Here is a 243,793-nt window from a genome sequence, read left to right as displayed (position 1 = left end):
CCGGGACTAGAACCTGGTGTGCCGGCGCCGCAGGCAGAGGATTAGCCTATTGAGCCGTGGTGCCAGCCCCAATGCTTTTATCTTCTATGAGAAGTACTGAAGGAGAGTTATGGCAAAAATCTGCATCAGTGGGGCCTCCTCTGTGCTGTGGTGTAGTGGGTTAAGCCTCCACTGTGGTGCTGACATCCCATATGGGCACTGGTTCATGCCCCAGCTGCTCCTCTTCCAATCCAACTCTCTGCTATGGTCGGGAAAAGCAGTAGAAGATGGCTGAAGGGGCTGGTGCTGTGGTATAGTGGGTTAAAGCCCGGGCCTGAAGTGCTGGCATCCCGTACGGGTGCCGGTTCTAGTCACAGCTGCTCCATTTCCAATCCAGCTCTCTGCTATGGCCTGGAAAAGCAGTAGAGGATGGCCCAAGTCCTTGGGCCCCTGCCCCATGTGGGAGACCTGGGGGAGGCTCCTGGCTTCTGCCTCCTAGCTTTGGATCGGCACAGCTCCAGCCGTTGCGGCCATCTGGGGAGTGAACCAGCAGATGGAAGCCCTCTCTCTCTCTCTCTCTCTCTCTGCCTCACTGTAATTCGGACTTTCAAGTAAAAACAAATAAAAAAAATCTTTAAAAAAAAATGATGGCTGAAGTCCTTAGGCCCCTGCACCTGGGTGGGAGACCCAGAAAAGGCTCCTGGCTCCTGGCTTCAGATTGGTGCAGCTCTGGCCATTGTGGCCATCTGGGGAGTGAACCAGTGGATGGAAGATCTCTCTCTCTGTAACTCTTTCAAATAAATAAAATCAATTAAAAAAATTTTTAAAATCTGTTTCTATTAAACTTTTATACTTTAAAATTATCCAGTTTTAATCAAAAGAACCTTTTATGAAATCATAATTAAATCATACTCATAATTTCTTTATGAAATCATAATTAATTACTGTTGGATAAAAGTATAGGTTGCTGTAGCAGAGCCTTGCTGCCCAAAATGTGGTCTCCAGACCAGCAGAATTGACATCATTTGGGAACTTGTGAGAATGCAGAATTTTTGGTTCCGCTTCAGACCTCATGAATCAGAATCTATTCTTCAACAGCTCTTTTCAGGTGCTTCACATGTACATTAAAGGAGAACTGCTGGTCTAGACAATACCGGCCCACTATATATATCAGACTTTGGGAAACAGTATGTCCTCTACTTGTCCTCACTCTTAAGTACTTCCTAGGCTCCCTTCAAGTTTCAGGTTGCAAGTCTCTTGAGAGTCCTTTTCCCCTCCCTCCATCCCTCCCTCCCTTCCTTCCATCTTTCCTTCCTCTTTTTTTCTTTTTCTTCATTTTTTTGGTAAAGAAAAAGCTTTATATGTCTTTAGAAAAATTTATTTTTTAAAAGTTATTATCACTTTTTAAAAATAGAAATGAAAAGGTCATTGAAACATCCTGTTTTAATATCCCAAAACATATAAACAATCTCTATCACCAATTTAAGCAAAAAAACTCTTTAAGTCTTTGATTTAAGTGGAAGTTTCTGGGAAAAGTCCTGTGGATTATCTGCAGCTGTGATTGCTCTGTGTCACTCTCTGACTTCATAAGGCATCACTAGTTATGTAATCCCTGAAACATCTATAAACCACTGGCTGCACCTAGATTTTTGTCTGCCTTACCAAGGAAGGAGCTATTTTTGGTGATATGTGTGAATAGAACCCATCTAATCTAGCGTTTGTGCTTTTTTTGTTTGTTTCTATCTTGGTCTGTTTTGATTATTTTTCTCATTTTGTTTAGTTTGCTTTTTTCCACCTTTTCTTTTTTCACTCATTTTGTCTTTTTTTTTTTTTTTTTGCATTTTCTCATTAGTATTATTAGTGTAGTTAATGTGGGTTTGCTTTTTTTATTTTTTTGCAGTTTTCCTCTTTTTTGTTTTCAGCTTTATTTAGATAGCACTTAGTCTTGCTGCTTAGTTTCATTAGTGTGGCTGGTGATGTATGTTAGTCATATTAGCAGTCCCCTTGTTATCCCTTCCTTTTTATTAGATATTGAGGTAAGGGTAGTGGATTAGTTAGTATTTGTTGACAGAGTAGTTTAGAGAGGGTAGTCTTTAGATAGCGTAGATATGTGGATCCCAGGATGGAAGGCCCTGGGCCTTCTAGCATGAAGTTTATGCTCTTGATGGGTTCCACATCCTGTACACCGTCTGCCCGGGCAGCTGCAGCCTGGTGAAGCTCCCATTCCACTTTGCAGCTGAGAAGCACGTGGCTGTCAAAGTGCTAGGCAGAACTGCAGCAAGCCCTTTAGCTCAAGGAATCTGGAGGAGAAAGCGCCACAAAACATCAGGCCCTTCAGCTCACTGAATCCGGAGGAAGCAGTGGCTGTCACGAAGACCCTACATCATGAGAGCATCGTCCAGCTCCTGGAGGTGAGGCACACACATAAGCATGCGTGTCTAGTGACAGAGCTCGTGAGCAGGAGCCATCTCTGGCCTAGGTGATGCTGCAGGGCTGCTTGCGGGAGGCCCAGGTCAGGTCCACGTTCAACCAGACCCTGCCGGCTGTGCACTACTGCCATGCAAGCTGCCTGGCACATAGGGACCTGAAGCTGGACAATCTGCTATTGGGCGTGCACAAGACTATCAAACTGGCAGACTTTAGGATGAGCTGACAGCTGGCTGAAGGACAACTGGTGAGCAGGTTTTGCGGGACCCCACAGTCCTGTGCCCCTTGAGCATTTCTGCCGGAGGACTAGGACACCTTCAAGGCTGATATCTGGAGTTTAGAGGTGATCCTGTTCACCACCACGGTAGCAATGCCTCCCTTCTATGGGAGGAACCTGGACGAGCCCAGGACTGTGTCTTGTGTGGTTGCTACCTGCTGCCGTGTCCAGTTTGCTCAGCCCTCAAGGACTTTCTAGGATGGCTGCTAACCTTGGAAATGGCCTAGGAGAGGCCCGCGCCGGAGCTTGTGCATAACCAATGGTGGGGCCCACCTGCCACCCCTGGAACATCCTTCTCTTCCGGGGGAGGAGTGACGGTCCCCACTGAGGGGCTCTTTCTTCCAAATCTAACAGTAAAATGGCTGCGCCCCCGAGATGGATTGGCGCTCTTGCGTTCTCCGGACACAGAACTGGGGCTCCAGGCTCCAGCTTGAGCAGGCAGTCAGTCGTCTCATCTCATACACCTGTGCTTGGGCAGCCGCCGGGGCCGCTGCAGCCGCTGCGAGACGAGAGGCCTTTTCGCTGCTGGGGTCTCCAGGATCCCACTTCTGGCTTCTTCTCTGCGGCAGTGGCTGGGGCGGGCGTCTCCATCTCGGCCTTCCACTGTCCTGAATGCTACCTGAGGGAGACAAAAGTTTGCCTCTAGCACGCAAGTGGCCTCGTGGGCCTACATCCCGACTTGGCTGGCGCCACAGCTGCCACCTCAGGCCGAGGTGGGCCCGGCACGGCCGGGGACCTAGAGGGATCAGGCCGGCACCCAGTGCCTCCCCAGGCTCCCAGACTCGCTCCAACCGCTTCTTCCTGCCTCCCCCCTTCATTTTTAATTTACTTATAGACAGGCAGAGACAAGGGGCAGGGAGGGGTCCCAACTGCTGAGCAGGCACTTAGTTGTACTAAAGAAAAGCTGACTAATACACTGACCTATTTCGTATATGTGAGCAATACAAATGATTTGACTCAGTTATCCCGGTTAAATTTTTGTTGTTCGCCATAAGCACATTTGCTGCCTCCATGTATTTAATTTAAAACAATTTGAGCTCTTAGAGATTATCTTTAAGTAGACAACATTTTATAAGTTTAATTTATAGGTAATTTATTTTTTAAAATTTATAAATTAAGTGAATTTTAATTTTATTAAATATGTGGATGGTTCCTTATGTATGAAGTTAACTTACAGGCTGTAACCATAGTTACAGTGTAGATTTTAGGGCCAAGCTGATCTGCCCTTCTTTCTGCCCCTTGATAATTGTATGACAGTAACTTGACTAGTTACCGTGTGTGCATCTCAGTTTCCTCATCTGGGTAGCTGCGTTCACTGAGGAAAGGCAGGTATGTTTTCATCTTGGTGCTGTTTGTGTGCTGAGTACAGGAGCATCATTACTCTTGCCTTATTAACTTGGACTTTGGCATAGCGACATCCTGTGGTTTATGATTGCCAGTAGATCTGCCGGCAGTTGAAAGGTACCATGGCAAAGAAAGGGTTAAGTCTGAGTGCCAGAAAGAATTCTGGAAGTTGCACAGAGTTGGGTGGGGCACAGAGGGAAGGGATTGGGTGGAGTTAAGGCCCCAGGAAGATATAAACAAGTAGGGGCTGGAATTTGTCTCCATTCTCTGACAGAACTCCTGTCTTTTGACATTAATTTAAAGCTTTTTAGGGCTGTCAAGAAAAGCAGTTCCTCTGCCTTTCTAGTGACTGGGTACAACTCACGTCGGTTTTTGTTTGCTTTCTATAAAAATATATTTTATTGAAAAATCTTGTTTTTTGGTTTACATTTGTTTAAACAAAATTTATGAAATCTTACAAAACAAGGTACCCAAATTTCATTGCTACTCAAATCAATTTGGCCCACCCCCAGCACTGGGTTCGGGGAAGGGGTAGGGGTAGGGTCTAAGGCCCAGCCAGGGGCCATAACTATTGGCTGAGATGGAAGAAAACACTTCAGAGATAAAGTAGGGATCTAGTCCAGGGAAATCAGTGCACAGAAATAGGGTTGTAATGGAGGGGATGGCTTTGATTGTTATTTACATGTTTTTCATTATGGGTACACCTACTGATAAACCTATACTTAATCTAGGCCCTGACTGGGAGTGCTTGAAGATAAGGACTGTTGAGCTGTTTCACACTGTTGTGTGTTAAAATGGAATTCTAGTCAGGGACCCTCCATACTAACAGTGATCAGCATCTTATCAGCCTCCCCGCCCTTTAGCCCTTTATCTGCCATTCCTCATCTTCTAAGGGACCATGGCCCAGTGGTGTTTCTCCTTTGGAGCAATGGCTATACTTGTCAGGTTCCATCAGTGATTGTCCTCAATGACCTTTGTCAGTGTAATTATACATCTAGCATCTAGCACAGCCACTTTCAAGCCACAGGTGAACCCTGCAATGTCAGGGAGCTGCAGGGGGTTGGAATGAGGGATTCCTAATCGGGCAGGTCTCTTTGCAGATCCCAGATAACAAATTCCTAGGATTTTACTTTTGTTTTTCCAGAAGGGGTGTTGTTGATGCTGTAAAAGATTGTTGTGATTTGTATTAAAAAGTACAGAAAGCACAAGAACTTTGCAAAAGCAGCTCATCATGTTCTTCAGACATGCACTTGAATAATTATCATCATAGATCGGATAAGAGATGTACAAATGTGTGCATTCACCTTTTTTAGCTATTGGACCACACAGTTCTCAAGTGCATGTACTTTTTAGTTTTGTAGCTCATTGGGAATGTTCTAAAATAAGTTGGTTTGAGTATGATGCAAAGGCAAGTAGACCTGCATAGGTGGCATTTGGAATTTTTTTTTTCTCATCTGCAGCTCCCTCCTTCTCCTCCTACTGTACACATAGAATATCTGTAGACTCTCAGGTGTATCCAGGTTTCTACTCTCCAAATAAGCATACATTTTCTCTCATTCATCCAGCCAACCAGAGATGATGGGTTGTGAGGATTAGTGAGTTGATACACCAGAGGGCTTAGAAAAGACTCTAGCAAACAGAGAAGTGCTCAAGTATTAGCCATAGTTATTACTTACTAGGAGTTTTATGTGCTGGAAGTTTCAGTAGTTACAGAGCAGTCTTCTAAAAACTTTTGAAATAGAAAGGGAGACGTAATATGTATAACACAGCCAGAGCAACTGTTTAAGAAACAATCTGATCAGGTCCTGTGGTATTAAAACTCCAAGCACTCTGGCCTCAGAATCAGCCCTTAAGGCATTAGGATCTGGCTGACGAGCCCATGAGAGTATTTTAGGCATGGAAAGCCATGACACTCTGGCAAAAAACAAAACAAAACAAAAACCTAAATGAAAGATCTCTGCGAGTGAGATCCCAGCAGAAAGAACGGGCCATCAAAGAAGGAGGTACCTTTCTCTGAAGGGAGGAGAGAACTTCTACTTTGACTATGACCTTGTCTAAATAAGATTGGAGTTGGTGAACTCAAAAGGCTTCCATTGCCTTGGCAACTCATGACAAGAGCCTCAGGTGATTACTGACACCATAAACAAGAGTGTTAATTGTTAAGTCAACAACAGGAGTCACTGTGCACTTACTCCCCATGTAGGATCTCTGTCCTTAATGTGTTGTACAATGTGAATTAATGCTATAACTAGTACTCAAACAGTACTTTATACTTTGTGTGTCTGTGTGGGTGCAAACTGTTGAAATCTTTACTTAATATATACTAAATTGATTTATATATATATATGTGTGTGTGTATATATATATATATATATATATATATTATAACTCCAGTCCTTACCAGGCCTGTAGTGGCCTGGCCTCTGCTTACCTCTTGAGCCCATCTTGCAGCAAGGTCTCTTGTCTTCTAAACTTCAGTTATAGTGGGTTTTTTTCATTTCCTAGAATTGAAGCTCCATGCAGGAAAGATTTTTTTCTTCTGTTTTTGTTTAGTGATGAAGCTGGAACACTTCAGATGATACGTGGCACACATGAAGCAATCAGTATATGTTTGTTGAATAAATGTCAACTTTAGTACTTGCTGCTCTTACTTAAATATATCCCACTCCTTATTCTCACTACCTCCCTTCCTTCATTGAACTACTTTTTTAAGTTTAACATTTTTAGAATTTTCATTTTATTAGAGAGAGAGAGAGAGAGAGAGAGAGAGTAAGTGAGCACAAGCTTCCATCTTTCCATCTGCTGGTTCATTCTACAAATATCTACAAGAGCCAAAGCTTGGCCAGGCCAAGGCTGGGAGCCAGGAACTCAATCTAGGACTACCCCATGGGTAGCAGGGGCCCAAGTACTTAAACTTTTATCTGCTGCTTTCCAGATTAGCTTTCCATATTAGCAAGAAGCTGGAATTAGAAGCAGTGTGTGTCTTAAACCAGGTCTCTGATATGGGATGTGGGTATTCCAAGCAGTGTCTTAACCTCTATGCCAAATTCTCTCCCCTTGGTCTAAGTCTAATATCACTTCTCAAGAGAGTAATTCCCTGATACTCTCATTTGAGTTAAAGCCCCATCCTACATGCTTTTTTTTTTTTTTTTTTTACTATGGTTAATTCTTTCATTGCAAATTATTTAAAGCATGGTAATGACCATATCTCTTTTGTTTATTTTATACACTCAAGTCCTAGCTTATTGCCTGAGTCATTTGAAAATTGTCCATTTATTAAAGTGAAAAATAGCTCTAATGGAAAGTAGAAGATGAATTCTACAGTGCTAGAAGAATATCAATATAAAGTATTTGAAATTTAGAGGCAAAACTATTATTTATAATGACAAGAATTAGGGAATGCTTAATGGGTGATACAGTATTTCATCATGGCTTAATGGATGGGTAGGATTTGGAGATGGTGAAAAATGTTAGCCCCTGACAAAATAAAGAGCCTGAGCAAATGCAAAGAAGTTCTGTTGATGCTGTGGTGTGCCCCCCAGAACGCCTTTCAGAACGGAGGCATTCATTCCCCCAGCTGATGCATCATGCTCTGGGGATGGCTTATGGTTGAATACCTCTCCAGGAACTGCTCATGAGCAAAGGGTGCCGCTTCATTCACATTTATATTACCTCCCTGACAGCCAGAATATAATGATTTGACAAAGCTACCCCTTTGCCTCAATTTGGGACATTAAGAATTGATGGCGGGGGGTGTTGGGGTGCAGGGTGTTAAGCAGCTGCTTTAAATGCTGGTATATCATATTGGAGTGCCAATTTGAATCCTGGCTACTCTGCTTCTTGCTGCTGCTAATGTGCCTGGGTGGCAGCAGATGATGGCCCAAGTGCTTGGATCCCTGTCATCCACATAGGAGACCTAGTTGGAGTTCCTGGCTCCTGGATTTGGTCTGGTGCAACTATAGCTACTGTGGACATTTGGGGAGTGACCCAGCAGATGGAAGATTTTCTCTCCCTCTCTCTCTGTCTCTCCGTCACTCTGTCCTTAAAATCTATATATAAAAAATTGATTGAAATCTCTGCTGTTACTGCTTCATAGTTCCAACATTTCCCTCTACTTAATTGTACTTCCTTCATTCCTTTATAAGAGAGCACACCTTGACAAACCTCTTATGCACAGATCTGTGTCTCAGGTCTGTTCTCTGTGTAATTTGATTTATGATCTGCATACATTGCAAAACTTGCATAGTAGGATCAGCTGGTCTAGAGAAGTGGGACTTTTTTCATTTTAAGCAATTGAATCTTTCCAATAAAGTTTTTAAAAAAAATAACTGAGGCTTTTTTATTTTATATTTATTTGATGAGAAGAAAGAGACAGATACTGGTTCACTCCCCAAATGCCACAACAGCCAGGGTTGGGCCAGGCCAAAGCTGAGGCGCCAGAACTCAGTCCAGGTCTCCTACATGAGTAGCAGGGACCTAAGTGTTTGTGCCATTACCACTCCCTCCCAGGGTACACATTAGTTCTTCATCCACAATAAACACTAGGCACTAGTTTGAGTCCTGGCTGCTCCACTTTTGATTCAGCTCTCTGCTAATGGCCTGGGCAAAGAAGCAGAGGATGACCCAGGTACTTGGGCCTCTGCCACCATGGGAGACCTGGATGAAGCTCCTGGCTCCTGGCTTGGGGGTGGGGGTGGGGACACTGTGGCCATCTGGGGAATGAACAGCAGATGGAAGATCTCTCTGTCTCCCTTTCTCTCTCTGTAACTCTGACTTTCAAATAAATAAATATTAAAAAAAAGAATTACCCTACATTCCTGTTTTTTCCTCATCTCCCACATCTAATCTACTAGCAGCTTTTATCAACTTCAAGAACATATTCTAAACCTGTCCATTTCTCTTCATCTTTCCTACCCCCACTGTATTATTTCTCACTTGGACTATAATCTCCCAACTGACCTGATCATACTTTTGCTTCATTATAACCTATTATCCTTATAACAGCTGCACAGTCTTGTTGCAAGATCTTGTTGTTCCTCTGCTTAAAACCCTCCAGTAAGTAAATCACAGAACTAAATGTTATAAAAAAGGACACAGTTTTAATAGGCACTTCATCAAAGATATAAAATGAATAAAAAAATAAGCACATTCATAAGCTCAGCATCATTGGACATTCAGGATATGCCAATTAAAACTACACAACCACACTAAGATCTTGTCACTTCTTTGCTTAGAATGTCAAGTCGTATTTGATATAAATGTTAAGAAAAAGGGTTGGGGCGGAATGAGAAGAGCAAAGGGTTTGAACAGATCCTTCATCAAAGATGACAAATACATAGCAAACCAACATGGGACAAACGCTCAGAGGCTTTAGCCATTAGGGAAGTGCCAATTAAAACTACACTGAGATCTCATCATTCTCTGCTTTAGAACAGTCCAAACTTCCATCACTTCTCACCTGCATATAATCTTCTGATCTTTTTCTTTTGCTTCATTATAATCCATTTCCCCATATGAGCTGCATAATCTTGTTAAAGGATCCTGTCATTCCTTTTGTTGAAGTCCTTTGGTCATCACAGACCTGCGCCTAAGTGTACAGGCAAATCAGTAGAAAAAGAATGGCCTTAAAAAAATTTACTTATTTGAGAAGGGGGAAGGAGAGAGAGAGAGAGTGCATTCCCACACACTGGTTCATACCCCAAATGCCTGCAATAGTCTGGGCTGGGCCTGGCTGAAGCCAGGATGTTAGGAACTCAGTTCAGGCCTTTTACATGGGTAGCAGGGACATAATTACCTGAGCCACTTCCTGTTGCCTCCCAGGGTATACATTAGAAGGAAGCTGGAATAAGGAGTAGAGCTGGGACTCAAACCCAGACCTTCTGATATAGGATATGGATATCCCAAATGGCATCCTAACCAACAGGCCAACTGCCTACCCTAGGACAGCTATTTAAACAAATAGAGCTGGAACAAGTGGATATACATGCAAAATAAATAAATAAATAAAGTTGAATCACACTTTGCATTACAAAATAGAGCAAGGATTTAAATGTAAAAGCTAAAATTATGAAATTTTTGAAAGAAAACATGGGAGAAAATCTGTTACCTTAAGTAAAGGTTTCTTAGATAAGACACAAAGAGTGTAAAATACAAGAGAAAAATATAAATAAATTGGACTTAATCAAAACTAAAAACTTCCCTTCAAAAGACATCATATGAAGATTTGTATTTGAATGTTCATTACAGTTTTATTTATAACATCTCCAGTCTGGAAACTGTAAATGTCCATACATAGACAGATCAATTGTGGGGCATTCATTCATACAATGAAACATTACTCATCAATAAAGCAGGACAAACAACAGCACACACAACAGCATGGATGAATCCTCATGCTAAGTGAAGGAAGCCAGACATGATAAACCTACATTGCGCGAGTAGGGCTGGCTTCATGAGCAGACAGCCTGTGCAGTAGTCATCTAGTGCCTCACACTGAGAAAGGCTATGAGCCCTCTTTCATGCTTGGATTTCGCTGCCTTAACATTCTTAATAATTTTTGGATGAGGGACTCTACCTTCAATCAATTTTCTACCAGGCCTGCAAATTACATAGCCACCTCGACTGAGTTCATTGAAATGACATCCTAGAAAAATGTTGTAGTGACAGTAGACCAGAGGTTGTTAGGGGAGAGAGGATGGCCACAGAGAGGCAGAAAGAAACTTCCTGGAGTAATGAAGACACTTCCAGATGATTACTGTGGTGATGACCATATACATTTATTAGGATGAGTCAAATTAAAGTTGGGGAGCTTTTTTGGTTGTATATAATTTATAACCAGCGAAGTACACATACACATACAATTTTATGTAAAGTAATCTCTTCTGGTGTTCCTTCACTTGCAACAGATGCCCAAACTCATTTTATTTCTGTTGGGGAATCGGGGCCTTCTTAGTCTTTGCAGTCTTACCTCAGTTACCCACTGTACTCAGCCATCCTGAGCTCTTGGTGTTTTGAGTGTGGCTAAGCCTTTGCACTCACTAGCTTTGCATCCATCTGGAATTCTCTCCCTCTCTCTTTTCTAAGATTTATGTATTTGAAAGGCAGAATGTCAGAGACAGTGAGAGGCAGAGATACTCTATTCACTGGTTCATCTCTAACTGGCTGCAGTAGCCAGGACTGGGCTGGGCTGCAACCAGGGACTAGGAACTCCAACTGGGTCTCCTACATGTGTGGCAGAGGCCCAAGCACTTGGGCTATCATCTGCTGCCTTCCTGAGCGCATTACCAGGGGGCTGGATTAGAATTAGAGCAACAGGGATTCAAACTGGTACTCCTTATGGGATGCCAGTGTTGTGGGCCCCTAGAATGCTCTTATGTCAATATTCTCATGGCTGGTTCTCATTGTTTTAATCTGAACTTAAATATTGCCTCTTCTGTGAGGACTTCTCTGACCATCCAATTAAAGATAGTCTCAGAAACTCAATCATAGCACCCTAATATAATTCTTTGTGTAGCAATTTTCAGTCCCAGCATTTTCTTTATTTATTTGAAAGGCAGAGTTACAGAGAGAGAGAGAGAGAGAGAGAGAGAAGGAGAGAAAGATAGACTACCATCTGCTGGTTCACCCCCCAAATGGATGCAACAGCCAAGGCTGGGCCAGGCTGAAGCCAGGAGCCAGGGACTTCTTCTGGGTCTTCCAGGTGTGAAGCAGGAGCCCAGTTACTTGTGCTATCTTCTGCTGCTTTCCCAAGCACATTAGCAGGCAGCTGGATTGGAAGTGGAACAGCTGAGAGCGAACTGGCACCTATATGGGATGCCAGCATTGCTGGCAATGGCTTTACCAGCTACACGAGAACTCTGGCCCCAGTTCTAGTATTTTCATGATCTGTTTATGAATAAATGGAACAGTTGTTAAATACTATTGATATGGAAGGCGCTTCCTGATTTATTAGGCAAGAAAGAATAGCTAAGATAAACTGTGTAAGAATGATCCCATTAATTGTAAAATGTATACATGGATAAGAAAAATATTAGAATATATTGCAAATACTGGTTCAGTTGCTCTTTAAACTCCCATCTTCTTTAGAAGAGGTGGCCCTAGGGCTGGCACTGTGGTATAGCGGGTAAAGCTGCTGCTTGCAGTGCTGGCATCTCATATGGGCACCGGTTCAAGTCCTGGCTGCTCCACTTCTGATCCAGCTCGCTGTTGTGGCCTGGGAAGGCAGTAGTAGAATATGGCCCAAGTGCTTGTGGGAGAACTGGAGGGAGCTCCTGGCTCCTGGCTTTGGATCGGCACATCTCTAGCTGTTGTGGCTAACTGGCTAGTGAACCAGCTGATGGAAGATCTCTCGATCTCTCTCTCTCTCTCTCTCTCTCTCTCTCTCTCTCTCTCTCTGCCTCTCCTTCTCTCTCTGTGTAACTCTTTCAAATAAATAAATAAATCATTTTTTTTAAAAAAAGAAGAAGAGGTAGCCTTGCTGGTGGACACTATAGGACTTGATACAAAGTCCTCTGACATAGCACTAAAAACCTTCCATTAGATGGACAGATCTATCATTGTATGTAACTGTACTGTCTTTCAACTCCTATTTATCTATTTTATCTACAAGACTGTCATAAAATTTGTCCAATCATTTCTGTAAAATTAGATCTACTGGACCTTCATCAATTCTTCTGTCTACTTCAGTGGTTTTCAGGCGTTCTTGGAATCCAGAGTCTTTTTCAGATGTCTCAACATCTATTTTGGGGGATGGAGGAAGGAGAGTGTGGTTTTTCCTTTCCAAGTTTAAGCAGAACGGTCTACTCCTCTCTGTTTTAGAAATTTAAGTGCTGGGTGATATTCCACTTGCCAAGAGGATTATTTGGCTTTGATAGGTTTGAAAATCTTTTTTTCAAGGCAATGGCCACTGCCAAAAGTAGAAGTAAAATATCCTTATGCTACCGATTCCTTCTGTGTCTACGTCAGCTCATTAGTCATTACAGTTTGGTTGTAAGTGTATAGTTTACTGTCTAGACACATTTCCAGGCTTTTATGGAATAAAATAATAATGACAGTTACAGTTTGATTCCAAAGGAAATTTCTTCTGAATTTTAAGAAGTAGCACTAAGCAGTTAAGACTGTGTGTCTTGGGCTCAGATAGCCTGGTTTAAAATTCCAGCTTGCCACACTTTCTGTGTGGCTTTAGGCAGGTTTCTTAACCTATTTTTCACTGTTCTCATCTGATAAAAGATAACTATTCTACATACATTTTAAGGCTTTAGGAGACCTAAGTGGGATTCTCATCTACGATGTCATGCAGAGTACCTAGCACATGGTAAGTGCTATCAATTGTGGTTCTCACTGTCATTACTGTAACATGTCCAAAGCTGCTTATGACTTCACACCACTGTTTACTTCTGAAAAATTATCTAGAGAATCTTATGAAAGCTGGACAAAGAGTGGATCCTCTATAAAAATTTACTAGAGATTCAGCATTTAAATTTTGTTAAATCATGTATGTTAAATCAGCACTCATATGAGTTATTATCATTTTCTAAAGATTTTTTTTTGTTTTAATTTGAAAGTCAGACTTACAGAGAGAAAGGGAGAGGAAGAACATGACATCTTCCATGTGCTGGCTCATTCTCCAGATGGCCAGCGTTGGGCCAGGCTGAAGCCAAGAGCCAGGAGCTTCATCTGGGTCCTCCATGTGGGTTATAGCATCTAAATACTTGGGCTATCTTCTGCTGCTTTACCCAGATCTTTAACAGGGAGCTGGATCAGAAGTGAAGCAGCTAGGACTTGAACTGGAGCTCTGATATGGGATGCCAGTGTTGTAAGCGACAGCTTTATCTGCTATGCCATAATGCTGGCCCCCATTAAGTTACTATCTGATTGTTTTAATCTGAAAAAATTCATATTAAAATAATCCACTAAGGGGCAGGCACTGTGGCATAGTGGCATCCCATATGGGTGCCAGTTCAAGTCCCAGCTGTTTCACTTCTGATCCACTTCTCTGTTATGGCCTGGGAAAGCAGCAGAAGATGGCCCAAGTGCTTGGGCTCCTGCATCCGTGAGGGAGACCCAGAAGCAGCTCCTAGCTCCTGGCTTCAGATTGGCCCAGCTCCAGCCGTTGTGGCCATTTGGAGAGTGAACCAGTGGATGGAAGATCTTTTTCTCTCTCTGCATCTCCCTCTCTGTAACTCTGCCTTTCAAATAAATAAATCTTAGAAAAAAAAATCCATTAAGATGAAGTTTGAATTGTATCTTTTTTTTTTTTTTTTTGACAGACAGAGTGGACAGTGAGAGAAAGAGACAGAGAGAAAGGTCTTCCTTTACCGTTGGTTCACCCCCCAATGACTGCTGCGGCCGGCGCACTGTGCTGATCTGAAGGCAGGAGCCAGGTGCTTCTCCTGGTCTCCCATGCTGGTGCAGGGCCCAAGCGCTTGGGCCATCCTCCACTGCACTCCTGGGCCATAGCAGAGAGCTGGACTAGAGGAGGGGCAACTGGGACAGAATCTGGAGCGCCGACTGGGACTAGAACCCAGTGTGCCGGCGCCGCAGGCGGAGGATTAGCCTATTGAGCCACAGCACCGGCCATGAATTGTATCTTAAAATTAAATGTACTCTGGAGATTGTGGGATATTAAAAGCATCATTTTTTTTGAAAATAATAAATTCTTAAAATAGTATATTGGAGTAGAAACATTTAAGATTATTTTAATGAGAGTGTGGCCCTAAGATGTAGATTTTTAATACTATTGTAGATTTCCTGATAAATAACAATAAAAAGAAACTTAAGAGACACCTGTATTAGAGTTAAAAGGTTATACTCCTGACGTCTAAATATTTGAAACACAGTGTTTGAATATATTATTCCTTTGGGTGATTCCTTTTTTGTTTCTATTTTCTTTAAAATTTTAAAAGTATGCTTTGATATTTCTTTGGGTACCCATGTTGAAAGATGAAATTATATAAATAATTTAAAATTATGACAGGGCTGGCACTATGGCAATAGTGGGTAAAGCTGCTACCTGCAGTGCTGGCATCCCATATGGGCACGTGTTTGAATCCCGGATGTTCCACTTCCAATCTAGCTCTCTGCTATGGCCTGGGAAAGCAATAGAAGATGGCTCAAGTGCTTGGGCCCCTGCACCCACAAGGGAAGACCTAGAGGAAGCTCCTGGCTCCTTGCTCCTGGCTTTGGATTGGCACAGCTCTGGCTGTCACGGCCAAATTGGGAGTGAACCAGCAGATGGAAGACCTCTAGCTCTGCCTCTCCTTCTCTCTCTGTGTAACTCTGATTTTCAAATAAATAAATAAATAAGTCTTTTAAAAAGAATAAAAGTTACATAAACTTCTTTCTTATATGTGGGAGCTAAAATTTAAAAAAGCTACAAAAGAGAGAAATGCCCATGTATATCGATTTTGCTTAAAACAGAGTTTTGTCAAACTTTGTTTTAAATCTTTATCAAGGAAATTGATAGAAGCTGTATACTACTATAGTTTTTATGATATTGTGATTATTTTAAAATGACTTTTTATGAGTGAGGTTGAATATCTTCTCATGCAATTATTGTTTATAGGCGTTGCTTGTTTTCCTGCTGGACTACAGTCTTTTTACTTGTATTTGTTGAAGAGTTTAATTAGTAGAACCATTAAGCTTTTGACTATAAGGTAAATTAAAAGTATGTTATCTCAAAAAAGATAGATAAAATATCATGTTAAAAAAGTTACATAAGTTATTTAAGAATTACTTTGGAAGAATATGTCAGTGAAAGTACTGTGTAGGGTAAACAGCCGATGTTTCTTGGAGATTATATTTTGTATGGATCGGATACATGAATTCAACCAAAAAAGGATTAACAAACTAACATCATCAATGAAATCCCATAATGTCTTGCTGGTTCGCAACGGAAATGAACTGAATTGGTTTCATAGAAGATGTGATTTCATTCTCTCCTATTTAAAAAGAAACTTCTGGCTCATGATTTATTTGGATTAAAGGTTTTCTTGGCTTCCTCATCATGTACATTTTCCAAGTCTTTTCTTATAATACTCTGATAGCATCTATGGGTCTTTGATGATACTTTTGCCTGATCAACCCATTTGGAGAAAAACTATCTGAAAATCTTTCTCCAGGTAGTATGCACATTTTGTAAATAATCTAAATAAATGACAATAGAATATTTTTCATTAGTAGGTATAGATCAGCTAGATTATCCTAGAAAAACGGTATCTGCTTGCTAAATTTGTGGCTTTAGTCGTTTTTAAAAATAAAATATTTTTTTTTCAAGGCAAGGAATAAACAGTCCTTGTTCTCTGAAACACATTCTGTGACACTGTTCTAAACTCTAGTCCTTAAAAGGATCTTAATAGTTTTACTTAACTGAATTTGATTATAACTTAATTAAACTTACTTATCCATGAAATTGATTTGCTGGAATTGTGATTTCCTTCTGGTTCTGTCTCTTTTAATTTGGTTATAGTCTTCTGCCCTAGACTTCTTCTTAAAGTATTTTTAATGTCTTTTCTGGTTTTATCTTTCACAAGGGCTATATTGAGATACAATTTAAAGGGGCTGGCACTGTGGCACAGTGGGTTAATGCCCTGGCCTGAAGCGCCAGCATCCCATGTGGGCGCCGGTTCTAGTCCTGGCTGCTCCTCTTCCAATCTAGCTCTCTGCTATGGCCTGGGATAGCAGTGGAAGATGGCTCAAATCCTTGGGCCCCTGCACTCATGTGGGGGACCCAGAAGAAGCTCCTGGCTCCTGGCTTCGGATCTGCGCAGTTCTGGCCCTTGCGGCCATCTGTGGAGTGAACCAACGGATGGAAGACCTCTCTTGCCCTCTCTCTCTCTCTCTCCTCTCTCTGTGTAACTCTCTTAAGTAAAAAATAAATAAATCTTAAAAAAAAGATACAGTTTAAATATCATAAAATTTACTCCTAAAAAGTATAAAATTTAGTGGCTTTTAATGCATTTATGGAGTTGTGCAAGCATCCTCACTACCTAGTTTTAGAATATTTTTATAATCCCAAATAGAAACTGCATACCCATTAGTCATTCCCTATTTTCCCCTTACTGACCCCTGGAAACCACTAACCTATTTTTTGCTTCTGTGGATTTGCCTATTCTGGACATTCCATATCAATGGAATCATGTAATATGTGGTCTCTTATGACTGCCTTATTTTTACTTACTATGATCTTCCCAGAATTCATCCCTGTTGCACCTTGGATCTATATTTCATTCTTTTTTATTGCTGAGTAATATTCCATCGTTGAGTTGTAACACATTTTATTTATCTGTTTATCAGTTGATAGACATTTGAGTTATTTCCTCTTATTAGTTATTATGAATAATGTTAGTATGAACATTAATGTACAAGTGTTTGTGTGGACATTTTTAAAATTTTCTTAGATGTATAACTACAAATAGTCTCAGTTTTATATTTAAAAAAATTAAAAATGCTTTTCACCTTTAGTTGAGAGGCAGAGAGACAAAGAGAAAGATACACACAATACACAGACACACACAGAGGAGAAGAGAAAGAGAGAAGGGGGGAAGAGAAAGAGAGAGAGAAAAGGAGAGAGCTCCTATCCCCTGGTTTATTCTCCAAATGCCTTCAATAGCTAGGGTTTGGCTGGGAGCAGAGCCAGGAGTCAGAAATACAATCTAGGTCTCCCATGTAGGTGGCAGGAACCCCCTAACTTGGGCCATTACTATTGCCTTTCAGGGTCTGTGTTAGCAGGAAAATAGAGTTAGAAGTTGCAGTTGGGAGTTGGACCCAGGTATTCCACTGTGGGCATCTTAACTGCAAGGCTAGCCCCCAGACCCCAGCTATCACCAAACCTTCATTTATTTGATTCTGAGATCAAATATTTTTATATTCTTATTCACATTTGTAATTCTTTTATGAATCAACTATTGATTTAATTGTGGCATTTGTCTTTTCTTTATTTCTTTTTAAATATATTTTACTTCTTTGAAAAGTAGAGAGAGAAAAAGAGATCTTCTAATAGCTAGCCAGGCCAAAGCCAGGAGTCAGGAACTCAATCTAGACCTCCACTGTGGGTGGCAGGAACCCAAGTACCTGAGCCATTATCTGCTGATTCCCAGGATGCATAAATAGCCGGATACTGTACCCGAAACAGAGTAGCTGCATTGTAACCAGGCACTCCTATATGGGATGTAACCAAGCAGCATCCTAACTACTGCACCAAATGCCTGCTCCTCTTTTATTGATTTCTATGACCTCTTTATATAGTCACACATTAATATTAGATTGTTGAAGTCTCATCACTTTTTAAAAACCTTAAAATTGATTTTTAATAGTTATTTTGATTTTAAACATAGAAAAGTCGTGTACATATATATATTTTAAAGATTTATTTGGACCAGCATTTTGGTGCAGCAGGTTAAGCCACCACCTGTAAGACTGGATCCCACGTCAGGGTGCTGGTTCAAGCCTCCACTGCTCTGCTTCTGACTCAACTCTCCACTAATGTGCCTGGGAAGGCAGCACATGATGGCCCAGGTTCTTGGGCCCCTGGATCCACCCCAGAGACCCTGATGGAGTTCCCGGCTCCTGATTTCAGCTTGGCCCACCCCTGACTGTTGCTAGGTCAGGCCAAAGCCTGGAGCCAGGAACTCCATCTGAGTCTCTCACATGGGTGGCAGAGGACCAAGTATTTGAGCCATCATCTGCTGCCTCCCAGGCTTATTAGCAGAGACCTGTATTTAAGAGGAGCTCCTGGGACTTGAACAGGCACCCTGATATAGGAGGTGGGCATCCCAAGTGGTGGCTTAACCTGCTGTGTTGCAACATCACCTCTTGCGTATCTTTTTAAAGATTCATCTTTAGTCCTTAACATTCTGTTATTATTATAGGTAGTATATTTTCTTTCTTTCTTTCTTTTTTTTTGACAGGCAGAGTGGACAGTGAGAGAGAGAGAGAGAGAAGTCTTCCTTTTTCTGTTGGTTCACCCTCCAATGACTGCTTGCGCACCACACTGAGCTGAAGCCAGAAGCCAGGTGCTTCTCCTGGTCTCCCATGCAGGTGCAGGGTCCAAGGACTTGGGCCATCCTCCACTGCCTTCCCGGGCCACAGCAGAGAGCTGGACTGGAAGAGGAGCAACCTGGACAGAATCCAGTGCCCCAACTGGGACTAGAACCCAGGGTGCCCGCGCCATAGGTGGAGGATTAGCCTATTGAGCTACGGCGGTGGCCAGTATATTTTCTTTTAAAAAGTTAGATTTTTTTTTGTTTCTTGTTCGTGTGCTGTCATTTATTTCAGAATTGTCCTACATTGAGGCAAAGAGTCCAGGTCTTTATATGCTACAACAGCCAAGGTGCTCCCCCAGTTTTTTTTTTTTTTTTTTTAACAAGTTACAAAAACTTTTTTATTCTCACTTTGAAAATTTAATGTTGTTGCTTTGGTCAAAGAAAGGGAGTTGCTCAGGTGTGTGGGGTTTGGATCTGGGGTGTATTTCTGCACAGACTTTGACTTTACCCCCAGTTTTCAGGACTACCTGTTGTCTTTCAAATTGAGCCTTTCTGTAGCTCTGCAGGACAGGCGAGCTGGTTTTAGGTTTCTCCCACTGCCACCCCGTGGTTTCCCTTATCTACATCAATTATCAGTTGATCACCTGCTTTCTAATCTTCAAAGTCTGGTGCTGTCTCCCTCTTGCCTTTTAATTCTTATCAAGTAAGTGGAGTTTCAGGAAGGAATAGAGGTAAAAATGCTTCCAATTGCTTTCTTTGCCTGGAAGCTCTCCTCAGTACTCTTTGATTTGGAGATTTATGAAGTAAGGGTAAAGCAGGCTGAGTTTGACAACTATTTCTAAAGTATGAAATTACTCCTTTCTTTTTCATCTTGGCTCGTCTGGCCCATTCTTCAGATCTCAGTTTAGTAGTCACATTTTCCAAGAACGCTGCCTTCACAGCCCAAATCTGGATTAGATTCCCATTCTACATAATTTTATTATAATCTGTGTTTACTCCTGTTGGAATGTTTAACATATTCGCTATTGACTGCCTGTTTGCCAGCCTTTAAGATCTTGTAGACTATAAATTTCTTGACTAATGAGACTGTATTTGATCTCTACTGAAGTTCCCAGTCCCAAGTACAGAGATGATTTAAGGAGGACTTAATCAAGTTATAGTGGGTAAATACAGAAATAAATCACATTTCTTTAAATTGATTTCCAACAAATATAACTTACAAGAATCTCTTTTCCATAAATGTTTTTTTCCTTTGCTGGACTGTAGAAATAAAAAAGGCAAAATATTAGTTTTATTTCCATGGACATTAGTTTCACAGATGTTAATGCGTTAATTAATGGCATTTAAAAATACTTAGATTTCACATTTAACAGGAGGACTTTGGCATAGTTGATGTTACTTCTTTAATATTTTTGGAAAGTTTACTTTTTGAATTTATACCTTGGATTAGTAAAATCTCTAGACAAAAACATTACATTATTACAACTACTATGTATGCAATAAAATAGAGTAAATATGAAAAACAGAGTACATATTTTAAAGTATATTTTATACATATTGTTAGGTCATGATCCAAATTTCAGGAGCCAGAAGTTATAGAGATAATTCAGGAAACCCTTTAACACTGTATTTTTTTTATATTTAGTTTACCATTCTGTAGAGAAATATTCTACCATCATTTTCATACTTTGTTTTTAAAAGTACCAACCAGTAGAACTAAAGTTAGACTAACGTAAGTTGTTAGAGAGCTTATTTTCACTGACATTCATATATGAATATCAGAGGAAATAAAGCAAATTTATGCTTATTCATTTTTTTAAAGATTTATTTGTTTATTTGAAAGGGAGATCTACAGAGTGGCAGAGGCAAAGAGAGAGAGAGAGGTTTTCCATCCGCTGGTTCTCTCCTCAGATGACCACAATGGCTGGAGCTGAGCTGATCTGAAGTCAGGAACCAGGAACTTTTTCTGGGTCTCCCATGTGGGTGCGGGGGCCCAAGGACTTGGGCCATCTTCTGCTGCTTTCCCAGGCCGCAGCAGAGAGCTGGATCGGAAGTGGAACAGCTGGGATTTGGTGCCCATATGGGATGCTGCCCACTATGCCACAGTGCCTGGCCGGCTTACTCATATTTTGATTCTGGAGTTATAGGTGTCCCTTTCAGCAATATTTGTGGGTAAGGAACACCCTGGAAATTTTTTTTAAAAATTGCATTGAAATGGTCATATTTTTTGTTTAAGATTTATTTGAAAAGCATAGGCCCAGAAGGAGGAACAGGGTAGTGGGGAGAGAAAGAGAGAGAGAGAGAATATGAATCTTCCATTCACTGGTTCACTAACCAAATGGCTACAACAGCCAGCGTTGGGCCACAGGAACCAGGAACTCCATCTTGGTCTCCCATGTGGGTGAAAGGGGTTCAAGCACTTGGGCTTGTCTTCTGCTGCTTTCCCCAGCACATTAGTAGGAAGCTAGATCAGAAGTGGAGTGGCCAGGACTCAAAACAACAGTCTGATAGGGGCCACCAGTCTTGCAAGTGGCGTTGGCTTGATCTGCTGCACCACAACACTGGCCCCAGGAAGATGCTTTTGTGGCAGGCAAACTGCTCTTTCAGTACAGAAAATTTGTTATTGGGTCTGTAATCCAGCTTCATATGAAATCTGTAAAAGCATACTTTACAGGTATTTTTTCTTCTCTAGAATATGCTTTTATCAAAGGAGATAATCTTTTAACTATGAGGAATAAATGTAAACAAGGATTTTTAGAAGAGAATTACAATAATAAGGGAAATGAGTATATGTGTTAGCAAAGTTAACATATTTTGTACATATAATTATTAGTAGTAGTGTGCAGGAAATTTTATTTGTATCATTATTTGTATTATTAAACTTAACCAATTTACTATTTGAAAAAAAGTTGGGTCATAGATATTTTCAGAAGGAATTAAATCATGAACTGTAGTATATGTGACATATAACAACATATTAAAATAAAAAAAAGCATTATCAAACTATTGACTGTCAAGTGGGTAGTAAACTACTACTGATTCAATTGCCTTTTATCAGTATTGTTTCTAAAATAAAATTTGGACAGGCAGTTAGCCTAGTGGTCAAAATGCAGGTAAAGAGCCTGTGCCCTATGTCGGATTACCTGGGTTTTATATTTGGCTTTGGTTTCTGACATTAGTTTCCTACTTAAGTAGACCCTGTGAGGCACTGATGATGGTTCTAGCAATTGGGTTTCTGCAACCCATGGGGGAGACATGGATTGAGTTCCTGTTATTAGGTCTGGCCCCAACTCTGGCCCATCCCCAGCTGTCCCAGAGGATGGGAGCATTCTCTGTTTCTCTGCCTCTCAAATGAATAACTAATTAAAAATAATACAACAGAATGGAAAATATGAGTATATCACATAGGTAAGTTTGTTATTAAAGAGAGTAAAAGCTGAGTTTGGGACTTCCGCCTTTGGCCTGGTACAGTCTTGGCTCTTGTGGCCATTTGGGAAGTGAACCAGTGAATGGAAGATCTCTGTCTGCCTTCCAAGTAAAGAAAAATAAATTTTTGAAAAAGCTGCAGGCATCCACTGTGATAGAAACATATATTGTCTTATAACCACTAGAGGGCAATATATTACATAGTTTTCAAAGCTGAGACAACTGCTTGATAGAGGTGACCTAGTTATACAACAGACTGGTAGACATAAAAACATACTTGAAAAAATTGTTGGACTGTTAGTTACTGTTATTTGAGGACTACTCCATGGTACACACTGAGTTAGGGATGCACTGATAAGACATATGCTATTATTAAAACAAATGTGCTAAAACAAGGCAACTATCGGTGTCCACTTGGCTAATGTTTGTCTTTCCAGTCTCATATCCTGCCCCTCCCCAACTTGCAGTCTGAACGGCAGCCACATTGACCTACTTGTAACTGCCTGCACATGCTGTTCTCTTTCTGGAATATTGTTTCCGTCTCTGTCTGTCTGGTGAACCCCAACTTGCATACCTCAAGCCCCAACATCCTGGTTTTCTCTGCCAGAGTTAAGTCCAAGTATGTACTTTCTCTCCTTCACTTTTTTGGGCCAAGTTCATCCTTGTCATAGTTGATTATTTTTGTCTTTTTTCCCCAACAAATGGACTATACTAGAGCTCAGGGTATGTGTTACTCATTTTTGTTTCTCTAGCTATGGTACAGTGTCTGGCACATAGGCAGTGCTTAAAATACCTACCTAGTAAGTGAGCAAATAAGAGTGCTATGAACAGATGCTGTAATGAGGTAATTTCCTATGCAGTCTGTTGAGCAGTCTACCCTCTCATTTTGTTTATAGCACTATAAATCAGCTATCTAACTGCCATAGCAAGCAGAAGACAGTTTTGACTTGCTGATAGTGAAGGAAAGTTAGACTTCACTAAATATAAGGGAAATGGTATTCTGGAGGATAATTTAGGTGCCCAAATATTCCTCTCATGTCACCCTGGAGGATGATAGTCACCTTAAAGTACAACATCTAACACTAAATAACCTTTGTTTTTCCATCCTATCCTTACTTTGCATTATTTACTCAGCCAACTAGGTAAAGTGGTTTTGTCTACTACATTTCCATAAGGTAATGACCCTGACACATTTGGTATTTAGAAGACAGGGTATCTACTACCTTAAAGTGTGGTTTACAAAAGTGTAAAGGATTTAGAGTCAAGTTTCAACATGTCCTAAGTACTCAGATAGCAAATAAAACAATTTTCCATCCAAGTGGTTATATATCTGCTATGAAAGTTTTCGTTATATATATTCCTTTAGGTATGTTCACAAAAAATTTATTTAAAAATATTTTTACCTTCTTCTAAACCTTGTATTTCCAAACTCATAATTATCTAGAAAATTCTACAGTGTAGAGACCTAAGTACATTATAAGGGTCAAGTCAGCTTTAGAGTCAGATAGACTTTGATTTTTTTTCCTGGATTTGTATTTTCTTAGCTTTATGATCTTGGGCACAGTACTCAACCTTGCTACATCTTTGTTCCCTCATTTGAAATATGGACACAACAATACTACTTACCTCATTGGGTTGCTAGGCCGATTAGATGAAATTCTGCATATAAACAATTTTTCACAAGACATGGCAAATTGTAAACTTTCAATAAATATTAGCTGCTATTACAGGATAAAGGTCTTTACTGCAAGACATAAGCATTTTTTCCTTGGCATATATCTATATCTATATCTATATCTATATCTATATCTATATCTATATCTATATCAAATAACCTGAACTTAATGTTTTTCCCCTTTACTGTGGCAGTTACAGAAGAGTATTTTTGTCATATTGATAAAACACATGATAGAAATAAAAGGGGGCTGGTGACAATGAGAATCTATTAGTGAAGCCTCTCCTGGCATGGGTCAGAGTGCTGTGGACAAGTGAGGACAAAAATGGACCTCAAAAAGTCTTTCACAGTGTTTCCCCATCCAGAGAGCTTTTACCTTTGCAGCTTCCCCAGATGCAGTGGGAGATACTGCTGTGCTATCAAGCACCTTGAGGTTCTTTCCTATTTTAGCAAGAGTGAGATTTTCTTCTGTAGTGTCATTATATTAGTGTCATTATATTGAGCTTGGAATGCAGTTTTGAAATAGACTGTTTAAAGTACTGATTCCTGTGGGAAGGATATTGCTTTGTATAATCCACAAAGTATATATGTGTGTGTGTGTGTGTGTGTGTGTGTATATATATACACATTCTTAATGCTTTAAAAAGAATGTATGTTTCAATATTTTATATAATTATAGTGACATTTCTTCTGAACCAAAAATTGGGACATATGGTGCAACAAGATTTTAAATATTTTGAGAAATTTTTACTTTTTGTTTTGAAATAATTTTAGTCTTACAGAATTATCATAATGATACAGAGAGGTCCTATATATCCATTACCTAGCCTGGATTCTGGCGGTAGGCTTGGGTCTGCTTTTGTTCATTAGGGCCCACAGTTAGGAAGATGTGGTAGAGTGGGGAAGAGTAAGAACAAGCCAGGAGCTGCTTGGCACCTCTTTGCCATCACTGGGACTGACCACAAGGGACTTCTGAGGATAATGGCTTCTGCTCACTTTCACAGTCTTAACTGTATTGTGGAAATGTAGATCCCAGACTAAGCAAAGATGGCTATTTTATACTCATGGAGTATTCTCAGAATATAATAAAGCTTTTGGCACATATGCAGTATTTAACATTTTATAAAAAGATTTATTTATTTATTTGAAAGGCAGAGTAAAAAAGATAGAGAGGGAGAAACAGAATGAGAAAGAGATCTTCCATCCATTGGTTCATTCCTCAAAATGGCTGCAACAGCTGGGGCTGGGCCAGGCTGAAACCAGGAGTCTAGAACTCCATACAGGTCTCCCATGTGGGTGGCAGTAGCCCAAGCACTTGGGCCATCCTCTGCTGCTTTCCCAGGTGCTAGTAGGGAGCTGGATCAGGCAGAACAACGGGGACTCAAACTGGCCTTGGGACACTGACCTTGCAAGTGGTGGCTTAACCTGAGCACTGTGATGCTGGCCCTGACAGTATTTATTATTTAATAAGTGAAAGAAGGAATGACACGGACATTTATACACTGAAAATGAGAAGCACAACAAATTTGTTCCTGAGGTATGAAAGTATTTCATAAATCTAATAAACTTGACTAGAACTAATAGTTAATTGTTTATGTAGTAGTGCTATTTTATTGATAGACTGGTACCTAAGAGAAATCCAGAAAAAGAATGTCCAAAGGAGAAGAATTTGTCAATGTATTTCCAGTATGATAAGTGGGAGATGGTACCTGGACTGACAGTGCCATTGGCATTTCTCTTGAGGGCAGACTAGATTTTTGATCCTCTTACCTGTGAACTACTGGATTTAGAAAGGTGAGTGACCAAAAAGGGTAGTTCTCATAGATGCTTCTAGAACAGTGTTCTCCAACCTTGCATGAGAATTAGAATTCTTTGGCAAATGTCCCAAATGTCTGAGTTGTACCCAGGAATGACCCAGACATCTTAATTTTTCAAAGCTCCCATGTGATCCCAGCATGCAGCAAATCTTTGTTCTAACCTAGACCCTTGTTTTTCGAAGTGTGGACCATGGGCCAGAAGTATTGGTATTACCTGCATCCCACCCTAGACCTACTGAACTGGAAAAATCTATCTACCAAGATCCTTAGGTGATATGTAAGTACACTAAAATTTGTGAGGTGCTATCCTAGACCATTTTTCATCTCTTTTAAAAGCTCCATCCCTTTTGAAATACATGCCATGAGAATATTCCAACTCCTAACAATTTCTAACTACTCTAGTTAATTATCAGACTTCATCCAAGAAACTCCCCATAATAAACTATTTTAGCAACTGGCTTATTTTATTGTCACTAATATACTTACTATCATTTTCAGTGATTTCAACATCCATATAAACAATCCACTCACTATCTCAATGACTCAGTTTTTGGCCTCAATTATCTTATTCTCCTTTGGCTTTTCCCCTTGCCTGCCTTGTATCTCTTGTAGCTTCATTCCTTTGCCTCAGATGACTTTTGGGAAACCTAGGTTGAGACACTTGGTAAAAACTCAACCTTGGTCAAATCCAATCACTATTCTAGATGAATTGACAATAAATAGGCAAAGCACAACTCGTTAAAATTATAACCAAATGCCTCAAGTTTCTCCAAGAGGGTACTTCAAAAAATTCATAGAAAAATGGAATTGAAAGATAGTATGAAATTTCTAAAACTTTTGAGATACCCTTTTATTACAATTCATTCTTCAGCTCTGTGAGATAAATATTTCACATCTTCTCTCCAATTTCTAAGCTCTTCATCCCTCTCTTTACTCAGTTGAAGACTTTGCTTATTATTTAACAGAAAATAAAGTCTACTACTGCTACATTTCCACATTTACTTGATTCTGTATTTCTATTTATCTCTTCCCTTCACAGTGCTCCTATGTAAGGCGAACCTCTCCCCTTGCACTGAAGCCTAATTCACATTATGGACCCAAAGACTTTGCTTCTATGAATATGATTTTATCTTTTGAATTATTCTTAACTGCATAAAAATATACTATGTGTTATACAGGGTCCAATCCAAGTTTTTGATGTTTAATGGATGACAACTTTCAAGGCTCATTCCTCCTTTATTCCCTCTGCCCCATATGTGGGCCTGCTGATGAGAAATCCCATGTAGGGTTGGCCCTGTGGCATAGCAGGTAAAGCTGCTGCCTGCAGTGCCGGCATCGCATATGGACACTGGTTCGAGTCCCGGCTGCTCCACATCCAATCCAGCTCTCTGCTATGGCCTGGGAAAACATTAGAAGATGGCGCAAGTGCTTGGGCCCCTGCACCTGTGTGGGAGACTGGGAATAAGCTCCTGGCTCCTGGCTTCTGACAGGTGCAGCTCCAGCCATTGCGGCCAATTGGGGAGTGAACCAGCAGAATGGAAGATCTCTCCCTCTCTCCCTCTCCTTCTCTCTCTGTGTAATTCTTTCAAATAAATAAATAAATAAATCTTTTAAAAAAAACTTATGTGCTTTTTCTTATGGTTTTAGTTGGAGATTTAAACCTGTAGATTCAATTCTCAGTTTGTAGATGGGAACCCTTAGATGGATGCTACCCTCTAATTGCAATAAAACCCCAAACCAGTCTCCTTTCCTTATTCTTTTTCAAGCCATTTCTGAAGTTCTAGGGAGGCCTGATCTGTGGTCCTGGAGGCCTCAATTACATAATAATAAAACTTCATATCCTCTTGGTCTAGTGTGTGGTATCATCAGTCTACATTTGAACTAAATTTTGGGTGAGGAATTCATCTGCTTCTGAAGGTAAGTATAGCTTTATACTTTATACTATACTTTATAGTATTTCCAACCTTAAAAAACGTGTTAGCTTGGGTCCAAATTCAGTTGTTTCAACAGAGATTAAAAATATCAGTGGCTTAAACCAAAGTCAATTTTTTGTTTACATAAAAGTTCTTAGCAGGTAGAGTGAGTCTGTTTTAAGTCATCGAGGGCCTGGCTTTCTTCTAGCTTGCTTCCCCATCAACCCTGGATATGAGACATGTCTGGGTAACACCATGATATACCTTAAGTCTACATTCTAGAAGAATGAAGAAGGAAGGAGTAGAAGGGGAAACGGAAAGCTTTCCCCCTTTCCTTAAGGGAATGGTTCTAAATATGACCATTTTTAGCTGCAAGAAAGACTGGGTAACATTGTTTTCACTTGTGAAAAAAAATACCTCACTGTTTTGTGATTAGGTGCCCATAAAGCAGATTTTATTACTAAGGAAAAAGGGGGAGACTGAATACTAGAGGACAACTAGTAGTCTGTGTCACTCAAGTCTTCCTTGGACTCTATATACCTGTAGTAGACAAAATAAGGCCCTCCCCTGTCCCATTCTACCCCAATTCCCCCAAGTGTCCACTTCCTAATCCCAGAACCTGTGACTAGGTTAGGTTACATGCAAAGGTGAATTAAATTTGTCAATAAGATTAAGTTTGCTAGTCAACTGCCCCTAGGCTAGATACACAGGAGTATCCAGAGAGACCCAGTGTAATCATAAGGGTCCTCAAAAGTGGAAAAGAGAGGCAGAAAATGTAGTGAAAGACTTGGACCTATTATTGCTGGCTTGGAAGGCAAGGAATGGAAATTTGAGCCATGGAACACAGGTGACCTCTAGAAATTAGAAAAGGCTAAGAGGAGCCAGTACTGTGGTTTAGCAGGTAAAAGATGCTGCCTACAGTGTGGGCATCCCTGGGTGCCAGTTCAAGTCCTGGCTGCTCCACTTCTAATCCAGTTCTCTGCTATGGCCTGGGAAAGCAGTAGAGGATGGTCCAAGTCATTGGGCCCCAGCACCCACGTGGGAGACCTGGAAGAAACTCCAGGCTCCTGGCTTTGGCTAGGCCCAGCTCCAGCTGTTGTGGTCATTTGGAGAATGAACCAGTGGATTGAAGACCTCTCTCTGTCTCTGTCTCTGACTCTGTAACTCTGCCTTTCAAATAAATAAATAAATCTTAAAAAAAGGGCTAAGAAACAGATTCTCTCTTAGAGCTTCCAGAAAAGAGCATAGCCCCACTTATACTTTGATTTTTTGTAGCAAGGCTAGTGTCATATTTGTAGAACCGTAAGATGAAATTTGTGTATTTTTATAAAAGCAATTCAGTTTGTGGTTGTTTGTTATAGCAGCAATAGGAAACTAACACAGATTTTGTACTGGAAATGGGGTACTGCTGTAATACATACCTAAGAATGTGCAAGTGGCTTTAACATTGGGCAGTGGGCAAAGGCTGGAAGAATTGAGGAATTGCCAAGAAAAATCTACATTGAACAGACTTAGTAGAAATATGAATGTTAATTACTCTGCAGTGAATAAAGAGGAGTAAAGAGCCTGGTAAAGCAAAGATGTATCATTTTGGAGAAGGCTTAAGTCATCAGGAACAGGTTGTTGGTAGAAATATGGATTTTAAAGTTAGTGCCAGTATTCAGAAGAAAATGAGGAACATGTTAATGGAAACTTAAAGGGGATCCTTGTTATAAAGTGGCAGAAAACAGTGGAATTGTGTTATGTAGTTACACGGAAAGTAGAAAAAAAATGATGAAATTGGATATTTAGTCTGGGATATGCAAGATGTTGAATGGTACTGCTTGCTTTCTTCTTGCTGCCTATAGTAAAATGCTCATCCATATCTCATTTAGATTTAGATTTAGAGTTTCTGATCTGTTTGTATTTACATGAGATTTTTGAATTTGGGTTGATGATCTAATAGGACGAGACCTTTGGGAACCTTTGAAGAGGGTGAGTGTATTTTGCATGTGGGATAGATGTGCATTTGAGGGACTAAGAGGATAAATTATGGCTTTTGTGGACAGAATAATGGCCCTCCAAAAATGTGCAAGTGTTAATCTCCACAACATGTAAATATGTTGTTAGTGTTTCAGTTTCTTTTCTGAAAATTTTTGTTTGCATTTTATTTGAAAGGGAGAGAGAGAGAGAGAGAGAGAGATTGATTGATTGATTCCATCCACTGGTCTATGACAGCCAGAAATACGCCAGGCTAAAGTCAGGAGCCCAGAACTCAATTAGGGTCTCCCATGTGGATAGCAGGGACTGAAATACTTGAGTCATCACTGCTGCCTCCCAGGGTATGCATCAGCAGGAAGCTGGAATTGGAAGCAGAGCTGGGACTCAAACCCAGGCACTCTGACATGGGGTGTGGGCATCATATGTAGCATCCAACCATTGTGTCAAATTCCTGCCCAGTGTATTAGCTTCTTATTGATGCTATAACAAATTACCAAAAATTTGGTGGCAAAAACAACACAAATTTATTATCTTACAGTTTTGAAGGTGATAGCCAGAAATGGGTTTCACTGGGCTAAAATCAAGGTATTGGTAGCTGTCTTACTTCTGTAAGTTCTAGGGGACAATCTGTTTCCTTGCCTTTTCTCGTTCTACAGGCCACACATATTTCTTGGTTTCCTTCCTCTACCTTCAACGCCAGTAGTGTGGCATCTCCAACTCTCTGACCCTGAAAATGACTCTGTTGCATTTTTCTTTCACCTATAGGGACACTTATGTTTATACTGGGCTCATTTGGATAACTCAGGAAAACATCTGCATCTCAAGATCTTTAACTTAGTTGTATCTGCAAAGTTCATTTTGCTATGTATGACAACATATTTACAAGTTTCAGGAAGGAGGATGTGGACAATTGGAGTGATCATTATTCTATTTTAATTTTGTCTGACTTTTACTCTTATTACTATGTTACCAGTAATTTCCTATGGTAATCTCTTTTCTGTTGTCTCTTGAATCCCTTACAAACAGGTTTTTTTGCCCAATATCTCACTGAAACTTTTTTTCTACAGTCAAATCCACTAGAAAGTTCTCAGTCAACATCTAACTGACTCAGTTACAATTTCATGCTTTGCTCTTCAGAATTCTACATCACATCCAATTTCATGGCTATAAATATCATCTATATACCAACATTCCCCAAATTATATGTTTAGCTACCACCTCATCCCTGAATTCCAGACTTGTTTCTCTAACTGCCTATTCAATATCACCATGTATATAGCTAAAAACAAATCAAAAGAATTGATTTTCTTTCTTTTCTTTTCTTTTCTTCTTTTCTTTTCTTTTCTTTCTCTCTTTCTCTCTTTCTTTCTTTTTTTGACAGGCAGAGTTAGAGAGTGAGAGAGAGAGAGAGATACAGAGAGAAAGGTCTTCCTTTCCATTGGTTCACCCCCAAATGGCCCCTACGGCTGGCGCGCTGCAGCCGGCGCGCTGCGCTGATCCAAGGCCAGAAGCCAGGTGCTTCTCCTGGTCTCCCATGTGGCTGCAGGGCCCAAGCACTTGGGCCACCCTCCACTGCCCTCCCAGGCCACAGTAGAGAGCTGGACTGGAAGAGAAGCAACCAGGACAGAACCGGCACCCCAACCGGGACTAGAAGCTGGGGTACTGGCGCTACAGGCAGAGGATTAGCTTAGTGAGCCGTGGCGCTGGCAAGAATTGATTTTTAATACCCACTTGCTTCTCTCCTTGTATATTCCATCTCAGAAAGTGGTTTTATCATTTACACAATTACCCAAGCCAGAAAATCTTTTTGGAATCATCCTTGATTCCTCCTCCTTTATATATTTAACATCTTATCCATCAAAAAGGAAGGATTTCAAACATATTCTGTATCTGTCCACTTCTTATTACCACTACCATTATTAACCTGGTTCAAACAATGACTTCTAACTTAGATGATTACAAAAGCTTTTTAATGAGTTCCCAACCTTAAATACAAGCCACCTCCTCCCTCCCCGTTAGGTACATTCTTTGGGCACCACAGTATCCCTTTTAAAAGAATTGAGTATGCTGCTGTACTGGATCCTTCACACTTATTCCCTCTAAGTAGAATGCTATTCTCCCACTACCACAAAAGTTAACTCTTACCTCACTCAGATCTCTGTGCAAATATCACTTCTCAGGCCGGTGCCGCGGCTCACTAGACTAATCCTCCGCCTGTGGCGCTGGTACCCTGGCTTCTAGTCCTGGTTGGGGCACCGGATTCTGTCCTGGTTGCTCCTCTTCCAGTCCAGCTCTCTGCTGTGGCCTGGGAGTGCAGTGGAGGATGGCCCAAGTCCTTGGGCCCTGCACCCACATGGGAGACCAGGAGAAGCACCTGGCTCCTGGCCTCGGATCGGGACAGCACGCCGGCCGTAGCGGCCATTTGGGGGGTGAACCAATGGAAGGAAGACCTTTCTTTCTCTCTCTCTCTCTCTCTAACTTTGCCTGTCAAAAATAAAATAAAAAAGTTAAAAAAAATCACCGCTCAGAGACTTTCTCTGGTGCTTCATCTCTCCATCTAAAATAGTGCTCCTATCACACTCTACCCTCCTGCCATGTTCCAGTTTTCACTTAGTACACTTATAACCACCTGGCAGTATGTTTTAAATATATATTTAAAGCTATATTCCTGGGGGGCTGGCACTGTGGTGTAGCCAGTAAAGCCGCTGCCTGTGATGCCAGTACTCTATGTGAACATCGGTTCGAGTCCTGGCTGTTCCACTTCGGATCCAGCTCCCTGCTAATGTACCTGGGAAAGCAGTGGAAGTTGGCCCAAGTGTCCCATACACCCACATGGGAGACCCAGAAGCCCCTGGCTCTTGCTTTTAGTCTGTCCCAGCCCTGGCAGTTATAGCCATTTGGGGAGTTAACCAGTGCATGGAGGATTTCTCTGTCTTTCCCTTTCTCTCTGTAACTCTGCCTTTCAAATAAATTTAAAAAATTGAAAAAACTGTATTCCCACTAAAATATGAGCTCCATGATGGCAAATGATTTATCTCCTATCTACTAACACATAGGGTGGTACCTAGAATATAGCAAGGGTTTGATAAATTAAATAGCTGAATATTTTTTCCTTTATTCATTATTTTTTATTTGCTACCATGTACTCTATTTTAATTCCTAACACATAGAAATATGAATGGCAGTGTGTACCTTCCAGAAGCTTTTGGTCTAGAAGAAGATACACGCACACACATATGTGTGTGTGTGTGTGTGTGTGTGTGTATATATAGTACAAGGTACAAAAGACAAAAGACATAATTTACTTAGAGGAGGTAGTAGAGAGGGTTATTAGGAACAAATAGAAGGTTTGTACCGAATAGGATTTAAAAGAATGAATAAAATTTTACCGGGTAGATGAAAGTATGTACGTGTGGGGAGAATCAGTACAATCTAAGGGTATGGTGCATGTACAGGCTTCTCTTGGGGAAGTACAAGTAATTTGGCATATTGGAAAAACTGGTATGGTGGGAAGTTGGTAAACATGACACTAGATAAACAGGGAGGACTCAGAATATAAAGAACCTTATATGAGGCGTTGAGAAATACAAATTTTCTCCAATAGCTGGAGGGGAAACTCCCAAAACTTTTAAGATTGGATTGATATGGTAGGTTTTTACACTGGCCATTTCATTCACTTTCAAGGGTGGGGAAGGTCCTGCCTGCAGTCCATATTAGATCCTCCAAATCATCTGGTCTGGGCCTGCCAAGGCAACCACAAGTGACACTTGAAATCCAGTAGATCTATAGTAGGCTAATTTTTAAGTTGATAATTTCGTATGGCCTGAAAATGATATAACAAATATCCAAATGGCCTGTGTAAGAAAAAAGAATCCCCACCCCTGCAACATTCCATAGTAAAAAATTCAGCCTGAAAACAGTCCAGATGAATGTCTGAAGTATAAATAGTTGAGGGAAAATAAAAGAATGCATGAGACTCACAATTCTGTGAAAAAAAAAAAAAAAACTGAGATCATACAACTTTTGCCTTTGCTTCTATAATTTAAAAAGCAAGCATCTCACATAAATCTGGGTTCCTAGGTAGACATTCCTATAAGGAAAAGAAATTATGATCAGGCAATTCAAGTAATTCAGCTGGGATTGCAGTTTATTTTTTACTTTTGCTATCAGTCCCCTGTGAGTTTTGCTAGTGAGGTCAGAGTTTAATAGACTAACCACCCCTGGATAAAGTGTTAACATTAATTTTTGAACAAGCAGAGTTGATAACAAGAACCCTTGGTAATATCTCCCAAGCACAGAGATACTGCAAACATCTTGAATAAATAGCTTTACTATTTAGGTAGATTGTTATAATCATTAACTTTTTATATCACTGTAAAAATTAATAGAATTTATTAGGAATTTCAGAAAACAAAGCTTTGCAACTACAGCTAACACATAATTTGATTAACAAAATATCTGCTTTTAAAACAGAATTAATTTATATCCAGGAGCATGCTTGTTGGAAACAATGAAATGTTTCTGTTCATTAAAAATATATTATCAATAAAAACAGAACAACTATCATATAAAAGCAATGCATAAATGTAAACTAGTCAATTTATTCCCATTACCCATATTATGATTTATCTTATGGCTATAGTATTTTAAATCATTAATAAATGCAGAGATATATAACACATATACAGGAAATTCTAAAAAATAATGATTTCATTAAATAATTACTATTATACTGCATCAGAATTTTCTTTGTAATCTGGATCCAACATCAGGAGATGAACTGGCTCTTGGTTGGCTGTTCTGTAACAATTTCAGAATATTATTTTACTATAGTATTTATAGACTTTAATAGATGAATCTGCTTACAGATTATAAACTACAATAAAATTAAACTGATAAATTACACTTTTCAAATGCTACATTTACACAAACTTCAACAAAACTGAGTACCATACCACTTTATGTAAGGCATCATACTAAATATAATAATTAACAATTTCCACTCTTTGCTATTGGTAAGATATGCTTAAGAGGTGTTTTCTATTATAGTCTTCTGTGTAAACTGTTAAAATTTATTTTATTTTCTACAGGAAGTACTTGGAACCTATATAACACTCAAGGGGTAGTTTAACAACAGATTTTGGGCTAAAGAAATAAGTTCTTTGGTAATTGTTAAAATTTAAATTTATTTTAATAATTAAGGGTAATTGTTAAAAATAAATTTACTTTGCTTTACAAACAAAATACTTTAAAATTAAAATTATGCTTCTATGATTCATGGTTTTTCATTGGAAATCATAGCCCAGGCGATAGCAGGGTCTGCAGGTTATACTGCGCTGTTTTGTACTGTCTCTGAGAATGCAAGCAGCCAAAGCAGGCAGACTGACATACAGGAAGAACTTAAATTCAGTGAATCCAAAGGAACCAATTGATAACTTCTGCATAAAGAAAATGTCAGGCTGTATGGTTGCCCAAAAGGGGAAACTTCTCTGAATGTTGGGCAGCACAAAGGTTGGGCTGAAAAAACCCTCTTTTTCCACAAGGCTGACATGGGAGTCAAGTCCTGAGGAATAAGTAGAAGAGGGGGCAGATAAAAGAGCAAATCCTGCGAGGTTATGTGAGCTGTGTGAGCCTTAAAAGCATTCAAAGTGTTCCAGAGGGACCTGCCAGTTATTCAACAGTGTGTAAGTGATGAGTCTGGGGAGGAACTGAACACAAGGCTGGAGAGGTCTTTAATGTCCTTCTGTGAGTTTTATTTCTCTCTTTTAGGTGATAGTCACTGAAGACGGGTTTTAAGCAGGAGAGTGATATGTTCATAGCTGTGTTTCACAGAGATTACTCCGGTGACAGTGGTGTAAAAGATCACAGTATGCAAACTGGGAGGCTGATAAAATGGTCGATGAGACATGATAAATTATTATATGAATTATTACTACTTTTTCAGAGTTTTTTTTTTTTGACAGGCAGAGTGGATAGTGAGAGAGAGAGACAGAGAGAAAGGTCTTCCTTTCCCGTTGGTTCACCCTCCAATGGCCGCCACGGCCGGCGCACCACGCTGATCCGATGGCAGGAGCCAGGTGCTTCTCCTGGTCTCCCATGGGATGCAGGGCCCAAGCACTTGGGCCAACCTTCACTGCACTCCAGGGCCACAGCAGAGAGCTGGCCTGGAAGGGGGGCAACCGGGACAGAATCCGGTGCCCCAACCGGGATTAGAACCCAGTGTGCCGGTGCCCCTAGGCGGAGGATTAGCTTATTGAGCTGTGGCGCCGGCCCAGAGTTCTTTTTTTAAAAGATTTATTTATTTGAAAGGCAGAATTACAGAGAGGCAGAGGCAGAAAGCGAGGTCTTCCATCTGCTGGTTCACTCCCCCAATGGAGTGAGCTGGGCCTATCTGAAGCCAGGAGCCTGGAGCTTCTTTTGGTCTCCCACATGGGTGTAGGGGCCCAAAGATTTGGGTCATCTCCTGCTGCTTTCCTAGGCACATTAGCTTGGAGCTGAGTCAGAAGTGGAGCAGCCAGGACTCAAACCGGAGCCCATATGGGATGCTGGCACTGCAGGAAGTGGCTTTACCTGCTATGCCACAGTGCTAGCCTGCAGAGATTTATTTATTCATTTTGAAAGTCAGAGTTACAGAGAGAGCGAAAGGGAGAGAGAGAGAGATCTTCCATTCCCTGATTCAGGCCCAGGTGGCCCAGGAGTCATGAGCTTTATCTGGTTCTTTCATATGGGTGGCAGGGGCCCAAGTGCTTGGGCTATCTTCTGTTGCTTTCCCAGGCCATTAGCAGGGAGCTGAATCAGAGGTGGAGCAGCGGGGACCTGAACAGATGCCCATACGGCTGCCAGAGTCACAGATAGTGCCTTTACCTGATACGAAACAACACCAGTCCCATGATAAATTCTTAAACTAAAAACAGTATCGAGGAGACACAAAATGGCTCAACAGTGTACAGCCACACTAACTTAAGCTGTTCTTGGACATGAAAAGAAAAAGGGAAGGACTCCAGGGATCTGAGTGATGAAAATTTTTGGCAAAAAAGTGAAAGACAACAATGAAGACTCCATGCGACAAGAAAGACACCGCTCAGTGCAGCCAGCTGCCTGCCGTGAGCTGCCATCCTAGCATGTTAAGGTAGGAAGAAATTGCCGCATGCCCTGCTGCTTGCAGTTTTAGCTGAGAGGGAACTCCACAGTCACCTGCTGATTTTCACATCAGCCTGGGGAGCTGACTGGGGTCTGAGCAACTGCCAGGCTTACAGCAGGGAAGCTGCATCCCGCACCCCCCCCCCCCCCAATCAGGGAAGTAATGCAGTGCTTCTACCAGCATCACAATCAGAGTCAGGGCAACTGTGGGAATTCTGGGGCATTAGCCCCAGAGCTATGCTCATGCACTCTTTGTAAGCCAGGAGGTTTTGCCTTAGCTTCTAGGGGCTAACACCAGAAGCAGCCCTAAAAATCCACTCTCACCCTGGGAGATCTGGGTAATAATCCCAGTGTACCCTATAAGACCAGGACTGTAACACTTTGTTCTAAATTTTGTGGTGCCAGTGGATCTACCTGGTGGACCTAGGGAAGAACCTATGTGCATTCCACCTCTCTGGGCTCATACCCTCCAGAGTAAAATCTCCTGTATACCTTGCAGTCACTCTATAAGACTGGAACAGGTTTCAGTTCACACCCCCTAGTCCTAGGACTGGGGCTGTTGGTATTGTAAGTCACAGCACCAATTGGACTCTCTTGGAAGGACCTGATGAAGGGTTTATATATATCACATAGTCCTAGATCCACAATAATTGGTGCCACAAGCTGCATCATTACTCAGGCTTATCAGTAGGACAAGGGGGCAGCCACCCTTGTCTTAGCACCAAGAACAAGGCCCTGGCTATCACATTTGCCAAGGTGATTGACATTAACTCTCTATGGATAAAGACACACACCTAAGGAAATATTTATTACTCTCAAAGCCACACTTCTATCCCTATGAACTGCAGCAGACTAGACTACTGTGTCACTTAAAGACACACCTGACACTGATTAAGACAATATAAAAAAGGCCGGCACCGCGGCTCAATAGGCTAATCCTCCGCCTTGCGTCACCGGCACACTGGGTTCTAGTCCCGCTTGGGGTGCCGGATTCTGTCCCGGTTGCCCCTCTTTCAGGCCAGCTCTCTGCTGTGGCCCGGGAGTGCAGTGGAGGATGGCCCAAGTGCTTGGGCCCTGCACCGCATGGGAGACCAGGAGAAGCACCTGGCTCCTGCCTTTGGATCAGCGCAGTGCGCCAGCCACAGCGCGCCGGCCGCGGCGGCCATTGGAGGGTGAACCAATGGCAAAGGGAGACCTTTCTCTCTGTCTCTCTCTCTCACTGTCCACTCAGCCTGTCAAAAAAAAAAAAAAAAAAAAAAAAAAAAAAAAAAGGCCGGCGCCGCGGCTCACTAGGGTAATCCTCCGCCTTGCGGCGCCGGCACACCGGGTTCTAGTCCCGGTTGGGGCGCCAGATTCTGTCCCGGTTGCCCCTCTTCCAGGCCAGCTCTCTGCTGTGGCCAGGGAGTGCAGTGGAGGATGGCCCAAGTCCTTGGGTCCTGCACCCCATGGGAGACCAGGGTAAGTACCTGGCTCCTGCCATCGGATCAGCGTGGTGCGCCGGCCGTGGCGGCCATTGGAGGGTGAACCAACGGCAAAAGGAAGACCTTTCTCTCTGTCTCTCTCTCTCACTGTCCACTCTGCCTGTCAAAAAAAAAAAAAAAAAAAAAAAAAAAGACAAAATAAATCACTCAGAGACTATGCTCCTGGGCTCACCTAGAACAAAGACAAAGCAACAAGCCAAGTGATACACTGTATTCCAGCTAAACCATAAACTCTTTTCCAATAAAGCCTACTCTATAAATAAAAAGGGACAAGTATACCAGATGGGCAGACATCAATGTAGAGACACAGGAGACATGAAGAAACAAGGTAGCATGACGCTTCCAAAAGAACACAATAATGCTCCATAACTAGATCCTAAACTTAAGGAAATCTATGAAATTACAGCTATAGAAGTCAAAATAATGATTATAAGGAAACTCAATGGAATGCAAGAGAATAGAGATTAAGAAATGAGGAAATCAGTGAGTGACATGCATGAAAATATTACCAAGGAGGTAAAACTCATTAAGAAGAATCAAACAGGCCGGCGCCGCGGCTCACTAGGCTAATCCTCCGCCTAGCGGCGCCGGCACACCGGGTTCTAGTCCCGGTCGGGGCGCCGGATTCTGTCCCGGTTGCCCCTCTTCCAGGCCAGCCCTCTGCTGTGGCCAGGGAGTGCAGTGGAGGATGGCCCAGGTGCTTGGGCCCTGCACCCCATGGGAGACCAGGAAAAGCACCTGGCTCCTGGCTCCTGCCATCGGATCAGCGCGGTGCGCCGGCCGCAGCGCGCCAACCGCGGTGGCCATTGGAGGGTGAACCAACGGCAAAGGAAGACCTTTCTCTCTGTCTCTCTCTCTCACTGTCCACTCTGCCTGTCCAAAAAAAAAAAAAAAAAAAAAAAAAAAAAAAAAAAAAAAGAAGAATCAAACAGAAATTTTGGAGATGAAATCTTCAATCAGTGAAATAAAAAATATGATTGAGAGTATTAACAGCAGAATAGACCAAGTGGAGGGAAAATTTCTGACCTCAAGGATAAGAATTTTGAAATAACCCGATCACATAAAAATAAAGAGAAAAGAATTAAAAAGAATGAAGAAAGCCTACATGAAATATGGGATATTAAACAATCAAGTATTTATTTTACAGGTTTTCCTGAAGGAGAAGAAAAGGAAAAGTTCATTGAAAACTTGACAAATGAAATAACAGCTGAAAACTTCTCAGGTCTTGAAAGAGACACGGACATTCAGATACCAAAAATTCAAAGAATCCCAAGCAGACCCAACCAAAAAAAAAGTCTTATCTAAGGCATATAGTCAACAAATTGTCAAAAGTTAAAGACAAAGAGAGAATCATAAAGACAGTAAGAGAAAAATGCCAAGTTACATATAAAGGTAAACCAATTAGATTAACATCAGACTTCTCAGTGGAAACCCTACTGTCCACAAGAGAGTGGGAGGATATATTCAAGGTCTTAAAAGAAAAAAAAACCTGCCAATCAAGAATATTATATTCAGTCAAGCTGTCCTTTAAAAGTGAAGGAGAGGAGCTGACACTGTGGTGTAGTGGGTAAAGCCCCTGCCTGCAGATCCGGCATCCCATATGGGTCCTGGTTCAAGTCCCAGCTGCTCCACTTCTGATCCAGATTTCTGCTATGGTCTGGGAAAATAGTAGAAGATGACCTAAGTCCTTGGGCCCCTGTACCCGCGTGGGAGATCCAGAAGAACCTCTTGGCACCTAGCTTTGGATCAGTGCAGCTCCAGCCATTGTGGCCAATTAGGGAATTAACCAGTGGATAGAAGACATCTCTCTCTTTCTGCCTCTCCTTCTCTCTCTGTGTAACTCTTACTCTCAAGTAAATAAGTAAATTTTTTTTAAAAAAAAGTGAAGGAGAGGGGCTTGCATGGTGGCATAGTGGGTAAAACCACTGCCTATGACAGTGGCATCCCATAAGAGTGTTGGTTTGTGTCCCGGCTGCTCCATTTCAGATCCAGCTCACTGCTAATGTGCGTGGGAAAGCACTGGAACTTGGCCCAAGTATTTGGGCCCCTGCACCCTCATTGGAGATCAGGAAGAAACTATTGGTTCCTGGATTTGGTCTGGCCCAGCACTGGCCATTGCAGCCATTTGGGGAGTGAATCAGCAGATGCAAGATCTCTCTCTCTCTCTCTCTCTCTCTCTCTCTCTCTCTAACTCTATCTTTCAAATAAATAAATCTTATAAAAAAAGGTTATGGAGGGATAAGGTATTTTCCACATAAGCAAAAACTGAGAGAATTACCACCACCAGACTAGCCTTACAAGAAATTATGAAGGGCATCCTGCATTATAAGTAAACATGAAAACTCATGTCACCACCAAATTCACAAACAGAGCAGGAAGAATCAATATCCAATCAATAAAATGACAGACTGAAAATGAAGGGTTGGGAAAAGATATACTAGGCAAATGGAAAGCAAAAGCAAGCAGGCCTAGCTATCCTGATATCGGATAAAACAAACTTTAAATCAAAAAGTATAAAAAGATAAAGGACATTATATTTGATAAAAAGTTCTGTTCAGCAATAAGACATGACAATCAGGCTGGCGCCGTGGCTCAATAGGCTAATCTTCTGCTTTGCAGCGCCGGCACACCGGGTTCTAGTCCCAGTCGGGGCGCCGGATTCTGTCCTGGTTGCCCCTCTTCCAGGCCAGCTCTCTGCTGTGGCCCGGGAGTGCAGTGGAGGATGGCCCAAGTGCTTGGGCCCTGCACCCCATGGGAGACCAGGATAAGTACCTGGCTCCTGCCATTAGATCAGCGCGGTGCGCCGGCTGTGGCGGCCATTGGAGGGTGAACCAACGGCAAAGGAAGACCTTTCTCTCTGTCTCTCTCTCTCACTGTCCACTCTGCCTGTCAAAAAAAAAAAAAAAAAAAGACATGACAATCATAAATGTATATGCATCCAACACAAAACTACTCAGATATAAACTGCCAATCTTGTTAGACCTCAAGGAAGAGATAGACACCAGTAAAATAATACTGGGTAATTTCAATACCCTACTCTCATCAATTGACAGATCATTCAGATAGAAAGTCAATAAAGATACATTGGAGTTGAAATATACTAATGAGAAAACACACTATCAGACATTTACAGGACATTTCTCCCAACAGCTACAGAATACACATTCTTCTCAACAGTACATGGAACATTTTCTAGAATGGAGCATATGTTAGGCCACAAATGAAGTCTCAGCAAGTTTAAAAAGATTGAAATCATATCTTGTATATTTTCAGACCTTAAAGGAATAAAACTTGAAATCAACCAGAACAATAGAATACTCATAAATGCTTGGAAATTAAACAACATGCTACTGAATGATCAATGAGTCATTGAAGAAATTAAAAAGGAAATCAAAAACGTTCTTGAAATAAATGAAAAAGAAAATAAAACATATCAAAATGTGGGATATAATAAAAGCAGAGGGAAGTTTATAGCATTAAGTGATTAGATTTTAAAAAGGGAAATGTCTCAATTTAATAATCTGATGATACATCTTGAAAACTTACAAAAACAAGAACAAATCAAACCAAAAATCAGCTGGAGGTAAGAAATAATAAGGCTCAGAGCAAAAATAAATGAAACTAAAAAAAGCAAAAGATCAAAAACCAAAAAGGTGGCTTTTTTGAGAAGATAAGCAAAATAGATAACCTCTAGAAAGACTAACAAGGAAAAAAAGTGAAAAATTCAAATAAAATTAGTTTTGAAAAAGCAGCCATTACAACTGATACCACTGAAATACAAAGGACCATAAGAAACTACTATGAAGAACTATACAGTAATAAACTGGAAAACCTGAAAGAAATGGATAAATTCATAGATTGATATGACCTACCAAGATTAACTCAAGAAGATATAGACAACCCGAGCAGAACAGTAACAAGCAATGAGATTGAAGCAGTAATCAAAAGTTTTCCATCAAGGAGAAGTCCTGGACCTGATGGCTTTACTACTGAATTCTACAAAACAAAATTAAAAAAGTACAATATTCTTCAAGCTATTCTAAATATTGAACAGGATGGAATTCTGCCAAACTCTTTTTATGAGACCAGCATTATTTTTTTAAATTATTTATTTATTTGACAGGTAGAGTTACAGATAGTGAGAGAGAGACAGAGAGAAAGGTCTTCCTTTTCATTGGTTCACTCCCCAGAAGGCCGCTACTGCTGGCACTGCGCTGATCCGAAGCCAGGAGCCAGGTGCTTTCTCCTGGTCTCCCATGTGGGTGCAGGGCCCAAGCACCTGGGCCATCCTCCTCCGCCTTCCTGGGCCATAGCAGAGAGCTGGAATGGGAGAAGAGCAACCAGGACTAGAACCCAGCGCCCATATGGGATGCCAGCACTGAAGGCAGAGGATTAACCTAGTGCGCCACCGCACTGGCCCCCAAGGCCAGCATTATCAAACAAAGACGTGACATGAAAACTACAGACCCATATCCTTAATGAACATAGATGCAAAGATTCTCAACCTAATACTAGCAAATCTAATTTAAAACCTCATCAAAAAGAACATACATCATGATCAAGTGGTATCTATCACAGAAATGCAAGGGTGGTTCAACATTCTCAAGTCAATAAATGTAAATCAGATCAGTAGGATGAAGAACAAAAAACTTTGTCATCTCAATAGATGAAGAAAGCATTTGATAAGATTCAAGACCCCTGGGAGCTGGCGCCGTGGCTCACTTGGCTAATCCTCCGCCTGTGGCGCCAGCATCCCATATGGGCACTGGGTTCTAGTCCCAGCTGCTGTTCTCTAGTCCAGCTCTCTGTTGTGGCCCAGGAGGGCAGTGGAGGATGGCCCAAGTGATTGGGCACCCGCAACCACATGGGAGACCAGGAGGAAGCACCTGGCTCCAGGCTTCGGATCGGCACAGCACCAGCCGTAGTGGCCATTTGGGGGGTGAACCAACAGAAGGAAGACCTGTCTCTCTCACTGTCTAACTCTGTCAAATAAGTAAAAAAAAAAAAAAAAATCAACACCCCTTCATGATAAAAACTCTCCAAAAGGAACATTCCTCCAAATTATAAAGGCTATATATGAGAAAACTACAGTCCATATCATACCGAATGAGGAAAAGCTGAAAATATTTCCCCTCAAATCTGAAACCAGACAAGGATGTCCAATTTTGCCACTTTTGTTCAGTACATACTGAAAGGTTTAGCAAGAGCAATTAGACAGGAGAAAGAAAGAAAGAAAGGAAGGAAGGAAGGAAGGAAGGAAGGAAGGAAGGAAGGAAGGAAGGAAGGAAGGAAGGAAAAGAAAGAAAGAGAAAAAGAAAGAAAGAAAGAAAGAAAGAAAGAGAAAGAAAGAGAGAGAGAGAGAGAGAGAGAGAGAGAGAGAAAGGGCATCAAAATAGGAAAAGAGGAAGTCAAATATCCATGTGTGCAGCAGAAATAAAACACTCTACCAAAAAGCTGTTAGGATTGATAAACCAATTCAGTAAAGTTACAGGTTACAAAATAAATACACCAAAACCAGTTACTTTCTTTTATGGTAATGATAAACTGAAAGAAAAATCAAGAAAGAAATGCCATTCACAATAGCCACAAAAATATCAAATATTTAAGAGTAAATTTAACCAAAGAATTGAATGATCTCTACAATGAAAATGGTCAAACAATGATGATAGAAATCAAGTTCATAAAAAATTGGAAAGATATTCCTTGCTCACCGGTTGGGAGAATCAATGTCATTAAGATGTCTATACTACCTAAAGCAATCTACAGATTCAATGCAATCCCTATCAAAATACTGATAGCATTCTTTACAGAGTTAGAAAAAGAGGTCCTGGGGCCGGTGTTGTGGCGCAGCAGGTTAGAGCTCCAGCCTGCAGCACCAGTGTCCCATATGGGTACCAGCTCAGATCTCAGCTGCTCCTCTTCTGACCCAGCTCTCTGCTATGGCCTTGGAAGGCGGTGGAGGATGGTCCATGTGGGAAATCCAGAGGAAGCTCCTGACTCCTGATTGGATTGGCTCAGCTCTGGCTGTTCTGGCCATTTGGGAATGGGCCAGCAGATGGAAGACCTCTCTCTCTCTCTCTGTGTCTACCTCTCTCTGTAACTCTGTCTGTCAAATAAATAAAAAATATATTTTTTAAAAAAGAAAAATAGATCCTAAAATTCATACAGAATCATAGAAGACCCAGAATAGCTAAAGTGATCTTGAAGAAAAATCAAGCTGGAGGTATCACAATACTGATCAAAACATATTACAAATCTATAGTAATTAAAACACCATAGTATTAGCATAAAAACTGATGCACCAATTAATGGAACAGAATAGAGACCCCAAAAATTAATTCACATACCATATAGCCAAAAGATTTTTGAGAAAAGTGCTCAGATCATACTGTAGAGTAAGGATAATCTCTTAAAAAATGGTGCTTAGTGTGCTGTACATTGAGATTTAATGCTATAACTAGTACTCAAACAGTATTTTTCACTTTATGTTTCTGTGTGGGAGCAAACTGTTGAAATCTTTACTTAATGTATGCTAAACTGATCTTCTGTATATAAAGAGAATCGAAAATGAATCATGATGTGAATGGAAGGGGAGAGGGAGTGGGAAAGGGGAGGGTTGCGGGTGGGAGGAACGTTATGGGGGAGAAGCCATTGTAATCCATAAGCTGTACTTTGGAAATTTATATTCATTAAATAAAAGTTAAAAAAAAACAATCAAATAGGGCCAAATTCCTTCCCTTGGGGTTTTCAAACCTTGAATTATGACAATAAAGTCTGACTACATTCTTTAAGAAAAAAAAATGGTGCTGGCAAAACTGGATGTATATATGTACAAGAATGAAATTAGATACATACCTGTCACCATATTCAAAAATCAACTCAAGATGGATCAAAGACCTAAATTTGAGATCTGAGACCATGAAGTTGCTGGAAGAAAATGTAGGGGAAATACTCTAAGATATTGGTGTAGGAGATGACTTCTTGGACAAGACTCCCTTAGCACAGGCAACAAGAGAAAAACTAAACAAATGGAACTGTATCAAACTCAGAAGCTTTTTAACAGAAAAGGAAACTAACAATAAAGTGAAGATATCCAACAGAATAGAAAAAATTATTTGCAAGCCATCTATATGACAAATAACTAATATCCTAATATATCATCAAAAACTCAATAACAACAAAACAATCCAGTTGAGAAATGGACAAAGGACTTCAATAGACAGTTCTACAAAGAAAAAATACAAAATAACCAAAAATATATAGAAAATGCTCAACATCACTAGCATTCAGGGAAATGCAAATCAAAACCACAAAACCTCACCTGTGCCAGAATAGCTAAAATTCAAAAACACAGAGTAACAAATGTTGGCAAGGATGTGGACAAAGGAGAACACTTACATACTGTTGGTGGGAATGTAAACTAGTACAGCCACTGAGGAAAACAACGTGAAGATTTCTTAAAAAAACTAGAAATGGACTTGCCATATGATCTAGCAATCTTACTACTGGGTTTATACCCAAAAGACTTGGAAACAATGTATCAAAGTGATACCTGTACCACCATGTTTATAGCAGCACTGTTCACAACAGTCAAAATTTGGAATCAACCAAGGTGTTCATCATCAGATAAGTGGCTAAAGAAAATGTGTTATATATACAAAATGGACTATTATTCAGCTATGAAAAAGAATGAAATTTTACCATTTTCAACAAAATGGAAGCAATTGGACAACATCATACTGAATGAAAAATAGCTGGATCAAGAAAGACAAATACCTCATGTTTGCCGGCACCGCGGCTCACTAGGCTAATCCTCCGCCTTGTAGCGCCGGCACACCGGGTTCTAGTCCCGGTCGGGGCGCCGGATTCTGTCCCGGTTGCCCCTCTTCCAGGCCAGCTCTCTGCTGTGGCCCGGGAAGGCAGTGGAGGATGGCCCAAGTGCTTGGGCCCTGCACCCACATGGGAGACCAGGATAAGTACCTGGCTCCTGCCATTGGATCAGCGCGGTGCACCGGCCACTGCACGCTGGCTGTGGCAGCCACTGGAGGGTGAACCAACGGCAAAGGAAGACCTTTCTCTCTGCCTCTCTCTCTCACTGTCCACTCTGTCGGTCAAAAAATAAAAAAAACCTTGAGTTAAAAACAGAAATTGCAAAATAAATTGCATGTGGACTTAAAAAAAACCAAAAACCTCATGTTCTCCCTTATGTATGGGAGCTAAGATTTAAAAAAAAAAAAAAGAAAGAAGAAAGAAATATCTGTATGTATCAGAACTGCTGCAAATATGGCTTTGTAAACCTTTGTTTTATACCTTTGTCAAATGAATGGTTAAAAATGTTATAGTAGGGGTGGCGCTGTGGCACAGCGGATTAATGTCCTGGCCTGAAGCACTGGCATCCCATGTGGGTGCCGGTTCAAGTCCCGGCTGCACCTCTTCCAATGCAGCTCTCTGCTATGGCCTGGGAAAGCAATAGAAGATGGTCCAAATCCTTGGGCCCCTGCAAACACGTGGGAAACCAGGAGGAGGCTCCTGGCTCCTGGCTTCGGATCAGCACAGCTCTGGCCATTGCGGCCAATTGGGGAGTAAACCAATGGAAGGAAGACCTCTCTCTCTCGCTTCACCTCTCCTCTCTCTGTGTAACTCTGACTTTCAAAGAAATAAATAAAAATCTTTAAAAATAGTTATAGTAGATCTTCATTATGTTCTTAGAATTGTTATCTACAAATCACATTGAATTTGTTAAAAACTAAAAAAGAATATTATACTACTATAGTTTTGGTGGTCTGTGACAACTTCAAAATTTACTATATATGGGTGAACTGGTCATTTTTCCATTCAATTATTGCTGATAGCCATTGTTTATATTCCTACTAATCTAGGGTTTTTTTTCTTTTTTACTTATTAAACTTATTTGGTGAAGTATTAAGCCTTTTCAACTGTAATGCAATTTAAAATGTTATCTCAAAAACTAAAAAAAAAAAAAAGAGAGAGAGAGAGAAAGGAAAAAGAAGAGTAGGAGGAAGAGAGTGGGAGGGAAGGAGCAGGGGAGGGAATATCATCATTGTATTCTTAGAATTGTATCTGCAAGGATGTACTTTCCTCTGAAGGGAGGAGAGAGCTTCCATTTTGCCTATGGCCCTGTTGAAATACTGAAGGAGTTTGTGGATCCAAAAATGCTTCCATAATAGCTTAGGCAGCTCATGTCAAGCGCCTAGGGTGATCACTGATGTCATACATAAGAGTGTTAATTATTAAATTAATAATTAGGAGTCATAGTGCACTAACTTCCCATGCAGGACCTCTGTCCTCAAAGAGCTGCGTTATGAGACTTAATAGTGAAACTTGTTCTCAAAGAAGTAATTCCTTTTAGTGTATTAAGTGGAGGATATTCTTATGTCACACAAATTATAGTTATGTCTAAGTACTCCCAAAAGATGTAGCATTCTTGGGTTCTTCTTTAATGATAACTAAGTTTCAAAAAAAAAAAAAAAAAAGTGAAATTACCAGCCCTTGTATGGGCTGTTGAGGAACAGCTTTTGTTCTTGTGTATTTTATGTTTTATTCACAGTTTTTTTGTTTTGATTTTTTTTCTCATACAAAGTGCTGAGCTCTTTACCTAGAATAGAGTTAATCTACTGTGTATAAAGTTAAATGAAAATAGATCTTAGTAAAAAATAGCACTGGGAACAGGAGAAGAGGAGGAGGGGTGGGAGGGCAGGTATAGAATTACTATGTTCCTAAAGTTGTATTTATGAAGTGTATGCAAATAAACTGTTAAAAACCAATTAAAAATTAAAAAATAAAAAGTAAAAACACTATCAATTGGAATGGAGAGTAGTGAATGGATTTGTGATGCAAGTAATAAGTATAATTAGGAAGATTTATTGACCGGAAAGGAATGAGGAACCTGGATAAATTATTTGTATTTGGGAAATTAAGTAGATGGTGGCATCATTAATTGAAATAAGGATTAAAAAAAGGAAAGATGTTGTGGGGAAGGGGGGAATGAAATTTTTGTTTTGAGACCTTGAGAAAATTACATGGTGTCCGTGAGTCAGAAGATTAAACAACAGAATATGTGGGAAACCATTTATCACTTTGTAATGATAGGAAATCAGTGTGTTTCCTTTCTTCTAATTATATCTCAACAATGTTCACTGTCACTAAAAAATCCCAATTTATTAAATAATAACATTCACTAAAAGGCATTGGAAGAATTCCAGAAACAGTGGTACTTTTGTTGAGTGAAAGACCCTGCCTCAGAATTGAAATAAAGTTTCAGGCTCAAATAAATCTATATTTTCACTATCATTTGAAGAAGGTAGATAATTTATCTATTGAAAGACTATGCATAAGAAATCATAAAAAGTCAACTAATAGTTTTTAAGTATTTAGCATTCTGTATTTCCTATGAAGCAGATAGATAAGTGAAAAGCAATTTAGATCAGAAGAATACAGTATAAAAAAGATTTTCAATTGGAAGGACAAAAATGTATGCTTCAGATACTATAGTATTAACTTCAGAGGACAGTGAGAGCATCATAAACTAAATTGGTTAGGAAGTCTTCATGAAGGAAGTGCTTCAAAGTCTGTGCTTAAATGGGCTGGATTTTGGAAAGCAGAGCAAAAAAAACCCCACAATTTTGTTCACTGGAAATCAATGTAAGCAAATCATGACGCAGAATGGAATATCAAAATTCAATGGCAATGTATGAGTGAACTTCAAAATTTCATAGAAAAGGTGTATAATGAAAAATGTGTGGATTTTAATAATTTTTGGTGCAGAAGGATAAGCTGCAGTTTGAGACACTGCATCCCACATCAGAGTGTCAGTTTGATTCCTGGTTCTTCCTTATCTGATCCAGCTTCCTGCTAATGCACCTGGGAAGACGCAGGTGACAGCCCAAGTTCTTAAGTCCCTGCTACCCATTTTGGAGATGCCAGGCTCCTGGTTTCAGCCTGGCCCCAGCCCCAGCCATTGCAGCCATCTGGGATGGAACCAGTGGATGGAAGATCTCTCCCTCTCTTGCTCTCTCCTCCTCTCTAACACTGCCTTTCAAATAATAATTTGAAAAAATCTCAGAACAGAGATATATTATGAAAAACAACTGAGCAAGCCCTTAATTAATTCTGTAGCAAAAATTTCTTTGTTGAACACCTAATTTGAGAATTGTGAGAGTACGGGTACTACTGTGGTTTGTGGATATACTTACTATAGACCTGAAAGGCTCCTGATCAGACAGATAAGACTGTTTTTCCTTTATTCTTTACCAGAATCCAGGGTTGAAGAAAAAGCATTCATTCAAAATAGTAACTTTTTTTTTTTTTTTTTTTTTTTTTTGGACAGGCAGAGTGGACAGTGAGAGAGAGAGACAGAGAGAAAGGTCTTCCTTTGCCGTTGGTTCACCCTCCAATGGCTGCCGCGGCTGGCGCGATGCGGCCGGCGCACCGCGCTGATCCGATGGCAGGAGCCAGGAGCCAGGTGCTTTTCCTGGTCTCCCATGGGGTGCAGGGCCCAAGCACCTGGGCCATCCTCCACTGCACTCCCGGGCCACAGCAGAGGGCTGGCCTGGAAGAGGGGCAACCGGGACAGAATCCGGCGCCCCGACAGGGACTAGAACCCGGTGTACCGGCGCCGCTAGGCGGAGGATTAGCCTAGTGAGCCGCGGCGCCGGCCAAAATAGTAACATTAATGTATAGTTTTGAAATTTCAAGACATGTACGGGATATGAGCAAGGGTAGTGATGATTTCCAATGTAAAACTTCTTAGCAATTTTCCAATTAGGCTACAAATCTGAAATTACTTGAGGATTGGTACATTAATAACTGCTTCTTCTCCCATGACTGATGAAATACTCCAGATGTAAAAATCTTTACATTCCGGCCATTTTTTAAAAATGTGAATATATTGCTTGATTCTAATGAAATATTTTATAAAAAAAATTTGGTTAGGAAGAAAAAAACTCTAAGAACCAATCAAGAAAAACTAATTTCATTACAGAGTTCTTACCTGTATTGATATGTACATAAAATCAAGAATTTTCTTAAAATGAGAAAAATTTTCTTCAAATACTTACCAGAAATGGTATTATTTGAAAAGTATTTTTGATAGATGAATGTTTGCCCATGGTTTCTTGTAGATCTGAAATATTTATACCACAATACAAAAATAATTTAGATATATGTATTCAAAGAGAATGACTTAAGAAGTATTAAATTCTGATGCTTCAAATATTCAAAATTTATTTTTCTATTCTAGAAACAATCTTCATATTTATATTAGGTTTGAAAATAAAAGTAAATTAGAAACAACTACATAACATTTATGTCTATAAAAGGGAATGCCTGATACTTTGACTATTATACAACAATCTTTATTCAAATATTACTTTTCTTTCAGTTTTTTAAACAAAAAGTGAATTTCATCCCTTGACCTCTCAGGAAAAGAAAGATATTTATTTAGATAGTGAGGTATAAAATTTGAGATATTTGGTCAACACTTTTCTTTTAATTTTCTAGGCTTTTCTCCATGTAATACCAAGTCTCTGAGCAAGAGAAAAAGAGTAAAAAAAATTCAGGCAAAATCTTTTTATGTGAAACTTCATCTGCCTAATTTTACATTTTAATTCTTATAACATTAGTTCTGTGTTGCTTGTGATGATCACTTCTCGACTTTCTTAATATATTCATTTTAAATATGCTTTTAATTTTAAATTAACATAAAGAGTATATAAAAGTCATATTTTAATTAATAATAATGAAGCTAGTGTCTGGGTAACCACATGGATTAAGAAATTTGAACATTATTACTGCTTCAGAAGCTTCCTTGAGCTCCCTGCCTGCTCCACACTGTTCAGATTTGTGTTCTCTTCCCTCACCCATAGATGTACCCAACCCACTACATTGACTTTGTAGTTTTAGCACAGATACATATACATCTCCAAGATAATCCTGTTTAGTTTCACATGTTTTTTGGATTCAACATAGATGAAATTGCACTATTTGTATTCACCTTTATTTACATATTTTTGCTCAAATTAAAAAATTTCTAGTTCCATCCACAGTAATCTGTTTAGTTGTAATTTGTTCTTTTTCTTTTTTTTAAGATTTATTTTATTTATTTGAAAGACAGAGTTACAGAGAGAAATAGATACAGAGAGAGAGAGAGGTCTTCCATCTTCTGGTTCACTCCCCAAATCGCTGCAAAAGCCAGAGCTGGGCCCATCTAAAGCCAGGAGCCAGGAGCTTCTTCCGGGTCTCCTGTGTGGGTACAGGGGCCCAAGCACTTGGGCCATCTCTCGCTGCTTTCTCAGGCACATTATCAGGGAGCCGGATCAGAAGCAGAGCAGCTGGCACTCAAACCAGCACCCATATGGGATACTGGCACTGCAGGCCGGGGCTTTAACTCACAGTACCACAGTGCTTGCTCCATTTGTTCATTTTTATCACATGAGTTTACTAAGTTCAGAAGTTTGTAATTTTTTGGTTTTATAAGCCAGTGATTCTATATACTTATATATGTTTCCTGACACACATGTGCAGTATTTTCTAGGAGCAAAGCTGCTGGGTTTTAAGGTATGCTTATGCTCAACTTATTAGATGAAGGTAAAACATTTCCTACAGATGTCATACCAATTTATACCCCACCAGCTTTACAAGAAAGCTGCTATTGCTGTACCTATATATTTTAAAGCTTTTATTTAATGAATGCAAATTTCATAGGTATGACTTTAGGAATATAGTAGTTATTTCCCCCACGCCCACCCTCCTACCCCCACTCCTATCCCACCACCTACTTCCTCTCCCATCACATTCTTCATTAAGTTTCATTTTTAGTTTAATTTTATATACAGAGGACCAACTCTATGCTAAGTAAAGATTTCAATAGTTTGTACACACACACACACACACCATATAAAGTAGAGTTTGAGAACAAGTTTTGCAGTTAATTTTTAAAGTACAACTCATTAAGGATGGAGGTTCTAAATAGGAAATAAGTGCACAGTGACTTTTGTTGTTCATTTAACAATTAACACTTTTATTTATGACATCAGTGATCACCCAAGGCTCTTGCCATGAGCTGCCAAGGCTATGGATGTCTTTTGTGACCACAGACTCCGTCAGTATTTGGACAAGGCCATAAGCAAAGTGTAAGTTTTCTCCTCCTTTCTGAGAAAAGCACATCCTTCTTTTATGGCCCCTTCTTTCCACTGGGGTGTCACTCACAGAGATCCTTCATGTAGGACATTTTTTGCCACAGTATCTTGGCTTTCCAGGCCTGAAATGCTCTCACAGGCCTTTCAGCCAGACCAGGAAGCCTTAAGGGTTGATTCATCTTAACCAATACATATTATTATCAGCTTTTAAACAGGTGCTTATCTGGTGAATATGTAACAATATCTCATTTTAATTTGTATTTTTATATGACAAATGAAATTGAATATCTATGTTTATTTTCAGTTATATTCTTGTGAAGTTCCTTTCAATACTTCCTCTGCAGCCTCACATTTCTATTGGGTATCCTCTTTTTCTAATTGATTTATGGATTTCTTTATATATTTGAATGAGTCCTTTATTCTATGTGTCATAAATATTTTCTTTTACCTTCTGTCACAGGTAAGCAAATATTCATATCCTGGCTTTCCTTGTAAGTTTTTAATCTTTACTTGAATGTCAGACAACTTGGTTGTGTTGTCTTCAGCTTTCTTGGGGTTCAAGAAAAACGACACTTTTGTTTATATGCTTTTTCTCATTTAGAGGTGGGATTGATATATTCTATCCTTTTGCACTTTCTTTCTACACAGAAATGGAATACACACTGCTATGGTTTGTCTCCCTGAACTCACGTAGTTTAAAGCTCAAAGGCCCTGAGAGGATGGAAACAAAGCAATTATAGTGTACAGAGGTATGGTTTTTGGTAAGTGACTAAGATTAGATTAGGTTGTTAGGGTGAAGCCCTAATGATTGAATCCTGGTGCCTCTCTAATGAGAAAGACATACACACGCTCACATCACAGGTGATGCAGACACTGGGAACCCTTGCTGAAATATGTATCATGCTGCTTATACTTTGAAATCCTAGAAAGGTAGGCCAAAATAAATTTTCTTTCTTTATAAAGTTAGCCTGTTTTAGATATTTTGTTATAGTAATGAAAAGGTGACTGATACACACAGGCACGCAAACACACATGTACACTGTGTCTGTGTGTATGTTTGTGTGTGTCTATATTCAGTGATTCTCAACCATAGAAGATTTTTGACATCCCAGGGATATTTGGCAATGTCTGGAAACATTTGATTGTCATGATTAGGAGGTGCTGTGGCATCTAGTGAGTAGAGACCAGAGCAATGCTAAACATCTTATAATGCACAAGACAGTTCCCCAATGTCAATAAAAATAAAGGAATTATGCAGCCAAAATATCAGTAGTGTTGAGGCAGAGAAAGCCTGATAAATATATTTAAATATTTTTAGAATTGTTCATATCAGCCGGCGCTGCGGCTCACTAGGCTAATCCTCCGCCTAGCGGCGCCGGCACACCGGGTTCTAGTCCCGGTCGGGGCGCCGGATTCTGTCCCGGTTGCCCCTCTTCCAGGCCAGCTCTCTGGTGTGGCCAGGGAGTGCAGTGGAGGATGGCCCAAGTGCTTGGGCCCTGCACCCCATGGGACACCAGGAAAAGCACCTGGCTCCTGGCTCCTGGCTCCTGCCACCGGATCGGCGTGGTGCGCCGGCCGCAGCGCACCGGCCGCGGCGGCCATTGGAGGGTGAACCAACGGCAAAGGAAGACCTTTCTCTCTGTCTCTCTCTCTCACTGTCCACTCTGCCTGTCAAAAAATAAAAAAAAAAGAATTGTTCATATCTAATTTATAATTTCCATTATATGATTTTTCAAAATAATTTTTTTCTTTTCAACTTTTATTTAATAAATATAAATTCCCAAAGTACAACTTTTGAATTATAGCAGCTTTTCCCCCCATAACCTCCCTCCCACCCGCAACCATCCCATCTCCCAGCCCCCTCCCATCTTATTCTTCATCAAGATTCATTTTCAATTATCTTTATATACAGAAGATCAACTTATATACTAAGATTTCAACAGACTGTACCCACAAAGACACACAAAGTTAGAGTACTGTTTGAGTAGTAGTTTTACCATTAATCATCATAGTACAACACATTAAGGACAGAGGTCCTACATGGGGAGCAGGTGCACAGTGACTCCCATTGTTGATTTAACAATTGACACTCTTATTTATTACGTCAGTATTCACCCGAGGCTCTTGTCATGAGCTTCCAAGGCTATGGAAGCCTCTTGAATATAGAATATAGAAAATGATTATCAAAAATAATTGAGATCCCCTTCCAAAGTATGTGTGTGTGTATTATCTACTTAACATAAAATGTACAGCACATAATTTACTGTTAATAATAAAATATAAAGCCCTCTTTATTATAAAATCAAAAAAATTGATTCTCACAGAATGTTGATTTTCCCTTTCAAACTTTTGTGTTCATAAACAAGTTGTGGTCGCAGGTGATGAATGAGTTAGTTCTTCTGACCATGGGTTTTCACTATATGGATTTTGATAAGGGTTATGTTGAAACTATAGATTGGACTGGGTAGTATTTCATCTCAACAGAATGTCTTTGTGTTTACTTAGTTCTTAATTTCTTTCAATCATGTTTTATAGTTTTATTTGTAGGAGATTTACATTCTTTCATTACATTTGTTCTAAAGTTTACAATAGTGAGAGATATGAAAGTAAAACAGTGAGGAGATATGAAGAAATTTTGTCTTTTATTGATGAATTTCAGCAGTTTTTTTCCCATGAATTGGATGGTAATTTTTGAATACTGATAATATTCCCTCAACTTTTTGTGCTACTCACATTGTAATGGATACATACATAATACAATTTTATGTTTAATCTGTATTACTGATAGTCTCACTATTAGCAAAACAATAAATTAAGATCTGATTAAAAGATAATGGAATGGAAAATGACCATTTCATCCATATACTGTACATATACAGTAAATTTTAAAGTAATCACAGACTATTAAAACTATAGTAATACAACATTCTTAAACATTTGTTTGAGAAAGATCTAAAACAAAGTTTAAAAAAACCCATATTTGCAGTAATACCGATATACATACAGATATTTCTTTCTTTTTTAGAATTTTAGCTCCTACCATAAGAGAGACTATGCGGTATCTGTCTTTCTGGGTAGAGCTTATTTCATTCAACATGATGCCCTCCAGTTGCTTCCATTTTGCTGCAAATGGTAGAATTTCATTTCTTTTATAGGTGAATAATACTATATTGTGTATACATACCACAATTTCTTTATTCATTAATCTTATAATGGACACCTTGGTTGATTCCAAATTTTGGCTATTGTGAACAGTGCTTCTAAAAACGTGGTGGTGAAGATATCACCTTGATACACTATGTTCAGGTATTTTGGGCATATACCCAGTAATGAAATTGCTGAATCATATGGCAAGTTTATTTCTATTTTTTTAAAGAAATCTTCATACTGTTTTCCACAGTGGCTGCACTAATTTACATTCCCACCAATATTGTCCAAGTATTCTCTGTATACAACCTTGCCAGCATTTGTTACTCTCTGTGTTTTGGATTTTAGTCATTCTGACACAGGTGAAGTGGTGTCTCATTGTGGTTTTGATTTGCATTTCCCTGATGGCTAGGGATGTTGAGCATTTTTCTTAATATATTTTTTGGCTATTTGTATTTTTTTTTTGAAGAACTATCTATTGAAGTCCTTTGACCATTTCTCAATTGGATTGGTTGTTTTGTTGCTGTTGAGTTTTTTCTGATATATTCAGGAGATTAATAAGTTGTCATATAGGTAGTTTACAAATAATTTTTCTAATTTTGTTGGATATATTCACTTTATTGTTAGTTTCCTTTTCTGTCAAAAAGCTTCTGAGTTTGGGGCTGGCGCTGTGGCACAGTGGATTAATGCCCTGGCCTGAAGTGCTGGAATCCCATATGGGCATTGGTTCGAGACCTGGCTGCTCCACTTCCAATCCAGCTCTCCGCTGTGGCCTGTGAAAGCAGTGGAGGATGACCCAAGTGTTTGGGCCCCTGCACCCGTGTGGGAGACCTGGAAGAGGTTCCTGGTTCCTGGCTTCGGATCAGCGTAGCTTCAGCCATTGCAGCCAGTTGGGGAGTGAATCCATGGGTGGAGGACCTATCTCTCTCTCTCTGCCTCTCCTTTCTAACTCTTTCAAATAAATAAATAAATCTTTAATAGTTTCATTTGTTTCATTTTGCACCAATGTCTTATGAGTGTCTTCCCTACATTTTCTTCCAGCAACTTCATGGTCTAAGGTCTTAAATGTAGATATTTGATCAAGCTTGAGTTGATTATTGTATATAGTGAGAGGTATGGACCTAATTTCATTCTTCTATATACAAACATCCAGTTTAGCTAGCTCCATTTGTTGAAGAGATTATCCTTGCCCTATGGTATGGTCTGAGCACTTTTGTCAAAAATCTGTGGGCTGTACATATGTGAATTAATTCTGGACTCTTTATTCTGTTCCATTAATCTATGTATTTTTTATGCCAGTACCATGGTGTTTTCATTACTATAGCTTTGCAGTATGTGTTTTTTTTGAAAGATTTATTTATTTGAAAGCTATAGTTACAGAGAGGCAGAGAGATAGAGAGGTCTTCCATCTGCTGGTTCACTCCCCAAAAGGCCACATGGCTGGAGCTGGGCCCATCTGAAGTCCGGAGCCAGGAGCTTCTTCTGGGTCTCTCATGTGGGTGCAGGGGCCCAAGTACTTGGGCCATCTTCTACTGCTTTCCTAGGGCACATCAGCGAGCTGGATGGTAAGCAGAGCAGCCAGAACTTGAATCGGTGCCCTAATGGGATGCCAGCACAGTAGGCGGTGGCTTCACAACTATACCACAGCACTGGCCCCTGTAGTATGCTTTGAAATCAGGTACTATGATGCCTCCAGCTTGATTTTTTTTTTTTTTTTTGCTCAGGATCACTTGGGTTATTTGGGGTCTTTTGTGATTCCATATGAATTTTAGGATTTTTTTTTAATTCTGTAAAGAATGCTATTGGTATTTGGATAGGGATTGCATTGACTCTATATATTGCTTTAGGTAGTATAGACATTTTAATGATATTAATTCTCACAATACATGAGCAAGGAATGTTTTTCCATTTTTTTGTACTCTTGATGATTTCTTTCATGGGTGTTTAATAATTTTCATTACAGAGATCTTTCATTTCTTTGGTTAAATTCATGCCTAAATCTTTGATTTTTCTTGTATAGCTATTGTGAATAGGGTTTCTTTCTTGATTTTTCTTTCTGTGAGTTCCTCATTAGTACACAAGAAAGTAATTTTTTTGTAAGTTTATTTTGTAACCTGCAATTTTACTTAATTGGTTTATCAATTCTAATAGATTTTTGATAGAGTGTTTAAGTTTATCCATGTTCAAAATCATGTCAGCTGCAAACATGGGTATTACTAACTCTTTTCCCATTTTGATGCCCTTCATTTCTTTCTCCTGCCTAACTGCTCTTGCTAAAACTTTTGGTATTATACTGAAGAGTGGCAAAAGCAGACATTCTTGTCTTGTTCCAGATTAGATGGTTTCCTCCATTCAGTATGATACTGGCTGTAGTTTTCTCATACATAGCCTTTATAATTTTGAGGACTGCTCCTTCTAGATGTAATTTGTAGAGTTTTTTTTTTTTAAGATGAAGTAGTGTTGAATCTTATCAAATGTTTTTTCTCTGCATCTACTGAGATGACTATATGGCTTCTATTCTTCATCTTATTGATGTGATTTATGATGTTGATTGATTTTTGAATGTTGAGACCCCTATATATTTCTGGGATAAATCCCACTTGATTGTGATGTATGATCTTTTAGAAGTGGTTTTAGATGAGATTTGCTAGTATATTGTTGAGAGTCTTTGCATCTATGTTCATAAGGATATAGGTCTAGTTTTCTTTTCATGTTGTGTCTTTGGTTTTGGTATCAAACTAATGTGGACTTATAAAAAGAGTTTGACAGAGTTCCATCTTGTTCAATATTTTGGAACAGTTTTTTAAATCTTACTTTTTTTCTAATTTTTTAAAAAATTTATTTAAGTTATACAAGTTTCATGTTCTTCACATGCACAGATTTAGGAAGATTATGATATTTCCCACTCTGTCCTCCCTCTTGCCCATGTTCCAACACTTCTTCCTCCTCCCTCTCCTATTTACACTCTTAATTTTTACAAATATTTACTTTAAGTTTACTTAATGATCTTATAGTTAACACTACAATAAGTAAAAGAGCTAAAAAATTAATATGAAGAAAAAACACTGTTCCTCAACAGAAGGAGACATGGGCTGTAAACAATCACTGAATCTCGAAATGTCCATTTCACTCTAATACATTACTTTTTAGGTACTCTATTGGTTACCACTGATCAGGGAAAATATTTGGTATCTGTCTTTTTGGGACTGGCTTATTTCACTAAGTATAATGGCTTTCAATTGCATCATTTTGTTGCAAAAGACAGGGTTTCATTTTCTTTTTACAGCTGAGTAGTACTCTATAATGTATATATACCACAATTCCTTTATCCAGTCAACAGCTGATAGAAATCTGGGTTGATTTCATATCATGGCTATTGTGAATTGTGTTGCAATGAACATAGGGGTATGGATAATTCTTTCATATGCTGATTTCTTTTGTTTTGGGTGTATTTCCAGGAGTGGGATGGCTGGATCATATGGTAGGCCTATACTCAGATTTCCTAGGTGACTTCATACTGTCTTCCATAGTGGCTGCACCAGTTTACATTCTCACCAACAGTGGATTAGAGTACCTTTTTCCCCACATCATATCCAGCATTTGTTGTTTGTCGATTTCTGTATGAGAGTCATTCTATCTGGAATTAAGTGAAACTTCATTGTGGTTTTGATTTGCATTTACCAGATGGCTAGTGATCCTGAGCATTTTTTCAAGGGTCTCTTGGCTATTTGAATTTCCTGTCTTGAAAAATTCCTGTTCAAGTACTTTGCCCATTTCTTACCTGGATTGTTTGTTGTTGAGTTTCATGAGCTCTTTATAGATTCTAGACAGTAACCCTTTATTAGTCGCACAGTTTGCAATATTTTCTCCCATTCTGTCAGCTGCTTCTTCACTTTGCTGAGTATTTCTTTGGCAGTGCAGAAGCTTCTCAGTTTGATATAATCCCATTTGTCAATTTTGGCTTTGATGCCTGTGCTTCTGGGGTCTTTTCCAAAAGTTTTTGCCTATGCCAATATCTTGCAGAGTTTCCCCAATGTGCTTGAGTAATTTGAGGGTATCTGGTCATAGATTTAGGACTTTGATCCATTTTGATAAGATTTGTGTGTAAAGTGTAAGGAAGGGCTCTAGTTTCACTTCTGCACGTGAAGATCTAATTTTCCTAGCACCATTTGTTGAAGAGATTGTCCTTTCTCCAGAGATTGATTTTAGCTTCTTTGTCAAAGATAAGTTGGTTGTAGGTGTGTGGATTGATATCTGCAGTTTCTATTCTGTTACACTGGTCTACCCATCTGTTTTTGTGCCAGTACCAGGCTGTTTTGATTATAATTGTCCTACAGTATAAGTTGGAATCTAGTATTGTGCTGTCTCCTGCTTTGTTTTTGTTGTATAAGCTTGGTTTAGCTCTTTGGGGTCTCTTGTGTTTCTATACAAATTTTAGCATCATTTTTTCTAGATCAGAGAATGTCATTTGTATTTTGATTGGGATCACATTAAATCTGTAAATTGATTTTGGTAGTATGGGGATTTTGATGATATTGATTCTTCCAATCCATGAACATGGAAGATTTTTCCATTTTTATGTCTTCTTCTACTCTTTTATGTTTTCTAATTTTCATCATAGACATCTTTGGCCTCCTTGGTTACATTTATTCCAAGGTATTTGATTTTTGGTAGATATTGTGAATGGGATTGATTTTAAAAGTTGTTTCTCAGCCATAGCATTGTCTGTGTAAACAAAGGTTATTGGTTTTTGTGCGGTGATTTTATATCCTGCCACTTTACCAAACTCTTTTAAGAGTTCTAATAGTCTCTCAGGGGATCCCCTATATGTAGAATCATGTCATATGCAAATAGGGATACTCTGACTTTCTCCTCAATTTGCATCCCTTTGACTTCTTTTTCTTGTTTAATGGCTCTGGCTAAAACATCTAGGACTATATTAAACAGCAATGGTAAGAGTGGGCATCCTTGTGTGGTTCAATCTCTTAGGAAGAATGCTTCCCACTTTTCCCCATTCAATAAGATGCTGGCTGTGGGTTTGTCATAAATTGCCTTGTGTTGTGGAATGTTACTTCTATACCCATTTTGCTTAAGGTTTTCTATACCCATTTTGCTTAAGGTTTCATGAAAGGCTGTTGTATTTTATCAAATGCTCTTTGCATCTACTGAGATAATATGATTTTTGTTCTTCAGTTTGTTAATGTGATATATCACATCTATTGATTTACAAATGTTGAACAATTCCTACATTCCAGGGATAAATCCCACTTGGTCTGGGTGAATGATCTTTCTGATGCATTGTTGGATTGGATTGGCTAGTATTTTGTTGAAGAGTTTTGCATCTATGTTTGTGGGGGAATGAGAAGGCCATGCCAAGATGGCCACTGGCAACGGAGCCTGCTTGGCAACAGGCTGTGATTGGATGGCTTTGGAAACTGCCTGGCAACAGGCTGTGATTGGTTAGGGCATAAACTGCCCCTTGACCAGATTGGCTGCCTCGGCTATATAAGCTGCTGTACCAACTGAAATAAATGAGTCTGCAGGCTGCTCGCCTCTGGCTTGCTTTCACCCGACTCCCAGGGTCTGTGTGGTCTCCGTGCCTCTTGCCCCCACTGCGCTTCTCCTCTCAGAATGAATCCACAGCAACATATATTCATCAGGGATATTGGTCTAGAGTCCTCTTTCTGTGTTTTGCCTTTTTCTGGTTTAGGAATTGAGGTGATGCAGGTTTCATAGAAGGAGTTTGAGAGGATTCCCTCCCTTTCAATTGTTTTGAGTATCTTGAGAAGAATTGGAATTAGTTCTTCAAATGTCTGGAGAATTCAGCAGTGAAGCCATCCAGTCCTGGGCTTTTCTTTGTTGGGAGGTTATACTGATTCTTTGTTATACTGATTCAATCCCCATTTTGGTTATTGGTCTGTTTAGGTTTTCTATATCTTCATGGCTCAAACATGGTAGATTGTATATGTCCAGGAATCTATCCATTTCTTCTAGGTTTCCCAATTTGTTGGCATTCAGCTTTTTGTAGTAATTCCTGATGACTCTTTTTATTTCTGTGGTATCTTTTGTTTAATTTCCTTGTTCATCTCTGATTTTATTGATATGGTTCTTCTTTGTCAATTTTTTTTTCAGTTGGGACAATGGTGTATTAATTTTGCTTATTTTTTCAAAAAACAGCTCTTCAATTCACTGATCTTTCATATTTTTTGCTTCAATTTTGTTGCTGCAGGCTGATCTCATCTTTATCTCTAAGCTGATGGCCACTCTGGCTCTCAGCTGTTGCAGTTGTGTGTTGCATCTGTGTTTGTGCTGTGTGTCTTGCACTTTTCACACAGGCCCATGGTGTTCCTCTTCCTTTTGTAGAATTTCCAGTGCAGTATTCTAATTCTCCCCTGATAGTTCATTTCCTACATTTTTTTTTTAAACTATTTACTCCTGGCCTAGTGCAGTACATCATTCTCTATTCTGCTATCTTGGAATCCCTCTTGAATAGTTTGAAGAGTACTGTAGCTACTACATCTTTTTATGTTTTGTAGAACTCAGTAGTAAAGCCATCTGGTCCTAGACTTTTCCTTGATGGAAAACTTTTGATTACTGCTTCAACTTCATTGCTTGTCAAGGGTCTGCTCAACTGAATACATCTTCTTGATTTAATACTGGTAAGTCATATGACTCCAGGAATTTATCCATTTCTGTGATGTTTTTCAGTGTATTAGCATAAAATTCTTCATAGTAGTTTTATAATCCTTTGTATTTCAGTGGTGTCAATTGTAATGCCTCCTTTTTCATCTCTTATTTATTTGTATTTTTTTTCTTCGTTAGTTTGGCTAGAGGCTTACCTATTTTGCTTTTCTTCTAAAAAACACAGCTTTTTTTATCTTTTTTTTTTTTTTTTTTTAGTTTCAATTTAATTTACTTTTCTCTCATCCTTATTATTTCTCACTTCTGGCTGATATTGGGTTTGGTTTGTTTATGTTTCCCAAGTCTTCAAAATGCATCACTGGTTCTTTGAGACATTTCTCTTTTATGTAAGCACTTAATGCAATAAATTTTCCTCTTAATACTTTTGCTGTAGTCAACATGTTTTGTTGTGTTTTTATTTATTTCAAGAAAGTTTTTATTTCCTTTTTAATTTCTTCAATGACTCACTGATTACTCAGTTCACATGTTGTTTAATTTCGAAGTGTTCTATTGTTTTGGTTGATCTCGAGTTTTATTTCTTTAAGGTCTGAGAATATACAAGGTATGATTTCAACCTTTTTAAACTTTCTGAGACTTCTGAGACTTCATAACATGTGATCTATTGTAGAAAATGCTCTATGTATTGAAGAGAAGAATGGAAATTTTGTGGCTTTTGGGTGAAATGTCCTGTAAATGTCTGATATGTTCATGTGTTCATTAGTATGTTTCAAGTCCAATATATCTATTGATTTTCTGTCTGGATAATCTGTCCATTTATGAGAGTGGAGTGTTGAAATCACCCACTATTATTGTATTGGAGTCTATCTCTCTCTTTAGGTCTAATAATATTTACTGTATATATCTGTGTGGTGTTGTGTTGGGTACATATATATTTATGGTTGTTTTGTCTTTTTGCTGAAAAATTATATTTTTTTCAAAATATAATGTCCCTCTTTATCTTTTTTGTTAGGTTCATTCATTTTAAAGACAGAGTTACAGAAAGAGGTAGAGAAAGACAGAGAGAATTGTTCCATCCATTGATTCACTCCTCAAATGGCCACAACAGCTGGAGCTAAGCTGATCTGAAGCCAGGAGCCAGGAGCTTCTTCTAGGTCTCTCACATAGGTACGGGGGCCAAGGACCTGGGCCATCCTCAGATGCTTTCACAGGCATATTAGCAGGGAGATGTATTGGAATTGGAGCAGCTGGGACTTGAACCGGTGCTCATATGGAATGCTAGTGCTGTAGGCCAGGGCTTTAATCTGCTGTGCCACAGTGTCAGCCCCACTTTATCTCTTTTTACACTTTTTAATTTAAGGTCTGGTTTACTTGATATCAGGAGAGTCACACCTGCTCACTTTTGGTTTCCATTTGCCTGGTATATCTTTTTCCAACCCTTTATTTTCAGTCTTTGTGTATCTTTGTGAAGTGAGTTCCTTGTAGCAACATGGTTTTTATCCATTCAGCCAACCTAAGTCTTTTGGTTGGTGGATCTAATCTATTTACATTCAAGGTTACTATTGATAAATAAGAACTGTCATTTTGTTGACTGGATAATGATTCTTCCTGCTCTGTTTAGTGAATTTGGTGGTAAAATGCATTTTCATGTTTACTTCTAATGCAGGATGTCCTTCATAATTTCTTGTAGAGTTGATCTGGTGGTGGTGAATTCTGTCAGTTTTTGGTTATCTGGAAAATACTTCATCTGTAAAGGATAACTTTGCTGGATACAATATTCTTGATTGGAAGTTTTTTTTTTTTAAGATTTTATTTATTTACTTGAGAGGCAGAGTTAGAGAGAGGGAGAGACAGAGAGAAAGGTGTTCCATCTATTGGTTCACTCCCCAAATGACTGCAATGGCTGGAGCTGAGCAGATTTGAAGCCAGAAGCATGGAGCTTCTTCCAGGTCTTCCACATGGGTGCAGGGACCCAAGCACTTGGGCCTTCTTCTATTGCTTTCCCAGGCCATACACAGAGAGCTGGATTGGAAGAGGAGCAGCTGGGACACAAACCAACATCCATGTGGGATGTTGGTGCTGCTGCAGGTGGAGGCTTAGCCTACTATGCCACAGCACTGGCCATGGTTGGAAATTTTTTAAAAATGTTTTAATAGTTCATTGACTAGCTTATAAAGCCTGACTGGTGCACTATTTCTTCACATTGTCTCATAGCCTGGCATAGATTATGCCAGGTGTGAGATCATTCTCTTTTACTGAATTTATACACAACAGGAATGAAAGTGGAAGGGCAGCTCTTTGTAATACAGGAATTTTTTTTCGACAGGCAGAGTGGACAGTGAGAGAGAGAGACAGAGAGAAAGGTCTTCCTTTTGCTGTTGGTTCACACTCCAATGGCCGCCGCGGCTGGCCCACTGCAGCCAGCGCACCGTGCTGATCCGCTGGCAGGAGCCAGGTACTTATCCTGGTCTCCCATGGGGTGCAGGGCCCAAGCACTTGGGCCATCCTTCACTGCACTCCCGGGCCACAGCAGAGAGCTGGCCTGGAAGAGGGGCAACCTGGACAGAATCCGGCGCCCTGACCGGGACTAAAACCTGGTGTGCCGGTGCCTCAAGGCGGAGGATTAGCCTAGTGTGCCGCGGCACTGGCTAATACAGTAATGTTTTACTAAAGTTTCAACAATGCTTGTTGAAGTGGAGCAGTACAGTAAGTTATTTCATCCACTTCCTCACCTGACCTCCTACCAGTTCCTGTCTACCTTTCCCAGTTTCTTTTCAACTATATACAAGGGAGTTGATGAAGAAGACACCTCACCCTAACACTCTTCTTTGGGATTAAGAAATCTAGGAAAGGGCAGGTGAACTAAGGCCAAAACAAAGTAAAGATTTTTAAGGAAGTTTTGACAGAAACACTGAGAATGACATCTGAGGGGCTAGTGTTATGGCTCAGTGAGGTTTTCTGTTGCCTGCAACGCTGGCAGGAGCTGGGTCAAGTCTTGGCTACTCTGCTTCCAATCCAGCTCCCTGAAAATGTGCCTGGGAAAGCAGTAAAAGATGGCCCAACTGCTTGGGCCCCTGTTGCTCACATAGGAGGCCCAAGTGAAGCTCTGGGCTCCTGTCTTTGGGTTGGACCAGCCCCAGCCATTGAGGCCATTCAGGGAGTGGACCAGTAGATGGAAGAATTCTGTCTTTCCCCTTATAATTCTGCCTTTCAAATAAAGTAAATAAATCTTAAAAAATAAAAGAAGAATGACATCTGAATTCAAATATGGGAAAAGGGCTACTGTGGAAAAATAAAGTCATAGTAGATGTTCTGCAATAATAGAGGGTTCAGATTCATAAGCGCAGGTTCTATGAGCTCTTGACACAATGGGAATATCAGCTGATACAGTCTGGGCTTGCTGAGCCAGATACCCTGAGGGCTTTCCAGTAAGCAGCCTGCCTTGCACACTGCCTCTTTCTGGCTAAATCTATAGCAAGAGTCCTTCAGCTCCATCATGGAGTACTCTCCAATGTGCTACAAGCTGTCCTTATGCTCTTCAGTTCAAGGAAGTGCTTGGCATATTTACTTTATGACTGGAGGGGATGCATGTTCACTCTCCTCTTCAATATCCTCTATATCATCCCTCCTCCTCCTCATCCTCTATATCTCCCTTGTTGTCCTCCTCTTCCTTCTTTTTATTGCTGTTTTCATCCTTGATGACTCCCTTGTTTGCTGCATTGGTCTCTCCTTTAGCTCGGTATGCCGCAGTATTCTTTTCATATTTTTCCTTCAGCTTAGCAACCTTTTATTCATCAGGGTGCCTGTCATCTGTAGCAATGTCATGCCACTTTGCTCACTGTTTGCAGTGTTGCCAATGGGTAGGCCAGGATGTTCTCTTGATTTTTTATGATACTTAGAACAGAACAAGAAAAAGGCTAAAGTCCTCTTGGGTGCATTGTGATCTTTGAAATTCTTTTTGGTTTTTCCTTCAGGAGGGATTTAGGTTTTCATTTCTCTTTCATAATAAGCCTTCTATGTTTCTGCCATGTCTTCAGATTTCCCCTTCTCTTTAGCAGCCACCTCTCTGAGCACTTCTCAAAAAACTCTCAGATGTTCACAGAAGCATCTGAGCACTTCTTGTGCTCCTCTTGGCAAGTCTATACAAAAAATGCCTATGATGACATTTTGCCTTTTGACTTTTCAGGATCTCTCTCTGCCCATGTTATTTTTTCTCATCAAGTCACACGGTCATCTAGTGCCCATATGCCTCTCACTTTCCTGGAGCTGTCTCTATGGAACACAATGTATTATAATTTGTAGTAGTGTTTTTGATAGATATTTTAATCCTAACTTCTATTTGAGAGTATTTCAGGCATGGAAAGCCAAGACACTCTGGCAAAAAAAATGACCTAAATGAAAGATCTCTGTGAGATACCAGCAGAAAGAACGGGCCATCAAAGAAGGAGGTACCTTTCTCTGAAGGGAGGAGAGAACTTCCACTTTGACTATGGCCTTGTCTAAATAAGATCGGAGTTGGCAGACTCAAGAGGCTTCCACAGCCATGGCAACACATGACAAGAGCCTCGGGTGATTACTGATGCCATAAATAAGAGTGTCAATTGTTAAATCAACAACAGGAGTCATTGTGCACTTACTCCCCATGTAGGCTCTGTTTCCTTAATGTGTTTTACTATGTGAATTAATGCTATAACTAGTACTCAAACAGTACTTTATACTTTGTGTTTCTGTGTGGGTGCAAACTGTTGAAATCTCTACTTAGTATATATTAAATTGATCTTCTGTATAAAAAGAGAATTGATAATGAATCTTGATGTGAATGGGATGGGAGGCAGCGGGAGATGGGATGGGAGGGAGTGGGAGATGTGATGGTTGCGGGTGGGAGGGAGGTCATGGGGAGGAAAAGCCGCTATAACCCAAAAGTTGTACTTTGGAAATTTATATTTATTGAATAAAAGTATAAAAAAGAAAAAATAGAAAAAACCTTCTTTTTGAATACACACTATTATATTGATTACTTTATGTAACCATTTCTCAATTTACCCTCTGAGACTGTGCATCTGAGATAATTTTCTGTTTGCTGAAATTTCAGAGTTCAAATTTCCTGTCTGTTGAAGTGCATTTGTTGTTTTGTCTGAATGTATTTTTAATTTACCCTCATTCTTTTTTAAAATAGGATTTATTTATGTGAAAGGCATCAGAATAACACACACACAAGAGGGACAGATAGGAAAAATGAGAGAGAGAGAGAGAGAGAGAGAGAGAGAGAGAGAGAAACTAACTTTCATCTGCCTGGTTCACTCCTCAAATGGTCCCAACAGCTAGGTCTGGGCCAGGCCTAAACCAGAAACCAGAAACTACATCCTGGTCTCCCAGATAGATGGCAGGGGTCCAAGCACTTGGCCATCTTTCACTGCCTTTCCAGTGCATTAAAGTGAAGCTAGGCCAGAAGCAGAGCCATGACACTGTCTCCTACTCTCATTCTTGGGAGATACTTTCACTTTGAAAGATTTTAAATGTGAATTACTTTCTCTCAGTACTTTGAACACATTGTTCAATATTTACTGCAGTTTTCTCTTTTTGTTGCTGATTAAACTTTAATGTGATAAATGTCAGTGAGGATTTTTTATTTACTCTGTTTGAAATATGTTCAGTTATTAAACCTGCAGGTTGGCACTATTAATTAGATTGGAAATTTGTCAGTGATATCACTTTAAATTTTGCCATCTTGCCCATTTCAGACTTTTTACTATGCCCTTAAGCTCTATTTTGTATTTTCCATGTCTGTCTCCCTGTACTAGATTCTGGGTATGTCTTCTAGTTTATATTCTAGCTACTGATTCTCTCTTCAGATGTCTATAATCTGGTGTTTTTAACTATCTGTTGAATTTTAACTATCAATTATCATATTTTTTATTTCTAGACATTCTATTTAGGACTTCTTTTTTAATTCTTTTCTTACTACCTGACTATATTTTTTAAACTTAATTACTTTAAAACATATAACCACAGTTATTTGATAGTCTGTGTTTGGTAACTTCATTATCTAAAGTCTTTTTTTGGAGTCTGTTAATTCGGTCTTGTGGTTACTTCTTTTTTCATGGTGCCTTTTTTCTTTATGGACTATTATTTAGTTTTTTTTTTTTTTTTAATTACAGACAACTCATTTTCTTTGGATTGCATTTCCTGTTTTTTTTTATTATTTTAATTTTTTTTTGACAGGCAGAGTGGACAGTGAGAGAGAGAGAGACAGAGAGAGACAGGTCTTCCTTTTCCTTTGGTTCACCCCCCAATGGCCGCTGCGGCTGGCACGCTGCGGCCAGCACACTGTGCTGATTTTGGATTGCATTTCTGATAATTCTTTGAGGATAGCAATATAGACAGGTTTCTCCAGAAGAGATACAAATTTACTTTTTCCAGGCATTTTAGGGCACTACTCACTTGGGACCACTCCAAATTAAATTCTTTGCTTGAGGTTTTAGAGAAGATCACTCAGGTAGTATGAATATGGGCTACAAATTAGCATTATACTAGACAGTGGCTCCAAATTCTCAGGATGATTCTGCACCACTCCTCCCTAATCTGTTCAACAGCAAATTTCAAGAAACTAGCTGTGAAAATTTGTATAGGGCAAAACTCCTTTGGTGGCTCAGCTTTACAGTAGGAAGATATTCTATGAGACTGCTTAGATCCTAGATTTTTGTTTCCTGTTCCCTTTTTATCCGGTAGGCCATGAAAAACAAAGTTCAATTTCACTCTGTGAGTTAAATATCCACAAGATAAAAGCTAGCTGCTTATCTTTCTGGGTTCTTATCAATATTTATATCTTTGTCTTAAGGATTCCTTATACTGTTACCAACACATCATTGTATTTAAGGTTTGAAAAATGCTGAATCAGGAGTTTATGATTATTTTGAGGGATCATCCATAAAGATCCTGAGCTTCTCCATTGTTGAAACAGTAGATTATTCATATATCCCTAAAAGACAATTTTAACTGCCAAAGAATTAGAAGTAGTATGGTATATTCAAATTGTTATCAATTGTTATGTACTTAATTAAGTAGGTAATAATCTCAACATATTTTTACTTTAAATTGTTTACATATAAAATACAACATTTATTACAAGGGATGTTTTTCTATACTTACAGTGTAATCTTTCATTAAGATGATCAAGAGATTGTAGGATCTTCTGTTCTTCAGCTGATAATGCACAGATGTTGAATTGCTGAGTCTTATTTAAAGCCAGACTTGGTTTCTCTCTCTGCTTGCTCTTTATTAAAGCTAAAATTTCATCCTCAGGTACTGATGCATTCACCAGGTTTTCAGCCATCAGAAACTCAGAAGTACTATCTGAAACTACATAAACTTGTCATCAATTATTATCTTATTCATTTTGCCTTTGGGATCAGCCTTTGCACATACTTAGCTGACACAAGTTTGCAGGTATCCACTTTACAAATAGTAACACAGTAAATATTCTGATACTCTACATTTTATTTATCAGGATAGTCTACATTTAGTATCTTAACATTCCTAATAAAATATTCAAAATGATGGCAGTGAGGTAATAAAATTTTTCTAGTGTAACCTGACCTAAAGAAAAAATTACATTATGCTCAGAAGTTTTTGGGTTGTATTTTTGTTATTCATTGGTAGTATAAATAGAAATGGAAGGAGACTGTCTTTATAATGGTAGTAAAATGAGTTGAAAGAGTAAGAGAGAAGGAACTTAAGGAAATATTAGAAAATTGAACCAATAGTTGAATAAAACTGACAACCTAGAAACAGATCCAATTAGATTAAAAACATACAATCAAACAAACATCAAAGACTTGAGAGGAAGACAGAGAGAGTGAGCTATCTTCCATCCATTTTTTTTTTCATTCTCCAAATCATAGCAATGGTTGGTGCTAGGCCAGGCTGAAGTCAGGAGCCAGAAACTATCCAGGTCCCCCATGTAGGAGGCAGGGGCCCAGGTACTCGGGCAATCTTCCTGCATTCCCAGGCACATTAGAAGGGATATAGATTGAAAAGGGAGTAGACAGGACTGGACTGGTGCTCCAATTTGGGATGCAGTTTATTAAGAAGCAGCATAACCCATTATATAACAATGTCAGCCCAAAATTAATTTAATGTGCAGTATTTCATTCAACAAGTATTTACTGGGTACTAATTACATGCAAGGTACTATAGTTTTAATTATGGCAATCTATCCAAAGAAATAATTGAAAAATAAGGAAATAGATTCTTATAGAAAGATGTTCAATAATCATTATCTAGAATAAATAAAAATTGGCAATAACCTGAGCAAGCAAAGGTGAGGGCAGTTCAAGTTCTAAATGGTGGTTTAACAGTTAAATAATATCTAAACACATGAAAAAACACACCTAAGAAAACAAAAACATTGGGAATACAGTTCAGAGGAAAATATTTAAAATAAAACGTACCTTCGTCAATATTAGATGTACCCCTTATAGTTTGTTTTGGCTCACTTGAAACTAGCTGGACACTTGGTCCAAAATTCTGTAAAAACACAATATTAAGCCAGAACATAGAGCTTTGTTTAAAATTAATGATAGTGTGTGTGTGTATATGTATATATATGTATATAATTGTATATATACATTTATATATATATATAAACTTTAAAAACTTTCAATTGCTCTATTTTCAACTATCATTACTTATGTAAGTTGTCTCTCTCTGTATTTTTTTAAAAAAGATTTTATTTATTTATTTGAGAGGTAGAGTTACAGACAATGAGAGGGAGAGACAGAGATAAAGGTCCTCCTTCCATTGGTTCATTGCCCAAATGGCTCAGTGGCCAGAGCTACGCCAATCCGAAGCCAGGAGCCAGGAGCTTCTTTGGGTCTCCCGTGCAGATGCAGGGGCCCAAGGACTTGGGCCATCTTCTACCACTTTCCCAGGCCATAGCAGAGAGCTGGAATGGAAGAGATGTAGCCAGGACGAGAACCGGAGCCCATATGGGATGCTGGCGCCACAGGCAGAGGCTCAACCTACTGCGCCACTGAGCTGGCCTTGTCTCTCTATATAGTTTAAAGATTTCTTAATTCGAGTTACTGAGAGAGATACAGAGCAGTATCTTCCATCTACTGGTTCTCTCTCCAATTAGCTGCAATAGACAGTGCTGGGTGGAGCAGAAGCCAGGAGAAATGAACTTGAACTTAATCTGAGTCTGCCACATGGGTGGTAGAAGCCCAAGCACTTGGGTCATCTGCTGCTTTTCCCAGGCCATTAGCAGGGAACTGGATCAGAAATGGAGCAGCTGGAACATGAACTAGAGCCCACATGGGATGTTGGCATTATGTGCGGTGACTTTACCCACTATGTCACAACACTGGCTCCATTGTATATATTTTTTTGAGCAGAAATCATTGCTTACAGGAATAAGGCCTTCCTATAAAAGATGAATATTAAATAAAACATAGCATTTCCACTGAAAAATTTCCAGCTTGCAGAGTTGTCTTGGATATTATGAAGAGGGAAAGTAAGTTAGTTAGTAATCAAAAGTGTTAAGTAAAGGAAAGATTAAAAATTACATTAAAGTTTACACCTGGTTGTTTGTTATTATAAGGGTAAATCACAACTACTAGTTAAAACCCTGATTGTGACTATTGCCAAGGATAGGTAATATTTTACATGAGGAAACTTAAAAACACAAATAGCCAACCCATACTTCATATAACCTAGAAAAGGGGAATTTCAGCACAGGCAATAGTTAAGTCCACCTATTCTATACTATCTGAGAGACATGTAGTTCTACTTTCCTTCTTTATGCCCATGCTGTTTTACTTTTGAAAAGGTTTGTTTTCTTTCAGACAAAATTGCCTGGGTCTGACTACATTTAGTGTTTGTTCTGTCTCATCTGAAGAATAGCTGATGCAGATTTTTAAAATTTTTTATTATTAATTTAAAATTTTTAAAATTTTTTTGAAAGGTAGAATTACAGAGAGAGGGAATGATAGAGAGAAAGGTCTTCTATCTGCTGGTTCACTCCCCATGTGGCTGTAATGGCTGGAGCTGAGCTGATCTGAACCAAGGAGCCAGGAAATTCTCCTAGGTCTCCCAAGTGGATGCAGGAGCCCAAGGACTTGGGCCATCTACTGCTTTTCTGGACCATAACAGAGAGCTGGATTGGAAGAAGAGCAGCCGGGACATGAACCAGTGCCCAGATGGGATGCCAGCACCACAGACGGAGGCTTAGCCCACTACACCACAGTAGAGCTGGATCCATTGATGCAGATTTTTGACATAGCTCTCCTTCAGTACTTTTCATAGTCCTACCTTATCCCAATTATAGACTCAAGACACTTTGGACTGCAATGCTGATGAAAATTGGCAATTGTGCATTTTCTATTGTTCATCTCTTAGATTATCTACACACAGAAATGATGGGCTACAAAAAAATCCAATATGTGTCTAAACAAGATAAGAGTCGGAGAACTCAGAGGGCTTCCATAGCCTTGGAAACTCATGACTGGAGCATAGGGAGATTACTGATGCCATAGACAGGAGTGTCAATTGGTAAAGTCAACAACAGGAGTCACTGTGCACTTACTCCTCATGTAGGATCTCTGTCCTTAATGTGCTGTGCATTGAGATTTAATGCTATAACGAGTACTCAAACAATATATTTCACTTTGTGTTTCTATGGGGGTGCAAACTGTTGAAATCTTTACTTAATGCATACTAAACTGATCTTCTGTAAAAAAAAAAAAAGAAATTATCAATTCCCAACTTGACTCTCACTGGGATTAAACATGACAATAGGTCTGATCTGATTTCATCATCATTTAAAAAAATCATCTATTATTTTTCACTTTATGTTTCTGTGTGGGAGCAAACTGTTGAAATCCTTACTTAATGTATACTAAGCTGATCTTCTGTATATTAAGATAATCGAAAATGAATCTTGATGTGAATGGAAGGGGAGAGGGAGTGGGAAAGGGGAGGGTTGTGGGTGGGAGGGACGGTATGGGGGGGAAGCCATTGTAATCCATAAGTCTTACTTTGGAAATTTATATTCATTAAATAAAAGTTTAAAAAAAAATTGAGAGGCCGGCGCCGCGGCTCACTAGGCTAATCCTCCACCTTGCGGCGCCGGCACACCGGGTTCTAGTCCCGGTCGGGGCGCCGGATTCTGTCCCGGTTGCCCCTCTTCCAGGCCAGCTCTCTGCTGTGGCCAGGGAGTGCAGTGGAGGATGGCCCAGGTGCTTGGGCCCTGCACCCCATGGGAGACCAGGAAAAGCACCTGGCTCCTGGCTCCTGCCATCGGATCAGCGCGGTGCGCCGGCCGCAGCACGCCAGCCGCGGCGGCCATTGGAGGGTGAACCAACGGCAAAGGAAGACCTTTCTCTCTGTCTCTCTCTCTCACTGTCCACTCTGCCTGTCAAAAAAAAAAAAAAAAAAATTGAGAGTATAATGGAGATTACCAGAGGCTTGGAAGAGAAAGGGGTTGGAAAAGGGTTGGTTAATAGGTACTAAGTAATAGGAGAAAGTAGTTTTGGCATTCTATTGCAAAAGGGTGGTTACAGATAGTGATAGTGTATTGTATATTTTTTAAATCTAGAAGAAAGCATTTGGAATATGTTCACCATAAATAAAGATAAATGTTTGAGGAGATAGATGCTTTTACTCTGATTTGAATACTACATGCTATATAGATGTATTGAAGCTTTACATGTTACCCCATAAATATGTATAATTTTTATATATTGATTATAAATAATAAAACAAAATGGAAAAAATTAAATTTTAAAAAAATCCAATATGATAAAGTTCATGGTGACAAAGGTCACTGCTATAGCAACTGAACACTTCCTTGGACTTTGGAATAAAAAAAAACATACAAAAAAGTTGAAAAATTTAAACTTAAAAACTTGAGTTTGATTCAGGATGACTGACATATCTCAAAACTATAAAGACTTTGGAAGATGTGTAAATGGATATGTGAGTAGAAGATGTGTATACAAAAGTAGAAGTGAGGCTTCTGCAAAGAAGGATAAAATTGAATTCTAAAGACAGTAAAATAAAATATAAATGAATAAGAAATAGGAAAATAAAATAAGACCCACAAAAATAAAAAATAAATTTAGAGAGAGTACTAGGTTAATAGACATTTAAAGTTTAGTTTATTTCTTATTATAACAAGTATATGCCATTTTTAAATTTAAAATATATTAATAAAAACAAATTAAGGTAAAAGTGAATTCATTAATGAATTTTGAATGTCTGATGGGAACAACATGGAAGTTAAAATGGATATTTAGACATTATTATATTTGTAATTAAAAAGTCAAGTTGGTAATTAAGTACCGCATTTGCTAATAAGCAATAAGAACATTGGTGATGGGACTGACTATATTTACATGACTAAATGATTAATTTTGCTGATAAGATTAGAACATGGTTGACTATTCTTTATAATAACAATTTCCTCCCTATTATAATCAATATTTTCTATAATATGCAAATGCTAGGACCCTCAGTCTATAATTTAGAATATAAATTCTTTATAAGGTAGCCTTAAAAAATGTCCTACATAAAGGACTTCTGTGGATGAGACCCCAGTGGAAAGAAGTGGCCACCAAAGAAGGATGTACTTTTCTCTGAAGGGAGGAGAGAACTTGCACTTTGCTTATGGCCTTGTTGAGCTAGTGGACCCAAAAGGCTTCCATAGCTGAGGCAGCTCAAGTCAAGAGCCTTGGGTGATCAGTGATGTCCTATGTTAAGTTATTTGTTAAGTAAACAAGAGTCACTGTGCACAAATTTCCCATGTAGGACCTCTGTCCCCAAACAGTTGTTATCATGAGACTTAACAGTAAAACTTGGTCTCAAGAATCACTTCCTTTTTGTGTATTAAATGGAGGATATTATTATGTCTCATAAATTATAGTTATGTCCAAGAGCTCACAAAAGATGCATCATACTTGGGTTCTTCCTTAAAGATAATTGAGTTTCTAAAAGGAAAGAAGGGAGAGAAAGGAAGGGAAAAAAGGGGAAGAAGGCAGGAAAAGAGGAAGGGGGAAAAAGAAAGCAAATCACCTTCAAGAAGCAATAATATGGAAAAGCCCTTGTCTAGAGTGTTGGGAACAGTTTTCTTAGTTTTTTATATTCCCTCCCTCCCTCCCTCCCTCCCTCCCTCCCTCCCTCCCTCCCTTCCTTTTCTTTCTTTCTTTCTTTCTTTCTTTCTTTCTTTCTTTCTTTCTTTCTTTCTTTCTTTCTTTCTTTCTTTCTTTCTTTCTTTCTTTCTTTCTCTCAAACAGGAGAGAGAGGAGGAAGTGGAGGAGGGGGAGGAGAGTGGGTGGGAGGGTAGGTATGGTGGAAAGAATTACTATATTCCTAATGTTATATTTATGAGATACATACAAATTAAAAAACAATAAAAGGTAACCTATATCAGTGTTTTTTTAAAAAATAAGTGGTATTTACAGTATAAACTGTGAGTAAAGTATTATTTACTTACTGCTTTATATTTTAAAATACTTTTAATACTAAAAGATTTTTAATATTCTAAAGTCAATTTTTTTTTCTAAAGTCAATATTTGAATCAAGTTAGACTTCTGGAAAATGTTGTATTTGGATCACAGTTACTTAGCTCTCACAAGATTACCTCCAGTCATTTAAAAATTATGTTTTTGGGTTTCATTGAAGATCTGTAGCTCAAACAGCCATTTGAAACTCACTATTTATTTGTTATTTAAAACTGTCATTAGGGATATATCTATCATGTATTTCAAGATCTATGAAAGTTTTCAGTGTGAAATGTCTTTTAAAAAATTTTACTTCAAATGGTATCACTATCATTATCCTTTGAGAACTAAACAACTCATCTAATTTTCCCTTTTTGCCATTTCTTCCAGAAACCACAAGTCAAATAAGATATTCAATCAGATGGAACTATATTAATTTTGATGATTAGCATACTTGTTTCCTTTATCCTTGGCTCTAATTAAATTTTCTTCCTTTCCAAAAATTTATATTTAAATAACTACAATGAATTTTGTTGGGGAAGTTCACATTTTTTACAGAGTTGGTTGTAAATAATACCAAAATAAAAACAGTGGTTTCTTAAAGTTGATTTGAAACTTTCATCAGTACCTGATTATACTTGTATAGGCTAATTAGAATATAGCAAATAAGTATAGTATAATATTCTAACACAGAGGCTTCAAGTCTGTTTTATGAAAGGTTTTGACTGTATTTATATTAATATTGTTGTATACAATTTAAAGCAAAAACATGGTCCTTTAAGAACATTATTTTCCAAGCAATTTTTTTGCTACTTAATAGAAATTTTTTTACAATACAATACTTACATTAATTTGCTCACTGTACTTCTGTCTTACAGATCCAGGGTTTTGTTTTTTCTGTGCAAAAATATTTCTCTGCTTATTTCCAACAATTCGTTTTCTCCTTGTAACAGTAGAATCTTAAACAAATGCCAGTACAATGTAGAAAAAAAAAGAGTTCAGGCAGGAGAAAAAAATTACCATATTTTGAACCCTGGTATTAAATTATATAATAGAGAACATAGGTTTGAATGTTGAATTAAATTTATGTTAACTATGGTACTATAGCTACCACAAATGTGTATTCACACATCCACATACCATAAACGAAATAACAAAGCTATAAAAAAGCCTTCAACTTTCAAGAAAATGGGTCAATAATTGAACATCTTTCCTGAATAAAAGATAACATAATGCTAGCTAATATTTAGTTAGTATTCATAATTTGATAGACATTTTTCTAAGGGTTATTGGCACTATTATCACTATTATTTTTACAGATAAAGAAATTAAGGCATAAGAGAGTTTAAGTAACTTGACCAAAGTAACTTGACCAAAATCACATAGCTAGTAGAGGGCAAAGCTGGGATTCAGCTCCAATCTATTGGGTTGTAAACTCTAAACTTTTAATATTATGCTAGTAGTAACTTTCATTCTGATTTGTCTTTCAAAGAAATAAATATACTTAAAATATATTTTACATAATAACCCAGGAGATTATGTGTGTGTGTGTATATTTATAAAACATTTATCCTTACAACATATGATATCCACTGGCAGTTTTTTTTTCTAATTTTTATTTATTTATTTTCACTTTTTTTGAAAGGCAGATCTATCTGCTGACTCATTCTCCAAATTCTTGTAACAGGCAGGGCTGCGCTACGTTGAAGTCAAGAGCTGGGAACTTCATGTGAGTCTACCATATAGGAGGCAGGGACCAAAGTTATTGAGCCATCAGTTGCTTCCTGCCAGTAGCCTTAATAGAAAGGTGGATTGGAAACAAAGAGTAGCTGGGACTCCATCTGAAACTTGGATACAGAAGTAGAGGAACTGGGACTTGAACCAAGCACCCAGATATGGGATAAAGGCTACCCAAGTGGCTATTTAACTGCCATACTATAAAACCAACCCCCCACCGGTAGTTTCTATTGAGAATATTAAAATCTAAAATCATGTTTCACAAAAAATATGTTATAAGTCATTAAACTGGTTTCATAGTATACTAATGAGTCATGGCCTACATCATAAAAAACACTGTTACTAGGTTTATTCTCACCCACATGGGTATAAGCTTGATATACTAATTGTTAGTTTCTAGTTATATAATTTTGGCATCAATACAATTTCTATACTAATATGATTGGAATGCTTTGAATTCTTTTCTGCTAAATCTTGCAAAATTCCCATCTTTCTTTTTATGTAGAGCTTTAAAAATACCTTAAATGGAATTTTGACTCCATGGCTTCTACAGCAAGATTTTATGTCATCTTTCAGCCTGCTAACGAATCTTCTGAAGGTAAGTTCTATTAACACTTTTTATGTTTTGATTGGATGATTTACCTTTGCAATTCATTATTCATTATGCATGGATTAAGTTTTGTGGGCTGTAGATGAATGATCCCAGAAGTGTGATTAAAAACGTTCATGTATTGTTTTATTCAGATACATACACTTAAATATTATTCAGTAATACAATAGCCAAGAACCTCTGTATTTTTGTAAAATATAATATAGTTTAAATTAATATCCATGGCCAAATTTGTGGTTCCATATGATAATTCTAGATATGACAGTTTTACTACAAAAACCTCAAAAGATTGGCTACTAATTTTCAATAAAGTATTATACAATATATTTTTAAATCAGTGGTATTCTTAATTGTAAGAATATGGGGAATTATCAGAGATATTCACAAAAAAACACTTTAGAAAATATCTCAGAAGTTAATGAGTTCAATCTAGCTAATTCATGTATCTAAATTATTCACAGGTGAACATTCATCTTCTGTTTGAATAGTATAGAGATGGAGAGTCACTACCCAATGGGTCATTGTCTTCTATTGCTGCTTAGCTTAAATCCTTCCTTATGTTGATCTAAAAACATCCCTGCATTTTAGCCCATTCATTTTAGTTGTTTACTTCTGATTTCTCATAATAATCCTTCAAGTATTTTTACATAGCTGTGATGTCTCTTAAGGTTATACTCCTTTAACTTATCTTCAGGTGAAACACACCCTCTAGTAGTCCTAGATTACCATGTTTGCTTATATATCCCTTAAAATGTTACCTAAAAGAATGTAGAATACAACAGTATTGATTACTATTGCCTAAAATTATTACTTAGAATTATTTTAACTTTATATCACCTGTGATAAATATCTAGGTTTTGTTTAGTTTTGTGTATGTGTATTTTTCTGGAAGAATTGTTGTCAATATGGATACTTTTCATGTTGGAATTGTAAAACTGATTTTAAAGAGACTAAATTCATATAGGCAAATATAAAGGAATAGAATACATTAAAACCTTTTATTCATCAAAAAGAGTGAAATAACATTCACAAATTGGAAGAAAATATTGCAACACATTTAATCTATTTGAGGTTTGTATCAGTATACAATTAGTAATAAAGAGCCTCCCAACAGAAAAAGCCTGGGACCAAATGGCTTCACTGATGAATTCTACCAAACTTTTAAAGAAGAGCTAATTCCAATCCTTCTTAAACAATTCAAAATAACTGAGGCCAGCACTATCTTAATTTTTAATTTCCAAATCAGAAAAAGATATAACAAAAAAAGAACTATAAACTAATAACTCTGATGAACACAGATGCAAGAATCCTCAACAAGATATACCAAATCAAATCCAAAAACATAAAAAATAACCCACCCAGACCAAATGGGATTTATCCCAGTGATTCAAGCATGGTTCAACATATGCAAGTCAATAAATATGATACATCACATTAACAAAATGAAGGATAAGAAACATGATAGATGCACAGAGAGCATTTGATAAAATAAAACATGCATTCATTATAAATACCTTAAAATTGTGTATAAAAAGGAACATACCTCAACACAATTGAGGCAAGGATGACCACTCATGATTACTATTCAATATAGTTCTAGAAGATTTAGCCAGATTCATTAGACAAGAAAAAGACATGAAAGGAATACAAATTGGAAAGGAGGAAGTCAAATTATTCCTGTTTTCAGATTATATGAACTGTTGGGCGAGGTAGGAGCAAAGGAACCCAGTAATGCACTACTGGAACTCATAAGAGAGTCTAGCAAAGTGGCAGAATGTAAAATCAACATACAAAAATCAACAGCATTTGTACACACAAACCATGCCATGGCTGAGAAAGAACTTCTGAGATCAGTCCCATAGAGAATAGTTACCAAAAAAATCTAAACACAGAATAAACATAACCAAGGATGTGAAAAATCACTACAATGAAAACTACAAAACACTAAGGAAAGAAATAGATGATTAATAATGGAAAAATTTTCCACATTTGTGGATTGGGAGAATTGATATAATCAAAATGCCCATATTATACAAAACAGTAAAATACCAAGAATCTTATCAACTTAGAAGTAAAGATCCTATGATTCATATGACCCTGTACAGTCAAAGCAATTTTAAACAACAAAAACAAAGCCAGAGGAATCACAATACCAGATTTCAATACATACTACAGGACTGTTAAAATCAAAACAGTTTGGTATTGGCTCGTAAACAGACACATTGGACCAACGGAACAGAATAAAAACACAAGAAATTAATCCACACACCTTCAACCAACTAATCATTGACAAATGAGCTAAAATCACTCCTTGGAGGAAGGACAATCTCTTCTACAAATGGTGTTGGGAAAACTGGATCTTCACATGTAGGAGTTACAAAAAAGACACCTACTCATACCCTGTGGAAAAATCAAGTCACAATGGATCAAGGATCTAAACCTAAGACTCGAAACTTTAAATTCTAGAGAAAACAGGGGAAACACTGTAAGACATTGGCCTAGGCAAAGACTTCTTGGATAAGACCCCAGAAGCATAGGCAATAAAGCAAAAATGGACAGATGGTATTATATCAAGCTAAGAAGCTTCTGCACAGCAAAGGAAATACTCAACAAAATGAAGAGGCAACAGAATTCTACTTTATTACTGGTTCAATTACACTTGGTGGAAATCTAGCTTGATTCCACATCTTAGCTATTCTGAGTTGATCTGCTATAAATATGGGGGTACAGATAAGTCTTTCATATGCTGATATTATTTGGTTTTGGTAAATTCCCAGGAGTGGAATAGCTGGGTCATATGGTAGATATATTTTCAGATTTCTGAAGATTCTCTATACTGTCTAACATAATGGTTATACTCGTTTACATTCCTACCAACAGTGTAGTAGGGTAACTTTTTCTCCACATTTTTACAAGGATTTGTGATTTTTTGATTTCTGGATGATAGCCATTCTAACCAGGATGAGGTGAAACCTATTAGTTGCATTTCACTGAAGGCTATGATCCTGAGCATTTTTTCATTTCTGTTGGCCCATTTGTATTTCATCCTTTGAAAAGTGCCTGATGTCTTTTGTCCATTCCCTAAATGGATTGTTTTGTTGTTGAGTTTCTTGAGCTCCTTATGAATCCTGGATTTTAATCCTTTATCAGATATATATATATCTTGCAAATATTTTCTCCCCATTCAGTTGCCTCTTAACTTTTTGAGTGTTTCATTTATTGTGCAGAAGCTTCTTACCTTGATGCAATCCAACCTATTTTTGCCTTTATTTCCTATGCTTCTGAGGTTGCATCCAAGAAGTCTTTTCCTTAGCCAATGTATTGAAATGTTTCCCATATGTCTTCCTCTAGTAATCTGATGGATTAAGGTCTTAGATTTAGATCTCTGATCCATTGTGAGTTGACTTTTGTATAGGGCATGCAGCAGGATCTTATATCAAACATCTGCATGTGAAGATCCAATTTTCCCAACACCATTTGTTGAAGAGAATATCTTCTCCAGGGAGTGATTTTAGCTCCTTTGTCAAAAATGAGTTGGTTATAGATGCAAGGATTAATTATTTCTGGGGTCTCTAATCTGTTCTAATTATCCACATATCTAGTCTTGTGCCACTACTAGGCTGTTTTGATCATCACTGCCATGTAATACGTCTTGAAATCTTGTATTATGATGCCTTCAAGTTTATTTTGTTTTGGATTGCTCTAGCTATTCAGGGTCTCTTGTGATTCCATATGGATTTTTTTAAGGAAATTTTTTCCAGATTGAGAATGTGTTTGACTGGGATCACATTGAATCTAAGTTGCACTGAGTAGTACAGACATGTTGATATTAATTTTTCCAATGTGAACATGGAAGATATTCCCACTTTTGTGTATTCTTTCATTTCTTTCCTTAATGTTTTGTAATTTTCATTGTAGAGAGCTTTCACATCCTTGGTTAAATTTATTCCAAAGTATTTAAACTTTTTTGTAGCTATTCTAAATGGGAATGATCTTACAATTGTTTCTTAGCCATGTATTGTTTGTTTATACAAGTGCTATTTATTTATTTTTATTTTATTTCCTGCAACTTTGACAAACTATCTTCTGAATTCTAATAATGCCTTAGTGGAGTCTTTTGGTTTCCATATATATAGGATCATATCATTTGCAAACAGGGATAATGGTTCACACACCAAATTGCTGCAATAGCAGGGAATGGGTCAGGCATTAAACCAGGAGCCAGGAGTCAGGAGTCTCATGTGAGTCTCTCATATGGATGCAGGGGCCCAAGTACTCCACTGCTTTTCCAGGAATATTAGCAGGGAGTTGGACAGAAGTGGAGCACCTGGAACTCGTACCTGCACCCATATGGAGTGCCAGTATCACAGGCAACAGCTTATCCTCGTACACCATAATAGTCCCCTCTAGAGTTTCTTGTTAATTTTTCACTTCATTCCATGTGGTCCGAAAAGATACATGATATGATTTCAATTTTTCTTGAATTTTTGAGATTTGTTTTATGGCCTAGCATAGGTATATCCTAGAGAAATTTTCATGCACTGATGAAAAGAATGTGGATTCTGCAGCTGTGGGATAAAATGTTCTATAGATATCAATTTGTTCCATTTGTTCCACAGAGTAGATTAACTCTGTTGTTTCTGTTGATTTTTTTTCTAGTCGATATGTCCATTGATGAAAGTGGGTGTTGAAGTCCTCCAGTATTATTGTATTGGAACATATATCTCCTTTTATGTCCATTAACATTTGTTTTAAATAGCCAGGTCTCCTAGCATTGCATGCATACACATTTACTATAGTCACATCTTCCTGTTGACTTGATCCCTTAATCATTACATAATTTCTTGTCTCTTTTAACAGTTTTTTTCTTAAAATCTATTTTGTCTGATATTAGTATGGCTACTGTGCTCATTTTTAATTTCTGTCTGCATGGAACATCTTTTTCCAGTCTTTTAGTCTGTATCTTTGTTGGTGAGGTTTCTTGTAGGCATCAAATAGAGGAATCTTGTTTTTTAATCCATTCAGCCAATATGTATATTTTAATTGGACAATTTAGGCCATTTATATTCAAGGTTAATATTTATAAGTAACGATTTGATCCTGCGAATTTCCCATACATATTTCTGTTTCTTGTTCTGGATTTCTTTTGTACTTCGAGATTTTCTGCCTTCACATTCTTTCATGATGCTATTTTTCTTTTTCTGTATGTAGAACAGCCTTAGATATCATTTGTAAGGCTGGACAAGTGGGGACAAATTCCTTCAACTTGTTTTTGAAGGTCTTTATTTCACCTTCATTTATTAAACAGAGCTTCAGTAGATGCAGTGTTCTGGGGTGACATTGTTTTTAGGACTTTGACTCTCTCCATTCTCTCCTAACCTGTAGGGTATATGATGAAAAAAATCAGCTGTTAATCTAAATGAAGATCCTTTGAAGGTAATCTCACATTTCTCCCACGCACATTTTAGGGTCTTTTATGTTGTACTTTAGAAAATTTGACTATGATGTGTTGTGATGAAGATCTTTACTGATCTATTAGGAGTTCTATGTGCTTGATTGTCCATATCTTTCTCCAAACTAGAGACATTTTATATTATGTCACTGAATAGTTCTTCCAACTCATTCTGTCTTTGTATACCTTCTGAAACTCTTTAGAGACATACATTTTGGTTGCCTGATGGTATCTCATAAATCCTGAACACTATTTTTGGTTTTTCTAATTTTATTTTCTCTGCAATATTTCCAAGATTTGCCTTCCAGCTCAGATATACTTTCTTCTGCCTCACTAAGTCTGTTGCTTTGGCTTTTTACCATGTACTTTGACATACTGGATTCTTCTATTCTAATATTTGTTTAAGAATTCTCCAGTTAAAAGATACTGACTGGCTGAATGGATTGAAAAACAAGACCAATCTATTTGCTGTTTTCAAGAAACACATCTTACCAACAAAGATACATGCAGACTGAAAGTGAAAGGTTAGATAAAGATAGTCCATGCTAACAGAAACCGAAAATAGAGCTGGAGTTGCCATTCTAATATCAGATAAAATAGACTTCAGCATAACAACTGTTAAAAGAGATGGAGAAGGACATTATATAATGATTAAGGGATCAATCCAACAGGAAGATGTGACTATAATAAATGTATATGCTCCAAATTACAGGGCACCTGGCAACATAAAAAATGTTAATAGACCTGAAGGGAGATGTAGACTCCAATACAATAGTAACAGGAGACTTCAATACCCCACATCAGCAATGGACAGATCAACCAGACAGAAAATCAGCAAGGAAACAACAGAGTTAATCAATACTATAGACCAATGCAGCTAACAAATATCTATAGAACTTTTCACCCCAAGTGGCAGAATATGCATTCTTTTTATCAGTGCATAGAACTTTTTCTAGGATAAATCATATGCTAGGCCACAGAGCAAGTCTTAACAAATTCAATGAAATCGAAATCATTCCATGTACCTTCTTTGACCAAAATGGTATAAAGCTAGAAATCAACAACTCAAAAATCTCTAGAATATATGTAAACGCGTGGAGACTGAACAAAATGCTTCTGAATGAACAATGGGTCATAGAAGAAATCTAACGAGAGGGGCCGGTGCTGTGGTGTAGCAGGTAAAGCCACCACCTGCAGTGCTGGCATTTCATATGGGTGCAGATTCGAGTATCCAGCTCTCTGCTATGGCCTGAAAAGGCAGTAGAGGATGGCCAAGTCCTTGGGCCCCTGTGCCCATGTGGGAGACCTGGAAGAAGCTCCTGGCTTCGGATTGGTGCAGCTCCAGCCTTTGTGGCTATCTGGGGAGTGAATCAGCAGATGGAAGACATCTCTCTTTCTCTCTCTCTCTCTCTCTCTCTCTCTGCCTCTCCTTCTCCCTCTGTGTAACTCTGACTTTCAAGTAAATAAGTAAATCTTAAAAAAAATCTAATGAGAGATAAAAAAGTTTCTGGAAACAAATGAAGATGACAATACATCATGCCAAAACCTATGGCATGGGATAAAAAGAAAGCAGTATTAAGAGGAACGTACACAGCAATCAGTGCCTACATTAAGAAACTTGAAAGGAACCAAATAAATGAGCTATCAACACATTTCAAGACCCAGAATATCAACAGCAAACCAAATTCAAAACTAGTAAGATGAAAAAAATAATTGAAATTAGAGAAGAAATAAGCAAAATTGAAACAAAAAAATCAGTGCAATAAAAAGCTGTTTTTTTTTTTTTTAATAAACTAAGTCGATATACCATTGGGGCAACTAACCAAAAAAAAAAAAAAAAAAAAAGAGGGAGAAGACCCAAATAAATAAAATCAGAGATGAAAAAGGAAATGTAACAACAGACACTACAGAAATAAAAAGTATCATCAGAAAATACTGCAAAGAGCTGTATGCCAACAAACCAGGAAACCTAGAAGAAATGGATTTACCTAAAATGAGCCATGAAGATACAGAAAACCTAAACATACCCATAACCAAGATGGAAACTGAATCAGTAATAAAGACCCTATTAACAAAGAAAAGTCCAGGACCAGATGGCTTCACTGCTGAATTCTACCAGACCTTTAAAGAAGAACTAACTCCAAATCTTCTCAAGCTAATCAAAAACAATTGAAAGGGAGGGAATCTTTCCAAATTCTTACAAATGGCCAGCATCACCTTAATTCCTAAACCCAAAAATGATGTAACAGAGAAAGAGAACTACAGACCAGTTTCCCTGATGAACATAGATGCAAAAATCCTCAACAAAATACTAGCCAATTGAATCCTCCAACAACACATCAGAAAGATAATTCCCCCCATCTAAGTGGGATTTATACTTGGTATGCAGGGATGGTTCAACATTTGCAAATCAATAAATTTGATATATCATGTTAATAAATTAAAGAACAAAAACCATATGATTATGTCAATAGATGCAGGGAAAGCACTTGATAAAAAAATAACATCCTTTCATAATGAAAACTCTAAGCAAATTGGGTATAGAAAGAATATTTCTCAACACAATAAAGGCTATTTATGATAAACATACGGCCAGCATTCTATTGAATGGGGAAAAGTTGGAAGCATCCCCACTGAGATTCAGAACCAGATAAGGATGCCCACTCTCACCAGTGCTATTCAATACAGTCCTGAAAGTTTTAGTCAGAGCCATTAAGCAAGAAGGAGAAATCAAAGGGATATAAATTGGGAAAGAGAAAGTCAAACTCTCCCTATTTGCAGATGACATGATCCTACATATAGTGGATCCAAAAGATTCTACTAAGAGATTATTGGAACTCTTAGAAGAGTTAGGTAAAATAGTAGGATATAAATTCAACACACAAAAATCAACAGCCTTTGTATGCACAGACAATGCTATGGCTGATAAGGAACTTCTAAGATCAATCCCATTCACAACAGCTACCAAAAAAATCAAATACCTTGGACCAAATTTAACTAAGGATGTCAAAGATCTCTATGAAGAGAATTACAAAACATTAAAAAAGAAATAGAAGAAGATACAAATAGGAAAATCTTCCATATTTATGGATTGGAAGAATTAATATCATTGAAATGTCCATACTACTGAAAGAAATTTATAGATTCAATGTGATACCAATCAAAATACTAAAGACATTCTTCTCAGATATAGAAAAAATGATGCTGAAATTTATATGAAAACATAAGAGATTTCAATTAGCTAAGCCAATCTTATACAACAAAAATCAAAGCCAGAGGCATCATAATATCAGATTTCAAGACATACTACAGGGTAGTTAGAATCAAAACAGCCTGGTACTGGTACAAAAACTGATGGACAGAACAATGGAACAGAATAGAAACACCAGAAATCATCTCAAGCATCTACAACTAACTTATCTTTGATCTAGGAGCTAAAATCAACTCCTGGATCAAGGATATTCTCTTCAACAAGTGTTGCTGGGAAAACCTGGTTTCCACATGCAGAATATGAAGCAAGACCCCTACCTTACACCTTACACAAAAATCCACTTAAACTGGATTAAAGACATAAATCTATGGCCCGATGTCATAAAATTATTAGAGAGCACTGGGGAAACCCTGTGAAACATTGGCACAGGCAATGAGTTCTTGGAAAAGACCCCAGAAGCACAGTCAATGAAAGCCAAAATTGACATATGGGATTACATCAAATTGAGAAGCTTCTGTACTGCAAAAGAAATACTCAGCAAAGTGAAAAAGCAACCAACAGAATGGGAGAAGTTATTGGTAAACTATATAACCAATAAAGGATTAATAACCAGAATATATAAAGAGATCAAGAAACTCCACAACAGCAAAACAAACAACTCGGTTAAGAAATGGGCAAAGGACTTAAATAGGCATTTTTCAAAATGGAAAACCAAATCGCCAACAAACACATGAAAAAATCCTCAGGATCACTAGCCACCAGGGAAATGCAAATCAAAATCACAATGAGATTTCACCTCATCCCCGTTAGAATGGCTTTCATACAGAAATCAACATCAAATTCTGGTGGGGATGTGGGAGAAAGAGTACCCTAATCCACTGTTGGTGGTAAACTGGTAAAGCCATTATGGAAGACAATATGGAGATTTCTCAGAAATCTGAATATAAACTTAACATATGACCCAACCATTCTATTTCTGGGAATTTATCTAAAGGAAATGAAATTAGCATATGAAAGGGTTATTTGTACCTCCCTTTTTTATATTTTATTTTATTTAATGAACATAAATTTCCAAAGTACAGCTTATGGATTACAATAGCTTCCCCCCCCATAACTTCCCTCCCACCCACAACACTCCCCTCTCCCACTCCCTCTCCCCTTCCATTCACATCAAGATTCATTTTCAATTATCTTTATATACAGAAGATAAATTTAGCATATATTAAGTAAAGATTTCAACAGTTTGCACCCACACAGAAACACAAAGTGTAAAATACTATTTGAGTACTAGTTATAGCATTAATTAAAACACCTAAGAGTAATTGTGTATTAATTACAGAGTTCAACCAATAGTTTTAAGTAGAACATAAAAAATTCTAAAAGGGTAAAGTATTAAGTTCTTTTTTTTCTTTTTCTTTTTTATTTGTTATATAGTTATTTTATTTTTTATTTAATAAATGTGAATTTACAAAGTGCAACTTTTGTATTGTTGTGGCTCCCCCCCCAACCTCCCTCCCTCCCGTGGCCCTCCCCTCTCCTACTCCCTCTCCCATCCCACCCTTCATCAAGTTTCATTTTCAATTACCTTCATATACTGAAGATCAACTTAGTATATACTAAGCAAGGATTTCAACAGGCTGCCCTCACACAACTGCACAAGGTATAGGGTATTGTTCGACTAGTAGTGTTGTTTTTTAAGTTTCATAGTAGAACACATTAAGGACAGAGATCCTACATGGGGAACATGTACCCAGTGACTCCTGTTGTTGATTTAACAATTGGCACTCTTATTTATGATATCAGCAATCACCCGAGACTCTTGCTATGAGCTGTCTAGGCTATGGAAGCCCCTTGAGTTCACTGACTCTGAACTTGTTTAGTCAAGGCTGTATCACAGTGGAGGTTCCTTCCTCCCTTCAGAGAAAGGCGCCTCTCTCCTTGATGGCCTGTTCCTTCTGCTTGTACCTCCCATTTTTATTGCAGCTCAATTCATAATAGCTAAGACATGAAATCAACTAAAATGCCCATCAACTGAAGACTGGTTAAAGAAATTATGGGATAAGTACTCCATGGAATACTACACAGCGGTAAAAATAAAAAAGAAAAACAATGATATCCGGCCAGTTGCAACAAAATGGACGAAACTTGTAAACATCATACTTAGTGAAATAAGCCAGTCTCAAAGGAACAAATACCATTTGTTCTTCCTGATCTGTGACACCTAATAGAGCACCTAAAGGGCAATCTGTAGAACTGAAATTGACATTTTAAGAAGTAATGGCTCTGAACATCCCTTGTCTGGACTGTTGAGGAACAGTTTTTTTTAATACTATTTGTTGAACTCTTTACTTAACATAGAGTTAATCATATGTGTATAACGTTAATTGAAAATACATCTTAGTAAAAAATAAGAGTGGGAATAAGAAGGAGTAGGGAGGGGGCTGGGAGTGTGGGTGGGAGAGTGGGCACCATGGAAAGAATCATCACATTCCTAAAAGTTGTAATTATGAAATATATGAAGTTTGTAACTGTAAAGTTGGATAGTTTTGCATACATTCCTATGGACTTATTTCTAAGTGTACAGTTTAAAAACTTGCCATGTGATGCTAAATCCCTATAAGTGAGGCAGGGGTGGTTTATAAAAAAGTATTTTATGTGTTAAAGTGATCATAGGGATAAGATTGTTAAAGTGATCATACAAATAGGATTAAGTGTTTGGTAATAACAACAGACAGAATTAAAAAGGCATGAATGCTCCAACATGGGAAGCAGTCCATAGAGCAGACTCATAGAAAGACAATCACTTGAAGTAGCACTCTGACTTCAAAATCAGCCATTAAGGCATTCTTGTCTTGCTGAAAAGCCCACTGGAGCATTTCAAGCATGGAAAGCCAAGACACTGTGGCAAAAATTGTCCTTCATGAAGGACCACTGTGGGTGAAACCCCAGTGGAAAAAAGTGGTCATCAAAGAGGGAGGTACTTTGAAGGGAGGACAGAGCTTCCACTTTACTTATGGCCTTGTCTAAATCCTGACGGAGTTTGTGGATCCAAAAGGCTTCCATTGCCTTGGCAGCTCATGTCAAGAGCCTAGGGTGATCACTGAAGTCATACATAAGACTGTTAATTGTTAAATTAACAACAGGAGTCACTGTGCACTAACTCCCCATGCAGGACATCTGTCCTCAATGAGTTGTATTATGAGCGTTTATAGTAAAACTTGTTCTTAAAGATTTACTTTGTTTTAGTATATTAAGTGGATGATATTCTTTATCAAATTTATTTATTTATTTAAAGAAATTTATTATATTTATTTATTTAAATAAATATATTCTTTAACCCTAGGTCCTACTCCATCATAGATTCTATTCTTCTCTCACCAGATATAGTCACTATTCTGAGTCTGATGTTTGTCATTATGATTTCTGCTACATTCTATTATCCATAGATTATTATTTAGGGTTTATCCATAAGCTCAAAAATATAGTTTTGCATGATTTTAAATTAAATTTTATTCACATTTATATTTATTAAAGCATTCTTACTAAAATTTATTCTCATTTTTGGACATTATTCCCATTGATACATGATCTGGGAAAAATAAGTAGGTGAAAATATATGATGTAGAAGCAGTGGGGATATTAGATATTTGGGAAGATAAATACTTGCAATAATTATTGCAAAAAATAGGGTGAATTCACCTGAAAAATAAGATTAATTGGTAATGCTGATCATCAGATCATGAATCTACAGCATAATCAATATGCTCAACTACTGTATGAATTTTTTCTGCTCCTTAGATCAGGTAGAGAAAAAGTGGATAATAACTTTTTCATTCCCTTCCCCACCCCCTTTTTCAATCCAGGGAGGGAGGACTGCCTGATTGGTGTGACAAAAGAGACCAAGGTCAGGGAGTTTAGGCAGTTTTGGCAAAAGTATTATGGAAATGATAGGCCATTAATCTAAGTTGAATAAGGAGTAGAAAACAGAGTTGATGAATTAGAATAAAAGTAGAAAGAATAAAAGACTATAATCTAAGAGGAAGAAGTAATTGAGTTACTGATTTTAGAAGAGGTAGTTATGGATATTGACAAGGTCCATAATATGACCAAGGGAAAGTAAAATTGATAGAGTGGTACAGAAAATCATTACAGATGAAAGAAGACTGAGAAACGTCAAGGTATTGGCTGTTTACCCACATGAATGCTTCATTATGATGACTGAACCTGACTGTAAATTCATCTTTTAGGAGGGAACGATTTGAGACCTTGATATAGGATGTGATATAGTTGAAAGATTTGGGTCTCATGGGAATAGGGTTTTTCCTAGAGAGTTCTGATAGAGAGAATTTTTATCTCTTTAAAAATATGGCTAAAGATGATGAAATTCATTACATGTTCCAGCATCCCTTATATCACGAAGAAGACATACTCCCTTGTAAATATCAAAAAGATACTGCTTTCTCCAGATGAACTATATTCCAGTCTTATCAGAGAATGAGGGAATCTTAGTAAACTACCCATTTTATGCATATTTTTGTGATTATCTCAGAGTCTGATACATATTTACTTGATAATAATGTTATTATTCAGCTTTAGTAGGAAAAGCACAAGACATTGGAATATTAGAAATTTAAATACCAATTCTACCATATTGATGGGAGACAATTCTGTTTCCTTTTTTGTAAAGCATGGTTTTTAAAAATTTATTCCTCAGGGTTATTATATGTTTTAAGTGAGATAAGAAGTGAAATTACCTAGCTCTATGACTGATACAGAGAAGAAACTAAAAAAAGGTAACTGTGGTTATATATTCTAGATCAAGTTGCATGATTATCCTATTTCTTCAAAATACCGATAAAAATTGAAAAGTTACATTGTGAAATGATTGGATAAGCAGAGAATTAAATTTCAGTGACAGAAAACATAAAATCTAGGAGTGGACATCTGGCCTAGTGGTTAAGATGCCTGCATCCCACATTGGGAAGTCTGGGTTTGTTTTCTGTCTCTGGCAGACCCTGAAAGGCAGCAGGGATGGTTTAAATAATTGGATTCTTGCATCCATGCATGAGAACTGGATTGTGTTCTTAGTTCCTGTCTCTGGCCCTGGCTTAGCTCTAGCCATTGCAGACACTGGGAATGAATCAGTGGATAGCAGCTCTCTGTCTCTCTAAAAATTTTAAAAATATATACATAAATAAAATCTTGACTTTTATAGAGAAGTACTTAAGATTTTTAGATTATAGTCTTTGCATTTAGCTTTGCAGCTGCTAAAGTGGCTTGTGTCCATCTAATGCAAGAAAAGTCTGAGTGCCTACAAAGTACCAGGCATTGTTAGGACTTGGATAAAATGATGAATTATAAAGAAAACGGTCCTTGTCCTTAAAAGCTCATAGTCTAACTGAAGAACACTTTGAATATTAAATTTTCTCTTTATATGTTAATTTTTATTTATACTGTTGGAAAAAGAAGAGTTGCATTTTTACCTCCCCGCCCCCACCAAAACTATTTCTCAATAAGCAATGAATGTCTACTGGCAGGAAAATTTATGGGTTTTTGGTCCATTCCCTCAGAGGCAGAAAGTAGTTTCATACGAAACTAATCAGCTAGTAAGGGCATGGGCATTTTATAGATAATTATTTTTCAAAAGTTTGAAAGCAATGGCTTAATTTTCTTTCCCATGTGAAAATAAATATATGAAATCTTCAGAAAGTTCATGCAAAAGGCATATTATGAAAAACTATGTGTGGATTTCAAATCTGCATTGCACCAAGGATAACATTATTTTTTCTACTGCAGTTTGAAGTATTCTTGTATAAGCACATAAGAGCACAGTGGCCTTACTTTTGGACCCACGATGGGAGGATTAGGTATATATGAGCTTATGGCAATTCAATTTTAGAAAAATTTTAAAGAAAAATAATATATAATATAACCATGATTATTTGTCTTTTTAGGATAACTTAAGCAATATTTTTCACTCTTCCCCTTGATAGAAAATTTGACTGTAATGGTAGAAACAGAGTAATTTAGGGCAAGAATCACATCCTTTTCCTTGTCTTCCCTTTTTAAATTAAAAAGAAAAAGTCATGGGGAAAAAAAAGGGAAGCTGGCCAAAGTTTCAGATTTTAGGTGAGCACAATTTAGATCATTCTCTTAAAAGCTTTAGCTATTAGACAAAGTTACAATACTAAAGGAGTTATTTCTATAAGACTAATTTATGATTTAATATTAATTTCTAAACAGTGCATATTGCCATACCACAATAATAAACATTTCACATGAATTTAAAAAGTTCCACATTTTATCCATAAAAAGATATAAATTTATCCTTACCAGTGGGCCTCTCATTTTGATGCAGAGTATTATTCCCTCTTTTCCACAAGAGAACTGACTCTTCCTCCATAGTTTTTAGAGTCACAGACTGGTAACTTTCTTCAGAAACAGGACTGTTTTGACTGCAATATAATGTCCCATCTTGCTGGGCAATCATTTGAGCGCCATTTGAATGGTTTGTTTTTGGTAAAGTATGGCACTCAGAAGAATAGTAAGATGGTAGAGACGGTATCACAGTGACTAGGTCAGAACAAGCATCTGAGAGCAGAGGACTACGTTTTTGATTCCACTGATTCAAATTAGGTTCTTTTGGAAGCAAATGTGTTGAATTAAAACAGTTATATCCAATAATGTTTTGAGAATTTTCAGGCATTACTGATTGACAGTGAGACATTTGTTTATTTTTACCACTTCTGATATTTGAAGTAGGTTTAGGAGGAGGATGAGGTATCATTAGTTTACCCTGAGTTTGTATAAATGTTTTGGCTTTGCTTGCAGAGGGTGGCTGAATGACAGTGCCTTTTCTGTTTGTATATATACAGCCTGGTTGGACTTTGGCAGATCCTGCTCTTCTGATTACTTTTGCTCCACCTCTTTGTGGATCATCTTTCTGAGTTTTAGAATCACTAATATGTACAGGGATATTACTTTCTTCTTTAGCTGAGGCTGACCAGGCTTGTTTAGCAAGATTATAACCTGAAGGTAGAAAACAATTCAAGGGCACATGATCTGTTCCATGTCTTCCTAAAGAAGTGGCATTGTCAGAGACGGAAATATCCTTGGACTTCTTTCTATCATCTGAATTTACAGCACAAGCAGGAATACTAATTATGTTGCTGTCAGCATCACTTTCAGTATGGAATTCTGGAGACCACTGTTGAGTTATTCCTGTTCTGTTTTTCAGGGAATGACTATCCTCAGCATTGTTTTCTATATTGCTAGTTTCATCAAACCACCTCAGTTTTTTAATTGTCTTTGGGATTTCTGTACCTTTCCCTTTTTGTTTTGTTAATTCAATACTATCTCTGATAGCTGATGCTTTTTGATTTCCAAATGTAAAGCCCTGATTTATAATAATTGTCTTAAGATAATCATGTTCATATTTAGATTCTTTCTTTAAAATACTCTTAAGAAACCTCACACCGTTTCTCTCATGAATGTTATATTTCATTTTCTTGTGTTGGCCAACTAAATCATAATTAGAAATTATATTAGACAATGATGTTAATGTTTCAGATGCTCTTTGTTTTTTATCTTTTAAACTAGAAAATAAAGGCAACTCTTCCTTATTACAGTTAAAATATTTTATCTTTTCATCTTTAACATCTTTCAATTCATCTAACTTATCAGAACACTGCACTGGGTTTATTTCTTTTACGTGTATACCACTCTTTGCTAAAGGCCTAGCTGATTGTGTATTAGATGGCAAAACTAAAGGTGTTGTAGCTGATAGAAATGAAGTAGGAACTGAAGTAGTTCTATTTGTTTGAGTTTCTTCAGAATGCTTCTGTTGGTCTGAAAATGTAGCCACTTCCTGGGCTACATAATCTGGAGCAGTCCAGGCTTTACTGAATCTAAATGTTGGGCTCTCGGTAACTAATGGCTTCTCATTTTTGAATGCTTCAGAAGTGCAGTCAGTTGTGCTCCTAGTGCTTGTTTCAGAGGAGTTTCCTCTTTTTTTATCCGCTTCAAATACAGGTGGACTATACACAAAGGCCACTGAATTATTTGCAGTACTTGTGGCTCTTTCCATGGTTGTACTGAAAGTAGATGGGCTTTGTTTTTTACTAATTAAGTGTTCCCAGGAAGGTACATTAGATTTACTTAAAATATCTGAGAAAGGTGCAGCAGCATGAGTAGTTGGAGCATCTAAATTTGTTAGCCAATTATTTATATGTTGAGTCTTGGAGAATGACAGTTTATCTTCAACAAAGCAACTTGGATTAGCTGATTGTAGATTTGCAGATCCAAGGGAAAGAGAATTTGGCTGGATTGATGTAGAAGATTCCTTATTAAGTGTTAAATATATATCTTCACGTTCTCCAACCTCTAGACTGTCTATACTTGAGAGGGTTTCAGAGTTGGTTATTCGATTAACTTCATCACAAAATTTCTGGGAAAAAAAAAAGGAACACTGTTTTTAAATCCATCCAATTTTCCTTGGCATGCAAAATAGAGTAATATGATTACATAGAATGTGGATAAATAAATAATTTATATCCTTGCAACAGTCTCCAGTGCAAAAAGTAGGAGGGTAACAAAAAGTTATAGTAAAATTTGTTTGCCTTAACTCCTAAAGGAACAATATCTGATTATGCTATTCACAGTTACAGCTTAGAAAATAATTTTGTTATTAATTATCAATAATTTTGCTACCCCACTTAGAGTAGGGAGTTTCTTGAAGGTTTCATAAAAGCAAGAAAAATTCTGGATTTTTTCCTGAAATAGCCACTGCTCTTAAATGTGGCTCCTAAAAGCTCTGTGATTCTAAAATGAGCTTTCTGTTTTTAAGAGATAGATCCTTTTTATAAAAGTTAATCTTGGCTGGCGCCACGGCTCAATAGGCTAATCCTCCACCTGTGGCGCCGGCACACCAGGTTCTAGTCCCGGTCGGGGTGCCCGATTCTGTCCTGCTTGCTCCTCTTCCTGTCCAGCTCTCTGCTGTGGCCCAGGAGTGCAGTGGAGGATGGCCCAAGTGCTTGGGCCCTGCACCCGCATGGGAGACCAGGAGAAGCACCTGACTCCTGGCTTCGGATCAGCGCGGCCATTGTGGGGTGAACCAATGGAAAAAGGAAGACCTTCCTCTCTGTCTCTCTCTCACTGTCCACTCTGCCTGTCAAAAAATAAAAAAAAAATTTAAAAAAGTTAATCTTGTAGTATATAGTAAGGTTTTGAACTCTGATTCTATGTTAGAATCATGTAAGAAAACTTGTAAAATACCTATTTATGAGTCCTCATGGCTTATCATTTGGATAGGGTCTATGTATTGGCATTTTTATTATTTTTAAATTCTCTGCATAATTCTAATACAGATTTATGGTTAAGAAATATCGAGATTAATGACTCCTTTTTGAAGATTTAGCATAGTAATAACTTTTTTAAGTTCTATAGACAATTTTACCAGTATCTCACTGAAATTTCCATGAAATTTATTAATTTTAAATACAATTTCATGATCACTTCAAAGTATGGTAAATGTTTTAAAGTAGTTCTCATTTCTCACTCATATCTAAAATGGATTAATCTATACATATTGGATATATGTAGTCCATATAATGCATATACAGAAATAAATTATAAGAAGATATTAAATTTAAATCTAGGCCAAAGTTAAATGAACTCAAAGAAAGAAAATTAGTGCCCCTTATAATGTGCCATAGAGGGTGACATTGTGGCGTAGCGAGTAAAGGTACTGCCTACAATGTTGGCATCCCATATTCAGGTCAGTTCATGTCCTGGCTGTTCCACTTTTGATCCAAATCCCTGTTAGTGGTCTGAGGAAAACAGTGGAAGATGTTTCATTTGGGACCCTACTACCCATGTGGGAGACCCGGGTGAAGCTCCTGGCTCCTGGCTTTGGCAGGGCTCAGCCTTGGCAGTTGGGCCAGCTTAGGCATGAATCAGCAAATGGAAGATCTCTTGCTCTTTCTCTCTCTGTAACTCTGACTTTAAATAAATAAATAAATCTTTAAAAGAAATACTAATATAGATGTCATAAATTTTAGAAAATTTAAACATTCTGGTATTAGAAACATATTCTTTTTCTAGTCCAGAAAGTAAACCAAGAAATCAAAACATTCTAGAATAAAAATTTTTGTTTATATGATAAATGTATATTAATATATTACTGTGAAACTTTGAAAATGAGTCATGAGAGCATTATATTTATAGCATTTATCCTCTATTCATCACAGCCTTCAGTACTTTTCCTAAAGGGATGGTCACTCAACCCAGTTAAGAGAACAAAACAAAGCAGTTACTTCAATGTCTATTCTTATTATTTTATTGATGATGATAAGGAAAGAAACTTGGCCTAGAGGGCTTTCTTTGAGACTAAATCTATAAGACAAACAGATCTGGGTTAGAAGCTTCTTCTAGAATGACTATATTTCAAGAATTTTCTAATCATTAACCATTGAAAAATGCTCACCTTCATTTATACATTATATATTTCATCTTATTTTTGCTTCCCTGTGTGTAGTATATTATTCTTTCCTTTGGCTTAATTAGATTTTGATTTGCCTTTGTGTAGTGTGTGTGTGTGTGTGTGTGTGTGTATGTGTGTATGTGTACAATGATACTTACTGTTGGAGTTGGTTGAATTTCTTGGATTTGGATTTATAAGCATCAAATTTGAAACATTTTCAGTCATGGTTTCTTCAAATATTTTCTCTCTTTGTGTGATTTTAATTAAATGTGTTAAATATTTAATATTGTCTTATAGGTCACTGACACTCAAGTTTTTTCCAGTATTTTCTTTTCCACTGTTTCAGTTTGGATAATTTCTGTTGTTATGTGTTCAAATCCACTGTTCTTTTATTCTGAAATGACTTCATCGTTTAGTCTATCCAGTAAACTTTTCATTTCAGATATTAAGATTTTAGTTCCAGAATGTCTATTTGGTTATTTTAAAAATATCTTTCTTCATTATGTTCAAATCTATTTTAATTCCTTGAAAATATTGTCAAAATGATTTTAAATCCCTTGGCTATTATTTCCATCATTGCTGCCATTTTGTGTCGGATTTTGTTGCAAATTTTCTCCGTGTTATGGTTCATATTTTCTGGTCCATCATATGTCTGATAACCTTTGATTCAGTGTTGACATTGTGAGCGTTATATTGCTGTATGTTTAGATTTCAGTCTTTTTTTTTTTTTTTTTTTTTTTTTTTTTGACAGGCAGAGTGGACAGTGAGAGAGAGACAGAGAGAGAAAGGTCTTCCTTTGCCGCTGGTTCACCCTCCAATGGCCGCCGCTGCAGCCGGCGCACCGCGCTGATCCTGGCAGGAGCCAGGAGCCAGGTGCTTTTCCTGGTCTCCCATGGGGTGCAGGGCCCAAGCACCTGGGCCATCCTCCACTGCACTCCCTGGCCATAGCAGAGAGCTGGCCTGGAAGAGGGGCAACCGGGACAGAATCCGGCGCCCCAACCGGGACTAGAACCCGGTGTGCCGGCGCCGCAAGGTGGAGGATTAGCCTATTGAGCCACGGCGCCGGCTAGATTTCAGTCTTAAGAGAATGTTTTTTATTGACAGGCAGCTAGGTTACTTGTGGATTTTTTTTTTTTTTTGAGTGTTGTCTAAAGATTATATCTCACAGAAAGCCTAGGAACTCAGAAGGGCTATTAATTGTTTCAGTTTTTCAAACTTATCAACGGTACTGCTTATGGTTGAATGTCTAACAACAGATGTTTCATATATTATATTCAGATCTAAAGTTGGTTGTGGCAGGAAGGCATATCATCAAAGCCAGCAGAAACCTTGTTTGCTTTCTTTACCTTGCCACCATTGATTTATTGTTAGATGAGTCAGGCCAGGATTATAAATTGAATATTGATAGTGGCCAATTAAGAATTTCATATACAGCTGGCGACGCAGCTCACTAGGCTAATCCTCCACCTTGCGGCACCAGCACACCGGGTTCTAGTCCAGGTTGGGGCGCCGGATTCTGTCCCGGTTGCCCCTCTTCCAGGCCAGCTTTCTGCTGTGGCCAGAGAGTGCAGTGGAGGATGGCCCAAGTGCTTGGGCCCTGCACCCCATGGGAGACCAGGGTAAGTACCTGGCTCCTGCCATCGGATCAGTGCGGTGCGCAGGCCGCAGTGCGCCGGCTGCGGCGGCCATTGGAGGGTGAACCAACGACAAAAGGAAGACCTTTCTCTCTGTCTCCCTCTCTCACTGTCCACTCTGCCTGTCAAAAAAAAAAAAAAAAAGAATTTCATATATCATCCATGAGAAATAAAGAGTATGAATCAGTAGAAAAATCAGCTGAAATCTACATTTGTGGAAAAAGTAACAAAATAAATACTCTACTAGCATAGACTAGAAATATGACTTCCAGTTAATTTTGCCATATTTCCATATGGACCTAATATCCATGTATATTATATTTTTCAGGTTGCTTTATGATTATTATTATAATTTTTAAAGATTTATTTATATATTTGAAAGGTGAAGTGACAGAGAGGTAGAGGCAGAGGCTGAGAGAAAGAGAGAGGTCTTCCAGGCACTGGTTCACTCCTCAAATGGTCACAATGGCCAGGGCTGGGGCAGAATGAAGCCAGGAGCCAGGAGCTTCATCTAAGTGACACACTTGGGTGCAGGGACCCAAGCACTTAGGCCATTTTCCATTATTTTTCCAGGCACATTAGCAGGGAGGTGGATTGGAAGTGGAGCAGCCAGGACTCCATCTGGTACCCATATGGGATGCTGGCACTGCAGGCGGTGGCTTAACCAGATACACCACAATGCTGACCCCCAGGTTACTTTTTTAAAATATAGTTTTTAACAATGGTATTTATAGTACATTGTATTTACAAACAGCTTTAACATCTGTCAAAAAACAATATTCAGAAAGTATGTTTCTGAAATAGAAGACACATGAAGTATAGGAAAAAACAATAGAAGAAGCAAGATGAAAGACAGGAAAAAGCCAAAAATATTTCTCCAGTGTTTGTAATGAACATGTACTGATTCACCTAAAATTTATTTCATTACCTACCTTTGGCTAATGACATATATTTCTTTAGTGGAAAATATGGCAAAAGGGCAAAGTTATTATTAGAAATTAAAATATTAATAACAAATATATAGTTCCATACTTGCAAACTGCTTAAGTGCTGATCTTTTAGGAGTTTTTCAGTTTCCTCTAGTTTAAGCTGGAATACATTTTTCTTAGAAACTAAGTTTGTCCTGCTGTTTTCCTTCATTTCTTTATTGTCATCATTTTTGGATAAGAGATGTGTCTGATACTTGTGATCATTTTTTGACAAAGCTGAAGGCAAAGCAGAATCTATAGCCCTGTAAACCAGACACAAAAAAATTCAGTATATTTAAATAAAATTAGCTTCTTTCTATAAATAGTAATAATATATTTGTATAATATGTAATCAGATAATCACATATAAGGATACTGGAGAAATATAGACATATTAGAATGGGAATTTAAGGAAAGCAATAGAAAATAATTATTCTGACTAAATAGCACCAATAAAAAACTCCATGTTCATGTTGGAACAGCCCAAAATTAATGGCTTTGATTATTAAATCTTGTTACTCTATCATTTGGGATGGGGTAGACGTAATTTCTACAGATGTCCCAGTCCTCTATTCTTTAAGAGCTTTCCCATATGAATAATATGTTGCATTACTGTTTAAGTTGATGTCATGTCAGTTAGGGACTCCTAACATGAATACACACCCTGAATAGAGTTGCTTGAAGGTTCAAGCAGATAGAAAATATGAAAACTGCTGGTCAGAGAATGCAGGAATTTCCTCTTTACTTAACTGTGTTTAAGAGAAGAGGTTACACATTTGTTTTCAGTTGATTTAGTAATATAATAACAAAAAGAGGGGTACATATACCTAGCATCCACTTTTAGTGTGCTAAAGTGCTATCACAAATTATCACTGCATGACATCACCTTTTAGAATTTTCTATCTTCTAGAAACTTATAGCACATATTCAGTGTACAAACAGTGTGAAAAAATAGAAAAACAATGCATTAAGGATGATTTTTTGTGGGAGTCTAGGGAATGGGGATAAGGACATCATGCAACTAGCTGACTGCCTGTTACAGAAGGGTCGGTAGTATAAATCCCAGGGGCATTGAGTCCCAATTCAACTGAATTATTTCCAATTCAATGATGATAAAAATGTTTTAGAAGGAGACACAGAGCCACATGTGACATATACCTATCTCCAACACCCATATATATATTTATATGGACAGACTGAAATAGTCAAGGTTAATGATTATTAGATTCCTAAACGTCCCTTTGTCCTCACAGGGAAATAAGGGAGAGCAAGAAGATATTTAATACAAGTTCCTGAATATTAAGAGTATGTGTATGTCTCTTCCTTTTACAGTTTGCTACTCTTAAATAATTCTTTCCCTCCAGTCACCCTTCCCCCCAAAATATAGCTATATCTACAAAATATCTAATAAACTCAACGTATTTACCTTTAAAGTTGTCGTCTCTCAACTTTTTCTTCTCTATTCCTTTCTTCTCTACTCCACTTTCTTCTCTTCTCTTCTCTACTTTCTTCCCCCAGTTAGGAGGATTGAAGGGATGGATAGGAATAAAAGGAGATGGGTAGGTAGAAATAAAAGGAGAGTGAAGCATGGGAGGAAATGAAGAAGAAACAGGAGAAATCGGAGAGGGAAAAGCTAAATAATTTGGAGGCAAACATGGAGAGGGAGATGAACACAAAGGAGAGGGTAAAAGAGGAATAGATGAATGAGGTAAAGATGGAGAAGTAGGAAAGGAAGCTGAAGGAGAGGAAAGCGTGGATGAGGAAGAAAACAGTACAGAGGGTGAAGATGATGTTGAAGAAGAAGACAAAGAAGAGGCTGGAGAATGACAGGGAGGTGGATGGGAGATAACAGAGGAAGGTAGAGGCTCCACATAGGTCTGGGGCTGATTTGATAATGTGATTTGTCGAAGAGACTGCAGGACTGACGGCAAAGGATTCAATCTAGCAGGATGTTCAGGCAACGGAGTGACATAAGAAACAGTGGGGGCTGGTGGGTGAAGGGGGTGACTAGATAAACAAGAAGGCTTCAAAACAGGGAGAGATTCCAAAGGGGTTGGGGAAACCAATCGAGTAGGAAGGGAACGACGAATAAGGGCAGGCGTTAGAGTAGCTGGGGTAGAACCCTGTGCTGGAAGGAAATGCTTGGGTCTGAAAGTTTTGTAAAATAACTTGTTCTGTGAGTCAGGATCAGGAATGGTTGGAGAACTTCGGGGTGGGTGGGGTAGACAGTCTGGTGGGCCAGAAGGAATACGGGGTGGTAGAGGAGGGAAACTGCTAGAAAAGCTAGAAGTAACTGGAGGGCAGGGAAGATACTTGATGGGGTGAGATGGGAATGGGACTGATGGGAAGGACTTTGGAAAAGTAGAGGGGATAGATGCATGAACAGGCAAGATATGAGGCTGGCGGGTGGGAGAAACTGTGGGATAGCTAGGAAGAATTTGAGAATGATGAGAGGGCAATGGGACACGTGAAGAAGACAGCTGATTAGGTAAATAGGGATCAGTTGTGGAGACAGCTGGACAAGCAGGAATGGATCTGCACAGATGGAAAAGCATTTGGATAGGCAGGCAGAAAGAACCTTATTAAGATGGATTTTTGGTTCTTTAGGATGTCTCTCATGTCATCCATGTTATTTTGATTCATGTTATTTTTTTGTCCTTAGTGTCCATGGATGATTTTCCTTTTATCAACCAGGGACTCTCACATGGACTGAGAAATGTGCATAGCTCTACTCAGGTTCCCCTTTCCTAATTCCTTGCTCTTAGAGGATTTTCACTTCTCAGAAGTCTGTTAGCCATAAAGCTAGATGAATACAGGCTAGAAAAACATAGTTAATAGCACAGGTGCAACAGGCAAATTGAGGTCAAACGAGAACTGTTCAGCTTTGGCCAGACTTCTCAGGGCAGCATGTGGTTCAAGATCAACTGTCTCACCCAAAATACATGGGTATTGGAGATAGATATCTAATAATATCTAATTATTAAAGTTTAATTATTTAATACAGGAGAGAATATACACACATTTTCTCTATACCTACCAGAAGAGTCAAATAAATTAGCTTCGTGATGAGAATCTGGTTGTGATGGAAGGCTGATTACTTATTATATCTTTTAGATCCTTATTGACATTCTTGTATCTCATTATTACCTAAAGTAGCTTTTATGTCTCTGATTTGTCTTGCTTAAACTTTAGAAGCCCTATACTTTTTCATACTATTTTTCCTCTTTTGGATGATCACATTGCCAACATTCTCAAATCATTTTTTATCTACCATTAATATTTTCTACATTAGAACAATCTTTCATGAGTACTGCTTCTTTGGAAATTGTTTCTTGATATTCCTTAACATATTACATTTATATTCCACTGAAAATGTGTCTTTAATATGATAATAGTGGACTGATACTATATTTGCAATAAGTATAAACATTTCCATTAACCTAACACATCATCCTTGATATTCTAATATGTCATATTTATATGGCATTGTATAATTTACACAGCACTTTCATATACATTATTCAAATCTGTGAGTTATCTGTGGAGAGAATTCTCTGGTGCTCTCTCCATACATTGTATACATCTGTTTTCCAAATACATAACAAGTATGTGATACACACACACACACACACACACACACACATCTGAATATCGATCTCATGAGAAGTTCATAGCCACAATAATATAAAAACTAACTGGGGGTCAGGCTCTGTGGCATAGCGGGTAAAGCCACCACCTGCAGTACCAACATCCCATATGGGTGCCGGTTCAAGTCCTGGCTGCTCCACTTCCTATCCAGCTCTCTGCTATGGCTTGGGAAAGCAGTAGAAGATGGCTCAAGTCCTTGGGTCCCTGCATCCATGTGGGAGACCTGAGGGAAGGCTCCTGACTCCTGGCTCTGGATCAGTGCAACTCCAGCTTTTGAGGCCAATTGGGGAGTCAGCCAGTGGATGGAAGACCTCTCTCTCTGCCTTTCCTTTCTCTCTGTAACTTCGACTTTCCAATAAATAAATAAATCTTTAAAAAAACCTGAGTATTTTAATGCAGAATGAAAATCATTTCTCATAATACAAAGATGACATGCTATTTATAGATTTTCTGTAATGCTAATTATATGCTCATTTTCTTTAGGGAAGTAAAAGTTGGTTTGATAGTTTAACTTTTCTAAAACTTTAAGCAACTAGACATTAGAATAAGAAAAATGCCCATGCTTTCATTTATTATACTAAAGTTTTAACTATCTGACCCATAAAAAGGATAGTAACAAGAACAAGAAATCTAAAGATGAAGAAGCCTGTATTTAGAATGCATATTACTTCCATGTTAAAAGGCTTAAGGCTTTTTGTTTAAGGCTAAATTTCCCTTGAACCTCATGACCCATCTCCCCAGCTGTCATCCTTTCTTCAGACAAGGTTTTCCATTGAGTATCCTCACACTACACTGCCTTCACTTTCTTCAATTTCCATTTGTTTTTTAACCCACTGCTGTCTGGATTTTATCTCTACTACTTCCATGCACTGCTTTGTGATTAACTGACTTAATTACTGAAAATAGTCTTGACTACTCTTTCCTGACTTTAATTCCCTTGGTTTCCATATCATCATGTTCACCTAGTTATTTTCCTACTTCTCTGGGTTATTCCCCAATGGCTGCTGCAGCTGGTGCACCATGCTGATCCAAAGCCAGGAGCCAGGTGCTTCCTCCTGATCTCCCATACGGGTGCAGGGCCCAAGTACTTGGGCCATCCTCCACTGCACTCCCGGGCAACAGCAGAGAGCTGGACTGGAAGAGGAGCAACCGGGACAGAATCTGGCGCCCCAACTGGGACTAGAACCCGAGGTGCTGGCGCCTCAGGTAGAGGATTAGCCTATTGAGCCGCGGCGCCGGCACCAAATTTTTCTAATCGAGTGTGGGGAGCAACTCGGACTAGACTGTTACTGGAATTAAGACTTATTCTATGCATCTGCTCTCCCACAATATGGAGCTGAGAAGGGAGTAACAACTTCTACGCAGCTGCCTCTCGCCAACTTGAGTGATGACCTGCAGGAGCTGATCCTGCTCCTGATTGGAGGAGAGCAGCGTACTCGGCGTGTGGGTAGCAGAGTTGGGATTGGTGGAAGAGGACTATAAAGGAGGAGAGAGACAACATGCACCAGGAACATCTAAGGGGAACACCTGAGCAGCCCCCGAGAGAGCCAGCCAGCGGTGTGCCGCTCCCCCGCGGAAGTGGGGAAAGTGGCAGGGGGAACCGCCCTTCCACGGAGGTGGAAGGGTCGGTAGCCAACCCGGGAAGAACCAGCAGCAAACCCGGGGAGGGCCGAGCAGACAAAAGAACAGCGCAAGGTCCTGTGTCGTTCCTCCGTGAAGAGGGGGAGCGACAATCGAGCTTCAAAATGTCAGCTTCCTCAGATTTTTTTGTTTCCATTTTTCTCTTTTTCTATCATAAAGCAAACTCATAATCTATTCTTTCCATGAAACACCTTCTCCTTCTATTTGTAACTCCTTCTTTACTACCACATTTTTAACATAAGTCCTTTAGAAATTATGGACATTTCCTGATTTTGCTGCCACTATTGTCTGTACACTCCAATTATTATACTTCTATTTGACCAACATCCTTAAATTCTTACTTCTTTTCTTTTAAAAAAGATTTATTTATTTATTTATTTATTTATTTCAAAGGCAGAATTACAGAGACAGAAGGAGAGACACACATAGATAGACAGATCTTGCATTTGCTGGTTTACTCCTCAAATGGCTGCAACAGCCAGAGCTGGGCCAGGTTGAAGCCTTGAAGCCTGGTACTCCATCCAGATCTCCCATGAGGGTGCAGGGCTGCTGGGCCACAATGCTGGCTTATTTCTTTATGTCACTTCTTTGCATTGTAAAAAATGCATTATTTTCATTCTTTCTTCTCTATCATGCTTTTCTTCTAACCACTCGCAACTTTTTAAATTCTTTATCAGCTCTGTCCTTTCTTCATTATACAAAATAGTACTATCCTAGTTTAGCAGTAATGATCTTTCCCTTGGTTATCCCAATCTCTTTTCATTTTGTCTCCATAATCCCTATATACTCCATTCTCCAACATTCATACTTTTATTTTCCTAAATTATAAACAGGATGATTATCACTTCTGCTTAAAAATTTGCATTTTTTCTCCACGAATTTAAAGTTCAAAGTTTCTAAATAGAGAGACAAATATTTCACATCTAATCTCAATCTACAGATTTAGATAATCTCCCATCCAAAGAGCAATACATTCTATACTCCTTCCAACTCTGAAAAATGTGCATTTTCTTAGGGGTCTGTGCTTTTTACAATGCTGCAATGCTTTACATATCCAAACCCAACTGCTGTTCCTTTATTAGACCATTTTTACTCATCCTTTAAGATTATTTTCTAACTTCAATTTTATATTTCTTTATCACTTTTCTAATTTTTGTAGCAGCCCTGATTGCACAAGATTATATGTGTATTTTCATATAACTGCCTTTACACAGAATTATAATATAACTGGATGAGATCTCATTTTGTAACTCATACTAATCAATGGCCAGCACAAAATAGGTATGTAAGTCATTTCAGGTTTTTATTCTTTTCTGCCTTTCTAGACTGTGATTCTATTGCTTATCACATAGACACTCACATTAAAACATAATAAGATATCTCATCTTAAATGTAAAGGCCCTATATCTCCTCTGGCTATTGTCCCATAATTCTTTATTTTCACAGCCAAGCCATATTTCTTATATTTCTTTCTTACCATTTCTTTACAACTCATTGTAATCTATTTTGTGTACCTAAGAGTTTACGAAAATTGCTCTGACAGAAACTGCTAGTGACTTTTTTGTTGTGGGTATAGTGGACACATTGCTTCTTTGCTAAACATTCTTTTTCCTCTTCCAGGTTCACTTTCCACACTTCTCCACTTGGCTCTGTGCTCCAGAGGCTGAATGATTCCTGCCTCTGATTTATGGCTGGGTTTGTCCAACGGAAGGCACTTGTAGGAAATGGGAGAGTGACAGAACAAAGAGGCTTTTGATATTTATTTCTCTGGTTTCCTCCCAGGTGAGTTTCATTTAGCAGTGGCTATGTTCATTGACAAAGGACCTCAGGTCCTGTACAGAACCCTTGTCCACAGCTACAGCTCCTTTTAGTTTACCTCTTTTTGGTAACACTGACTTTGTTGTCAGTTCTGTGGAAGCGTCACCATCCTTTGCTGGCCTCCTATTAACCTCCCAGTCACCCATTTAAATGTTCTGCTTGTTCCCTGCCAGGATTCTGATATAACTTTTTATGCTACTGACTCCTTAGAAGCCATTTGATCTCTGTAAACTTTTTTTTCTATGAAATTCTATCCTTCCTTAGTTTCCATTATACCACCCTCTTCTATAATTTTCATGATTCTATCGCCATAGTTTCCATGACACCACCCTCTTCTCATCCTTCATCAGCCATCCTAGTTGTTTCTATTCACATACTTCTCTTTCTTCTATTTTCTTAAATACTGCTATTCTCCAGTGTTAATCACAGCACACATTCTCCATGGTTGACCATATCTATTATCTTACCTTTAAACACCTTTAGTTCAAACCTTTCCCTTACGACCATATAATTTTTACATTTATTGAATTAGCCTCTTTTCAATTCATTATCCATAACTGGCCACAATGTATTCAAACATATAAAAAGAAAATTTGATTTTACCCAACTGCTTAAAATTCTTATTAATGCCTTTTAAATTCTTAGGATAAAGTTTATATTCCTTAGCATAGAGATGTATTTAACTTCAACTTCATATCTACCAAGTTTTTAGTATTTTACATTTTATGATTCAGTCTCTTACTCCTAGAATACATCATACCTTTGATAAACCTTGCCCTTTGCACATGTTCACTGTAATATAATCTATCCATTTGTTCCATAATTAACTCCTAATTTCTTCAAAGCTTTGCTGAAGAGTTCTCTATTGTATGAGATCATTCCTGAATTCTAATGAAGACTGAAAGTCCCGATCAAGGGAACTACTGACAATAGTTATTCTAAAATGGAATAATATCATGGACAGGATACCATATGACCTAACTATCCCACTCTGGGGTGGGATATATATCCAAAGGAAGTAAAGTCAGCATATGAAAGACATATCTGCACTCACATGTGTATTATAACCCACTTCACAATAGTAAAGATATGAAATTAACTTAGATGTCCATCAACTGATAACTGTAGAAAGAAAATGTATAGATATATAATGGAATACTACTCAGCCATAAGAAAGAATGGAATCCTAACATTTGCAACAAAACGGATTGAAATTGAGATCATTATGCTAAGTGAAGTAAGCCACACACAGAATGACAAATTCCATGTTTTCTCTGGATGTTTGTTTAGAAAGGGTATAAAAATGTGTGGCAGTCATATTATTTGGTATGTAGATAGTTATAAATGCTGTCTCTACTGACTTGCACCCTCTACATAATAATATACTTTTCTTTCCTCACTTTATGAAACTTGTCATGATCTTATATTATATATTAATATGTCTGCATTCAAGCAAGATAATATGTATCTATATGCATATAATATTTACATTAAAATGAATATAATGAAATATTAAAATGTTAAATCTAAAAAAATTTAAAATAAGATATTAACATTATTTGCCTCTAACTGTAGATATCTTTAAGCAAATTTTAAATATTATTATCATGGACTTCGTACTATTCTATACTTTCTGAGGCATTATATCATTTCTGCCTTAGATTATACATAAGGGATTATATTTTACAGTAACACACTTCTCTATATCCCCTTATAACATCGGATCTAGTTCTACGTTATAGCAACATTAACAAATACTCAGAATAACTCAATGGAAAATACAGGGTGCCAGAGGGTACCTGGTGATTGGTTGGCCTATCATATGGCTTCTAGATAATTCATTTATGCAACCCTGAAAAGGAGTCAGGAGACACTGTAGGATTTTTGAGACATCCAGAAAAGATTTATGAGCAAAAATGCATTTCTACCACAGTTACTCTTTTTACCTAAGTTCATATCACTGCAATTCAACACAATTTTCTCTTCTCAGTAAAGATGAGTAATAGTCAATATTAATATTTTCAAATAGTTTTGATGATAGTCTACAGAAATTACTCAACATTAGGCAGCATTCATATTATGAAAGACTTCAAGACAACATTTGAATCCTGACAACTCTTGAAGCAATTTATACTCTAATCTATTTGCATTTAATTTGTGAAAACAAAATACGTTCTAAAATAGAGGACAGGAATACTGGTAATAAAGGCATATAAACATGGGAACTACAGAGCTATATAATTATTATATATTAATAGTTATACATAAATTACTTACTTCCAGTTTATGGTTGTCCTGTGAGAAAACGGAAGATTTAGTTCTGATTTTAAGTTTGATTCCTGAATTTGTTTCAGAGCCTCTTCTAAAGGAGGAACTGGTTTTTGAAAAACTAAGGGGATAATAAAGAAAGATCAAGTAGAACAAGATCACTTTATCTTCAATGACATCTCTGAATATAATTTAATTGGTCAATGACACAACATTTCTCTAAAACTTTTATGAAAAGAAACTTTTTTTTTCGACAAGAAGAGTTAGACAGTGAGAGAGAGAGAAAGGTCTTCCTTCCGTTGGTTGACCCCCCACCCCAAATGGCTACTGCAGCTGGCGCACTGTGCCGATCCGAAGCCAGAAGCCAGGTGCTTCTTCCTGGTCTCCCATGCGGGTGCAGGGCCCAAGCACTTGGGCCATCCTCCACTGACTTCCTGGGCCACAGCAGAGAGCTAGCCTGGAAGAGGGGCAACCGAGACAGAGTTTTTTTTTTTTTTTGGCGCCCCAACCGGGACTAGAACCTGGGGTGCCGGTGCCACAGGTGGAAGATTAGCCAAGTGAGCCATGGCACCGGCCAAAAAGAAAATATTTTGAGAATAGTTTAAATATTTTAATGTTGACATCCAATTCCCAAAGGAAAATGGTTTCTCAAAATTTTCATTATCGGGGCCAGTGCTGTGGCTTAGCAGTTAAAGCCACCGCCCACAGTGCCAGTATCCCATATGGGCACTGGTTCGAGTCCTGGCTGCTCAACTTCCGAGCCAGCTTTCTGCTATGACCTGGGAAGGCAGTGGAGGATGGCCCAACTCCTTAGGCCCCTGCACCCGTGTAGGAGACCCAAGGACAGCTCCTGGCTCCTGGCTTCAGATCGGCACAACTCTGGCTGTTGCAGCCATTTGGGGAGTGAACCACCAGATGGAAGACCTCTCTCTTTCTCTCTCTCTTCCACTCCTTCTCTGTGTAATTCTGACTTTCAAATAAATAAATAAATAAATAAATCTTTAAAAAAATGTTCATTATCAACTTTAAGAATATTTATCTGGAAAAAGGAAACTTTCAAGAAATGCCTAAGTTTTCTATTCTGGCATAAAAACTCCTCTGTATTTGACTTTGTAGTTTCTTAAATTTATGACCAAATTTATAAATAGTCCTATAAAGAAAAGGAAGAATATAAAAAATATCAAGTATTAAGCACTTATTACTGTAAATCTTAAAAATTTTATTGATTTGATATGTAGGGAGTAAGGGCTTGACACAGAGAGAATAAGTTCTCAGGGGCTGACGCCGTGGCTCACTTGATTAATCCTCTGCCTGTGGCGCTGGCATCCCATATGGGCACCGGGTTCTAGTCCCGGTTGCTCCTCTTCCAGTCCAGCTCTCTGTTGTGGCCTAGGAAGGCAGTGGAGGATGGCCCAAGTGCTTGGGCTCCTGCACCTGCATGGGAGACCAGGAGAAGCACCTGGCTCCTGAATGGCGCAGCTTCAGCCGTAGCAACCATTTAGGGGGTGAACCAACAGAAGGAAGACCTTTCTCTCTGCTCTTCCTCTCACTGTCTGTAACTCTACCTGTCAAAATTTTTAAAAAAAAGAGAGAGAGAGAATAAGTTCTCTTTTGCTGGTTCTCTCTCCAAATGCCTGCAATAGCTGGGACTAGGCTGGACTGAAATCAGGAGCTGGGAACTCAATCTATATCCCCCATGTGGGAGGCAGAAACCCAATTACTTGAACTGTTATGGCTGACACCCAGAGTCTGCATTATCAGAAAGCTGAAACAGAAGCCTGAGCAGGGACTGAATACAGATACTCCAATGTAGGATGTGGATATCCTAACTGGTGTCTTAACAGCCAGGACAAATGACCACATCAGAAATCTTATTTTCAAGCACTTTACAAGTATCAGCTAAGTTAATCATCACTATTGTCTATGAGGCAGATGCCATTGTAATTTTACAACTGAGGAAATGATGGCAAAAGACGAAAGTAATTTGTTGAAGGTTATAGACTATTATAGATATACTGCTCTGTATAACCTCTATTCCAACTCTACAATCTATATGCATTTATTCCCCCAAAGCATTCCAATGTGTACTTTGGTATTCAAAATATCCCATTTCTACTATTTCTCCCTAAATATTTTCTTCACTTTCTTCTTCAAGTGGAAACATAGCTGTCTTTCAAGAAGATTTCTTCTCCTATAGACTAGCAAGAAAAGTCATTGTTTTTCTCTGATCATATGCTATAAATAATGTAAGGTTCAGAGGTAGGGTAGGTGAGCTTCTAGCTTTAACTCCACATGGATAAACTGTCTTTCCTATTTTCTCCAATATAATATTCACATGTCACAAGTGTTTTCATGTATTACAAAGTTTGTAATTTACTTTAAAATGTTTAGGAAAAAACAGGATATTACTAAGTAAAAGTTTGTTCAAACTTGAACACTAGATAATCCATTTCCCTAATCAATTGTTGATATTCTAATTATAAAAGACCAATACAATTGAATGTAGATGTGATAGCAAAGAACCAACCAAACATATTTAAATTTGTAACTGATTATAGGTCTTCGATTGTTGGGTTATATTACTCTGTAGATTTGTACTTCTACTCTCTCTAACATGATTTGCAACTAAACTGTGAATAAAAGGAATACAATGCCAGAATGAATGTGACAATGATTTTTTAACTCAAATGTTAAATTCTATTTTTTATAAGCCACTTACCTTACTAAATCAATTTTAATAGGACAAAACATTGTAATCTGAGCTTTCAGGATTTTCTAACAGAGCCAATAAAATATTCACAAATTAAACTTAGTCAACTTGAAAGTCTTATTACTCAAAATACACATGGGTCATTTTTGGCTTGAATTTCCACTTGGTTTCTTAATTTAGCATTTTTATCGTCTACCCAAGTCAAGTGCGATTATAATTTTACTTTTTTTTCCATATTTTTCTGGAAATAACAGCACCTGCTCTTCTCCGTTGTGAAAGAGGAATATGGCCACGCTGAAATTTTTCAGTAACTTCTTCAAATTTCTGTTTTCTTTGTTGAAGTATTTTTTCTCTGATTTGATATTCTTTTTCTTCTTGTTCTTTTCGTTTTTCTTCAAAAGCTCTATATTGAAAACAATGTAGATAACAGAAATAGGTACTAAGTTAAAAAATCACAACACAGGAAATGATTTCAAAACAATGCACTTAAGGACAGGCTACAAACAGAAACAGAGAAAGGTAGTCAGCAGCACAAAAGAATCTGAAGGCAGAAAACCTCCAAGTAAAATAACAAAGAAAATCCAAAACAAACAATAGAGATATTTATGGAAAAATGGAAGGATAAACTCAAACTTTTTTTAATATTTTATTTATTTGAGAGGCAGAGTTACAGATAGTGAGAGGGAGAGATGGAGAAAAAGGTCTTCCATCTGCTGGTTAACTCCTTAAATAGCCACAATGGAGGAAGCTGAGCTGATCCAAAGCCAGAAGCCAGGAGTTTCTTCCAGGTCTCCCAAATGGGTGCAGGGGCCCACATGCTTGGGCCACCTTCCACTGATTTCCCAGGCCAAAGCAGAGAGCTGGATTGGAAGAGGAGCAGCTGGGACTAGAACTGGTGCCCATTTGTGATGCCAACACCACAGGTGGAGAATTAAGTGCCACAGTGCTAGCCCCAAGACCAAGTCATCACTTACCAATAAAAAAATCTCAAATGTAAATGTCCTAAATTCTCCAGTTAAATGATACAGACTGGATGAATGGATTAAAAAACAAGACCTATCTATATGCATCCTATAAGAAATACACCTTACCAATAATGACACACAGATTGAGAAAGGATGAGAAAAGATATTTCATGTAATGAGAAATAAAATATAAGCAGGAGTAACCAGCTTGATATCAGACAAAATGGACTTTAAGATAAAAACTGTTAAAAGAGACAAAGAAGGTCATTATGTAATGATTAAGGGATCAGTAAACCAGGAAGATGTGCTATAGTAAATATATACGCTCCCAATGCTAGGGCACTGATTATTTAAAATGAAAGCTAATTGATATAAAAGGAAACATATGCTCCAACACAATAATAAAGCTGGGGCTGTCAAAACCCCACTTTCATCAATGGACAGATGAACTGAAAAAAATCAACAAAAAAATCTAATCTATACTATGGACCAAATGGACCTAACATATCTATGGGGCATTTCATCCCACAGCTGCAGAATATACATTCTTTTAATCAGTGCATGGAACTTTCTCCAAGGTAGACTAGGTGTTAGGTCATAATACAATTTTCAACAAATTTTTTAAAAAAAGGTCAAATCATATCATGTCTCTTTTCTGACCACAATGGAATTAAGATGGAAATGAACAACAATACATTCTAGAAAATATGCAAAATCAAGGATACTGAACAATATGCTCCTGAATGAGCAGAGAGTCATAGAAGATATCAAAAAGGAAATTAAAAAATTTCTGGAAATGAATGAAGATGACAACATAACTTATCCAAAATTATGGGATACAATAGAGGCAGTGTTAGGAGGAAAGTTTATAGCAATTAGTGCCTATATTAAGAAATTGTATAGGCATCAACTAAATGATTTAGCAATGTATCCCAAGAACTAGACAAACAAAAACAAATGAAATCCCAAATTAATAGGAGGGAATAAATAATTAAAATTGGAGAATAAACAAAATTGAAATAAAAAAGATAAAAAGATCAGTGAAACAAAGACATATTTTTTGTAGAAAATAAACAAAATCCATAAACTACTGGCCCAACTAACCAGTAAAAAAGGGAGAAGACACAAATAGATAAAATCAGAGATGAAAAAGAAGCTATTACAATAGATACCACAAAAGGACAAAGAAATCCCACAAGGAATTACTACAAACAGCATTATTCCAACAAATTGGAAAATCCAGAAGAAATGGATAGATTTCTGGACACATATAACTTACCACAGTTGAAGAATGAAGACATAGAAAACCTAAATAGACAGAAAACCAGGATAGATATTGAATCAGTAATAAAGACTCTCCAAAAAAGAAAAGCCTAGGATCAGATGGCTTTCATTGCTGACTTCTATGAAACTTTTAAAGAATAACTAATTTCAATTCTTAAACTATTGAAAACAATTCAAAAAGAGAGAATCCTCCAAAATTCCTATGAAGCCAGCATCACCTTGATTCCAAATCAGAAAGATACCACAAAGAAAGAGAACTACACACCAATAATAATGATGAACACAGATGAAAAAATCCTGAACAAATTACAAGCTAATCAAATCAAACAACATATCAAAATATCATTCACCCAGACCAAGCTGAACTCATCCTAGGGATTTGGGGATGCTTTAACATACACAAATCAATAAATGTAATGTACATATTAATAATCTGAAGAATAAATACCATATTATTATCTCAGTAGATGCAGAGAAAAGATTTTATAAAATACAAAATGTTTTCATGATAAAAGCCTTTAAGAAATTGGGTATGAAAAGGAATATACCTCAACACAAGTGGGGCAATATATATGACAATGCCACAGCTAGATAATATTGAACTGGGAAAAACTGGAAGCATTACTACTAAGATGTGGAACCAGATAAGGATGGCAACTCTAAACATTGCTATTCTATATAGTTCTGAAAGTTTTAGCCAGAGCATTTATGCAAGAAAAAAAGAGAAAAGGATAAAAATTGAAAAGCAGGAAGTCAAATTATCCCCACTATCAGATGACATAATCCCATATATAGGGGAACCAAAAGATTCTAGTAATGCACTATTGGAACTCATAAGAGAGTCTGGCAAAGTGTTAGGATGAAAATAAACACACAAAAATCAGTAACATTTGTATAGGAAAACCATGCCATGGCTGAGAAAGAACTTCTAAGATCAATCCTATTCACAATAGCTACACAAAATTTAAATACCTTGGAATAAATTTAACCATGGATGTGGAGTCAAGATCGGTGGAACCAAGGTGGAGGAATAGTGAGGGCGCGCACCGATAGTCCAGGAAAAGATAGTTTAATAAAAGAGGAGTTACTGTAGTCTTAGGAAAAGGCTAAGGAAAAACTGCAGAGGAAACTCTTCTGGATCTAGTGGATGTGACATGGAGGACCTACGGGGAGAGCAAGGTTGCCTACCACGTGGAAGCCCAGCCACAGAGTTTGTGTGCCAGCGCTGGAAGGGAGGTGAGACAAAAACCTCAGTAACCTGAGACATTGGAGGGGAAAGGCAGAAAGAGCCTAGAGGGAACGAGGCCTGAAGCCCCACTAGGGAAAGTTCACCAGGCTGACCGGAGGAGAGAAAAAAATGAATAAATAAGGGGAACTGCACAAACATTAGCCTCTCTCTCCACTCACCTTACAAAGCTGATCAAGACAAAGAGCAGGCACCATTTTGGACATTCGTAAAGTGGCGCCCGCCATCAGCCAAGCAGAAAAACCTGACTCTGGTGGGGAGAAATAACAGGAGGTTAGGACTTAGTGAAAGTGTGGAGCTAACAAACTGAGACTGAAAATCTGAGGGGGGGGGGGACGAGAGAACTCACTGAGTACACAAACTTGGTGACCTTGGCAACCCAGTGAGAGACTGCAGAGAAATTTGAGACCACACTGAGGGCTGCATAAACTCTTTGTGTGGTCGCAGGGGTAGAGCAGATGAATACCCAGAGGGGCCAGATTTCATACATCAAATACTCTCAGTTCCAATCAGTTGTGTGGAATTACTTCCCAACTGAGTCAACAACAACAACAACAAAAAGAGAGCGAGCGAGCGAGCAAGAGAACAATCTGGGTGAGTCACCTTTGGCACACCCTTAACCCTGAAGAAGCAAACAGAGCTCTCTGGCCACACCCATCACAGCCTCTAAGGATACAGCAAAAGCAGACAGTCCACTTAATCTAGAGTCATAATATAATGAGAAAAAGCACCACAATGAAGAAACCAAAGAATATCTTCACAATGCCAAATAACTGCAGAAACCGAGGTAACAAGAACAAGGAAGACACTATGATGCCCCCAAATGAAAAAGACACCCCAATTCAAGATTATGAAGATGATGAGATAGAAGAAATGTAAGAAGCAGATCTCAAAAAATTGATAAGAACATTAAGAAGTTCTCAGAAACAAATTCTTGAACTAGAGAAATCCTTAATGGACAAGATTGAAAATCTCTCTCGTGAAAATAAAATATTAAGGAGGAATCAAAATGAAATGAAACAACTAGTAGTACAGGAAACTGTGATAGTGACGAGAAATCATAATGAAATGAAGAATTCAATAGATCAAATGAAACACATTAGAGAGCCTTGAAAACAGAATGGGTGAAGCAGAAGAGAGGATATCAGACTTAGAAGACAGAGAACAGGAAAGGATACCGTCAAAGCAAAGAAAAGAACAGAACATTCGAAATCTAAAAAATATTGTCAGGAATCTACAGGGTACTATTAAAAAACCCAACATTTGGGTTCTAGGAGTTCCTGAAGGCATGGAGAGGGAGAAAGGATTAGAAGGTCTTTTTAGTGAGATACTAGCAGAAAATTTCCCAGGTTTGGAGAAGGACAGAGACATCCTAGTACAGGAAGCTCATAGAACCCCTAATAAACACGACCAAAAGAGATCCTCACCACGACACGTTGTAATTAAACTCACCGCAGTGAAACATAAAGAAAAGATCCTAAAATGTGCAAGAGAGAAATGTCAGATTACTCTCAGAGGATCTCCACTTAGACTCACAGCAGACTTCTCATCAGAAACACTACAAGCTAGGAGGGAATGGCAAGATATAGCCCAGGTACTAAGAGAGAAAAACTGCCAGCCCAGAATATTATATCCTGCAAAGTTCTCATTTGTGAATGAAGGTGAAATAAAGACCTTTCATAGAAAACAGAAATTGAAAGAATTTGTCGCCACTGGTGCAGCCCTGCAAAAAATGCTTAAAGATGTGCTACACACAGAAACACAGAAACACAGCCATGAATATGGAAGAAGGTAAAGGAAGAAAACCTACCAGTAAAAGATCACAGGAAGCTCAAAGCATATACCAGAAAATATCTTTGGGAAAATGGCAGGGCAAAGTCACTACTTATCAATAGTCACATTGAACGTTAATGGACTCAACTCTACAATTAAAGGCACAGACTGGCTGAATGGATTAAGAAACAAAACCCATCTATTTGCTGCCTACAAGAAACACATCTTTCCAACAAAGATGCATGCAGACTGAAAGTGAAAGGTTGGAAAAAGATATTCCATGCAAACAAAAACCAAAAAAAGCAGATGTATCCATATTAATATCAGACAAAATAAACTTTAACACAAAAACTGTTAAGAGAGACAAAGAGGGACACTATATAATGATTAAGGGTTCAATTCAACAGGAAGATGTAACTATTATAAACGTATATGCCCTAATTACAGGGCACCGGTTTATTTAGAAGGTATATTAAGGGACTTAAAGGGAGACTTAGATTCCAGTACAATAGTACTGGGGGACTTCAATACTCCACTCTCAGAAACAGACAGATCAACCGGACAGAATATCAACAAGGAAACAGCAGATTTAATCGACACTATTGCCCAAATAGATCTGACAGATATCTACAGAACTTTCAATCCTACATCAAAGATTTTACATTCTTCTCAGCAGTGCATGGAACCTTCTCTAGGATTGACCACATACTAGGCCATAAAGCAAGTCTCAGCAAATTCAAAAGAATTAGAATCATACCATGGAGCTTCTCAGACCACAGTGGAATGAAGGTGGAAATTAGCAACTCAGGAATCCCTAGAGAGTATGCAAACACATGGAAACTGAAAAACATGCTCCTGAATGAACAATGGGTCATAGAAGAAATTAAAAGAGAAATCAAAAACTTTCTGGAAGTAAATGAGGATAACAACACAACATATCAAAACTTATGGGATACGGCAAAAGCAGTATTGAGAGAAAAGTTTACAGCAATAGGTGCCTACATCAAGAATTTGGAAAGGCACCAAATAAATGAGCTTTCAATGCATCTCAAGGATCTAGAAAAGACTGCAGCAAACCAGACCCAAATCTAGGACGAGAAGAGAAATAATTAAAATCACAGAAGAAATCAACAGGATTGAATGAAAAAAAAAAAAACAACATTGCAAATAATCAGACAAGCGAAGAGCTGGTTTTTTTTTAAAAAAAGTAAACAAAATTGACACCCCACTGGCCCAACTAACTAAAAAAAGAAAAGACCCAAATCAACAAAATCAGAGATGAAAAAGGAAACATAACAATAGATACCACAGAAATAAAAAGAATCATCAGAAATTACTACAAGGACTTGTATGCCAGCAAACAGGGAAATCTATCAGAAATGGATAGATTCCTGGACACATGCAATCTACCTAAATTGAACCATGAAGACACAGAAAACCTAAACAGACCCATAACTGAGACAGAAATTGAAACAGTAATAAAGGCTCTCCCAACAAAGAAAAGTCCAGGACCAGATGGATTCACTGCTGAATTCTACCAGACATTTAAAGAAGAACTAATTCCATTTCTTCTCAAAGTATTCAGAACAATAGAAAAAGATGGAATCCTCCCAAATTCTTTCTATGAAGCCAGCATCACCTTAATCCCTAAGCTGGAAAAAGATGCAGCATTGAAAGAAAATTACAGACCAATATCCCTGATGAATATAGACGCAAAAATCCTCAATAAAATTCGCCAATAGAATACAACACATCAGAAAAATCATCCACCCAGACCAAGTGGGATTTATCCCTGGAATGCAGGGATGGTTCAATGTTCACAAATCAATCAATGTGATACACCACATTAACAAATTGCAGAAGAAAAACCATATAATTATCTCAATAGATGCAGAGAAAGCATTCAATAAAATTCAACAGCGTTTCATGACGAAAACTCTAAGCGAACTGGGTATAGAAGGAACATTCCTCAATACAATCAAAGCAATTTATGAAGAACCCACGGCCAACATCATATTGAATGGGGGAAATGTTGGAAGCATTTCCACTGAGATCTGGTACCATTGAGGGATGACCACTCTCACCAATGCTATTCAACATAGTTCTGGAAGTTTAGCCAGAGTCATCAGGAAAGAAAAAGAAATTACAGGGATACAAATTGGGAAGGAAGAGTCAAACTATCCCTCTTTGCAGATGATATGATTCTTTATTTAGGGGATCCAAAGAACTCTACTAAGAGACTATTGGAACTCATAGAAGAGTTTGGCAAAGTAGCAGGATATAAAGTCAATGCACAAAAATCAACAGCCTTTGTATACACAGGCAATGCCATGGCTGAGGAAGAACTTCTAAGATCAATCCCATTCACAATAGCTACAAAAACAATCAAATACCTTGGAGTAAACTTAACCAAGTACGTTAAGGATCTCTACGATGAGAATTACAAAATCTTAAAGAAAGAAATAGAAGAGGATACCAAGAAATGGAAAAATCTTCCATGCTCATGGATTGGAAGAAGCAATATCATCAAAATGTCCCTTCTCCCAAAAGCAATTTAGAGATTCAATGCGATACCAATCAAGATACCAAAGACGTTCTTCTCAGATCTAGAAAAAATGATGCTGAAATTCATATGGAGATGCAGGAGACCTCGATAGCTAAAGCTATTTTGTACAACAAAAACAAAGCTGGAGGCATCACAATACCAGATTTCAGGACATACTACAGGGCAGTTGTAATCAAAACAGCAACAGCATGGTACTGGTACAGAAACAGATGGATAGACCAATGGAACAGAATAGAAACACCAGAAATCAACCCAAACATCTACAGCCAACTTATATTTGGTCAAGGATCTAAAACCAATTCCTGGAGCAAGGACAGTCTATTGAATAAATGGTGCTGGGAAAACTGGATTTCCACGTGCAGAAGCATGAAGCAAGACCCCTATATACCTTACACAAAAATGCACTCAACGTGGATTAAAGAACTAAATCTATGACCCAACACTATCAAATTATTAGAGAACATTGGAGAAACCCTGCAAGATATTGGCACTGGCAAAGACTTCCTAGAAAAGACCCTGGAGGCACAGGCAGTGAAAGCCAAAATTAACTATTGGGATTGCATCAAATTTAGAAGTTTCTGTACTGCAAAAGAAACAGGAGAGTGAAGAGGCAATCGACAGAATGGGAAAAAATATTTGCAAACTATGCTACAGATAAAGGATTAATAACAAGAATCTACAAATAGATCAAGAAACTGCACAACAACAAAACAAACAACCCACTTGAGAGATGGGCCAAGAACCTCAGTAGAAATTTTTCAAAAGAGGAAATCCAAATGGCCAACAGACACATGAAAAAATGTTCAAGATCACTAACAAGCAGGGAAATGCAAATCAAAACCACAATGAGGTTCCACCTCACCCCAGTTAGAATGGCTCACATTCAGAAATCTACCAACAACAGATGCTGGAGAGGATGTGGGGAAAAAGGGACACTAACCCACTGTTGGTGGGAATGCAAACTGGTCAAGCCACTATGGAAGTCAGTCTGGAGAATCCTCAGAAACCTGAATATAACCCTACCATTCAACCAGCCATCCCACTCCTTGGAATTTACCCAAAGGAGATTAAATTGGGCAAAAAAACCAAAACCAAAACTAAAAACAAAAAAAACAAAAAACAGTCTGCACCTTAATGTTTATTGCAGCTCAATTCACAATAGCTAAGACCTGGAATCAACCTAAATGCCCAGCAGCAGTAGACTGGATAAAGAAATTATGGGATATGTACTCTCTAGAATGCTATACAGCAGTAAAAAACAATGAAATACGGTCATTTGCAACAAAATGGAGGAATCTGGAAAACATTATGCTGAGTGAAATAAGCCAGTCCCAAAGGGACAAATATCATATGTTCTCCCTTATCGGTGACAACTAACCGAGCAACAAAAAGGAAACCTGTTAAAGTGAAATGAACACTATGAGAAACGGTGACTTGATCAGCCCTTGCCCTGACTGTTGATGAACAACTTAATACGTTATCCCTCTTATTATTTTTTTTTGTTTGTTCTACTTAATACTATTGGTTGAATACTGTAATTAATACACAGTTATTCTTAAGTGTTGAAACTTAACTGAAAAGTGATCCCTGTTAAATATAAGAGTGGGAATAAGAGAGGGAAGAGACATGCTCAAGCTGACTTGCCCGAAATGGTAGAGTTAGAAACATATCAGGGGATTCCAATACAATCCCATCAAGGTTGCATGTACCAATGCTGTCTCACTAGTCCAAGTGATCAATTTCTATTCGCAATTGATCATAATGATAGGACTAAGAGCCAAAGGGATCACATAAACAAGACTAGTGTCTGCGAATACTAACTGATAGAATAAAATATTGAGAGAACGATCCAACATGGGAAGCGAGATACACAGCAGACTCATAGAATGGCAGATGTCCTAAACAGCACTCTGGCCTCAGAATCAGCCCTTAAGGCATGCGGATCTGGCTGAAAAGCCCATGAGAGTATTTCAGGCATGGAAAGCCAAAACACTCTGGCAAAAAAAAAAAAAAAAAAGACCTAAATGAAAGATCTCCGCGAGTGAGATCCCAGTGGAAAGAACAGGTCATCAAAGAAGGAGGTACCTTTCTCTGAAGGGAAGAGAGAACTTCCACTTTGACTATGACCTTGTCTAAATATGATCAGAGTCGGTGAACTCAAAAGGCTTCCATAGCCTTGGCAACTCATGACAAGAGCCTAGGGTGATTACTGATGCCATAAACAAGAGTGTCAATTTGTTAAGTCAACAACAGGAGTCACTGTGCACTTACTCCTCATGTAGGATCTCTGCCCTTAATATGCTGTACATTGTGATTTAATGCTATAACTAGTACTCAAACAGTATTTTTCACTTTGTGTTTCTATGGGGGTGCAAACTGTTGAAATCTTTACTTAATATATGCTAAACTGATCTTCTGTATATAAAGAGAATTGAAAATGAATCTTGATGTGAATGGAAGGGGAGAGGGAGTGGGAAAGGGGAGGGTTGCGGGTGGAAGGGAAGTTATGGGGGGGAGCCATTTTAATCCATAGCTGTACTTTGGAAATTTATATTCATTAAATAAAAGTCAAAAAAAGAAAAAAAAACATGGATGTGAAAGTATTTACAATTGAAATTATAAAACATTAAGGAAAGAAATAGAAGGAGACACAAAAAAATGGAAAAATCTTCCAATTTCATAGATTGGAAGGATAAATATCAAAATGTCTACACTACCCAAAGCAATTTACAGTTCAATGTGATCCCAAACAAAATACAAATGACATACTTAGTGGATCTAGAAAAAATGACCCTAAAATTCATATGGAAATTTAAGAGACAGTGAATAGCTAAAGCAGTCAAACAACAAAAACAAAGCCAGAGGCATCGCAATACCAGATTTCAAAACATACTACAGGACCATTATAATCAAAACATCCTGTTGCTATCACAAAATAGCCTGTGGACCAATGGAACAGAAAAGAAACTTCAGAAATCCACGCATCTACAATTTTTGACAAACAAACTAAAAATCATTTCCTGGAGAAAGGATAATCTCTTCATTAACTTGTGTTGGGAAAACTGGATCTCATATGCAGAAGTATGAAACAACACCTGTATCTCACACCTTATACAAAATCAACTCACAATGGATCAAGAATCTAAACCTAAGACCTGAAACCACCAAATTACTAGAGGGAAATAGAGGACACACTGCAAGACATTGGCCAAGGCAAAGACTTCTTGGATAAGACTCCAGAAGTACAATCAATAAAAGAAAAAAATAAACAGGATTACATCAAGCTAAAGAAGTTTCTTCAAAACAAAGGAGACAATCAACAATTGACAGAATGGGAGAAAATATTTGCAAACTATGCAACTGATAAAGGATTAATACTCAGAATATATAAGGAGCACAGAAACTCAGCAACAACACAACAATTCAGTTAGGAAATGGGAAAAGGACAACAGGTACTTTTCAAAGGATGAAATAAAATGGTCAACAGACACATGAAAAAATGTTCAGAGAACATTCCCGACAGGAAAATGCGACTAAAAACCACAATGAGGTTTCACTTCATTCCAGGTAGAATGGCTATCATCCAAAACTCAAAAAATAACAAATGCTGGTGAGGATGTAGAGAAAAAGGTACCCTAATACACCGCTGTTGGAAATGTAAGACAGTAGAACTCTTATGGAAGACAGTATGGAGGTTCCTCAAAAATCTGAAAATTGACCTACTGTAAGTCCCAGCCATCCCAATCCTGAGAAGTTACCAAAGGAAATGGAATCAGTATATGAAAGAGTTACATGTACCCCCATGTGTATAGCAGCTCAATTCATAATAGCTAAGATATGGAATGAACCCAGATGTCTATCAACTGATAACTGGAAAAAGAAAATGTGGTATATACATACAACAGTTATTACTCAATCATAAAAAAGAATGAAATCCTTTGTTTGCAATGAAATAGATGCTACTGGAGACTATTATGGTTAGTGAAGTAAGCAAGACTCCAAAACATGAATACCATATTTCTTTGGTTTGTAGATAATACATAGAGTAGAAAAATATAATGTATATAAGTAAAATTGGCTTCTTGAGATTTGATTATTGTTTATAGCCCCTGTCAATACTCCTGCTGAACAGTGATCTTTCTACTTTCTACTTGTTGAATCCTTTATTTAGTGGAGGTTTAAGCCTGTGAGTATAAAATAAATTGAAAGTATGTTACTGAAAATTAATTGGAAAACAAAAGAAATGAATGAGGGAGAGACAGGAAGCATCATTATATGCTTAAAGTTGTATTTATGAAATGCATGAAATCTGTTCTCTTTATGTAAATAAATTTAAAATAATAAAAATAATAAATAAAACAATCTGAAAGCTCACTTTGGGCATTTCTTAAAATTTACTTCAATTTCTTTTTCTCATGAGGTTGCATTAAATCAGATTATCACCATTGTCTGAAGTCTAATAGAATACACTAACAAAACAGACTTTTCTCCTGACATATTGCTGAATCATTGGTACTCAATTAGCTATATATGTTGACTGAATAAATAACTATTTACCTACCAAAAGATTGTTATGAGTAGTGAATTGAAACAATATAGGAATTAAATTACTTTCCTTTATGTTTATGTATCTTAAAATTACTTGGTCTACAAAGCAGCATATTAGAAATTTACGTTGGGATGTAAAGCCACTGCCTGCAATGCTGGCATGCCATACGGGTGCAGGTTCTATCCTGGCTGTTCTACTTCAGATCCCGCTCCCTGCCAATGCACCTGGGAAAGCAACAGAAGACGGCCAACGTACTTGGGGCCCTGTATCCATGTGGGAGATCTAGAAGACGCTTTTGGCTCCTAGCTTAGGATCAGCCCAACCAACATATGGGAAGTGAACCAGCTGATGGAAGATTCTCTCTCTCTCTCTCTCTCTCTCTCTCTCTCTCTAACTCTGCTTTTCAAATAAATAAATAAATCTTTGAAAAGAAAAGAAAGTTACTTGGGGATGTACTCCAGCAATGATATATATTAAAAAACTAGTGTGGGGTGTGTTACTGGAGGCAAGAAATTGTATTTCCAACTCCTGAAGTGATATAGAGAAATTGCAGGATTCTAGTTGTGCAGTAGGCCTAAAATGTAGTAAAAACCCACTGGAGCAGTAAGTTGAAGGGATAAATTCTTTGGAAGTTTGGGGCTCATGCTGTGGTGTAGTGGGTAAAGCCACCACCTACAGTGCTGGCATCCCATAAGGGTGCCAATTTAAGTCCCAGCTGCTCCACTTCTGATCCAGCTTTCTGCTATGGCCTGGGATAGCAGTAGAAGATGGCCCAAGTCCTTGGGCCCCTGCACCCATGTGGGAGACCCAGAAGCTCCTGGCCCCTGGCCAGCACAGCTCCAGCCATTGTGGCCATCTAGGGAGTGAACCAACAGATGGAAGACCTCTCTCTCTCTCTCTCTCTCTCTCTCTCTCTCTGCCTCTGCTCATCTGTAACTCTGGCTTTCAAATGAAATAAATAAATCTTTAAAAAAATTTGTTGGAAAGTAACAAAAAATGAAATACCATTTTATAAATATTTTTGAGAATGTAAAAAAAATATATAATGGGCCGGTGCCAGGGATCACTAGGCTAATCCTCCGCCTGCAGTGCTGGCACCCCGGGTTCTAGTCCTGGTTGGTGCACCGGATTCTGTCCTGGTTGCTCCTCTTCCAGTTCAGCTCTCTGCTGTGGCCCGGGAGTGCAGTGGAGGATGGCCCAAATGTTTGGGCCCTGCACCCGCATGGGAGACCAGGAGGAAGCACCTGGCTCCTAGCTTCGGATCAGCACAGCACACCAGCCACAACGAGCCGGCCGTAGTGGCCACTTTGGGGGTGAACCAACGTAAAAAGGAAGACCTTTCTCTCTGTCTCTCTGTCTAACTCTGCCTGTCCAAATATGTATAAATATATATATATACACACATATATATAAATAAATGCAAAAACATGGGTAATAGGAATGCAAGAATGTAGTGAAGAAAAAATTTGTGTGATATTAAACAATTAAAGGAAATAGAGTTCTGGATGCTAGGAACATTTCCCTTTGATTACTTCTGGGGAAGTAACACTGACACTGTCAAAATATAAATGACAACTGGCTAGGAGACTGTCCCTATAAAGGGGGGAAAAACTTAAAAAAACCCTCCATAACCACAATGTAAGTGGACAGAATAAATACAGATGATGGATAAATGGACAGATAATGGCATGGCCAAAACTGCCATTCCCACAATTTTTGAAATCTAGAAATGCATAAATAACTTGGTTTCATTTTTAAAAGGTGAGATAGAGGGACAAATGGTTAGTATTTTAAAATAAAGTTTTATGTCTTTACATTTTAATTTAGGGTAACAGAAACAAAATATAGCAAAATTGTATCAGATAATATTTTGCATCTTAAAATTTTAAATAAAAATTTATTATTTTCTGCATCAGAATTATTATGAGTATTTAATGAAGGAATAGAAATAGGAATTTTATGGATACTATTTCACAAAGCAAGTCAATTACTAGAAAATAGATAATTGAAAAGTTTTCTGTAAAAAGAAAATAGATAATTGACAAAAGTTTATTGTTCAACAAACTATCTAAGATGGAACTGCCAGACATCATAGTATATTTTACTTGTATTATGAAATATTCATATAATTTTGTTTCTTTTTCCTACATAAAAATTGCTTGAGATAGATACTATTAATTCCAATCATAAAGGAGAAAACTGAGGCTCAAAGAGATGAAATTATCTTTTTTTTAATTAAGAGAACTAAGATGTTTTAGATCTCTGACTCAGAAGTCCATTCATCTTTACTGAATACAATCATGTACCTTTCAGAAGCTTCAGGAGTCAAAAAGTAAGAGAAAAACAGAAACCAAAAAAGCAAAAACAAAACTAAGTTTCATGAAAGAATTTCAACTACATCAGACAATGAAAGAGTTCATCTAGAGAGAACTATAACACAAGAAAATAAATTACAGGTAAACAGTTTTGTATTCCTCAAATGAGATTTGCAACATATAACCAATGATGCAGTTAATAAACTCTAGAGGTTTTCTGCTATTCATATATTATAAAACTATGGAGAAGATAGTAAAAACAATAATAATGTCATAATTACTGTCTTAAGAGATATCTATTAATTTTTAAAAATCCTGAAAAACATTAGGCAGTGATTAGATAGTTGGCATTTTTGCTTACTTTAGCTTCCAGGTTACAGTAGAAAACTCTTTTTGGCAGTTATTTATAAAATCATTTTTATACATTTCCACCATTATTCATTTTCCCCCATTTTTGTACTTGAAAGAAAATGGCACATTTAGAAAATGTATATTTATGAATAATAAAATTAACTTATTAGAGACTAAATACTAATCGGCACTCTTCTAATTCATCATGAAATGATTTTAAAAAACAAAAAATATAACATATTTTATGATGTGTATTTGGCATTGTCATAAGCTGCTCTATGACAAGAAAAGCTTACTATGGTCACAGTCAGTGAACTAGACAATACACCACTATCCTTGTCCATTAGGCAGAAAACAATAACATTAACAAAGCAGCATGCATCTTGATCAATGTTTTATAGAAAAGGCAAGGTAATGACTTAGGTCCATAAAGATGTGTACAGTAGAGAAACAATTTATATTGACTGCATTTCTATGCTTCTCAATATAATACAATCACTTACTTTTTTCTCCGGTTTGACTCCACAAAATATTTACGTGCTCGATTTCGACATATTTTTTGTTGCTGTAGTAATATTTGGCGCTCTTCTTCTAAATTTTTCTCTAGGTGGATTTTCATATCTCTAATGATAGCATTAAGTTAAGAAACAATGGTTTATATCGTCAGTGGAAACACATTAGTGCTAACTGATAAATATAATTACAACTCATCCTAATGATAGTTTTGTGGAATAATTGGTATGCATACACATCAGTGTTAGTACATGACCATCTGTAAAAAAAAATATTGTGACTTGGTATTAGAACTTAAGATATATCTTACATTCTTGGGGGGAGGTTACTTTTATAAATCATGAGCTTAGATATAGAGATTGAACATCTTCATTAATTTGACAAATATTTGAGTACTAAAAAGTTGCCTTCTTAATCCTCCGCCCAGCGGCGCCAGCACACTGGGTTCTAGTCCCGGTCGGGGCGCTGGATTCTGTCCCGGTTGCCCCTCTTCCAGGCCAGCTCTCTGCTGTGGACTGGGAGTGCAGTGGAGGATGGCTCAAGTGCTTGGTCCCTGCACCCGCATGGGAGACCAGAAGCACCTGGCTCCTGCCATCGGATCAGCGCAATGCTCCGGCCGCAGCGGCCATTGGAGGGTGAACCAACGGCAAAAGGAAGACCTTTCTCTCTGTCTCTCTCTCTCACTGTCCACTCTGCCTGTCAAAAAAAAATTAAAAAAAAATTTTAAAAGTTGCCTTCTTAGGCATATATATACATATAATAAAAAATAAAGCTCTCCTTAATAGGAAGTACATGAATTAAATATTTCAATAGATTCTTTAATCTATAGTATAAAAGTCATATATAAATATTTAAAAAATAATAATTGGAATATTTGGGAGTATACATTTAATTATTTACTTAGTGATTTTCTTATAGGTTACAACTACAAGAAACTAGAAAATCCAAGCAACTAGTACAACTGAGCATAGGCATCTGAATCCCGAAGTTTGCCAAGAACTAAAGGAAAATTTTGGTTTTGCCAAACACCAATTCATTTGAAAGTTATTACCTAAGATTAATTTTTCTTATATAAGCTGTTCATAAAATTAATTTTTCCTATTTAGTGCTTTATATTGCATTAAATGTTTATCAAATTTGTCTTAATTTTGTTTTGTTACTCTGAATTTTAACAAAATGCTCATTCAATTGCCAATTTATCACTATTCAGTATCTTATCATTACATGAGACTACTGAAGTCAGAAACTGAATGCAGAACATTATAGCTTGTTCTTTTTAGAATAAACAGCTTGTTTAAAATTTTCTTTCCCAAAAACAGAGGTTCAAAACTTTTCTTTATAGGATCAATAAAATAATTTTATGTCCTAAATTGATTAATGGTAAAATATACAAGAAACACACACAATAAATTTTATTGAGCATGATTTGTTAATTTTCAAAATGTGTTAATTTTAGTATTCTACAGTCCTTCAGCAATACTATTATATATTTCAAAATACATGTATTTGAATTTTTTGGTTGTTTGAAGCTTTGGTAGTATGAGCTTTATTGTTTTCAATTATGTTGTTCTTCAACCACTTTTAAATCATAGACCATAATTTACTCTTTTTTTTAAACAAAATTTTGCATTACCTCTTCACAAGTACCCAATACACTTACATGTGTGTATTTTTGTTTAAAGTAGGTTTTTTGGATGGACTTACAAAAATGAAATAAAAAGAGAAGGAAATCTGCTTTTTTTAAAAGATTTATTTTATTTATTTGACAGGCAGAGTTACAGAGAGAGGTAGAGACAGAGAGAGAGGTCTTCCATCCACTGGTTCACTCCCCAGATGCCCGTAATGGCCAGAGCTGCGCCAATCTGAAGCCAGGAGCCAGGAGCTTCCTTCTAGTCTCCCATGTTGTTGCAGGGGCCCAAGGCTTGGGACATCTTCCACTGCTATCTCAGGCCATGGCAGAGAGCTGGATCAGAAGAGGGGCAACCAGGACTAGAACCAGCACCCATATGTGATGCTGGCGCTTCAGGCCAGGGTGTTAACCTGCTGAGCCACAGCGCTGGCCCCTGGAAATCTTATTCTTCATCAGCACAGAAACAGCTAAAGGTTTACCCTATTCTTCTTTCATAGAGTAATAGCCAGACTTCAACAAGATGGTTAGTTAATGAAAAGTCACAATTTGGCAGTAAGGAAAGTACAACTTCCTTTCAGGATACCCAGGGACAATGCATGAGATTAGGGGGAGGCTTTGGCTTAGGTGAGAAGCATGGAGGACTATGCCATAGGTGAAGTACATGTGGAGATAGCTGTTTTCTGATAAACATGTTTAAGATCTCACATGAGCATAAAGAACACTATGAATGCAATGTTTTGGCAACTATATATCCTCAAATTTAGTCAAATGACTATCACACACACATACACACACACACACGTTCAGTAAATTTTTGCTTGCTGTCTTTGAATATTTTCAAATATGGTATTCAAGGTTAGAAAATATAAGCTACCTGGTTAAATTTGTTATTTTTATAAAAACTGTTCAGTATAGGTAAGATATTTCCATAAGAATCTTTGTGAAATACCTAAAAGATAATTTTTGTATACTTAATATGTATAACAAAACAAGAATATCATGGGTTGTAGGATTAGGTAACTGATTATATTTAAAAGCATAGCCTAATCTGCCCCAATTTGATCCTTACTTCACCCTATCCCAATTGTCCCTTGCCAATTAGGATGTTAAAAATATTACCATCAAAAGTAATTATGCATCATGTAGCCTATTTTCTTGCCAAATGTACTTTAGTGCTCTCTTAATTGTACTTTTCCTTTATTATTATGCTCTCTTCCACTGAATTGGCTCCAATGCTCTAAATTTCTTCCCTGAACTACTTCAGTACTTTTCTTCTCCTTTTTGTCCTTTTAATTAAAACTTTATTTTATTTAAGGTAAACAAATTTCATATATTTCCTACATACAGATTTAGGAACACAGTGATACTTCCCACCCTACCGTCCTTCCTGCCCAAGCTCCCTTCCTACTTCTTCCTTCCTCTTCCTCCCTCTCTTAATTTTTATAACGATCTTTTGGTTTACTTTATAAGATTAACCCTATACAAAGTAAAGAGTTCAACAAATAGTAAGCAGAAGAAAACACTGTTCCTCAGCAGTACAGACAAGGGCTGTAAACAAGCATCCAATCTCAAAATGTTAATTTCACTCCTATACAGTATATATTTTTATACTCTATAAGCTACCACAGATCAGGGAAAACATTTGGTATTTGTCTTTTTGAAACTCACTTATTTCACTAAGTATAATGGTTTCCAGCTGCATACAATTTGTTGCAAAAGACAGGATTTTGGCCCCTCCACCCATGTGGGAGACCTAGAGGAAGCTCCTGGTTTCTGATAGGCTCATCTCTTGTTGTTGTGGCCACTGGGGGAATGAACCAGTAGGTGGAAGACCTCTCTCTTTTCTATCTCTCTATGTAACTCTGAGAATTTCATTCTTTTTTTTTATGGCTGAGTAGTGTGTGTGTGTGTGTGTATGTATATATACACACCATAATTTCTGTATCTAGCCATCAGTTGATGGACATCTGTGTTGATTCCATACTTTAGCGATTGTTAAGTGAGCTGCAATAAGTGTAGATGCAAAATTCTCTACAAAATACTAACTAATTGAATCCAACAACACATCAGAAAGATCATTTTCTTGGACTAAGTGGGATTCATCCCTGCTATGAAGGGGTGGTTCTATATATACAAATCAATAAATGTGATATATCACATTAACAAACTGAAGAATAAAAACCATATTATTATCTCCATCAGAGAGAGCATTTGATAAAATACAACACCCTTTCATGATAATAACCTTAAGCAAATTTGGTATAGAAGGAACATTCCTCAACAAATCAAGAAAATTTATGACAAACCCATAGCCAGCATCTTATTCAATGGGGAATAGCTGGAAGCATTTCCACTAAGATCTGAAACCAGACAAGAATGTCCACTTTACCATTGCTATTCAATATAGTCCTGGAAGTTTTAGCCACATCCATTAGGTAAGAGAAAGAAATCAAAGGGATACCTCTGGAAAGTCAAATTATCCCTGTTTGCACATGACATAATTTTATAGATAGAGGAATCAAAAGAATGCACTAAGAGACTACTGGAATGCATAAAAGAATATGGTAGGAGCTGGTGCTGTGGTGCAGCACGTAAAGCCACCACTTGTAGTGCCAACATTCCATAGGGGTGCTGGATTGAGTCCTGGCTGCTCCACTTCTGATCCAGCTCCCTGCTAATGTGCCTGGGAAAGAAGTTGAAGATGGTAGAAGTGCTTGGGCCCATAATCTCATGTGGGGGACCCGGAAGAGGCTCCAGGCTCCCGACTTTGGATCAGCCCAACTCTGGCCTTTGTGGAGTGAACCAGAGGATAGAAGATTCATTCTCCCTCTCCCTCTCCCTCTCCCTCTCCCTCTCCCTCTCCCTCTCCCTCTCCCTCTCCCTCTCCTTCTGCCTCTCTGTAACTCCGCATAATAAATAAATAAATCTTTAAAAAACAAGACTTGGTAAAGTGGCAGCATATAAAATTAACACACACAACAGCATTTGTATACACAGACAATACCATGGCTAAGAAAGAATTTCTAAGATCAATCCCAGTCACAATAGTAACAAAAAGCTTAATAATACCTTGAAATAAATTTAACCAAGGAGGTCAAACATCTCTATGATGGAAATTACAAAACATTAAAGAAAGAAGTGAAAAATGACACACAAAAAAGGAAAAATCTTACATGTTCATGGATTGGAAGAATTAATACCATCAAGATGTTCATATTACCAAAAGCAGTTTCCAAATTCAGTGTAATCCCCAACCAAAATAACAATGACATTCTTCTCAGATCTAGGAAAAAAGATGCTAAAATTCATATGGAAACACAAGAGACCCTGAATAGCTACAGCAATCTTATACAACAAAAACAAAGCTGGGGATAACACAATACCAACATTCAAGACATGTTCCATGGTAGTTATAATCAAAGCAGCCTGGTATGGGCACAAAAATAGACATGTAAATGAAGTGAACATAATAGAAACTCCAGAAATCAATCCACACATCTACAACCATTTTGGTAAAATACCTAAAAATCAATACCTAGAGAAAAGATAGTCTCTTAAACAAATGATTCTGGGAAAACTGGATCTCTGTATATAGAAGTATGAAACAAGACCTCTACACCTTATACAAAAATTAACTCAAAATGGATCAAGGATCTAAATCTTTTACTTGATATCATCAAATTACTAGAGTAAAACTTTAGGGAAATATGCAAGATATCGGCATAGACAAAGACACATTGGAAAAGACCCCAGAAGCACAGACAAAATCAAAGCCAAAATTGACAAATGGGATTATATCAAATGGAGAAGCTTCTGCTCTACAAAGGAAACACTTAGCAAAGTGTAGAGGAAACCAACAGAATGGGAGAAAACATTTGCAAACTATGCGACTGATAAAGGATTAATATTCAGGATCTAGAAAGAGCTCAAAAGACTCAACAATAACAAAAAAAAACCCAATCTAGTCATGAAATGAGCAAAGGACTTCAACATGGGTTTTTCAAAAGAGGAAATTCAATGGCCAACAGGATAGATGAAAAATGCTCAGGATCACTAGCATCAGGGAAATGCAAATCAAAACTACAACCAACAAACAATAAATCTAGTGAGGATATGGGGGAAAAGGTACTCTTAATCCACTATTGGTAGGAATGTAAACCAGTGCAGCAATTGTAGAAGACAGCTAAAAATAGATATACCATACGATCCAGCAATCCCACTCCTGGGAATTTACACAAGGAAAATAAAATCAGCATATGAAAGAGTTTTCTGTATCCCTATGCTTATTGCAGTTTAGCCCTTTTTAAAAAAATATTTTATTTTCAGTACTTTTGCAGTTTTGAAAGATTTTATTTGAAAGGCAGACTTATAGAGAGAGAGGGAGTGAGGAAGAGGTAGAGACATCTTCCGTCTGCTGGTTCAATCCACAGAAGGCCACAGGTGACAGGTTCGGGCCAGGCTGAATCCAGGAGCCAGGAACTTCATCTAAGTCTTCCACCATGTACTTGGGCCATCTTCTGTTGGTTTCCTGGGTATATCAGCAGTGAGCTGGATTGGAAGTAGTGCAGCTGGGATTCAAACGGGCACTCACATGGGATGTCAGCATCCATGCAGTGGCTTAACCTGCTGTGTCACAATGCTGGTCCCATTCATTACTCTTTTAACTCATCTCCTTTTTTTTTGTATTATTTATTTATGCTTCCATTTTGCTTTAAGAATTAAACTGTCACCTCAGTAATCTTAAGAGCAATATAATGAAAAAAAAAACATACAACACACATTTAATTTAGACTTATGTCCATCATAGTTTCAAAGGCTTGCCTGAAATAAGGCTGGGATTCACATCTTTTTCCTTAAGGAAAGAAACACAAACAGCAATTTTGTTATCCTACCCCATCCACCCTCATCCAAATAATTAACTGATGAATTCAAGTCTAACATGATTTAAAAATTTTGTCTGCTACAAGACAATCATCTGACCTGCTTCCCTGCATTTATTTATTAAACCTAACTGAAAATAGGTCATTTTTAAAAGCCTCCAAGAATTCTCTTTATTTGGAATTTTATCATGACATTGATTTTTAATCCAATACATAGGCTAAGTGGTTTCTTACCCCATTCCATTCTAGTAAATTTCAATAAAAGAAGAGCTTTTCTGAGAAGCCCTAAAGTAAATTTAGCTATCTTCTCATTACATGAAGCAAAGAAAGGTTTGGATTTTTAACAGTAATATTTTTTACAGCTCCTTAACAAGAGCGTGAAGAGGAATCAAGAATCCACCAGTCCAAGTACTTACAGTAATATGCCAGAAGCACTCACCATCAGCCATTTACACTACTTCACTCCCATGTTTCTAATAACACTGATTTCCCACTAGAGATAGTGCATTACTAACACTGGACTCACAGTTTGCAAGTCATATCCTTAATCTAGCCATCATTCATTTGAACCTCCACAAAGCCAGCTAGATAGAAATCTGGTTGTGTTTTTCATTCTTTATTTTTTCCTATTGTTTGTTTTTCCCAAAAACTATCAGTTCATGACAAACTCCAATTTTTTTGAACTTGTAAGTAAAGTATTGTTTAGTGTAGTGTTTTTCAGCTTCATTTCTCAACACTTCCCTGTATGAATTCTATTCCCAACCATATTGAGATAATTCAACAGAATAAGCCATGATCAGCATGTGTCATGCCATTATTTCTTGGCATCTGGTTGTCTAACTCAACTCATCCTTTCAGGGTTATCACCATCAATTTTTTTCCCCTATGAGGTCTTTTCTAACCTCTACCATATTACTTGATACTTTCATGAGTATATCATTTGTATCTCCTATATATTTCTAAAACTTCAATTCCTGGCATAGTTCTTATAACATAGTAATGATATAATCAAGTCTTGCTGAATCACTTTCTTTGAGAAAATTCTCTGAGGCAGACATGACAAGACTAGTGGATATGCATTTACACAGCCTTTCATGTATTATAGAAAAATAAGCGTCTAAAGGGGTTATACAAACTTACATGCCATTAGAAATATAAATTTAAAAAGCCCATGAGCATGGCCTAGTACTTTCTAAACAGAAAGATGAGGTATAAAACCATGTTTATGTATTAGCAAAAACAGAACATTTCCTATGTTAATTATTAATTTTTATTTTTATCTTTGGAGTATTGTTAATTCATTAGTCAGTTATTGAGAACTTCATTAAAATTATTTTTAAAAACTTAAATATAGGCAGAATAATACAAATATTATTTCTCATAGTACAAATATTTTTCCCCAGGTATTTCAAGCTTTACAATTTCTCCTTAAATTTTAAAGGTAATGTTATCTGTGAAATACTTTTAAAATTACTTTCTCTTCAAAAGGTAAAGTTATACCTTCAAATATAAGTGTGAAATTCTATTTTTTGTCAGTTTTCATTTTATATTTATTTTATATTATCCCTTTTATCAGCTCAAGTTTATTTTGGAATGTAGCATAAGGTATGACTCAAGATAGAGTAAACTACAAACTCCTTTTCTTAGAGGTACGAAAAAGAATATGTAGATATGAGAATACAGCTAAAATAGTTCTTATGATCAAAATGTTTGTTGATTTACTTAATTTTAAGAATGACCAAAACCTTAACACGTTTACAGGCTGCAGGGCAAGAAGTACGCTAAGAAACTGAGAGTAAATTATAACAGCTGGGATAATTTATAATCCAGGGCTCCTGAGGAGGAAGAGGGTGGAAATAAGGGCATAAGTGCATGGATTCACTTTCACTTATTCCAATTAGCGGGCCTGGAGGAAAGACAGGTAGGTGGGTGGGAGTGTGTGGGTATGCAGTTTACTGGGAGACCTGAGGAAGTTCATGACATTCATGTTTTATGAAATGATCATACAGTTCATTGAGAGTGATGAGAGGAGACAGATCTGAAACAGACATTAAGTAAAAGAAGAGAGAATACTGCTACAGTTTGGATAGAGCTAGAAACCAAAAACCAATCTGTATTGTTTTGTGATTTTTCTCTGACAGTATTTTTGTTATTTGCATAAAGCAGTGGAGAAAAGGGGCTTTGTAATTCCTGAGTAGTTTCTGAGTAGTTGAGGAAGAAGGATAGGAGTGCAAAGAATTAAGGATTGTTGGTGAAAGAATTTGTGCAAATAATCAAGAATTGGATATAAACTGAAGAGAGAAGACAGACAGGCAAGGTAGATGCTAAGATAAATGGAAGGGACAAAACTGGGATATTTATGAGGAAAAAAAGAGTCGTAATATGAAGGGAACTTGAGTGTCCTTTCAGTTTTTGTTAAATCTTATTTCTATTTGAGTTTATATAAAAGATCGACAGAACTTTAGCTAATTTTAATCAGCTGGAATTTGTACAGTTTTGTTCTTTTACTGACTCCCCTGACAAAATATCTTCAACAGAAAATGGAATGGCTTCTGGGTACTGAATTCATTTTTTTTGCACCAAAATAAGTAAGCTTACCTTTAAATTCCACTTTTCGAACTTTCTGAAGTGCTCTTTTATATTAGTAAAAGTATATATAAACCAGCAAACACACACATACACAGAGTAGCAAAAGCTGTTGCATTTTATATTAGTCTTGGTCATCCATTAAAATGATCATTTACTAAACTGAAAGTATGTCACTGTAAAAATTAAAAGGGGAGCATTGTGATGTAGCAGGTTAGGCCGCCACCTGCAATTCTGGCATCTGATGTGGATGCTGGTTCAAGCCCCAGACTCTACTTCTGATCCTGCTCACTGATAATGCCCTGGGAAAGGTAGCAGAAAATGGCCCAGGTGCTTGAGCCTATGCTATTCATGTGGGAAACCCACAGGAAGCTTCTGGCTGCTGGCTTTGGCTTGGCCACGCCCTAGCTGTTACAGCTAACTGGGGAGTGTACCAGAGGGTGGAAGACTGCTCTCTCCCTCTCTCCCTCTCTCTCTCTCTCTCTCTCTCTCTCTCTCTCTCTCAGTATAACTCACTTTCAAATCAATAAATACATCTTTAAAAAATTAAAAGAAAAAATAAGAAAGGCAGGAGGAAGTATAGCGGGAGCATGGGTGAGAGGGAGGATAGGGTGAGAATTCTCATTATGCTCTTAAATCTGTATATACATGAGAGGATTCCAAGATAGCTGAATAAGAAATAGATGTGCTGATTTTGACTAGGGGAGACAGCAGAAGAAAAGTGAAGGAAGTGTATTCCCTGGGGAGAGTTAGAGAGACGTGTGCAGTGGAAATTCTACAGGAAGACGAGGGACAACATGGAGCAATGTTTAAAGAGTGGATGTGCAGCAGGGTGCAAGGACACCATATACATCTCCTGCAGCTGGGATCTGGAAGAGACACAAGCGCCTGAGAGCGAGGTGAGGGCAGAATGCAGCAGCCCACGCCACTTGATACTGCATGAGGGGAACCTAGCAGACCACACTGATGTGTCCAGACTGGAGCCCTAGTTAGGGAGCAGGGCACCCACCTAATACAGTAAAGGAAAAGCACATTTCATTTTCCTCATTCACCCACAAGGGCGCCCTGCAACTGGCCAGGAGAAGGCACCATCTTGACACCAGTAGAGGCTGCAGTGGGTCCTGTGTGCACAAGCAGGGATTTTACCAGAGGGAAAATAATCCATATTACCCACAAAGTCTGGATGGGAGGGCTGACAGAGGCTGGGCACCTACTTAGGACTGTGAGGTGCACTCATCATCTCAGCCTATCACAGGCTTGGGGCTAAAACTGCCAAGGTGGAGCAACCACAGGCAACTCTGGAAATGACTGCTCTCTCCATGGACAGGGCAGGTGCATAGGACAGAGAGGGCGTTCTCTGTACCCCATGACTGTGGAAGTCCTGTGCCCTATCCCTATGACTGTGGGAATTCACTACTGCACGTAGGGTGTAGGGTGTAGCACAGTCTTTAGGCAATCATTGTGTCTGGCAAGAGAGACTCAGAGCTCTAAGACTGCCTGGGGTGGGGGACCATAGCTGAGGGTTCTGTGCTCACACTGAAAACTGTGATATTCTTTGTGGGGTTCATGCACCAACATGGGCTAGAGTTGTGCAGATTGTGGGCTAACACCAGGCATTATCATGTTGGAAGAGAAGAAGTGAGGTTGTGATTACACCAACAGGTGTGATCATACTCTCTCCCTTGCTGACAACAGAAGAGATCTACCATGCACAATCTGGGTGTCACCCTAGATTCTCCTCCAATCTTGAGTACTTAGCAGAGCTCCCTGGCCCCACCCAAGTACATGCTTCTGGGTATTCACTGAAGGAGCAGACACTCCACCAAACCACAGAGGCATAGTTCAAAAATAAATCCCATCAGTGTAGAAAGCCAACAACTGTTTCACAGATGCCTAAAAATAAATGCAGAAATACAAGAAACAAGAACAAGGAAGACAACATGGCTCAATCAAAGGAACACAATCACACAATATTAGAATGTGAAGATGAAGAGATTAATGCCTGAAAAAGAATTCAATAGAAGGATCATAGGACTACTCAGGAGCAACGAGAAGCAAATTCATGAATTAAAGGAATCCATACATGTCATGTAGGAGAAATTTTCCATGAATTAGGGATTCTGAAGATAAATCAAACTGAAATATTAGAAATGAAGAATTCAATATGTCAAATAAAAAATGCAGTGGAAAGCCTTAACAGACTTGGTGAGGCAGAAGAAATATCCAAGCTAGAAGATTATATAATAAACTGAAAGTATGTCATTGTAAAAATTAAAAGACTACTGTTATATAGTAGGGTGATTATAGCTGTAATAATATATTTGTCAAAGTGACTAAAAGATTTTTAAATGTTCTGATAGCACAGATAACAGATATTTGAGGTGATGAATGTTACTTTTCCTTGATTACTGTACAATGTATACCTTCACTGAAATATCACATATTACTCTTTCATCTAAAAATAAAGAAAACAAAAGGAAGGAGAAGACAGGGTGGGAGCATTGGCAGGAAGAAGGATAGGGTGGGAAGTATTACTATGTTCCTAAATCTGTATAGATGAAATAGACAAAATTTGTTCACCTCACATAATTAAAAAAAGGAAAAGACAACTCAAAAAAATCAATGGTAGCTTGAACACCCCCTTGACTTGCATCCTCTGGTCTGCTTTAACAAAAACCAGGAGGAAGAGAAAACTAGGCATCAGAAATGTAAAGATAGGTGGCAGGCCTATTAATGGCTGTTCTGTACAGTGATCTTCCCTTAAGGAGACCCAACAGGCCAGTCCACTAAGTGGCTTTCAGAGTGGTAAGCCTGGGCTTCAGCAGAAATCCGCTTGTGAAGAGCCCTGGCAGCTCTGCCAGCCAAGAGTTGGATCACTGGAAATGGACCTGCCCTGGAGTCAAAGGACTTCAGGTCAGAGCCACGTATCTTATTGGTTCTAAGCTGAAAAGCCCTTCACTCAGCCCAGCTTCCAAAGTGACCACTGCAGCTGAGGGGATGGCCAAGTAGGGTCAGCAACATTGCAGGCAGAACTGTAAATTTCCTGTTAGAGATGCCACCTGCCTTTACCTGGCCAGCTCTCCTCCCAAGCCAGGTAGATAATGGAAGTCAACAGGGTGCATTCCCCAAGGAGGGTCAGACCTCCCTTAGGATGTACCCTATGTGAAGAGATAGATAGGTCTGGGCATCTTAACTTACAAGGCCTAAAGCCCACCAGATTATTATTAAGTCCCTTCTGTCAGTTTCTATGTGTCTCTCAATCAGAAAATTTAGTTATGGCTTAGACAGCACCTTTCTTGAGTCCTCTAATAATGACTCTGTCCTTTGTTCTAGACACTGTCTAGCCTACTTGGGCCTCATTCCTTTGTAATAATAACCTCTACTCTAACATCAGTGGCTCTGCTCCCAACCTGTGTGTACTGATGGTCCTCTCCTCCACTTAATGTTGTATGATTATTCAGAATTTCTCTACAGACAAACCCCTCTACCTGCAAAAGTTGAGTGGCCTTTCTCCTGGTCTTGGCTGGGATTAGATTTAAACCATGTCCATCAAACAAACCTCACAAGGGTCCAGAGACCCCCCCCTCATTTCCTCTCCTCTATGAAATCTTCTCATTACCTGGTTAATGCCACTCTTAGGATCATTGGTTGTTATTCTCACCTTGACTTGTATACTACAGTGTCTGTTTAAGCGTTTACATCAGGTGATAATGGAATGAACCAAGGCCTTCAGCAACCAGTCAACCAGATGCTTCTCCATCCATACATGCCTGTCCCTGTGGAGTCCCAAGATACCCACAGCGGGCCCCTGTAGACAATGTCCCCAGTCAGCAGGAAGTAGCCAGAGAGACTCATCGTCACCCCTTTTCCTATCATCAAAAGGTCGGGATGGTAGCTTTGGGATCCACATGGAAGGAAGGCCTACACTTCTGGGAATGGAGAAGTCCCTACCTGTACTTCTGGGGAAGAAAAGTTCTTGTCAAGGTCCCTGCGGGGGCCTAAAGGTCAACCATTGAGGTTCAGACCCGCCTCAACCTTTAACCCCCATGCCCTGAATCTATAAAAGGAGCCCTCCCAACCTCTGATGCATGACTTCCCCGCCCCCGCTCTGTTGGGACTGGGGAATCTCGCCTGGGAGCGGAATCCCAATAAAAGCCTGTGAATTAATGATTCGATTCGTCTGCCTGGGAAGATTTGTTAAGCGCCAGACACCTTGCAATAAATACATTAAAAATGGTCACCTTAAATAAAAAAATTTAAAATAAATAAACCTAAAAAAGAAATGATAATTTACAACTTAACAATACATTTTGTCTTTATATTTTAAAGTATATATTTCTCTTTAGGAAACCATCATTATAATTCTGGAATAAAGCCTATTTGGTGTGTTCATTTGATGTACTGCTGAATTCCATGAGGGTTCTTCAAAAAGTTTGTCAAAAAGTAGAATTAAAAGATAATTTATTTTAGTGCATAAAGATAAAGGGTCATAAATATGCTGGTAAGTATAGAACATGTTGCCTTGAAATTCACTGAGCATCTACTGCTGGGGTCATGTTAGCAGAGACCTCATATTTATTATGTGAATGATAGCAGATTTTCCAGGAACTTTCTGTAGTCCCCTTATATTTACAAGTATTTTCTGTGGTGTTTGTATGTATTACATTGCATATACAATTTTATCTTTGATCATTTAATTAATGACAATAGTAGAAACACCTTGTCCACGAACCGTTTACCATGTCCCTGTTGATTTCATGATAAATCAGGTTCAGTGTAATAGGAGTTTGGTGTCCAGGAAAATACAATGTCACAAGGGCAAAGTCAAATGAATACAGAAAAATAACCCAGTTCATATCAGAGTATATTTTTGAGAGTAGCAAGTGCAAAAGTCAAACTCAGTGGAGTTATTTATGAACAGATGAGAGGAAGTAGAAGCTGCTATTGCAGGATATAATTTTGGAAACTTCACCAAAGAAATAGAAGGGATCGTACGTGCAGGAAATTATGCTCAGAAGAGGGATATTTTACTCTTAGTAAAACTCTGTACCTACCTCTCTTTTTTTATTAATTTATATCCCTAGAATCTAGAACAGAGCCTGCCAAAAAGCAGATAATCAATACAAATTGCTTACATGCTGTTAAAATTCCAACAGAGTTAAAAGGACATCCCAGAAAAAGTTGGAGACAATAGGGATAAGAAAATAAAGGTTACTTTGGAAAGAGAAGACAAGAATGAAGATGATTAGGCACTATTATCCCTGCCAACTAGTCCCCGGAGAATTCAAACGTTAAATTCTAATCATCACAACAGTCTCTGAAGGAATAAACATGGTTTGCAAACTGTGTAAACAAAACTCTTTCGCTTATCTACAAGGCAACCAACAGCAACATCAAAGTTGGCTTCAACTAAAAATGAGGGAAAAGTCCCAGGCAATCTGTTTTGGGAAGCTCGGGTCCCTTCCTTCTCATTTCTTCTCTGCTGTCTCTGTGACAACAGACTGCACAGGGAGAAAACAAAACAAATCACCAAGCAGGGCTAGGCTTCAGTAGCTCTGCTAAACAGATCTAGACGTGCTAGGTTAATTGTTCTCACGGATTCTTCAGGACAGCAAAACCTCCTTCTATTTTCCCACTTCTCTAAGTGGCACGATTAACCAAGAAGTGATTAATATGTAAGTAAAGAACATAAAGGCATCATTCTAGAAGGCAAAAATAACTCCTACAGAATACACGGTTTCTCTATTTGAAAAATCCCCGACATTTTACAAAGAAGTTGATGAATGGGGTAGGACAACAGGGCGGAGGGGGAAGGGGGCGCAGAACGGGATTAGGTGGGGGCAATGAGAACACCCGCATTAAGATGACTTGCTAATTTGCATCACCTGGCGGCCGCGGTCATGGGGAGTTATGGGGAAAACACCTGCCTCGTCGCCAACACCGCCACCCCGGCAGCCACAGGCTGGGAAGGATACAGGTAAGCGCCAGGTCGGTGACGCCCGCCGCTCTCTTGGGGGCTGAGGGGCGCTCTGCCGCAGGTGTCGGAGGAGTCAGTGCCCAGTCCTGGGACCGCGTTTCTGGCTCCCGGCCTCCCAGTCAGCATCCTTCACCTCAGCGCCACCTCCTCGCCAGCCCCTAGCGCCTCCCTCATAGCAGCTCCGGCTTCCTCGTCCTCGGCCCCTCCCCACAAGCCTTCTCTCAAGCCCCGCGTCACGGGCGCCGAAAGACTGGCCGCGGCAGCCCTGACTCCCACGCAGAGGCGCTCGTGACCGTGGTGGCGACAGCTGCTGCAACTGCGAAGACCTTGCCTGGCAATAGCAAAGGTGGCAGCAGTCTCCCAGCCGTCGCCATCTTGGTAACCAACCGACGCCGCGTCCTTCGCAACTGACACCAGGGCGGAGCGCGGCGCGGGGCGGAACGCGCGCTCGAGGCAGCCAATAGGAGGCGCCAGCGGCCGCGCCAGCCTTCAGCGGCCTGGCGGTCCTAGGGTAGAACCCGAGGCGTCCCCTGGGGCCGCATGTTTGCACTAGAACCACTGTGTTGCGCCTCAGGGCCTTCTACCTCCCGTTTCTTGAGGTTGTTTTTGTGGCAGTATAGAGAGGGATGGAAGACATTGGGACGCAAAATCCGTAGACCAGGCATCTGCCGCAGGGCAGATTCTGAAATCTCTGGGTTAATTAAGGGTCGGGTTTGTTGTTAACTACTGAATCCTGTGTGGGGTATCACTATTTCCAAACATCATCTCTTAAAAAAAAGCCTTTGTGCAGTGTAAGTTTGCGTTCCCTGCACTCATTTCACCCACTCGATGATGCTTCTGCCATTCTCTCTGTAGTCCTTTTCCTGGCCATCGCCCTGCTTCGAAGGCCTACATTTCAGATTTCTGGCCTTGCTGCCAGACTCTGGGAATGGGCCAATACAGCAAAGGCGGCCTGGAAAGGCGTCCAGACTTAAGCGCATAATTTCATGGGAGGATATACTAAGCCATTGTATTGAAATTGTTCCAGGAGTTAAGTTAAATGTATTTTTGAACCATGAATTTAAAGGCTATATAAATGAAAATTTGGAAAAAGGTTGAAACTTTTTGTTGGAGTCCAACATAAAAGCACTTCTGATTGTATTTTTATCTAGTTCTTTTTTTTTTCTTATGGAAAACTCCTGTTTGGAAGCAGAATGTACAGACCAAATAAAGATCACTTACCCACCATTCTCTCTGTCTTTGTGAATCAATGATTTCATTTTTAAACTGATAAGAGCAGATACTACACATGATCTTAGCCAAAAGGCCAAGAGACGATAATATTTTCATTTTTAGAGTTGAACTAATGAACTTTTCCAGCTAAAACTACTTAGAACCAAGTTTTTGTAAACTTGGATGCAATGACTCAAATTGGAATATGTTCTGGGGACTGAGATTTTAAAGTCCCACAACAAATTCAATTTTGATTTTAAGCACAAAACACACAAAAGTCCCTTTTAGGATTGTACCAAGAAGGTAGAATATATAATCCTGACAAAGAAAGACTAAACATGTACACTTGGACAATTCGCTATCATGGCAGGTTTTAAATTGATCTAGTTGCAGGCATTGTCCTTGATTCTATTCCTGCTATTAATATCACAACTCTGTCTCTCAGGATTTGTGAGTTGGCAAAGTAGGGCAATGCAAAATGCAAATAAAATGAGAAAATCATGGTTGCAGTTTGGAGTTTTTAGGCAATTTACGTTTTCCTGAAAATCTGGTTTTTGCTATATTATTAGTTGGTATCTTGTAACTATTAGCTACCTTATTGCTTGCTTTCATTGTGTTAAGAAACATGATTTTTAAAAAAGATTTATTTATTCTAAGAATAGAGTAATGGGGAATAGGGAGGAAGAGAGATCTTCCATTCACTAATTCACTCTTCAAAGGTCCACAACAGCTTGGGCTGACCAAGGTTGAAGCCAGGAGCAAGGAATTCCATCAGAGTTTGGCATATGGGTGGCAGGGACCCAAGTACTTGTGCCATCATCTGCAGTCTTCCAGGCATGTTAAGAGAAGTTAAATGGGGTCGGCGCCGTGGCTCAATAGGTTAATCCTCCGCCTTGCGGCGCCGGCACACCAGGTTCTACTCCCGGTCCGGGCGCCGGATTCTGTCCCGGTTGCCCCTCTTCCAGGCCAGCTCTCTGCTGTGGCCCGGGAGTGCAGTGGAGGATGGCCCAGGTCCTTGGACCCTGCACCTCATGGGAGACCAGGAGAAGCACCTGGCTCCTGCCTTTGGATCAGTGCGGTGCGCAGGCCGCAGCGCACCGGCCACGGCGGCCATTGGAGGGTGAACCAACGGCAAAGGAAGACCTTTCTGTCTCTCTCTCTCACTGTCCACTCTGCCTGTCAAAAGAAAGAAAAGAAAAGAAAAAGAAGTTGAATGGGGAGTAGAGGTAAACTCCATCAGTATGAGATGTGGCTGTCCTAAGTGGCAGCTTAGCCTGATGTGCCACAGTGCCCCTCTGCCCTATGATTTGGTTTTTCAGTGCCTCCAAATGCTTGCTCGCACAAAAATCTTCTTGCAAACGTTGCTTTGCTAGGACAGGGCTGGAACAACTGGATAAAGGCTACTGCCATTTACAAAGATGGGGAGGAATAGAGAGTGAGAGAAAGAATAAGAATTAGATTTCAAAAGTGTTAAATGGGAAACGCTTATTAGACAACAAAATTACTAACATTCTCATAGGTTGGTGGTGATGTTCTGCTTACAACAGAAACTAATGCCACTTTATGGTTACAATGGGCATTCACATAACTTATTAAATTTGAATACTATATTAAAAGAAAAAATTTAGATAAATTAACAGAGTAAATAATGATTTAAGCTAAGGCAACACTCAGAACCAGAGTAGTGAACAAGGGCTTTTCTAGGCTCAAACAGAAGCGGAATAGAGAAATCATCTGATTGGCTACATTGAGACATTTGTCTTAATGGGTATAGTCTGAAGTCACTATTTCCAAACATCTGAAATATGGCTATTTTTACAAAAAAATATACTCCTATGTTAGGTTGTGGTTGGTGTAGAGGGACTCAGAGTGTGGAGACAGCCTCAGGCAATAGCTCAGACAACTGTTATAACCTCAAAGGGCATGGCCACAGCTTGTGATGGATAATGTTTGTGCTTTCACTTTCATCCTGGCTAAGCCTATTTTTTTCCATCTTCTGCTGAAGTATTTTCTTGCTCAAATAAGAATTTCCTAAATTTGTCTCCAGACAAGCTGTGAAAGAACAAAGAATTTTAATGTCTGGCTGATTTAAACTTGCTAAAGTTGTATCATCATCATTTCAAGTTCATAGGGGGACTTCAACTAGAAATTTAACATGAAGGACATATATTCATTTACTCCTATTATAGATTATAAAGGTCCTCAACATTGTCAGTTATGTTAGAACAGCATCTAGGCCAAGAGAAATAAAAATAACACTGTCTAACATGTGAATGCTTGTTGTTTCCCATATACTGTACGAAGTATTTACATATATTAAATTATTTAGTCCACACAACAATCCTCATTGTACAAGGGAGGTAAGTGAATTGTGATGATATTAGATAAGTTTATCTCATTTCCAAGGAGTGATGAAATTAAGAAGCAAATCAGGTACCCTATACTCCCAACCACCTCATGCTGCCTCACTGGGAAGTTTAGGTTTGAATAACAGGTGATGAGAACAGATAATTAATGTATTTCTTCATTAAGTGAGTTATGCATGCCTTTTGTGTATCTGTTACCTCAATAATACCATCAATATTATGGCATAATTCGTGCCTTATAGTTCTTGGTCTAAGAAAGGAGATGGAAAAATAATACTTGAAGCAGAAGACTTTTGATTTGCCTGTTAATTTTAGGGTAATGATGTCTTAGACATGTTTGTAGAATAGAGGGAAGGAGTTACCGTAAAACAAAACAAAACAAAAAAAAACGTGAAGACTCACTGTAGACATTGATCTAGCAATAGTCATTCAGAGAAGGGTGATTTTCACGAACACTATTTCCCTTATGTTCAGAACTTTTGATTTTTTCAAAAAAGATTTATTTTATTTATTTGAAAGGCTCAGTTACAGAGAGAGAGGGAGAGAAAGAAGGAGAGTTCTTCTACCCACTGGTTCACTCCCCAAATGGCTGCAATGCCAGGGCAGGGCCAGAAGCTTCATCCAGGTCTCCCATGTGGATGTAGGGACCCAAACACTTGGACCATCATCTGCTGTTTTCCCAGGCACATTTATAGGGACCTGGATCAGAAGTGGAGCAGCTGGGACTCAAACCAGTACCCGTATGGGATGCCAGCAATTCAGGTGGAGGCTTGACCTGAAGCATTTACAATGCTGGCCCCATGGTGTTTTAATAATATAGTTATAAAACATACAAATCAGAGACATAGAAATTTGGTATTTATATGATTAATATGAACATTACAGATAGTTACATACTGTTAAAAGGATATTTTAATTCTGAATTATCAGTTCTGATATCCACATGGAACAAATTTCTACTTAGCATTTTATCAAAATATTTCCAATGTGATTTTTCTCACTCCATTAGTTATTTCTATTTTCCTATTATTTTTTGTGCAAACTCTTTCACAATTATCAATGTATAGCTTATTCAAAGCACTTTTCTCAATTTAAAAAGAAAAATCTGATGCTTAAAAAACTAGATGAATTTTTAAGTGCATGTTTTATTTATATTTACTTATTCATCCATATATTGGCTATGTCACGAAACAATGGATTTATAATACAGGTATGAAGCAATGAGAAAGGGATTTGTATAGCTTAAAATGATAGAATCTCTAAAGCTACCTTGTTTTTCATATGAAGGGTGTTGTTTCAAACTAGGGCATGGAAACTAGTCAGTATTGGCTTCTGTTTTTGTTGTACAGCTTCCAGAATTTTTAACTGAAGACTCCATGCACTGTAGTTCTTTCCACAGAGAGCTGACTGATATTTGAAGAAGTGTTTTCATTAATCCAAGAAAAATATGATGTATCCATCCCGAGTCTCACTTTTGTTCTTAAATATATGTATTTTTGTTTGTGGAGAAGCTGAGCAAGGCAACTATGTGCATCATTCTACGGTAAGAATTTTAGCAATTTTGTTATAGCTAGGAAAGCAGAATTAGCTTTCAAGATATATATTAGAAGTCTGAAAAGATTATATTGCCAAATATGATTTATGGGACTATTAGCATTTTTGTTGAGAAATGTTGAAAAATTGGCTAACTGTTACTCCATTTGAACTTAGGAAGCTATAAACTGAGGATTGACTTAACAAATTTGCTGTGGAATAATTTTAAAGAAATTTCAAGCCAGGTTAAGAACTAGTGTGCAAAATTCCAGTTAGCTTTGATAATATTATATTTGATGGATAATTTAAAAATAATTCCACTTGAAAAAAAGCTATTCTATAAACTTTCATATTTCAAATATAATCTGGTAAATGGTTACCTAGGAAATTAGAATATTGTATCCCAAAATAATGTCAGAGTGGTGGCTAACATTATATTTCTAATACTATGAGTAGCTGGGGATTTGGATTTTAACAGATCTAAGTGTTGTTTTATAATTTTTAAATGTCATAAAATCTATTTACCATTGTGTCAAAACCACATTGCAATGTTCCATGGTTGAAGTAAGAATAAATTTTAGGAAAGATATAGAAATATTATTGATTTGTTTCTCTAAAATACATGCCAATAATAGAAGAACCTTATTTATATCTTTAGAAATCTAGTTTTAACTTAGATTTTTGAAAATATCTCGTATACAGTCATTATAAATATAGAGAGATATAACAAAGATTAAAATAGATCTAGGTAATAAGATGTAAGCATCTTTTCAAGACAAATATCTTTATAATATGATTAGCTCTATAACTTTCTTTCAATATCTGGGTAAAGCAGGATAAAGCTTGTTGTTACTATTGTCATTTACCAGCAGAGTTGTTAAATCTACGTATCTTCCACCAAAGAATGTTTTTAATATTGGAGAAACCAATAATGTACCAATAAGTATAGACAGCTAAGGACTGGTAGCTGGCCTTTTAAAATGATATCTTTTGTTGATTTTTGTAAAGCGAAATTCCATTTTTCTTTTATCACTGGTATCTTTCAAATCTAATATTTTACTTTCCAAATCTTTAAATACCTTAGTTTATGCAAAAATAAGAGGCAAGGGTGGGCATCGTGGTCAGTGGGTTCAAATGCCCCTTGGATGCCCACATCTCATATCGGAGCGCCTGCAAGTCCCAGCAGTGTTCCCGATTCTACTTTCCTGCTAATGTGCACCCTGGGAGGCAGCAAGTAATGGCTCAAGTGTTCCAGTCCCTGCCTCCCACAAGGGGAGAGCCCGATTGAGTTCAAGGCTCCTGGTTTTTGCCAGGCCCATTCATGGCTACTGCAGTTATTTGGAGGAATGAACTAGTGGTTGGAATAACTCTTTCTCTGTCTCTGCCTTAAAATAAAAATAAAAAAAATTAAAATAAAATGAATCAACAGGCATCTTACACATGACTACACTACAGTTCCTAATTGGTGGCAGAAAGTTCATTTTGCTAGAAATGTAGATATCTCAGGGATATTTCTTAACTCCTTTTTAAGGAAGTTCAAACTGAAAGGTTCTTGGAAGAGGTATAATGTAGCTGGATATTCTATTAAAATTTGCAAAATTAAAGGTCACAGTCACAGAATCTCAGTAAGAGAAACAGACCCTAACTGAATTTTCTTGGAGCTTAAAAGAAGGGAGTGAAATTATTGAATTAACATGTGCTTATTTTCCATATTCAAAATTTACCCACAGATTTATTTGTGGAAGTTTTAACTAACCAGTTCATTAAGTGTTTTCAATGATCATCCATGTCTTATGTTTTATGTCTTGAAACCTAACATTTTCTCTACAGTCTTCTTATTTATTATATATTGGGTCACACAACGTATCTCATGTATCTTTACTATTTATATCTTTTAAAATAAAGGATTCTTCAGTAGTTAACACTGTAGAAGATATATCTAATGCAAAAGATCAAAGTAAAAGTAATGACACTATTTATAAAGAAGACTGTGAGGATTCATGTGATGTTATTACTAAAATTACAAGAGAAGAAAAACACTTCATGTGTAGTAAGTATTAAACATAACCATAATTATGAAAATATATGATTTGTTGTTTCTATGTTAGACATGGAAAAGAAATGTCTTACCTTGTGTCTAGGTCAAAGGCTTTATATATTTGGATAGGTATTAATAAATATTTGGTAAATGAATCTATATATTCCTGTGTTATCAACTGACATAGAGAGAAAGGGCAAACCAGATGGCACTGATAGTAGTCTTATACCAATTCACTTAGAACTTGTTTCTTATTTTCATCTGATCATTAGGAAATTTTACTTTTAGCTATTTTTTTTCTTAGAGAGGCAGTTTCTAAAAACTACCACATTAGTATTGAGTTATAATAACTAATATAATAGGTTTACTATAAATTCACAGCTGGCTTATTTAACAAAGCATAATCAATAAAGAGATTTAGAGTTAATTCAAAACTATATTTAGTAACTGTAGTAATTTTCATACATATGTAGTGAGTGGAATTAAAAAGGGAGATTAAAAAGAGCAGGATTGATAATCTGATCTATATCTTACAGGATGTAACTCCCATGTCTGGAAGCATAAAAAATTTACATTAATATATCTAATTCTATGTGTCACACAAGTGTCTGAAGCTTCTCAAACCAATGAGTGCAACTTTAGTTCTCTTGAGACAGATTTCCAAGCCCAGGAAAAAGCTAATGAAGGACAGTAAGAGACTGGTCAGAAAAAAAAAGAAAGAGATGAAGTTGAATCAGTAGAGTTACAAATATCAGGAAATATTCATGTGATTCTATTGCTATAGTGAAAGAAACTTAGAAATAAAATAATTTTAAAAACCTAACATATACAATAGCGTATATGTTCTTTTGTTATAGAAGACATCATATATAACATTGAACTATGGAAAGGGTCTGGAAATCATAGGTAGAGTGTTTACATCTTGATTTTGATGGTTTTGTTTTTGTTCTTAATGTCTGGCATTAGTAATACACTTTGAAACAGCAAGGATGTGATGCAACATAGCAGCATGATCTCAAAGGCCTTAGAAAACCAGTACTTTGTACTGTTCTTGAAACTTTTCATAAAAAATAGAGCTTTGGGTCTGGTGCTGTGGCTCAATGAGTTAAGCCTCTGCCTGCACCACCAGGATCTCATGTGGGTGCCAGTTTAAGTCCTGGCTGCTTCAATTACGATCCAACTTCCTGCTAATGGCCTGGGAAAGCCACGGAGGATGGCCCAAAGTAGGGTGCGTGGAGCTGTGCGTCCATGTGGGAGACCTGGATGAGGCTCCTGGCATTGGCCTGGCCCAGCTCTGGCTATTGTGGCCATTTAGGGAATAAATCAATGGACAGAAGATATCTCTCCCTCTGCTAACATCCCTCTCTCTCTAACTTTGGATTTCAAATAAATAAATAAATAAATCTTTAAAAACATAGTGTTTTAAAATAAAAACACTTTAAATAAGGAAACCATATGGTAAAAGTCCAGTTAGAAACCAACTAACCAAAACCTTTGACTAAGATTTATTAGGTGTGTATATGTATGTTAGCAATTTAAATATAAAAAATTAATCAAAAATAAAACAAAGATTTATTTTAAAAATGAACTTGCCTGATATGACATTGTTGTCATTTACTCTTTTTTAAAAAATATTTTATTTATTTATTCGACAGAGTTACAGACAGTGAAAGGGAGCGACAGAGAGAAAGGCCTCCCATCTGCTGGTTCACTCCCCAAATAGCCGCAATGGCTGGAGTTGGGTTGATCCAAAGCCAGGAGCCAGGAGCTTCTTCCAGGTCTCCCACACGGGTGCAAGGGTCAAGGACTTGGGCCATCTTCTACTTCTTTCTCAGGCCATAGCGGAGAACTGGATCAGAAGAGGAGCAGCCAGGACTTGAACCGGTGTCCACATGGGATGCCAGCACTGCAGGCGGAGGGTTAACCTATTGTGCCACAGCACCAGCCCCATCATTTACTTTTGTATATAGTAAGAGCTGATGAATCCTGTTATCTCCTGCCTCTATTCTTTTCATCTAATAAAGTGAGAATTGATATTCACAACATTATCTCTATAGCATATGCTTTTGGGTAAACTGTATTATTAGGAAGCAGAGTTTCATTGAGAAGTATTTAAACAATCATTTTCTTGGTTAATTCTGAGTTAAAACACTGTCTAAAATACACAATTCTGAATATTTATGTAAATTGGCATATTATTGTTTGTCTATACAAAATCATTTGACATTTATCATTTTTGACTGTAATTGTTTTTGATACCATTATAATATTTAGCAGCCACTTTTTATTATGTCTAAGGAAATTTGCAAAATTCCATTGTTTCCTACACACGAAGTACCAAAAAATTATTAAGAAATATGATGGATGAACAGCAAGCATCTTTGGATTATTTATCTAATCAGGTGAGGATTTTTTTTAGTATTATGTTGTTGCGTGTGCACACTGACTGTAGTAAGCAAGAGGCATAATAATTTCATTTTTAAATTACAGTCATGTTTAGAGATTTTTTTTAGCACCTACTGAGAAAAGGAACCATTAGGGAAAGCCTCAGTGAAACAGAAAGCAATAAAAGCAATGGGCCTTCATTCAAGGGGCATGCAATCTAGTGGAGCAGAAAAATGTGTTGAAAATAGATGGATGCTGTTAGAATAACACAAAGAGAAATCTAAGGTACAATACAGCTCTCCAGAGGAGACAGCCCTAAGGTGAGCCATGAAAGATGAATAAATGCTTTCAAAGCCATGAAGGCTGGGCAAGGAGGGGCAGGCATTTGGAGGAATTTCTTGGAGTTGGGGCAAGATGGAGAGACTGGTGAGGAAGCTGACTACAGGAATAGTTAGAAAGAAGTCATGCTGCACCAAGAAACCACTGAATGTCTGAACAAGGAAGTGACATGAGCCATCTGACAATTGGATGGAGGATGAGTTGGAGAGGAGCAAAGGCAGCAGAGAAGAATCTATAGCAATGATTCAGGCAAGGTGTGAAAAACAGATCCACACAGGCAGTCCGATGCAGAAACAGGGTCAGATAAATTCCATGTTAGGAAGGCAGACACTGCTGAATTTTGTGACTACTCTTTAGCTGTGCCTTTACTGCTTTGGAATTTAGCTAACGGAGGTTGATTCAAATATAAATTTACTTAAATGTGTACGTTAATTATGTGTGTGTTTAGGTTAATGAGCTCATGAATCGAGTTCTCCTTTTGACCACAGAGGTTTTCAGAAAACAGCTGGATCCTTTTCCTCACAGACCAGTTCAATCGCATGGTAAGAACTTTGGTATTTCAACCTTTTCATATTTGTCTGTTATTGCTTAAAATGTTCCTGGACAGATTGGTGCATTTAAAAGTTTTGTTTAAACAATACAGCTCACTATTCTGTAACAGACTGGAAGACTAATACCTGCCCATAAGCAAGTTACACCACAAGCAATGTGTACTTTCCTAAGCTGGAAATCTTTACTGACAGCTTAAAAACTGTGGTCCTATGACAATATCTTGACTCTGTTGAAAGTGGTTTAGGTTTATGTAACTTTATTGTGGGCTCCTCATTTGCACTTTATTAATGATTACTTTTCATATAGGAAAAAATATCTGAGTTACATTTTGACATGTTTGAAATGTTTCAAATTGAGACATAAAATTTGAAAAGACAAATTAAGACAGAAATAAAAGGTCATACTTTATACTAGAATATAGCAATATTAATTCCTAAAGGCTTGATGCTTTAAAAAATGTTTTGTAAATCTTATAAATATGAATGTATATCAAAAAGTTCTAAGCAAATACATTACTATGGAAGGACTAGTATATGACCTTTGTATTTTCCTTCGAAATGGAAAAGGATACCGGAGCATCTCCTATATTCCAGGTATGAGGACAGGCAGTTTAACTATAATTTTGTTATATCTCATTTATTTCTCATAACCATCCCTGGACAGGAAGTATTGTATGGTGGTTAAGAGCATGGGCTCTGATATCAGACTGCTTGACTTCTGGTCTACTATCTCCTTGATACCAGTGAACTCATCAGTAAACTGATAGTACCTGCCTCATGCAGTTGTGATGATTAAATGGATAAATATATGCAAAGCCCTTAAAATATTGCCTGAAGCATAGTAAGAGTAATGTAAGGGTTTGCTATGATCATTGTTATCATCAGATAAGGATTATGGGGCCCCAGAAAATCTAATCTGTTCATGTTTAGTTAGATGATAATGACAAAGTAGATATTTCAACCCAGATCAGTCTTAGAGTGGACTTCCAGCAGGCAGTCATTATAATGATGTCTCCTGAATGCCCAGCATATAGGCAGCACAGCTGTATCTCTTGGAAATGAAAGGAGAGTAGCACATTTTTGTATCAAACTTTTTATAGAGACATTTTCTGTCTATTAGTATGTGATAAGGCTTTCCATAATGCTTTACCATATAAATTGTCAGAGTAACACTATGAAGTCAATAGTGTTATTATTATTCTGCTATTACACAAAGAAAATAAGGTTTGGAGTGTTTAGTTAGTGTTTAGCAAACTTTAATCTAGACATCTTCTTGATTGATGCTCTAATAGTTGAATTTATTTTATTATATTTGTAGAAGAGGCAATAGAATGTAAAATTCAATAGCTTTAGTAAAATATAGTATACGTATTCACATATATATGTTTTCAGTCTTGCAGGGACCTGCATGCTTTGGAGACAGTGATAATAGGATGATATATTCTAACTATTGTAAATACAGGAGGTTCTCATCTGGAGTTTGATTTTTTTCTTGGTGAAGAAGCTGATTTCCCCTTTTTCCTCTTTGGCTGCTACAACAGTGGTCACTGATATATCAGAGTCTCTGAAGTTTAGAATAGAGTTGCCAAGGATGTGTCAGTACACAGTAATCTATTTATTTCTCTGTGTTTTTTATTCCCTATTCATAAAGATTTCTTCAACACATTATGCTCTTTAATATAAACCTAGATTCCTGAAAGGGTACTTTTTTGAAAAAGAGAATGCATAATTATAAAATATACTAAATTTTGATCCCAAATGAAATTTTTAAACAGTATAGAACAATAATAATTAAGTGATGTCTTTAGTGAGGGCTTACTGCAACATAAATTCTTTGATCTCAGTTCTTCCATATATTTTCTCCTTATTTCTGAAATTGTGATCATTTTCCTTTTCCAAGAAGTTAAAAACCATCATATCATAAATGAAAATAATACTCTTAGATAAACCGGTCAGTTCTCTACAGTAAAACAGTTGTCCTGAAAACGTACTTGAAAATGTCCTAAACAGAACATTTTACTCTTCTAGGTTTAGATTGCAGTGACATTAAAGATACCATTGGCTCTGTCACCAGAACACCAAGTGGTTTATATATAATCTACCCAGAAGGATCTAGTTACCCATTTGAGGTAATGCTTTCTCTTATTATGAGGAATAAGTTAAATATTAAAGTTATAATTGGTTTAAGATTTAATTTTTTCTTGAAAATTTAAAATAAATTAGGAAAAGCTCTAGTCTCAAAATTTTGATTTTCTATAATTCTAATATCCAAACCACGGACCAATAAAAGGACTAGAAAGAGTTTGTCTTTCCCTTTTCTGTTTTAATTTCCAGGTTATGTATTTTAAAAAAATGAAAGATTTATTTATTTATTTGAAAGGTAGAGTGATAAGGGAAGACAGAGAGACAGAGATATTCCATTGGCTGGTTCACTCCCCAAATGGCCACAATAACCAGGTATGGGCCCAGCCAAACACATGAGCCAGAAACCCCAGTCTGTTTTCCCACATAGTGGAGGGGCCCAAATACGTGGGCCCTCCTCTGTTGCCTGCCGAGACACATTAGCAGGGAGCTGGATTGGATGTGGTGCTGCTAGGAATCAAACCAGCACTCTAATATGGGTGCTAGAGTCACAAACAGTGAACTAATGCACTGCAACACAACCCTGGTCCTCCATGGTTATAGTCTTCAAAGTAAATCCATGTGGTGAAAGATCTTATTACTTTTTCTTTAAAAAAAAGATTTTATTTATTTATTTGAGAGCTAGAGTTATAGACAGAGAGGTTGAGGCAGAGAGAAAGTTCTTCCATCTGCTGGTTCACTCCCCAAATGGCCACAATGGCCGGAGCTGAGCAGATCTGAAGCCAGGAGCCAGGAGCTTCCTCCAGGTCTCCCACGTGGATGCAGGGGCCCAAGCACTTGTGCCATCTTCTGCTGCCTTCCCAGGCCATAGCAGAGAGCTGGATAAGAGGAGCAGCTGGGACACAAACTGGCACCCATATGGGAGGCCAGCACTGCAGGTGGAGGCTTAGCTGACTACACCACAGCGCCAGCCCCAAGGTCTTATTACTCTTACATTAGACAGGATTACAATAGGTAGAACTATGCAATATAAATATTTGCTTGAATGATTATGATGTGCTTTGCTTTGGCAGTTACTAAAGATACTTTTAATTTTTTTTTCTATAGATGGTTCTTTTGATGATACATGATTTCATATGATTGCATAAGAAATTAATAATCTAGAAAAATTTTTCACTGGAGTGTGAAGTATATTGAGAAGCTGATCCACTCTTAAATTGAATAAAATAAATTATTTTCCTGTCTATGCTTGCCAATTCTATGATAGGATTTCAAAGACAAATTTCTACTGTTATCCATATTGATGGGATATATGCATATGTATATATCTGTGTCTATCCATATATGTTTGAGTACTTTTCCTTTGTGCATAAGAAAGTTCATAGTACTTGTGCCTTATTTATAGTCTTTATTACATAATAAAATAACTTTTTTTCTGGGTAGTTACCACCAGTTTCTCTTAGAATTACTACCATTATTTTTTTGACATCTATTGATAAAATGTCAGAAAATTGGGACTAGGTGGGAAATAATTTTAAAATTATTACCTAAATTGCTTTGTCTGCAGATTCAAAACTAGATCTGAACAGATGTGGAAAGAGAAGGCTTCTAATTTTGTGAAGAGTGGGATGAATAATTACCTCTTTTGTGAGAACGTGTTGAGTCCCTCACTTCCTCCACACTGTATTTCTCAGTCTTCGTGTGGGAAGTTTCTGATAGAGAATAGTGCTCTGATTTCTTCCCTAAGTTGCTTTTATGGGTCCCCTATAGGTTCTCTACTAGGGGCTTTTTTAAACAGCATCAATAGCTGTACCTACGAGTGCCTGCAGAGTGGGCAGAGATCATACCTTTCTGCCTGGAAATGCCAGTCTGAATGTAGACCTTCCAGGCTTGTGTGGGAAAACCGCAGTTAAAAACAAGCATATGGGCATTTATAAAACTGTGGAAAAATCCACCAGCATTTTAATTCAAGGGAAAAGTTAGTTTGTAAAGAAATACATCACTATGCTGTAACAGCTCACTACAGTAATTATGATACCGAAAAAAATTTTTAGAGTTGACTAATAGGAGGATAACCTTAAAAAGCTGTAAACATATATTTTAAAAAATGGTAGAGACTGTAATTAGATTAATTAAAATTTTCTTTATAATAAGAATTATTTTTATAGATAAAAAATCAGAATATATAATTATATAATATATATATAATGGCGTATAATTGCAATGAAAACTTTCATTGAGAGTATCTTCTCTTTCTCTAAAGTTAAGGATTAATGTGAATTTTATCAAATAATGATAATAATGGTTTTTTCTGGTCCTATTTTAGGTCATGTGTGATATGGATTTCAGAGGAGGTGGATGGACTGTGATACAGAAAAGGATTGATGGAGTAATTGATTTCCAAAGGTTGTGGTGTGACTATCTGGATGGATTTGGCGACCTTTTAGGTCAAATTTATGTATTTTTGTTCTACTTTTTTCCTTCTTTTTAATATTTCTATTGACTATGTCTCTATGGATCAGAGCTGCAGAAAAATAGAAAGTCCTTGTGAATATCAAAATATGACTTAAATCACTCTCTTTTCATATGTTAAATTACTGAACATAAGTAGCTCTTCAGCTGAGATCCAGAAATCTTTATTTTTTAGGTATTTGTTGAAATGTGATTTGAGTGAAAATTCTATGTGGGATATTTATTAATTTTCTAGTATGCAACCAGCAGAGTTCTGGCAGGTGCTGGTAGGTGCTCACCAACTGGTTCAAAGTGGCAGGGAACTTGAAATTATTGAGATGTGTGCTGTATCTACACAAGCAAATGAAATTGAGTATTGGTCCAGATTGAAATTGTTCAAACTGAGCAGAATGTTCTATAAAGAAATCAATAAGACTACTATGCTCAAAATTTGAAGATTACAAACTCAAGTGCATATAAAATGTGTTAGCATTGCTGCCACTTTTTCTAGTAAGCACAAACACCAGTGACCTGCAGAATTTACATTAGTTGGAACTTCTCCAGGTGATCATGATAATTCTGCTATTCTCTTTTATTGTTGTTTTTAAATTTTATTTAAGTTATACAAGTTTCATATATTTTAATTCTGATATTTTCAAAATTACTGTTGTTATAATTTAACTACTGTAACCTCCCATAATGATGGCATCCAAGGATTCAGTAAGTGGTGGTGGTAGCTCTGCTCTAAAAAGCCTACTGCATGCAAGTGACTTTTGAAAGCATTTGGCTTCTAGCCAGATATCTACCTTGCTGTGGAAAGCAGTTAATTTACCTGCATTACCTCTAATTTTCCATTGAGTGCTTCCTTCTCCATTAAGCAAAGATCAACATATAGGCTTTGCATTGTCATCTTCCTAACTTCATGCCTATTTCTATGGGGAAGTATGAATTTTGACTAATAATGTCTTCAGGTAGGTATCTTTCATAAGGAGTGAGGCTGCTTTGTACTTGCCATATTTTAAAAAAATTACTTCGAGTCTTGGGAAAGTATATTGTTGAATCTTGGATTTGAGGTGAGGGTAAAGAGGAAGGTGACAGGGTTATAGACAGCGTGAAGGGTTATAGGCTGATAGTCTGACCATACCCCTACCCATATTCCTGGTCTGCTTTCTTCCTGTTCTTCTTCTGGATACGTTTCAGTTCTAAGTGGGTGGTAACTAAAATGCTCCCGTCAATCCTGAAGAAGGGCTTAATATCTTAGCTACAGTTATGAGTTTGGATGCTGTCAAATTATCTTCCAACTCTTTGAAGTTTGTTTTGACTACACCCTTACCTAATTTAGTCATTTCTGTGGTTCAAGTAGGTGTCCTCAGAACAGAGGTGTCCACTTTTAGGCTCTGCTGTTATGGGTAGGGAGAGACATTGGGTACAGTACACATGCAAGCAACACACAGTATGAATCGGAGAGTTTTAGAGTTTATCCTGGATTTACATTTATCTTGGAAATATTGACCCTAAACCTGAGGATACTCTAGTGTTGGTATGTTATGTTTCTAGTCATATAAGATGAACAAGCTCCATTTTAACAAAGTAGTATTTGTTCTGAAAGTATTCTCCATGGAAGGAAAAAAAAAATTATCAACTGAACATTTTCAAGACATGTTTCTTTGGAGGTTAAACCTCTACATTTATTGGTAGGCATTATTTTATTACCTGTTGTTTTTCTGCTGACTTGCCTTAAAACTTGACTTTATATTTAATTGAATTTAATTTGGGGAGATAGAAATGAAACAGTCTAGTGAAGCAGAAATAGGATAAATATTTTTGGTAAATTAGGCAAACACTGATCATTTGCACTAGAATAGCCAGTCCCTCTATTTATGTGGGTCACCTCAGTCACTGAAACACTAAATAACATCAAACATTAGATGATAAAGATTATCCTTGTTTGTATCAAAATATATTAAAACAAAGCATTTTTTTTACAGGAGAATTTTGGCTAGGACTAAGAAAGATTTTTTATATAGTAAATCAGAAAAATACCAGCTTTATGCTGCATGTGGCCTTGGAATCTGAAGATGACACCTTCGCTTATGCATCGTATGATAATTTTTGGTTAGAAGATGAAACAAGATTTTTTAAAATGCACATAGGACGGTATTCAGGAAATGCTGGTAAGTTTTTAATTTCTAAAATTTTCCACACAATTTAAATAGAACTGACTCTATTAGACAAAGACAAAAATGAATTTCTCTTGATATAAAGACTGATAATAGAATAGACGAGAAATGAGAAACCTGAGCAAATCTTGAGTATTGAACCTCTTTTATGATTGTGGTACTGAATTATCATTTGGACCATTTTGTACTCTCTAAGACAATTTGTCACAGGTAGTCTAAGTTCATTCTTTAAGTAGAGAGCCTTGGAATGAGCTAGGAGAGTATTATTTCCATTTATATGTTCAGGGTGGCTGGCATCTGCAAGTCATACAATGTTAGAGATGACCTTCATTCCTCTTACTTCACAGGTGAAGAAACCTGAAAGATTAAGTGACTTTCCCTGATCATCTCCCCTGAGCCACAGCAAGGATCCAGGTTGATAGAACAAATAGTGTAGTGCTATTTTCACTATCCCATGGTGCATCTGCTCATTTCCAAGCAAATTTAATTTGTCACAACTTCAGATACTTGATGTTAAATTTATATTTTGATACTAAAATTTTAAAGGCAATTGCATTAGGAAAAAAGGAAATTCAACTTCCCTATTGTTGCTACTCATGGTACATACAGCGTTAGAAATGAAAGACCAAGTTTCCCGGCTCTTTAACTGATCACAGTATAGAGGGGAAGATAAATAGCATTGAAAACTAAGAATATTGATATAGTTTTGGGAGTTAAAGAAAGGATGAGAGTGATTCCAGTTGATTGCATCCAGAGACTCTTTAGGGAGGGAAGTTTTCCACAGGGGTTAATGCTAGATTAGACCTGGGGAGCTTTTGGAAAGTACATATTCCTGCTGAATCTGATTCAGCAAGCTTGGGCCAGATAGATGTGCTGGACTACTTACAGCTGAGAACCACTGACCTGGTCTTGCAGGAATGGATTGGCTTTTGGCAAGTGTACATTGGCAAACTGAGCAGCCAGAGTCGAGGCATGGAGGGAGGAAAATTACAGGGCAAAAAGAGTTGTCTGGTATGGTTGGAATCTGTGACACCAGAGAGGGTTTATGCTTGGGATATTAGGTGAAAGTCTGAAATTCAAGTCTCACATGTATGGAAAATTTAAGAGTTTTAATATACAATTTTTAATGCTTCACCTCTGAAAGCATGTAAAGAACTATCTGAATATAGAGTATGCTATGTTAGGAAAAGTTTATGTGAGGGTTCTCTAAATGATAACTAGGATCTAATTGCAGGATGAACTTCATAGTGGCAAAAGATTTTTCATTACAGAACCCTCAGATTTTGCCATGTTATATTCTACATTTCCCAACATGGTTATTAAATCACTTTCAACTGTCAGTCACAAAATATAATCAATATAATGAAAGTAGAAGATACTGTAGAATGTGAGACTAACAACATAAATAAATTGAGGGGGTTATTGTGATCATACAAGTGGCAGAGGTGGGCCACAAATTTGTCTTTGAGTTCAGAGCAAAACTATCAATACAAAATTTTTTTTTTTTGACAGGCAGAGTGGATAGTGAGAGAGAGAGACAGAGAGAAAGGTCTTCCTTTTGCCGTTGGTTCACCCTCCAATGGCTGCCGCGGCCGGCCCACCGTGCTGATCCCAAGGCAGGAGCCAGGTGCTTCTCCTGGTCTCCCATGGGGTGCAGGGCCCAAGTACTTGGGCCATCCTCCACTGCACTCCCTGGCCACAGCAGAGAGCTGGCCTGGAAGAGGGGCAACCGGGACAGAATCCGGTGCCCCAACCAGGACTAGAACCCGGTGTGCTGGCGCCGCAAGGCGGAGGATTAGCCTAGTGAGCCACAGTACCGGCCTAGCAATACAAATTTAAACATTTGAGCAATGCAGTTAATCCATGAGAGCACAAATATTCAATAATATAAAACTTGACAGAAATTTCTCTGGGTTCTCAGAAAATAAGGTATCATGTTCTCCACCTACATGCTCATAGTAGTGGTATGAAAATCTGCTATTTATACATGATTTTTCTTTTCCTTAATATGAATTGGTCTCCACTTAGTATTACAGGACTGTATACCATCATTTTGGCATAAATTACCTTATTTTGTTTATACAATCACACTTCTATTTTGCATTACGATTTTTATATCAAATATCTGTTTAAAGAAGCCTGTCACTCTGAGGAATTTATTCCCAGACTCTGGAATATCGGAAACTGTATGTATCAGAGATTTTTACAGGATGAACAATAAAAAAATAATTTAAATCTTTTTCAAGATGTGATGCTTTTGCATAATATCCTGGTAATGGTTGATGAAAAGAAGGGAAACTGCCTTCAAATTCAGTTATTTAAAAAAATCTACTTTACCCAGGTGATGCATTCCGGGGCCTCAGAAAAGAAGATAATCAAAATGCAATGCCTTTCAGCACATCTGATGTTGACAATGATGGGTGTCGCCCGGCATGCCTGGTTGATGGTCAGTCTGTGAAAAGCTGCAGTCGCCTCAATAACAGCACTGGCTGGTGGTTCAACCAGTGCGGCTTGGCAAATCTAAATGGCATTCATTCTTTCCCGGGAAAATTGCTTGCAACTGGAATCCAGTGGGGCACGTGGATCAGAAACAACTTACCTGTCAAGATTAAATCTGTTTCAATGAAAATTAGAAGAACATACAACCCATATTTTAAGTAATCTCGTAAATTGTAAGGCAAGTTCCACAATTATTTTTGATGCTGTGTTCATAATTTTATGGAGCCTCTCTTTTTCCTTAGTTTTAAATACATTATAATATTTATAGATGGTATTTAAGTGCTATGAGGTTAATTGGAGAACTTCAATTTTGTAGCATTTTCTAAGAGAAATCAAGGCTTATTGTATGTTTTCACTACCAATTATGTTAACTAAGTATAATCAAGTTTGTTTTAAGTGAATTACAACTTGTCTTCCTGAAATTTATAGTGATTTTATACGATTTTACCTTTTCTTGGAAATTAGAAAGCATAATAAGCTGTTAAGGAAACTGAGAAAATTGTTTTACTTATTTTCATTTTATATTCATTTTATATAATTAATTATATAATCTACAAATACTTTCTGTTGAAAAAATTATAAGAAATAACTTTTATGCAGATTAATATATAAATTTCATATGTTTTATAAACATTACTAGTCTAAAGTGATGCCACAATGTTGTATTTAGTTTGCTACCAAAATAAAGCCCTTCTCGCTCCTTCCTTGATAATTTTATTCCTGCTTGCAATAAAGTTACTGTATATTTATACCCTGATCAGTTGCAGTCTAAAACATGTACTAACTTATCTCTTTTGAAACCAATAGCAATGGTGGGGCAAGAATCAAGATGAATCAATGGTTTCGATGTACAGTAGGAGCAAGCTGGGCATCTCCGCTCTTCTAAGTTAGCAGGAGTGGGATGGTAAAGATTTCATGGGAGAAGGCCACAGGAGACCTGTGGGGCCCAGTGTTGGATATTGATAAGGTTATTGATAAGAGAAATAAGGAAAACAATTAAGACTGAGCTTTGAAAAGAAAAGTACTTTGTTAAGAGTTAGCATTACATAACATGCAAAGGATGACAGAAGTGGCTGAAAAACGAGGTGGGAAGATGATTGAATTGAAAGTAGATGTAGGAGTGGGAGTTTGGCATGGCAGTTAAGATCCTGCTTGGGACACCCTCATTCCATATGAGAGTACCTGGGTTTGAGTTCTGCCCCTGCTCCACATTCCAGCATCCTACTAATACATGTCCTCAGAGGTGGCTGGTGATGGATCAGGTGCTTGGGTCCTTGCTGCCTATGTGGGAAACCCAGATTAAGTTCTGGGCTCCTATATTCAGTGAGGCCCAGTCCTGGCTGCTGCCAGCTTTGAGGAGTGAGCCAGGAAATCAGAGATCTCTGTGTCTCTGCTTCTCGCTCTCTCTCTCTCTCTATCTGTTTGCGTGTGTGCCTTTTAAATAAGTAAATAAATAAAAGTAGTTACAAAGATAGAGTTGCCAATGTGAGGGAGTTGATCCCAGAATAGGGATAAACTAGGTTAGTACTGAGAATCTAATTTAGATTAAGAGATAGTAAGAGATGGTAAAAAATGATCGCAAATATATATGAGGATTTATATGAGATAAAGTTACAGGTGGGTGCATGTGATAACCCGTGGCCTCTTGTGCATCTCACAGAGGCACAGCTGAGGATTTGTGTCCTGGCAGTGGAATTAGATACCTGCCAGACTAGATGAGGACAGGATTATGGGTTTACTGACTTTTATACCTGCAGTGATATTATCAGAGGGCAAATTAATCTACAGATTAAGGCAATAATTTTGTTATTTTAGCAAGCCACATCTGATGACTGGATCCTGGGCCATGAAATTCTTGCTAAGCCTGCGTTGGCACTCCCTGTGGCCCTCATAGTCTAGGGGCTTCACATTCCTAGCCCATCATAAAAGCTATGGAGATGATGAAGATATTGAGTGACTACTGACTGCCTCTTACATGAGGTTTTGCTTCTGCCAGTTTCAAGGATCTGTGGTCAATTGTTTAGCATTAGGCAAATATGAAAGTAAATCTTTCTATTTCAAAGGCAGAAAGATTTTATTTAATTACTTGTATATCTGAAGTTTCCACATACCCCCAACACAATAAATAAAATCAGAGAAGTGAGAAAAACTAGAAAATGTACTTTTAAGAATGACAGTCTATTTCTTATACATGATGCATTCTAAAATATAAAAACATCTGTATAAAATAGGCAAGTGACATCACCAGCAATTGCCAGACTATTAACAGTCAATAAACATGAAATTATCTAATAAATCCTCATGAAAATTAAGGCCCAGTCTTGTCAGCATTTACATGAGATAATACCACTGTGTACAGAAGCTGGGAATGGACTTGATATGGCCTTGTTGAAGAATATATTTGATAATATTTGTCTAGAGCTAAGCAATAGTTGAAAAGAAACAGCTTATCTCTGATTTCTACAACATATTCACATACACATAATGATAAATATCAATCATAGTTAGCATTTAGTGTTTACTCTGTACCTTACATTGTGTTAAATATTATGCATGGAACTTATTTAGTTCTTAGAAAAAATCTATGAGTTGGATATTAATCTTTACTGCTGAAAATGATTCAATCCAATATATAACCACAGCAATATCATTTATATGTAGATGAAATAGAGTTTCAGTTTGAACACAAGTCTTCTCAGCCCTGTTCACCATGCTGTAACAGCTGGATGTGTGGTGGGCAGAGTGCAGACTCCTATGGGTCTGACCCTGCTCTAATCTGCTCCTGGCCACTTGTCTCTGTTGTGCTATTATACAATGAGCGTTTTTGTAAGAACAAATCAACCTTCACATAAGTTTGAAATAGTTTTTCAGTGATGTTATGAAGGAAGAGTTTGGAAATCCACTTGTTGATATAAGAGCAGGAAATATGAAAGTAAGTAGGTAAAAACAAAAATGAAACTCTATTGATGATTGAAATTGGCCTAAACAAGGCTTGACATCATCTTGTATAGTTGCTCCCTTTCCAAGGGATGAGGTAAAGGATTCACAGGATCTGTACTTTCAATTCGAATGAACAAGTATAATTAAAAAAGCTTTAAGAAATATAAATGAGAACTATCAGTAATATTAAAACATATAAAAGGCTATTTTCATTTTATCATTCCTAGTATTATACATTTAGTATATTCATGCTTTTTTTTTTTATAAAAGCAGAATTTAAGAAGTCAAACCCTTGTTATGTGGCACTTAAGAATTTAATGCATTAAACAGCTGGGAATAAGATTTGTGGTATTCTCTTTTCCACTAATGCTTGAAGCAGAAACTGAAATGAATTGTATAAAGAAAACTTTCTTTTTTCTGTTACACAAATTTCTTAAAATTACATTTGAAAGCATTTAATTTACAGCTTTAATAACACTATAATTTCACACATGGGTGTAAGTTTTTTTACAAAAAGACTTTTAAAAAACTTATTTAATTGTTTATTTGAAAGAAAGAGTGGCAAAGAGAGAGGGAGAGACTGAGAGAGATAGGAGAGAGAGAGAGAGAGAGAGAGAGAGAGAGAGAGAGACCTTCCACCCACTGGTTCACTCCTCGAATGCCCACAACAGCTGGAACTGGGCCAGGCCAAAGGCAGGAGTCAGGAACTCTGACATGGTCTCCCACATAGGTGGCATGGGCCCAAGTATTTGAGCTGTTATCCACTGCCTTCTCAGGTGCAGTAGCAGAAAGCTGGATCAGAAGCAGAGAGCTAGGATTTGAACCAGCACAAGTATATGAATTGCTGGCACTGCAATCAGTGGATTGAACCACTATATGCACCACAATGCCATCTCCACCCTAACGACCTTTTGACAAAGTCCATAGACATCTAAAAGTGATACTCTTAAAATCTGCTATATTTTAAAAAAGTAAATGGACGATTAGCAATAAGAGATATCACAGCAGTCAACAATCTGAAAATTAACTACTTTATTCAGTCTTCTATCTGGACAAGAGAGCTTGAATTAAACTTTTAATTCTAAATGAATATGCACATAAACAGGTACACATTTCTTTAGGATGCAACTGTGGTGCATGTGAACCATTTTCTCAGCCACTAGCATTTTATCAGTCACTAGCACCGGTTACTGATAACAGATCGATGATTTGCATTTGGTCTTGGGAAGGCACAGCCCTCAGGATTAAGGCAATTTGCAGAATGACATTCAATGAGCCCATGTGTGTGTGCTGATATTAATTTTAATATGATTCAGGGATGGTTCCCTAAGTGCGACCCAATTCCTACACCTGTGTTATATCATTTGTTATATAGTGACTTTAGCATGGAAAAACTCAGGAAGATGGTCCAAATGCTCAAGGAAAAGGAGCATAATGAGGTTTTTTTTCCATTTCACTGATGGAGAAACAAAGCACCTGGCCAGCTTACAGTCACCTCACTTGCAAGTGACAGAGCTAGGATTTCAGTGCAGGCCTGCCAGATGAAAAGCCCTAGGCTTTGCTAATTCTGTTCAACAAGAGAACAACTCCTGGTCTCTCTTTCTAAAGTAAGTAAACTAACTAAATAAATTTTAAGGGGAGCAAGTGTTTGGCTTAGCGATTAGGACAGCACTTAGGATACTTGTATCGCATTTCAGAATGCCTGGATTTGAGACACAGCTCTTATCCTCATTCCAGCTTCCTGCCAATGTGCGCTCTGGAAGGCAACAGCGGATGGCTCAAGTGTTTGGGTTTCTGCCACCCATGTGGGAGACGTGGATTTTTAAGTTCCTGGCTTTCCACTTCAGTCTGGCTTTTATTAATAGGTATTTGGGGAGTGAACTAGCACATAGGCCATCAAATTTTTTTTTTAACAGGCAGAGTAGACAGTGTGAGAGAGAGAGAGACAAAGAGAAAGATCTTCCTTTGCCATTGGTTCGCTCTCCAATGGCTGCTGCGGCCGGCACACTACACTGATCCGAAGCCAGGAGCCAGGTACTTATCCTGGTCTCCCATGCGGGTGCAGGGCCCAAGCACTTGGGCCATCCTCCACTGCACTCCCGGGCCACAGCAGAGAGCTGGCCTGGAAGAGGAGCAACCCGGACAGAATCCGGCGCCCCAGCTGGGACTAGAACCCGGGGTGCCGGTGCCGCTAGGTGGAGGATTAGCCTATTGAGCCGTGGCGCTGGCCTTCAAATTTGTTTCATTTGTCTCTCAAATAAGTAAAAATTAGACACTCCTGGTGGACTCTCTATGCCATATATGTCTTCTTTTGGGGGGTTAACTTTATTTTAGTTAACAAATTATAATTGTATATATTTATGTAGTATAATGTGATATTTTGATACATGTATACATCATAGAACAACCAAATTAAGGATGGTTAGAAAATTTGTCATCTAAAATACTTATCATTTCTTCATGGCAAGAACATTTAAAAATTTTTTAGTTATTTTACAACATAAAATGCTTTATTATTAACTATGGTCACTATGCTGTGCAGAAGATCTGTATACGTATTACTCCTGTCTAATTTCTAAAAAAGATTTATTTATGTGAAGGGCTAGTGACACGCACACACACACACACACACACAGTGAAAAAGGGATAGGGAAGAGGGAGAAAGAGACAGATCTTCCACCCTCTGATTCACTCCTCAAATGGCCACAACAGCTTGGGCTGGTCCAGGTGAAAGCCAGGAGCCAGGTATTCCCTCTGCATCTCCCATGTGGTTGGCAGGGGCCAAAGTGCTTGAACCATCTTCTGCTGCTTTCCCAGGCAAATTAGCAGAGAGCTGGAATGGAAATACAGCAGCTGGTACTTGAATGGGCACTCTAATATGCAATGTGGGGGCCACAAGAATAACTTTAACGTCTATGTTACAATTTCACCCCTCCTCCTGTGTAATTGAAACTTTGTAACCTTTGACCAGCATCTACCCTTTTCTCATTCCTGGCCCTCTATAATCCCAGCCTCTGGTACCATCATTCTACTCTCTTGATCATCCTTGTAGCTTTCTTGCAACACTGGGGAATTTTTTGAAGATTTGTGAGATTGACTGAAGGATGTAGTAGTCTTATTATTTCTCTCTCAACTGGGATTTTCTAAATTTTAACTTCTTCCCGGAACATGATCTTTAGAACAGGGCAAAAGGATGTGCACCTGTAGTTTATAACACCTTAGCCTCAAGTGCAGACTATGAAGTGTTCAAGCTACTATCTTTCCCATAGCCTCTCTATGGACGCTTGGCTTTCACATCAGCTCTGTCTCCATACCAAGCACAAAAGTACCCTCAGAAATTCCCATTTTTCTTATGGAACAATACTCATACTACTCATTCTTGAGAAATTGGCTCCTGCAAAATAAAATGGAGGAGGGGAGAGTATTTGAGGCCCAGTATAAGATAAAGACAGAAGGGAAAGAAGGCACAAAAATGCTTGGCTTTTTGCCTCTAAAAACATCCACATTTGCACATCCCAGTTTTAAATCTTCCTTTATACCTGGAGCTGCACTAAGTAGCCTGGGAAGAAGTCTGATTGGCTGATAAAATGGATGGAAGCTGGAACACCTGGCAGCCTCTCTAAGGGAAAGCCTTTTAAGCTGGCATATGCCAGGGCTTAACAATCGGTCATGATCAGAGGGATCGGCCATGACTCCAGGAGGGAAAAGTCTAGAAAATATTGTAACAGGCATGGCCTTGGCATGCAATTATCAAGGTTCCTATCGATAACAGGAGACTGTGACAATAATGTCTCCTGCTGTGGGGTCGCCAGGTCTGTGGATACAGGATTGAATATGTGGAACCAAATCTAGGGACACAAGCTGGACTATGAGGCATGGCAGAGAGGAGCCTGTGTCAGCAGGCAGTGCTGGAATATGAGAAATGTAGAAACTTAGGGGAACACACATAGGAAAATTTGTATTTCTCAAGCAGAATCTCGGGCATTATCCTTTTCTCCCCTTATCTACTATACTAAAGCCATCATTAGATTAACCTCCCATTGTGTCCACTATTTCAGGGTGGACAAAGATCACTATCCCAAAGGAGTGTAAGGTTCATGAACATAATGATTTTCTCTATTTTTCATAATCGATCCCTGGTGCCTAGAACAGCACCAGGTGTGTTGAAATTACCCAATAAATAGTTGTTGACTGAAGAAGCATTCACACTAAAATCAAGTTCAAATGTATTTAACAAAACTAACAAGCTGGGGAACACATCCAGGATTCTAGGCTATTAGTGAATTAGAACCTCCCATTCCAACTGATCAAGCAGGTATACCCGCAAGGTTTTTAAGCAAACCCTATGGAGGAAAAGGAAGTGCATGCATTCAAAGGTGTTTGGGCAGGCTCTTGGTTTGGATGTGTCTTGAGCCAAGACTTGTGAGAAACTAGAACTATGATTTTCTTTTTTAAAAAATATTTAGTTATTTATGTGAAAGGCAGAGTTACACAGAGAGAGAGTCACAGAGGGATCTTGCATCTGCTGGTTCACTCCCCAGATGGTTGCAACAGCCAAGGCTGGACCAGACTGAAACTGGGAATCAGGAGCTTCAACCAGGTCTCCATATGAATAGCAGGATTCCAAGTACTTGGGAGATCTTCCGCTGCTTTCCCAGGCCTTTAGTAGCTAGCTGGATCAGAAGTGAAGGAGCCGGGGATGGAGCTACGGCTGTATGACATGCCCTATGGGTTAACTCACTACACCACCGTGCTGGTGCCTAGAGGTATGAGTTTTTTCTTTCTTTTTCCTCCCAACCATTTCTTCTTCTTCTTCCTTTTTTTTTTTTTTTTTTTGGAGGTGATGGAGTAAGCAGTTGACATTTTAAACCTTATCCTTAAAAAGAACTTTCAGAGACTTTTCTCCTTCTCTGCCCTTCCCAGAAGGCATTTGACCTCGGGAGAAAAGCCTAGGAGATTCTCCTTTTCTGTTCCTCATCTTGGAATTCTGTTTCTTCATGACTCTAGGCTTTGCCAGCAAGTGGTGACAAAGGAAGTGCTACTGTCTGTATGTTTGTTTCTTCCTCAAATTCCCAATTTCTTCAGTTGATCATATTAGATCAGGCTTGTGGGAGGTGATTAGGACATCTGATGGAATTACTGTGGTTATAAGCAAGTCACAGAGATCCTTTGCCACTTTTACCATAAGGACACATCAAGAAGATGTCATATGAGTGTTTAGTCAGTGGGCCCTCAGCATATTGATTTTGGAGTTCTCAGCTCCCAGAAGTGTGGAAATACATTTATATACATTTTTAAAAGATATATTTAATTTATTTGAAAGACAGAGTTAGAGAGAGAGGTAGAGCCACAGAAAGAAGGAGAGGTCTTCCATCCACTGGTTCACTCCCAGATGACTGCAGTGGCCAGAGCTGAGCTGATCATCCGAAGCCACAAACCAGGAGCTTCTTCCAGGTCTCCCATGTGGTGCAGGGGCCCAAGGACTTGGGCCATCTTATACTGCTTTCCCAGGCCATAGCAGAGAGTTGGATTGAAAGTGAAGCAGCCAGAATGCCAACCGGCACCCATATGGGATGCCAGCACTGCAGATGGCAGCTTTTCCCTCTACGCCACAGTGCTGGCATATGTGTATATATATACATATATATTAAAGATTTATTTCTTTGAAAGTCAGAATTACAAAGAGAAAAAAGGAGAGGGTGAGGGAAGGAGGGAGAGAGAGAGAGAGAGAGAGAGAGACAGAGAGAGGTCTTCCATTTGCTGGTTCACTCCCCAGTTGGCTGCAACGGCTGGAGCTACATCCATCTGAAGCCAGGAGCCAGGAGCTTCTTCCGGGTCTCCCATGTGAGTGCAGGGGCCCAAGGCATTGGGCCCTTTCTACTGCTTTTCCAGGCCATAGCAGGGAGCTGGATTGGAAGCGGAGTCAGGACTTGGATGCAGGCACTGCAGGCGGCGGCTTTACCCACTACGCCAATGCACTGGTCCCTATATACATATATATATATATATATAATTTTTCTTGACAGGCAGAGTTAGACAGTGAGAGAGAGAGAGAGAGAGACAGAGAGAAAGGTCTTCCTTCTGTTGGTTCACCCCCCAGATGGCCGCCTCAGCCGATCTGAAGCCAGGAGCCAGGTGCTTCTCCTGGTCTCCCATGTGGGTGCAGGGCCCAAGCACTTGGGCCATCCTCCACTGCCTTCCCGGGCTACAGCAGAGAGCTGGACAGGAAGAGGAGCAACCGGACAGAATCTGGCACCCCAACCGGGACTAGAATCCGGGGTGCCGGCACCACAGGCAGAAGATTAGCTTAGTGAGCCACGGTGCCGGCCCAGCCCCTATATTTAAAAAAAATTTTTTTTCTATTTATTTGAAAGTCAGCTAGAGAGAGAAAGAGAGAGAAAATATCTTCCATCCTTTGGTTCATTACCCAGACGGTTCCAGGCCAAAGCCAGGAGCTTCTTCCAGGTCTCACACATGGTTGACATGGAGTCAAACATTTTGGGCCATCTTCTGATGCCTTCCCCAGGCTATTAGCAGGGAGCTGGATTGAAAGTGGAGAAGCTGGGATAGGAACTGGCACCCATATGGAATACCAGTGTGGCAGATGGCAGATTTACCTGCCATGCCACAATGCTTTCCCCATAAATTTATGTATATAAGCTGCTTAGCTTTTGGTATTTTGTTATAGCAGCCTGAATTGTCCAAGACAGGAAAAAGAAACTTACTTTATGACTTAGAGGTTGCTTAGGTTACTCAGGGTGTCCAGCTGGGAGATATTCCCATGTGTTTCTTATTTCACCCTTGCTTATGAGACTCTCCCTGTACTCGCTCTAGCTCTCTATTGCCAATCTAGATGCTTCGTCAGCTTCAGTCCCTCCTGGCTTAATTCATGTGTGGAGGTTCAAATTATTTTGCGGCCTTAGAAGTCCTGCCTCAGGACTCTCCCTTGTAAGCTTTGCTTATTTGCCAAGAAAGTAGGAAGGACTAACTGCTGCTGAATTCACTGGTCTAAGAGATGAATAGCTCCCTGTGGTGAAGTTCAGAATATGGCCAGGAGTGTGGGTGAGGGAGGGAGGTGAGTGACGAACATCAACCCATAGATCGTCTTTGTTAGAGAGGAGGTCAGAGAACTGTGAGCCTTGTTGAAATGTCAAGGGTGGTGGCAAGTCGGGCTGTTCCTGGTTACACTTTGGGTAGAAAGAATGACAGAATGAATGAGAGTGGATGACCAGAATGGTTAAATAGCAACCAGAAGGAGTGGGCCGGATGATTAGGTTTATGGCATACTGCCTTTCCTTGGGTACTTTCTTGATGTGTGAGCTCGCAGAGGAAAGCCATAAGGTCTACTCTGAACCCAGGAAGGAATGGATCCATGTTCTTCTGATAGTTTATCAGTGGTGGAATTTGGAGAAATGTGAACACTTGTGCCACATCACTGAGACTGTATATGAGGAACGCTCTGGTTGGTTTGTGGGAATGAATTGTGAGTTGTGCGGGTAAGAGATTTTTGAGACTGTTGTCTTCCTTAATTGAGTGTACAATTGTGATGATAAATTTCAACTGCAAACCTTTTTTACCCACACAGTATCAGAAGATATTGAGATGAATTCACTGAAGTACCTCCGAAGGTTATGCACGACACTGACTTAGATCTAAGGCCTGAATGATGTGGGCTGGTGCGGTTCTCTAGAATAGATTAGTAGACTCTGGGTTTGGCTGCCTGATCTGTGCTTTCAGGCCTTGGTGAGAAACTTCTTGAGCAGAATAAGCTACTTTTCCACAAATGTAACTCCTATGCCCTTGTCTGGGGTATTCACCAATTTTGTTGCTTTGGATCTGGCTACTATGTTTGGGTTTCCAGGATTGGAAATGAGTGCATTTCTCTTTTTTAGAAACTGCTAAGTTCGTTGGCTCTGGCTCAGGGATGGGGATACACTGCTTATATTTGCTCACTGGGTTTTGAGAGCCTCACTGGAGTAGAATATCTGAGGCTGCTGTCCCTTTTCTGTTTATAGATAATGTCTTCAGCATGCACCGCTGATCCTAAGAGAGCATTGGGTTGGGTGATTGAAAGCCTTACAGTAAGGCCTCATAGAGCATCTTCAATGGAGGCAAAGGATATAGCAGGTCAGGAACCAGAGAGCATAGGGAAGCATCAGGAGCCCAAGAAACTTCCGTGTGCAGCTCACCAATGTCTTTCTTTTTGCCCAAGGATGTGTTGACTCGGATAAAGTTGCCAAAATTGTGTAATGATGAATATTTGTCTTTGGGAAAGATGCTTAGTTTTATTTGCCCTTGTGTCTTTTATGTTTCTTTGGATCATGTATCAAAGCCAGGCTGTCCAAACTGGTTAGAATGGGTATAAGCCATCAATAAATAAAGTGGTCCTGAACACTGCCAGGAGAATTTGAACTTTCAACAACACATCACAAATCATTAACTCACTGACCTTACCTTGGCTAAGGGTTAGTACCAGAATCCAGGCATTCCTTGAGATAAGCAAAGAGTTGTCCTGGTACAGGGGTAAGATAACTGTCTTATGTAATCTACTCTCTGACACTTGACTATGCCTTTTCAATGACATGTTGTGCATTTCTCTTTTTCCTGCAACTTAGGCTATCTACAGAAAGAAAAGAGAAAGGAAATTTAACAAAGTAATAACCCTCTCCCAATGAAGTATAGTATTGTTTTAAAGAAAGATTTCAGGGGCTTCCAAGATGGCTCAATAGGGAAAAGATGTACTGATTTTGCCCAGGGGAAGATAGCAGAAGGAAAGCGGAGGAAGTGTGTTCTCAGGGGAGGGTTGGAGAGAAGTTTGCAGTGAAAATTCTTTTTTTTTTAACTTTTATTTAATGAATATAAATTTCCAAAGTACGACTCATGGGTTACAATGGCTTCCCCCCCATACCGTCCCTCCCACCCACAACCCTCCCCTTTCCCACTCCCTCTCCCCTTCCATTCACATCAAGATTCATTTTCGATTATCTTAATATACAGAAGATCAGCTTAGTATACATTAAGTAAGGATTTCAACAGTTTGCTCCCACACAGAAACATAAAGTGAAAAATAATAGATGATTTTTTTTAAATGATGATGAAATCAGATCAGACCTATTGTCATGTTTAATCCCAGTGAGAGTCAAGTTGGGAGTTGATAATTTCTTTTTTTTTTTCTTTTTTTTTCTTTTCTTTTTTTTTTTTTACAGAGGATCAGTTTAGTATGCATTAAGTAAAGATTTCAACAGTTTGCACCCCCATAGAAACACAAAGTGAAGTATATTGTTTGAGTACTCATTATAGCATTAAATCTCAATGCATAGCACATTAAGGACAGAGATCCTACATGAGGAGTAAGTGCACAGTGACTCCTGTTGTTGACTTTACCAATTGACACTCCTGTCTATGGCATCAGTAATCTCCCTATGCTCCAGTCATGAGTTTCCAAGGCTATGGAAGCCCTCTGAGTTCTCCGACTCTTATCTTGTTTAGACAAGGTCATAGTCAAAGTGGAGGTTCTCTCCTCCCTTCAGAGAAAGGTACCTCCTTCTTTGAAGACCTGTTCTTTCCACTGGGATCTCACTCACAGAGATCTTTTGCCAGAGTGTCTTGGCTTTCCATGCCTGAAATACTCTCATGGGCTTTTCAGCCAGATCCGAATGCCTTTAGGGCTTATTCTGAGGCCAGAGTGCTATTTAGGACATCTGCCATTCTATGAGTCTGCTGAGTATCTCACTTCCCATGTTGGATCACTCTCCCCTTTATTTATTCTATCGGTTAGTGTTAGCAGGTACTAGACTTGCTTATGTGCTCCCTTTGACTCTTAGTCCTTTCATTATGATCAATTGTGAACTGAAATTGATCACTTGGAATAGTGAGATGGCATTGGTACATGCCACCTTGATGGGATTAAATTGGAGTCCCCTGGTATGTTTCTAATTCTACCATTTGGGGCAAGTCAGCTTGAGCATGTCCCAAATTATATATCTCTTCCCTCTCTTATTCCTACTCTTATGTTTAACAGGGATCACATTTCAGTTAAATTTCAACACTTAAGAATAACTGTGTATTAATTACAGAATTAAACCAGTCATATTAAGTAGAACAGACAAAAAAACTACTAAGAGGGATAATGTATTAAGTTGTTCATTAACAGTCAGGGCTATGCTGATCAAGTCACCGTTTCCCATAGTGTCCATTCCACTTCAACAGGTTTCCTTTTTGGTGTTCAGTCAGTTGTCACCAATCAGTGAGAACATATGGTATTTGTCCCTTTGGGACTGGCTTATTTCACTCAGCATGATGTGTTCCAGATTCCTCCATTTTGTTGCAAATGACTGGATTTCGTTGTTTCTTACTGCGGTATAGTATTCTAAAGAGTACATATCCCATAATTTCTTTATCCAGTCTACTGTTGATGGGCATTTAGGCAGTTCCAGGTCTTAGCTATTGTGAATTGAGCTGCAATAAACATTAGGCTGCAGACCGCTTTTTTGTTGCCAATTTAAATTCCTTTGGGTAAATTCCAAGGAGTGGGATGGCTGGGTCGAACGGTAGGGTTATCTTCAGGTTTCTGAGGGATCTCCAGACTGACTTCCATAGTGGCTTGACCAGTTTGCATTCCCACCAACAGTGGGTTAGTGTCCCTTTTTCCCCACATCCTCGCCAGCATCTGTTGTTGGTAGATTTCTGAATGTGAGCCATTCTAACCGGGGTGAGGTGGAACCTCATTGTGGTTTTGGTTTGCATTTCCCTGATTGCTAATGACCTTGAACATTTTTTCATGTGCCTGTTGGCCATTTGGATTTCCTCTTTTGAAAAATGTCTATTGAGGTCCTTGGCCCATCTCTTAAGTGGGTTGTTGGTTTTGTTTTTGTGGAGTTTCTTGATCAATTTGTAGATTCTGGTTATTAACCCTTTATCTGTTGCATAGTTTGCAAATATTTTTTCCCATTCTGTCGGTTGTCTCTTCACTCTCCTGACTGTTTCTTTTGCAGTACAGAAACTTCTCAATTTGATGCAATCCCAATAGTTAATTTTGGCTTTCACTGCCTGTGCCTCCCGGGTCTTTTCCAGAAACTCTTTGCCTGTGCCAATATCTTGAAGGGTTTCTCCAATGTTCTCTAGTAACTTGATGGTGTCAGGTCGTAGATTTAGGTCTTTAATCCATGTTGAGTGGATTTTTGTGTAAGGTGTAAGGTAGGGGTCTTGCTTCATGATTCTGCAAGTGGAAATCCAATTTTCCCAGCACCATTTATTGAATAGACTGTCCTTGCTCCAGGAATTAGTTTTAGATCCTTGATCAAATATAAGTTGGCTGTAGATGTTTGGGTTGATTTCTGGTGTTTCAATTCTGTTCCATTGGTCTATCCATCTGTTTCTGTACCAGTACCATGCTGTTTTGATTACAACTGCCCTGTAGTATGTCCTGAAATCTGGTATTGTGATGCCTCCGGCTTTGTTTTTGTTGTACAAGATTGCTTTAGCTATTCGAGGTCTCTTGTGCCTCCATATAAATTTCAGCACCAATTTTTCCAGATCTGAGAAGAAGGTCTTCGGTATCTTGATTGGTATTGCATTGAATTTATAAATTGCTTTTGGGAGAATGGACATTTTGATGATATTGATTCTTCCAATCCATGAGCATGGAAGATTTTTCCATTTCTTGGTATCCTCTTCTATTTCTTTCTTTAAGGTTTTGTAATTTTCATCGTAGAGATCTTTAACATCCTTGGTTAAGTTTATTCCAAGGTATTTGATTGTTTTTGTAGCTATTGTGAATGGGATTGATCTTAGAAGTTCTTCCTCAGCCATGGGATTGTGTGTGTATACAAAGGCTGTTGATTTTTGTGCATTGATTTTATACCCTGCTACTTTGCCAAACTCTTCTATGAGTTCCAATAGTCTCTTAGTAGAGTTCTTTGGGTCCCCTGAATAAAGAATCATGTCATCTGCAAAGAGGGATAGTTTGAGTTCTTCCTTCCCAATTTGTATCCCTTTAATTTCTTTTTCTTGCCTAATAGCTCTGGCTAGAACCTCCAGAACTATATTGAATAGCAGTGGTGAGAGTGGACATCCCTGTCTGGTCCCAGATCTCAGTGGAAATGCTTCCAACTTTTCCCCATTCAATAGGATGTTGGCTGTGGGTTTTTCATAGATTGCTTTGATTGTATTGAGGAATGTTCCTTCCAAACCCAGTTTGCTTAGAGTTTTCATCATGAACGGGTGTTGTATTTTATCAAATGCTTTCTCGGCATCTATTGAGAGAATCATATGGTTTTTCTTCTGCAGTCTGTTAATGTGGTGAATCACATTGATTGATTTGCGAATGTTGAACCATCCCTGCATACCAGGGATAAATCCCACTTGGTCTGGGTGGATGATCTTTCTGATGTGTTGTTGCATTCTATTGGCGAGAATTTTATTGAGGATTTTTGCATCTATGTTCATCAGGGATATTGGTCTGTAATTCTCTTTCAGTGCTGCATCTTTTTCCGGCTTAGGAATTAAGGTGATGCTGGCTTCATAGAAAGAATTTGGGAGGATTCCCTCTTCTTCGATTGTTCTGAATAGTTTGAGAAGAATTGGAGTTAGTTCTTCTTTATATGTCTGGTAGAATTCAGCAGTGAATCCATCTGGTCCTGGGCTTTTCTTTGTTGGGAGGGCCTTTATTACTGTTTCAATTTCTGTCTCAGTTATGGGTCTGTTTAGGTTTTCGATGTCTTCCTGGTTCAATTTAGGTAGGTTGCATGTGTCCAGGAATCTATCCATTTCTGATAGGTTTCCCTGTTTGCTGGCATACAAGTCCTTGTAGTAATTTCTGATGATTCTTTTTATTTCTGTGGTGTCTGTTGTTACATTTCCTTTTTCATCTCTGATTTTATTGATTTGGGTCTTTTCTCTTCTTTTTTTAGTTAGTTGGGCCAATGGGGTGTCAATTTTGTTTATTTTTTCAAAAAACCAGCTCCTCGTTTGGCTGATTTTTTGGAATGTTTTTCTTGATTCAATCCTGTTGATTTCTTCTCTGATTTTAATTATTTCTCTTCTCCTACTAGATTTGGGTCTGGTTTGCTGTAGGTTTTCTAGATCCTTGAGGTGAATAGAAAGCTCATCTATTTGGTGCCTTTCCAATTTCTTGATGTAGGCACCTATTGATACAAACTTTCCTCTTAACACTGCTTTTGCTGCGTCCCATAAGTTTTGGTATGTTGTGCTGTTATCCTCATTTACTTCCAGAAAGTTTTTGATTTCTCTTTTGATTTCTTCTATGACCCATTGTTCATTCAGGAGCATGTTGTTCAATCTCCATGTGTTTGCATATGCTCTAGGGATTCCTGAGTTGTTCATTTCCAACTTCATTCCTTTATGGTCTGAGAAGCTGCATGGTATGATTCTAATTCTTTTGAATTCGCTGAGACTTGCTTTATGGCCTAGTATGTGGTCAATCCTAGAGAAGGTTCCATGTACTGCTGAGAAGAATGTAAAATCTTTAGCTGTAGGATTGAAAGTTCTGTATATATCTGTTAGATCCATTTGGGCTATAGTGTTGTTTAAATCTACTGTATCCTTGTTGATCTTCTGTCCTATTGATCTGTCTATTTCTGAGAGTGGAGTATTGAAGTCCCCCAGTACTATTGTATTGGGGTCTAAGTCTCCCTTGAAGTCCGTTAACAAATCTTTTAGATAAACCGGTGCCCTGCAGTTAGGTGCATATACATTGATAATTGTTATATCTTCCTGTTGAATTGATCCCTTAATCATTATGTAGTGTCCCTCTTTGTCTCTCTTAACGGTTTTTGTGGTAAAGTTTATGGTGTCTGATATTAAGATGGCTACGCCCGCTCTTTTTTCATTTCTGTTGTCATGGTATATCTTTTTCCAGCCTTTCACTTTCAGTCTGTATGGATCTTTGTTGGAAAGATGTGTTTCTTGTAAGCAGCAAATAGATGGGTTTTGTTCCTTAACCCAATCAGCCAAACGGTGTCTTTTAACTGGACAGTTCAGGCCATTCACGTTCAATGTGACTAATGATAAGTGGTAACTTTGCCCTGCCATTTGCCAAAGATAAGTTCTAATATATGCTTTGAATTCCCTGTGATCTTTTGCTGTGAGCTTTCCTTCCTTGGTTTCCTTCCTTTACCTTCTTTCATATTGATGACCGTGTTTCTTTGTTTCTGTGTGTAACACATCTTTAAGCATCTTTTGCAGGGCTGGACGAGTGGCAACAAATTCTTTCAATTTCTGTTTGTTATGAAAAGTCTTTATTTCACCTTCTTTCACAAATGATAGCTTTGCAGGATATAATATTCTGGGCTGGCAGTTTTTCTCTCTTAGTACCTGGGCTATATCTTGCCATTCCCTCCTAGCTTGTAGAGTTTCTGATGAGAAGTCAGCTGTGAGTCTGATTGGAGATCCTCTGAGAGTAATCTGACGTTTTTCTCTTGCACATTTTAGGATCTTTTCTTTATGTTTCACTGTGGAGAGTTTAATTACAACGTGTCGTGGTGAGGATCTCTTTTGGTCGTGTTTATTAGAGAGCTTCCTGTACTAGGATTTCTCTGTCCTTCTCCAAACCTGGGAAATTTTCTGCTAATATCTCACTAAAAAGGCCTTCTAATCCTTTCTCCCTCTCCATGCCTTCAGGAACTCCTAGAACCGAATGTTGGTTTTTTTAATAGTATCCTGAAGATTCCCGACAATATGTTTTAGATTCCTAATTTCCTCTTCTTTTCTTTGGTCTGACTGTATCCTTTCCTGTTCTCTTTCTCAGAAAGAAGAGTGAACAGCGTGGAAAGTGTAGGCACACAGCAGCAAGCCGGGGCACCACCTGTGACTTCTGAAGCTGGGGGACTGGAGGAGATGTCAGTTTCTGAGAGTGAGGTTAGAGCAGACTTCAGCAGCCCATGCCACTCGTGATAATGCACGAGGGAGAACTTTGTGAACCACACTGGCTTTGAGTCCAGCCTGGAGCCTTAATAGGTGGCAGTATATCTGCCTAATCCAGCAAAGGAAAAGCATATTTCTTTCTCCCCATGTCCCCATAAGAGCGCCCAGTCACCAGTGGAGAGAAAGTGGCGTCTTAGTGCCAGAAGAGACTATGGCAACTTTCATGCATGTGTGACCACAGGAATTTTACCATCAGGAAAAATCCATGTTCCCTACTGACTTTGTGTCTGACATGGATGGTTGGCAGGGTCCTGGGCACCCACTTAGGACTGTGAGGTGCTCCTATCCCCTTAACCTATCACAGGCTCTGTGGCTCAAACTGCCAAAGCAGAGCACTCATGGGCAGCTGGCTCGGGGAACATCTCTGCTCTTTGTGTGAATGAGGCAGGCTCATGGGCAGGAGAGTAGATCCTCTGTACCCCATGACCATGGAAGCCTGTGAACTGTGCCTGTAGGAAATCTGTGACTGCACGATAGGACATGGGGTACAGCTGAGTCTCTGGGCAATCGCTGTGTCCAGTGTCAGAGCTCAGAACTCCCTGACTGCCTGGAGCAGGTCATTGCAGAGGGTTCCATGCTCACACTGACTCCACAGATCCTTTGTGTGGTTCATGCACCTGTGTGGGTGGGAGTAGTACCTATTACGAGTGAAAACCAGGTATTGTTCACCTTGGAAGAGAGGAGGTGAGGTTGTTATTATGCCAACAGGTATGATAATACCCTCCAACCCTGCTGACAATAGAGGAGATTACCTTGCCCATTTTTGGTGTCACCTTGAATTCTCATCCTACCCTTGAGCACTGACCAGAGCTCCATGGCCCTACCCAGCACACACCTCTGGATATGCACTCAAGGAACAGACACTCCACTAAGCCACAGAGGCACGGTTCAAAGATAAAACCCATCAGAGGAGAAACAAATAAATTCAAAAACACAAGAAATAAGAACAAGGCAGAAAACATGACTCCAAAAGAAACACAGCAATACTTCAAATTAGAATGTGAAAATGAAGAGATTGAAATGAAATGCTTGAAAAGAAATTTGAAAGAATGATATAAAATTACTTAGAAACACAGAGAAACACATTCATTCATAAACAAAAGAAATTTATACTCAATATGGATGAAAAATTTTGTCAAGAGATTAAGATATTAAAGAGAAATAAAACTGAAATATTAAAAATAAGTAAGTCAATATGTCAATTAGAAGATACAGTGGAAAACCTCACCAACAGACTTAATGAGGCAAAAGAAAGAATATCTGAGCTAGAAGAAAAATCCTTGGAAGTAACTCAGACAAAAAGAAATCAAGAAAACTGAAAATAGTTTTCAAGATTTATGGGATACTATCAAATGAACAAACATTAGTGTCTTAGGAGATCTTGAAGGCATAGAAAGAGAGAATAGATTATAAGGCTTATTCAGTGAAATAATAGAAAACTTACCTAATTTGGAGAAAGAAAGGGACATCCAAGTACAGAAATCACATAGAACTCCTTACAGACACAATCAGAAAAGATCCTCAACACAACACATTGTAGTCAAACTTTCAACAGTAAAACTAAAAGATTCTAAAATGTGCACAAGAGAAATGCCAGATTACCTTCAGAGGATCCTCAATTAGAAAACAACTGATTTCTCCCTATAGGCTATGTGATAATGGAGAGACATAGTCCAAGCCATGAAAGGAAGAAACTGCCAACCCAGAATACTGTACCCAACATTCTCTCATTTAAAAATGAAGGTGAAATAAAGGCCTTCCGAAATATCAGGAAATTAAAATAATTTGTCACTGCTTCTGCAGCCTTACAAATGATTCTTTTTTTTTTTAAAATATTTATTTCAAAGTCAGAGTTAAAGAGAAGAAGAGGCAGAGAGAGAGAGAGAGAGAGATCTCCCATCCACAGTTTCACTCCCCAAAAGGCTGCAATGGCCAAAGATGGGATGATCCAAAGCCAGGAGCCAGGAGCTTCTTCAAGATCTCCACATGGGTGCAGGGGCCCCAGCACTTGTGCCATTTTCCACTGCCTTCCCAGGTGCATTAGCAAGGAGCTGGATCAAAAGTGAAATAGCCAGACTCGAACTGGTACCTATATGGGATGCCGGTGCTGCAGGCTGTGGCTTTACGAACTATGCCTTGGCATCAGCCCCACAAATGATTCTTAAGAACATACTACACAGGAGCCGGCACTGTGGCATAGCCGGTAAAGCCACTGCCTGCAGTGCGGCATCCCATATGGGCGCCGGTTTGAGTCCCGGCTGCTCCACTTCCAATCCAGTTCTCTGCTGTGGCCTGAGTAAGCAGTGGAAGATGGCCCAAGTCCTTGGGCCCCTGCACCCATGTAGAAACCCAGAAGAAAAACTCCTGGCTCCTGGCTTCAGATTGGTGCAGCTCCGGCCATTGTGGCCAACTGGGAAATGAACCAGTGGATGGAAGACTCACTCTCTCTCTCTCTCCCCCTGTGTGTGTGTGCGTGTGTGTGTGTGTGTGTGTCCTCTCTGTAATTCTGCTTTTCAAATAAAAAAGATACAGACTGGCTAAATTGATTAAAAACAAGACCAATCTGTTTGTTGCCTACAAGAAACATACCTCACCATCAAAGACACATGTAGACTCAAAGTGAGAGGATAGAAAAGATATTCCATTTTAATGGGGAAAAAATGAGCAGGTGTAACATACTAATATAAGACAAAATAGTTAACACAAAAACTATTAAAAGAGACAAAGAAGGGCATTATGTAATGTTTAAGGAATCAATTCACTAGAAAGATATAATATAATAAATTAATATATACACCTCAGACTCATAGAATGGCAGATGTCCTAAACAGCACTCTGGCCTCAGAATCAGCCCTTAAAGTTTTCAGATCTGCCTGAAGAGCCCATGAGAGTATTTTAGGCATGGAAAGCCAAGACACTCTGGTCAAAACAAAACAAAACAAAAACAAAAACAAAACAAAACACACAACCCCTAAATGAGAGATCTCCACAAGTGAGATCCCAGTGTAAAGAACAGGTCATCAAAGAAGGAGGTACCTTTCTCTGAAGGGAAGAGAGAACTTCCACTTTGACTATGACCTTGTCTAAATATGATCAGAGTCAGTGAACTCAGGGGGCTTCCATAGCCTTGGCGACTCATGACAAGAGCCTAGGGAGATTACTGATGCCATAAATAAGAGTGTCAATTGTTAAGTCAACAACAGGAGTCACTGTGCACTTACTCCCCATGTAGGATCTCTGTCCTTAATATGTTGTTCAATGTGAATTAATGCTATAACTAGTACTCAAACAGTACTTACACTTTGTGTTTCTGTGTGGGTGCAAACTGTTGAAAGCTTTACTTAATATATACTAAATTGATCCTCTGTATATAAAGAAAATTGAAAATGAATCTTGATGTGAATGGAATGGGAGAGGGAGCGGGAGATGGGAGGGTTGCAGGTGGGAGGGTAGTTATGGGGGGGGGGGAGCCACTATAATCCAAAAGCTGTTCTTTGGAAATTTATATTTATTAAATAAAAGTTAAAAAAATTAATATGTACCCAAAGCCTGGGCACCTAGCTATTTAAACCAAATGTTAATGGATCTAAAGGGAGACATAGACTCCAATACAATAGTAATGGGTGACTTCAATGCACCACTTTTGTCATGGGCAGATCAACTAGACAGAAAATCAACCAAGAAACAACAGAGCTAATTCATAGACAAAATAGATCTGATACCTGCAACACATTTCATCTCACACTAGAAGAATACCTTTTTTTCATCAGTGCACAGAACTTTCTCTAGTATAGACCATATATTAAGCTATAAAGCAAGTCTCAGCAAATTAAAAAAAAAATTGAAGTCATACCATGTGTCTTTTCTGACCACAATGAAATCAATCTAAGAATCTCTAGAAAATATGTGAACATATGGAGACTGAATAACGTGCCCCTGAATGAACATTGGGTCTCAGAAGTAATTAAAAGGAAAATAAAAAGATCCCTGGAAGCAAATAAAGATGACAATACATAATACAACATATCAAAAGTTATAATGTACAGCAAAAGCAGTGTTAGGAGGGAAATTTATAGCAATTAGAAGGCATCAAGTAAATGAAATATCAATGTATCTCAAAGACTTAGAAAAACAACAAAACCTAAAATTAGTAGGAAGAAAGAAATAATTAATATTCAAGAAAAAATAAAGAAAATTGAAACCAAAAAAGCAATACAAAAGACCAATGAAATGAAGAGCTGATTTTCTTTTCTTTTTCTTTTTTTTTTGAAAAAAATACATGAAATTGATACATCATTGGCCCAAATGATCAAAAAAGAGCAGACCCAAATTAATAAAATCAGAGAGGAAAAAGGAGATGTAACAATGGATACCACAGAACTAAAAAGAATGTTTAGGAATTAATACAAACAGCTGTATGCCAACATATTGGAAAATCTAGAAGAAGTGGATACGTGCTTGGTCATACACAATCTACCAAAATTGAGTCATGGAAATACAGGAAACCTAAATAGATGAATAACCAAGATGGAGATTAAATTGGTAATAAAGACCTTCCTAAAAAACAAAAGCCCAGGAATGGATAGATTCACTGCTGAAACCTACCAGATTTTAAAGAGAAATAATTCTAATTCTTCCCAAACTATTCAAAACAATTGAAAGGAAGGGAATCCTCCCAAACTCTTTCAAAAGTCCAGCATCATCTTAACTGCAAAACCAGAAAATGATCCTACAGAGAAAGAGAACTATAGACCAATATCCATGATAAACATAGCTACAAAAATGCACAACAAAATGCTAGCTAATTGAATCCAACAACACATTAGAGAGATCACTTACCCAGATGAAGTGTGATTTATCCCTGGTATGCAGGGATAGTTCAAAATTCACAAATCAATAAATGTGATAAATCACATTAAAACTGAAGAACAAAAACTATATGATTATCTCAATAGATGCAGAGAGAGCATTTGATAAAATACAAAATCCATTCCAGATGAAAACCTCAAGCAAATTGGATATAGAAGGAGCATCCCTCAAGATAATCAATGCAATTTATGACAAACCCACACCCAGCATCTTACTGAATGGGGAAAAGTTGGAAGCATTCCCATTAAGATCCAACCAGACAAGGATGCCCATTTTCACCAATGTTATTCAATATAGTCCCAAAACTTTTAGACAGAGCCATTAGGCAAGAAAAAGAAATCAAAGGGATACACTTTAGAAAGGAGAAAGTCAAATTACCCTGTTATTTGCAACTGACATGATTCTATTGACAGGGGAACCAAAAGACTCCACTAAGAGACTATTGGAACTCATAAAAGAGTTTGGTAAAGTGGCAGGATACAAAATTAATACACAAAAATCAATAGCCTTGTATACACGGACAATGCCATGCTGGGAAAGAACTTCTAAGATCAGTCCGATTCACAATAAATACAGAAAACTAAATACCTTGGAATAAGTTTAACAAAGGAGGTGAAAGTTTTTACATTGAAAATTATAAAATATTAAATAGAAGAAGACATAAAATATGGAAATATCTTCCATATTTGTGATTGGAAAAATTAATATCATCAAAATGTCCATACTACCAAAAGCAATTTATAGATTCAATGCACTCTCAATCAAAATACCAAGCAGTTCTCAGATCTAGGAAAGATGATGCTAAAATTCATATGGGAACACAAGAGACCCCAAATAGCTAAAGCAGTCTTAACCAAAACAAAGTTAGAGGCAACACAATGCCAGATTTCAAGACATACTACAAGGCAGTTATAATCAAAACAGCCTGGTACCAGCACAAAAATAGACATGTAGACCAATGGAACACAACAGAAACTCCAGGAATAAATCTACACATCTACAACCAAGCAAGTTTTGGTAAAGGAGCTAAAATGAATCCTTGGAGAAAGGATAGTTCCTTCAACAAATTGTGGTGGTAGAATTGGATCTCCATGTGTAGAAGCATGAAACAAGAACCCAACCTTACACCTTATACAAAAGTCAACTCAAAATGCATCAAGGATCTAAATCTACAACCTGATACCATGAAATTACTAGAGGAGAACACTGGGAAAACTCTTCAAAACATTGGCTCAGGCAAATTCTTCTTGGAAAGGATCCCAGAAACACAGGCAATCAAAGCCAAAATAGACAAATGGGATTACATCAAGCTAAGAGCTATAAATGCAATCTTGGGATATTTCTGAGTGCTTCCTTTAATTGTGAAGGACTGATGAACTGATTTGCAATTCATTGTTTCTAACTGACATAGAGTTCTCTTATGTTAGGTTTCTCCAGAAGAAAATCCTTAGGCAGGAGTTGGGTATAAATGGTTATTTGGGAGAGAATCTCAGGGAGTACAAATAAAGTAGAAAGGAAATGAATTAAACATGGTAGGGAGTTAAGTAAATGCAGTGTGTGTGTCAAAAGGAGGTTATAATACCTCCATGGGCAACTGAGTATCAGGCTCTCTGGAGAACTCTGAGAGGTATTAAAGAAATCATTTTCAGAGTTATACCATCAAGGGCTACTTTATGGATGCTTTTAATCCCTTTGTACTTCCAGACTGTTGTGTACTTGGTCAAGTAGAATCTAGTAGCTACAGAAAATCCATAGCAAAGAGTCAAAGAGTAACAGATGAGGCCTTGTGAGGCACTGATTTTTTTAAAAAAGATTTTATTTATTTATCTGAAATGTGGATATATGGAGAAAGAGAAAGAGGGAGAGAGAGGAAATATCTTTCATCCCCACATGGGTTCAGGGGTCCAAGTACTTGGGCACATTGGGTGCATTAGCAGGGAGTTGAATTGGAAGTATAACAACTGGGACTTGAACTGGCACCGATATGGGATGCTGGCACTGCAGGCTGCGGCTTAGTCTTCTGTTACCGCATTGGCCCTGAGGCATTACTCAGGAATTAATTGACTTACTCTTTTTAAAATCATTTATTTATTTGAAAGGCAGAAACAGAGACAGAGAAACACACACACACATACACATGCTGTGTGTGTGTGTGTGTGTGTGTGTGAGAGAGAGAGAGAGAGGGGGGGGGAGAGAGAGATTCCTATTTGCTGGTTCATTTACCGAAAGCAGGGCTGGCAGGCTGAAACTGGAGGCTAGTAACTGAATCCAGGTTTCCCATGTAGGTAGTAGAGACTTAACTACTTGAGCCATCACCTCCTGCCTCCTAGGGTACACATTAGCAGGAAGCAAGATTAGGAGTAGAACCGAGATTCAAGTCTAAGAACTCTGGTATGGAATGTGGGCATCACAGGCAGCATCTTAACCACTAGGCCTAATACTCACAGTTGGTTTGTTTTTAAGTGTTGCAGAATGAATAGGGCTTTTATTTGTTGATTTTTTCCCCTACAACCATAGCCATTATTCCATACATCTTAAATGATTGTGCAGATTCTTCCAGCTGCTAAGTATATCTACCCCAATAAAACATTGAGAAACTGGGGAATTAACCATGTGATATCTGCATGTCCAAGTGGGCTTATGACAAAATGGTCAATGACACACTTATCTTTTAATCCCCACAAGTCCCCACTATATCCAAATACCATAGTAGTATCATGATTTCCCAAGAATTAACTGTTAGAACCAATGTCCAATAATCCTAAAAAGGTAAGGAATTTCTCTTTATCCAAGGCATAGTTAACCTTGAAAATATCAGGAGTTTTCATTACAGAGGGCCAAGAGGGTGAATTACCATGCAATTTGTGATGTTAAGGCAGCTGGTCCCTCTGACTTTTAGTACTGGCTTTAGACATATAAGCACTTGCTCTTGAAATACTTTATTTTATGTTTGGGTATTATCATAATAGGAAGTGATGCCCTCTAAACTTGTGTAGTGCACATTTTGGTCATCTCTGTGGGTGGCCCTGATGGCTTGCCTTGTATTCAAAGGATCATTGATCTGTGAACTCACACAGTTCTAGAATATGCTGAAGGCTGTGGCTCTCTGTATATGAGACTTAAATCAGACCCTTGTTCTACACAGACTTTTCATTATAAAAATAAAGTTGGACATTTTTGGGCTGTCCACATATTTTGATCCGAGTAACGTCATGTTCAAATAACAATTAACAGGGTCAAACATCATTTTTTTAAATAAAAGCAGCATTTTCTGACACTGAATGACTTGAACAACAGGGTTCTCTGCAGAAGTATTTAGAAAAGTTTTTGCCACTTCAGAATCATCTTCTTATTACAGAAATGAGGAAGGCCATTTAATTTTTATCATGTCCCACCAGTACTCTGATATACAGAGAACCACCACTTTAGAACTCTGAAGATGCTGGCACACTCCTTTCCTGTGTATTGGTGGAGAGCGTGCCTTCTGCATCCTTTAATAGGGTATTGTTTAGGAAGAGTGTGGATTATCTGTCTTCTTCTGTGATAAACCCACTCCAGGATTTCTATCTTGTGAAGTCCTTAGTTGACAGAAATTCTCTGTTTACAGTATAGGGGCCAGAATCTAGCTTGGGCCACCTTTGAGTTCAAATTTCTATCACTTAACTACAAAGTAAGAAATCAAACAACTTCTAGCTGCTTCGGTTTTTATAGTTAAATCCATAATCTGGTAATTATACCCATGTCACCAAACACAGCCTGAGTTAAAATTTAGTACTGGCTTGATCCAGCAGCTTCACATTTTCCAATCCAACCCGATACATCTTCCTTATATTTTGCCAACTTTAGATAGCAAGACTCTGCAATTGTTTTGGCAGACAATTTTCCTTTTATAACTCCAGCCCAGTCCTTCCTCCACTGCCACCTTGTGGAGCATGTGGAGATGTGCTACCCGGATTGCTTTTGTGAGATCCAGTTCTGCTTAGTGTCGTACTGGGACAGCTTCTAGTTGTCAGCCCCTTCAGTGTCAGCCATTGGGCATCCACACCCAATACCACTCTCTTGCTGGGGAGACAGACCCAGTGTGCAAGTCGGACAGGATGAAAAAGCCCTGCCACTGCAGCCCGAAGGAGGTCAAGTGTGGTGTGCAGTGCTCTCTCTTGAGCTCCTCTTCTCTTTGGTTAGAAGGTTTGTTGGGCTTTCATCGCAGTTTGACTTCTCCTTCCACCCAAGTCTGCCTCATCTCCCTTCCCATCGTAAGTGCTAATTCCTAAAATAGACCTTATATCCTAAAATCAGTGTCAGAGTTAGCTGCTGGAATACCTATTCTGCAATAATTGTACTAGAAGTGGTATGGGCTGTAAATGCAGATAATCAAAGGGGTTTTGGGAGCTAGGTCACCCACTGTCAACCTGGAAATGGAGACCCCGTTGCTGTTATAGGAGGAGCTCATACAATTTTCACTGGTGGTGTATTTGGATGCCTGGTATGGGATAGAGTAGGAAAGCACTTGTGGGTGTAGCGTGTCAGGTATTTGAGTCATATGGAAGAAAAGAGAAGCTATAAGGATGAATGAGTTGGATGGATTTTGTCAGAGTTTTCATCCTGCAGAGAGCCAAGGAGTAGACAATTAAAATCCAGAGGGACTGCTCCATTTTACAGGAAGAAAGTGTTATCACCTGCTTCGGGAAGGCAGACAAAGATAAGGACCAGGCCACGAATCCAATAGTGGACAAGATTAAATGTCAACGATAGTCAAATGTCCACCAAAACGGGTCTGAGATGCTGAGTTCAGTGTACAGGTTGGAAGAATATTAGTTCTGACTCATGATATGAGGATATCTGAGCGGATACTTCACAGACTTTGGTTTCCAAGACTCCCCTGAGTCTTCCTAGCTTACAGAAATGGTCCCCAAGTTCCTGTTAAGAGTGAGTACTTCCGGCCGGCACCGCAGCTCACTAGGCTAATCCTCCGCCTTGCGGCGCCAGCACACCGGGTTCTAGTCCCGGTCGGGGCACCGGATTCTGTCCCCAGTTGCCCCTCTTCCAGGCCAGCTCTCTGCTGTGGCCCGGGAGTGCAGTGGAGGATGGCCCAAGTGCTTGGGCCCTGCACCCTGTGGGAGACCAGGATAAGTACCTGGCTCCTGCCATCAGATCAGCGCAGTGCGCCGTGACGGCCATTGGAGGGTGAACCAACAGCAAAGGAAGACCTTTCTCTCTGTCTCTCTCTCTCACTGTCCACTCTGCCTGTCAAAAAAAAAAAAAAAAAAAAGTACTTCCTTGTGTTAGAAGACCATGGGAAAAATCTTTCCTACAAAGTGATGCCTGCCCCTTCAGGACCTGCTCACTATCTCCCTTCCTAGCTGCTAGCTGCATAATTCCAGCTAAGGTACAGCATAGTCTAGCACCAGAGATTTGGAGCTTGAAAGGTGCTGCACCTGATGGAGGAGGAATAGAATTCTACTCCAAAAGGAGCTGCAGAAGTATTTAGCAGGAGGTGAGGGAATAATACTGAGACTGCCATCTCATCACACTTGATCATGGGCCTTGTACATAGAATTGAGTATTAAAGAATTTATTGATTTGGGGGCCAGTGTTGTGGCACAACAGATTAGGTTAGCATCTGTGAGGCCAGCATTCCAAATGAATGCCAGTTGGCATCTCAGATGCCCTACTTCTGATTTGAATTCCTGCTAACATGCCTGGAAGGGCAGAAGATGATGGCCCAAGGGCTTGGGATTCTGCCATTCTTGTGGGAAACCAGGATGGAGATCTAGGTACTGCTTCTGGTCTGGCCCAATCCAAATTTTGGGGAATGAACTGATAGATGGAAGATCTCTCTCAGTCTTTCCCCTCTGTAAGTCTGCCTTTTAAAAATAAATTAATAATTTTTAAAGATTTATTTATTTATTTGAAAGTCAGAGTTACACAGAGAGAGAAGAGAGGCAGAGAGTGAGAAAGGTCTTCCATCTGCTGGTTCACTCCCCAATTGGGCATAATGGCCAGAGCTGCACTGATCTGAAGCCAGAAACCAGGAGCTTCTTCCAGGTCTCCCACACAGGTGCAGGGGCCCAAGGACTTGGGCCATCTTCTACTGCTATCCCAGGCCATAGCAGAGAGCTGGATCAGAAGTGGAGCAGCTGGATCTCACACTGGCACCCATATGGGATGCTGGTGCTTCAGGCCAGAGCATTAACCTGCTGCACCACAGTGCTGGCCCCTAAATTAATAATTTTTAAAAAAGAATTTACTGATTTGATAGCACTCCCCTGAGATAGAAGATTAAACACCACGGCAAGCATTTGTAGCTTGGCTAATCCTGCTGCTAGAATGACTCCCAGCAACATGAAAACACAATGGCTCAGGTTGTGTGAAGCTGAAACTCTGGGGTTGTTGTGGGAGAATAGGAGGGGCTGATAGACTCAGAGATGTAGGCTTGATGTCATGGATATATTATGTAGGGGCAGGAAAGCCACCTGATAATTAAATTCCATGGGAAGACCTAGAAGCCACATCATTTACAAAGGTCTTAGACCTTGAAGAAGGGCATGAGCATCATTGTTCAGTAGTGGTTGTCTTCTGTAGAAGTCACAGGGCTTGGTTTTTGAAAGCAAGGAGCTGACAACTCTCCCTCCCTCCCCCAAACAGAGGACAGATGGCACCACTCACCCATCAGAAGCCAGAGCATTGCCAGTTCACGACTGTGAGGACAGAACGACAGAGTTATGGACATGATAAAGAAAGCATGGCACCAAACAAGGAAACTGCTCAGCTTTCACAAGTAACATAAATCAAGGACAGAAGACCTCATAGCTGGCAATAACTGCTTCAAGTTGAAAAAAAATAATCACAATCTCTTGCCCAATGTCTAAACCAGGGCTTGGTCAGAACTCAGGACTTGCTGATTGAGAGGTAAATGGTCAGGAAAGAACTCCATGGCACCATAGCAATTATACATGGTAATGGGTCCCCCTGCTCTTACTAAAATGAACCCCTAATTCAGTTAGCTTGATACCAATGAAAGCTGAATGCAAAAATATGCAAGGTCTTCAAAAAGCTCATGGGAAATTTCTATTACAAAAATTACACATGTATGAAAAATTTTTGAAGCAAAAAATTATATTTCCATTGCAGTTTTTTGGCAAAATTTTGGAAATACTCTGTAGTTTGACAGCTCTTGAACACAGGGTCGGAAATGCCACTGATACCAAGACAACCAAGGCATTTTCACAGAAGAGGGGTGCAAGGTTATAAATGGAGTACTGGCCAGGGCCCAGCATATAGTGGATTTGCTGGATCTCTGTTCCAACTCAGTGGTTGTTTTTCCAGTCCTCAAATGTATAATTGGGTTTGCCATACTTGGCAGTGGCCAGGGAACTTGGCAAAGGTACACTTGGAGAACACCCATATTGAGTTTATAAACTGTTGGGTTAGGCTATCATTGTGAGAAAGGTCAAGAACTTCCTTATGCAATACCAGCCAAGACAGTAAGCAAAAAACCAAAATCACTTACCACAGGCAGACAGAATGGTAGCGATTAGTGTTACTCTTAAAGATCTGAAGGATGTAGGAAGGGTGGCCTTACCATATCTTCATTTCATTTAGGCTCTTACTCCTGAAAAGATGATTTTTATTTTGGAGGCTAACTCCTACAAACTCTGCACAGCACTAGCCCCAGTTGCAGCAACCGTATCAGGTATGGTATTTGAGCTTGTGTCAATGTATATGGTTCCTATCTCCATCAAAAAAGATAATCATATTCATAGTTTCTACTGGTTGAGAGAGGGACAGAGAGAAAATATTTTAAGGAACTGGCTTGGCTTGTGTTATGACCCAGATTCTGCAGAGTAGGCCACAGGCTGCAGACAGGAGACCCAGAGAAGAGGTGATGTTGATTTTCAAGGCCAACACCAGTTTGTTGGCATAATTCCTTTTTTTCCCAGGGGTGGTCAGTCTTTTTCTGTTAAGGCCTTTAACTGATTGGATGAAACTTGCCCACATTATGGAGGTATTTTGCTTTACTCAGTCTACTTATTTAAATGTTAATCTCATTTAAAAAATACCTTCACACAGTATCTAGAATAACGTTTGACCAAATATCTGGACACCTTAGCCTGGCCAAGTCGACACATACAATTACTATGAAATTTAAATGCCTTCCTTCGTCTGGTCAATTCCTTCATTGCACAGAAGGAGAAGTAAGGTGTCTGCAGGATATTAATCAACCAGCCCTGCTCACTCTTTTCATGACAGTACTCCATGGAGGACTATACGAGAGCAGCTGTGAACTTGTTCACTTTATGCAGTGGAATTGTTTTCTTACTTTAAAATGCTACCCACGGTCACACAGGTAGGTTCCCAACACAAGGGTAACAAAGGTTACTGCTGATACAAAGATAAAAACACACCCTTAATGTATCTGCAGCAACAGATTTCTTAGCTCACAGCCTGTTAGGGCTTTCAGATAATTTATGTTAATACTTATGAATATCCATTCCTATTTGTATCAAATAACACTGCTGAGTCTTACTGTTGAATGCATACCTAAACACTGGCCATAAGCACCAGAGTAGCTGCCCATGCTTTATTTCCAAAGCCAATAAATTTTTTGTAAATCCATAGATTAAATTCAATTCTACCCACGTGATTTCCCCACACCTAGACTTTTCTTTTTACGTCTATCAGAAAGCATTAAAACTCATTCATTTTTGTAATTTTAAAATATGTGCTATCATGAGACTACAGGTTTAATCATAAAATCAAACTTAACTATATCCCAAATTTATATTGTAAAGTTATCCTGGTGACATTCATTAGTTTTTTTTTTCTTTTTTTTTTAACTTTTATTTAATGAATATAAATTTCCAAAGTACGGCTTATGGATTACAATGGCTTCCCCCACATACCGTCCCTCCCACCCACAACCCTCCCCTTTCCCACTCCCTCTCCCCTTCCATTCACATCAAGATTCATTTTCGATTATCTTAATATACAGAAGATCAGCTTAGTATACATTAAGTAAGGATTTCAACAGTTTGCTCCCACACAGAAACATAAAGTGAAAAATAATAGATGATTTTTTTTAAATGATGATGAAATCAGATCAGACCTATTGTCATGTTTAATCCCAGTGAGAGTCAAGTTGGGAGTTGATAATTTCTTTCTTTCTTTCTTTCTTTTTTTTTTTTTTTTTTTTTACAGAGGATCAGTTTAGTATGCATTAAGTAAAGATTTCAACAGTTTGCACCCCCATAGAAACACAAAGTGAAATATATTGTTTGAGTACTCGTTATAGCATTAAATCTCAATGCACAGCACATTAAGGACAGAGATCCTACATGAGGAGTAAGTGCACAGTGACTCCTGTTGTTGACTTTACCAATTGACACTCCTGTCTATGGCATCAGTAATCTCCCTATGCTCCAGTCATGAGTTTCCAAGGCTATGGAAGCCCTCTGAGTTCTCCGACTCTTATCTTGTTTAGACAAGGTCATAGTCAAAGTGGAGGTTCTCTCCTCCCTTCAGAGAAAGGTACCTCCTTCTTTGATGACCTGTTCTTTCCACTGGGATCTCACTCACAGAGATCTTTTGCCAGAGTGTCTTGGCTTTCCATGCCTGAAATACTCTCATGGGCTTTTCAGCCAGATCCGAATGCCTTTAGGGCTGATTCTGAAGCCAGAGTGCTATTTAGGACATCTGCCATTCTATGAGTCTGCTGAGTATCTCACTTCCCATGTTGGATCACTCTCCCCTTTATTTATTCTATCAGTTAGTGTTAGCAGGTACTAGACCTGTTTATGTGTTCCCTTTGACTCTTAGTCCTTTCATTATGATCAATTGTGAACAGAAATTGATCACTTGGAATAGTGAGATGGCATTGGTACATGCCACCTTGATGGGATTGAATTGGAATCCCCTGGTATGTTTCTAACTCTACCATTTGGGGCAAGTCAGCTTGAGCATGTCCCAAATTATACATCTCTTCCCTCTCTTATTCCCACTCTTATGTTTAACAGAGATCACATTTCAGTTAATTTTCAACACTTAAGAATAACTGTGTATTAATTACAGAATTAAACCAGTCATATTAAGTAGAACAGATAAAAAAAAAACTACTAAGAGGGATAATGTATTAAGTTGTTCATTAACAGTCAGGGCTATGCTGATCAAGTCACCGTTTCCCATAGTGTCCATTCCACTTCAACAGGTTTCCTTTTTGGTGTTCAGTCAGTTGTCACCGATCAGGGAGAACATATGGTATTTGTCCCTTTGGGACTGGCTTATTTCACTCAGCATGATGTGTTCCAGATTCCTCCATTTTGTTGCAAATGACTGGATTTCATTGTTTCTTACTGCGGTATAGTATTCTAAAGAGTACATATCCCATAATTTCTTTATCCAGTCTACTGTTGATGGGCATTTAGGTTGGTTCCAGGTCTTGGCTATTGTGAATTGTGCTGCAATAAACATTAGGGTGCAGACCGCTTTTTTGTTTGCCAATTTCATTTCCTTTGGGTAAATTCCAAGGAGTGGGATGGCTGGGTTGAATGGTAGGGTTATCTTCAGGTTTCTGAGGGATCTCCAGACTGACTTCCATAGTGGCTTGACCAGTTTGCATTCCCACCAACAGTGGGTTAGTGTCCCTTTTTCCCCACATCCTCGCCAGCATCTGTTGTTGATAGATTTCTGCATGTGAGCCATTCTAACTGCGCTGAGGTGAAACCTCATTGTGGTTTTGATTTGCATTTCCCTGATTGCTAATGACCTTGAACATTTTTTCATGTGCCTGTTGGCCATTTGGATTTCCTCTTTTGAAAAATGTCTATTGAGGTCCTTGGCCCATCTCTTAAGTGGGTTATTGGTTTTGTTTTTGTGGAGTTTCTTGATCTCTTTGTAGATTCTGGTTATTAACCCTTTATCTGTTGCATAGTTTGCAAATATTTTTTCCCATTCTGTCGGTTGTCTCTTCACTCTCCTGACTGTTTCTTTTGCAGTACAGAAACTTCTCAATTTGAGGCAATCCCAATAGTTGATTTTGGCTTTGACTGCCTGTGCCTCCCGGGTCTTTTCCAGAAATTCTTTGCCTGTGCCAATATCTTGAAGGGTTTCTCCAATGTTCTCTAGTAACTTGATGGTGTCAGGTCGTAGATTTAGGTCTTTAATCCATGTTGAGTGGATTTTTGTGTAAGGTGTAAGGTAGGGGTCTTGCTTCATGATTCTGCAAGTGGAAATCCAATTTTCCCAGCACCATTTATTGAATAGACTGTCCTTGCTCCAGGAATTAGTTTTAGATCCTTGATCAAATATAAGTTGGCTGTAGATGTTTGGGTTGATTTCTGGTGTTTCAATTCTGTTCCATTGGTCTATCCATCTGTTTCTGTACCAGTACCATGCTGTTTTGATTACAACTGCCCTGTAGTATGTCCTGAAATCTGGTATTGTGATGCCTCCGGCTTTGTTTTTGTTGTACAAGATTGCTTTAGCTATTCGAGGTCTCTTGTGCCTCCATATGAATTTCAGCACCATTTTTTCCAGATCTGAGAAGAAGGTCTTCGGTATCTTGATTGGTATTGCATTGAATTTATAAATTGCTTTTGGGAGAATGGACATTTTGATGATATTGATTCTTCTAATCCATGAGCATGGAAGATTTTTCCATTTCTTGGTATCCTCTTCTATTTCTTTCTTTAAGGTTTTGTAATTTTCATTAATAGGCAGAGTGGGCAGTGAGAGAGAGAGACAGAGAGACAGAGAGAAAGGTCTTCCTTTGCCATTGGTTCACCCTCCAATGGCTGCCGCAGCCGGCGCGCTGCGGCTGGCGCACTGCGCTGATCCGATGGCAGGAGCCAGGAGCCAGGTGCTTTTCCTGGTCTCCCATGGGGTGCAGGGCCCAAGCACTTGGGCCATCCTCCATTGCACTCCCGGGCCACAGCAGAGAGCTGGCCTGGAAGAGGGGCAACCAGGACAGAATCCGGCGCCCCAACCGGGACTAGAACCCAGTGTGCCGGCACCGCTAGGCGGAGGATTAGCCTAGTGAGCCGCGGCGCCGGCCTGGTGACATTCATTAGTTAGCAAAGTCTCTGTAATGTCTCTATATTGGTAGCAATACTTTAAGCACATTGTGGCAGGCGTGGGAGAGCTGTCCCACTTTTTGGAAGTTGGGACACTGTGGGCTTCTTCTATGGGTTCCAGATGCTATTTTACAAACCGAAGTCCAGAGTGCTAGAATGTTCAATATATTTATATATAAGCCTTACCATTCCTCCCAATATATCTATGTATATGCATAACTATATATAGCTGCACATAGAAAACTATTTATGTACCCACACATACATTTTGTTTCTTTTCACTTTCATATTTTGCCACCAGTTTTTCTGTGAGCACTGCACTTCTGTATTTCTTGAGAATCCTGAATTTTTCTGCTTTCTTTTCTTCAATGCCTTTCCTAAGAAAAATCTCTCTTCCTTGTTCCTGACATGCTTACTGTTAGTGACATGGCTAAGTGTCCCGCAGCCTTAGAATGAAGCAACCATGGGCCAAACCCTGCATGTAACTCCTCCTCACCCTTCCTCAGTTTGTATATTTCTTCAAAGTGTATTTTATAACATGTCTTAACTATATCCCAAATTTATATTATGGTTCAATGTTTTCTTTTATGAGTTTTTAAGTTTTAATGTGAAACACATTCATTGATAACAATAGCAAAGAATGTAGTTCCATTTAAAACAAAATAAGCCTTACTGCATTATACATGCCACTTAAAATGTCTACCAGCAGATGGTAGCATAATCTTAAATATTACTGGTAATCAAATAAAATAATTTTTAGAAGATGGCAGCCACATATTAAAGCCATAGATTAAATTAATTTTACCTATATGATTTTCTTGCACCAAGATTTTTTTATGCTTATTTTAAAGCATTAAAAGTCAATCATTTTTGTGACTTTTAAAATACGTGCTATCATTACAATACATTTTTTTTTTTGACAGGCAGAGTGGACAGTGAGAGAGAGAGAGAGAGAAAGGTCTTCCTTTGCCATTGGTTCACCCTCCAATGGCCACCGCGGCCGACGCGCTGCGGCTGTCGCACTGTGCTGATCCGATGGCAGGAGCCAGGTACTTCTCCTGGTCTCCTATGGGGTGCAGAGCCCAAGTACTTGGGCCATCCTCCACTGCACTCCCTGGCCACAGCAGAGAGCTGGCCTGGAAGAGGGGCATCCGGGACAGAATCCGGCGCCCCGACTGGGACTAGAACCCGGTGTGCTGGCGCTGCAAGGCGGAGGATTAGGCTAGTGAGCCACGGCGCCGGCTACAATACATCTTTAATCATAAAATCAGACTCAATTGTATATGCTAATTCTGAATTTATGACAATTCAGACATGACCCATATGCAAATATTATTTATTTATTTATTTATTATTGAGAGGCAGAGTGGACAGTGAGAGAGAGAGACAAAGAGAAAGGTCTTCCTTTTGCCGTTGGGTCACCCTCCAATGGCTGCCACGGCAGACGCACTGCAGCCGGCACTCCGTGCTGATCCGATGGCAGGAGCCAGGTACTTATCCTGGTCTCCCATGGGGTGCAGGGCCCAAGCACTTGGGCCATCCTCCACTGCACTCCCTGGCCACAGCAGAGAGCTGGCCTGGAAGAGGGGCAACCGGGACAGAATCCAGCGCCTCGACTGGGACTAGAACCCGGTGTGCTGGCGCCGCAAGGCGGAGGATTAGCCTAGTGAGCCGTGGCACCAGTATTATTTATTTTTAAAATTCAAATTACCATCTTTTAAATGTCAGAGCCTTATTAATTAGGGGAGGCCTGCTAAAGTCAGGTATTTTCCCTAATACATTAAGACACATCAGAGGGCCGATGCTGTGGCATAGTGGGTAAAGCCCCCGCCTGCAGTGCTGGCATCCCATGTGGGCGCTGGTTCAAGTCCCAGCTGCTTCGCTTTTGATCCAGCTCTCTGCTATGGCCTGGGAAAGCAATAGTAGATGGACCAAATCCTTGGGTCCCTGCACCCACGTGGGATACCTGGAAGAAGCTCCTGGCTCCAGGCTTCAGATAAAGCGCAGCTCTGGGTGTTGCAGCCAATTGGGGAGTGAAAACTCCCTCTGCCTCTCCTTCTCTTTCTGTGTAATTCTAACTTTCAAATAAATATATAAATCTTAAAAAAAAAGACACATCAGAAACTTTTCAACTAACTGATAAGTTTTGGATCAGAACACACTATAACCTGAAGAGCTTACATATATGATATATTACTTTCCCCTATAGACATTATTATAAACTAAACATGTGTACCTGAATATAAAATGGTCAGTAATCTGAGGGTTGGCTCTAGGATAAGTAACTTCTAAAGCTTCTAGTGTGATTCTAATGTGAAGCTGGGCTTAAGAGCTCCTGGTTTAGAACAGTTCTCCTTAATGTTGTAAGTGTCCATAGGAGTCCCATGGAGATCTGTTAATGTGCAGAGTTTCATTCAGTGATTCTGGGCTAGCTCCTGAGATCCTGTAATGATAGTGCTGGTCATGTCCCATTCTTTGAAAAGCAGCGATTTAGCTCTTTTAAGACAATGATTCCAAACTGTGTGTGTGTCAGAATTACCCAGGAACCGGGGTAAAACCAGCTCAGATCCTACTCTACTTCAATGAGCCTGGTTCATTATTTGCCTTGTTAGGTGATGGTAACACAAACCAGGGTTTGAGAATGGCTGTTTTAGATGACTACATTTCCTAATAGTTCAGCCACCATAAAGGTTGCAATTGAGAAATTTATTTTTCTCAGAGAAACTTGAAACTTGGATGACAAATTGATTTGCCTAGTTTGATGTTCTTCCTGCTGGTTGGAATGTCCTCCCTGCTCTAGTTGTGGGCATTCTGTCTGGTTTAGAGGCCCAGCCCTAAGCACAATTTGTCTAGGAAGACTTTCTGATAATCATCTTGAATAGATTTGTACTATACTCGATGTATTCATATCTCCATTATCTCCCGTGTCAAATCTAAACTCAGAAGCTGAGTTTTTGTATTTGTCTTGCTGACCTCTGAAAGCTTCTTTAATAGGATTTGGTTTCTGTCCTCATCTTTGTCTCTGTTATAGCCCCTGTAGGATATTCAGACCTAAGTATTTATGCCTTTATAAGTGGGGTCAATTAACATCGTGCACAGGAGAGAGCTGACTTTTGATAGTGCCTGTAGCTTTTTACATGTGCTCCATAAATGTGGACAGTGTGGTTCTGCTCTCCACCATATCCACTCCCCCTGCTCTAGAGTGGATATCAAATATTGTCATTGGTTGGATGAAGGAGAAAATTCAAGCCATGAAGACGTTCTATGTTATAATAAGGATTTAACAATTGATCTCATGAGTATTACGATTGAATTTATTAATAGGGAATGTGTGACTTGTTTTTATTTTATTTTTATTCATATAAAGAGAATAGATTCCATGTAGGTTCATAGATGAAACTTCAAGAATACAATGACACTTTCTTCCTTTCATCCCTTCCTCCTTCCCTCCCTCTCTCATTCCTTCACTTCTTTCTTTTTGAATTTTTGTGATATCACTTTAATTTACTTGATAATCACAAGATTAATGCTACACTAAGTAAAAGTTCAACAAGTAAAAAGAAGACCACTGTTATCAGAAATATAGACAAGGGCTATAAATAATAATCAAATCCCAAGAAGTCAATTTCACTTATACATGATTTTTTTAACCTATAAAACATGTGATATTTGTCTTTTTGGGTCTGGTTTATTTCAGTAAGCTATCATTTTCACTCATATCAAATATTTTTACTTTTTTGTATTCTTAAACATGTAATATTTGTCTTTTTGAGACTGGCTTATTTCACGAAGCATAATGGTCTCCGGTTGTATCTACTTTGTTTCAAAAGACAGGATTTTATTCATTTTTATGGCTGAGTAGTATACCATTTTGTAAATATGCCACATTTTCTTTATCGAGTCATCTGTTGATGGACATCTGGGTTGATTCCATATCTTAACAACTATGAATTGCCCTGCAATAATCATGGGTGTACAAATCACTCGTTCATATGCTGGTTTCTTTACATTTTGGTAAATTCCCAAGAGTGGGATGGCTGGATCATATGGTAGCTCTATATTCAGATTTCTGAGTTTTTTCTATACTGTCTTCCATAGTGGCTGCACCAGTGTACGTTCCCATCAGTAGTGGGTTAGGGTACCATCTTCCCTGCATCTCGCCAGTATTTGTTGTTTGTTGATTTCTGTATGTGAGCCATTCTAACTTGGGCAAGATGAAACCTCATTGTGGTTTTGATTTGCGTTTCCCTGATGATTAGTGATCCTGAGCATTTTTTCAAGTGGCTGTTGGTCATTTGAATTTCCTCTCTTGAAAAATGCCTGTGCAAGTTCTTTGTTCATTTCTAACTGGATTGTCTGTTATGTTGTTGTGTTTCTTGAGCTCTTTATAGATTCTGGATAATAATCCTTTATCAGTTTCATAGTTTGCAAACCTTTTCTCCCAATCTGTCAGTTGCCTCTCCACTTGGTTAAGTGTTTCCTTTGCTGTGCAGAAATTTCTTAGCTCGATGTAACCCTATTTGTCCATGTTTTTTCCTTGGTCCATTATGAGTTGATTTTTGTCTATGGTATAAGGTAGAAATCTTATTTAATACCTTTGTTTGTGGAGATCCAATTCTCTCAACACCATTTATTGAAGAGACTGTTCTTTCTCCAGAGAGTGATTTTAGTTTGTTTGTCAATGATTAAATATAGATTTGGTAACAATAAGGACAGGCTGAAGAGAGAAGAAAGTCAGAAAATTTCATTAGGAGGATGTCATAATCAAGATCAGAATTATGTGTTAAGGTATGATACTCAAGTTAGCTTCCATTTTCCTGAATACCTACTATGCACTACATATAATGCTAAATACTAAATATAATGCTAAATATAAATCTTGTGCTAAACACATTGTCTTTATCAGCATATTACCTGGAAAATAATACCATTCTATGGATGATGAGTCTACATGAGATTACCTTGTGAAAAGTCACACATGAGAACTAGAACCTGAACCTAAGGCTATCCAAATTCAAAATCTTATGCTACAGTAATAATAATGAAGGGAATAGAATAGAGGGCAGATTCTGAGATACTTTTATTTTTGGAAAAATTAACTCAGTAGGATACCAGTTCAGGCTTCTGAAATCCAGGACAAGGCAGGAAGAAATAATCTTACATAGTACCACCATAATTATTTGGTGTCAGCTGTGAATATAAATGCCACTATATGGTGATGGCTGATGTGATATGAGTGATGTGAGCCAGCTATTCAAGACCTTGGTAACAAACTGATAAGAAGAATATTTCAGAAGAAACACAGAGAATCTTGCATCTAGATGTGATTCTAGCTCATTTACCTTCAGTCCTGATTCTTTTAGTAACTTTATGACAGCTTGAACACATTATAAGATAACCAGATGACTGGAAAAAAAAGAGGTTTTGTTAATATTTGGTGTGGAAGATGGGATGCAGAGGTCATCTTTGGGACTCCTTTATTTCTTTTCCCTTCCCCTGACTGTTGATGAACAACTTAATACGTTATCCCCCTTAGTATTTTTTGTTTGTTTGTTTATTTGTTCTACTTAATACTTTTGGTTGAATACTGTAATCAATACACAATTCTTCTTAAGTGCTGAAACTTAACTGAAAAGTGATCGCTGTTAAATATAACAGTGGGAGTAAGAGAGGGAAGAGATGTGCAATTCGGGACATGCTCAAGCTGACTTACCTCAAACGGTAGAGTTAGAAACACACCAGGGGATTCCAATTCAATCCCATCAAGGTGGCATGTACCAATGCCATCTCACTAGTCCCGGTGATCAATTTCTGTTCACAATTGATCATAATGATAGGACTAAGAGCCAAAGGGATCACATAAACAAGACTAGTGTCTGCAAATACTAGTTGATAGAATAAAAAATGGAGAGAACGATCCAACATAGGAAGCGAGATACACAGCAGACCCATAGAATGGCAGATGTCATGAACGGCACTCTGGCCTCAGAATCAGCCCTTAAGGTTTTCAGATCTGCCTGAAGAGCCCATGAGAGTATTACAGGCATGGAAAGCCAAGACACTCTGGCAAAACAAAACAAAACAAAACAAAACAAAAAAAACAAAAAAACCAAACAAACAAAAAACAAAACAAAACAAAACAAAAAACACTAAATGAAAGATCTCTGCTAGTGAGATCCCAGTAGAAAGAATGGGCCATCAAAGAAGGAGGTACCTTTCTCTGAAGGGAGGAGAGAACTTGCACTTTGACTATGACCTTGTCTAAATATGATCAGAGTTGGTGAACTCAAAAGGCTTCCATAGCCTTGGCAACTCATGACAAGAGCCTAGGGTGATTACTGACGCCATAAACAAGAGTGTCAATTTGTTAAGTCAACAACAGGAGTCACTGCGCACTTACTCTCCATGTAGGATCTCTGTCCTTAATGTGCTGTACATTGTGATTTAATGCAATAACTAGTACTCAAACAGTATTTTACACTTTGTGTTTCTGTGTGGGTGCAAACTGTTAAATTCTTTGCTTAATATATGCTAAACTGATCTTCTGTATATAAAGAGAATTGAAAATGAATCTTGATGTGATTGGAAGGGGGGAGGGAGCGGGAGATGGGAGGGTTGTGGGTGGGAGGGAAGTTATGGGGGGGGAAGCCATTGTAATCCATAAGCTGTACTTTGGAAATTTATATTCATTAAATAAAAGTTAAAAAAAGAAAAACTAAGTAAAAAGTTGTATATACCAGTATGTTTTTTAAACCATGGAGTTAAGACTTCAGCCTAAATATCATTAATATGGTATTTATTCATATTACATAAAATTGAAGAAAACTCTACTTATTTTCTACTTGTACGACCCAGATAAGTTCAGTCTTATTAGAATGGGAGAGAACATACATCTTGGGCCATTTTGCGTTGTAACAGAATGCCACTTAGGGGTGGGTATTGGGGTACAGTAGGTTAAGCTGCCCTCTTGAGATGTCTCATCCCTTGTGAGACTGTATTACACTTCTGATTCAGCTTCCTGCTAATGCTCCTGGGAGGCAGTAGATGATGGATCATGTACGTGTATTCCTGTCACCCACATGGGGTACTTGTATGGAATTACTGGCTTCAGCCTGGCTTAGCCCCAGTGGTTGCAGGAATTTGAGGAATGGACCAGTGGATGGAAAAATACTTCTTTCTTTCCTCCTCTCTCTCTCCCCCTCTCCCTCTCTGTCTTTCAAATAACTAAATCTTTTAAAAATACCACAAACAATGACTTGCAAAGAAGAGAAATTTATTTCTCACTGTTCTGGAGTCTGGAAAGTGGAAAATCAAGGTACTGGCATCTGGTGAGCGTTCTTGCTACCTCATCCCATGGGAGAGGGTGAGAGATTGTGAGAGGGAGAAAAAAAAATCAAATTAACCTCCTCAGGCCCTTTTATACGTGGCATTGATCCATTCACAAAGGTGGCACCATGGCCAAATCATCTCTCAAAGGTCTTATCTCCACACTTTAGCTTTGGGGATTAAATTTCTAACACATGGTTTTGGGGGGCACCTTCACACTTTGGCAGTATGATAAAATTCCAGAGAAGAATAAAAATTGATTGTGAGAATCATAGTCCAACTCTATCTTTAAAATACTACTTTGAATTGGTAGATTTTTTCTTTCTTTCTTTTTTTTTTTTTAGGTCTTCTACAACAATGCCACAAATGAACTAAGAGTTTTTTGACTTCTGTGTGCTCATGTTCATCAATCTGCTCGAGTCTGTATAAGTTTATACCTCCACCCTCACCTCATCATAATCATGGGATCTAACAATAGGAAGAAATGTTTCATGTTTTCTGGGATTTTCTGTATTATTTCCAATGTGCTTAATTTTTTCATTTTGAAAAAAATTATTCTTTATTTTGCAAGAAATGTGTTAGAACATTAAGAAAAAGTCCTGATCATCTTGCTACTCCATGTTAACCACTGATAACATTACCCTGATACTTGGTACTAACCACTGATAACATTCTTTTTTTAAAAAACTTTTATTTAATAAACATAAATTTCCAAAGTACAGCTTTTGGAATATAATGGCCTTTTCCCTCCCATAACTTCCCTCCCACCCACAACCCCCCCATCTCCCGCTCCCTCCCCCCTTCCATTCACATCAAGATTCATTTTCAATTCTCTTTATATACAGAAGATCAATTTAGTATATATTAAGTAAGGATTTCAACAGTTTGCACCCACACAGAAACACAAAGTGTAAAATACTGTTTGAGTACTAGTTATTGCATTAATTCACATTGAACAACACATTAAGGACAGAGATCCTACATGGGGAGTAAGTGCACAGTGACTCCTGTTGTTGACTTAACATATTGACACTCTTGTTTATGGCATCAGTAATCTCCCTAGGTTCTTGTCATGAGTTGCCAAGGCTATGGAAGCCTTTTGAGTTCACCAACTCTGATCATATTTAGACAAGGTCATAGTCAAAGTGCAAGTTCTCTCCTCCCTTCAGAGAAAGGTACCTCCTTCTTTGATGGCCCATTCTTTCTACTGGGATCTCACTAGCAGAGATCTTTCATTTAGTGTTTTTTGTTTTGTTTTGTTTTGTTTTTTGTTTGTTTGTTTTTTTTTGTTTTGTTTTGTTTTGTTTTGTTTTGCCAGAGTGTCTTGGCTTTCCATGCCTGTAATACTCTCATGGGCTCTTCAGGCAGATCTGAAAACCTTAAGGGCTGATTCTGAGGCCAGAGTGCTGTTTAGGACATCTGCCATTCTATGAGTCTGGTGTGTATCCTGCTTCCTATGTTGGATCATTCTGTCCCTTTTTTATTCTATCAGATAATATTAGCAGACACTAGTCTTGTTTATGTGATCCCTTTGACTCTTAGACCTATCATTATGATCAGTTGTGAACAGAAATTGATCACTTGGACTAGAGAGATGGCATTGGTACATGCCACCTTGATGGGATTGAATTGGAATCCCCTGGCACGTTTCAAACTCTACCCCACTGATAACATTCTAAGTAACTTTGGAGTTCAAACATATGTAGCCACTCATTCAATTTTATAATAGAGTATGTATTACCCAGTTTTGTAATTGACACCATACAGGTAAATGTTGAAAGTTGTTTGAAGGGGGGCATGCTGAAGTGAATAGGTATGTGAGGTCTGAAGACTGACGGAGAATTCTATTTATTTCCCTGGAGGGCCCCAGGGACACTCATTAGCAGGAAATCAGTGGTAAGAAGGAAACGAGCATAACTTAAAAATATTGTGGTGACTCCTCTCTGCCTGCCAGAGTGGATAGTTTGCCTAAATGCCTCATCGTTGGTCACCTTGAATTGGTATGGTGGGCACATGAATGGTATGGCCATGGGGACAATGATGGTCTCTGCAAATGGAGTCAATAGCATGATTCTCATTTACCAATTGCTCTGTCAACCTATATGGAGAGGGAAATCTGCTCGTAGCTGCAGTGCATTTTGGGAGCCATGGAGGTCTGCTGCTCAGAAATTCTATAAGGAAAATGTCAGCTGATCAGTTGGAAGGAGAATAGTTGTGAGTTTTAATGGATGTACATTTACTTACAGAGTTGAAGCCAGCATCCCATATTGGAGTGTCAGTTCAAGTTCCAGCTGCTCTGCTTCCAATCCAGCTTCTGCTAATGTGCCTTGGAAGGCAGTGGAAGATGAACCAAGTGCTTGGACTCCTGCCACCCATGTGAGAGACCAGGATGGAGTTCTCAGCCACTGGTTTCTGCCCGGCCCAGACCTGGCTGTTGTGGCCATTTGGGGAATAAACCAGTGGATGAAAGATCTCCCTCTCTCTCTTTATGTCTCTCCCTCTTTCTCTCTAGTTTTCCCTTTCAAATAAATAACAAATAAACTAAAAAATTTATTACCATTTGAAGTTTAATAGGAAAGAGAAATAGAATAAGAGTTATGCTGTATGAGCATATGTGGTAGATTTCTTTATTTGAATGCTTTGGATCAAGGGTCAGGCAATCTTTTTATTAAGGAATTAGAGCATCTAGATGTGCTATCCATATTGTCTCTGTCATGGTAACTCAACTTTGCTGAGTAGTCTGAGAACAGCTACAGACAATACGTAAATTAATGGGCATGACTATGGTCCAACACAGCTTCATTACAAAAAGAGACACAAGCTATAGTCTACTGACCCCTGCTTTAGGTAACATAGATTTGATTTAAAATGTAGGTATTGAGATGGGTAATGTTATGTGGTAATTTGGCCACAAGGTGCTCAGATCAAACATCATTTATAGGAGTGTTCATGATTGTTTCTATATGACATTAGCATTTGAACCCATGGGTTCAGTAAAATAGATTGCCTTTTCTACTCTGGGTAGATATTGTTTAATCTGAATAGAACAAGGTGGAGGAAGGAGGAATTCACCCCTTTTTACTTCTTTACTGCTTGCTTGAGCTGAGATACCTTGTTTCATCTTTTGTCCTCAGATTGGAATTTATAAGATTAGCTCTCTTGATTCTTAGATTTTTGAACTTGGACTGAATTACACCACTGGATTACTTTGGTCTCTGAGTTGCAGATGGCAGATCATGGGATCACTCAGCCTCCATAACCATATGAACCAATTCTTTGTAATACAGCACAGATATTGTACCAAGAAGTAGTGGCTAGTATAACATACCTAAACATGGCAAGCAACTTTGAAATTTGGTAATGGGTAGAGGTTGGGAGAAAAATATTATTTGAAAGGCGAAAGAAGAGAGAGAGGGAGGGAGGGAGGGAGAGAGAGAGAGAGAAAGATTGATTGACGTCCCATTTGATTTTTCACTCCCAAATAAATGCAACAGATGAGGCTGAGCCAGGTTGAAGTGGGATCCAGGGACTCAATCTGAGCTTCCCAGGGACCCAATCATTTAATTTATTGGTACTGCAAAAAATGAGGACCCTGAGAGCGTGGGCAACTCACCAGTTGATGATATTAGTATGGATCAGCCATCTTAACAGTAGCCAGGCTCTATTGAAGACAATGGAAAGATGACCTCATTTGTGATTAAAAACTCACATATCCTCCTGTCATGGGCCCCTGAGGACATCAGCCTGGGAGGTATGGCTGCCTCTTCCTAGGTTCTAAAGGATGGGGCTTCCTGGAGTTTGGGGCCATGATTCTAGCCTGTGAAGGAGCCACCACCACAGGGACAAGGTCATAACAGAGAGCTGTGACATAGCCATCACAGAGACCCAGGGAATGGCCTGCACCCCTGTGAACCACGGGTATAACGTTGCTGTCCCAGTGGTCTGGAGTATGATGAATTGAGCCAAAGAATATTGTTGAGCCTTAAAATTTAATGTTCTTTGTTCTGTTAAGTTACCCTTTGTTCTTTCCTATTTCACCATTTTGGTGAAACTTGGAAATGCCAATTATATTCATGTTCTACCACTGTGTTTTTAGAAGCACATAACTTGTTTGGTTTCCCAGTCTCAAACTGGAGAGGGGTTCACTTCCAGGCTAATCATACCTTGAGTTTCATCCAAATATGATTTAAATGATATTTTGACAACACTTTGGACTTTAGAATTGATGCTGGAAAGAGTTCGTATTTTGGGGGCTTTTTTAGGACCAAATGAATGTATTTTTTGCAAGTAAAGAGGACAAGAATTTGGGAGCCAGGGATATCGGTGCTATAGGTTGAATGTTGTGGCCCCTCCAAATTCATACTTCAAATCTTAATCCCTAGGCCGGCGCTGCGGCTCACTAGGCTAATCCTGCGCCTTGTGGTGCCGGCACACCGGTTCTAGTCCCGGTCGGGGTGCAGATTCTGTCCTGGTTGCCCCTCTTCCAGGCCAGCTCTCTGGTATGGCCCGGGAGTGCAGTGGAGGATGGCCCAAGTGCTTGGGCCCTGCACCCCATGGGAGACCAGGAGAAGCACCTGGCTCCTGCCATCGGATCAGCGCGGTGCGCCGGCTGCAGCGGTGGCCATTGGAGGGTGAACCAACAGCAAAGGAAGACCTTTCTCTCTCTCTCTCTCTCTCTCTCTCTCTCTCTCACTGTCCACTCTGCCTGTCAAAAAAAAAAAAAAAAAAGAAAATCCCAATCCCCTACGTGATTGTATTTGGATGCCTTTGACCAGTGATCAGATCATAAGGATGGGGCCCTTATTAATGGCATTAGTGCCCATATACAAGAGGCCCCAGGGAGTAGGCTGCCTCTCTGCCACGTGGAGCGAAGATGGCCATCTATGACTTAAGACGTGGGCTCTCCCAGACATGGACTCTGTCAGCACCTTGATATTGGAATCCCTGATCTTCAAATTGTGAGAAATAAATGTTTGTTGTGTAAACCGTCAGTCAATGGTAGTATCTTACAGAAACCGGAATGGATTAAGGCAAAAATGAATTCACAATATCTAGAACATTGTATATGGCCTTATTTTTCTTCCTGGAGAAATCTTAATAGATTTTATACAAAATAGAAAAAAGAAGTAAACATTAGCATGTAAAACACAACCCTTACATACCTCTCCTCTTGATTCTGCATTCACGTGATCACTGGGGAGTAGTGAACCTCATCCTTTTACCTCACAAAGTGAATACAAAACTTTTCTGAATTCTGATGTGATGGAGCCCACCCAAATAATTGTACTGTGTCTATTCCTTAATGTCTGTTGTTGCTATTTTTTCCCAAACATCTGTGAATCCCTAAAGTATTTGTTTGGCATTTTTAAACTTTACTTTTTTGAATATAGACAAAATTGTTTTTTCTGATTGAAGAATTTGTGGTACTATGCATAAAGCCCTGGAGTGCCAACCAGGAAGAATTACCTGGGTTATCTTGGTTCTCCTTCTACCCTGTCTTTAACCAGGCACATACAATTACAGGATAGACATTTTTAGGCCAAGTAAGATTTTGGAAGGTGCCCAAATGAAAAATCAGCACACCAGGGGGAGATTTGACTCCTGACTTCCTTACTTTTTATACTGAAGAAAACCAAGAGCTGGACAAGGTGAAGAAATTTGCCCAGAGAAGAGAGAGCTATGTCTTTATTCCTCCTGGCTTGGGTCCTGCCATTCTCCTTGTGTTCTAAATGATGCTATATTGATTTTAAAAATCGGAATGACCTGGTATAAAAAGGAGGAAGAACGTTCCTATAAATAAGGAAGCATAGCCTGAGGCGTCCACGGTTTGAAAGCTGTGTTTTATGTGAAGAGGGACAACGTGGCCTGCCTGGATCCAGCACATCTGCAGCTTGTGCTGGGTTGCCCTTTGTGGTAATGCAAAGTTCATTCCTTTTTTGATTTCCAAAAAGCAATGACCCAAGGCCAGAAATGATGAAAATGTTTATTTCAGTGCTGTTTTGTAAACAGAACTTAATCTCATTCTTTTTTGAAGTTTAAAATAGTATGTATTACATTTCAATCCATGCTAATCATGAAATATTTGACCACAAAAATCTAATTCTTTGTAATGAGGATATTTAATGAGAGAGTCATACAACTTTACAGTGTGAGGAACTTAATAGATCATTTATATTAGAGGTTCTTATCCTTTTTAGCATTATAACCCACTATCTATCTTAAGATTTTGGACTTTATTCTCTAGGAAAACACACATATTCATATTTTTACTGTGTGTGTATGTATGTGTGTTATGTGTAAGTAGTTTTAAAACCACACCACAGATAGCTAAATTTCATCCATAGATTCTTGGCTTTTGGCTTCCAAGGCTATCTGATGCATTTTTTTTTATTTTGGAAACAAGGTACAGAAAATAATACTTGGAAACTTTCCAGTACTAGTTCATTAGTCTATAGGCAAATCTATACTTGAACTATTCAAATAATGTTTACCCTTTTGACAACATGGCATAAAAGAGAATACAATAATAAAAGTCATAGTCAATCTACCCTGCAAACAGCTAGCTGTTTGTTTTATCATTTAAGTGCTCTGGGCTTATGGACTAGAGATGTCTTGGAAATCAAGTTCAAGTGTCCCGAACTGGAGAATTCATGTTGTTATATAGTTATTCTTCTCAAACCTCAGTTATTAATTTATGTAAGAATTTTTCAGCAACATTTAAAAATATTCATATCTGCTCTAGAATTTTGCCAGACACAAATCCTTATCACTCAGCTAAAGAGACAACACTAATACATAAAGTGATGGGAGAGTACCAATTTGTTTCACCGTATACCTGCATTCCCTCCTGAAGGCACAAGGAAGCTTGGTTGCTTGCCCAAGTTCATGCAGCCCACAAGAGGCTGATCTGAATGCCAACACAGGCAGCTGGGCTTGAGTCCGTGTTCTTCAACATAACACAGCCCTGCCTCTTCAAGTCATGTTCCGTGCGAGCTGGGATGCCCAGAGAAACTTTTTGCTGCTGTTGTGATTTGAGCTGCACATTTTAAAAGGAAGAGGCTTTTGAGGGAGAAGACAGATTTCCCGGGTGAGCAAAGACTATGGAGAGGGTTCAGAAGGCACTTACCTTGCTTACATTAATGCAGGCAGAGTGTTAATGTCTTCTTCCTAGCATTCCATTTTCTCTCACAGGAATTATGTTCCTCTCGCCATCAGCATTGTCTAGATCCGAGCGCTCCCAAGTCTCCTTTCCCAGTCATCTGCTGAATACTCTCCCTGTTTGCCCTAGAGTTGCAAGCCACTGTGGCAAGCAGGGACCTCCGCCCTTTCTGCTTCACCTGATCTTTCCAGGGGCCCACATTTTGTTAGCTAACAGTGAAAGAGGACGGTGTCGGTCAAGTCCTTCCACCTGTGAAGCATCATAGATGCATAAAATTGATAGTAGTGATTCTGTTCTTCTTATGATATTCTTTTTAAAAAAATTTTTAATAGTTTTATCTGAAAGGCAAAATTACAGAGAAGCAGAGGCAGAGAGAGAGAGGGAGGGAGAGAGAGATCTTCTATTCCCTTGTTTCCTCCCGAGATGGCCACAATGGCCAGAGCTGCACTGATCCAAAACCAGGAGCCAAGAGCTTCTTCCGGGTCTCTCATGCAGATGCAGGGGCCCAAGGACTTGGGCCATCTTCTACTGCTTTCCCAGGCCATGGCAGAGAGCTGGATCAGAAGTGGAGCAGCCAGGACTCAAACCGGTGCCCATGTGGGATGCCAGCACTGAAGGTGGGGGCTTTACCCGCTATGCCACAGCGCTGGCCCCTCTTCTAGTTATTTTGAGGTATATAATAAATTGTTGTAAACTATGTCTATAACACTTTAGAATATGTAAATTCATTCCTCCTATATAAATGTATTTTGGTACATTTTACTCAACCTCTCTCTACCCTCCCCTCCATTCTTACCCTTCCTAGCCTCTGGTGATCACTATTCTGCTTCGTATTTTTAGGATATCAACTTTTTTTAGCTTCCACATGAATAAGAACCTGTAGTATTTGTCTTTCTGTGCCTGACTTATGCCACTTAACATAATGTACTCCAATTCCATTCACGTAGCTACAAATGGTAAAATTTCATTATTTTTATGACTGAACAATATTTCATTGTGTGTATATATACACCACATTTTCTTTATTCAATTCATCTGTCAATGGATACTTTGATTGAATCTGTATCTTGGCTCTTGTGAATAGTGCTGCAATCAATATGAGAGTGCTTGTATCTCTTTGACATACTGATTTCATTTTCTTTATATGTATACCCAAGGAATGGGATTGCTGGCTCAAATGGCAGTTCTGTTTTTAGTTCTTTGAGAAACTTCATGCTGTTTCCCATACTGGCTGTCCTAATTTGCATTCCCACTTACAGTGTATGAGGGTTTCCTTTTCTCCACATCCTCACCAGCTCTTGCTGTTTTTCTTTTTGATAATAACTTTTCTATCTAGAGGGAGATAATATCTCTTTGTGGTATTGATTTGTAGTTCCCTGATGGCTAGTGATGTTGATGTTGGTGATTTGCATTTCTCTGATAATTAGTGAGTATTTTCCAAATGTTGTTGGCCATTCATCCAACTAAAATTTACCATGGGAATATTGGTACTTTGTTAGTAGTTTTAAGTAATATATTCAACTATCAAATTCTTTTTTTACCTTCATGCATTTAATTTATAGAAATTTAGGAACACAGTGATCGTTCCCACCCTACTCTCCCTCTGCCTGCACTCCCATCCTTCTTCCCCTTCTCTCTCCTGTTCCCACTCTTAATTTTTAACAAAGATCTACTTTTTGTTTACTTTATACTCATAAGATTAACCCTACAGTAAGTAAAGTGATTGGCAAATAATGTGGAAAAAAGAAAAAAACCACTGTTCCTTAACAGTAGAGACAAGAGCTGTAAACAATCATCGAATCTCAAATGTCAATTTCACTCCTATATATTACATTTTAGATACTCTGTTAGTTATCACAGATCAAACATATGGTATCTGTCTTTTTGGGAATGGCTTAATTCACTAAGTATAATGGCTTCCAGTTGCACCCATTTTGTTGCAAAATACAGGATTTCTTTTTTTTTTAACCACTGAATAGTATTCCATAGTGTTCAAAATGACAAAGGATTGGCAATGATAGTATTAAAGATGTACATAAATTTCAATAATTATTCTTTTTGTAGACTCTAAAATCCTGGTTTACATTATATAGTATGTATTTTTTTTTCAATTATGTTAGTTTTCTCTGAGTCTCTTTCACTGGGGTACCAGCCTTTAGGGGATGCCTTTGTTAGTTCAGCCTCTGGAATGGTTACTATCTGTAGTAGAGATGAGAGGGTAGATGGATGGATGAAGGATGTAAAGAGTAGGAGGGAAAAATTGTTCTGCTTAGCAAAATTAATTTTAAGGGAACCTGACTTTGTATGTGAATATGTGATGCTTTGCATATTGTGGTTTCCATATTGAATAAATGATTATTTTAATAAATGTGTTAAGACTCTTTTTAGGGGCTGGCACTGTGGCGCAGCATGTTAATACCCTGGCCTGAGGCGCCGGCATCCCATATGGGCACCAGTTCAAGTCCCAGGTGCTCTTCTTCTGATCTAGCTCTCTGCTATGGCCTGGGATAGCAGTAGAAGATGGCCCAAGTCCTTGGGTCCCTGCACCCGTGTGGGAGACCTGGAAAAAGCTCCTGGCTCCTGGGTTCAGATCGGCGTAGCTCTCGCTGTTGTAGCCATCTGGAGAGTGAACCAGCAGATGGAAGACTTCTCTCTCTGCCTCTACCTCTCTCTCTAACTCTTTCAAATAAGTAATAAATCTTTAAAAAAAAAAAAGACTCTTTTTAGTTTGTAAGGCACAAAGATCTAATTTGATTACCTTGAGTTTAGGAAGCTATAGGAAGTATATTTACAGAATATTAATTGGAAAATCTCCACATATATAAAGGAGAAGTTATACTACATTTTAATTTGAGTTTTAGAAATACATAAATAATAAAAAGTCATAGCTATAGGTGTTTTTATGTATTTACCTCATTGTTAGTCTAAATCCACTTTTATTATTTAACCTTAGAACAATTGTTAAAAATTTTTGAGCTTCTTTCTTTATCTAAAGAATATTTTCATCTTTTTTTTTTCCCGACAGGCAGAGTGGACAGAGAGACAGAGACAAAGGTCTTCCTTTGCCGTTGGTTCACCCGCCAATGGCCTCCACAGCCGGCGCGCTGCGGCCAGCGCACCGCGCTGATCCGAAGCCAGGAGCTAGGTGCTTCTCCTGGTCTCCCATGGGGTGCAGGGCCCAAGCCCTTGGGCCATCCTCCACTGCACTCCCAGGCCATAGCAGAGAGCTGGCCTGGAAGAGGGGCAACCGGGACAGAATCCGGCGCCCCAATCAGGACTAGAACCGGTGTGCCGGTGCTGCTAGGTGGAGGATTAGCCTGTTGAGCCGCGGCGCTGGCCTATTTTCATCTTTTAATAGCTGTGACTATTATTGGTGCAAAATCATAATATTAGTTTGTTTTTCCACTTCTCTACTTAAAAAGGAGAATAATTATGTTTTGTGTGCAATTTTATTTGGATGATTCTCATGAACGTAATTTATGTGATTGGGTCATAAAAACTTCATAGAGCATCACAAATGCTTTGTGGTATTGATTGGGTGCTGTCAAATGCTTCAGGTAATATCTAAACAAGCAGGGCCCAGAAACTTTCAAAAATAGCATTAAAAAAATCAAATCAAGTCAAGGATATACATTTCATTTGAGGGCTCAAAGTGATGATTAGATTTAACTACCTACAAATAAAAATTAAATGCAATCTATCATCAAATAGTGAAGATGAGTCATTAATAAACTTTATTTAAAAATAGATGAAGAGTTGTCATTGATGTTTATAGGCACTCTGTAACAGTTTACTTAAGTTTTGATTTCTCAATAGGAAGTTGTCATTCATTGCTTACTTTGAACAAGCAGAAAATTCCATTTCCAATAGTGTGTATTTATAAATAGCTTTATAATTATTTCCAGTTTACATTTTTTAAAAGGGTACACTAGAATTAATGACAATTATTTGTATGCTTTTATGTTTTTTGGAGCTTGAGGAAGAAGGAGTGCCTAGAATAAAAAGTGAATCTTATACTTCAGAGATCATTTTTCTTCAAAATTTCCCATTCATGACAGCTGATGATTCTGAGTCTAGGACTACTTAAGGAATTAAAACATGACCTCAGAGCAGTTAGTGGAAGTTTGGAATTAGAATTCAGATGGTAGGATCAGCTCTGAGTCAGTCTCTTTAAATCAAGAAGAATCTACCATTGCTATTTTGGGAACAACCAGAGGCTGGTATATGCAATGACCAGTACAGATGCTTGTCATTTGTGCGTTAGCACGAAGGAAGAATATGTCACCAGTTAAAAATAACCTTAGTGTTCCTTAGCAGTTGTAGTTTCTGTTCTATAATCGATTATACCGGCCACACCTTGATGCAGAAACTTTTAGGAAACAGTAACTAAGTAATTAAGTTCATGTTCTTTAATTGTGGATATGCGAGTATTTTCCTTCTCATAAATAGATGTATTGTCTATTGAATAACAAATAAAACAAAATCTCACACATATTTCATTCACTTATTTCAAGTAAGAACGTGTCATGCCTTGTAGCACCCTGGTTAATAACCGAGTATCTCTTTTGATACAATTATGTGTCTCTCTTAAAAAGTTGCTCAGTTCCTACTCACCTAGGATATTTTATAGGAAAAAATTTGTTTGTGAAATAGAGTTACAATTGTTTTGTTGAACATTGCCACTGGTCAGTTCAGATGATTTTTTTTTTATTGTTTGGAGACTCATATCTCACTACTGTACTGAGGTTTCCTGACTTCAACAATTTCTCTGTATGTGGAAGTAAAATTTAGCTTTTAATAAATTTTTGGGGCTGGCACCGCGGCTCACTAGGCTAATCCTCCGCCTTGCGGCGCCGGCACACCGGGTTCTAGTCCCAGTTGGGGCGCCGGATTCTGTCCCGGTTGCCCCTCTTCCAGGCCAGCTCTCTGCTGTGGCCCGGGAGTGCAGTGGAGGATGGCCCAAGTGCTTGGGCCCTGCACCGCGGCGGCCATTGGAGGGTGAACCAACAGTAAAAGGAAGACCTTTCTCTCTGTCTCTCTCTCTCTCACTATCCACTCTGCCTGTCAAAAAAAAATTTTTTTTTTGGAGTCCCTTTTATGGAATCAAAAAGTTATCTTCAGGGCCAGTGTTGTGGAGCTAAGCCACTGCTTGCAGTGCCAGCATCCCATATGGGCACGGATTCGTGTCCTGGCTACTCCACTTCAGATCCAGCTCTTTGCTTATGGCCTGGGAAGGCAGTGTAAGGTGGCTCAAGTGCTTGAGCCCCTGCACCCATTTGGGAGACCCCAAGGAAGCTCCTGGCTCCTAGCTTCAGATTGGCCCAGCTCCTGCCATTGCAGTCATCTGGGGAGTGAACCAGTGGGTGGAAGACCTCTCTCTGTCTCTCCTTCTCTCTACTTATAACTACTTATAACTCTGCCTCTCAAATAAATGAATAAATATAATAAATAAATTTAAAAAGTTTTCATAAGTATTTAAAAGTATTGAGGTGATTTAAATTTTGCCTTTCTTATTCTAAAATTTATACATACTTATTTAGAAAGAGTTGTCATGTAAAAAGAGTTGAATAGTCATTAACCCCCAGACTTTTAATAGACATAACACTTATACATATTTATGGGATTATAAGTTATGTTCCTGGTTCATACATTCATTGTATAATGTCCAATCAGGGTAAATATATTTATCTCTTCAAACTTTCAGCATTTCTTTATGATAAAGACATACAAAGGCCTGTGTTCCATTTTCAAAATAATAATTCAAAACACATTGTTTTAGACTTTATTTTCTAAATGTAATATTATATTCTAGATATTTTTCTAGGTAGTTAAGTATCCTTCTTCATTTAAATGGCTTGTTTTAATGTGTCACAGATTCAAAAGTATTACTTTATTAGACACTTAGTCTTTTGCAATGTTTTAAAAATAAACCTCGCTTTGATGAATATTTGTGTTGCTAAATGTTTGAAGATACAGTCATGTTGATTTCCTTCAGGATAAATTCCAAGAAATGGACTTTCTGGGTCAAAAATAATACATTTTTTAGAAGCTTTTGATTTATATTTTAAATTGCCCTCCAGAAATGTTATAATGTGAATTCTCTTTAAATAAAACCATACGAAATGTATCCCTTTTATGTGGCATTGATGATGGTCTTATTTAATAAAAGACACTAACAGGAAGTTTCCACTGTTAGAAAGTAGAAAGGAAGGGGAAAAAAAGACACAGGATCACAGAGCAATGACAGGAGAGGTTACTAAGCTATGATCTACTCCTCAGTTTGGAATACTTTCCTTAGTAGATTAGGCAAATTGTCATGATAACAGACCAACAGCCAGGAATTGTTTTGCCTTTTCAAAGCCTCATTTCCTCACCTCTGGTCATCCTTTCCCATTTTTCTTCTATCTGTAGTCCCAATCTCTTCTATTTGAATATTCTTTGCCCCAGATACAGCACCAGTAACTGTTGGTAAGTTGTTCTCCGAGGGTCTTCCCAGTGTGAATATCGTCTTCAGTTGGGGTGTTAGGCTGGGAGACAGCACAAGCGTACCTGATACCGTGCAGTTCACGACTGTCCCATCAGCTGTCCAGTTCATATGCCTGTGCTGTGGTTTGAGATCATGAAATCGCCTTGTACTTCGAAAGAGCTATTTTAAAATCATACAAATTTTTCTTACTCTGTCAGGACATAGGAGTAGCTAACTCTCTTGTCCTTTTAAATGTTAACTTTCCATGTTAATAATCTGTGATAATTTTAAAATTCGCTCTATATGCCGGAAAGGGTCATTGTTTCATTTGATTTTTATTTATAACCTTTGCCTATATTTTAACTGCAGCCTTTTTACTTTTTGCTTGTTGAATTCTTTATTTAGTGGAGCCTTAAGCCTTTGGTTAGAATGTAAATTAACAATATACTATCTCAAAAACTAAAAGAGAAAGAAGGAAGAAAAGAAGGGAGTGACAGAGGGAGGGAGTTAAGGAGGGAAGAAAGGAAAAATATCATATTCTTAGAATTATTGTTTATGAAAATATAAATAATTATTTAAGAACAATATTAATGAAAGAGCCTATCTAAGCATCCTAGTAATTCCCTTAAGTGTGGTTACTGGGTCAGTAGCATCAGTGTCAAGGGAATTTTTAGAAAATAAATTCTCCTAAACAGCACTCTGGCCTCAGAATCATCCCTTAAGGTTTTCAGATCTGGCTGAAGAGCCCATGAGAGTATTTTAGGCATGGAAAGCCAAGACACTCTGCCAAACAAACAAACAAACAAACAAAAAAACCTAAATGAAAGATCTGTGCTAGTGAGGTCCCAGTAGAAAGAACAGGGCCATCAAAGAAGGAGGTACCCTTCTCTGAAGGGAGGAGAGAACTTCCACTTTGACTATGACCTTGTCTAAATAAGATCAAAGTTGGCAAACTCAAAAGGGCTTCCATAGCCTTGGCAACTCATGACTAGAGCCTTGGGAGATTACTGATGCCATAAACAAGAGTGTCAATTTGTTAAGTCAACAACAGGAGTCACTGTGTACTTACTCCTCATGTAGGATCTCTGTCCTTAATGTGTTGTTCAATGTGAATTAATGCTATTACTAGTACTGAAACAGTATTTTACACTTTATGTTCTGTGTGGGTGCAAACTGATGAAATCTTTACTTAATATATACTAAATTGATCTTCTGTATATAAAGAGAATTGAAAATGAATCTTGATGTGAACGGAATGGGAGAGGGAGTGGGAGATGGGAGGGTTGCGGGTGGGAAGGAAGTTATGGGGGGGGAAAAGCCACTGTAATCCATAAGCTGTGCTTTGGAAATTTATATTTACTAAATAAAAGTTTAAAAAAATGAAAAAAGTAGGCAATAAGACAATATGTAAATGTTACATTTTGCATTTTGTGACAATAAAAGCTATCTTTATATTGAACTTAAAAAAGAAAATAAATTCTCAGACCTCGCCCTATTGCAGGTAAAATGGCTGCAAAGAAAGGTGACCTTGGTCTTGTCTCACAAAGAAGAATTTCTGTGTTGACAAGGCAGTGAGCAAAACAAGACTTATTTAAGTCAGAAACCTGCTACAGCAGCCAGGAGGGGGGCTCTAGGAGAGGCAGACCTGAGAAACTGTGATGGCTGAATCTTTTAAGGACAATTCTGGGGAAAAAAAATAGAACAGGAGCTAACAATCAATGGGAAGGCTGGAATCCTAATCCTGGCTAGTTTGTTCAGGATAAAACAAAAATGCCATCAGATGCTTGTGACTGGTAACTTCCCCTTTCTATTCTCATGAGAAACTAAAACCCACAAGGGTGGAGTCACTACTTGATATTCTTCTGATAAAACTGGAAACTCAGAATGGGATTGGCGTTTTTATCTTGCTAAAGGCAGATTCTGGGGAGAGGCATGCGTTTTGTACCCTCTTAAAGGTACTTCCCCTTTCCTCATTCTGACTGGAACCTAAACTAACTGCCTATTAGTCCATTTACCTCCTCAATCCCACACCTGCTGAGTCTGAGCATGTGGGTGTGGGTCCTACTATTCTGTCTTAACTAGTCCTCCAGATGATCATGACGTGTGCTGAAGTGGGAAATCACCAGCCTAAGACAGCATTCTGCAGTGCTTAGGAGCCTTTGCTAAGTCAGGATGCTTTTTGGGAGAATGTGATTTGTAGGAAAGAGTTTTCCCTCATGTCTCTATGTAAATATTTGTATATTCAAATATGTTCCAAGTCTCCAAGATAATTTTAAAACACATGTAGAATCAACAGCTTCTCCTTGGAAAATAATAGGCAAATTGATACTTATAAAATTACTGAGGCTGGAAACTCATGTTTCTTTGGAACATTTTGATGTTACAGTCCTTATTTAGCTGTGTATTGCTGAAAGGATGTTAAGCATTATGCCTAGTTATTTTCCCCAGAGGTTAGATGTGCCCTTCCCACTAGATTACTAGTTGCTATGAATAAAAACTTCAACATAATCATTCACTCAATAGTTTTGACTTGCAAAAGCAGACTAGTGAGAAAAGGTAACTCTTACATTTTTCTTACAAGTATTGCCCACGTAAGAGAGTGGAAGATTTTTTTTTTTTTTAACTTTTGAGAGACTCTCTGCTTGGATTAAGAAATAAGGTTAATTATCCCCTGGAAAAAGGAATTCAGTGCTAGCAATTGTATGGTTCTATGTAAAATGTATGTGGTTGCTGCTCCTTACTCACAACTCAGATGAAAGGGTCACGACCAAAATCAACTCTCCCAGGAAGATGGCCTCCTTCCTCAGTCAGTTGTTCTAATTGGGCCTTTTGTAGGGATGCCCACTGAGAAAACACGGAGGACACAGGATTTGGGCAGCAGACACTTGAAGGCCGGTTGGGTGAGGCAGGCAGCTCCATTTTGCATCCTTGGATTGTTCGGGCAAATTGCTTTTGTGTTTTCAGCTCTTCTGGGTGTGGTCAGAGCCACTCCTCCATACACTTGTGATCTGAGGGCAGGAGCAGCTATGGTTTCTAGGGAAAAAGGGAGTGGGAAGAAAGAAAAAAAGGCTGAGACGTAGAATGTGTGACTTACTGCTCAAGCCTCATGATGTTTTGCTCCCCTATTTTTTTTTTAAATAAGATTGCCAACTACAGGTGACTGAAATAAAAAAAGGTACAAAGTGGTTCTATTCATTACATTCTCATTTGACTTTTCTCATGGGTTTTGTTTCTTTAGAAATGTGCCCAATATTCTCAAGCTAAATTCACTTATGGTCTGTGCACAGATACCTGAGAGCACGTGTTGGCCTGGAGTGGATAAAAGATGAAGTAAATTACATTTAAAAACGTATTACCAAGACCTTTCAGAATATGTTAAATTTCAATAAGGATACACATTTCTAAGAAATACTTTCAGAAAGGAAGCATAGAATTAAGTAGTTGCACACAAGACACATTGCAAAGTTGGTTATAGTTGAAAACAAAAGACTAGATAAAGAATTAGTAAATATGCTACTCAAAAAGCACTCCTGTAAAATAAACTTTGGGAAAATAACTTAAAATATAAAAGCCATTAAAAATCCATTGTAATAGTAAAACACAACATCTGGAAGGGTACTTAAGATGCTGTATAATGTTTGTTAGACATGTTATTTCACTTGTGTCTTTGTCAACAAAGACACACTGTGGACTTGGTCAAGCACACTCCCATCACCAAAGGGTACTGCCCTGAGTTGGAAAATCCTATAAAAGAATTGACCTCAGCCCCAGGACACAACAAAAAGCTTACCCGCACTCTGCCTTTATGGCTCTGACCATAAATCCTTTTTTCCCACTGGCCTTTGTCTGTGTTCTGTCCTTATACTCTTTCTACATTGGCAGTAAGGACCTGGACTCCACAGCCTCTCGTGGGCCCCCCCCCCCTCCCCAATATCTGTCACATCACTGCGGTACAGTTTATAAAGGAAGGGTAGCAGGTCTGCATAATAGTTCTTTGCTTGTGACCAACACTGAATTGTATTTTAGGCAAAATCTGCATTGTGAAAGATGATTGGTACATTCTGACAAATATTATATGTTGAAAAGGATATGTTAAGCATATACTTAAGTGAATAAGAGACATATTTGACAATAATCTTAAGAGAAAAATCATAATTTCTGAGACTGAGACTGATTGGGTGGAATCAAATTAGAAATTACCAAATTGGAACCAGCATTGTGGTGCAGGGGGTTAAGCTGCTGCTTGCAACCTGCATCCCATATCTAAGTACTAGTTAGAGTCCTGGCTGCTCCACTTCCAATCGTGCTTCCTGCTAACACACATGGGAAGGCAGTGGAAGCTGGCTAAGTAGTTGGGTCTCTACCACCCATGTGGGAGACCCAGAGTTCCTGGTTCTGGTTTCAGCCTGGCACAGACCTGGCTGTTGGAGGCCATTTCCGGAGTGGACCAGTAGGCAGAAGATCTTTCTTTCCTTCTGTTTTTCTTTCCCTCTAAAAGTTTGTTTTTCAAATAAATAACCCAATTAGACTTTAAAAAATTTACAATAAGTTAATTAAAGATTTCCTATTTGCCAAAGAATTTCTCAGTTATGTAATTTAGTATGAAAATATGAAGCTAGAGCTTAACCCTTTAAAATTATTCTCCTTTGAATAACAAGCCATAACGGATGATTGAAACTCTAGGATATGATTTGGGTAATTATCTATCGGGATTTTGCTGACCTGCAATAAAGGGAAGGAAATCAATATTTATTGAACACCTGCTGTATTTCAGATGGCGTGTATATAACAGCACTTAATGCAGAACAACAGCCTTATGTACTAAAGAATCCAATCTCCCATTTAATGGTAAAGACAGGGTTTTCCAGAGACATTGTGTTAACTTTGCCAAAGTCAATCAGCTTGTAAATTGATAGGATTACTTAATATTTCTGAATCCCTATAGTCATGGGAATATCTAATTCAGGGTTACTCTAAGAATTAAATGAGTTTGGCTTGTGCTGTGGCGTAGCAGGTAAAGCTGCTGCCTGCAGTGCCGGCATCCCATAGTGGCATCAGTTTGAGTTCTGACTGCTTCTCTTCCAGTCCACCTCCCTGCTAATGTGCCTAGAAAGGCAGCGGAGGATGGCCCAAGTATCTGGGCCCCTGCATCCACATCAGAGACCTAGAAGAAACTCTTGGCTTCTGGCTTCGGATGGTCCTAGCTCCAGCCATTGTGGGCAATTTAGGAGTGAACCAGCGGATGGAAGACTTCTCTCTCTCTCTCTGCTTCTTCTCTCTCTGTGCAACTCTTTCAAATAGATAAGTAAATCTTTAAAAAAAAAAAGAATTAAATGAATAGAAGGGCTGGCATCATGGCATGCTGGGTAAAGCTGCTGCCTGCAGTGCTGGCATCCCATATGGGCATCAGTTTGAGTCCTGGCTGCTCCTCTACTGATCCAGCTCTCTGCTATGGCCTGGGAAAGCAGCAGAATATGGCCCAAGTCCTTGGCCCCTGCACCCACATGGGAGACTCAGATCTTGGCTCTTGGCTTCAGATTGGCCCATCTCTGGCCATTGTAGCCATTTGGGGAATAAAGCGAAGGATGGAATACTCTCTCTCTCTCTCTCTCTTTCTGCCTCTGCCTCTCTGTAACTCTGCCTTTCAAATAAATAAGTAAATCTTTTTAAAAAAGAATTAAATGAGTAGAAGAAATATATAAACAAATAGCTAAATGATGTAATTGTAGATCTTGGTAAGTACATAAAAAAATAATGCACTTCTTTAATGGAATTTTTGGAATGTTGTGAATGATAAAGCTTTGTATACCTTCTAAAAACAAATTAAATGAGATGATGCATAAAAGACTTTTTTAAAAAAAGATTGATTTATTTATATGAAAGGCAGATTTACAGAGAGAGAAGGAGAAAGAGAGAGAGAGAGAAAGAGAGAGAGAATGAGAATATCTTCCATTCATTGGTTCACTCCCCAAATGGCCACAACAGCCAGCCAAGGCTGGGCCAAGTTGAGCCTAGGGGCCAGGAGCTTCTTCCAGGTCTTCCACGTGGGTACAGGGACTCAAGCACTTGGGCCATGTTCTGCTGCTTTCCTTGTCACATGCATTATTAGGGATCTAGACTGGAAGTAGAGCAGCTGAAACCTAAACCAGCTCTCATACAGCACACGGGCATTGCAGGTGCTGGCTTAGTGGAAGCACAGGTGAATTGTGGTCTCAATCCTTGCCTCTCTCTAACTGTCATCATCTTTATTTTCTTCGGGCTGTGAAGAAGCAGAACTTCAACTTTTTATTTCTTGATGTGATTGCTGAATGCATGTCATTGAATTGTAAGTGGAAACTTGTTGAGGAAAATGGGTAGTTCTAGTATTTCCCAAAGGGTTTGCTTCAAGTGTTATCCTGTTATTCTCTATTTCAAGCAGGTGATGAGTTGTACGTGTAAGCAGACTTTTCTAGAGAAACAGAACTATCTATCCTCCGTCTCTTTCTCTGTTTCTCCCTCAGAGAGAATTATTGGTTTACATGATCAGGGAGGCTGACAAGCTTGAGGCCCAGGAGAGCTGGCCCTGAGGACAGGAAAATCAATGGTGGGAGTGCTGGTCTAAGTCCAAAGGCCTGAGAAGCAGCTGAGCTGAAGGTGTGGGTTCCATTCCTGGAGCAGGAGAAAATTCATGTTCTGGTTCAAGCTGTCAGCTAAGCAATGTTCTGTTTTTGCCTTACTCACATCTTCAGTTGATTGGATGTGGCCCACACACATTAGGGAAAACAATCTGCTTTACTCAACCTATAAAACCGCATGTTAAACTCACTCTACAACACTTTTACAGGCATATCCAAAATAATGTCCAATCACATGTCTGGGGGCCTGTGGCCAGTGAAGTTGACACAAAAAATTAACCACAACAGTTGGCTTTTGATATTCAATAGATACAAGAGTATGTTCTTCACAACAGAAAATATTTAATAAGGTTTTTTTTTTTAACTTTTATTTAATGAATATAAATTTCCAAAGTACAGCTTATGGATTACAATGGCTTCCCCCCCATATTGTCTCTCCCACCCGCATCCCTCCCCTTTCCCACTCCCTCTCCCCTTCCATTCACATGAGGATTCATTTTCGATTCTCTTTATATACAGAAGATCAGTTTAGCATACATTAAGTAAAGATTTCAAAAGTTTGCTCCCACACAAACATAAAGTGAAAAATAATAGATGATTTTTTAAATGATGATGAAATCAGATCAGACCTATTGTCATGTTTAATCCCAGTGAGAGTCAAGTTGGGAATTGATAATTTCTTCTTCTTCTTTTTTTTTTTTTTTACAGAAGATCAGTTTAGTATACATTAAGTAAAGATTTCAACAGTTTGCACCCCCATAGAAACACAAAGCGAAATATACTGTTTGAGTACTCATTATAGCATTAAGTCTCAATGTACAGCACATTAAGGACAGAGATCCTACATGAGGAGTAAGTGCACAGTGACTCCTGTTGTTGACTTTACCAATTGACACTCCTGTCTATGGCATCAGTAATCTCCCTATGCTCCAGTCATGAGTTTCCAAGGCTATGGAAGCCCTCTGAGTTCACCGACTCTTATCTTGTTTAGACAAGGTCATATTCAAAGTGGAAGTTCTCTCCTCCCTTCAGAGAAAGGTACCTCCTTCTTTGAAGACCTGTCCTTTCCACTGGGATCTCACTCACAGAGATCTTTCATTTAGGTTTTTTTTTTTTTTTTTTTTTTTTTTTTTGCCAGAGTGTCTTGGCTTTCCATGCCTGAAATACTCTCATGGGCTTTTCAGCCAGATCGGAATGCCTTTAGGGCTGATTCTGAGGCCAGAGTGCTGTTTAGGACATCCACCATTCTATGAGTCTGCTGAGTATCTCGGTTCCCATGTTGGATCACTCTCCCCTTTATTTATTCTATCAGTTAGTATTAGCAGGTACTAGACTTGTTTATGTGCTTCCTTTGACTCTTAGTCCTTTCATTATGATCAATTGTGAACTGAAATTGATCACTTGGACTGGTGAGATGGCATTGGTACATGCCACCTTGATGGGATTAAATTGGAGTCCCCTGGTATGTTTCTAACTCTACCATTTGGGGCAAGTCAGCTTGAGCATGTCCCAAATTGTACATCTCTTCCCTCTCTTATTCCTACTCTTATGTTTAACAGGGATCACATTTCAGTTAAATTTCAACACTTAAGAATAACTGTGTATTAATTACAGAATTAAACCAGTCATATTAAGTAGAACAGACAAAAAAAACAACTAAGAGGGATAATGTATTAAGTTGTTCATTAACAGTCAGGGCTATGCTGATCAAGTCACCGTTTCTCATAGTGTCCATTTCACTTCAACAGGTTTCGTTTTTGGTGTTCAGTCAGTTGTCACCGATCAGGGAGAACATATGGTATTTGTCCCTTTGGGACTGGCTTATTTCACTCAGCATGATGTGTTCCAGATTCCTCCATTTTGTTGCAAATGACTGGATTTCATTGTTTCTTATTGCGGTATAGTATTCTAAAGAGTATATATCCCATAATTTCTTTATCCAGTCTACCGTTGATGGGCATTTAGGTTGGTTCCAGGTCTTAGCTATTGTGTTTTTAACCCACACAAAATCCAACCCTGAAATTGTGAAAAGTGGTCATCCTTGCTTCCAATTTCAAATGTGCTTTCCTCTGCGGGTTTAATATCAGTGTTTGAACCATTTGCATCAGCCTACTACTTGATTGCCGTTATAAACCCGAAGTCAGGTATTGATGCAATTGTTAGTGATAGTTACCTGACTGTTGAAAGGGTTTGGGAAACTTGTATATAAAAGCTCCTTATAAAGTGTTTTACCACGTTTATTTCTTAAAACAGTATGTCAGCTGGCGCTGCGGCTCACTAGGCTAATCCTCTGCCTGCAGCGCCGGCACCCTGGGTTCTAGTCCGGTTGGGGCGCCAGATTCTGTCCTGGTTGCTCCTCTTCCAGTCCAGCTCTCCGCTGAGGCCCGGGAAGGCAGTGAAGGATGGCCCAGGTGCTTGGACCCTGCACCCGCATGGGAGACCAGGAGGAGGCTCCTGGCTTCGGATCCGCGCAGCATGCAGGCCGTAGTGGCAATTTGGGGAGTGAACCAATGGAAGGAAGACCTTTCTCTCTGTCTCTCTCTCTCTCATCGTCTAACTCTGCCTGTCAAAACAAACAAACAAACAAACAAACAAAACCAGTATGTCAGTGTTCATTGATGGTGGAGGAAATTGCTTCATTGAAGACATTAAAAATTTTAGACTGTTGGGGCCAGTGCTGTGGTGCAGTAGGTTAAGCCAACGCCTGCTGTGCTGGCATCCCATACGGGCACCAGTTCAAGTCCTGCCTGCTCCTGGGAAAACAGCAGAGGATGGCCCAAGTCCTTGGGCCCCTGCCACCCATGAGGGAGACCCACAGGAAGTGCCTGGATCCTGGCTTTTGTTCTTGGTTCTTGGCTTTGGCCTGGCCCAGCCCTGGCCTTTGTGGCCATCTGGGGGGTAAATCAGAGGATGGGTCAAATAAATAAATCTTTTTAAAAAAGGATATTTTACAGTTTTTTTCTGAAAGATGATTGCTAAGATTAGCATCTTTGTTCTTAGTGATTTGAGATGCAATCCTTTCTTACTAATGAACAATTTATAAATACATAGACACCAACATCATTGGAGGATAATAACAAAATTCTACCTCTTAGTGTCATCATGAGAATACATGTAAAGTATTCTAGAATTATGTCTGGCATGTAGTAAAGGTGAAATAAAATCTTTCTTATGGGAGTAGTGACTATTCCTTCCATAACTGCTATTGTACATTTTAGACATTATGTGAAAAATTGCTTATATTTGAAACTATGACAAGAAAGAATTTTGCATTACTGGTTCAAATATGAGTCAGAAGATCTTAAAATCTTGCAGATCCTAAAACAATTGTAAACCTGGTTTTGGCACACTTGAGTAATATTTAACATGGTGGATTCTGCCAAAAACAAATCCCATAAACTCATGGGGTTTATGAAGTTATATTAGTCATTTTGGGGGCTGTGAAAATAAAACATTCCCGCCAACTCTCCCATTTTTAATATATTCTCATGATCTTCTCTTCATATTTTCTCCTGAGAAAACTCTTCTAATCCACATATCCTAAAACCATGCACAAACACACAAATAAGCTAAATGTACTTGTTAATTTTATATGTAAGCTAAATATGTACTAAACATATATGCCAAATATAAATTACTCAAATTTGATGCATAAAATTACATTTAATCTCTCTGTATATAATCTATGCCTAGGTAAACTAGACATATAATACTATACAAAGTGTCTATGCCAGTATCCATGTCCACATCCATACTTATATCTGAATCTGCATTATAGCCATGTCTTACCAGGTGCTCAGAATTGTGCTAGGGATAGAAGATGAACACACTACAGTCTATAACTTCATGGACTTCACATTTTATTTGATAAAATAGAAAAGATAATTATTATAATGTTTCTATTTGACATGATAGAACTCTAATCAAGGAAAATAATGATGGATAGAAGACAGCTTTGCCTTTGGGGTATTTAGACAACGATTTGTAGAATAGGTGACAACTGGCTTTTATGGTGATTAATAGTTTATCTAGAGGAGACAATTAGGAGGAACAAAGGAACAGTATGACAAAAGTCATAGTAGTATGACAGTTCCTGGCTTGCGTCTTGAGGGAGGTGCATGAGTGTAGAGTGCATGAATTGAAGGGCAGCCTATACTTTGATAAGGAAGCTTAGAACTGAATTCCAGAGGCAAGTGTGCTATAGTGAATATGAATGAGACATGATTGCTTTTTCTTATGGAAATTGAAATTGGAAATTAGAAGAAACAAATAAATACATCTAATTAAAGGTGATACAAATTGTGATAAAAGGTATAAGCAGTGTTACCCAAACTTCAGTGTGCATACAATCTGGAAACAATGCAGTTTCTGAGTTGATACGTTTAGGGCAGACCTAAACTCTGAGGTCCTAATAAACTCCCAGGTGTTCCTGGGTTGCTGGTCTGTAGACCCCTCTGAGTAGTAAGGAAGAGTCTGAGGCAGGCTCCCCAGGGAGCTGCTAGCTGGGTTGATCAGTAGATCTTCCTAGAAGTCTCGGTGGTGGGGCAGGGTTATCTGGAAGCACAGGCACAGAGCAGGCAGGGTATATTTGAAGACAAATTAACTTGGAAAACATTATTAAAATACGGTAGGGGTGGATCCATGTAGCTAATGAATCACCATAGTTTTGCCTGCCCTAAAAATAACATGGTGAGGATTAGTAAACTTATTTCCCAAAATAGATGAGTGTTCTGTGGGATAGTGTTTTGTTTACATGTTGTACTTCCTGATGACAAACTGTTGCTAGCCCTAAACTATATGCCCAATGTCTTGGAAGTTCAGCTTTTGATCCACATTTTGTTGATAGAGATGTTTTCATCCTCTGAATTCAAAAGACTTCCCATGACCCTGCAAGCTCAGACAGTTACCCCTCATCTCTCCTCTTTTTTGTCTATAAAAATAAACTAGCATTTTGGTGTTTTACGTTTTATCCCGCTTCTTCCATACCCTCTTGACAAAACAAATATCTTGAAGTGGCTGCCTCTCTCTGTCTACAGCAAATACTCCTAATGTTATGAATTCCATCTTTCTTTTTTTTTTATTTTTTTTATTTTTTGACAGGCAGAGTGGACAGTGAGAGAGAGAGACAGAGAGAAAGGTCTTCCTTTGCCGTTGGTTCACCCTCCAATGGCCACTGCGGCCGGCGCACCGCGCTGATCCCATGGCAGGAGCCAGGAGCCAGGTGCTTTTCCTGGTCTCCCATGGGGTGCAGGGCCCAAGTACTTGGGCCATCCTCCACTGCACTCCCGGGCCACAGCAGAGGGCTGGCCTGGAAGAGGGGCAACCAGGACAGAATCCGGCGCCCCGACCGGGACTAGAACCCGGTGTGCCGGCGCCGCTAGGCGGAGGATTAGCCTAGTGAGCCGCGGCGCCGGCCCAAATTCCATCTTTCTAACCCCCTTTCAGGCATTTAATTTCCATGATTACCCCATCCTCTTCTTGTATCTTAAATCTCCCCCAACACAGAAACTCTCTTTGCCTTGGCCATTGTCTCATGTGAAAATACCTCTCATGGTAGGCATAATCTCTCTCTCTCTCTCTCTCTTTTTTTTTTTTTTTTTTTTTTTAGGATTTATTTATTTATTTGAAAATCAGAGTTACACAGAGAGAAAGAAAGGCAGAGAGAGAAAGAGAGGTCTTCCATCTACTGGTTTACTCCCCGAATGGCTGCAACAGCCAGAGCTGGGCTGATCAAAAGCAAGGAGCCAGGAGCTTCTTCCTGGCCTCCAATGCGGGGACAGGGGCACAAGCACTTGGGCCATCTTCTACTGCTTTCCCAGGCCGTTGCAGAGAGCTGTATCGGAAGTGGAGCAGTCGTGACTCGAACCGGCACCCATATGGGATGCTGGCACTGCAGACGGTGGCTTTACCCACTATGCCACAGCTTGGCCCTAAGACATAGTCTTGATCTATGTTCCTCTCTAGCAACAGCCTTCTCTTTCTTTTGCCTTATATTTGAAAGTTCCTCTCCTCACCTTAGGCCTCACCTCACATTCACTCAACAACCCATTACAATCTCTTTTTTATGCACTTCTTGAAATGGTGTGGCTTTTCCTGAAATGAAGTGACTCTTGCCAAATTGCCAATGAACTTTCCAATCAAATAAGCATTTAAATGACTTATTTTACTTATGTGAGGTTCGTGTTTCATGCCACCATTTTCTTTTGTCTTATAGAAAGCTCCCTCTCAGGCTTTTTTTATTTTACACACAGTCTCTAAAGTTTGATTTCCCCAGATATAAAATATATAAAACAAAGATCATAGCAATTCTAGGATTATTCAGAATAGTAAGAATTGTGTGTAACACTTATGATCCGGCATCTTTACATAGTTTCTATTCAATAACTTGTAGCTAGGAGAGGCAAATGCCACTTAGGAAATTTAGGTTGTGGACTTCTTCATTCAGATCTTCTCTCTGCCACTTTTCAGCTTTGTGACTTTGAGCAAATTCTTCACCTTCTCTGCATCTTCATTTCCTCGTCCGTGAGATTGAAAACACAAAAGTTTCTGCTGCACAAGGTTGTCAGTGGTTTAGTGTGCCAAAAGTACTTGGTACAGTGCCTGGTAAATAAACCCTCAAGTATAATGAACTGTTAGTAAAATAAATAAGCCTTATTTTATTACTCAATTTGTTCATAAAATGTCACTAAAATCAGCTTTAACTTTAAAACTATGTGTCATTCTAGAACCCCAAGATTTTCCAACATTTTTAAAGTTCAACTTTTTTCTTTGAGTAGCCGGCTCTCACTGATTTTTGATTTAAGCAATTTGAACATATTTGCTCACAGGAATTTCTAATTCACTTGCTCAGGACCTCTCCTGCTTCGTGAAGCATATCCTCCATCTACCACTCGCCTGCATAAAAAAGGTCGACTTTTACTTTGGGAATTTTTTGAAATCCATAAACAGACAGATGTGTATGGTGGTGAAAAGGCACTGTGACTGGAAACCTGAAGGCTAACGTTCATGTCTTGGCTCCTTCTCCCACTCATCACAGGAGTTTGGTCAAAACCTACCCCCCTGAGCTTTGGTTTCTACAATTGCAAGATGAGAATAATCGCTTCAAGGATAAAACCATATGTAAAGAATCCTTCAGAAGTATGGGGTGAAAAATTTATAGGATGCAACACTGTAAAGTACCGTGTAAGTCTGAAATGTAGTTAGATGACTGTATTTACAACCTCCCCTAGCATCTCAACTCTCTAGGCTTTGGTTGTTGCTGTGAAACAAATTTATGTGCTTTCTGGCTCACTTAATTGTGCTGCTATAGCTTCCTGTGCTCCCTTAACCTGGGCTCCTGTTTTCTATTCAGTGATTTTCCCCACTTCTCTACTCCTATGATGTTGGGATTTTTTTTTTAATCTCAAAGTATAAGAACTCTTGAGAAAAGTAATGATTTTCCACTCTTTCCTAGTGGCACATGGAAAGAAAAATCGAAGCAAATACCAATTGTCCTTCAAGACTTGTAACTAAAAAGACAAAAAACAAAAAGCAGCTCAACTAGCTATTAGCTGCGATTATTGCCTTTTAAAAACAAAATCATGTCCTTTGATTGCTCTGGTCTGATACTTTTAAATTAGAGGAAAAACTGACATGAAAAATAAGACAGGCTAGTTGTTGATGCAAGTACATTTGAACATAATCAGCTATAAGAGGACAATATTGGCTGATGAGTTTCCACCTGGGAGTCTAAGCCAACCATAATTGCGTTGGCACTAAGGACATGCTTCTAGTCGATTCAAATTTGGATTGTACATGACTGCCACGTTTTTGTGTTATGTACAATCAAGTGAATGAACAGAATATGAAATCTACTTAACGCATGCAGTTTAACCAGGAGGAAGATGATTCTGCCAGCACTAAGATTTCTCTCTGATGAGTTTTCAGTTTGCTAAAGTGGGAAGCTTGTAATTTTCTATCAATTTAGACTCTTAATTTCCTCCAATGGAAAGTGAGTCGGGGTGAATGGGTGGAGATCCTCTATTCACTTAGTGTGCACGCTTGCCCATGTGGGAATTTATGCATATGTATTTCATATTCCATTTTTTGATAGATGAATAATGCCATGAACTTTAACTAGGTCATAGTTTTCTTCCATCTTTTCTTTAGTTTGTAATTTACCAAAATAGTGGGCTGTTTTGCAAATATCATTAAATGGAATTTTTTTGGGTGGGTGATGTTTAATCACATACTCCTAACAGCTTGTTTGTAGGAAGTTTAATTTGCTCTTTCTCCAGCTGGAAGTGATCTTGCTTACTTAATTTTTATTTTTGGATCTCTTTAATGGCACACATCACTTCCTGTTTTAACTTATAGACACATATATGTTTTATTTTTCCCACTAGGATAAAAGACAGTCTTGAGAAAAGGTGTTTTATACACTATATTTCCAGTATCTTGAATAGATTAGATGCTTAATATATAGAATACATTTAGAAGTCAATACCTACCTTGCATAACAACAGCAAAGCCATCTGTAGTCCCTGAGAATGAACAGGGATTTCAGGGACAAGTTTCCTGACTTGGGCAAAGGAATCAGCTCTACTGTTTTCTGGCTACCAAGGAGTCTAAGAGTTGGTGTGACCTTAGGGAGCATTCTTGTTCTTTTTCTCTATAAATGTGTTTCTTCTATTTTCTACTTTTAAATTTGTATGTAATAGTTGTTCCTAAGTTTTTTCTTGAATGGAAATATCTATGTCTCCCTCACAGCACTCATGTGAAATTTTAAGTTAGGCAATGTATCTGTAGATGTAATCTGTAGAATTAGAGTGCTATATGACTACAGGAAATCAAACCATTTTTGAAGAGGAGTCCGGAGCCTTTACTGATTTGCATGTTTGATTGAGTTTGTAGCTTTTAAGAGAGATTTATGAGCCCAATTTAAGTGTTCTGAAGACTGCCTGCTTCATATTATATACTCAATATGTATTTGATAAACTGAATTATTGATAGCTTAACTATCACAAGAGTTCTCTTAGAGAGTCAAGGAATTGTACCCTCACCTGGCACCTAAGAAGAAACTGACATCTAAGTCTATGATTTGCAATGGTTATTGGATTTGTGCTCAGATCACAATTCTATAGAGCTTGGATCCTTTTCCTTAAGAGAGTTGCATTTTGGAAGTGCTGTGTAGGATCTTACCTAAAGGGTTTGGCAGGGATTATTTCTTCACTTGCTCATCAGAAGTAGTGCTCAGAAATTTCCCTTGAAGAATTCAGCAACTGGACATCTAAGAGCTGTTCCAGACACAAGAAATATCTTAAACCTGCAGTGATTAAGGCAAGCAAATGTTGGCCAATTTTTTATTAGTGGCTTCTGTCAAACAGTGTCATAGCAGTTGCTAAGATCTACCCCTTTATTTTAATTAATCTTTTGGGCTGGTGCTGTGGCGTAGGGGGTTAACGCCCTGGCCTGAAGTGCTGGCATCCCATATGGGTGCCGGTTCAAGCCCTGGCTGCTCCACTTCTGATCCAGCTTTCTGCTATGGCCTGGAAAAGCAGTGGAAGGTGGCCCAAGTCCCTGGACCCCTGCACCCACATTTGAAACCCGTAAGAAGCTCCTGGCTCCTGGCTTCGGATCGGTGCAGCTACGGCAGTTGCGGCCAGTTGGGGAGTGAACCAGCGGATGGAAGACATCACTTTCTCTCTCTCTCTGCCTCTCCTCTCTTGGTGTAACTCTGACTTTCAAATAAATAAATAAATCTTTAAAAAAATAAATTAATCTGTTAAAAATATCTATTAAATGCCTACTCTGTGCCAAACAATGCTTAAACACAGGGTTTGGGCAAGAATGAAATTTCTGTTATCATGGACAAAACTCAGGAGTTCTATTGGAAGTATCTGGAAGGTGCTGTTGGCATCTTTTTATTTAGTTTTTTTTGGTGGAGGCTATCAGAAGGCACTTCCTGCAGATGTTTGTGTCAATGGATAATTCACTAATGCAAGGAGCTTTGCCTTTGTGATCCAAGGATGGTGCCCATGGGAATAAATACCCATGGAGGTCCAGCATTCTCTCTACAATCCCAGCATGAACCAACCTTCAATTCAGGGGGAAGGCTGGAGGTCATTGGTTTTAAAAAATTAATGTTTGATGCCACTATTGTGACCTAGTGGGTTAAGCTGCTACCTGTGATGCTGGCATCCCATATGGGCACCAGTTTGAGTCCAGTCTGCTCTACTTCCAATTTAGCTCCCTGATAATATGCCATCCCATATGGGTGCCGGGTTCTAGTCCTGTTTGCTCCTCTTCCAGTCTAGCTCTCTGCTGTGGCCCAGGAGGGCAGTAGAGGATGGCCCAAGTGCTTGGGCCCCTGCACCCGCATGAGAGACCAGGAAGAGGTTCCTGGCTCCTGGCTTTGGACTGGTGCAGCGACAGCCGTGGCAGCCATTTTGGGAGTGAACCAATGGAAAAAAGACTTTTCTCTCTCTCTCTCTCTCTGTCTAACTCTGTCAAATAAATAAAAAAAGGAAAAAGAAAAAAAAGAAAAGCATTTTGTAGATTCTGGATTATCACTCTGAAAAGTTGAATATATTTGGTAAAGAACTTTGAGGGTTAATTAAAGATTTTTCTTTATAATTTGTCATTAAGAATGATTGCTACATTTTACAGATCTATTGGTGATATCATCAGGTTAAGAGTATGGGCTTTGCAGTCAGCCTGCTGGGTTTCATTTAATGGTTATATAATCTTGGGAAATGACTTATGCCCATTATACAGATGAAGAAACTGAAACTCAGGGAGATCGAATTAGTATCTACTGTATAGGACAAGCAAATAAAATAATGTAGGCAAAACACTCAGCATAATGCCTACTTCTAAGAAAATAATAGATATTCATTAATGGTGATACTATTTTTTGTTACATCTAGGCATATTTTGGTTAACCCCTGCCAGATATTGTTTCATTTCTGGACTCTGCTTTATTAGAGAGGTTGGGGGAGAGGAGAGAATGAGCAAGTTCCCATACTTTGGTTCACTTCCCAAATTACTCTTCTTATTCTCCACCTAAATGCCACCAATAGCCCAGAATCATATCCTCTCAGCTATAAGTTAATGGAAAAAGAGGATTCTCTTTTCTTGGACTAAACTGGGTTACATATCTATCCTCAAACTGTTAAATGTGGCTAGGGGTACTTAATATGCTGATGAGCCAGTTCTGGGTTATGTATGCAACCCTTGGAATAGGAGTCCTTCGCATGGGCCACACAGGGTGTAATGAGGTAGAGGAAGACCCTGGAAGAAAATTATGAGAACACTTGCAGAAGAATGTATGCTAATCAACCAAAACAACAAATGTTCATCAGAAGGGAAGTATTGAGGCCAAAATGACAGAGATATTGCAGAGTCTGTACTGTATAGGATAACCTGCTCTGAATGAGAATTTGAGTTATAAAAACAAGATCATGAAAGTCTTGGAAAAGAAATTTATCAACCATGTTTATGCTCTAGTTTAATAAACTTTAGATCAAATGTGCCATGATCTTTCTACAATTTTAAGTAATTTCCTTTTTCTGTTTTTACAGATACCTACTATGAACATCTTATCATGAAATTATAGGCTTATGTTTTAGAGTTGAAGAGGGCATTCATGACCACATAACTCAAGTTACACATGTAAGGGAGAAAATCTGATATTTGTCTTTTTGGGTCTGGCTTGTTTCACTCAACTTAATGTTCCCCAGTTGTATCCATTTTGCTGCAAATGATAGAATTTCATTCTTTTTTTATAGATGATGAATGATATTCCATTGTGTATACATACCACGTTTTCTTTATCCACTCAACTTATGATGGACACCTTGGTTGATTCCAAATTTTGGCTATTATGAACAGTGCTACTGTAAATATGATGGTGCAGGCATCTCTGTGGTACATTGTGTTCAACTCTTTTGGGTATATGCCCAGTAGTGGGTTTGCTGGATGATATGGTAAGTCTATTTCTTGTTTGAAAAGAAATTTTCACACTGTTTTCCACAGCAGCTGCACTAATTTACATTTCCACTGACAGTGTATAAGTGTCCCCTTTGTCCATGCCCTTTCCAGCATTTGTTATGATCTGTGTTTTGGATTTTAGCCATTGTGACATAGATGAGGTAATATTTTGATTTGCATTTCCCTGGTGGCTAGTGATGCTAGGCATTTTTTCATACATTTATTTGCCATTTGTTCTTTTAGGAGCTGACTACTTAAATACCTTGCCCATTTCTCAACTGGATTGGTTGTTTCTTGATGTTGAGTTTTTTTTTTTTTTTAATTTTTTTTTTGACAGGCAGAGTGGACAGTGAGAGAGAGAGACAGAGAGAAAGGTCTTCCTTTGCCATTGGTTCACCCTCCAATGGCCGCCGCGGCCAGCACGCTGTGGCTGGCGCACCGCGCTGATCCGATGGCAGGAGCCAGGAGCCAGGTGCTTCTCCTGGTCTCCCATGGGGTACAGGGCCCAAGCACCTGGGCCATCCTCCACTGCACTCCCTGGCCACAGCAGAGAGCTGGCCTAGAAGAGGGGCAACCGGGACAGAATCCGGCGCCCCAACCAGGACTAGAACCCGGTGTGCCGGCGCCGCTAGGCAGAGGATTAGCCTAGTGAGCCGCGGCGCCGGCCTTGATGTTGAGTTTTTTAAGTTGCCGATATGTTTGGGATATTAATTCTTTGTCAGATAGGTGGTTTGCAAATGTTTTTCCATTCTGTTGATGTCTCTTCACTCTATTGATCATTTCCTTTATAGTGCAAAAATTTCTGAGTTTGATATAGTCTCATTTGTTTAGTCTTGCTTTTGTTCCCTGTGCTTTGGGGGTTTTATCTAAGAAGTCACCCCTATACCAATGTATTGGAATGTTTCTCCTGTGCTTTCTTCTAGCAGCTTAATAAGGCTCAGGTCTTAAATTTAGGTCTTTGATCCATTTTGAATTGATTTTTAAATATTGTTTGAGGCATGGATCTAATTTCATTCTTCTACATGTATTATATCTAGTTTTCTTCCAGCATCATTTGTTGAAGAGATTACCCTTTTTCCACTACATGATCTGAGCACTTTTGTCAGAAATTATTTGGCTGTATGCTTGTGAATAAATTTCTGGGCTCTGTATTCTGCTCCATTGATCTATGTGTCTGTTTTTATGCCAGTACCGTCGTGTTTTAATTACTGTAGCTTTGTAGTATGCTTTGAAGTCAAGTATTGTGATGCATTTAGCTTTATTTTTCTTTTTCAGGATCACATTGGCTGTTTGGGGTCTTTTGTGATTATATATGAATTTTAGGATTGCTTCTTCTAATTATGTAAAGACTGACATTGGTATTTTAATAGGGATTGCATAGAATCTGTAGATTGTTTTAGGTACTATAGACATTTTAATGATATTGATTCTCCTGATCCATGAGCAAGGCATACCTCTCCATTATTTTTTGTGTGTGTCTCCTTGATGATTTCTTTCATTAGTGTTTGATCATTTTCATTGTAGAGCTCTTTCACTTGGTTGGATAAATTTATCCCTAAATATTTGATTTTTTTGTGGCAATTGTGAATGCCATTTCTTTCTTGGTTTCTCTTTCTGTGAGTTTGTCATTAACATATAAGAAAACTATTGTATTTTTGTATGCTTATTTTGTAACCTCCAACTTTACTGAATTGGTTTATCAATTCTAGCAACTTTTTGGTGGAATGTTTAGGTTTTTCCATGTACAACATCATGTCAGCTGTAAACATGGATAAATTGACTTCCTCTTTTCCAATATGAAGTCTTCTATTTCTTTGTCCTCTTTAATTGCTCCAGTATTATATTCCAGTACTATATTGAATAAGTGTTGAAGGTGGACATCCTTGTCTTAGTCTAGATCTGAGGGGAAATGCTTTCAGCTTTTCTCCATTCAGTATGATACTGGCTGCTGGTTTGTTACATATAGCCTTTATAATTTTGAGAAATGTTCTTTCTGCACCTAACTTGTGGAGAGTTTTTACCTTGGAGAGGTATTTAATCTTCTCAAATGCTTTCTCTGTGTCTATTGAGATGAACACATGGTTTTTGCTCTTCATTCTAAAGATGTAATTTATGATGTTTATTGATTTGCAAATGTTGAATCACCCCTACATTTCTGAGATAAATCCCATTTGATTGTGATATATGATCTTTTTGTTGTGGTTTTGGATTTGATTTACTAGTATTGTGTTGAGAATCTTTAGATGTTCATTAAAGATATAGGTCATTTCTGTTTGGTTTTGGCATCAACGTAATGAAAAAGAGTTCTTTCTAAAAAGAGTTTGGCAGAGTTCCATCCCGTCCAATATTTTGGAAAAATTTGAAGAATATTAGAGTTACTGCTCAAGCTGACTTACCTCAAACGGTAGAGTTAAAAACATACCAGGGGATTCCAATTCAATCCCATCGAGGTGGCATGTACCAATGCCATCTCACTAGTCCCAGTGATCAATTTCTGTTCACAATTGATCGTAATGATAGGACTAAGAACCAAAGGGATCACATAAACAAGAATAGGGTCTGCAAATACTAGCTGATAGAATCAAAAAGGGAGAGAACGATCCAACATGGGAAGTGAGATACACAGCAGACCCATAGAATGGCAGATGTCCTAACAGCACTCTGGCCTCATAATCAGCCCTTAAGGCATGCGGATTCGGCTGAAATGCCCATGAGAGTATTTCAGGCATGGAAAGCCAAGACACTCTGGGGGAAAAAAAAAACCTAAATGAAAGATCTCCGCAAGTGAGATCCCAGTGGAAAGAACAGGTCATCAAAGAAGGAGGTACCTTTCTCTGAAGGGAGGAGAGAACTTCCACTTTGACCATGGCCTTGTCTAAAGATGATCAGAGTCAGTGAACTCAGGGGGCTTCCATAGCCTTGGCAGCTCATGACAAGAGCCTAGGGTGATTACTGATGCCATAAACAAGAGTGTCAATTTGTTAAGTCAACAACAGGAGTCACTGTGCACTTACTCCTCATGTAGGATCTTTGTCCTTAGTGTGCTGTACATTGAGATTTAATGCTATAACTAGTACTCAAACAGTATTTTTCACTTTATGTTTCTGTGTGGGAGCAAACTGTTGAAATCTTTACTTAATGTATGCTAAACTGATCTTCTGTATATAAAGAGAATAGAAAATGAATCTGAATCTGGATATGAATGGAAGGGGAGAGGGAGTGGGAAAGGGGAGGGTTGCGGGTGGGAGGGACGTTATGGGGGGGGGAAGCCATTGTAATCCATATTCTGTACTTTGGAAATTTATATTCATTAAATAAAAGTTAAAAAAAAAGAGTATTAGAGTTACTTCCTCTTTGAATGTTTTATAGAATTCAGTAGTAAAGTCATCAGGTCCAGGACTTTTCCTTGATGAAAGACTTTTGGTGACTGCTTTAATCTCACTTATTGTTATGTTCTGTTTTGGTTGTCTGTATCTTCATGATATAATTTCAGTAGCTTATTCAAATCCATTACATTTATTTCTTTGAGGTTTTTCAGTTTATTAGCATATAGTTCTTCATAGTAGTTTCTTATGATTCTCTGTATTTCAATTGTATCTGCTGTAATGTCTCTTTTTTTATCTCTAATTTTATTTATTTGAGTTTTTTCTCTTTTTTTATTTGTTAGTCTGGCTAGAGGTTTACATATTTTGTTTATGTTCTCAGAATCCCAGCTTTTTGTTTTGTTCATCTTTTCTATCTCCATGAAATTTTTTAAGATCCTTTGTGTTAGTCAGATATTTGTTAGTATAATTAAATATTTAAGAGAAAATATTCATGTAGGAAGAAAGCTTATTTTGGTACATAATTTTGGAGCTTCACTGTCCAAGATCCAGAGGCCCCATGGATCTGTCATTTGATAAGGGTGGAGGATGGCAGAATGTAGGCACAAGGAAAACCACAGGGCAAGTTAGGAAGCAGAGAAAAAGGGAGCATACTGCTTAGTCATCTATGTGTATGTGATTTCTTCCTATAATACTGCCATTATTCAAAATCATGGGATTCCACTCAAATAAACCAATCTAATTCAATCACTTCCTAAAAGCCCTACCTTTGATCATCATCATTTATTCAAGCTTCCACCTTCATCCATCAACCATCCAATATTAGAATGACTTTGGGATTTCAGTCTACATGAGTGGAGAAGCCAAATCAGGTTCAAAGAATAGCATTGAGCTTTTAAAGAGACTCAGTAATGTAAAGCTATAGTTTCTGGCTAGTCATTGTGCCAGTAGGGCAGCAAGTTGAAAAAGGAAACACCATACTGGTAGGACTAATCGACTTTGATTATAGTGAAAATGAAGGAGATATTGCTGGTAAACAATAGGAAGGAATGTATTTGCCACTCAAGTCACCCGTGAGGTGTGAAGATACTCCCTTACTTGGTGGTATCTGTTAATGGGCGAGTACTACAGCCCCAGAGAGGTAAGTACATGGTAACAAGGGCTGAGACCTCACAGAGATTACATCATTGGTTAATCCACATAAAGTCCCCAAGTTCAGGAGATGTGCTGGACAAAGTGGAGAGAAATCTAGAATGGGAAGAGGAAGGCGTTAAGTGTCATTTATGGTCTTGAGACCAACTGCAGCAGCCCAGGCTGTAGCTCATGCCACTAAACTTTTTCTTAGAAGTTTCCTCAGAATTTGTGGACCAATCATAATCCTAGAAAGTTGTACCTAGGTTTAATATGCTTAATGTGAAAAACAGATTGATCTCTGGAATGCAAGGGATGGACTGCAGTAGATGTGTTGGTGACTTGCTCAAATTATTTTGTTTTACATCTTCAGCTGCCTTCCCAGGCACATTAGCAGGAAGCTGGATCAGAAGTGGAACACCAGAACATGAATTGGCATCCATAAGGGATGATGGTATTGCAAGCAGTGACTTAACATGTTATGCCACAATGCCAGCCCACAGGCTAAGTTTTAAGGAGATGATTTTGTATGACCCATGAATGATGTTATAAATATCCAAATGGCCTTGGCAGATAAAAAGTTCCCCACCCCTGAGAACAAATGGGAGGATAATTATACAAGTCATTGTATTTAGGCAAATATACTAAGAATAGAAACTGAACTGAGCAGGGCCATAGAGGTGGGCAGATTTGAGAACAGGGTGCAAGGAGAGGGATGTGTGTGTATGTTGAAGATGTTTTAACATGTCAGATTCATGAACACACTATGTTTAGAGAAAATCAACAAATAGGGAGAAATTGACAGCTCAGAAAAAGATGTGGATCCAGTGTCACTGAATTCCTGTGTGAGTCTCATACAAATGTCTTTGAATAAAAATCACAAATTGAGAATAGAAGATGAATGACAATGTAATTTATTTTTATATGTAGTAAAATTGCTGGCAGCACATAACCTCAAACACTCCGAATCATCCAAACCTGACATTTGCTGTAAAATAGATATGGAAGACCTTAAAAATAAAAGGCTGCTAATTGCCTAACTTGTGCCCTTGGAAATATATTTCCTGCTGCTAGGTATCAGATGTGATAACCTATATGGAACAGGATGTGTACTACTTTAGATGTTTACTGATGACTTCAAAGAAGCTTGACATATAATCAGATTGGAATGGGTGAAGGAAACAGAAATCTAGATAAAGAAATGAGAAGCTAGCTGAGAATTTAAATGTTTTAAATTCAATTCTTATAAACCCATAAGTAGATTATATGTGATAGAATCTACTAAAAATTTAGACAATGAGCCTTGTTTCAAGAATATTGTAATTCTTATTGTGTGCTTGAAATCCTTTTCTTAAAGTCTACAATTTAACGAGATCAGCTCATGCTTATCATGTGATTTTTTTTCAATTCATTTTCCCACCTACATTTGCCAACTGTTCATTAAAGGTCATTCATCTTTTTTTCAATTTTCTCTTTGTTGTTTTTTGAGGAGCCTGTCCTCTTAGCCTATTTACACGCCTTCAGCAGTTGGCTCAAATGAGGGAGTTTGGAAGCTGGCAATTCTTTACATGCTCAGCTTCTATTTGCTACAGTGGATACAAGCCCAATATTTGAGTGTTGGCTTCAAAGCCAAGGAAGTGGGGCTCTCATCCAGCCTGGCAAGTGGCAAGAATTATTAGTTTCAGGAGGATTTCTCTTGTAGTCTTTGTATCCGGGATGTCAATTCATTTTCATTTTCTCCCTGGCCATTACATTTTATTTGCAGAATTGCATGTGAGGAGTTAAGAGACATCTGGTTCACATGCTTCAGGCAATAGTTTGACCTGAAATGTAAGTTCTGCGTTTTGTTGTGGGTCAACCTATTCAGACTGTCAGGGCCCAGTGGGTCAGTGATTGTAAAGGCCACATGTCCCCCTTTCAGTTATCCTTTCCATACAGAGGCCACTCAGTATGGACTGTCCTGGAGGTGATCTTCCTGATAGTCAGGTCTGGCAGTTACCTTCCTTATTCTTCATAGTAAAAATAATAATGAGTGTAAAATTTTGATAAGATAATCCTTTTGTTACAGGCTCAGCCACAAACCTTTTGTTGTGAAGGTTTTTCCTTAACAAAATTATTAGCAGGTAGAGCTCATATTTTGTCACTAACTCTGTGGACCCTTCAAAATCCCTTGGTTTTCAAAAGACATTTCTAGTTATCTTTTGATAACAACGGGAGAAAAGTATTCCATGCATAAAATGAAACAAAACAAAAATAAAACTCACAGGAGGCATGAAATAAGTGTAAATCACAATGCCAGAAAGTTTAGGTTTGGAGCTTGCCAGAAAACCAGATACATCTTCAGATATGTCAAAGCACTGAGAAATATTAAAATATTCAGACTTCAATCTACTCAACATGGTAGACATGGTCCCCAAGCAGCCAAACAAAAGCTGCAACAGTTAGTGCCAGCATGCTCTTCTTGTGCACACCCCCTGCTGCTGCCTTTATCTTCACCCCTCCCTCTTTCCCTCATCAGTTCTACCCCTCCCGAGCCAGCTTTGGAGCCTCTGACACAAAAATGAACAAAAGGCTGTTCTTCATCTCAGAGACCTAGCGTACAGTGAGATGGAGAGCAGTATTATGTAAATACAAAACCACAGGACAATGTGTTCAATA

General features: G+C 38.6%; 2 protein-coding genes and 1 pseudogene across 18 annotated transcripts; 1 reads left to right on the top strand and 2 right to left on the bottom strand.

Moving 5' to 3' along the window:
• Positions 1-1,792: 1,792 nt before the first annotated feature.
• Positions 1,793-143,102, bottom strand: CEP126 (centrosomal protein 126). 17 transcript variants are annotated; one of them, XM_070077315.1, is made up of 15 exons: positions 142,689-143,102; positions 127,608-127,727; positions 112,313-112,458; positions 109,355-109,466; positions 100,035-100,233; positions 93,222-95,334; positions 76,725-76,837; positions 70,833-70,908; positions 69,532-69,741; positions 50,518-50,582; positions 34,545-34,619; positions 20,229-20,268; positions 9,486-9,614; positions 6,459-6,596; positions 1,793-3,302 (listed from the first exon to the last, which is right to left on the bottom strand). In XM_070077315.1, the coding sequence occupies exons 1-11, from the start codon at positions 142,814-142,816 to the stop codon at positions 34,557-34,559; spliced, it is 3,345 nt and encodes a 1,114-aa protein (XP_069933416.1). In that variant the 5' UTR covers positions 142,817-143,102; the 3' UTR covers positions 1,793-3,302; positions 6,459-6,596; positions 9,486-9,614; positions 20,229-20,268; positions 34,545-34,556. The 17 variants fall into 17 exon arrangements, with proteins under 17 accessions (XP_069933416.1, XP_051705903.1, XP_051705893.1 ...); XM_051849943.2 differs by lacking the exon at positions 34,545-34,619; XM_051849933.2 differs by lacking the exons at positions 1,793-3,302; positions 6,459-6,596 and adding an exon at positions 24,061-24,178 and having other exon boundaries at positions 9,492-9,614.
• A 795-nt stretch (positions 143,103-143,897) lies between these two features.
• On the bottom strand, positions 143,898-144,008 carry LOC127485370 (U2 spliceosomal RNA; annotated as a pseudogene).
• Positions 144,009-147,635: 3,627 nt separating this feature from the next.
• Positions 147,636-163,083, top strand: ANGPTL5 (angiopoietin like 5). Its single transcript, XM_008262215.4, has 8 exons — positions 147,636-147,811; positions 149,707-149,851; positions 152,138-152,241; positions 153,012-153,105; positions 155,143-155,243; positions 157,523-157,643; positions 159,636-159,821; positions 162,169-163,083. Exons 1-8 carry the CDS (start codon positions 147,716-147,718, stop codon positions 162,486-162,488), a joined length of 1,167 nt encoding a protein of 388 aa, XP_008260437.1. The 5' UTR covers positions 147,636-147,715; the 3' UTR covers positions 162,489-163,083.
• Positions 163,084-243,793: the final 80,710 nt, after the last annotated feature.

The sequence above is a fragment of the Oryctolagus cuniculus genome, chromosome 1, assembly GCF_964237555.1.
Source record: "Oryctolagus cuniculus chromosome 1, mOryCun1.1, whole genome shotgun sequence".
NCBI lineage: Eukaryota > Metazoa > Chordata > Mammalia > Lagomorpha > Leporidae > Oryctolagus > Oryctolagus cuniculus.
The sequence above is the reverse complement of the archived record's forward strand: the minus strand, read 5'-3'. Positions and strand labels throughout refer to the sequence as shown.

Coding starts and splice junctions, on each gene's coding strand:
- CEP126 (XM_070077315.1), bottom strand. CDS start 142,816: ATGCTGACTGGGAGGCCGGGAGCCAGAAACGCGGTCCCAGGACTGGGC. Junction 127,728..142,688: donor CACCGACCTGGCGCTTACCT/GTATCCTTCCCA, acceptor TGCTATCATTAG/AGATATGAAAATCCACCTAG. Junction 70,909..76,724: donor AGTACAGTGAGCAAATTAAT/GTAAGTATTGTA, acceptor GTGTTTTTACAG/AATTTTGGACCAAGTGTCCA.
- ANGPTL5 (XM_008262215.4), top strand. CDS start 147,716: ATGATGTATCCATCCCGAGTCTCACTTTTGTTCTTAAATATATGTATT. Junction 152,242..153,011: donor TGGATTATTTATCTAATCAG/GTGAGGATTTTT, acceptor GTGTGTGTTTAG/GTTAATGAGCTCATGAATCG. Junction 155,244..157,522: donor GATCTAGTTACCCATTTGAG/GTAATGCTTTCT, acceptor GTCCTATTTTAG/GTCATGTGTGATATGGATTT.